General features: G+C 34.5%; 12 protein-coding genes and 1 non-coding gene across 22 annotated transcripts; 5 read left to right on the top strand and 8 right to left on the bottom strand.

Moving 5' to 3' along the window:
- Positions 1 to 73,538: 73,538 nt before the first annotated feature.
- Positions 73,539 to 93,863, bottom strand: LOC123707022 (transcription factor Sp4-like). Of its 3 annotated transcripts, none has more exons than XM_045656769.1 (15): positions 93,732 to 93,863; positions 91,224 to 91,329; positions 90,434 to 90,657; positions 89,601 to 89,675; positions 89,339 to 89,458; positions 88,833 to 88,955; positions 87,738 to 87,840; positions 83,683 to 83,843; positions 82,941 to 83,027; positions 82,004 to 82,066; positions 78,211 to 78,346; positions 77,245 to 77,446; positions 76,048 to 76,194; positions 75,222 to 75,366; positions 73,539 to 73,758 (listed from the first exon to the last, which is right to left on the bottom strand). In XM_045656769.1, exons 1-15 carry the CDS (start codon positions 93,789 to 93,791, stop codon positions 73,594 to 73,596), a joined length of 1,917 nt encoding a protein of 638 aa, XP_045512725.1. In that variant the 5' UTR covers positions 93,792 to 93,863; the 3' UTR covers positions 73,539 to 73,593. The 3 variants fall into 3 exon arrangements, with proteins under 3 accessions (XP_045512725.1, XP_045512727.1, XP_045512726.1); XM_045656771.1 differs by lacking the exon at positions 93,732 to 93,863 and adding an exon at positions 93,584 to 93,599; XM_045656770.1 differs by lacking the exon at positions 82,004 to 82,066.
- Positions 93,864 to 97,335: 3,472 nt separating this feature from the next.
- On the bottom strand, positions 97,336 to 118,990 carry LOC123706948 (glycerol-3-phosphate dehydrogenase, mitochondrial). Of its 3 annotated transcripts, none has more exons than XM_045656610.1 (16): positions 118,733 to 118,990; positions 113,831 to 113,929; positions 112,998 to 113,166; positions 112,456 to 112,678; positions 110,865 to 111,028; positions 109,473 to 109,606; positions 108,511 to 108,668; positions 107,974 to 108,167; positions 107,135 to 107,329; positions 102,571 to 102,692; positions 101,740 to 101,876; positions 101,037 to 101,190; positions 100,505 to 100,693; positions 99,318 to 99,416; positions 98,128 to 98,273; positions 97,336 to 97,587 (listed from the first exon to the last, which is right to left on the bottom strand). In XM_045656610.1, the coding sequence occupies exons 2-15, from the start codon at positions 113,921 to 113,923 to the stop codon at positions 98,139 to 98,141; spliced, it is 2,166 nt and encodes a 721-aa protein (XP_045512566.1). In that variant the 5' UTR covers positions 113,924 to 113,929; positions 118,733 to 118,990; the 3' UTR covers positions 97,336 to 97,587; positions 98,128 to 98,138. The 3 variants fall into 3 exon arrangements, with proteins under 3 accessions (XP_045512566.1, XP_045512565.1, XP_045512567.1); XM_045656609.1 differs by lacking the exon at positions 99,318 to 99,416 and adding an exon at positions 98,966 to 99,064 and having other exon boundaries at positions 118,733 to 118,989; XM_045656611.1 differs by lacking the exon at positions 99,318 to 99,416 and adding an exon at positions 98,966 to 99,064 and having other exon boundaries at positions 97,336 to 97,583; positions 118,733 to 118,989.
- A 579-nt stretch (positions 118,991 to 119,569) lies between these two features.
- LOC123707072 (signal peptidase complex subunit 2) lies at positions 119,570 to 121,369 on the bottom strand. The gene is made up of 5 exons (XM_045656851.1): positions 121,236 to 121,369; positions 120,939 to 121,004; positions 120,420 to 120,553; positions 120,060 to 120,212; positions 119,570 to 119,834 (listed from the first exon to the last, which is right to left on the bottom strand). The coding sequence occupies exons 1-5, from the start codon at positions 121,251 to 121,253 to the stop codon at positions 119,651 to 119,653; spliced, it is 555 nt and encodes a 184-aa protein (XP_045512807.1). The 5' UTR covers positions 121,254 to 121,369; the 3' UTR covers positions 119,570 to 119,650.
- Positions 121,370 to 121,699: 330 nt separating this feature from the next.
- On the top strand, positions 121,700 to 149,029 carry LOC123706964 (probable histone-lysine N-methyltransferase CG1716). 2 transcript variants are annotated; one of them, XM_045656651.1, is made up of 20 exons: positions 121,700 to 121,863; positions 122,141 to 123,785; positions 124,045 to 124,173; positions 124,763 to 125,062; positions 125,740 to 125,830; positions 128,597 to 128,737; positions 129,099 to 129,319; positions 130,520 to 130,665; positions 132,694 to 132,818; positions 134,600 to 134,898; positions 135,869 to 136,022; positions 136,730 to 137,085; positions 137,635 to 137,749; positions 138,729 to 138,879; positions 139,336 to 139,446; positions 140,676 to 140,770; positions 142,455 to 142,628; positions 144,976 to 145,158; positions 146,320 to 146,406; positions 147,106 to 149,029. In XM_045656651.1, exons 2-20 carry the CDS (start codon positions 122,155 to 122,157, stop codon positions 147,262 to 147,264), a joined length of 4,668 nt encoding a protein of 1,555 aa, XP_045512607.1. In that variant the 5' UTR covers positions 121,700 to 121,863; positions 122,141 to 122,154; the 3' UTR covers positions 147,265 to 149,029. The 2 variants fall into 2 exon arrangements, with proteins under 2 accessions (XP_045512607.1, XP_045512608.1); XM_045656652.1 differs by lacking the exon at positions 121,700 to 121,863 and adding an exon at positions 121,923 to 121,973.
- Positions 149,030 to 150,141: 1,112 nt separating this feature from the next.
- LOC123706934 lies at positions 150,142 to 160,691 on the bottom strand. Its single transcript, XM_045656584.1, has 5 exons — positions 160,641 to 160,691; positions 152,996 to 153,052; positions 151,725 to 151,811; positions 150,748 to 150,984; positions 150,142 to 150,241 (listed from the first exon to the last, which is right to left on the bottom strand). The coding sequence occupies exons 1-5, from the start codon at positions 160,680 to 160,682 to the stop codon at positions 150,146 to 150,148; spliced, it is 519 nt and encodes a 172-aa protein (XP_045512540.1). The 5' UTR covers positions 160,683 to 160,691; the 3' UTR covers positions 150,142 to 150,145.
- Positions 154,201 to 158,937, top strand: LOC123706933. 2 transcript variants are annotated; one of them, XM_045656583.1, is made up of 3 exons: positions 154,201 to 156,503; positions 156,579 to 156,804; positions 156,879 to 158,937. In XM_045656583.1, exons 1-2 carry the CDS (start codon positions 154,953 to 154,955, stop codon positions 156,627 to 156,629), a joined length of 1,602 nt encoding a protein of 533 aa, XP_045512539.1. In that variant the 5' UTR covers positions 154,201 to 154,952; the 3' UTR covers positions 156,630 to 156,804; positions 156,879 to 158,937. The 2 variants fall into 2 exon arrangements, with proteins under 2 accessions (XP_045512539.1, XP_045512538.1); XM_045656582.1 differs by having other exon boundaries at positions 154,201 to 156,804.
- Positions 160,692 to 162,913: 2,222 nt separating the features above from the next.
- LOC123707559 (outer dynein arm-docking complex subunit 4) lies at positions 162,914 to 165,319 on the bottom strand. The gene is made up of 3 exons (XM_045657690.1): positions 164,846 to 165,319; positions 163,850 to 164,110; positions 162,914 to 163,194 (listed from the first exon to the last, which is right to left on the bottom strand). The coding sequence occupies exons 1-3, from the start codon at positions 165,317 to 165,319 to the stop codon at positions 162,940 to 162,942; spliced, it is 990 nt and encodes a 329-aa protein (XP_045513646.1). The 3' UTR covers positions 162,914 to 162,939.
- A 9,842-nt stretch (positions 165,320 to 175,161) lies between these two features.
- LOC123707720 (cyclic nucleotide-gated cation channel beta-1) lies at positions 175,162 to 196,532 on the bottom strand. Of its 2 annotated transcripts, none has more exons than XM_045658008.1 (15): positions 196,444 to 196,532; positions 189,080 to 189,183; positions 187,373 to 187,441; positions 186,654 to 186,770; positions 186,257 to 186,384; positions 184,854 to 185,113; positions 183,866 to 184,015; positions 182,410 to 182,584; positions 181,107 to 181,237; positions 179,890 to 180,013; positions 179,409 to 179,491; positions 178,231 to 178,377; positions 177,558 to 177,670; positions 176,263 to 176,551; positions 175,162 to 175,733 (listed from the first exon to the last, which is right to left on the bottom strand). In XM_045658008.1, the coding sequence occupies exons 1-15, from the start codon at positions 196,468 to 196,470 to the stop codon at positions 175,635 to 175,637; spliced, it is 2,016 nt and encodes a 671-aa protein (XP_045513964.1). In that variant the 5' UTR covers positions 196,471 to 196,532; the 3' UTR covers positions 175,162 to 175,634. The 2 variants fall into 2 exon arrangements, with proteins under 2 accessions (XP_045513964.1, XP_045513965.1); XM_045658009.1 differs by lacking the exon at positions 196,444 to 196,532 and adding an exon at positions 195,750 to 195,882.
- Positions 196,533 to 197,481: 949 nt separating this feature from the next.
- LOC123707753 lies at positions 197,482 to 199,122 on the top strand. Its single transcript, XM_045658087.1, has 6 exons — positions 197,482 to 197,588; positions 197,662 to 197,803; positions 198,019 to 198,195; positions 198,436 to 198,499; positions 198,623 to 198,736; positions 198,959 to 199,122. Exons 3-6 carry the CDS (start codon positions 198,064 to 198,066, stop codon positions 199,120 to 199,122), a joined length of 474 nt encoding a protein of 157 aa, XP_045514043.1. The 5' UTR covers positions 197,482 to 197,588; positions 197,662 to 197,803; positions 198,019 to 198,063.
- A 22-nt stretch (positions 199,123 to 199,144) lies between these two features.
- Trnad-guc lies at positions 199,145 to 199,216 on the bottom strand. Its single transcript has one exon. It is a non-coding gene; the product is annotated as a tRNA-Asp (tRNA).
- Positions 199,217 to 202,667: 3,451 nt separating this feature from the next.
- Positions 202,668 to 209,509, top strand: LOC123707697 (venom serine carboxypeptidase-like). Its single transcript, XM_045657977.1, has 8 exons — positions 202,668 to 202,763; positions 202,979 to 203,445; positions 205,887 to 205,999; positions 206,328 to 206,498; positions 207,011 to 207,178; positions 207,707 to 207,969; positions 208,429 to 208,557; positions 209,047 to 209,509. The coding sequence occupies exons 1-8, from the start codon at positions 202,729 to 202,731 to the stop codon at positions 209,228 to 209,230; spliced, it is 1,530 nt and encodes a 509-aa protein (XP_045513933.1). The 5' UTR covers positions 202,668 to 202,728; the 3' UTR covers positions 209,231 to 209,509.
- A 719-nt stretch (positions 209,510 to 210,228) lies between these two features.
- On the bottom strand, positions 210,229 to 269,002 carry LOC123707696 (long-chain-fatty-acid--CoA ligase 4). 3 transcript variants are annotated; one of them, XM_045657975.1, is made up of 14 exons: positions 268,855 to 269,002; positions 241,186 to 241,228; positions 226,466 to 226,601; positions 225,014 to 225,229; positions 223,875 to 224,052; positions 221,132 to 221,383; positions 220,185 to 220,403; positions 219,862 to 219,977; positions 218,796 to 218,939; positions 218,444 to 218,622; positions 217,289 to 217,388; positions 215,100 to 215,253; positions 212,799 to 213,074; positions 210,229 to 212,096 (listed from the first exon to the last, which is right to left on the bottom strand). In XM_045657975.1, the coding sequence occupies exons 2-14, from the start codon at positions 241,206 to 241,208 to the stop codon at positions 211,942 to 211,944; spliced, it is 2,148 nt and encodes a 715-aa protein (XP_045513931.1). In that variant the 5' UTR covers positions 241,209 to 241,228; positions 268,855 to 269,002; the 3' UTR covers positions 210,229 to 211,941. The 3 variants fall into 3 exon arrangements, with proteins under 3 accessions (XP_045513931.1, XP_045513930.1, XP_045513932.1); XM_045657974.1 differs by lacking the exon at positions 268,855 to 269,002 and adding an exon at positions 257,869 to 257,971; XM_045657976.1 differs by lacking the exons at positions 241,186 to 241,228; positions 268,855 to 269,002 and adding an exon at positions 239,582 to 239,628.
- Positions 269,003 to 269,714: 712 nt separating this feature from the next.
- On the top strand, positions 269,715 to 286,786 carry LOC123707114. The gene is made up of 17 exons (XM_045656912.1): positions 269,715 to 269,911; positions 270,181 to 270,327; positions 270,600 to 270,737; positions 275,196 to 275,328; positions 276,681 to 276,807; positions 277,553 to 277,678; positions 279,209 to 279,340; positions 279,947 to 280,081; positions 280,502 to 280,557; positions 280,836 to 280,988; positions 282,797 to 282,936; positions 283,242 to 283,416; positions 283,656 to 283,893; positions 284,338 to 284,440; positions 285,059 to 285,198; positions 285,844 to 286,021; positions 286,661 to 286,786. Exons 1-17 carry the CDS (start codon positions 269,744 to 269,746, stop codon positions 286,784 to 286,786), a joined length of 2,415 nt encoding a protein of 804 aa, XP_045512868.1. The 5' UTR covers positions 269,715 to 269,743.
- Positions 286,787 to 288,358: the final 1,572 nt, after the last annotated feature.

Raw genomic sequence — 288,358 nt, 5'->3', positions numbered from 1 at the left:
AACTAACTGTTGTGGTATCTGGTAGGTACCAGCGCTGTGGAACACATCAGCTCCACAGCGTAATGCTCTCAGCATTTACAACGTTACAATCATAACGCGCACACATTATACATTTAAAATGTAATTTATTGCTGTTTTATTCTGTCTATAATGTTTGATGAGTATTATAATTATTTTGTGTGTATTTAGTAGTATTTATTAGTCTCGTGTGAGTAAAAAAAGCACAAAATATCGCGATTATTGTGTAAATATGAAAAATAAATCGATTCAGACCATAACTTGTAAATTTTAGAAGCAGGGTTGTATTATTATTTTTGAGAACATAAAATCTCTAAAGAAAACGGTGGCTAAATCCCAATAGAAAATATTCTATTTTTGTCATGAATAATTTACTTACGTTAACAATGAGCCATAAAGATTTATCATTCATAATCTTTATGGCTACATTACACGTCTTTAAGCTGCTAAATGCATATTATAAATGTTCCCCAAGGAAGCCATTTAAATGGGACATTTCCTATACACGATAATTACTAACCCGTATAATAGTTTTCAACAAATTATCCCTCCTGGCTAACATCATTTACATCTTGTTAATAAACGTTAACTCGTTCTTAAGCTAATTTCTCGTCCAGTTATGACATTGAAAAATTATCGCATTGAGCAGCTACTGAATATCCACCATAACGACTTAAAACAGAGGGTCTAGATGCCTTACAGTAGTGTATGTAGAGAAGTTGTCTACACGAATTTTCATTGTCATGCAAATTTAGTTTTCGACTGCCCACTGAAGTATTTCCGGAGCAATTCGACTTAGGGTCCTTCAAGAAAGAAGCGTACCAATTCTTAAAAGGCCGGCAACGCACTCACGGACACTCTGGCATGGTGTCAATGGGCGGTGTAATCACTTAAAATCAGGTGATCCTTCTGACTCTTCCGGTTCTATAGAAAAAACCTGCTAGAACTGCTGTACTGAAAAAGTTCATTATTGTTCATATATTTCAAGCCTAAGCTATTGCGGTATGTGCTTAAGTATAAAGAATATCCATAGCGCAATATACTTGCATCATGCGCATACACATACACACCCTCACGTACAAACCCTCACTTTTAAACCATCACACAACACAGTCGAATTAATTTGTATAGATTTTTTCCTATTTGTATATATTATGAATTCCATCTTTAGCTATATCGTTAGTATAATAATAAGTTATAAACAAGTAATGTTAGCTGTGGAACGAAATAAATAAATACGTATGCTGTAATAAATATGAAACCTTTATATTTTTTTAAGAGTACTAACTTCGAGCAACTTCATTCTCGCGTGTGATTTTAAAGCGTGAATGATAGTGATATTAAAATACTGTACTAAAAATGTTTTATTTGATTTTTAAATGAGTTATACTCATGTTTATTCATTACGAGTTAAGGGTTAAAAATTCTGATTATACCTGAGATAGTTTTTTTTATGGGACTTATTTCCGTGAAGAAATCCTGCCAAAGTCAAAAATCATTTATTCGTATAGTTAACACAATGTACACTTATGAACGTCAAAAAAATAAATATACGTTAAATGCTTCTAATTTTACATTTACTGCCAGTTCTCAAATCAAGGGCGTAGAACGGAAGAGAAGAACTGGCAATAAACTCTCCGCAACTCTTTTTAATCGCCAAGTTTTGTTTGTATTACACAACGTTTGTAAGGAGTTGCAACCATCACACCATGTTCCACATGACATCAGCAGGAGGCATGGTGAAATAGGAGCACGCACTTACATTCTTGGGGAAGTGCCACAGGGACCAAACTTTTTAAATTCTTAATTTTTTTAATTATTACTATGTAGATTAAGAAAATCGTAAATACTGTATATTTGATTGTTATGTTTAGGTTTTAAAATACTATTTTAATAGAGTAAGTCTGTCTTTCGTGTTGCTAATATTTACATAAAATAGCAATTATTTTATTACTCCTCATATAGAATTGTTAATAGTCTGTCAAATCAGGGCTGTCACAGCGGGTGATCGCTACTGGTTAATGGTGCTACGGTGTAATAGAATTATTCCAAGATTGATAGCCCTACAGATGAACAGATTAAGATCGTGGATATTGTGTAAGAAAACAAATGTACTTTCTGTTGTGACAGAGAGACTGGGCCCTAAATACGATGGTAATTGATTATGAGGTGTTGCGTATAGACCCTTTACTTTCAAAATTCATCAAAAAAAATATTTGTATGCTAGTATTTGCATTTACATTTTAAAATTAAAGAAAGGCACGTTACAGGTTACAGCTGACAACCTTAAATAAAATTAAAAAAAAATAAAAGATTGGCAGAAAAATTTTCAAGATAACCCTGAAAAAAAATTTGTATATAATTTGATGTTATTTGTAAATATGAAAAATATTCCTATGTACAGTTTTGATTCTCCATACGAGTGAATAACTCAGAATTGATCACCTAAACAACCACAGTATTCAGTAATATATATTAAAGTATACAGCTACTACATATTTATATACTACAAATTTGTAAGGGAACAATACCGTAAGATATTTATAGAACGAAAGAAAAGAGAGTCAGACATAACCAAACGTAAAACAAATACTTCACAGTACTGCATTGGAATCTTAGAAAGGATTTCTCGGCATGGATTTGTATAATTAATCATAAAATTGGTATATTCATGTATACCGTAAGTAGAATGAATTATTATTCATATATTTCTTAGTACGCGAGAACCTATAATAACTTTTCCGGATCTGACGGGGCGGAGTCACGCCTACCTCACCTGTGACTGTATTATATTTATTACGACATAAACAAATGTAACAATATTGATATCATCTGTATTGAATAAAGAAACCAGTGGTCGTATATCGTTTTTAGGTCTGTGCCTTAGATTTCTGTATCTGTTTCGTAATCTGTGCTCAGCCTTCTGTGTCTGACACACACATCTAGGTCTAAGGCATGTTTGTTTCCTCACTCCGTTTTGCCATGACAAGCCCATACATAGAAAGTCCACATCACAGCCGGAGATCGAATCTTCGACCTCAGGGATGACCGTCACGTAAGTTGAAGATGTTAGCTATTTTTAGAGTATGTGCTCGATTTATACAGAATGGAGGAGAAATAAAATAATAACAATATTTATGATTTAGTCAGGATAAGTGATTTCATTTTAGTTTTGTTAAATGTATATTTACGTATTTTTAATTATAATGAACGGAAGAATATAAGCATTTATCATAAGAATTTTATCTTTCATTAAGTTTAAATTGCAAAACATGGCTAATAAAATCAAGATCGGTGATAATTCAAATAAAGAATCGAAAAAGCGCCTATTATGATTAGTCCAAAGCATAGTCCAATCACAGACACGCGACGATGCGTTTCGTTGGACCAATCACGAATGAACGAAACGCGCCGTCATGTCATTTCTCATTTTCTAAATGTTCTATTCTTGATCAGAGCATTAATAATTAAACCAAATTGTGGTGGCAAATACTTGGCTACAGCACGTTCTTAAAGTTTAGTAGGAAAAAAGGTACATTCTGACTCTGGCCAGCATTTACCGTGACTTTTTATTTTGTCTCTGATATAGCTATGCGGGAGGTATTTCAGAACTATGTGCAGTGTTGTATTCCAGTTTCTAGTCGTTTTATTTTACAGCACTTAATACTGTTATGATTATACGCTGCCATTTCAAATGATGACTGACTTCAGACCTCCACAAAAGGTAGACAATAAATGAAAGTAAGTTGGTATATACAAAATTCTTTATTTGATTAGCACGTGTAATAATTACAGTTTTGCCACGAATTCCTATGAATGCAATTTTAATTTTATTCACGTCTAAAAGATTTAAATTTAAAAAAAAATAACGTGTTTTTCTACATTAAAGTCTCAATATATTTTTTCTGTTATACTATTGAATGAAAATTGTGATTTTTATTGACCCTAAAACCATATATCGCAATTAAACAAAAACTGTTTGGTCGTGTTTTATTCTAGTTTGAACCACAACAATTATTATACGGTGTTTGCTAACACCTTATACATTACGATAAGCCTATACAATCCGGACAATTATTTCCACAAACTCAACAATCGCTTAATGGGTGTAATATTTTTCAATCAGCAAACAAACATAAAACGGAATTGCATTCGTCGGAACTTGTTCTACAATTTATAATAATGCTTCCGTAATGCAATAAGATTGTAGATAGTGGATTGTATAATATATCTCTTCTGGCAATACTCATTTGTATCATAAATTGTATCTAGGATTGGGACCGATAAACACCGTTCAGCTTTATATTTGATAGTCAACACTTTTATTTTTACACTAACGTGTTCAGCGTCAATCAACTTGTTTTATTTTGAAGGACAATTTCTCTATGGTTAATGGTCCGCTGTGAAATGTTATTTGTATTTTAAGAGTACCGAGAGCTTTTTACGCCACCTTTTTCTCTCGGTTTACACCTGTCTTCTTTGCCGTTGAGTAGGGATGTAATAATTTATTCCATAATAAACTTTTTTTTTTTCACAGACTACTTTGATTACATATTTAGTGACATAAGACATTTAATATATTGCAGTTGAGATATATACGATTTTATCGGTAATTTTTTTTAATAATTTAAAAATTAATAGTGAGTTTAGAGGGAGGAGTTAGTTAACTTTTATCGGTTAGGATATAAACTGTCATACTCCATTATGATATCTCAAATAAAAGATTATATAAGTAATTAAATTTTAAGAAAAATCCTATTATTCATCATCAGAACCTAGCTTCCTTATCATGGCGTTAGCCTTGAGATATCTTCTTTCCAACAAAAAGAGAATCATCAAAATCAGTTTAAATGTTCTTGTATGGACTAAAATAATTTTATATAAAATATTTAATAGACACATTACTTTACACATTTGATAATTAGCCAATAAACAACTGCAATTAATCCAGTTACATGTTTGGTCACGCGAAACGTAAAACGCCCTAGTAATAATTTGAATAAAATAATTTATATTTAGTTTTCGTTAGTAAACTTTTTACCTCGCTAGCTTGTTTATATTCTAATATGTTTGATGTATATGTGTGCAAAATTTGTGATGTCTTATTTTCTTGTAGAATTTTATGCATAGGTACACGTTGTTTTAGTACTGAAATTATTAGATAATAATAGAAACGGTAATAATTACCTATTTTACGGGAGTACTATCTATTCTTTACCGGATATAGAGAGATAAACAAGTCAAGTGTTTTTTCGGAAATTGGCAAGCCCTTAAAGAAGCTTTTAAAGAAACTGTATTATACTGTATTTAATGAAAGCTTTCGTGATCATCACATATACAAAAGTATTGTGATGATGATGATGATGATTGGTGTTACCATACCATACTAAGTTGTGTTTGAACGACTACTAATTTATGAGTGCGTTGCCGACCTTTTAAGAATTGAAGATTCGAACAATTAAACGAGGGAAATCTGAAATCTAATGTTAAGTGATACCATGTACTCGGGAATGCGTTGCCACCATTTTCATAATTGAACGCTCTTGTACGATTAAATCAGGAAAAGAAAAGCAGAAGGCTCATCTGTTGTTAAGTGATACCATGGACACTCACAATGAAAAAGCGCGTGTGCGTCGACGGCTTTTATATGAAATTATACTTTATAAGTAATATATTCTTCACATGTCTGGTGTCAAGTCGCGTTATTTAAAACTCCTATATCATAAATATTTAACTACAGTTTTCACATATAATTCAAAGACTAAATAAACAACGCGTAAACAATAGAACATTACCCCCTCATACAGAAAGATTAATATTAATGAAAATACTTTATTGAAATTTATTCTATTAAGACACAAGCTCGCATTCCCTAAAGGCTTTGCTCTGTTTTAGGAGCAAGCGTGACCACAGGAGCAATTGTGGTACCGTGGGATTCTATTCGAATCTAGTCATGAAATATTTTGTTTGAATAGTTATATTAAGACGGTTTAAATTTGGAATGATGCTGGAGAAAGATATTTGTTTTTTTATGACGATTATTTTGTTTATATTTCCTAGATTTTCTATGGCCGAACGATGTCCCACCACTGCAAAATGCCAATTGAAAAACGACCAAGGCAAATGAACTCGTGACCTAAATGTAAGGTATACAACAGGTTATGCCTGTATGTATGTAACAAATAAACTTATTACAATAATTTTCCAAAATATTGTTAAAATATTCGTGAGAAACACGCATTTACAAAATTGAGTTAAGTGTACTTACAAACGTTGCATTCAATGTTTTCTAACTATCTGAAACAATATAAAAAAATATTATTTGCAATTATACAAACTATGGAAACATATCTAGACTTCACTTATATATTTTCGAAACACATACACGCACAGTACTAAATTCACGATTATTAAAGCAATATTAAACGTGAAGTTCGCACCGATTAAACAAAACACTTTCCTTAAAGTTTGAATTTGGAATTATCCTCCGATAATTCGCTTATCGGCACAGTTAAATTATGAATTCAACATACAATTTTAATTCAAAAATTACAGTGTCTCTTTAATTAGAAAACACAATGCACGTCTTAAAGGCACACAGATGTAACACATTATAGAGATGAGCCCCCATACAAACAGGTTTCTTACCGACCAGTTGAAGTTCTAGTTTGATGACATAATTAAAGAGATTTACTGATATCGATACTCGCATTGGAAATCTTTTGTATTAACAACAAAATGCCTATCGGATTTTGTAAACTATGCTACTTTGCTGTAATTAAACGCATGTTAATTTTATGGACTGTATAATGTGTGATATGTTTATCAACTATACGCCGACAAGGCATTACGTACTTTGGCCAGACAATGCGTAGGGTTGACGAATACCTTGAGAAGCTCATCGTGATCAACACCGAAGGCAAAAGATCGAGTGGACGTTCGCAAACGTGATGGACCGGCTCAACTAAACACAGCTGGAAGAGAAGCGCATCACCGAAGTTGGAGAAAAATGCTTCGCACCAGATCTATATCACCTGACCACCATACTCAGACTGACAAGACCCGGAGAGAGAGATAATATGTGATATAAAATAGTTTGTATCCGTCATTATTATTGATATTATTCAGTCGTTTTTGCCAGTATTCAACCCAGGATTAGTATTATACAATTTAATTTTATGTACATAGCTTAGAACATAGCAACCCTGAGGTCGTGCGCTCAAACCCTGACTGTCCATACACGTATTTGTTTAATTAACACTTGTTTAATATGTCTCTGATAAAACACAGAATCAAATGTAAGCCACAGTTGGCATCATACCTTACTTGGCTGCTGATTTTATTGAAAGATATGTCTTTACTAAAACATGGAACATTACGATCTAGTCTAACTAAAGCCTAATGAGTAAAACTAACCTAATTTTTAATAATTATTATTAATAAGGATATGTACCATAGCAAAGTCTCTAATAACACTTCTTACAGTCTCTATTAAAGGGACTACACTCTGTTCTTGTGAAAAATTATTAAATAATTTATATACAGCTACAAAAGCCAAACGAATACCATATCATATAGACCTATACCTTCAACTACTAATAAATCATATTATCAAAGGTAGTGCCCAGTTTTTTTAATTATATATCAAATCCAGAATGTTTTAAGAAATTATAATACCTGTAATAACTCTTTCAATATAAATTCCAATACAATTTTAATTGGTACAAGAACTGTACTGTATATGGAGATACAAGATTGTACTTAATTATTGTATTGTGATGTCACGGGTGCGTTTGTAACATGGTTTTTGTATGCAAAACGATTGTCAGTTAATTATCACAATGTTACTATACTGGCTTCCAACGGCTGTTGCCCGCTTACGTGCGCAATATCTTCAACAATACGTTGAAGGAAGGAATATTTAGGAAATTCACATAAAACTACAACATGTAATGTATTGAAGTTTTTGAGTTTATCATTGAAAATTCAAAAAGCGATCTGTGTAGACTATACGGTAGTAATTTACATATAAGATATAAAATTTAATAAAAATAAACTTTTTATATAATTTTGATAATTAATGTATTAAAAAAAATTGCTACAGATTACGTAAATATTAAATTTCGGTCTTATTAGGTAGGCCCATTAAAATGCTATATAACGCCCTCTATTGGCGCGAATCGGACTTACGGAAAACAGACGAATATTTATTAAAACAACAAAAATTCCTACAAAGACTCTAAAGCATGACTTAGATGACAAACCCTGATACGTTTATTTAACTGTGAATAGAAAACTTTGAGTAGAAATAATTCCACGTTCGACATGTTGTTTTTACTAAAAGTTCAACAAGTGCATTCCATCTTCGGGATTATCAAATTATTCCAACAATCTCGCATATAAATAAATAAACCTCTTGACAAATAAAATATTAAGAAAAAATATAATTAAAATATATACACATTTCAGGTCTCAGTGCAACGCTGGCTGCATTGTGTTATTAAGAATAAAGATTACGTCTCATCTTTTTTACATAAATAAACTAAGAGTTCAAATCATTAAAAAGCTTTTACCCTGAAGGGTGATGCAAGACATAAGCGGCTTAAGTTAATAGTTACATAAAATTACAAATCACGTAATTAATTCCCGGCTCAATTTTAATATCGTTTTATTTATATTATCGAATTTTATAAGTGATATTTGGACTTGTATTTATATTTGATCTTAAAAATTAAGCAAGAATATCAGTGTATTGAGCTGTGTTGGCCTAGTGGCTTCAGTGTGCGACTCTCACCCCTGAGTGCGTAGGTTCGATCCCCGGCTATGCACCAATGGATTTCTATGTGCTCTAACATTAGCTCGAACGGTGAAGGAAAACATCGTGAGGAAACCGGCTTGCTTAGACCCAAAAAGTCGACGGCGTGCGTCAGGCACGGAAGGCTGAACACCTACTTGCCTATTCAATTAACAAATCATCATGAAGCAGATACAGAAATCTGAGGCCCAGACCTAAAAAAGGTTGTAGCACCATTGATTTATTTTTCATCAGTCTATTAAAGTTGAATATTTTCGAAAACGGTCAATGATACCGAAGTGTTAAGGTAACAAAATCTAAATAGTTAAAACGAGTACATACATATACCACGCGTTAACAGTTTTAATAAAACTTTTAAGCTGTCTCAATGGTAGTTATGTTGTGTAGGAACGAATCTAATTAAAACACAATGCTTATCTATCATTTGTTTCACTAGTTGTTAGGTTAGGCAATAAATTATAATAATATAATTAATAGTACCTTAAATAACGTAGAATTTTTGTTACGATTTGCGAGCAATAATTTTTAAAGATGGAAGATCAAAAGTCTAAGCTTTTATCACGACCACTTATAGAATCTATAACAATTATTTTTGGCATATGTAAAAACTTTTCCATACGCCTGTCCGAAGTGTAAGGTAGTGTAATTTATTTCTGTAACAAATAATATACCATACGACTTAAACAAATATAGCTTTTATTCGATCGAGGATTACATTAAGTCCTTGTCATTATGTTTAACATTAGTACACGACTTCCGACGGAGTGAAGGCCTCCACCAATTTCTTTCACTTGTATCCTCGCCACGATTTTCCAATCTATACCTTTTTATTCCATTATTCCAGGTTTCTGGTGGGCGTCCTTTCTTTTTTCCCAATGCCTCTTACTAATACTTAAATTTATTCAATTTTGTATTGTCCGTACTGAATCTTGTCTTTCACATTAAACACGTTATAATTAGTCACACTGAATTCGAGTGCGTGAATAGCTAACGGGAGTTAGAAGAAAACGTTTTGATGGTTTAGATTTTAGGCCACAGCATGCTTCAAATGGTTATTATGAGTCCAAAGGTAAGCGCAGACAAACACTTTTTATAGATTTAGATGATTAAAAAATCTATTATAAAAAACATACTTAATTAGTTTCATGATAAAACTTCATTTTTATTGAACGTCCAGCATTTTTAAGGCAGTTTTTGCACCACCACTATAGCTGGCCACGGAAATATTTCTAATATTAATTTTAATACACATCGAAATTGGTGTTAGTCGTTAAATTACTTTACAATTATTACAATCGGTACGATGCCAGTTCCAATTTTAGTAATCTAATCAATAATTACAAATCAATATCGCTTAGATATGGCTCTGAGAACGGTAAAAAGAACGGAGGAACGTCGAATAATACGCTTTGAGTTCACGCGTTCGTTCGTTCATTCGAAAATACCTTGTCTGCGAAGACGCCTATAGTGAGAGGCGTGAGAAGACATTAAGGATTTTCAACAGTACATCAATACTGAAACGAAACTTGTACGCATCATAACTTCCACATCCGGTTTACATGCGTGCAAAATCCTTATATTATAGTATACTAATAAACAAAATTGATCTATCAAAATGTTTATTTAATTCAGAATATTAAAAGAATTAGGATGAAGGTCATTTGTAATTTGGACTTAATTCAGCCTAAAGAATGGACGTTATAATAACAGATAATTTTGTTTTCTGCAGGATTTAACACACATAACGTCCGCCTGGCGTAGTTAAGACATTCACAAGTAAGAGTGATTAATTTGATTCCTGGTAACATAATTATTGACATTTAACATTCGCTCGAACGGTGAAGGAAAACATTGTGAGGAAACCGACTTGCCTGAGACCCAAAAAAAGGTGACGGCGTGCGTCAGGCACAGAAGGCTGATCACCTACTTGCCTATTCAATTTACAAATTATCATGAAACAGATACTGAAATCTGAGGCCTAGACCTATACAGGTTGTAACGCCATTGATTATGATTAACATAATTATTGAACTCTATAGCTAGTGGCTTTAGCCTGCGATTGGCTTCCTGAGGTTGTAGGTTGGATCCTGTGCACCAATGGACTGTCTATGCACAATAAACACGCGCGTACCGTACGCGAAACCAGCAATATACCCTAAAAGTCGACGGTGTGTGGACACAGAAGGTTGATCACCTACTTGCCTATAGATCACGGAACCGGTACAGAAATCTGAGGCCTAGACATTAAAGCGTGATTGGTATATAATAATAAAGCTGTGTTTTATTTGCATAACCTTAATTTACATTTAAGATGTTGTATTGTCAGTGTTGACTTATAGCTAAATGTTAGTAGTTATATGTTGTATTTTCTTGATCTACTCCTTTGCCATTGTATCCAGGGACTTTTTCTATCTCTTATATTTTCACTAAAAAGATACATAAATCGTAAACATTCGTGTTACGCGTCTCGTGATATACGCCCCAGCTACATCGGTAAATACTTTTATTTACAATAGTCATGGGCTAGTCATGAGCGCGATTGCTTGCGAGACCCATTCTTTCATTTTTGTTCTTGCCTCCTTCAGATATTTAATAATTTATTCGTAGAACCGTTCCAGGCACGGTCTGTGCTTTGTTAAAGTGTAGGCCGTTACGGTCTACTGTCATCTGTCTTTGTTGTTCCAGGTCGTGCCTGGACGGTGCTTATAAGGCAATGTAAAAGCATATATTCTTCAGTTTGTCCGCCATTATTGCAGGACATACAGAAGTAATATGTTAATTGTATGTGAACCCGCGTGGAGGCCTCCACCAACCCATTCCAGATGTCTCTATATTTCCTAATAGTCTTCCAGTCTTCGGCTGGTATTTCTATTATCTGTCTACACAAAGAAGGATTTCGACTAAAAATTATAAAAAGAAAGTTTTAAATTTGATTAAGTGAGCTTCGGTTCTATCAACAATGCATACACTGATGCCCGCTTGTTTGATAAGAACAAATTCGTTATCAAAGGAAAGCCCGCATCCGTTTTTCCTACTACAAGAAGCTTTTAGATAACATATACGTAGCGAACGAGTCAGTGAACTGTTAGGTGGGCTGAAAAGTTCGTAGACAAAGAAAAAACAATTATTTCGAATTTCATTTCATTCTTCAATATAGTAGTTTAATTAGCCATTCAATCAACTGCCTAGCCTCTTTAATAAAAGCTCTGTTTAACTTTAATAAACTGTCTGGCAAACGGTTACGCCATTCGTACGATCATGTAACTGAAATAAACAATGCTGCAACATAACAAAACAAAACATAGTAAATGTTATATATTTAAAATATAACATCTTAGTTCTTACATTTACTCTTAGGACTTCTAGTGTAGTGTCACTAAACTCTTTCATACTATTTTTCATAAAACTTTGGAAAATATCCATGTAATTTTTGTTTGCCGACGCTTTATTGAGAGTTTGGTATGACAGATAGGGAAACTAAATAGATATGAAGTCATTTGCATGAGCATTTGATCAAATGGCTCAACTGATGTTAAGTACCGCATGGATACTCACATTGCCAAGAGACTCGCAAGTGCGTTGCCGACCTTTTAAGAATTGGCTGTTTTCTTGAAGGACCGTAAATCGAATTTTTTATTGGGTATGACGTAATTACAGTGACTGTATAATGTAGGTCTCGCAACATAGCTTTTTTATTCCATAAACGAACAAACACATATACAATATTAACAAAAAGTGACAAAGTAAACTATCATAAAAGCCTTTTGTAAGTATTTAACATTTTTCTATATATGTTACAAAATTCTATCAACTCCTTGTCTAGTCGAGCAACCAGTAAAACCCGATACGTCAACTAGACTTGACTCGCGCTCAATCGAACTGAAATCGATACTCGCTTGGGAAATAATTATGACTTTCCAGGATACACCCATCCTGCGGTTGATTTGAACACCTGCGGACAGGTTTCTATACATTTCTAATACCCAAATACGTGAGAATTGAATTTGTTACTAAATACTGACATTTTGGAAAGATAAGATATAAAACTTTGTTAAAAAATCTCTCATCGTAATATTTGAATTTCAAACTTAAAATTATGTTATAATAAGTGGCAAATACAGGATCACGCACTCGTCGTTATATTTGAATTAAGAACATCAAAACGAATTTATTATGTGCTTTAATCATCAAGATTCTGCCGAATTCTGAGAAGCCGGCTCACAGGGGTTGTTTGGTCGCCATTTTGCATTCTATACACGACCCTTTTGGTGCAATAACATTTCTACCTACCTACAATGTCAAAATGCAATATATTTGTTATTATTAATTTTTTCTTTCGACAACAATTTATAATGTAGCTTTTGTATGTTATACATAAATATACACAGTTTTACCGTTTTAAATTATAAAATGAAAGCACGTTGAATCATTTATAACACAAAAGGTCGGGTCAATCAAAAAAAACGTGGGCAATAATAGCCCAGCCCACTCTTTCCAGTAATTCGTAATCAAAATTATGATTCACTGTCTAAATACATGTTTATTTTGTACATATACTGTTGTGTTAGTAAAAAAATAGCTTTATTATATACTACACATTAAGAGAAAGATATCTTAGCTAACTAATCGTAAATTTACATAGTGATTGTGGTTGGATTTTAGAATATTTCACGACGAGTAGCAAAAACGAATGGTATGTACACGCGTTAGAAGTTATTTTTCAATCTTTTCAAAAATATTGTTCTACGTATATAGAAAAAACTCCACTAGCAATAGATAAAACTAAACTCTCATCATTTTTTCCTAACGCGCCAAAAGAAATATAACATCAAAAAAACCGAAGTTTTTTTAGGCGGGTTCATAAAAACCTCGTTACCATGGTTACGTGAAATACGTATCCATAGTAACGTAGACGTTAGGACGACTGCTAACTTTTGTATTAATGACGGTAAGGTCCTGATCTAATAAGTACACATTTACAGAGTGTATTTCTCAAAATCTGGATGAAAAAAAACATCACTGAGACATCATAATATCGTATTAATATGATTCCGGGAACATGGCAACATTAGCAGTATTCCCACGTGTGTATGTCTATAGGGTTACCAACTTTAAATTACCAGTATTGTATAAAATTTGGACATATTAAATTTTGTGGCGATTAGATTTATAAAGGCTCGCTTCTTTAATGATCTTATATGTTTAGTGATAACATAGAATATGTCGTATAGCTGATTGCGACGTTCTTTAAATGCATACATCAAAATATGATGCAAGACAAATGCGATGCGAACGATTTATTTATATATGTGAAATTCGTCGGAAACTGGGCAATAATCTTAGCAGGGATTTTTTTCATGACTACTTCTAATCTTCTACGCCAAAATCTTTTTTTAAATTACAGTTTCGTAAAAAAATCTAGAATTAATATCGAAGCAGTTTTTGAAACAACCCCGTATATATAATATATATTTCATTGATTAGGGCAACAATGATTGTCGAGAGAGTTCTGTCTGTTCTACGCCCTTGATTTGAAAACTGGTAGTAAATGTAAAATTAGAAGCATTTAGTATATAATATGTAATTATTTATTGACGTCCATAAGTGTTCTTAGTGTAAATGAATAAATGGATTTGAATTGATGCAAATACTACTGACAATCACGTAGCAAAGCATAATATAAAAAAAAAAACATTAAATTCGGTCAATTCTGTTTGGAAATCTCCTGAGATCCCTATCTCCAATAAGGAATTAGTTTTTTTATACAGAATTGGCAACAATCCCACCTGATGTTAAGTAAGGTGTGGCCTATTGGAGGTCACGCCTGTTTAGGAGATCTCTGTTAAAACACCGAAAAACTATGGATGTTTTTTTCTTCAATTTACAACGTTTGACAGCCCTATAAGAATCATGTAGGCAGGTTATGAACCCGACCTTTATGACGCTCGTACAGAGCGTAATCATCAACTTTGTGCTTACTTTGAATAATCCTAACTAAAAAATAACTGTACAGTATTGCGTGCGTGCCAAAGATTAATTGATAATTAGCTGTTTCTTAACTTTTAAAATTTAAGAAATAATTTGAAAATATGGTAATACTAAGTTATATTTCTATAAGCGAATATTTGTATTTTATTATAGAATAGGGGGCAAGCTTCCCCCTTTGCGGTGCATGAGAATTTTGGAATAGCTAAGGTGTGGCATGGCTACTATATAGTGTATATAAATAATATTCGTATTTACAACAAACTCCCAAGAAATTAGAAAATTATCACTGAATAAATCCAAAACCCTCGTTAAACATTAATACATCAATAAAGCTTTTTTATTAATTTGATGATTATATAAATGGTCCCTCATCCTTGGGATTGATTTGCTCCAGTTAAAACAATTTGTATGACTAAAAAATTGGCGATAAAAAAATAGTGGCATAGAGTTTTTTGGCAGTTCTTCTAGCCCACTTTACGCCCTTGACTTGTGAACTGGTAATAAATGTAAATTTAGAATAAATTTAACAGACTTCCTGTGGACGTTTTTAAGTGTACTTGGTCACCTATATGAATAAAGTTTTTTGAGTTTGAGTTTGCTCAAAATGGTTGGGACACACAACTAAACAATCCTTTATATCCGGTTAATTTTATTAAAGTGGAGTATCTTTAATCAAAGTCCACCGCTCAGCATACAAATGCTTCTTACAGATAGAATACAAAGATCTAACGGGAATACTCTTCTAACCTAAGGCTTTCCACTCCGATTTATTGGCAAGTATATTGGATTTATACAGAGTGACAGATCCAGTTACATAGATTATGAACAATATTTACTGGCAATACTGAGCGTACAATCCTCGCTTAGTCTGTGGATAGAAGTAGTCTATGAGGAGGTGAGGAAACGTTATAGACTCAAAAATATTAAAAATGTATAACAATTAAAATTACAACTAATTTATTTACACAACTGGTCAGATGTTTAACGATTCGTGGGCATAATTACTATTAAATATATTAATATTAGAAAAACACCGCACTGGAGAGCAGTGGCTAGTGGCTTCAGTGTGCGGCTCTCATCCCTGTGATCGTAGATCCTCGGATGTGCACCAATGGACTTACTATCTATGCGCGTATTTAAAATTCGAACGTTGAAGGAAAACATCCACAACAACCCAAAAAGTCAACGACGTGTCAGGCACAGGAAGCTGATCATCCACTCGCCTATCATGAAACAGATACAAAAATCTGAGACCCAGACCTACAGATTGTAGCGTAACAGATTGTTTTTAAACATCACTTTATATTATCACATTTTCTTCAAAAAAATATAGCGTTTGTAGAAAAAAGGCCCCTTTATAAATTATAATCTCTTAATCATGCATTATTCCTTTCATAAACAATTAATTGAGATTAATACCCTTTATTGTATTAAATTCGGTATGAGACAGACATCAATCACAATGCAATCTCCGAGCGTGAGAATGCGGCCATGTCGTTTCTAACGCTAATATTTTATCGCTGGCAACCCTATGGGAAACGTGAATTACCATATCGATAAATAAAATTATTTAATATTTTGAATAATTTATTCAATATTAATGTCTCTATTAATTGTATATCGTTTACTAAGTATATTATGGAATTACGGAAATTAAAATAATTACAGTTATTTTATCTAAACGCGTTTTCAAAAGAATATATATATTTATATAACATTGCCAATGCACACAGATACATACAAGGAAGATAAAATACAATATTTAATGTGACAGTTATAGGCAATCATAACTAACAAGAAGAAAAAACATTTTTTTAACGAAAATTGATTTTAAAGTGTGAGGCTACGTATATCCAGACCTATCCTCTTTTATAGAAGAAGATACCGCCCGCCTATGGACTCTTAAATGCTAGACGGTTCGTGAGTGCGTTACCGGCCTTTAATTTGGCTAAAGCGCGTTCGGTTATATACATATATTAATTCCTGATATATAAAACAAACACCAACACCGTTATATCTCAAGAATCCAGTCAATAATTCTATTTAAACTATCGCCATTGCGTGAAAGACTTCACACTCCATTGTTAATAGAATAAATGAATAAACTGTAAATCGCTCGCTAAATTGACTTAGCGTTTTGTTTTAGAGTCATTAGTTCTCGCGGCTGGCTGTCAGTGCATCGTGACCAGAAGGGCCTGGGGTCACTGATGTACGGGCACTGTCGATGCCTCGATATACGATTTGCGAAGCTGGAAAATATTGCTTATAGCACGCGAAGAGCGCAGTCACGTCTGCTCAGATTAATTATTATAGTAGGTATACAGTTAATCAATTAAAAAGCAAAAAAGGCAAAAAATATTTTCTAAACATTATAATTTGCCTTCCAACTAGGTAAATAAAATTATTTGGCAACAACTGTAATTATATTTGTATCGTGATAATTAAACGTAACAATTCGCCGAAACTGTATTTAAATCTGATGTTTTAAATGCGTGTTTAGATGTATATCATAACATGAACGACCAACATGACAGTTCGTCACAGATGGTTCGACAACCTGTCAAAGTCATCGTAATAATTTGACGTGTTTGACACGCCCAAGGTCATGATAGTTTAAAATTGTATAAACTGGCTATGCTCGCGACTTTTTGGGACATTAATATGTTAGAGAAAATATATGTTTACTGCAATTTTCTTAAACTAACACTATTGAACTTTCCAGAGAATTAAGAATTGTCCACATTTTTTGTTTTTCGTAGTAAACAATGTAAGAGTCAAAAACACAGTTTAGTATCGCACAATCTGGACACAACGACCACTATTTAAGCCTTGATTTGTTTAAGCTATCATGCTTACAAGGAGTATTAAGAAAGACCATAGCGCTAAATCACCTGCATCATGAGCTGAACATTCACACCATCACACAACACAGCTGAATTATTATTATTTAGTTAAATGTATTTAATAGTTTTTTTGGCTTTTTTGCTTTCGTAAATGTAACGTTTTTATATGCATTCCATATTTAGCTACATCTTTAGTATAATTGTTGTTGGTCATATAATATATATGTTAGCTAATCATAAAATAAATAAATTATTAAACTATGGTTGATCTATCATTCCATTAGTATGCAATAAATGCCTAGTTTTTCCCCCACGTGCGTATTTGAAATTCCCCACTGTATAAGTGCTGTGACTCAATCGATTTTGAGTCTTCAACGAGTTCGTTCACACTAGTTCCAAGTTCACGGTCGGATGTTCGATGCTAATGTATATAGGATGTGGGCATACAATCATAATGTTGAAAATGGAGGAAAATGTTGGTAATACTAGCTCATTCTGCAATTTTAATACATTAATAATAAAGACAGTTTATTTATTTCAAACGTTGAAAATGTAATTTATATTTGTTATATACGTATTTCTTTATTTAACAGGAGGCAAACTGGCAAGAGGCTCACCTGATGTTAACTGACACCGCCGCTCTTAGACACTCGCATTGGCAGAAGGCTAGTGCGTTGGTACGCTCTTTTCTTGAAGGACATGGTTGGGAATCGAAATTCTTCAGTATGCAGCTGGTTCCACATAGTAATGGTGCGTGGCAAAAACTGCCTTAAACGCTCAGTAGTGGAACGACAAACGTGAAGATGATGATGATATGGATGGTAATTAGTATTGACCTCCGATGATGAAACTGAGCTGCAGGATATGTTACTCGATATCCTAAATGGCTTCTGTATCATTGGTCGGAACTCCTGCACAGGTAAAGGCTGGAGGAGGCCTTTTCTATCCATGGCTATCTGTCTCCATTATCTTCCTGCTAACTCATTATAAATAAGATATTTTAAAATTATGAAAATATTGTCATTTTAACAGAGGCAGAGATGGGTAAGTCGCTTATTAAATAATTCAATTGATATACTTAATTTAATGCGCCATTAGTTAACGACTGATTTACGGGACGAAAACTCTGAACTTAATGAACGACTCTAAGTAGGTAAAACAATTATAGATGACTCGATGAACTGATGCTCTGCTTGTTTTTTTCCTACGATTATATTGCATGTGTACTTTTATAGTTATTACATAATATACTCTTGAGAATATTATTATTTATTTTACGTCTTAAGACCAATAGGTGTGGAATCATATTTGTTTATATCAATTAGTTGACTTTAAATTAATTTAAAACTAAGTGGTAATTATGAATCCACAATACGTTTCCTACTATGGAGGTCACACTTAAGGTAAGACTAAAAAATGAGACACAAAAACCTACCTATGCAAGAGAAGAAGATATAAATATATAGAAGAGTTTGTCACATTAAATCTTTATTAAGTTTTTTGATATGTAAGTGTGCTGAGTATTGCCAAACAAATAAATAAATAAAAATATATGAATGCGACAATTACAAGTGAATTTGGATTCATACTTGTAATTTTATACTCAACAGCGAGGATTTCGATTATTAGATTAAAGCGGGGCAAATATTATATGTAAATCCAAATAAATCTTGATTAGCTCATTACAAACATGAGCCGATAGAAACGCTTTTATTCAAACGGTAACAATCCCACGGCTCTCACGATTTCTTGAGTACAAACTTGATCTTACCATTGTCTTTCTTTCCCACGCAAATGTATGGTGAAACGGGAATCGATTTGGTTCGCGATCAAAATTATTTCTATTTTTTTAAATTAATGCCAAAGTTAGACAAAAATATGTGACGTTTAGATGTTATAAATCGTTTGTGAAATTATCTGCTGTATTTGCTGTAATAAAGTCGTATAAATTTATAGCATAAACAATTCTAGAGTGTGTTTTTTTATGGAATTAGGGGCATTTGGGCTGAAGGCAACTAGATGATAGTGTGTTAGTGCCCATAAACACTCTCAATGCCTTAGAACCCGCGAGTGCATTGCAATTTTAAGAATTACTACGCTTTATTCTTGAAGGTCCCTAAGTCGTTTAAATAATTTAGAAGGTTAATCTACAGGAGTGCTCTCTGCTGTATTTTCTATTTCAATCATGTAGCATTTATACTCCTAGATGATGTACACTATTTCATAGAATTATTAATAATCAAAATAAATTTTAGTATTTAATTTTATTATTAATAATCCTGTTTTGATAACTACTAATCATTGTATGGATCGTATGGCTTAAAACTTAGAACTATACATGTTCATCATGATAAAAATTTCAAAGAGTATTTAACCGTTACAAAGACGGAAGATGGAAGTGCTAACTGCTCGACAAACGTGGAAACAATAAATCTGTGTTATTAGATTGGGAATACACAGATAGATGTATATAATAGTAGTAATAACATAGTAAACTAAAGCCTGAATTTAACTCGTTGATACTATACGAGCATAATTTGGGTATTAATCATAGCCTGGTCAGTCGAGCAATTCTTATTAGGCTGAATATTATATGTTTTTCTTAACTCAGTTAACCTTCTTTTTGTGGCGAAACCTTTCTCTACATTAACTGGTGGTATGAAACAAATGAAGGTGTAAAAACGAAACACGCACTCTGTTTATATTTGAAATAATATTGATGGATTATTTAAAACATTATTTTAGCTTACCTTATATTATCGAAGTACAATGTCAAATTCCTTTGCCGTACTTATCTGAAACAATCGAAACACTAATAAGTATATTTTAAATTAAAATCAAGCAGATATATCAGCCTATAATGAGGTCCTCATAGTGCAAAATACCTTTGAAGTTATGTACCAGCTGGAATCGAGACGTAAGTATACTATTGAAAATAGGAATTGGTTTACAGGTCACCCCGATGTAAGGAGCATTAATAACAATATAAGAAACATTATAACGATCACCTGCATCATGAGAACACCACATACACACCCATGTACAAACCATCACCCACCATCACACAGCACAGCCGAGTTAGGTATTACGTATTTAATCTTATTCCATATATTATGTATTCCATCTTTGCCTATATCTTTAGTATAATTATTTTATGTTGTATATAATTTATGTTAGCTGCAATAGAGAGCATAAAACACAAGTTATAAAAAAATACAAAATTTTTTTTAACTTTAATATAATATATTTAGTAAAAATTATCTAACATAGAAAGATTCTATATTTTATTATGTATTGAGATTTTTTATAGATCTACAAATGGCAGTTGGTAGGACAGCCGGTGCTCACCTGCGCATGCACATGTCAGCCCGCAGGTACACCCTCAGAACACGTGCTTAAATTTGTTATATTAACTAATCGTTTTTACACTATCTCTACTCATATTTTTGGTAATAAATAAAGTGGGAACAACTATACCCAGGAAAGTTCTGAGGTTGTGAAAGGAATTGTGGCTTAAATAGTCAGGACGAGTCTTTATGAAGATTGTAACGGACTAAATGAGCGTCTAAATATCAATTTTATAGAAAGAGACAACTGCGTGCTTGAGGTAAACAAATATTGGTAAATTAGGTTTTAGGATTAGGTTATGTTCTAGGATTCGCGTAGCAGGTTCACAATGTAGTGTTCTGTTATTTTAGGTCCGATACATTACCTACATATTTATCCAAATGATTATTAGTTAAATTATCCATGAAATTTGTTTTATAGCGGAAATCACGAGGAAAAATGGCGAAAATTAACAGATAAATGAAAAAAAATTATTTGTTTGAAAACGTGTTATTGCCATAGGTTTTGGAGTTAGTGATATTAATAATAATAAATAAACTAAGTTTTCACTTGATTTTGTTGGCGATTGCTATTACAAAAATAGTTTCAAAAGTAGTTTTTTTATTAGAATAGTCATAATACAATTTATAATTGTAAATATAAATATACCATATATTTTGGTCTAGACATCATGTTTGTATACCAATAAAACATTTGAATTGGTGTTTGTGCACGTCAGTCTTAAGTGCTAAACAGTGTTAAGTGAAAAAAGAGCACACAGAAGCCATCTTTTGAGACTGTAGGTAGTGTTATTGGACAATTTCTTATGTTAATTATCCTCACGTAAATTAGATTATACTTAAATTACTTTTTAGTCTTAAGTTAGGCTAGATCGTAATATTCCATGTCTCAGAGAAGACAATACATTTCGTATGTTATTAATATCGATTCCATACTATTTATAATGTTATATATAGACACTTCATATACAAAACATTTCGGAAATTGAAATTAAATAAAACATATTCGACAATATACTTTTAATGATCGTAAAATTAAAGCTTTTAGCGAATCAGTTGAGTGTTTAAAAGCTCTGCAACTGTTTATGTATCGTTGTAATACTTAAACGTAATATTCGTAATGAGTGAATAAAATAAACTCTAAGTTATTAAGATTGCAGTCACTATAGCGTAAATATATAAAAAAAAGTTTTTAAATGTATATATATTTTTAATCTTCAGCTGTGGGCGTATTCGACGCGAATACAACATTCGGATAGTATTCGTGTAGTAAGCCATGCAAATTGTTGGGAAATACGACTAAGTGTTGCTTAATCATAACCAAATAAAATCATTCGTGTTGACTGTTGACTCAATAACAGCATATCTACAATAGAATATTAAAAATATGTATTTAGTTTTTTTTATTAGTAATTATAATGGAAATGCTTGTGAATGCAATTTAGTTCGACCAAATAGTGGCTATAAGCAAAAGTTTGTTTGATTGTACTTTGATCGACGATTTGCAAGGGCATCAAAAAGTACAAAAACATCATACCTTATCGTTTATTTTTTCAAATATTGAAAGTTTGCTGAAGATTGTTAATTTGTGTTATAGACAATAATTCGTAATCATAGAGTATGGTATACGTATGCACATTAACTCGTTTAGTCATGGCCAATTTTTCGACTAAGTGATATTAGTTTGAAAAATATTAGAAATACAAATCTACAGTGAAAATGTGTATTCAAAGTTTAGTTGACAAAGCCTCATTATTTTGATAATTCGACATTTCCAGTGCCTTGATAAAATTTAAACATATCAATTGCGCTCAGTAATAAATAATAACGTATTACTGGTAATGACAAATTACCTTGAGCTTGTAAACGATGAGAAATAGGGCGGTAAAAATTCCACACGAACGTAACGCCTATTTAAAATTCATTACCGCACCTGTACACGGAATAAGTAATAAAAACTGTCAAATTAACCGTTGTATATGGAATAGATGGGGGCGGAGGAATGATCGAATTCATGGAAAGAGCGGCGTCGCATGACGCTACGTCACGACGGATTGCCGCGTTTTTGAACTGTCATAGTCGAAAGTAAAATATAAATTGATTGTCTATGGTTGTTGATTAATAAACTCAGTGGTATTATAATATTCCTTTTAAAATCGCATGTTTGTCATCGTACTAACAAATTGAAATTAAAATATAAAACCGTTTAAAAAACAATTATTACTCTTATCTGTGGGCTCTTTTAATTATTAGCTGTCAAATATTTAGTGCATAAGTAGAAACGCCATGGAGATAAAATTGAAGAAAAAATCTTATTATATTTTAAATTCATATCCGTATTCTTTAAAATTATGAAATAACGAAAACAAAAGAACTATTAAACTATCATATAAATAAATCACGATACAATATGTAATAAAATATCATCTGTCCTGTATCTCATACCTCGAAATATCTAAGGCAATTGCTATTCCGCTTCAATAAATAAGAAATTAATTGCACTTCCTTGACGTATTTCGAAAAACTAATTGAGCTAAAATGTATTTTAGCTTAACAGTGATAGGAATAAGTTACATATTTAAAAACATTCTGCTGCATTTAGAGAATTTAAATATAATAGAAGGAATTGGGTGTTAAGTCCGTAACAGGTATTTTTACGAAAATAATGTTGTGTACAAAAATGTAAGTGTGACTGTAATGTGTGACTTTTGTAAAAGATGCCCGTTAAAAGTTGTGACAATAACAAATGAACTAAAACTTTTTTGAAATATTAAATCCTCCGCCTTCTGAACTTTGTTTTGAATAAAAAAGTCAATATGTTACATTCGATATTTGAATTTGGCATTGAACTGGAATAAACTGTTTTCATTGCACATTAGTCAAAAAGAGTTACATAGGGAAATTTTAAAATATTATACGTTTAAATACATTTATTGAACAATATAAATCTGGACATGTTGCAACACTAGTACTGAATACTGATCGCACTCGCCTCGAGGCATAATGAGCTCAGTCTGTTGTGATACTTTATATTGATAATATAATTGTTCTCGCATTTAGCTCGTGACTATTTGTGAGCAAATATCCTTTTATATTACGCGATTTTATACTACAAATTTCATTATAAAAGTTTTAATATGCAAAGTTTAAAATTTTTTATAAATTAGGAAATTAAAAGCTTATAGTGTTTATAAGAACTGCATCATTCTTCATCTTTCTTAACTCTCCTCTTTCGTCTCTCTCTCATTGATTATAATTTATCGTAATTAAATAAATCTTGTTATTACCTAATTTCTTATAATCGACTATTACAATTGAAATTCTCCGATATTTCGTTAACCTGATCGAATCAAAATCGTATATTAATAAACTTTGACATAAAAAAATAACTCGAAAATATAGTATTAGCTCGGAAGATGGTTTTAGAAGTTCGTGTCGTTACACAATTATTTTTAGATTCTCGTGTGATTTTGCCGGAGTCAAAAAATGAATGCAAGCAATGTTTCCCACGGGCACAGAAACCATGGGAAGGGAATTTTAGACGCATTCCTTGTTAACTTAAACATTTCTTCAACATTTTAGTGTTTAACTATTAATTGTTATAAGTTTTCCATTAGTTAAGTTAACCATTATTTGAGATGATAACACAGTTGTATTATAAGCTAGTTATTAAACAATTCGGAAGACTGCATTGAACCTGTGACCAATATTTTATTTTTATTTTAAAAGGACAGCTCAGTTTGGAAAAAGTAACAAGCGCCGTCAAACAACGCCTGCAAGGCCGGACATTAGCGAATGTGTGGCAATACCTTTCCGGAAATAGTACGTTCTTTACGTGAACCAAGATGCTGAATATCAAACTACTAATTCTGTTCCACATACTTGTGATGATTAAGTGTCTTTATCTTAGAAAAACAGGACACATATTCAAACTTATTTATACAAAAACAAATTCAGTAAGTTTGGTTCCTGTAAGTCTTTAATGCTGGCATTTACTTGCTGTATTGCGACACTTAATCGTTTTAATTACCATTTATTATTATTATTATTACTATGTAGGTTAAATATTGTAAATACTGTATATCTTTGTAGTATTGTATAAATACTAAGGTATTTTCCAATACATTAATTAACTAATTAAATATATATTTCCCAATACGAAATGAAACGCGAATTTCAAGGCTTAACGCTCAGCTCCATATGGAGATTAACACAAGACTTATTACCTAATATTATCCGGACATTTACTAATAAAGAACAATTTTCTATCCCAGAGAGCCGTCACCGCAGATCGTTTAAATGTCATTATATTCAAGTTGGTTTTTATACCGCAAGCTAATAACGAGTACTTAGAGGGTGTAAAGGGGGAGGGGGAGGTCATCGACCTTTGGCTTTAAAGGTTTTAAGCTTCTCAACCTTTAAGACGTTTTTAATCTCATTCGTAAATATTTATCAAATAGTTCTTAATATTTTTTTTAATGAGTATAAACATTAACATTGCAATTAAATTTGAGGCATTATTTTTAGTATGGATCTCGTTAATACTATATAAATTACTGTTACTACAACTATTTAATGTCGACGTTATAAGGTTAATATACATTATGTGACTATGTGAAAAGAAGAGTGGCCAGGCCACAAAGAAGATGGGCTGATGAATTGATAGAAGTAGGGATAAAAGACTGGCAAAGCAAAGGCAAAGATAGAGATATCTGCAATTGGTTGGAGGTGGCCTTCACCCAAGAGGGGTTCCAGGTCCACAGACAACTAACATATTAAATGTCAGTACATTTAGCTATAAGTAAATACTAACAAAGTATATAAAAGGCTTACTCCATAAAAATTAAATAGACAAATGGATCAAACTTCACAACAATAAATAGTGTATGAAAAGAGCATACAAATTATTTTTTGTTTTCTTATCAATTTTGAGTATTTTCTGATGTGGCGAGTCTCACGAAATTTTGAATAATCACTCCATTGTATTCGATTTGACGTTCTCCAATACATGAAATTACAGCTTCCGAACAAGCGTAACTATCAAATTTAATTGTGATTATTATACTACGGCAATTAGACCGTCATTGATACGTGAGAAAAGTTTATGTGAATCGTAATTTTTTATCTGTGGAATTTCGTAGTTATATATTGACGCTTCTATGGTCTACTTGATTGTAATGTCAACTTGTCACAGACTAGTTGTACGTTTTAGAAATCACAATGACCTGCCATAGTTTTGTCTTACATTGTCCCCTACAGATTAAAAACTATTCTTAAGATTTTTTTGAATTAATCTTTATACATTTGAATTACTTAAAAGTATTATTTACGTGCAGTATATTATATACTATTTGTATAATTAAATTTAGTGTCATCTATTATACGCACTGGGACAAAGCAATATTTTATTATAACTTTTGTTATTTATTGACGCCGAAGAAAAAATTAAGTAAAGGGAAAAAGCAAGAACGGAGCTTCAGAGTTTCAACACTTAGAGTGAGATGATGAAATGATTATTATTTTTAAAATCTCTCATTGCCGAAAGCTATGACAAATCTATGTGACACGACTCCACCCAAATTTGGTGCCCCTAATGACCGAAAATGCTTAGCTTTCGGCGTTTCATTAATGAATATTTAATTGCTATGAAATTTGTGTACATAGTCAAAGAATTCTTATGTATTTTAAAATAACATAAAGAAAAATATTTTTGATTCGTGATTATTATTTATAAAACATATACATAATAGTTTATATAATTACGCTTCTAGGGTCTTCTTGCTTGTGATTAGTCGACTCTATGACAAAAGCTATTCATTTTTATTTCTTGTTGAAGTAGAAACTAAAATAAATCTAAGTGTATCTACTAGGCTAAGTGTGCGAACTGCTAAGTGCCGTGAAATACTTCATCTTTGAATTTAGAATCATTTTAAACTTGATGTTAAATGAGAATGTGGTTAAAATTTTCTCTATTTGAAAAAGCGGTAATCGTGGTCTGTCATTGGCATAACGGTATACGAATGGACGCCATGATGGCGCATGATTCTAATATAATTGAGATCCACTTTAAATATACGTGGATGTAATTTCCTTTTATATGTTGCTAGAAAGCAATTCTGACAACAAGCGATCTACGGATGAGGTTTGATAATTATTATCGGTATATGACAGTATAATTCCCTTTATACAGAGCATGTTTGTGAACTATTATTAAAAATCTAAAAAAACGTCTCATTTATTTGTCAGTGGTTTTATTTGTTAAGCCAATTTCGTAACGTGTTTAATAAATACGGTTAAATGACTCACTTATGAACAAACCTTAAGCAGAGATGAAGATGCCTCTGAAATCTAATAACCGCGGAATCAAGCGTATCGTAAACAGTTGAAAAGATGTGACGGAATGGAATTTACTATTAAGTTTATTATGGAAGAGCTGGGAACTATGACACAGATTTTTTTTTTTTTACTTTTTTCGCAAATGTTACACGTTGTATTGAATGAAAACATTTCTATTTTTTATTTATCGAAACTTGTGTCTATTTGATAGCATAGAGGAGCATGACCACAACTACGAAATAGATTTTAAATAATTTCTCAGTAAATTGCTTTATATTGGCAACATCGAATCTTTTTAAGGAATATGGTAATACTGAACCACTTCCTTGACACCACTTACATACTAAATGATATGCTGTATTTGGTTAATGTTGCTTCTGTACCATTGTTAGCGGTAACAAGCAGGTATTTAATCACTAAGCCCATTAAAATTGGCGACAACTGAATACTAAATCTTAAATAATAGTATACTTTCGTTCAAATAGTATATCGTGTAGAACTAGCATGGAATTACTGCTGTACATGACAGTGATTTTATTGTGAATTAGTCATAATCAGCCTCTGTAATTTGTGAATTTATGGACTGTACTGTTTTGAATAAAAACTACTTTAATGTAATACTGTTAATTATACGAACCTAAAAATACAGTATTCTTGAGAACTTCCTGTCGGATATTAAAAATAGAAGGATGCTGATAGTTCTCGTCTGTTCTATAATCTTGTAAACTGGCCGTCAATTTAGAGTCATATATACTCATAGTTGTTTTAATATGCATACACGTTTCTCATATTAACACCAACTATGCAAAAAACTTAGTTTTGTATCCCGGACATACAACGACCAATATTTAAGCTTTGACTTTCTTAAGAAATGGAATTTGCTGCATCATGAGCACACAATGTAAAAATGTTGATAAAATTTATGTATATGTATTTTTCTTAGAATTGTTTTAAACACATATCATTTAGAACACGAAATTAATATTCATGCAAAACTAAGTAAAATAATATATAAAAAATGGCGTGGGAGCGCATTTACTTCTTCATTATAGTTAAATTTGCTGTCTTGCTTATACCGCTGAAATAAGACAGTGCCCACAACTAAACTATTACCTTGAGTGTTGCCAAATAAAATGTAATTTTAGTTTTTTTCAATGAATCAGCATTAACGCATGTAGGTTGTATAGCTGTGTTAAAAGTGGTGCTCTGTGCTTTTAATATCTCGTCTATAGTATAACTAGTATCTACACTGTATTTTGCATAAAGGGATTTTTTTTATATAAAAATGCAAAAATCTATGTAGACTTAAGTTACCGTACACAAATTTACTACACGAGATCTGATTGAATGAATTACGAAGGAATCCATCTCAAGAAACCATCTTAGCAGTAGTTTTTTTTTATTAATTGTAGTTTTTTTTGTGTTTGTTCTAGTCAAAAATGATATGGCAGTTTAACTGAAATTTAATTATTTTATTACGATTCAAATTTTAATTTTTTTATCGTAATGAGTCATACGGGGGGAGGTTGAATAATAAATTGTCAGTATTGCGGTCAGCCTTGGCTGTGGCCGGACGGAAATTGCCGGCTCTCACGATGTTATACAATACTTCAGTTGACTTAAAACAGGTTTCGTTTTACCTAATACACGTTAAAAATTTTATAGGGGAGCTAACGTTTATTACTGCATACTAAAATTACATGCCTTCGTGTCTACAAACTTGTATTTTGTCTCAAGGTCTGCTTCACACAGTGTTATGAAACATGCATTTAGCGGCAAATGACGCTTACGATAAGAGTCATATACGAAAAGATTTCTATCCCTTTAACCAAAATAATAAAAATAGTAATATTTTAAATAAAACACAGTGTCACAGAATGTTTATACTCTTGGGGACTACTCCAAGGAGCCATTTCGCGTACATGTGGTTCATGTTATAACTAATAATAAAAAAAGAAAAGTAATGTTTGAGAATTAGCAAATACTTGGACTATATCGACGGATTTTATTTAGAAACGAGACTTACCGCCACTTTTGACTGTCGTAAAACCGTTTTACCAGAACTGGATTTATTTGTGACAGGTTTGGAAAGGCTGAGAGATGATTGTAATTTTTAATTTTAAGTATAAATAAAATTTGTGATAAGTTTACGGTAGAAAGTGAAGTATATAATATATATATTATAATTATGGTTTGCCATCTGTGCTGTATAAAAACATCTAAGGACTTGATTAAACAATGAGACCAACACTGATCCAGTATATTTTCAAAATGAACAAATCATGAATACACAAATTACAAACTTGTCACAATACATTTACGGACAGTTTACAAGAATTTATAGCTCAATCGGTTGATTTACGAGACAAACCATTTTATTTAACTTATGTGTTCCGACCTATGGTTTCAAATTGAGCAATTATACTACAAATGAAATTTAATATTTCCAGAAAAATCTATGTTTAAACTGAGAGTGTTATGGAAAACAGCGATTATTTAGCTAGCTGTGGTTAATCATGCGTTGGTCCGTTTGGACCCTGAATATTTTTTTTATCTATGCTAAATAAAATGTCAAATTTGCGTTGGCAACGATAAAATTTTTAAAAAAATAAAATTAAAAATTCGAACTTAGTCAATAAATGAAACACCAAACGTGAAGTCTTAATATTAAAGATCGAATAAAATATTTCATATACATTAACGTGTGTGGTGGCTAGTAAGGCATTTAAAGGGGTAATAACTTAGGGCTTTAAATCACTGCCGAGACCGAGGCTTGTTTGACCCTTTAATGGCTGTCATCGGTGAATGTCAAATGCGTCATTCGGACATTTTGCTTTTGGTTTGTTTAAATGATTAATATTATCTCTCTATATTAAAATACTTTCAGGTTATTTATTTGAGAACTAAAAATTATTCATACTCTTTAGGTTATTTACTATAGATTATAAACCAATACAATCAACACCCTGTATATGTTACAGTATTAATCAGACATTTACTAAACATTTTTATGTTATTTATTTACAGGTAAAAAAATTTATATATAATAACAAACAATTACCCTAAAATATAGCTAGAGATGGAATACATAATATTTACAAAAGGGAAAAACAATAAAAAAAATCAATACATTAAACTTTAGAGATACCTAATTTGGCTGTGGTGTGTGTTTACACCATCAGGTGTAAATGTACCCTTAAACACCCTTAGTGTGTACGTGAAGGTGTGCCTGTAGGTTCGCTCATGATTCTGGTGATTTTGCGCTATGGATATTCTTAATACTCCTTAACGATATTCCGTGATAGCTTAAACAAGTCACGGCTTAAATAGTGGTCGTTGTATATCCGGGCTGCACGATACGAAACTGAGTTTTTGCATTCTTAGTGCTGATGTGAGGAACATGGAACAAGATACGATTACGTGTCTGGTAGGAAAAAGGCCAAAAAACGTTAAATAAGTCCTTTTAGAATTTAGCTATAATTCGTATGGTAAAAATCGTAACTTATTTCAGACAATTAATTGTTTTAATTGGATTAAGATAACACTCGGACAGATCAAGACATTACATAATATTGTAAGTTCCGAACAAATTGCTTAAGAGAAAATCTTGTTATTTGTCGTTCTCAAAATGGGCGTTGTTCTATTAGCTATAGGATGAAAAGCTAACAATACTGAACGGAGCTGGTAGGCCCATGCTTTCCTAGCCTGTCGACTACTAGGTAATTACTTTAAACCTATATAATATCCTAAGATTAATAGAACGATGGCTTTACTAACTGGAAGTGATTATTTTGATAAATGGTGATAGGACGTTTACGTCCAACCACATAAATTTCACCAGTTTTATTAAGAGTTTATCGTTCAATAATTTTGCAAAAGTTACACGTATTGGGAGGGCTTATTTTGATCATAATAGTGCCGGATGCTATAGTTTGAGTGACTTTAGAGACCATATCGAGTACATTGGATATTTGTATAACTAAATCCATATAATTATAAAAGGTAGGCATTTTACTAAATATTTTACTTTTAGATACTCTTCTAAAATAATTAAGAGTAAAAGCTAGTGCCACGTCTAAGTACCTTTTAAGATCTGGGGCTTAGATTTTTCAATATTCGATAATGGTGATAATTTTCTATTTCTAATAAGCCAACTCGTCAACTTTTTTGGGTCTAATGTTTCCTCACGATGTTTCCTTCAATGCGATCTGAGTCTTAAAAACGCACATGCACAGTACACTGTAGGAGCTGTCGTAGATCCGAATTCTGGCTGGAGTCACACACTGAAGCAAACAAGCGGCAGCCTTTATAAGTTACTAAATACTAAAATAACAAAATACCAATTTTTTTAAACAAGTTATCTCTTCAAATATTCATGAGAATTGCTAACTAAAACTTTCGATTTGAAGACATTTCCTGCAATTTTCTGGTGTACATTTGTATAAATATACTGTTTTAATATTGACCGTTCACTGTGATTAGTGTTCACGTTCAGTGTTCGAGATCGTAACGCTCTATCTAAACGGGACATAGCTCTATTTTTCCGCTCACAACGTTATCTTTTCCAGCCTAGTGGTTTTGTTTCGCGCTATTTTATTGTTCTCGTGATTAAAGAGCTTACAACGCGAATTGGTTAAATTGCCTTCGTGTTCAGGCTCGTTAAATAACAGTTAAATTCTTATTAAAGTTGTTAAATGATAAACATATTCCCGTTGCCTTTCACTTCAACAATTAGATACAATATTTGAAAAAGCTCAAGAGCATTAAGCAATGGTGTGTTGTTATTTTTAACAGGGTTCGTTGTCTTTTCTTATAACAAAGAAATTACTTATATTAAAGAAGTCTTGATTTCTTTGAAGGACTGTCATAAGTTTATATGTTTTCTTGTTATAGTTTTAACACGTTCAGTAATACGGACGTCAGACATCTGAACGATGTTGATGATAAACGCTCAAATCATTTCTCAAAAGGGCCATTTCATTTATTTATCGAACGACCGTGTAATTAGAACCATTTAGAAAAGACCTTTCTTTTTGAAAGCATTGTTTAGCGTAAAAGTGAATGTACAGCATTTTAGGAGTTCAACAAAATTGGTCGATTTTGTCGGGCATTTGCGCCAAGTTTCTCCCAATTACACCGTTTCTAGGCGGCGATTGGTCGAGGAATCCGAGCTGTCGTGACTCTGATAAAAAACTGACGCAAATCGCCGATACGCCTCGTGCACACAATTTCATGCTTCAAGTTTTGAGAACAATCTAGATTCGTCATACAACAATAACGTGAAAATTGACGAATTGGAAATTTGAAATCCTAAGTCTTCTTCATACAAAAAATATTAATTTTCATTGATTTTAATCAATAACTGAAACGATAAATTTACTTAAATATGCTCACAGAAACATGTCGACAAAGTTCGAACACAAATCGGATCTGAAACGAAAGTACTAAGTTATTTGATGCCAACACTATTTTAGTAGCAAACATAATTTCGAATTGAAGTTTCATTACTCATATTACATTGACAATGATCTTGCGAAGAAAGGTTATGAGGCCGGTGTACTTGGTATTTGGATCGCCCCGCCTACAGCGTCTGTTCCCACCTTCAGTAATCTTATGAAACATCTTCAAATATATTATGTGCTTATTATAACGCCCATACACATCTTAAGCGTACTTAGATGTTTTATTTTGTAATTGTGACGAAATTATACATTTGAAGTGCTTCATTAAATCCCTATACGTTCGGATATTAAAGGTTATGCTTCAGTTACCAAGAGAGCGCTAAAAGTCAGAAAAAATCAAATTGTAGAGTCAACCTACGTTACAGATCATTAGATTAATTTAAATGAGTAATAATTATAACAATAATAAACAGATGAAATTAGATTAATTTGATGGAATATTGAGTTGAAGATAAACATTAATAATGAGGAATTGGATTGCTCCCGCTGAGTCTGGGAACAATGCGCTTGTCGAGTCATCGTATTGCAACTTCGATTTGTCGCGGACCAGCCTTTTTATATCAGTAATATTAGGGCTGTCCATACTGTTTTGAGTTGCTTCTTTCCGGCAATTCTGAATTGTAAAAACCATGCACGTTATATTAAAGAGATCAAAATTAAAACCCAATTATAAGTACTATTGAAAACGGAATGAAATTTTCTTCAATCCAGAAATCTTGAATGATTGTCTTCTTTCTTCATTCAATATCAATTCATAGTAAACTCGTCACTAAAGTCGCTCATAGAACCATGGTGGTAGACAGGTGATGAGTCGAATATTTTAATATTGAACTAATGGAAAACTACAGAGCCCACGGCCAACCCTAGCCATAGAGCAGTGTCCATGGGCAGTTGATGCTTATCACCGCAATTCGTTCCACCGAGAGGACACAGCGCGTGACGCTGCCGTATTGATTAGAAATCTCGGATGCCGCCTTGAGACGTGCTGTCAGGCCGTGGTCTCTATTAAAACAAGTTCTGTTCTAGTTATTTTTTGATAGATCTATGAACACTTCTTCTAACTTCTAGTGAGTCAATTATTACTTTATGCTGAACAAATTAACCATGATAAATTGTTATCTGTGTTACAGTAACCATGACTTAAATTATAAACACATCTATATTTCAAATAATTATTCTCGCTCTTTCAGTGGCGTGATAGTAATATGTTTCGTTTTATTAAATACCTAAAAATGTATTAATTATTCAGTATTTCTTCAACGAAACTCTGCGACTCACTCAGAGTTTGAGTACGAAGTTATAACGAACGTATGTTCAACGCTCGTATTTCTATAGTCCCGTTAAAAAACGTATTGTTAAGGACCGAAATTATGTTAAAATGAGTATTTTCATAATACCAACGTTACCAAGAAAATGTTTCTAGTCAAATGGTAATGACTTAACAACGCGCGACTTGTCCTTGTGTATGGTAATGCTGGAGTTCAAAAGTCCAAAGAAAGATTCATCTTTGTCAATGTCATTTGCTATAAGAGAAATACTAAAAATAGCCAGTAATGGAATGCATTTATGATGGCATGTGTCTTAGTCTTTTATTTCTTTGATCCATTAAGTTTATCTGAGTAGAGTTAGACATTTAGTTTTGCAGCACGATCCGATTTTTATTGTTTTATCACGCGATTTTCGTTGATTACACTGTCTTAAAAACTGGTATCGTCAATAATCAATAGGATCAATAGAGGCATTTTATGTAGCACATAGAAACTAAAAAATAAAATATATAAACATATTCTACAGATTTTAATTTGTAATTGTTACGTAACCTATTTCCAACCAAATCACTCTTGTAAGCACATTGTGTTCCAACAATTATTTTAACTGAAGGTTATACGAGTTGTTTTTGAATCGTCATGAAATGTTAGTCACAGAACCACGTGCTCACAATAATATTAAACAAATTTCTTGCAAATTGTCTTCACAAATTACAATTTCGATATCCAATTACTTTTTATTTCCAACCACAACACTACGTGTAATTTTAACCTACAAAGCGTACTTTAAACTATTCTTTATTTTTACTGAGCCTATGTTACCAACTGGCTTGCTGTTGCAATCTGCTACGTCATGTGACAATTTTTTGCCGATAACACAATTTTTTGCTTATTTTACTTTAATATTAATTTACTTTACCTCATGTTTTACTTTTATGGTATTAAACCTTTTACCAACATTACATTTTATCCTATCCACGTAATTTTTCACAGCATTTCTTTCGCTTTTAGAAGCAATAGGACAGTTCAGTTGTACAGGGTCAAAAATACAATGGAACAATGACCCAGATCCCGCGAAAGATAAATATCATCGTGACGCATGCGTGGAATTGATAACGCTCAACCAGCCAATGTTTACTCAAGTCGCAGCAACATGCGAAATGCGTCACCCATGAGAACCAGCAATACTACTCGAATTGTATTAGAAACGGAGGGCTCTAGTAACTAAAGGTGTATTGAAAAAATAGCAGCTGTCGGAAGCGGCAGATGCCAAACGATAGCTGAATTAAACTCACCCATGATAAAGATTGTGGAGAAAGCGCCGGCGCACTCACAAACAGCACACGTGCACGAATGCCGCGGCCGCGCACCTGTCACCGACTGACTCGCCATTTCCATATTTAACAGTATTTATCAGGACCAGGCGCACGCGCAGGCCGGCGCGTCGAGGTGGACTGACTGCCGAGCGGCGCGATACCTGCGCTCACCTGTCCCTCCCTCCCCCCTGCCATCAGGAACCGGATGGCACTCCAAAACAAAACGGTCAACAAAGGACGTGCCACGAATGTTCGCGCCACCGAATGCGTCCACAGAAGGGTCGCCGCCCGGGGGCTGTTTCTGTTTGAGCGGGGACTATTACACAACACCTGACTCACGCGCCGAAAACTTAATGATTTATTGTCGTCGAGTTACCGCAACGGACATTCGATTCGGTATAAAACGAATGAGCAAGCGAAAACAGCTGAAAGTGTTAATTCGAAATGATTGCTCAATCTAATTGTAGCCCATACAAACAATTAGACAATGGACCTAAATAAGTTTTGAAATAATTTACGGTATCATTGATTTTTGTATTGATAGAAATGACGTGTGCATTATCGTAATCAATATTACTGGTCAGGTACACTGATACGACCTAAATTTTAGCGATAATGTACTTTATAGAAGTGATATATTGTGCAGGAAATTTATTATGACTACAATATATTCTGACGTATTTATACTTTCTATTATTAGCATTGTATAATACTTTAATATGTATATATTACCCATAATAAGAAATTAATGGATGAAACTGCTAACCGAATCCGCAATTTTGCTGGTATTTTCGTTGTATTTTGTATATATTGTCATATATTTTAGATAAAAGATCTCGTAACATATACCGTAGTTATAGTATGTATGATGTTGTCTTGAATTAATAAATAAATTAATAAGTGTACCATAGCTTAGGTCGGTTCTTGAACACGAAAATATTTTCCATTTGAGATAATTAACTCTGAATTGGGCAAATAGAAGCAAATTTTAATATTCATTGAAGTGGTATAAAATTATTGGAGACTCATTATTTTCAGAGTTGTTCTCTCTGCTCTCTGCTCTTAGTCTGTTCTCTCTCATCGTACTTCTCTTCTTTTCTTCAATTATCGATCGATATAAAATAACTGTTTACATTATTTAAAAGCCTCTAAAATACAATTCATATGAATTGAACAATTCTAATCTTCAGAATATATTTATAACGGAATTTAATATTTACCGTTCTTTCACATTCGTTTAATACTTAACGTTATTGTCCACCTCATATCATTGCTTTAGTTCCTCTTAAGGCAAATGTACACTTGCCTAGACGATAGCAATATCGGACGTTTTACGGAATAAAAGCCTCATTTTTTAAGTATGATTTAAAACTGTTAAATTAAATAAAAACTTATTTATTTAATACATACATGCATTGTTTAAACTGTACATTTTATTACAAGAGTACAATTACGCCTTTAAAAACTTCAACGAAGTGTATATAAATAAAATTTGAGTTAACATAGCCTATTTTTTATTTCATGAAAATCTGAATATAGTTTTACTTTGCATTTATAATACCACTTTTAGAGTTTTATTACGCATTCAATTTGACTGATAATGATGCCAGATATCGTAGGCTCTTCGGAAAAACATACGATCGACAAGGGCGGAAGGTTGATCACCTTATTAGGCGAGTATAGAGAAAGTTATGATCATGTTGATCATAATCCTATGATTATTGGAAGGTTACAATATGTAATATATAGAATATACAATATGAGCTTTGGACTGAATATATTTAGGAATTTTAAGACTTTCTTGTATATTAATTAATAGATCAGTGATGGCCTAGTGGCTTCAGCGTGCGACTCTTATTCTTGAGGTCGAAGGTTCGATCACCGGCGGTGCACCAATGGATTTTCTTTCTATGTGCGCGTTTATATGTTAAATACATTAGCTCGAACGGTGGAGGAAAACATCGTGCCTTAGACCTAAAGTCGAAAGCGTGCGTCAGGCCCTGAAGGCTGATCACCTACTTGCCTATTTGATTAATGAAATAATTATTCATGAAACAGATACGGAAATCTGAGGCCCAGACCTAAAAAGGTTGAAGCGCCATTGATGTTTTTTCTTATGTATTAATATATAAGCGGCCACGTGTACACCAGCCATTACAAAGTATTGTATTAAAATACGGAGCAATAAACATCGCGAAACGTGAGAAAATTGTAACTCAAGAACGAAATTATCCGTATAAATCATTTCGACGACAATGACAGCTGACGTGAATTTTGAAACTGTAAATCTGATGGATTTGTGAGGCCGCTCGTTTAGGTTTAAAACTCGAATTAGCTTTTGTTAAAACTAAGAAAAATCTTACAATTAAATGTTTAAACATATACAGGAAGTCTTAAAGACATTATTTATCAGATTGTTTAACACATTATTGCTAAACAATCTGTTGTGTGTGTTTACATCTACTCTTAAAATTTTATATTTCGAAATGATGTTGAAATATATTGTTTGCCTGTACTTAACTATTTTAATCTTTAATTAGATTGAATTTTTTAAGTCTCCTCCCGTTTAATTTACGTTGGGTGATCAACTCTGAAGGTGGACAAACATAAATAAAATTGATAAATATAATATAAAGTGGACTTATGATTGCCAGCTGTGGGGTTGTACCAGTAATAGTAACATCCAAGTAATGCAACGATTCCAAAACAAAGTGCTCAGAGGAATAGTTAATGTTCCCTGGTACATTCGCAATTACACTCCTTGAGACCACTGGCCTAGTGGGAAGATTGAAAAGGACAAAACCATTTGAACTTGTGAATTAGTGTTAGTGTACTTTAATATTAAGTGCTAAACAGTGAATGAAAAAAAAATTGAACACAAGAACAGAGTGTCGTCTCTTTAATAAAGACTATAAGTAGCGTTATTGGACATTTATGATAACAATCCTTTTTCGTAAATTAGGTTAGACTTAAATTACTTTTTAGTCTTAAGTTAGGCTAGATCGTAATGTTTCATGATGTCGTAGTAAAGACACATGTATATATTTTTTTTATAATAATATAAAAGTGAATACTGTGTTAAGAGAGACGGACAGGACCACTGGCGAAGATCTGTATGCGCAATACTAATTTGGAATTACATAGAATACGGTCAGTACGGAGCTGATACTAGGGAGCTCCCGGCCCAGAGTTGCTAGACACATACGTAATTATACATACATTGTTTACGAAATAAAATAAGGTTGACATATAAAATAAGGCACATTGAGGCAATTAAAATAAGACCTTTCTTAATTAAATTGTGAGTGTTCATTTTATTTATTTTAATTACCCTAATTATAAAATCTCACCGAAGGTGTTTGCAATGTTGGCCAATATTTGTTGTTGGTTGTTTTTAAGATAATTAAAAGTTTATTTTATTAATTCACCGCATCCTCTTAAACTGTAAGCCTAAAATAACTGTTTAGTAACCTAAATATAACAATCAAATATACAAATACAATTAAAACAAATTTATAAAGTTTCGTCCCCGTGACAGTGTTCCTTTAACGATATTTGCTCGCTGTATTGCGATACTCATTCGTTGAGCGAGGGAAGCAGCTCTGCGCTCCCCTGTACCATCTACCAGGTACCAACTTGAATCTTTATTTATCATCTGTGCAATTGAACCACACGGCCCAAAAGTCTCTTCTCCAAAGAAAACAAAATGGAAGTTAGAGACTCTTATATTTGAGCCGTTTATTATTTCCACCTGAAAGATAACACTTTTATATTTTGGCAAAGGCCTTCTATAAATCCCGCCCTTCCTGTCTTTACTGTGCCACTGCTGTTTCATTCATTTGGTCTATCCACCTTATAAATCGCCTTCTTCTTCGTGTATTGTACCTTTGTTTAGTTTAGAACTTTCTTGCTTCACTTTTCTGTTCCTCTTGTTATACCTGTTTCGACTTTAGTTTATTTATTTTTATTGTAACATCTGTTACCTTAGTTGATTTTCTTAAATCTGTATTGTCTATTGTTTTCTTCTCTGTACGCTGCGTTGTAGTAGGCGCCCAATTTGGAGTTTCATGTGCAGGTAGTATACAAATATTGAGAATCTTTCTTTTAATTACGATGCACGTCTTCATGGCTTCTCTTATACATTGCAATAAAGCAAATGCCACGGCATTTTTGCGCGGACCTTAGATTTTAACTTTAAAATAACGTGACTTGACAGTTGACAATACAGAAACGTCCATCAAAGTGGAATGTGGGTTTACAGATGTAACAAACAGTAAACACCTTGCATGGGGTTGCGATGGGCAAATGAGGTCACTGTTCTTCGCCATCTGCCTATTAGCCATAATAGACTAGCTGTCAGAGAGCCATAATAGAACGACTGGTTTTTAGGTAGCCGCAACAACCATAGCAAAGTGAAATTTTCTTGGAAAAAAAAATCGAATAATAAACAGTAGACAACGGCTAGCTCTTTTACATTTAAAAATGAAAAGTCTTAAGTGCTAAACTGTGGTAAGTGGTAAATATTAGTAAACAAGAATAGAATGTTTTCCCGTTTATAATAATAATAATAAATCGATTATTAGGAATGATATGACATTAAAAAAACCGCACAATCATCTATATAAAAATAGGCACGCAAATGACATAATAACAAGAATAGTTATTTATAATTGTTGTCAAAACTTATCGTCTAAGATCTCTCCCAAACAAGGCACGTTGTCTTTTGGTTGTGTTATGTTATAGTACACTTCATTATGTTAAATATCCTTTATAGTAAATTAGGTAAGTTTACACACTGTAAAAGTTATAACGCAGATAGTAAATTGGTACACAGCTGTGATTCAAACCCACGACACCGAGTTGAGAGATGCATGGTTTAGCCACTACGCCAATATGTTTCTGTTTATGAAAAAATATACTGTTTGAGCCTCTAAACTAATTTTAGTATGTTAATTCGTTGGATTGGCTAGATCTTTTAAAACAGCTGGGTAATTTACGTATATATATTATATATTTAAATAATTTTGGATATTACTGTTAGAGCTTGAAAAAGAGTTCATAGTAGGTTGATTTATAAATACTTTTCCATAAATTAAAACACGTTTAGCCGCGAGCGTAATATAGTGTATGTACAAACCAAAAGTATTATGTTTCTATTGCTTATACATAATAAGAATTTACTTCTTATAAAATATATGTTATATTATGAATTTTGTTAGTATAATTATATTATTTTAGTTTTTGTTATAGCATTCGTAATGTTCAGCGGCGGATTCTCACACCTAATAACATCTCCAATTCAATTTATCAGCTTTCTGTTATTAGTATGATTGTAAACTAAGGAAACGTTGCATAGTTCCCATTCATACAACTCACCAAGCCCATCCCACAGTACTACTTATAAGTTGTCATTTCTAGTTACAATGGTTACCATTTGGAATAATGAAAAAACATCGTTTTCACATCATCACAGTTATTAACCACTTAAATTCTTTAAATATTCTTTCTCAATAAGACTTCAATAAAATCGGTTTATTAAGTGTGAAAATGACGCTTTTGCACCGTCGGTGGCTCGTGCGCACGACAGGTGCACGATCGGCGCGTGCGCAGATGCAAGCACATCTTTGCGGATGCATCTTGTCTATGCCCTTTGCTAACAGCTGACTGTTCTAATTATTTATTAAACACTTCAACAATTAATTGAATTTAAAGGAAGACAGGGGTTAGTTACCCGTGAAACTGAGGAACAGCGTGCTGTCTCCTTCTCCCCAAACATCATCAACAGTATACGGTACATATTTCCATTAAATTTGATCATGCCAGTTATCCCAGAACCTGTCCGTCATAGGTCAAATTATATAAATAAAAAACAATTATACTAAACATGAAATACCTACATAATATACAGAAAGAGTCAAACATTTACAAAAGGAAAAATCAATAGAAATCTATAAATACATTTGACTAAGTAATACCTAATTCGGCTGTGTAGTGTGATGATGTCAAAGTGAGGGTTTGTATGCGAGGGTGTGTGTGGTGTGTGCTTATGATGCAGGTTACTTAGGACTACGGACTATTAAGCATATCTTAATTAAGCATATTTCGCGTTAACTTAAACAAGTCAACTTAAAAATGAATTAACTTATGTATTTACATAACATTTCTCAGATCTTATCTAGAAATTCTCTTACACAGAATTATTCATAAGTCCAGTGATAAAGCTAATCGAATTGAATTATTAAAGGCAACGCATTTGCGAGTCCACTGGAAATTTGAGGGTATATGGTCGGTATTACTTAACATCAGGTGAGCCGTTTGTCCCAGTTACATAGAAAAAAAATTATGTTTAGGAAGTGTTGTCTGGGAAAATTTGCAAAGGACATTGATAGGACGACCGTTGAACTTAGAACATATATGCATTGGTGACCGAATTTTAATATTTTTTTTGTGCAAAGCAGTATGCACTATAGGCATCCAACCGGTCTATATATATACTATCTTGATGAATACTATCACGGACGGTGAATGAAAATATCATAACGTCAACATGACCACTTCGTTGGTGTGAAAGGCTATTAACCTTCGTGTCTATTAAGAAAAATGTTCAAATTGTTCTTGGCTTAAGTGAGTTCACAGTTAAATATAACTATATTATATTAACGCGATTCTTACCAATAATAACACGTTTCAGAAACAAAATTGCAATAAATAAATCATATATTACACAGCATCCGTACATATGCATGCAACAAACAGGCATGCAAATGTCATATTAATGATAGTTAACAAGAACATTAACACAACAACAATAAGTAAGGCTATTTATAATTGTTGTCAAACTTATGGTCCAAATACGCTGTAAAGGCCCTTGAAAGCGTTATACGGAATTGATCTATAACTTCTAGGAAGGTGATTAAATAGTTTGAGAGCCATGTCATAGTGATATCAAACTGTACTAATTAAATCACAATGTATTCGCGTTTATATCAGTTAAAGTTTATTAAAAACATTAGTAAGGATGCACAAATACTTACGAAAGCGCTCAGTACGATTCGTGCACGTCAAACACCTATTGGGTTTTATCATACGGCATATCATATGCATCATCGTCTCTGAACTTCGTCCTTCTGTATTTGGTAAGGAAGAAGAGAGGTATATTTTTATGGCAATTATTATACATGTGCGTGTATCACGTACAGGAGGCTGATCACCTACTTGCCCATTAAAGACAAAAATCTGAGGCCAAGGAAAGCACCACAGATTTTTTTTTATTTTAAATGTGCTCATAATTAATATGGGGGAAGATTTTATCAAACATAATATGATGCGAAACAGTAATTTAAAATAGTATTACGCTGGTTGCTTTAATGGGTCTAGTCTAATTAACTTATCAGTGCAATTATGACCGCCGTAAGGCTGTCATGCATGCACGATGTTTTGCCTACACTTTGTATGGAAATAGAGCATTTTAATCAATCTGTGCGTGTTTAGTATCCGTTGCTCATGCCGTTAGTCATGAAGTATACAATTTTTATCTAACTATTAAACATACAAGCGTTAACTCTTATTAAATGACTTCAAATAAAAGTCGGTTAACAATAAAATTTTATAATGATATATGGATTATACCATATATCATTATAAAATTTGACCATCTTTTACTCGATATCAACTCCGGGGAAGTAAATACAGATAATACAACTTTCTCTACAGCTGTGATACTTTTTGATATTCAACAGCTTTTGTCTTCAGTCACCGTGACACGCATTTTAAAAATATGTTAAATATAAGTTTATAATAATAAATAGCTTCAATCCGGTAAAAAGGTGTTTTCTTTCAATATGAAAATATTTAATTATTAAAAAAATTTAAATTATATATTACATATGGTAAACATAAATGTTACAAAACATAGCAATATTACGCTTTCAATTCTAGCTTTGACTAGTAATTTTTCCCTTACGATGCGGATGTATCAGATAGCCACTTAACAATGGTTTTTTTTTAATTCAGCCAACTATATATCAAGCTCTGGATAAACAATGTGTATTGTTATATATTGCCTGAACTCCTTGGTTGGCTTTTTAAGACGGAATTAGGAAAATTATTCCGATTTCGAACCTTGTATGAATGTATAAGGGATGACAATGTAAACGTTTTTTACAATTTAACTGTTTATATAAGAACGTTACACCGGCTAGGGTTCTCCGATCGTACACTTCTTCAGTCGCACTCTTCATTTCTAAAGGTCGTGTTAGAGGCGCCACACAAGTTCCTCCACCCTTCCATGTCTTCCATAGACCTCTGCGCCTAAGGCATGTAAAGGCCCTTGTGGCCTTCGGTCCAGCGTGTAGGAGATCCACCTCGAGGTCTGGTTGACTCTGCCAGTCACGATGAATTTTTCTAGAGGTTCTAGATCTCTGCGTGTTACATGTCAAAAAAAGCTCAGGATGGTAACAAATTGTTGAAAGGCTATGTTGTACCTGTAAACGTCTTATGAAGACGTTGGTTTCCTTAGCTGCCCAGGAAATCCTAAGCCAACCAACCACATTTTCAGAGCTTCTATTTTTCTCCTTTCAGATGTATTGTCCAGGATTCAGCGCTATAATGGACAATCAGAAATACCGTACAGTGAATCATTTTTCCTTAGTCGCTGATTAATCGACAGATCTAAGTGAAGTTTTAGAATAGCAGGCATGTATATTCATTTTAGAGCGAAACAAACTTCCACTACAATCATGAGAAAAACACAGTAGATGACTACACTCACTTCTGAGTCCTAGCATGTAGTACAAGACTTTATTCATTCACTCACTGACTCACTCCCTCACACATTTGCACTCACACACTCACTTATGCACTCCAGTATGTTGATAACAGTTAAAAATCAATAACAAAAAAAAGTTAATAGAAGATGTAACTAAATTATATATAAATTAAATATTTTAAGGAATGTATGTTAATGTATGTAACTGGAAACCCTGACACAGGTATATTTTTTTACTTAAAAGGGTTCCCAAATCTTACACATTGTAATGAAATTGAACTTGGAATGAATAAACATATTTTATTATTATTATTATTATTACCTTGAGATTGTGTTAAGCGTAATTGTAAGTACACGACACAGTAAGTTATGTCACCAGACGAGGAACTTGTAATCTTACCTCACTTGACAATATGATTTCGTCAAACTTTGGTATCATTTGGGAATACTTCATTAAACCAGTGTGTGTCGAGGTTTAAAAGGTTATAAAGAGTCCTTTTATAAGTAGGTAAATAATCAACTGCTTGCTGTCATTACTCATAAAATCCTGAAATATGCATATCTTTTTTTCCTAGAATAGAGTTCATAAAAGAGAGTGCCTAATAAGTAATATGTTTACTTAAGTTTAAGTAAATAGCTTAAACTAAGGTAATATTCAACAGTCTTAGTGTTCTATAATGTTTTGACAATGTTCGTGTGTGATACGCACTTGCAATTATATTCACTACACTAATTTTATTAACTCAAAAGGTTTACTTATCTTTGGATGTCATAGGGATATTAAATTAACAAAGTATCATTTTGTCCACCACCGGAATAATTCCTTGTAGTTACACGAATCTAGCGAATTGTTAGACCTCCCTATTATGAAGCAGTTATATTAAAAACGCCAACAATAAACTGCAATTTCTTCAACAATATAACCCATAAAAAAGGCTTAGTCCCGAGTACAGTGTACCGGGATTGATTTGTTCACTCCTGATTTTAAAAGCATAAAGTTACCAAAGATAATAATAATAAACCTTCCTCCAACCCTTTCCAGATGTCTCTATCTTTGTCAAGAGTCTGGCAGACTTTTCTCGCTATTTCTATCAGCCCATCATATTTCTACTATTCACTAATATAACGACTAAATGTTTAAAGAAAAACAACAAAACAAATAGATTTCCACGAGATTTCTCGCAAAATATCACTCCCGCACTCCGTCTTTTGACCTACGGAAGTCACACTGTGTTAACTCAGAATCCTTAGCCTTCAAATTTTGGTCTTAGACATTAATGGAGATTAACTGAGTTTACACAACTTGCGAGTCTTGTCCAATGTGATTGTCCATAGGCGGCGGCATCCCTGAACATCTTATAAGTACCACATGCTGCAAGATGTACTACATTTATAGAAGACATCAATCTCTACAAAAGGTGATACCAACATTTAACAATATAAGTGTTTTTACCGAGGCCTAATAAACATCATGCTAGGACCGTATTATTGCGGGTGAAACAATAATATTGGAACAAAATATAACCTACCAGTGAATAATTTAAATTAATATAACTTGCTTACTATACTCAATTTGAAGTCTTGTAATACGGTTAATGACCTTTGCTTTTCACGGACTCTGAACAACTTTAATTACAAGTAAATACATACCAGTACGCTATGGAAGTAACTAACGTAGGGTGACCATTTATATAAGATACACATGACTTGTTTAGTTTTTTGTTGAGTAACGGCCCCAGACCTATAAATGTATATAATATATGCCATATATGTACAGTACATACTGTCAAAGAGCTGTAGTAATCTGTGAAAACTTATTACTGTTTAAAAAGAGATTTATCTTTCGTTAAAAAAAAATTTTTTTTAATTTTTTCACGACATTTATGATTATTTAAATAACAATAATAATAGGCCATTGACTTCTACATTTTTTTTTATTGTCATTCTTATTCATCGGCCTAGGACACATATTTTGGATCTAAATGCGATGCTTTTTTTCACAGCTTAATGTTTGCACAAGAAACACATTATTACTAAACTAATGAATGAACTTCATATATTATATTCTTAACCGTTCAAAGACTCACATGACCCTATCATCACAAGGGTGAACACAATGTGACAAAAAGAGAAGAAAGTCAGTAAAGAATACATACAAAAAATAATTATAATAATGAAACATTTTTGCTGTAAGTGATGTAAGCATTTCCTTAATCTAAAGTAAAGTTTGGTGACCATTGCAAATAATGTTCAGTACGCTATCTACGAGTGTAAGATTGGCTGGAACAGTGTTCCTTAATGAATCGACTAATTAGCATGACTTTGCTCTTAGGAAGCAAATCTCCAATTGAATTAAGTAATTTGTCTGATTGCGAGGGGTAATTGGACACTGAATATATAATATTGCATATTTGCTAGTGTTTTTATCTATATACACAGTTTGTGTTTTATAGTATTTAATCTATTTAACACAGATGTAATGCTGTCTAATCAACTACAGCCCTGGGTCCTCCAAAAAAGAGAGGCCCACACAATGGAGACTTCGGAAAATAATGTTTCAAAATCCGACTAGTAAATACTAGTAGTAAACAACTTTTCTTTTGACATATTTTTATATGTTTGTTTTACTAAAAGACTACTTGGGTTTTGGGTCCGGGCCACTACTCTGTTGCCTCAAGGCACCCCTAAATCCTGCCCTGTGTAAATTGAAACAAATAAAATATTACGCCGTAAATACGGCGATTATTCCTGCATTTTTCTACACACGTTGTGGTTTGAACCACTTAAACAACGGAGAGAGCCATTGTCGATCTACTTTGCACTAAATATTTTGAAAATGGAATGGTTTTTCGATGGAGCACACAAACCAGAAACAGAACTATTACGTTTAGAAACCAATTTTTATAATTTATCTTATTATTATTATTAAATAATATATGAATTTCGATCATGTTTACCAACGCCGAGTCAGCATTGTTCGCAGAATGTTTATGTAGAGATTAAGCAATCCATTGTATTGACATTTTTATTTGGTCACCTGTTATTGTTATTTTTATGTATAACTAACTTTAGTAACAGACTGATCAACGCCTCGATTCAGTTAATTATTTTGATTGTTTTGAGGGCTTTTTGGTTATATACATATATGACCTATAAAGAGCTATTAGGTAAAAGATTCTTAACTCTAAGAAGTCGACAGAACTTGGTAACGTCCAATAGCGTCAGTAATCTTGAATGTTTCTTTTCTCCAGGTGCGACAACACTTATTGGGATTACATTATGTGTTTAATGTCGACTTCAAAGACGCAAAAATCGACGTCTCGTGTCAGGCACAATGACTACTTACTGATAACCTGTAGAAAATACGAGAATGATGGATGAAAAATACAGAAAGCTGAAGACGTAAAGGATTTATTTATATCGGAGCAATGGCGCTGGGATCACCTGCCATTGTCTTTATAATTTAATAACATCAAACCATTTGATAGTCTGTAGTAATATTTATTATATTCCTTTGTATTAATGTAGGACCAATGGTGTTGGTATAAGTCCGTCAGTAAATCAGTGAATCCATAGTAATTGTTATTATTATTAAAAGTAATGTATCATTAGAGCAGTGTTTGCCTAGTGGTTTCAGCGTGCGACCTCATCCCTGTTGTCGTAGGTTCGATCCCCGGCTATGCACCAATGGATTTTCTTACTATGTGCGCATTTAACATTAGCATTAGCAAAAGCATCGTGAGGAAACCGGCTTGCCTTAGACCCAAAAAAGTCGACGGTGTATGTCAGGCGCAGAAGGCTGATCACCTACTAGCTATTCAATTCACAAACGATCATGAAACACATACATAAATCTGAGGTCCAGACCTAAAAGGTTGTAGCTCCATTGATTATAATTATTAATGTATCATTACTTCAATATTTATTAGTCATTCATTATTATAGAATAGTTGTAGATTTACAGATCAGCAACATTTACAAATTACATAAACCATCGCGTTACGGTTTTGAACTAATTTGACTTTTAGTGACAATTATAATGACAACAATTGAACGGACATATATTTATATGTATAATCAATAAATAAAGCACTATTTAGGCGTAGAGCGTGTTAACTTTGCATAAAATATGAGAATAAAAACACTATTCGAAGTCATATACGGAAAAATGCATCATTAATAGATCCAAAGGCTATATTTCCTAAAGCAGTGAGAATATTTACATATTAACGGTCTTTTGGAGGAGAAAAATAAATAGAAGCTAGTGGCTAGAAGTAGAATTGCAATATATGGTCGGCCACTTCATCACATTGACTGAACAATTTTTATTTTAAATTAATCTATTTATATCAAAATCTAGCACGTCTAGGAAATAGGCTACTCTATCGAGGTAATGTACCCTAAATTAATATTTTTTTAAATCCCACGGTAAGAAACACTTTATAAAACGCTTGATTTAAGTTCCTTTGTGAGTCTCTAGCATTTAAATCAGTCAACATTGGTGTTATTTGTGAATTGTCTTTCTCTTTATAATAAACGTATATAACTGTTATTCTGTGTTAAATCAAATGAAGAATTTTGACAACAAACTTAAAACTATATATACAAAGAGTCAGATTTAACATCTGAGGGTTTATAAGGCATTTTTGCCGCGCACTACTATGTGGAATCAGCTCCCCACTTTAGTATTTCCGAACCAATTCGACTTGCGAGACCTCTGGCAATATGAATGTCTATGGGCGGTGGTGTCAATCAACATGAAGTGAATATCCTCCCCGATTGCCTTGATTGATTGATTTTTTACTTCTAGCTCCACTTTGCCATCATCGTCATCCATGGCTATACAGCCACTTGTGGGCCTTAGCCTCCTCAAGTACACTTCGCCATCGCAATCTATCTAGAGCTTCCCGTGTCCAATTGCGTACCCCTATTGTTTCGAGGTCCTTCACAACTCCATCCCACCAACGGTCTTTATCATAGGCCACTTTGTCATAGGTTTCTTAATATTACATAAATTCATTTTTTTCACCCATCCGAATGTTTTAATGTAGAATATGGGCTCCGCACGCTAAATGGATACATTTAAATCCAGCTCTTAAAATTCAAAACGATGTTTCATCTTAAAAAATTTGACTAACAAGTTTTCTAGTTTTAACTTTCCTTGTAATGAAAATACCAGATTTTAAACGATATGATTTCTAAGTAATCGCTTGCAGGTTTAGATGTTAACTGATGCAGATCCAGACATTACATTATAACGATCACCAAACAGGAATCTTAAACTTGTTTGACATTTATTTTCACACGTATACTTAAATGTCCGTGAACAAGTGTCAGACCTTGTTGCAAACAAAAATATCGAAAGACCTCAAAATCAAAAAATTGGTTCAAATCAAAATACTTTCTACACACATACATATTATATCAACGTTTAAATCTAATCACAGATAATTAAATTACAATGATATTGAAGTTTTTGTAATGATGAACTGAATATAGTCAGTAGTCAAAGCCATTGTGGCGTCATTTATTTATTTATAAAAGCTTGCCAACGCCTGGCACACTGATACATTGATCGGAAAAACTAAAATATAATATATACACGAAGAGATTAAAAAATAATTACAAAACTAGAGGAAAAGGTAAGTCGATTTCAATGTGTGAGAGGGAAGCAATTATGGATAACCAGACCTAGATCGTTTACAAGAACACGTCCGTGAATCTCAGAGGTTTCATATACATATATAAACCTATGTTCAATGTATTATATTCATAATAAAATAAACACAACGGCAATTGAAAATTAAATAAAAATATTTCTGTAATATTATTAGTAAAACCTTATTGTTTGTAATGTAATGGATTTTGTGTATAAAATAAAGGTTATAATTGCAACCTACCAAAGTGAACGCATCTAAGGAACTGTGGTTAAACAAATTTAACATCTACATAATGACATATTTCATACAGACGGAGACAAATGTGGTCTGTGTACCTGTGTAAATTTCCCTCCATCTATGTATCTATTAATGATTTTACCGATTGGAAAATATTTCAAATTTATTTTTACTTTTTATTGTATACAACCAATAAAACAACTTATCTTTCAATACATTACGTTCTACATTCATTCGTTCGTCATTTTCAAACATCGTATGACTCAATTCTAATCTATATAAAGTTAATTACTATTTTAACAGCCTTAATGAAACAGACACGGCTAAGACTACAAAATGGCGTTACGAATCGTTCAAAATCGTACCAATTTTGTGTTTCGTGTCGAAACGCAGTCACTATAAAATGTAGCGTAAAAGATTGTCTACGGTCGTTGCACTTGGCCGACGAATTTATTTTTCTTATTTATGAAATATTCCGTTTTAAGCAGTTTCGTTATGGCGCGTGGGTTCAATGAAGACTATACGTTAGTCATTTGAAGCCCAAAATACGTATAATTATACAAATGATGTTCTAAAAATGTTCATCTCTACTGTACCTCACGATTCCACCAACTTTAGACCAAATTAATATAACTTAGGTTGCAATTTTGGTTCGCTTCTTTACTGAAATATAGAAACAAAGTTTTGTTTCTGTCAAGCAGCGTCTCGGTGACCTGGGGCTTAGTCAAGATGCCTTAACAGTAATGTATGCAGAAAGTCGAAAGCTAGTTTGTATGAACATTTGTCGTCACGAATTGTAATTTTTCTTCTTTCTAGATACACTACTGTTAAGTCATCTTGACTAAGCCCCCTTTTATCTGCCTTTTTCTAGCGATGGCAAAAATGGCGCGTGATTCAACAGCAAATCAAGTTCTGTCAAAGTCACATGACACGAACGGTCTTTTCGTTTGACGTATTACATTTTTATTGTTTATAAATATCAAAATATTCATACTTATAGTATATTAGTAGTTTTGTACTTTATTGTATATCAATTGGAGGATATACAAAATATTTTATAACAGAGGTCGGTTGAGTGTCAACAAAAGGAACTCGGTTGGTTGAGTTTTATTAATTACTTGCCGAAAGATTCCCACGCCCCGTGAACTCAATGTGTAAAAAACATATTAAACTTAAGTTAAATACTTATCAGTTATATGTGCATTTAAAAGATTTCGATTAAATTGCATCCTTAAATTATTCTAAAATTATGTTTGGTTAATAAGAGATCTAAATTTAGAACTTTATAAACAGTTTCAAACGCGATTTATAAAATGATTTAATTTGAGTTGGTAAATACGATTATAACTAACTAAGTAGTAGTTGTCAGAAGAGACATTGCACTTATCACAAACCTAATCTTTTAATTGGCGACTTTCATCAAACATTTATCAGGGTTTTATGAACGCTGTGATTATCAAAATTAAGTTACGTCCCGGCTCCGAAACATTTTATTTTATTGAGTTATTTATCATTCATTATAATAAAAGTTTTTGGTGTACATGGTTGGTGTCACTGGACATAAATAATATGTGGACATAATAATATATAATAATATAGACTTACATTACGGGCATAGTCACCGCTATATTGACATTGATAAAATATAATATATTTTTTGGAAAAACATTACGCAGCAGAAATAAACAAAATGTTTGAAACTGAGCAAAATACGAATTCTTAATAGTAATTTGTTTTTTGTTTTAATACGAGATTATCTATAGATTTCAGGAAGGATATTAACTTTCGATTGATTCATAAAGTATAGTTTACTTTTTTTCAGTGATAAACAGAATTCGCGCTTCTTGAAATTGTCAAAACAGTTGTCAAAATTAAAACAATCGCGGACCTATGCGTGAACCTATTAAACAACAATTAAAGTGTGTGCGTGTACTAGTCTACACACGTAAGAAGTGAAACTTCTTTATGACCTTATTTTTCGAAATATGATCTACTATATGCAACTTTAAAGAAATTGGTTAAATAAAGTTAAATTAGATAAAGTTTAACAAAAGGCTTTTATTATCATAGACACGAATACAAATAATACAATTATTTCATTTTACCTTACTACTACTAAGATTATTACTAGCATAGTAATCGTTATTATATATTTTTATTGTTAATGGCTGCGAATCTCTTCGAACCAACCATGCTAGGGACAAGAAAAAGATGACGCGTAACGGAAAATTGTGACACGTAACAGAAAAATGTAACGGTATTTTTTTAGTTTCACTTCAAAAATGTTTATAAACACATCGTATTATTTTTTAATGACGATTACTTTGTTTATTCTAAAACGGACCTGATTGAATATGTAATGCATGTCTGGGACAATTACGTATGGTAGAGAATGCGGTCGAAATATGTATTAGTTAATTCAGTGGCCTAGGAAGTACATATATAGAAGTAACTAAGTTAAGTATTGTGTATAAGTTTTTTAGTTCTAGGCCCCACATTTCTGTACCTGTTCCATGATTATTTGTCAACCTAATATACAAGTATCAGTCTACTATGCCTGATAACCTCACTATGTTTTCCGTCACCGTTCGAGCGAATGCTAAATGCGCACATAGACGAAAAGTCTAGACGGCTAGAGTAGCACGCTGAAGCCACTAGATCAACACTGGATGGTATAGGTAAATCTATACTAAACGGCAAGTATTTATTAGGCCCTTACATATGAAATTGGCATTTTGTATGGGAGGAACAAAAAGTCGAATATTTTTAAATATAATATATGTAATTAATCAAAGTATGAACAATTGTTTTCTATGCACTTTTGCCATCTCATAGGTAGTTCATTGATCCCTTTACTAAAAAAAACAGTCGGACGGGAATCAATAAAATCTGTGAAGGCAATTTGGACTGCCCCATCAGAGTTAAATTTTTTCCCTTGCAAGAAGTTGTCCAAATTTCGAAAAAAATGGTAATCTGTTGGAGCAAGGTCCGGGGAGTACGGAGGATGTCTTATACATTCCAATTGAAGCTCTTCTAATTTTGTAGCCGTCTTTTGTGCAGTGTGTGGTCTAGCGTTGTCGTGAAATAGCAGTGGCGTGGAGCGATTGACCAGCCTAGGTTGGTTAGCCGCTAGATTTTCCATCATGGTTTGCAATTGCTGACAATAGGCATCAGCCGTAATAGTCTGGCCAGATTTGAGAAAACTGCAATGGACAATACCGGCACTAGTCCACCAAACGCTTACAAGTTACTTTTTTGGGGTTAATTTTCGCTTGGGGCAGGATTTGGCTAGCTGCCCAGGATCCAACCATTGCGCTGAGTGCTTCCGATTATGGTAAAGAATCCATTTTTCATCACAGGTAATGATTCGGTTTAAAATACCTTCATTATTGTGCCGGTTCAGTAATGTAACGCAGCAGTCGACGCGCGTTTGCGGGTTTGCTTCAGTCAATTCGTGAGGTACCCACCTTTCAAGCCTTTTAATCTTCCCAATTTGCTTCAAGTGAATTAAAACAGTTTTATCACTAACACCGCAGCCTGCAGCTAACTCGGACGTGGTTTGCGATGGATCCGCTTCCACAATAGCCTTCAATACTTCATTATCAACTTGGGTCTCAGGCCGCCCACGGGGCTTGTTCTGCAGGTCGAAATTTCGAGAACGAAAACGTTGGAACCAAAACCGAACTGTGTTTTCTTTTGCAATATGACCGCCATACACATCATTCACCCTTCGAGTCTTTTCCGCAGCACTAGTGCCACAGTGAAAAAAACAAATGCATGACGGTCATCGAAGCCCAAATACATGAGTAAATAACTGTACAAATTTGAATTTGGAATTCCTTACCAAAGAGGAGAACGTCGTGATTAAAGTGGCCAGTACGAAATACGCCAATTTCATATGTAAGGATTAACTCATAAAGAATTCTAAGTACGAATGTAAGGTAAATAAACTTGGTGTTACCATTACACTTCCGTTGGAAGCTGGATGAGCGAGAAAGCCAATTATTTTGTATAAAGGATTTCCGTCAACGGTATCCGAGATTATATTGATCAGAAAAACTGGTTTTACATCCAGGATGGTGTTATGAGTTAAAATACTTTTTAATGACCTTAAATGACATTGAACTGTACATTACTCATGGTTAGATTATTAAATAACTTGCATATTATTATCTTAAATTGATCTGTTACAAAATTACACCTTTTTAACACTAATTTTCATTGTTAATTCGTATTATTTATTTTTATACATTGTAATGATTGCGCGTTTCATACTTAATAAGTAAATACATTTATTTATATCCTATTTTTACAGTAACTTAATACTGATACAATAGAAAACATATTAATAAAAAAAATAAACTAAAAACAATATAAATAAAACAAGAAAACACAGAACCAAAGCCTTTCTATAAACAATGCAATACTTGTAAACTCAGCCAGTGCATCTAAATAAATCCGTCTCACAATAATATTCATGGTGCGCAAGACACGAGTAAATTGCGCTTCTACGAGTAGTAAGTAAATATAAATTATATAAAAAATATATACTAAGCTCCATTCAGAACTAATTTGACTCGATTAGTAACGTAGAATGAATTCATATTGTTACATTATCTTATTACTGTTCCTATAAACGGTTTATTTATTTATTTACACTTCGTTAACATAATATACAAAATTATACACATAAAAAAGAACAAAAAAAGCAGGTTACATAAGTTATTAGGCAACGGGCGGGCTTATTGCTAACAAGCGATTTCTTCCAGGCAACCCTAATATGGGAGAATTAAAAATAAGAAACACCTACAAAGGCTAAAGTACAAGAAGTGCATGATTCATTAACAACAGATCTCAAAATAAGATGTAACTATAACTAATAACAAAGTAAAATCTAACGAAAAAATATAAATAATCATATGTATAACTTTTTACAAAAATCTAATCCAAAGGTTAATTGAGTAACAATTAATATATATGAGTAGTAGCTAATTACGAGGCAGAAGAAAATTGATCAAAAGAAGATTTTTAAATAAATTTAAAGATTGAGCTCGTCTGATATCAATTGGTAGGGAATTCCAAAGCAGGATTCTTTGCACAGTTAAGGAGGAGTGAAAGAAATCAGTTTTATGAGTGGGAGTTTCAAGAATTAGATTGTCTAAGGAACGAAAGTCAAAACTACCGCCAGAGAAAAACATACAATTTTGCTTTCAGCAAATAGGAGTTTTAGGATTAAAAAGAACATTATAGAGAAGTTGTAAAATGTGCATTTACGCCGAAATCGGGTAGCCAATTAAGTTTTCTTCGTAACTAAATATGGTCAAATTTACGAAGTCCAAATGTGATTCTGATGGAAACATTTTGTAAGCGCTCTAACTTATCAAGCTGCAACTCTGCAATCTGGACACATCTCATCAAGAATAGAAAGTAAAAGAGAATGAGCAAGATACATTTTAGCAGAGATAGGCAAACAATTGTGTAACCAATTAAGTGCGTGAGAAGAAAAGATCCTCCTGCGCAGTTCGTTAATTTGGGGCTGCCAAGACATGGTTGTTTTCAAAGTAATGCCCAGATTAATATACAGTGGAGCAAAATGGAACGACAGTATATATATAGATAGTATAGGAATCTGGGGTAAAGTTGACAACATTATATACGATGCACTCCCAATGATAATGAACTGGCTCTTATAAGGGTTTATCTGTTGTATGTTTTTAGTAAAAATGGGAAATTACTAATTTACTACCTTAATAATCCTTAGACAAATTACCTCAGAAATTCAAAGATTCTTAACGTAAAAAAGTGATTACTAAAGGAAAAGATCATGACCAAAGACAAATTAGATCAGAAAAATGTCGAGAATCTTCGATTAAAATAACTCAAATCCGGAAGACTATGGATTCCACAACACTTGTCTCTAGACGGAATACCAAGCATCCGTTCCGCACCTCGCTCGACCAAAAAACTGGAATGCCATTTACTAGATCCTCGAGTGAACAATTGTTGTATAGGGCTGGGAATGTTGAATAAATATAACATGTATCATGAAGCTTGTAAATAAAAATGTATCGATGACGGTACAACCTCTTTAGGTTTTTAGATTTCTGTATCAGATTTATGATCACTTGTGAATGTTATAGGCAAGTGGGTAGTCGGTCTCCTGTGCCTAACACACGCCGTCGACTGCGAGTGTAAGGCTTGCCGGTTTCCTCACGATGTTTTTCTTCACCGTTCGAGTGATAATGCGCACCAATGTACTCTGGGTCCACGGCCGGGAGTCGAAGTCGAAGAATTCGTTATAAGAATTGTCTTTTGTTGACATAGCTTTTACACATTAAGAAAACACTTTTTAAACGGATTGAAGCTGTATATTATTATTATGACGTGGTCACCGTGACCACGCACGCTGTAAAACACGCGAAACGTCGGAAAATTTAAAATTATGTAAATAATGATAAGTTTATAATAATAAAACATAGCTTCAATCCGTTTAAAAAGTGTTTTCCTAGTTATTAGAAGTAACTAACAAGTATATTTAAGAATATAATATACAATAAAGAATAGTATTTATTATTATTATTATATATATATTAGTATTTAATACATATTTCATTGAAATTATTTATATTTGAATCGACAATAATGCGAACTGATTTGTAACATAACGCTTTAATAAGTAACGTTAAGTATTTTAACCACTGGGGTTTAACATTCGAAACGTCAAGTTAAATAAATAGTACAATAGGTGCAGAGACGCTTCTTATATTAGCGTAATATCACCCTGATAAACACAAGTTTCACTACTGTCAAACAACGGTCAGCTAGCACGCTGGTGTTTTACCCCTTCGTTGCTGACATCGCTGATGCCGTACTGCACGATTTGGTTATGGACGATTCTTATAAAAACACCAAAGGATCTCCTAGCCACCTTCCATCTGCTCTAGACAGAATATGGGTTCATTTAAGCGGCTATTAATCAAGCATATCCTAGCGTGCACTCCAATAGGCCACATTTCACTTAACATCAGTTGGGATTGTCGCCAATCGTCTGTCCAGATTTGTATATTTTTTATATACAAAACTGGACACATATTATCCCTATATATGGCAGCCCTATGAAAAATATTGGCCTAACCAATCAGCTTTGGAATCTGTCGATGCTTGCGATGAAGAGATTCCTCTGATAAACCTATTTTAATGCCAATAGCTTGCTGCCGATCGCGCTAATAACGGTGGCAATTACTTTGACGTAAAGCGCTCTAGACATAACTTTAACACATCAGGTATATTTATTTATAACTAAACATATATATTATGTATAACAGCTGGACAGTGCGATAGTTGTGCAACTTAATTTCTGTAACATTAGATTTTCTATGTACATTAGAATACTTTTCATTACACAAATAAAACAAACGGGATTGATTACACAGATGTTGACAGGTCACGGTGGGTTCACGACGTGTCTTCATAGGATAAAATTTAGACAAAGTGCCTGTCCTTGTAGTAATACAGCTGAAGACACGGTGTTACATGTCTTGACTGACTGTCCAATGTATAGCTGCGATATATAGGTATTATGGAACACTGTTATGGAAACGAAAGTAATAGAGAGGAACTTAAAATAAGTAATCTTGAACGGTACTGTAACGGACATCTTTCTACAAATTGCTGTTAATATAGGTAGGTAGTAAAAAAAGGAATTCTTAATCGTCCCAGTTACTAGTACTATTTACGTAAACTATATATATAAGTTATTCCGATGGCAGGGTACATGCTAAAAAAAATTATAACGTCGTCTTCGAATTAGCACTGAGAACATTAAACGAGGTCTGGATATGTATTGTTGCTCCCGTCACACTTATTCATGAATTTTTATAATTTATGATTCTATGTATTTTTTTGACAAGCACAAAGCTTGCCGCGGCCGCACAGCTGGCGGAAAATATATGGCAAATATATTTGACCCCTCATTTTCTATTGATGAATTCGTAATTATTATACTATGCCTACATCAAGGTTACGATTATTGTTAAAAGTTTTTTTTTTATTTTAAAAGTAAATATGTAAAATTAGTTATAATATTACAACTGAACAAAAAACTGTGTAACGAAACTTGTAGCTAAATTAAATCTTAATATAACACTTTACCGATTTAAGTTCGCGACCGTTCAAGTGTTGTTTTTCAAAATATAGCCTAGAATAGAAACCTAGGTTTTTGCCTACACAGGAACAATTGAGGTGAATGAACTCTTGACAGCGCATCGACTTCGGATCGAATCGATTGATAGGAACGCTAGTCTTGATTCGGAGCGAATTGGATTCTAATTTCGGTTAGTTTTGACTCTATGTGTATATTATATTATTTATTTACAGTATGTCAAACTACCATCTTTAGCGTGGCGGCTGTTTGCCCACACATATAGGTCCTGGTATATTACCAGCGAAATAATAACTGTTTCAGGTAGCTAGAAGACTACTTGCCACGAGTTATAGGATGTCTAATTCGCACGGTGACGAAATAAAAAAAATATTGCCGTGAATTAAGATCCTGGATTCAAGCCGGTTATATTAACGAGAAATATTACGCAAATTGATGTTATTTGATATTAAATTTAGAGCCGTGTTCGCCTAGTGGCTTCAGCGTGAGTCTCTCATCCGTGAGGTAGTAGGAGGTAGTTCTGACTTTTATTATTCGCTTGAACGGGAACATCGTGAGAAAAATAGCTTGCCTTTGACCCAAAAACATGACGGCGTGTATCTGGCACAGGAGGGTGATCGCCTAATGGCTTATTAGATTTACAAATGACCATGAAACATATACAAATCTGAGGCATAGACCTAAAAAGGTTGTAGCGCCAGGATGTTTTTAATTTAATTTAGTATCTTCTCAAAAGTTTAATTAATTATCACCTTAAATCTGAATTCAAACTATTTATTCGTACTTTCATTTTGAATAACTAACTTTGATCTTTCCCTTTAAACCACTTGTCTAATCCAGTTTGAAAAGCAGTTTGCAGACAAGTAGCGTGCGCGAGCGCAGATGTGATCTGTGATGGAATGTTATATTACTGATACGATTACTGGTTGATGACAGATCATCTTGAATCGTTACATTTGATGGATTTTTATTGCACGTTTATGCTATAAACAAGCTTAGAAGAAATTGCCCTTTAACACCTGCAATGCCAGGACGATTGCAAGTACGCAGCCGGCTTATGTTGTCATTATTTATAATTATTAATAGTTACATCGAATACCATTTTACAAAAAAACCGTAAAATAATTATTACGAATTGAGCTATGTTGGATTTCATTATTTCAGTTGATACATTTATTTCATATACAAAAGCTTCCATTTCAGCATTATTATTGCCAACGCTCGGCACATACCTTTGTATATAACAAACGGAATACAATATTTTAATATGACAAGCAATTATAGGCAAACAACAAACACGAAGAGATAAAAAAAACATAGATTACAAAGTGTCAGAAACTACGGATTTAACACTAGTTATTAGTTTAGTTATGAGATATATATATATATATATCTTATATATAGATATAATACATTCAGGTCTAGTTCGAGGAAAAAATACAGATTTTGTAAACATAATTTACTTGTATTGCAATTATTGCCTTTAATTGAATTTTAAAAATATATATTTCAGTGGCGCTACAACCTTTTTAGGTCTGGGCCTCAGATTTCTGTAACATTTTCATGATCATATGCCAATCTAATAGGCAAGTAGGTGATCAGCCTCCTGTGGCTGAAACGCTGTCTCCTTGGTTCTAAGACCTTGTTTATCAGAATGCTCAAACTGGATATCGATTAGTTTTGGGCCGAGCTACGTGCGATTGAAGGAGGGACAAATGGGGTACACGAAATTTAAAGTCTAGTTAAAATGATGGTGCAATCAACCTGACTCATAAATATTTTAAACGATATATCAATTAATTTTCTACGATTATTCATATTTAACTCTTTAATTTCGTTCATAAACGTTAACAAAGATTTTTGTGTTTTATAATGTTAACATCAGTCTCTAAAACGAAATACATAAATTTTAAAACCTATACACACATTGCACCACAAATAACGGTTCTATGGCTGTGGTACACAATTATATCTTAAAATAATAAGCCCTGTGTACCTCGCATTGATATATCCTTAACACGAAGAAAGGCACACAATTGTCAGTCGTAAGTACAAGAATAAAATTAGTATGGGAAGAATAAGAGGTTTGACTGATAATAAAGTGATTAATAACATCCTTTGAAATAGTATTAAATACACACAAACACTCACTAAGAAAGTATACAATAGAGGGAAAAACTAATAAATAAAATTAAAATAAAATACAAAGCAAGTTAATGAAATGTGTCGATAGGTTTAAAATAATAATTATGTATTTCTCTTTCATTCAATGTACATATTAGTCGAAATAAAAGGACATATATGGAGTGAAACAGTCACAAATCGACATAAGTTTTGATTAACTTACGTAATCACTCACTCAGCAATTTACTTTCATATATAGTGGTTAAATCCTGATTGGCAGACCTAGAATTTGTATCTAGGCTAATATGTCTGTGATCAGTGTTGGCCTAGTGGCTCCAGCGTACGTCTCATCCGTATATCGTAGGTTCGATCCGCGGCTGTGCACCAATGGACTTTCTATTTGCGCATTTTACATTCGCTCAACGGTGAAGGAAAACATCGTGAGGAAACCGGCTTGCCATAAACCCAAAAACTGGACAGCGGCTGTCACAGGCACGTGGCACCACTTGCCTGTGACAGTTTTGTCCAATTTCTTTAAATATAACAAATGAAGGAGTATTTTTATAAAATTTCACTTTGACGTCGAGAGTAGACAATACTTTTTATCGATTGTCTACTTGTAAATAAAAACGTCTAACGATTTTCAAATACGAAAGTTTTTCTTGGCTCGTTCTTATACACTTTAAGGCATTGAAAGGTAGAAAAACCTCAAATCACGAAATTTGTGGTTTTTAGGTATCTGAACAACCGAATAAGCATCGTGACAATACCACTTTATCCCACGACTTCGTTCGTATGGAAATTTCTTTTAAATACATGTATCGAAAAATCGTATACTGCAGTAAAAGATAGTTACATAACTTTCATACATCTAACAACACTACAACAGAAACATAAGATATTTGTATGAAAATTCCTATTATTGTGCATCAAGGTCAGGAGGTCCTGCCCGCCAGGTTCCAGGGGTCTGGAGAGGACCACGCTTTATCACTAGTTATTAGTTTATTTATAAGAAAATCATTCAGTTCTAGTTCGAGGAAAAAATACAGATTTTGTAAACATAACTTACTTGTATCGCAATTATTGCCTTTAATAGAATTTAAAATATATATATGTCAGTGGCGCTACAACCTTTTTAGGTCTGGGCCTCAGATTTCTGTATCTGTTTCATGATCATTTGTTAATCTAATAGACAAGTAGGTGATCAGCCTTCATTGCCTGAAGCGTTGTCTACTTGGGTCTAAGGCATGCTGGTTTGCGAATGTTAAATGCACACTGAACTTATTATATCAGGGATGATATATCTATATTTTTCATAATATCGGGGACCTTTTTATGTATTGTCTTCTGATCACAAGAGTTCATCAATCAATTACACACATTTAGAACAAAACCAGTTTTGGATTTTTTTGCGTTTATATATTCGAACTTAACAATTTTTACTATTACGAGTATAATATGTTGGTTTTTCACTATGATTGGCGAACTAAATATACATAGTAAGGTATTTTTAGAACATATACAGTAACTAAGGATTATGCGACATCTTTGGTAATTACTGTTTTCTTAAATACAGTCAATATCTGTTATAACGATATCGAAGGGACTACTAATACAGCTACCGGCAAACTTCTTGAGCATTAAACAAGGGAGTAGGGGAAATTTCCGCATTGTACACAGCGCGGGACACAAACTTCAACTGATTTACCAAACACGCGATCGACATGTCACTCTAAAGGATACCTAAAAATCGCTTCTGCGCAGGCAAGGAAGATTTGTTCAAGATGTTTGCCGGTATCTGTATTTGGTCGCAAAAAACCGATAGTCGTAATAAGCGATAACGTTGTTATGAACTACTTAATACATAGAATTCAGCCGGGACCCTTGATTTTGGTCAATATAACCGTTATGTTCTATACGCTGTAGTCGTAAACGGTTTTCACTGTTCTGTCAAAGTAAAGTTTACAATAGCTTCAGTACTTCCAGAATCCATTATAAACGTACCTACTAAAATCTAATCTTGGACTTTTTCTACTCATATTATTTTGATACTAAAACTAGATGTAAGTATCAAATAACAAGTCTTGTTGTCAGTAGCATATCTAAGTGTTATTTAACAAAAAATAAGCTATAAAATTTCCACGAAGCAGTAGGCAAGGAGTGCGCTGGCGCAGAACGATCACGGTTGTTGACCGACACTAACGTCCAAATCTTTATATACCATTTACAGTATTTGAACGCGTAATATAGGTTAATCAGCCTTTTGTTGGTTACAGTCCCATAACGCCATAATGGGGCATGAGGTAGACAAGTGTATCCCTCTCTTGTCTATTATTAAATTCTAGTCAAAAGTTAAACGAAATAAATTATTAACTTGTAACTTCGAGTTATACGCCGTCAGCACACCATATATTACTGGATCATATCTTTTACCAGTCAAGACCGTGTTAAAATTTCATCCACTTTAAATTTTTTGATCACATTCTTCGTTAAGCTCTGAATGCCTTTGATGCAACGAACTCGGCGTTTGCGAGATTCAAAATATTTGACATTTTCCAAAACATGTACATTAATTAAAACACGAGGATTAGCATTACGTTATTATAGGTAGCTTGGAGAGACTGATCGTGGTTGGTAACACAGAAAAAAAAGATCACTGGCCAACTGGATTCACCAACCAGATCGATCGAGTTAAAGAATCATCGTCCTCAAAACTGTACACTGTCATAAGAGATGCGCTGGACGGAAACCGGTGGAAACAGACCGCTCAAGATGTTTCCTTGCTGATCACGACCCATTCATTTCATATTAGCAGACAATCGCACTATATATTCCATTCATATTCATAGGACCCCTACATCCGTGATCTTCCTGATAACGTGCCTGATAGGCATGCGGCATCGAAGATCTGTGGACGAGAAGTTAGCAGAGGAAACCTCGCCTTTCCTAAAAAAGGATTGCGTTACCTCTTGTACTCATAAGTAGCATATTTGACAATTTTATGCCAGAATTTCTCCAGCTGTGATCTGTGCTCAAACAACATGTCGGATGCCAGTCTCGAGCTCCAAATCGCACCTGGCTCTTTCCAAAGTTGGACAGTCAATAAGTAATTGAATCACTGTTAGGTCGGTTCTTTCGTTGCTGATGCTTGTCTTCAGTTTGAATCTGTGTAAATAGTGTCCAAAAGCCCCGTGGCCAATCAGGATATATTTTCCATAACCCTCATAGCGAGGCGCCGGACAGGCACCTGGGAATGGTATCTCGCAATTTAGGCGTAGTATTATAATATAGAAACTGGACTGATAACAGCTAAACGGCTTACGAAACTCACCTGTTTTTTTTGTCATACAAGAGTACAAACCCGAATAGCTCAACATATTAACAGTATAATTTCTTTAACAGTGCTCAATAAATAAAGTAATATTACATGCTTTTTCCTTTAAGGTTATGGGGAAATAGGTATTCGAGGTACCAACAGTTTTCTGGCGCTTAAAATAATTACATTATTAAAGCGGCTAAATTTCAAAAGTCGCGTCAATTTCCTGTTTAAGGTTAAAATCATTTTCAGACTCAATCGTGCACGGCATGAGATTCGTGAATTATTATTTAGTTTTTCGTAGCGTTAAGATCCATAGAAAGTATTGTTTGTTGAAAATGTTATTCAAAATTTTCCGACGTCTCAGGAAGGGAAGTAATTATCTTCTTATTTCCTATTTATAATTATTTTACGACGAGTAGAAAAGCAATACCTCTAAACGATTATAAGGCTTGAAAAACTTGTTTATCTTTATACATATTTTAATAACACATAGTTAGTATATAAAAATAATAATAATTTAAATTAATATTGTCTCATAAAAAGTTTGCATTCCCTGTAGAAGTGTAGTTTTAACAGGCAGCATTTCCTGGCTTTATTGCGATACTTATTCGTCGAGCGTGCAAAATACCACCAGGTGTAATGGTTGCAGCTTCTTTAAAACAAAAACTTGGCGATTAAAATAGTGGCGGAGAGTTTATTGCCAGTTCTTCTCTTCAGTTCTACGCCCTCGATTTGAAAACTAGCAGTAAAATAAGAAGCATTTAATGTATATTTTTTTTGCCGTTCATAAGTGTACATTGTATTACCTATATGAATAAAAGATTTTTGACTTGCTTTAGGGTTACTGATTCTGCAAACGCAAACTCAAATCTTTGAACATACATAAAATTATAATTGCTGTAGATTTAAAACTGGATTTCCTTTTTATAAACATTATATAACCTCAATGTTTTAAGAAACAAACGGTAATTTGCTAATGAACTGGATGTTAAAAGGATTAAATGCTGCGTTACGCAATTGAACACATTATGCACCCTTCTTTAACGATAATAAAATCACACAGACCATCATATCTTTATAACTAACTTCCGAGTACTTAGTAGTAGTAACCATTCAATAAACACACTTCGCTACTTGAATATTACTTACTAGAATTGTTTTTAATTAAGTTCGCCACAGTATTAACTGTTGTTCAATCTAATAAAGATTGTATCAGTATTGATGGACGAGACAGAATAGAAAATATGTAAAATATACATTTCCTAGATTTTGTCAAGGTATTTGACCTCTTCAACAATAGTATAATTCAGTTAATGTACATAAAATAATTATGAATTATACAGCTAAATAGACTTTACAAACTACAGTATATATGAGTGAAAATTCTTGTTCGAAAGTTATTAAAGTATCGTAATGATGTTGAAAACGGTTCTAAATCTACTGCTAGTTCATGAATCAACAGCAGAGAAAAAACTATAAAGAAACTCTCGGCGTCGCTAAATTTTTTTACAAGATTCATGATTCTAATGTTAAGAAAACAAAGTTGTCCAGTTGACCTATACTCTTTATATCTTCTTATCTAAATACGGACACAGAGGCTGCATCTAAATAGTTGTATATACAGTCCTGAAGTCCCAAAAGGTAGCACACGATGGACAATTTAAAGAAATCATAGTGGTCCAACATATTAAGGACCTATACTCTTTGTATCTTCTTATCTAGGTACATACACAGAGGCTGTATGTAAATAGTTGTACGTATATATATATATATATATAGACCAAATTAAGGAAACAGCACGTACATAGTAGAGATTAGCACAGTGAAGATAGGAATGGCGGGAAATATAATGTGTTTAAGTATAAATATGTCGGAAGAAAAGGCTATTATTAATATGTCATGACATTTTACAGTTTCCTATCTAACACATATGTTTCCTTCTTCAAGTGTATTGCAGACAATCTGTTTTAGGTGCACAGAATCAATGTCGTCGTTAAAAGTTGCACCACTAAACCAGGTTGATTATTTTACTTATTGGTGATAAATTGAGTTGAAGATATGGAAAAGGTCCTGGTTTATCTTTGGCCCGTGAATGCCGACGACCTGGCCACGCGTCGCCGCGCGCGCATCGTCCGTGGAGAGTAGAGGTGGCTGACACTCGACAGGTGGCAGAACATTACACCTGCACTAACCTTTACGCTGCAAAAACATTTTATAGGTTACGTCAGTTACATGAAGATTTAGAAAGATCATTGTTATCATTATACTTCGTAATGGCGTATTAAAAGTAAAATAAGAATATTTCTATTGATTGACATTGTTTATTTATAAAATAATTAAACGTTTTAGGGTTAGATATTTATTTATATACTAATGGTATGAAGATATCCATCTACAGGATATTGTAAATCCTATACCATGATGTCCGTTAAACTTCTTTGCTAAAGACAAATAAGCGGCTTTATTGTTATTCTGACAACATAAATGCTAATACCATCTACAACATTGTTTAAATATATAGTTAGTAGCATGTATGATGGGAATTCTACAAACAATTCTATAACAAAACCTCTATTTCTCGTTGGCAACGTCGAAAATGGCGAATGTTTCGGCTTTCGACGTGATCCCAAGTTTACGACATCTTGCTATGGATTTCGAAAAATACTGAAGTTGGGTACAGGATAAGGTCGGGCTTGATACCATTATCGAGTGCAAGTTACACAATAACCGTGCATAAGTCAAATCGAGGCATTTTTAAATCATAATCATCATTTTATTTGTAAGTTAAATAAACGCTTCGTCGATGTGTTAATGACTTTAATGTAACTATGAATAAGATTTAATCACCCATAACAAATACAATGCTAGAAGATGCTATGTTTAATCAAGTATAAATTATTACGATTCAATATAATGAAAATTGAAAACATCCTAGAAGCGGTTAGTAAAATATAAATAAATTATTTAACATCATAATTAGTGCTTCTCGAAATCACTTTATGTTGGACATGTAATGTCGACGAAGGCTGACAATACTGGGTGTATTGTCAGCCTCAAATGGGCTGCCCATTTGGGCGGCCCGTATGCTCATTGCTCCATAATGTATTAAAAAGAACTTTTAAAAGAACCAGACTCTTCCTATTATTAGTGACGCGGTAATTCCACACTGAGTAGTAATTCAAACTAAAATGTCGTCAATATATTACATCAGAATTTGATGTAGTATAAATTCTACTTTATAAGCCTATATTTATTTTATAATATTGCTACAAGTACCTTTAGAAAGGCCTCGACCGTTGTGATCAGCGAAGCGACAATTGTTTTGCTTTCTTGAATTCGATCGTTATCATGGGCTTTAAGCACCATGCTTAATTTATGAGATAAGGATTTAATTACACCGCCTAGCTACGGAAGATTATGTTGTGTAATACTTAGTGTTTAACATTTGTTTTTGGTCCAGGAAAGAACTGAAATATTAATTGTTAACATGACCATTAAACAATAAAACCCGGTTGAGTTTTTAGCTTGCTCTTAGACCAGGGTTATTTACAAACAGAAATACTTGGAGCTGTGTTGTCGTTCCATGAAGCTGCGAGGTACCTAGGAAACTTCTGTGCTTCTGGAAGGAGCTAGACTAGCTTAATTAGCTAGCGCATAAAGATTTCTTTACAAATATATATGTCAATACTGTTTCATTGCTGACATTATTCTTCATTTTTTCTAAAATACGACATTATCTGAATATCTATATCTAGTCGATTAAGACCTTATGGTCTTAATATAGTAAGATATTGTAATAAAGAACGTATATAAATAATTATATAATTAGAAAAATACGTTCTTTAATATAAATGGAGAGTTTACTGTGTGGACGGGATGAACATTAAATGTATGACAGTTACGAAACGCATGAACGTTTTTTCTCTTCAATTTTTCGTAAGTTTTCCAATCTTTTTAAATTACAACAAACTACTATGAAAATCGGTGTGGAAAAAACGTTCGAACAAACCCAACTTTGTTTTAAATATTAAGATTATTGAATTTATATTTTAATAGTAATTTTTAAACAAAGTACATTCTGACCCATTAAAATCAAAACCATCTTAAAACGTGTGAATCTATTAGTTCACAAAAGCCATTGCGGTGTGGCTATGGAATTAGGCGTTTGTGGACAGCGACATCACGATTTCACGGGCCCAGTAATGGCCACCATTAGACGACGCGGAAAATTGAGGGCAACGAACTGTCATAAATTTCGTTGTATATTATTTTCCGATGTGACAATTTAGTATGAAAGGGTTTCCAGGTTTACTAGTATGTGCTTTGAACATATAGTAACTATAAATTTATAATGAAGCATTTCAAGCGGTTTATAAACAAAAATTTTCTTCGATTTGAAAATATCATCAACATCATCAGATCTTTATTTGGTCTGGACGTAGGCCTCCTCCATCTTCCTTCAGTACCCCCTGCCTCTGTAACCACTGGGAGCATGAGGCCAGGCATAGAAATTTGTCGTCGCCCAGGAATTACTTGTCGCAGTGACAAGGCGCTGGGAACTCGGGTCGATATTGTTGACAGTACTAACTACTGTCATATTTGATGGAGGGGTAGAAAAAGCCGTAATAACCACGCCAGCAACGGTGGGTTGGCAATCGCAGTACTGCAACGATTTGGGTGGATTGAACCCCTGCTTATCGTGAACGTATCTCTCAGCTGATGTCCTGTGGAGGTCCACCCAAGCTAGGCAGTGGCGTAATAATAGGGTAGCGGGGCCGGCAAAATGCCACAGGCCCCCGAGCCAAGAGGGCTCCTGCCCAAGAGGCCACGAGCTCAAAAAATTGGTGATTTTTATTTCCATATAAATGTATGCAGGTTTCCTCACGTTTCCTTCACCGAAAAGCTAGCGAATAGCTGATGAATGCAATTTAAATTAATTAATTTTTCTTTTTACTTTATTATAACATCCGCATAGTGAAGGAAAACTTAGGAAAATTCAGAAGATAGCGAGTCTTAGTTTGATCTAAGTCTTTATTCGGAATCTTACCCATCTCAGGCACAGGTTCATTGCCAGTTCTTCTCTTCCGTTCTACACCCTTGATTTGAGAACTGGCAGTAAATGCAAAATTAAAAAATTTTTTATATACATTTCTGGTTTCATAAGTGTACATTGTGTTACCTGTATGAATAAATGATTTTGATTTTTTTAAAACTGTTGATCATACATTTAGGCAAATGACTTGGATCAATGACATTTCATTACTTGCCTACTAAATTAAATTCTACTTCGTACCACTCGAAACGAAACTCTTCGAACTGTCAATATGGCGTCGGCAAACCACAACTTTGATGGTGTTTTCCAAAGTTTAATGAAATACAAGTACAATGGAAAAGTGTATTGACAATAATAATGTGAATTTTACTTAAGTAATTTAATTTTAAAAGAAATCTTTTTTATTTCTGCCAAATAATGACTCTATCGTACGAATGGAGCATTAGCCATCCAGTTTATTAAATGTAACAAACGCTACGGCTGAACAACTTTCAGGCCGCAAACGGCTAAGCTGTTAATTAAACTGCAAATTAAGCTAGTTGGCTGCAGTAGATACAACTCAAACAATCCATACCGAGAGAATAGATTATTGTATCTGCCCGTCACCATAGTATGTGAAAACAAAATGTTAATCAATAGACCCTAGGAGATTTTGGGAGTTCCACGCCAATACACAAACAAAAAAAGAACCACATTTTATTAAAATATTTAATTCAACTGTCAACAATAAAATAATGTACATACCTTATCATTACTGTACATTTTTATTTACAATTAATTCGAGTCTATTTGGACCCTTTGAATTGCTGGTATCTTAAATATAATAAATACACAATATTTTACATTCCTTAAAAGTATATTAGTTCTAGTATTCATCACAAAAGACTAATTGCCAACAGTGTAGTTAAGTGTAATTAGACTTTGAACGGCCTATTAATCTAAATTTGTTAAAGAATGTTTATTTTATTTTCAATAACTCAGAGTCGGTAAAAATCTAAATCTGATGATGTATGCACTATATATAATAACTTCATCAGAGCTTTCAAAGGATTACATTGTTTGTGGAATCCTCAAGTGTTAGCAAGTGTTTATTATTATATTTCACGAATAAAATTTATTAATAATGCTCTTATTTATCTGTCAATTAAATAATCTTTATTAAACAGATAATTACTATAGGAAATTGTGTTTAAATATTGACAAGAGAGTCTGTGATAGTAGACCATAGTGAAAATATGATTTCAGCACATATAATTATATACGATCATAATTGTTATGTATTTTAGAAAAGATACCTTGTACATATAACATTATATATGTAATGAACCTAAATACATAAATAGCCACTCACTCGGCAAGAAACTTATATGAGACATGAACCGAAACCCTGTTTAGACTTCCATTGAATGATAAAAACATGTTCAATAGTGTTCTCTCGCTTAAAATTTTCATAAATTTATCCGTTTAAATATTCCATTAGATAATGTTATGACTCTGAGTTGTTTATAAACATTCATTAAGTATATTGTACGTTCATTAGTAAATTTAAAGTGTTTGAACATTAACGTACTCCAACGTTATTTAGTATCTCAAAGAGAACATAATTTATTGAAATTTTACTATTGCATTTGAAATACATTAATTTAAGTGAAAATATCTGTACTACATAAAAAAACACGTTTTATTTATAAAATATTCCGATTCGAATAAATATTCTTAGTCAAAGACATCGTTCTAAGGAACTTTTAGGTGTCCTTACAGAGTTCATTGATATATTTATTATTAAACTCATTGAATCGATAAAAAATAATCTCGTTAACAAAACTGTATTATTATTTTTTGAAGTTCAGTAAAATTTATCCAATTACCTAATCACAGACAAATAAATTAAGTATATAAATAGATGATAATTTCACCAAAGTTGGTGAAACCGGTCACCACCCACCGGTCAAAAGTTTTTAGGCGAAGACTACCGAGTGAAAAAAAAACCAAATTTACTGAAAAGTACTGGTAATCATGTAATAAATTGGGGTTTTTATACGTTAGTGTAAACTCTATAACGACACTGAAGGGACTGTGCATTTTATGGCGTTATAGAGAGTTGTCGTTAAATGGAGATATGAAAAACGTATAGATTATACATTACTCCTACTTATAAGTCATGGTCAACAACAGTCTACACGTGCAAGCAATCCCAATTTGTAAACAAAAGAACAAATTTCTTAGTTCGAGTCGAGTATATTGCGGGTTAGGATAATAAAGCGGCAAAAGAACGTATGTACGTACATAGCTGCGCAGTTTTTTAATCATTTTAAAAACTTAAAAACCACTTTAGGACTCCATTGTTGTCGTTATGAGAATTGGTGTAATGCTATGTTGATTGTATCATTGCATAGAAGACAAGCTAAACCAACCAGAGCCAATTAATTTTGACGCTTTAAGGAGTTCGTCGTTAAATCGAGGGTCGTTAGATGTTGGCACTGTATTTAGAAAATAAAAATCATACCTTACGTATATATTGACGATTTTTTATACAAATTGAATACGTTTGTATACTGGATCAATAATATGTATGTGATTAAAGAATTTTACGAGTACTGAATGACGTGAGTTTATTATAAAACGATGACTAAACAATGTTACCATGGTTACCAAAGTTTAGACCACGTTAAAAGTAAAAGGGTTCTAGTTATAATCGACGCATTTTAAATGTCACTGGCAGTAGGAATGACTCCTGACTCCTGATTGGTCGTTACGAGTAAGAGTCCCTATAATATATCACTCAATACATTATTTATATATATATATATATATATATATATATATATATATAAAAGATATTATTTAGTGACAGATAGCGAAAATATATTCAACATAATATAGCATATTGATCGTACCTATCCCGGTATCGATACGCCCCTCTACAATTCTTACGAACAACACCTATCCATAACACCTGTAAGTGCGAGCGAGACAGACAGATAAATATGATTTATGATCTGAAACCTCAGTTCATAATAGGTCGACTTTAGAAATTAATATGCAATGCTTTTTAAAATATCAATAAACATGATACAGATGAATACAATCAGAAACATCTTTCATATTCTGACATTTGTCAAAATGCGCAGGTTTTGACGTTTTGTTTGACAATTAACTTTTTTTTAAAACAATAGACAATTATACGTTCTTTTTACAAAATTTCAAAAATATTTTTTAATTCGCCCAAAAAATCTATTCCAAAATGTCAATCACTTTTTATCAGTTATGAGATTTTAATTGTGTCTTAGCAAGATGCCAGAAAAGACGTAATCCATATAAACGTGGAAACATGATTTAAGCACAACATATATATTTACAATTAACTTATATAACAGGCGGTTTAGTTTAGCATACTTAGCGACGTTCACCATTTAAACTTGTGTCAGTGAACTAGACTTATCAAAGGTTAATAAAAAGATTTTCAAAATTTTATAGTAAAAACCCAAATTTACACTTAACAATATAGAAAATGGAAATAATGCAGTTTTCATCGATTCATATTTTAGTAAAAACTCCGACTTAACCGACTCCTATAATGCTGAGAGTTTTGTTTTGAGAAAATAGTGTAAAATATAAGTAGAATTTGATTTAACCCGATTTAGTGATTTCGCTTAAGGTAAATTTCATTTTTAAGTTCATAGAAAATTCAAAATTTTGTATAAAAACCCAATTCATACGAAGTTACTATTCATACAACAAACGAGTCGTTTTCGAGTTCTTAAAAACATCGTGGACTCCTCCAATTGAGCCAGAAATGATACAGTAACCTGATATTTGGGCACTAGCCGACATATTACTGATATATTCAGATGTCAAGATTTGGTCCTTCGATCCGGAACGGAATTTTAATCTCAATTATCAATCTAACCATAATAAATCTAAAATTTTACTATGTCATCTCTTTCTATTAAACTGTGTTAACGCTGTGAAGAAAAGAGACAAAAGAGTAAGGGTTTAGTTTTTATGATCGTGTTTGTGCGAGTACTACACATATAAACCCACTTATACACGGCAACATCTAGACTAATCAAATAGCCATGTGGCTGATGAAAATCACTAGATGTATATAAAAACGCCTCCGATCCTACACTTGCTACGGCCATGCTATACCTGTCACGCTATATATGCTTCCCTCATATAGTTTCTTCTGGATTTAGTCCAGGTACATGGCCAACCCAACCCGACTTCAGCACGACATTCGTCACTTCATCAACGGTTGCCTACTTTTAAGCATTCTCTAAACACCTAAGGATTCTCTGTATCCTTGTCACAACGTGCTCCTTTTCCACTGTTACGTAACTCGTTACGGTACTTTTTAAATGTGTAGTACCCGCAAAAACCAAATTATTTTCTATATACAGAATTTTCATCACCAAAACCAATAGTACCAGATTATTGGTATACACAACCATGGTCATTAATGGTTCACACGTATGATGATAGTAAATTTGACTAAACTTTGATGTATCAAAGGTTATTCGTTTCGCCGATTTCTTAAACAAAAATACCAACCGTACATTGTACGAGGCGTAGATTTTCTAGAAAAAATTGTTTTAGCCTTTTTTGTTAATTACAAACACATTAACTGCGCAGGGAATCGAATCTCTTTTGCGTCAACCACTTAGCCACATAGGCAACACTTCTAGCAATTACGTGTAATATTACGTTATCACCTGGCCACGAATAAAATTTTTCACTGACTTCGAACCCACTAAAAAAATTTGTTAACACTCCATTGATCCAAGTATAATTTACACCTATACCAGTTCATTCCCCGTTCCATTCCCAGTTCTTGGTTCAGACCTTATTCCTGGTCGGAATCCAAGATAAGCGCGTCCTAACTGTCCACGTGATCCGGCTCCATCTTAGGTCCAGGCCTGATCATCACCAGCTTCTCATCGTTCTCGTTGGAGTGTATCGTTTCTATTGTAAGCATCATTTTCTCTTCACAACTGTCCTCAGCTGAATCCGAGTACATGGACTGTGTCGATGTTGCCACCTCCTGGAAAATTATTTCATTTTTAATTTGTTGTTTGGCAATTGAGCGAGCGAGCGAGAAACATTTATAAATATAATATAAAGTATTATTTAAATCCGATATTGGGTCTCTCTGCATCTTCTACCACATTTACCATGGGCATGGGAAGTGTACAGAAGAGTTGTTCAGTCCAATACCTGCAGCTGAGTTTCATGTGGAACCTGCCCACTGAAGTATTTCCGAACCAATTCGACTTAGGGTCTTTCAAGAAAGGAGCGTAAAAATTTATGGGCCAGCAACGCACTTGCAAGCCTTCCGGCAATTTGAGTATCCATGGGCGGTATCACTTAACATCGGATGAGCCTCCTGCCCATTTGCCTTTTACTACATTAAAAAAAAGCAGTTCTATGGAATTTTATGTCTCATATAAATTTATATCATTCATAGACAATATAAGTCAGTCTCAACTTTGGTACAAACTAAAGTAATTTAATTACAAAATAGCTACTATAAATCTAACATACAAAAAAAAATGGAATAAAGGCTTGCGTAAATGAAATTAGGTAATAATTGTAAGAGCAGTGTTGGTCTAGCGTGATGGCTCATCCCTCAGCTCCTTCCATCTCCTATATGTACATTAACGCTCGTACGGTGAAGGAAGACCGTGTGGAAACCGGCACGTCGCAAATCCAAAAATCGACATGTCAGACAGAAGGTCTACTTGTCTACGATTGTCTATGATTAAGGAAACGGATGCAATATGCCAAAGATTCCCCCCCCCCCCCACGGGAGGCAATACGATACTTAAGGGGGCCATTTGAAAATGTATTATTTTTCATCATATTTGAATTTCCAAGAACTTCATTCATTCATTCATTCATTCATTCATTCATTCATTAGGAACTTCTTTCTAAAACCTATACTTTCAGGTTTTTATGTGAGCAATTCAATCTGAGATATTATGTATTGGTTGGCTAAGAATTTAAGGTTAAGGTTGGGATATACTATAATAGACTAAATAATACAACTGAATTATTATTATGTAAAATTTCGATTTTCTTATTCTGTGATTACATCCACAGTAATTATTTACTTTTTTACACACAACTACCCACACATTGTCTCTGCTTCAAAACGGAAATGCAAATTAAATAAATTGCAGTTCTACTTGAACGGCTCCAATGACATGATAAATTTTATACTAAATTATATAAATATTTTTTTATCAAATTAATTCATATTTTTGACTATGTTTTTCAGTCTTTTTATATACTTTTAATAAAATCAGGCGCTACAACCTTTTTAGGTCTGGGCCTCAGATTTCTGTATCTGTTTCATGATCATATGTCAATCTAATAGACAAATAGGACACAAGCCATCGAATTGGGTCTAAGGCAAGCCGGTTGCCTCACAATGTTTTCCTTCACCGAGTGACAGTACCATCGGTGGCCACTAGGCCAACACTGCTAATCTTCATATAAACTCACAGTAATCCTGTTCTTCGTGTGTATCCGGACATGCTTGGCCAAATGATCGGACCTCATAAACCTTTTACTACACTCAGGGCACTCGAATCTCTTTTCACCTGTGTGTGTCCGTCTGTGTCTTTGTAATTCATCAGACCGGGTGAATCTAAAATCATAATGTTTATTGGGCATAATAATTTTACCACTTTTAACCGGTTTAAAAGCTCATATATTTTTATTTAATAGTGTCTTTGCGAAAGAGATTATAAAAAAAGAGATTGATATGGATATTGTATTATCTTTTACATTGAAAGAAAACATTTTTTACCGGATTGAAGCTTTGTGCTATAAATACTGGGATCCAATAATATCCGAATTAAAACCCCAAGACAAACAATCCGCGAAAATAGAGGACGCCGTGAGTCATTTCTGCAAAAACCCTTCATCTGTTAGTCGATACCAACTCCGGGGAAATAAATACAGATAACACAACTTTCTCTACAGCTGTGATACTGTTTGACATTCAACACCTTTTGTCTTCAGTCACCGTGACCATGCACGCTGTAAAGCACGCGAAACGTCGGGAGGAATTCAAAATTTTGTAAAATAATTATAAGTTTATAATAATACGGTAAAAGTGTTTTCTCTCAATTTTGATATGGATAAATAAATATTATTTCTCAGAAGTCATATCGACAACCTTTTTTGTATAACGTACTAGTACGATAGTAGTATTTCAAAACTGGATTTTGATAAACGAAATCAACCCATTTTATGACTGAATAAGTAACGTTTTTTAACAAAAATTAAAATTAACTGGAAATTTCGTGAAATTATTATAACAAACCTTTTCCCGCAGAAAAGCCAGTTGCAGAGGAAGGGTCTCTCGCCGGAGTGCCACCTCAGATGAGCTCGCAGGTGCGAGGTTTTGCCGTACACCTTGTTACAGCCTGGAATGTGGCAGACGTGCTGCTTCTTGCGATCGACCATTCGGCTAAAAAAATCAAATCATATTAAATTATATTACATAGACACTTAATGGTGCTAAACCAAGTCGATTTGACAGACAGGTTTCGGTTACACACACACGCATTCTTTCTCATATTATTGCTGTCCGAATAAAATATATTTTGATTTAATTAACAACCTTTTTCATCACTAGACTAAAAGGTTGACAACGCACTCGCGAGCCCTTTGGCATAAGTGTCCAAAGGCGGCGGCTATAAAAAAACAGATATTCGATTCTAGCAAATCGTCCAAAAATTTATCAAAACACTATCAAACATTTAATGACACACTAATTTGTCATTATATTAAGCCGACTTTAACGCAGGCTTCAATTACACACACATTATTTGTCATCTTACTATTATGTCTATAGGCCTTTTAATTAGCGTTAAGATTTAAAAATCCTTTGAATGTTGGTTAAATAAGCTGATGCAGAGCCCGCTTAACAGAGACGTTCCTACTGAATGCTGAATATTACCGACAACTTTGTACGTTCACAGAGTGAGTTCACAGTAACAAAATTGTGTATCATATGTATTTAACATACTCGTCTTTTGTTAACATAGCTTTTACACATTGAAAGAAAACAATTTTTTTACCGGATTAAGCTATTTGTATTATTATAAACTTTAAATTTTTCCGACGTTTCGCGTGCTTTACAGCGTGCATGGTCACGGTGACTGAAGTCAAAAGGTGTTGAATGTCAAAAGGTGTTGAATGTCAAAAGGTGTTGAATGTCAAAAGGTGTTGAATGTCAAAAGGTGTTGAATGTCAAAAGGTGTTGAATGTCAAAAGGTGTTGAATGTCAAAAGGTGTTGAATGTCAAAAGGTGTTGAATGTCAAAAGGTGTTGAATGTCAAAAGGTGTTGAATGTCAAAAGGTGTTGAATGTCAAAAGTATCACAGCTGCAGAGAAAGTTGTGTAATCTGTATTTATTTCCCCGGATAGTTGGTATAGACTAAAATGTTGATGACAAGCATAGTTAAGACAAAAATCATTTACAATGTTTCTAATTCTTCCAATACGCGAAACTCACTTTTCTCCTTGATCACAGTTCGGACAGGTGCAAGCGACCCGTTTGACCAGCCGCTTCCCACTATTGGGGCTTTCGGACCTCTGTTTGCTGGCCTCGCACTCTGTGGTTGGACTAACAGCGTTACCATTACTGCCGCTGCCAGAGCTCACCGTCACGACTTGCCACTTACCGGGCTCATTCGGGTCTTGTTGTATCTGCTGACCTGTAAAGAATTTATGAAGTGCTACCACAAATCATACAACTTCGTTGAATACGCTCCCTGACTCCGTACTATTTTTTTTTTAATTTATCCATAGTGTCCAGGGACTTTTTATCTCACATTTTTTCCAAAATAAAAACCTGATACATTTAATTAATTTCACTGGTTCGCAAATAGCGGGCTACGCGTCGCGAAATTATTGTTTATAAAATAGGGGGCAAACGAGCAGGAGGCTCACCTGATGTTAAGTGATACCGCCCATGGACACTCTCAATGCCAGAGGGCTCGCGAGTGCGTTGCCGGCCTTTTAAAAAAAATGTACGCTCTTTTCTTGAAGGACCCTAAGTCGAATGGGTTAGGAAATACTTCAGTGGGCAGGTGGTTCCACATTCCACAAAAATTGCCTTGAAAAACGCTCAGTCGTGGAACGGCGGACGTCGAGGTGATGAGGTGGAATTTTGTATTCTGCCTCGACGACCGATGATGAAACTCAGCTGCAGGTATTAATCCGAACAACTCCTCTGAACACTCTCCGTGATAAATGCGGTAGAAGATGCTGAGTGACCCCAAAAATGTGTAACAACGCCCACCTAACCATTCATTCACGAACAGCGTACGTCAAAAAGTGTCCAATAGTACAGCAAGGATTCGAACGTACAACCTTGGGGATAAGTCAATACAATCACACACATTTTAATATTTTTACACTAATTTGAGTATTGGCAACATCACCTCCTGTACAGAAGTTTTATCCTTAAAAAACTTACCAATAGACACTGTTTGCTGTTGCTGCGCTTGCGGTTGAGCTTGTGGTATCTGTGCCAACTGAACTGCACCCGGCAGTCCCATCGCCGGGACCAATTGGACCGCACCGCCTAACCCCCCAACGCCCAATGTTGGCATCTGGAAAAATCATGTCTAGCATTAGCTTAAGAAAACCCTGATTTAGAATTGGCTAGTTACCTATGGGTTCTTATAAGTGAATTTTACTAAACAGTTAGTAAGATCTGATAACTCTTTTAAATAAAACAGCTTTTTACCGGATTGAAGCTATGTATTATTATAAACTTATAATTATTTCACATAATTTTGAATTTTTCCGACGTTTCGCGTACTTTACAGCGTGCATGGTCACGGTGACCGAAGTCACGAAGAAAGGTGTTGAATGTCAAAAGTATCACAGCTGCAGAGAAAGTTGTGTTATCTGTATTTATTTCCCCCGAGTTGGTATCGACTAACAGATGAAGGGTTTTTGAAGAAATGACTCACGGTGTCCTCTGCTTTCGCGGATTGTTTGTCTTGGGGTTTAAATTTGTATATTATTGGATCCCAGTATTTATAATAATACATAGCTTTAATCCGTTCAAAAGGTGTTTTTCTTAAAAAAGTACAGTGTTTCTTTCCATTTTTTGTCATCATTTCTCCAAGTAGGGCGAATGGAAAAAACATATGGTGGAGTTGAGTAGTTTATGTATCAATAAAAGATCGATACACGATTTAAATAACTTCGCAAAAAAAAAATCCAACCATAGCCAATTTTTTACACTTTGAATTCATTTTATAACGATGTATATAGAACATGACTTTGAAATTTACACGATATATTTTCTCGCAAGCCAAGTAATCCATTTCAGAATAAAATTGGATAAAATAACATTAGTTTAATGTTTTACATAACGAATTGTTATTACGGGCCGGCGCGCCTCAGCGCTCCAACTCTCCACTGCGTACCGCAGTCCACCCAGAGGCACTGACACAGCAATGCGTGCTGGGATAGAGCCTTAACATTGATTGAGCTTCCTGCCCTCAGAGAAATCAACGGTCCACATACACCGATACCTATTTGATGAATACCACAATCTCGTCTTCCAGTTGTTGGACAGTTTGAACTACATTAATACCTGTACAGTATTAGCAATCCTCACATTATTACAAGCAGGTATAACGGTGACCTGTTGCCCATTGGGTGTGGTGGTTATAATTGTCTGTGTGGGCTGCTGCTGAATCCCACTCACATCAGTCTGCATCTGATTCACCGCCTTCCGAGCAGCGTGAATGAGATTATATTTATCACAGGTAGAAAGGTTATGCACAGCATCCAATACAATAATCATATTTACCAAAAGCTAACGCAAAAGCCGTAAAAAAACTTTCAAAGCTTGCCTTTGACCGTTGGACATAAGCAAAAATTATGGAATAATCATTTATAAACACTTCGTTGCATACACATATAATTAATAAATTAAATTAGAAGCAGGGATTGGCGGCGTTACGCTTCGAGCGATCACTTCCAGGCAAATAATAAATTTCAAAAAACAAATAACATAAATGATTAGGGATCCACCCCCCCCCCTATAAATTATTAGGGATCCAACCCCCCCCCCCATAAATTATTAGAGATCCAACCCCCCCCATAAATTATTAGGGATCCGCCCCCCCATAAATTATTAGGGATCCACACGGTTGTGGGTGACTACACGTTGCATCACGATGTATTCAAAACCTCTACATCATGACTATCAAACTATTAAATGATCTTCCCAGAAGTTACAGATCACTGCTGTAATTCTTTTAACTGGGACACCTTTTGATTTTTAAGGGGGTCAATTTGATTGTCAAGGGGGGAATTGAAATCAGCCGGATATAACATAACGTGGAGGCTTGAGACTGAGAACCAAATTGGAAGTTAACATAAAATCTCTGTGCAGCATCAAGCGTAAGGATATCACTAAATTTGTATAATAAAATAAATTATTAAAATTATTTGGATTTTCAGGTTTTCGGTTCGTTTCGTTAGGTAGGTTCGTTTTGAAAAAGAACTAATTGTTACGATAACAATTTCCTACTAATTTCTTCCTAAAACCTATCATTTAAATAATTTTAGTGAATATTTTTTTTAATATATAATTTATGTATGTTACATTTTAGAAAAGCTAAGGTCAGGCCCACGGGAAACACTGGTTGTTATAACATCAATACAATTAATATAGCAAAATCAGTTACGATAACAATTTCCTACTAATTTCTTCCTAAAACCTATCATTTAAATAATTTTAGTGAATATTTTTTTTAATATATAATTTATGTATGTTACATTTTAGAAAAGCTAAGGTCAGGCCCACGGGAAACACTGGTTGTTATAACATCAATACAATTAATATAGCAAAATCAGTTACGATAACAATTTCCTACTAATTTCTTCCTAAAACCTATCATTTAAATAATTTTAGTGAATATTTTTTTTAATATATAATTTATGTATGTTACATTTTAGAAAAGCTAAGGTCAGGCCCACGGGAAACACTGGTTATTATAACATCAATACAATTAATATAGCAAAATCAGTTACGATAACAATTTCCTACTAATTTCTTCCTAAAACCTATCATTTAAATAATTTTAGTGAATATTTTTTTTAATATATAATTTATGTATGTTACATTTTAGAAAAGCTAAGGTCAGGCCCACGGGAAACACTGGTTATTATAACATCAATACAATTAATATAGCAAAATCAGTTACGATAACAATTTCCTACTAATTTCTTCCTAAAACCTATCATTTAAATTTATTAAGTTAACAATTAAATTTTTTAATATATAATATGTTACGTTCATATGAATTTAAGAAACAAAAAACGTTAGAAAACATTGATTTAGAGTATATGTTTTGACAACCATTATACATTAAATTATAATGACGTTTAATATTTATGACATTTGCATTTTTATATAGCTGTTTGTTTTTTTTTATAATCAATCTGAATGTACTAAATATACTTTCATTGAAAACAAACGATTCATACTTATTGTTAACAAGCGATGTCTTCCAGACAACGATAGTAAGGAAACTAAAAAATACAAATAACACTAGAAAATTATACAATTACCAACCTTAATCTTAGATAATAAAAAATAAAATAAAATAAATAATAAAAATAAAATAAGAAATAGAAGCATTAGCAGGAAGCAAATAGAGAAAAGCCATGCGTAAAGATATTTGGAATAAAGCTGGAGAAAGACTTTTCCCATTAAGAGGTTCCAATCAATGATACTGAAGAAAGCTAACATTTGAACAACAAGAAAAAATTGTAAATCTAAAGCTGAAAATTAAACAGGCATTTATTATTATTACTATATACATTTAAGCACTATTTGACATGCGTTTATAGGTAAGAAAGTTATTATAACAAGCATATTTTACAACAATCTTCCAACTTACCGTAACTGTCTTAATGAGGTTAAGTTTCCATTTAGTTTTAGTTAGTATTTTCTGTTTAATTATTTAATGTTTCCCCTAGCTAGCTTGTTTATGTCATAATATAATGTGTGTGTGTTAAATGTGTGATGTCATCCCTTGTATAATGCTATGCATAGTTTTAGAACTTATAAACAAACAAGCATAATGGTTTAAAGTTATCGCAAAGCAATTACGTTATCTGTATATATTATTTTAAATAAAGATTGGACTTTAATATAATAAAGAGGAAAATTAACATACATATGAATGATTAGACACGAGCCCCCAACAAATAACCACCAGGAACCACTAAATAATTACCTGCAGTGTTATAGTAGCGGGTGTGGGGGAGCCGTTGACTGCGTTTTGTGAAGCGCCATTTTGCTGTAGCAAATCAAGCATTGAAAAACCATAACCAAGCATTTAGGTACTTGTAAACATTCAATCACTTTATATATACAATCAAATTATATATATTATTATATATATATATTTCATATATATATACATATATATATAGAATTCAGCCGGGACTTAATTTTCGTCAATAGAACCGGTATGTTGTTCTAAACGAAGTCGTGAAACGGTTTTGACTGTATATATATGTACGTAACCTGTACTGACAAAGACATTGTTTATGGTATGGCCAAAGTGGCTGAGTTTCGTACAGTCGCGCTCTTAATGCAATACCGATGTGTGACCAAATACTCTGAATTTCTCTTGAATATTAGGACATATTCTACCAACTTTTTTAATAGAACAAGTGGCAAACGGGCAGGAGGCGAGGCTCATCTGATGTTAAGTTATAACGTGGACACTCAATGCTGTTACATTTGTGTGCTCGCCTGTACCATCGCTTCACCAGTACACTTACGTACAGTGTCATATATTAAAACAATTAATTAAAATTCATAATCTAGAGCGCGAGGTCCTAATGTATAATTCGTAAGTCTTAAGCGCTGTCAAATGTCAAACTGATTACAGAAAAAAATGGCTTGACACTTGACATTCTAGAACACGGGGCTAACACTTCCAAACGTCAAATACTTTTACGGGCGCTCAGTCTAGATATCATATAACGTTATGTTTACAAGTCCTTTGATAGAAGAAGCACAGGAAACCCAAAATTTTTAGATACATACACAGAAATATTACATAGAAAAACATTAACATATAATTACTAAATACATTACATTTTTAAGTTCGACGAAATCATATTAGACGTAAATATCAAACCAACGCACATTCATATATTTACCTGAACATTGCCAAGTGAAGCGATTTGTATCTGCTGGATTTGACCTGACGGAGTCAGCACGTTCGCGACCTGTGGTTGTGCTTGCATCTGCAATTTCATTTTTCAAATTAATTAAGCATATATTAGCCGAGAAACTAATGGCCGATGGCAGTCTTGGGGGAACAGTTGGCGTAGCGTCTGACGGGCTACCACTATGTGGATGATAAGGTGAGGATGGAGGGAAGGCGTTGGACGCGAGGAACTTTAGCTGGCCTATGTCCAGCAGTGGCCGCCAACAGAAACGAGACGTGAAGAGAGGTTGAAGGTAGGGAATAAAATACAAAAAAATACACCAACTGCATGATTAAATATGAAAAAAAAACTACTAAACTATATTATAAAAAACCCATACAACTTTTCACTAGTCTTCGTAGTAGACTTTTGCAGACATTTGGGCAGAAGCCTCCAGCGGACTGGAGCAACAAATCGAAATAAAGGTAACCGTCAAACAGTTACCCGTAATATTAAGAAGCATCAGATCGCAACTGGAAGGATTTTGCAATGGAATTGTCACAAAAGCCTGCGACAAAAGCGTACAGGCGGATCGGTCGATCGATCAGCATTAACCTATGAATATATAGACATAGCAATAGAATATTAGGAAATGTCTTAATAATTATGAAGTAAGGTTAATAAATAAGAGTCGGGGAGGATGAAAAATCAAATGATTAATAAAAAGAAGTCCGTAGAATCTCCAACTGACCTGTTGCAACTGCGGTATAATCTGCAAATGCGGCGCGTGTATGGGCACATGTACGGTCTGGTACACCGTGTGTCCGTTGGCCATGCTCACGGGCACTTGAACAGGCACCATGCCCATGCCCCCGACTCCGCCCACCCCACCGCGGACAGCCACGCCCCCACCTACGGTAATATATTTTTATTAGCCACATGTAACAAAATTTGATTATTGTCCAGTGCAACAATTATATTACACAAAAATTCTCAATTAAGTACGCAGCAGTTGTTTGTAATAAAACACCTCGGAAATGGCTCGACCGATTTTCGTGAAATTTTACGTGCATATCGTCTTAGGTTTGCGAATTGCGAAAGTCTTTTATTAAAATAACTTTTACTCGTTTAAAGAAAATACTTTTTCAACGGATTGAAGTTATGTATTATTATAAACTTATAATTATTTTACATATTTTTTTTGTCATCCCCCTAAATTAATTTCATACACAAATTTTCACCCCTCTACAATCAACCGATATTTTTGTCATCCCCATAAATTAATTTCATACACAAATTTTCACCCCTCTACAATCAACCGATATTTTTGTCATCCCCATAAATTAATTTCATAGACAAATTTTCACCCCTCTACAATCAACCGATATTTTTGTCATCCCCATAAATTAATTTCATAGACAAATTTTCACCCCTCTACAATCAACCGATATTTTTGTCATCCCCATAAATTAATTTCATAGACAAATTTTCACCCCTCTACAATCAACCGATATTTTTGTCATCCCCATAAATTAATTTCATAGACAAATTTTCACCCCTCTACAATCAACCGATATTTTTGTCATCCCCATAAATTAATTTCATAGACAAATTTTCACCCCTCTACAATCAACCGATATTTTTGTCATCCCCATAAATTAATTTCATAGACAAATTTTCACCCCTCTACAATCAACCGATATTTTTGTCATCCCCATAAATTAATTTCATAGACAAATTTTCACCCCTCTACAATCAACCGATATTTTTGTCATCCCCATAAATTAATTTCATAGACAAATTTTCACCCCTCTACAATCAACCGATATTTTTGTCATCCCCATAAATTAATTTCATAGACAAATTTTCACCCCTCTACAATCAACCGATATTTTTGTCATCCCCATAAATTAATTTCATAGACAAATTTTCACCCCTCTACAATCAACCGATATTTTTGTCATCCCCATAAATTAATTTCATAGACAAATTTTCACCCCTCTACAATCAACCGATATTTTTGTCATCCCCATAAATTAATTTCATAGACAAATTTTCACCCCTCTACAATCAACCGATATTTTTGTCATCCCCATAAATTAATTTCATAGACAAATTTTCACCCCTCTACAATCAACCGATATTTTTGTCATCCCCATAAATTAATTTCATAGACAAATTTTCACCCCTCTACAATCAACCGATATTTTTGTCATCCCCATAAATTAGTTTCATAGACAAATTTTCACCCCTCTACAATCAACCGATATTTTTGTCATCCCCATAAATTAATTTCATAGACAAATTACAAATTATTTGACAAATTATTTTTATTTATAATTTTGCAGATTATAATTTTGAACTGTCGTTTACACCAGGATTTTAATTTAAAGCCGATAACGTAATTGATATGAAAATTCAATAAAACTCTAAACCATCTCCATCTCTTTCTCTCAAATGTTGTTGACGCTTTGATGAAAAGAGATAAATGACAAAAAAAATACCTCAAAATTACTTTAGAAAAGCAGTTTGTGATTTTCCATATAAAAATATATTTCGACACAACAAAAAGCAAATCATAAACTATATACTTATCAATGTTGGCTTCGTAACTGGTCCCAGGTTCGTTTTCCAGTCACACAAAACTTGTACATAGCAACTAAAAATTAACCAATGCATAAATGATTGCGACATGTGCATGAAAGTGGCCAAAACGAAAACACCAAGCATGTTGACTGCAAGAAAATTAATAAGCTTTTGGTTTTAAGGATTTTCGAGAGCTTTGGAATCGTCTCAGCCAATATATAAAAACTTTTTCGAATGTAATAGCCATAAAAGCTCTACTGCAAGACCTCCACGGCGAAGCCGTTCAAAAGCCCTCAGACCCACCTTGTCCGTCAGTCTGTTCCTTTTCCTTCTTCTCCCCCCCACTAACGACGTTCAACTGATTCGGGAGGACCCCGGGTATAAGGTTCGTTCCCGGTATGATCACTTGGTTCCCGAGGGCACTCAGAGGGATGCTTATGTTAGTACCGGGGATAGTGATCGTCGCTTGCTGCTCTGTTAGGTGTGCCCGAAGGAATTAGTATGGGTCTCGCGAGGCCGTGGGTTGCCATGTTGAACAATTTTTTTTTACCAAATACTATGTAGCCTTTTGATTACCCGTTAGGTTAAACTTTGTTAAATTTTGTTTTTAAAAAATCCAAAAGTATTTTATATATATATTATAGAGCTTTTTTTGCAAGTTGTTCAGACACGGCATCACGAAAGCTCAGTCTCGTCGAGATGAGTTTAAGCGGGAAAGCAGTGATTTTTAAGAAGCGTCAACCGCAACGGATTTCAGCTATTGCCAGAGTTTTTACAGATTAAAGTTAAATATAGTTAAAATATTTTATATGTAGACTTTGACGCGACATTCGCTCATAGTAGTGTCTAAAACAATTCACGAGTCCGACTCGCGCATGTCAAAATAGAATGAGACAAGACTAAGCACGAACTCCCAGACGTAAAAAATTCATAGCCTTTTAACGTATGGAAGTCAGACTTACACTTAAGTATCTGAATATTACCCTAAGGCAGCGTTCAAGTCACGCAATTTTTGGAAATTCTTGGGAAACCCCCCCCCCCCCCGTTTTCTGTATCCAATAGAAAAACGTTTCGTGACCACCCCCAGTGACTCTTTATACCTAAAACTTACCATTATGTGGTGTAAAGTACTGGAAAGTCGAAAATAGTATTACCAGTAACGCGTAATTCAAGCCCCGCCCGCCGTAACGTTTTACAAGAGCAACCACTCCCCCCCCCCCCCCCCAATTTGTTACGTAATACTTGAACGCTCCCTAAGGGTAAACTGTTTAAACCGGGCAAAGTGGTCGTAAGGAAATATTGTTTATTTTTTTTTTACATTATTATATTTATTAGATTGGAGAAAAATCTAAGGCCAAGGTCCTATAATGGGCTATAGCGACACTTAGTTATTTAAAAAAAAATCAACGGCACTACAACCTTTTTAGGTCTGGGCCTCAGATTTCTGTATCTGTTTCACGATCATTTTTTAATCGAATAGGCAAGTAGCTGATCAGCCTTCTGTGCCTGACGCACGCCGTAGACTTTTGGGTCTAAGGCAATCCGGTTTCCTCACGATGTTTTCCTTCACCGTTCGAGCTAATGTTAAATGCGCACATAGAAAGAAAGTCCATTGGTGCACAGCTGGAGATCGAACCTACGACCTCGGGGATGAGAGTCGCACGCTGAAGCCACCAGGCAAACACTGCTCAAACACCCACATTTCTAGAATGCTGGCCTTTTAGGAATTGGTCCTTCCTTGATGTACCCTAAGTCGAATTGGAGTTTCTACAAAATTCCACAAGAATTTTCAAAAACTTTTTGAATTGTAACTGTCGTTGATTAAATGGGAATCCATTTTGTGAATAAGTGAATGTCACGTCAAGTTAACTATAATAACTATAACTATATTTAACTTTCATAGTTTTTTTTAATACTTATAAATTTGTATGGTTTAAGTTCCAGTTATCCCTTTTCTTATTATTAAATAACATTAAAAGGATTTAGGGGTCAGAAATTGCGTCACACGATAGAGCCAATAGACATTATATATTCGTAAACAATATATTCAATATTAAAATCGCTTCGAGTAATCTGTGACGCAATTAAAGTCCACCGAGCAAAGCAAATAAACAAAGCCGTCCCACAGTAATGAGAGATTAGAGAAGCATCTATGGTATGATAGAACAGAATCTATGGCGTCTATGATCTATGGCATTCGGTCTATGACTTATAGTATACCTGTGGGTAAATGCATGACGTTTTGTAGGAAGCCGGCTGGCAACACCGGCGTCCGAACTAATTGGCCATTCACGAGGCTCACTTGGCCCATACCCGAGAAATTCTGGAATCATTTAATACAAATGTTATTATACATATAATTAATAAAGTTTGAATTGTTTGCATATTAATAATTGCATTTTTTCTTTTTGTCCTTCAAAGGCCGGCAACCCACCCACTGAAATGTATATGAGCTGTATGCCCCCTTATCCAACAAGAAACAAATAACAAATGTAAAAATAATTTGACAAATATAAGTCAAACTTAGCGCTTATGAACTTAAGTCTCGACTCTGAAACGACTCTTGGTAAGATTTAATACATGTGTTAGCAAATAAAAAAATACTCCTGCGCATCAAATAATCCTTGCAGTGCCCACAGTTCGCTTACATAGTATCAAATATCAATAATTGTATTCAGAATAAAATTACAGATTATAAATATACTCCCAATTAAGTTAAAGAAAATGGTAGTGGATTCTTACATAGAAGTGAAAATATTCGCAGAAAAACCAATATTATTGATGCTGAGCAATATGCCCTTAAACTTAAATGGAGATGGGCAGGCCACGTAGTCCGTTGTACAGACGACAGATGGTCTAGAACAGTAACAGAATGGACGGGTCCGAAAGGAAACAGAAAGAAAGGAAGACCAATGGAGCGATGAGCCGACGGGATCGAGGGGGTAGCTGGCAGAGATTGGATGACGATGGCGAAAAATAAAGTAGGGTGGAAAAAGTTGGAGGAGGCCTTCTCCCGGACAGGGGCCGCATCTTAGTAAAACTATATTTTTTTTCTTTTTATTTCAATCAAATGTCAATGTCAAAGGTGTGGAATAAAGGCTTATTATTATTATAAATATACAATCAATCGTTCAAGGTCGCCGACGCATGCGTCCCATTAAAAAAAAATGTTATTTTACAAAATATCTTTTTACTAAGAGAATATTCTTAACATCAGTTAAGTTATATATAATAATAATGGCCTTTAATAAAACACATTTCTATTCCAATCTTTTTTTAGGTATATGTGTAATTTTTTGGCAAAAGCAAAAATACCTGAGCATGTTGTGCTGGTATGAAGAGCGCCTCTTGTCCGTCAACAGTGACAGTTTGCATTGGAGCCACGCCCCCTCCGACGCCCCCCACGAGACAACTACCGTACACGTTGCCAGCTTGTTGCTGGAAATATTTCAATGAATATATATATATAAAAACATTCACACGATATCATTTAAACGTGTTTATAGGTATAGGGTTCGAAAACCAGTTTAAAATAAAAAAAAATAATAAGCTGTTACTAAAGAATTTAATTTTATATTAGACTTTTCAACAGAACCTTACTCGCAAATGAATGAACGGATTTATAATGGCATTCAAATTCAGACACTTATCTACACGACTGTACCTGAAATATTTCTAAATACATTTGCAAAAAAGGTTGATGTTTCGACCTGAAGAAATGTCTTATTACAATTAATTCGAAATGAGAGACATTTGAATCAAATTGTCAATCAATGCAATCTATTTTTCAACTTTTCTAACACTTGTGAACGCGGCTGTACCTGTAAAAGTTGTGGGTGTATTTGCAGTAAGGGTTGTGACGCATTTTGATAAGTGGCGCCATCTGAACTCTGGACGACACCTCCGCCCAAGAGGGACTGCAACTGCTGCATCGAAATCACCTGGAATTATACACAATAAAGTAACAAAGAGACAATAATTGTATAATAATGTAATAAATTACATATAAGGCTGACCGCCCACTCGGATATAAAGGATCAATGAAAAATACTAAAAATCTAAAGACTCATACAGAAAACCAACCTGGGGTTGTTGAACTTGTATACCATTAGGTACAGTGCTTGCTGCATTGACGATCGCCGCAGACAGTTCATTGCCCTGAAATATATTTTTTTTATTAAACCACTGTAACTACATAGAAGCATTACGGGGTGATGCAAGATTCTCATTCCTGAGGCTATATTTTGGGTTGCAGAGATAGAACTGAGCGTTTGTTAAGCACAATTACCATGTTAAAGTTATATTCCTTACAATATTAAAATAATAAGACTGAAAGTAAAATATATGCCATTTTAATTTGTACTGAAATTCGACGGTTTCACTTAGAATCACAAACCCTCAGTAAAATCAATGTGGTTTGAAAAATAATGGTCTAATGGGGCACGGCTTATACATTTCTCCGACAGCAATTAAGGGTCATGAGCATTTTTTGTCATCAGCTCAACACATCTGGGTTATGAATGTGTACCCACTGAGTCACTAAAGCTGTCTAACCAAACTTATATTGTAATATGGGACAACAATTGGTAAATGAAAAGTTTAGCCGAGTAACTCAACCAATATGGAACAATCTGGACGTTCTTAAATATAAGAATAATCTAGACCAAACATACCTTTGACAGGAACAAACCATGCATATAAAGCATGCTGTACTTACTTCCTAGCCCAGAGTGCAAGAGCTTGTACGCGTCACTAATCTATTGCTCCATGAGATACTAAATTTGTATAAAAACTCTGTCAATCGAAGACTATAATTACAAATTTACATCCCATTATGGAACAGAGATAATATACAGGATGTATAAAGTGACATTCGTGTTTCGTTGTCGCTTTAAAGCCTGTATCGCCTAACTCACCGACAGCCCTTGCGCTCTGAGCTGTTGCACAACAGCAGTGCTGATGACCCTCAAGTGAGGCTGTTGATATTGTTGTATGAGCGCAACTTCGCCTTGTTGTACGAGTTGTTGGACCTGTTGTTGTTGTTGCTGTTGCTGCTGTTGTTGTTGTTGCTGTTGCTGCTGCTGCTGCTGCTGCTGTTGTTGTTGCTGCTGCTGTTGTGCTTGCTGCTGCTGCTGCGGGCCTGGAAATATGTTTGGTAAGGTCAATTCAATGTGTAACTCCAAATGAAAAATAATTAAAATTAAAAGCCTCAAATATCTGATCATGACCAATAATTAAAAAGTTATCAGAGACTGAATAAGCTATCTATAAGTGTCAAATTTTATTCATAGTATTCTTACAAATGGTCAGAATGCATTGATTATTGTATGGTACAGATCAAGCAATTCTGTCATAAACAAGCAATGCAGTGAACAAAACTCAGGGTCAATCACCCTTAACCTTGAACTTATAACCTCCCCTATCAGCTGTTTACTTGACACAAAAGCGCTTATAGAATTTAGAGCAAACCATACTGACATATATATAGCGATATCAGAGCCTAATAGATTCTTCGTGCTATACTTGGTACATAACCGCATTTAAATATACTTCTGGGAATTAAGTGTCTAGATTATATGCAGTAATGCACTATCCTCACAAACTAATAAATTTTGAGGCCAATTTAATTTGCTAGTTAAGAAAAATACAGTAAACCAATTGGAAAATAAAATCTGCTTTTCTATGGGGCTTAATAAGGCTACTTACTGTAATGCTGCTGCTCTTTGTCCTGTTCTGGCCCCATGTTGGCGGGGCCAAGTCGGCTACAGGTTGCTGCTAAGAGAGCTAGAGGTGATTGACTGCCACTATTTTCCTGGAAGAATTGCATATTATGTTCAGTTTAAACTAATTATTTAAGGGACAAAAAAGAAATAGTGTTATACAATTGTGTTTTTGAATGTCCATAATACTAATTTAATGTAATATATATGTGTACATTTTGTTTTTTTAATTCTGAAAAAAGATAAATAGCTAGCTTTATTCCATTAGACAATGAACAGTTCACTAGTTGATTTGTATTTGAATATCAATGTGCCAATAATACAATAGTAGAGATTTGAGTAAATAATTTTTAAACATTGACATTTCTTGTTAATATAATTTAAGATCAGATCTTGTCTTGTCATAGGGTAGTAAGACACAATGTTTTCATAAAGAAAAAATAAGCTCAAACTATATGTTAGTGTACCTAATTACAACAAAGAGTAATATGAGACACAATATCTGTTTCTAATCTTTCCGAGGATACTATGACAGCATAGCAAGCATTGTTATCAATACTTGTGTTATCTTGATGTACATACTTCTTGATTTAAACACTGAACTATATTAAGTTTATTATAAGCACATTACATTCACAACACAGAAGTCATATTCAAAACCCTATAAATAACAAAATTACTTTATTGTTATGTTAGTCGCAGATAATTGAATGGGTTGTGGATGTGAAGTACTAGTCGAATTGCTAAAGATTATTGAATAGAGTAAAATGCCAAACTTATTTTTTAGGAGCACATAAAGACACTGCCAGAGGGAGAAATAGGAAAATAATAATAAATTCTTAAAATGTTGCTTTAAAGCAGAAGGAAATTAACAAGGTGAATTTGTGGATCTTGTAAACATATCCAGTTATTTTTTACTTCATTATGACTTTGACTATCTGAACTGTGTAATAAAGCAAATATTTAAATTAATGTATAATTGCCATTGTAAATAAAGGCACAGCAAATATAAATTAAATTTTAAAACCATATAAGGTAGTTTGATTTAAATGAAGTAATGGAAGAAAATTCAACAACTTTCTATTTTAATACTCAGTTTAGGAGGAAATTCTTTCTAGCCTGATCAACATTTCATATTACCTTGATTTTGACTCGGAAACATATATGTAAGTCAACTATTTTTCAATACTTATGCTACTTTCTGTACATTAATTATAGTAAGTAACATTCATGATTTGTAATTGCATAATTGAATTTAAAGTGGAAATTAACGAAAGTGATTGCTCTTTGGTAACTATGCAAATAACAAGACACTGTTAATTAGTGGTCTAGCAATATTCACCACACCTATGGAAACAGGTACCTTATGTCCAATGTTTTGTATATTTGCCAACTACAAATTGGTTCAATGGAATTGGTGGAAGAAATAATTTGGTAAGAATATTGGAACCATACCTATCCAGCCACTTTGTATGGAGTTAGCAGCAGTGCTTACTTAGTTTAACAAACTCTACCTTTGACAATGATGCTTTTAAAACGAGATTGGTCCAATAAAATTAAGTGTTTATTAAATTAAATTTTGTTTTTGTTAATAAAAGCAATGATTAATTTTATTTAGATCATAACTTGTATAACGTAAACAATTTATTTTCGTACACGTTTTCAAATATTTTGGTTTCAATCGTAATACTTTTAATTTATACCATAATTTTTTCGAATCAACATTTCACAAAAAAACCGATTTAACATCTTGGACTTACGCTAACATATAAAAATTAGTAATGTGCATAATATTGTCGTATTCTTCCAAGTTTATCAAAACGAACTTCCGTAATCATTATAAAAAAAATATATTGGGTTATAAATGAACTTCGAAAACTTTTTAACTGTAGGTATGTTTGTCTAAGTTTGTAAAATATAAAGTAGGAAAAGTATTTTGTAACAACTGTTACAGTTGACACGCCTTTTCCTAACAAGTGTCGGGAGCCGGGAGTCGTCGCATTCAAGGCCGCCGCCGCCCTTAGATCCACCCACCTTAGATCGCGTGACTTTGATTTTTACGCACTTTATAACTAGGTTACCATAAACACCAAAATTACATTTCCGAACGCTATACTATCTTCGTTCGTTGTATGAATCCCAATTACCTAATGACAACAAAAGTGATCTATTGACACATTTTTACATTAAGTATTCAGAAACACCACTAATGTATATCCAAGAATCAATAACTTAAATAATAGGTACCATAGTGTTTGTAGTAACTAATAAGTTAAACTTATATTAGTAACGATAACAATGTATGGAACATTTTGGTAAGGGAGTAGCTCCAAACGCGGTCACAACCTCCTGCGTGTGGCCTGGCGAGACCCACACGGCTGGAACTGCATTCGCCCCGCCCTCCCCCTGCGCTGAGCAACACACGAGACCGCTGCCCGCTAGCGTCCAATGCGTTACACAATAACACAGTATCCTTTCACTTTAAAACATTTACCTTTAATAGTTTTTCCTCACTAATGTACTCTACGTCCACTTTTGTAGGCTCAGACGACATTATCTACTTTGAACTTAAAATAATTTAATTTGCTTTGTTCATCTAAGAAACGCACCATTCTCACGACCAGCCGCCAAGCTGCGGCGAGCAAACTAGTGACGAACAATAACGACCGCATTCGGGTGTTTTCGGAGAACCGCCTCCTATCGCGTTCGTAATTTTAAAGTTATAAGTCTTTTTATTTCCTTCTGAAGCAATTTAAGACAAATCTATCAAGCTGAAATATTTTAAGAGACCTCCAATTATATTAAAATATATTTGTTCAGGTGTAAAACTTCCTCGTTATCGCTAAAAACTGCTTTGAAATGTTTAAAACGACTATCGCTGTCTCGTTCTTATAAATACAAGTCTTGATTATTGGTAGGCAGCAGCTGCGCCTCTCTTCTCCTCCCCGTCGCGGGTGAGGTGCAGCCGCCGCCCGATAATAATAATTGAAAGTAGGAAGGACGTAATAATGGGTGTATAACCTCGCGCCCGCGGCCTCCTTGGGCGGGCAAAAAATGCACACATGTCGTGTTCTTTAGTGTATAAGTTGCTTTGGTTATTACGACAAACCTGCTTAAAGGAATAAAAAAATGTGCGTCCCTAATACTTTTATGGGGTTTTTTTTAAATTGAATCGAAGCAGATTCCCAGTACATATAGTAATTAGCAAGTAAATAATCTGACACTTATATGGTGAATTATTGCCGTGCTAAAACAATATTTTTTTCATAAAAGACAAAAATATAAATTTAGACCGCATGAATACAATATGAACAATATGTGCTTTAAGCTTGAATAGCTTGACTTGAAATCCAAATAGAATGGTTCGACCTGAATTCTTTTTATAGCAATTTACTTTTTTAAATTTAAAAATGCTCTAAAATCTGTAAATATATACTGCCGCAGGTAACCTCGAAATGAAAGTGAAAGTTGTTTTACGTTTTGTCAAGCGTCTGTTGCTTTAGCCCCAAGCCCATTATGCACGAATGAGCAGCCGCCCCGTGAGAGCATGTATCCGAGGCTTAATTATCACTTTAAATAAAAATGTATTTTAAACCTTACCGACTACACATTAGAGTACATTTTTGAATACAAATATTATCTGGAACACGTAATTCTAAAGAATATCATTTTGTAACAATGATAAATAATTTTTAACCTTATTTTAAGCATGTAAGGTTGATTTTGAACTGCCACAGTTTTTCTTTTTATGACATTGTTGATAAATGATAACTCTATTATGGGTGTACCTTGGCGTGGCATGCGGTAGTTGAATGACGCGATAGTGTCTGTGTATTCTTAGTAGATGAGAGAATGTATGAAATCATCATGTTTTAATACCCATAGATTCAGTATCGTTCTGTATGTATGGTCATACTCATTGGCTAATTGTAATTTAAGTAAACAAGTCAACAAAACAAGAGAATGAATCATCACAACCCACAATCGCGTCCCTTGACCTTTTTGCCACCAAAGAGATGAACTCGCAATACAAAATACGTAAATGAATGTATTATAACTTTGAAACTAAGTTTTTGTTTGCTAGAAACGTGATGGTGAAATGGACTGTTAATAAATCATACCTTCGATAACACTAAAGAGTAGTTAATTGGAATTTCCAATCCCACTTAATGCATGCATTCGATGACAGTCCTCCATAATAGGTTACGTGTATCGCATAAACTGGCATAACCCTTGATACAAGTGGTAATCAAAGTAATCGTTTCCCGCCAAGGTGGTCTGGTTTGAGTCACATATTTAATGCATAAAAAGTGAATGTACCTGCTCACTTAATCTGATTTAAATAATTATATAATTAAAAGTAGAATTTTAACATTCTATTGCATATGTATAAATATCTTAACTTTACTTCTTAGTTCTTGTTCGTTAAGACACTGATTGAAAGAATGACATCATTCTTATAACAGGTGAAAGTTCAAAATATACAAGTTAAATACTGACAGATTACAAATTTTGTAAACTGACATTTGTATATAATACAAAAAGCTGTCATTGAATTCGTTTTGTCAAAATAAGTCTGCTAGTTTTAGTATTTCGTTATATCTGATGGACTATGACAAAATTAAAAAAAATCGCGAGCCATGCAATTGTGTATCCCAGTAAATATGTTACTAAATGATTAATGCCTTCATTGTTCGTATTTTGTACTTATTCGTTAACTTTTAAATAATCTTTTTACACGGGGTAAAAAACACCTGTCATTGCAGTACTACCATTGGCATTAATTAATTAACACCGAGCTACTGTATCTAATGAAAGAGCATAAAAGGGATCAAAAAATCAAGGAAGTAAATTTGACCTGCTGGTTACAGCTGAGATGATCGGAAGCGGAAGAGCGTGGGCGGGCCGGACCGCCACCCGCCCCCTCCCGACACGCCCTTGCTCTCGAGACGTTGCATCACGCTAATTAGCATGTTAGATACTCATTAAAACCCATGTATCCCCAAAAAAGTCTCTTTGAACTATGCCCGCCTATACAACGTGTAGCTACTGCACTGCATTCAACGCGAGAACACTGTCCCTGACGTCAGCTTTTACCAATAATATTTTGAGTTAAGTTATATTTTGTATATAGGTAAACGAGATAATAGAAGATTGTTATTAAATGAAATATTGCTCGTTACAAAAATGTTATTAATAGAAAGCACAAATTTTCTATTACTATTACAAAACAACTATTTGTATTGCCTGACATATTGTGAACCAAGATTGTTAAAATGATCATAACACCTTAACTTGTAACTGCTATTAAGATTACGTAGTTATACTATATAATCTAAGAAGGTTACGAACTACTAATAAAAATACTAATTTATTTTTGACTAAAAAGTTTATAGTATAAAGTGTTAATATCTGTGGGCGCGTGGTTTAAGCATTACATCTGTCAATAGCACTTGCGTTAGACACCCTCGTTTCCCGCGTTTGAAAAATTAATAAACACGGTACAGCGACCACCCACCGCCCGAAAGCGGCCCATGGGGGCGTAACCACCGCCCTGTATCCGGTATTACAAAACTTGAACATTTTCCCACCAAAATTTTTGTACAACTTAATTTTCACCGATTTTTATAAATCTGCCTTCCCCTGTTAATGTATCAAGCTGAACATAATCACCTCACTGACCCTCGTTACATCACGTGTACATCAGTAGTTGTCCTTCAATAAATTATTTCACGACTTTTGGTCATACAAAACAGTTTTTAAATTAATTTATAACCACAGATAACACGTTTAAATTTAACAATTGCGATGTCTTTGTCAAATTACTTTAAACCCATAATCTTTAGTTCGTAATATTACTAAATCATAATTTATAACGTAACTATATTGTTTGTCAAAAATTATTGTTATTAACTTGAAGGTTAATTTCAGTAAATACTTACCACTCGTAGCATTTATTTTTTCAATAATGGTTGTTTAGCAAATGATATAATTAAAACACAATTAATTTTTCTAATACTTTATTGAAACAAAGATAATTTTAAAAATGTTTATAATTAATAAATACTGTATGTGTAAACATTCAAAATTTAACGAGAAGAGCGTCGGTAATTTAATTTCGATCAATAAATAATTATTTTGAGGACTTAAGGTTAAATAAAATATCACGATGATAATAACTTGCTACATGCTATGTGCTAAATTATAATAAATAACAGTTAACACTAACACGATGATAAGAATATACACAAGTTCATTTTTCAGTTGAAGTATTTGATGTTCTTGCGAATAATACTCTAGGGTAAGTAAAACCTATAGGATTGTTTAACTGAAGAGGTGTTCATTACTATCTGAAACAATACGGAAAACCGTTATACGCCGAATATGCTTGATAAGCTTATAGCGCCATCTATATTAAACCTACTTAAATTATCTATAACGCCATCTATTATTTTATAATTGAAACTTTTCTTATAAATAGGTTGAGCAGTTGTTAAACGTTTGTTATTGCGGTTTTATTAAATATGGATAGATGGCGCTAATAACAAATAGTTTTATAACATAATTAATGAAACATTTCCGTTTTGTATTAAACTGAATGTAATCAATATGATGTTGAAAATGCCTATTTCCATCTAATCTCTGTCTAATTACCTCACCGTCTCGACTAGATATAATTAAAATATTATTTCGCCGGGAATAGAAAACAAAACCTTCCGTATAAGGCTCATCCCATTTTTTACCTTCAAACTAACTTTAGTCTTTTCGTTTGACATTTAATTTATAACTTAAATCATAAGTCGTATAATCATAAGATTTTATAAAGACTATTAGATCTGTCGTGTGTTGACATAACTTAGAAAAAAATAACTACAAGCAACTTAACTTACCTAACAAAGTCTTACAAGCCACCGCCACTCCTCTCAACACTGATCTGTTTCTTGAGTACTTCCTTTTCGTGATGCTCCTCCTCCATTTCCGCCATCCGGGCGAAGCGCGAATATGTCACATGACCCGATTTGATGGCTGACATCATCTGTGTATTGCACGCGTATTAGCAAAAATGGCGGGAATTTAAATGTCAATATTTTTTGCCTAGTTAAATGTCAAGTTAACAACCATAGATAGCTAGAGCAATATTACAGTTGTGTTTTTTATTTCTCCAGTTTTGTGGTTTTATTTAATATACATTTGTTGTTAATTTTTAGTAAGAAATAAGTTTCTTATGTTAGTTATAAAAGCAATGATATTAACAAAGATTAGTATTATATTAAAAACCACATTCGGAAAGCAACTTAAAAAAAATTGGGAGTTGACGTTCATTCGACCTGTTATTTAACCGAGCATTTTTTTTCTTTTTACGAATAAACTTAACATGAATTAAAATTAGTTTAGTAGTTTTGATATTCTTACGCTAGTAGTATTCTTACGCTAATTTCATCTATTCATTTAACGAATTTATTGAATTATTTAAATTAGACATATCAAATGATTTTAAGCAATAGTGGTGGTCTAACTAGAGAAGAATCTGATGAAATGAAATAAATTACGAAATGGAGTTCCATGTGTGTAAAGCGATGAAACAAATAGGGCAATTAATTAATTTTTTATTGGCCGTTCACAATTAGATTCGGGCACATGAATGTAAAAAAGTGTCGCAATACGTAAGTTTCTGTCATGCAAATGATAAAGAAAACAGCTAAAACGCAGGTCTATATATGAATGCACCTGCAAATATTCGTCGAGTTCGACCTGCCCGTTCATGTTAGTGTCGATCTCACGCAATATTTCGTGTAACTGTTCGCCGGTCACCTCCTCGCCGTAGTTCTGTGGAACACCGTTTTTACAGAGCACAGACAACACAATGAATGACAGCTGTCAAGCCGCGCGAAATGACAAGAACCTAGAACCGTTTGGCGGGGAAAATGTCAGGCACTGCCTATCTATTTCGACCACAGATATTAAAGTAATTAACGTGATCACCGTTTTTTTCGTACGCACGACAAACAATTCTAGAATCTTTAAACCCCTTACCAAGCTACTAAATCTAAACAAATTTCCCTCCAGTCCATTATTCTACCTGTAGATAGTCTTGTATTTCCAATTGTCCATGATATGTAGCATCTATTTCAGATAAAATTGCACTTATTTCTGCATCTGAAGGTTTCACACCCATACTCTAGAATTATTGGCCAACTAAATTAATATTAATGCTATACATGGCATGACACCATCCAGTCCATCAGTGCAAAAGCAGTGTTGGCCTAGTAACTTCAGCGTGCGACTCTCAACCCTGAGGTCGTCGATCCGGCTGTACATCAATGGAATTTCTTTCTATGTACGCATTTAACATACGCTCGAACGGTGAAGGATAACATCGTGTGTCAGGCACAGGTGGCTGATCACCTACTTGCTTATTAAATTGAGAAATTATTATGATTCATACAGAAATCTTAGGCCCAGGCCCTAAAAAGGCAGCGCCACTGATTTATTTTTGTACGTCCATAAATTTCATCAATTTTTTTTTATTGTCTATTGGAAGATGTTTCTCTGAAATCTCTGAATCTCTCATAATCTTCTTTATAGACTGTGTGGTGTTTTTATTTGCTACTTTACATATAAGATATACGTTCTTATAACTATACTGATATATGTTTTGTAACAGAACAAAAAGGGCAATTTAGGCTTGCAGCATCAAATCCCACGAAGTTTCCCTTTCCCCGTAGAAAAAGATATTAAATTCTTAAAAATCTTTATTTCCAGTATTCATGCTGTCATTGAAAGGCAAATAAATCTTAATTTCCTAGTGGATTTTTCTTTGATTAATTTATTTTCATGAAAAGTCACAATAAGTAAACATTTTATTACTGTTTTTCAGGCAAGTTTTCAATATTATGTAATAAATTATTATTTTATGTAATAGGGTACGAGCTCCACCTGATGTATCGTGATACCGCCGCTCATGGACACATTGCCTGAAGGCTTGCAAGTGCATTGGCCTTTAAGAATCGGTAATATTATCTTTTGGGTAACAAAGTATAGATTCTTTAATTATTTTTTTTATTATTAAAGTCTCTTTATTGTGGAGTCCCTCTTTCCCACCCCGAACTCCGGAGCTGGTGAAAAGTATTTTTAAACTAATTTAAATTTATTGTCTTAAATTCCGCTTTCCCTTGTAAAATATAATCTAAATATTATTGTTGGTGCGTACGCATGTGTGTATGCATGCGAGTTGAGTGTTCATATACTTAATATAATATCTATTACCTTAAGACTCCTCCTGATGTCGTTAATAGACACATAACCCTTTCTATCCTTGTCTATGATCTGGAAACGTTTGATGTATGTCTGTATCTCATCTTTGTTGAGGTTAATTGGTATTTTGTCACGACTGGCTCGGTTCACCATCTGTCCCATTTCGTTCGCTAGGAAATCGGCGGCCATTTTCATTTGTTTCTGTCAATTTTTATTCACTTCAAAAAAGGAGGTTTACACATTTTTTTCTATAATTTTTTTTTGGGAATTAAGTAATATGAAGGTGCTGCTTTTCCTCCAACCTTAATGGAGGTTTCTCGACCAGCCTAACCGCTGACTGGCCCTAAGGTCCCAGCGACTAAGGTAGAGTAGTTTATATGCTTAGCGTGAAACATTTCGTAAGCGCGTTTCAGGAAATGACGTAATCCCTAGTACGGTTTTACCGTATATCGGTTTTAAACACAGAGATTTCTTGCCTTTGTTTCAAAATAAAACTTATTAAACGAATAATAAAATTGAATATTCTATATAAATTTGTATTTACCTGTTTCTCAGACTCGTTCCACTTAAGTTCTTCAGCCATGATATCGATAATGCCAGGCAAGGCCTCGGCAGCAGCTTGTACGTTGAGGAAGGCCAGACGGAGGCGACGAGCGATCATGTCGATCGCCGTACACGCGTATTCGCGGACACCGTATCTTATAAAAAAAAATGTTTTTGTTTATGTAATGTTGTCTGTGCTTGTCATAGAGCAATGCTATACGGCCTATTGGAAATGTCATACGTCAAATGTCACACTAACATATTACGTCTATTGACTTGACAGGTTTGACGGATTTTCTGCTTGACTGAATTACGTATATATGTAAATTAGTCAAGTCAATAAGATTATATATAGATTTTCCCCTTAAGTTTAAGGGGAATCGTGATGTCTTGGAGGTTTTAGGAGTTACATTGATTTAGGTGTCTTTTATTGGGTACTTTATACAAGAAAATTTTATTTTCTTAAATCGCAAGTGTAGAACCCAACAAATTTATACACTACAAGCGTGGCTATAACTGAAGCAAAAACTATACTACGAATGTACAACAAAAACTTTGATTTTAATTGATATTTAGGGTCGAAGTTGGTCGAATTAAATTTGTAGTTTGATCGATTGATAGCTCCATTATCGAAACCAAAAATATATTTTCAATGATATCATTGGATTATAAGTAAAATGCCTAACTAAATGGAATTTCCATACCTAATTTCAGCATCGATGTATGGAAACTCAGGATGCAACTTCTTACCAATGACAGGCCATCTCTGACCTGTCATGGCGGCCATTTTGGCGACAGCGAAGGCCCGGTCCCCGTATGATTTTGCCAAGTGTTGGGCCACCTACGAATGATAAAAACAGGCATTTGTTAACGTCAGCTATTGTGTATGGCAGGTAGAGTAGGAAGCAAACGGGCAGCCTAATTTCACAGTAAAATCGAATATAACAAACTTATATAGAAACAATAATTAAAAATAGGATCTATCATTTCAAAATTTATCCTAGAAGGATGGTGAACTTCAACCTAATGAAAAGATTCTTGACCAGCCAAACAAAATAAATCAATGGCGCTACTATATTTTTAGACTGTTCAGATCATTTGTTAATCTAATAGGCAAGTAGGTGATCGGCCTGCTTTGCCTGACACATGCCGTCGACTTTTTGGGTCTAAGGCAAGCCGGTTTCCTTACGATTCTTCACCGTTCGAGCAAATGTTAAATGCGCACATAGAAATAAAATCCATTAGTGCACAGCCGGGAATCCAACCTACCACCTCAGGGATGAGATTCGAACACTGAATCTACTAGGTCAACACTGCTCCTAACCAGTCAAGCGACTTATTTTTTTGGCTTGAAGGGTCTTGACAGCTCAGCTCTGGCTGATTCGGTGAGCTCGGCCAGAAAAATATTTCCTATAACTAGCACAAGGGCTACCTCTGCGGGACTCGGACCTCATCTTGGGTCATCTTGGGGGAGTTCTACCTACAGATAGCACAGTATTCATAGCTGAAAATACATCTTTCATATAATGGTTTACCTCCATTTCAAGTCCGAAGTCTTGTACGAGCCTTATATACATTGTAGGTGTCCAGCCATGAGCGCCTTCAATGAGGAAGCCGTCGGTCTGACAGTCACGGAACAGAGGTTTCAGGTTTGCACCTGTGAAGGGGAAAAAAATATTTTTATTTTATTCTTTAAAAACAAGTGAATATTGCAACATACATGAATTATTGCAACGGGCTGCCTTTTACGAGCGATCTTTTCCAGGTAATTCCAGTAAAGAAAAATTAATATTTAAGGTTTAAGGTTAGGCTCTACGAACCCTACGGCCCTTGACTTGCGAACTGGTAGTGAATGTAAATTTAGAAGCAATTTAACATCTTTTCTGTTGACGTTCGTTAGTGTTCTTGGTTACCTATATGAAAATAGTTTTTTTTGAGTTTGAAAAATAAAATAAAATTCTAAGTAACACTGAAAAATTATACAAATTCACAAAACTACAAAAACCTTAAAAACTAAAAGCTCATCTTACGGACCATGAATTACAATTCAATCAAATAAATAGTATTTGCTAATTTAGTCGACTCTCGAAAAATTTGACACTCGTTAGATTGACTGTGGTTAATTTGACTCGTTAGATTGACTGTAGTTAATTTGTCACTCGTTAGACTGACTCTAGTTAATCTGACACTCGTTAGATTGACTCTAGTTAATTTGACACTCGTTAGATTGACTCTACTTAATTTGACACTCGTTAGATTGACTCTAGTTAATTTGACACTCGTTAGAGTGACTCTAGTTAATTTGACACTCGTTAGAGTGACTCTAAATAATTTGACACTCGTTAGATTGACTCTAGTTAATTTGACACTCGTTAGATTGACTCTAGTTAATTTGACACTCGTTAGATTGACTCTAAATAATTTGACACTCGTTAGATTGACTCTAGTTAATTTGACACTCGTTAGATTGACTCTAGTTAATTTGACACTCGTTAGACTAACTCTAGTTAATTTGACACTCGTTAGACTGACTCTAGTTAATTTGACACTCGTTAGACTGACTCTAGTTAATTTGACACTCGTTAGAGTGACTCTAAATAATTTGACACTCGTTAGATTGACTCTAGTTAATTTGACACTCGTTAGATTGACTCTAGTTAATTTGACACTCGTTAGATTGACTGTAGTTAATTTGACACTCAATATTGACTGTAGTTAATTTGACACTCAATATTGACTCTAGTTAATTTGACACTCGTTAGAGTGACTCTAGTTAATTTGACACTCGTTAGATTGACTCTAAATAATTTGACACTCGTTAGATTGACTCTAGTTAATTTGACACTCGTTAGATTGACTCTAGTTAATTTGACACTCGTTAGACTAACTCTAGTTAATTTGACACTCGTTAGACTGACTCTAGTTAATTTGACACTCGTTAGACTGACTCTAGTTAATTTGACACTCGTTAGATTGACTGTAGTTAATTTGTCACTCGTTAGACTGACTCTAGTTAATCTGACACTCGTTAGATTGACTCTAGTTAATTTGACACTCGTTAGACTGACTCTAGTTAATTTGACACTCGCTAGACTAACTCTAGTTAATTTGACACTCGTTAGACTAACTCTAGTTAATTTGACACTCGTTAGACTGACTCTAGTTAATTTGACACTCGTTAGAGTGACTCTAAATAATTTGACACTCGTTAGATTGACTCTAGTTAATTTGACACTCGTTAGATTGACTCTAGTTAATTTGACACTCGTTAGATTGACTCTAGTTAATTTGACACTCGTTAGACTGACTCTAGTTAATTTGCCACTCGTTAGATTGACTGTAGTTAATTTGACACTCAATATTGACTGTAGTTAATTTGACACTCAATATTGACTCTAGTTAATTTGACACTCGTTAGAGTGACTCTAGTTAATTTGACGCTCGTTAGACTAACTCTAGTTAATTTGACACTTGTTAGAGTGACTCTAAATAATTTGACACTCGTTAGATTGACTCTAGTTAATTTGACACTCGTTAGACTGACTCTAGTTAATTTGACACTCGTTAGACTGACTCTAGTTAATTTGACACTCGTTAGATTGACTGTAGTTAATTTGTCACTCGTTAGACTGACTCTAGTTAATTTGTCACTCGTTAGACTGACTCTAGTTAATCTGACACTCGTTAGATTGACTCTAGTTAATTTGACACTCGTTAGACTAACTCTAGTTAATTTGACACTCGTTAGACTGACTCTAGTTAATTTGCCACTCGTTAGATTGACTGTAGTTAATTTGACACTCAATATTGACTGTAGTTAATTTGACACTCAATATTGACTCTAGTTAATTTGACACTCATTAGATTGACTGTAGTTAATTTGACACTCGTTAGATTGACTGTAGTTAATTTGTCACTCGTTAGACTGACTCTAGTTAATTTGTCACTCGTTAGACTGACTCTAGTTAATCTGACACTCGTTAGATTGACTCTAGTTAATTTGACACTCGTTAGACTGACTCTAGTTAATTTGACACTCGTTAGACTGACTCTAGTTAATTTGACACTCGCTAGACTAACTCTAGTTAATTTGACACTCGTTAGACTAACTCTAGTTAATTTGACACTCGTTAGACTGACTCTAGTTAATTTGACACTCGTTAGAGTGACTCTAAATAATTTGACACTCGTTAGATTGACTCTAGTTAATTTGACACTCGTTAGATTGACTCTAGTTAATTTGACACTCGTTAGATTGACTCTAGTTAATTTGACACTCGTTAGACTGACTCTAGTTAATTTGCCACTCGTTAGATTGACTGTAGTTAATTTGACACTCAATATTGACTGTAGTTAATTTGACACTCAATATTGACTCTAGTTAATTTGACACTCGTTAGAGTGACTCTAGTTAATTTGACGCTCGTTAGACTAACTCTAGTTAATTTGACACTTGTTAGAGTGACTCTAAATAATTTGACACTCGTTAGATTGACTCTAGTTAATTTGACACTCGTTAGACTGACTCTAGTTAATTTGACACTCGTTAGACTGACTCTAGTTAATTTGACACTCGTTAGATTGACTGTAGTTAATTTGTCACTCGTTAGACTGACTCTAGTTAATTTGTCACTCGTTAGACTGACTCTAGTTAATCTGACACTCGTTAGATTGACTCTAGTTAATTTGACACTCGTTAGACTAACTCTAGTTAATTTGACACTCGTTAGACTGACTCTAGTTAATTTGCCACTCGTTAGATTGACTGTAGTTAATTTGACACTCAATATTGACTGTAGTTAATTTGACACTCAATATTGACTCTAGTTAATTTGACACTCATTAGATTGACTGTAGTTAATTTGACACTCGTTAGATTGACTGTAGTTAATTTGTCACTCGTTAGACTGACTCTAGTTAATTTGTCACTCGTTAGACTGACTCTAGTTAATCTGACACTCGTTAGATTGACTCTAGTTAATTTGACACTCGTTAGACTGACTCTAGTTAATTTGACACTCGTTAGACTGACTCTAGTTAATTTGACACTCGCTAGACTAACTCTAGTTAATTTGACACTCGTTAGACTAACTCTAGTTAATTTGACACTCGTTAGACTGACTCTAGTTAATTTGACACTCGTTAGATTGACTCTAAATAATTTGACACTCGTTAGATTGACTCTAGTTAATTTGACACTCGTTAGATTGACTCTAGTTAATTTGACACTCGTTAGACTAACTCTAGTTAATTTGACACTCGTTAGACTGACTCTAGTTAATTTGACACTCGTTAGACTGACTCTAGTTAATTTGACACTCGTTAGAGTGACTCTAAATAATTTGACACTCGTTAGATTGACCCTAGTTAATTTGACACTCGTTAGACTGACTCTAGTTAATTTGACACTCGTTAGACTAACTCTAGTTAATTTGACACTCGTTAGACTGACTCTAGTTAATTTGACACTCGCTAGACTAACTCTAGTTAATTTGACACTCGTTAGACTAACTCTAGTTAATTTGACACTCGTTAGACTGACTCTAGTTAATTTGACACTCGTTAGAGTGACTCTAAATAATTTGACACTCGTTAGATTGACTCTAGTTAATTTGACACTCGTTAGATTGACTCTAGTTAATTTGACACTCGTTAGATTGACTCTAAATAATTTGACACTCGTTAGATTGACTCTAGTTAATTTGACACTCGTTAGATTGACTCTAGTTAATTTGACACTCGTTAGACTAACTCTAGTTAATTTGACACTCGTTAGACTGACTCTAGTTAATTTGACACTCGTTAGACTGACTCTAGTTAATTTGACACTCGTTAGACTAACTCTAGTTAATTTGACACTCGTTAGACTGACTCTAGTTAATTTGACACTCGTTAGACTGACTCTAGTTAATTTGACACTCGTTAGACTAACTCTAGTTAATTTGACACTCGTTAGACTGACTCTAGTTAATTTGACACTCGTTAGACTAACTCTAGTTAATTTGACACTCGTTAGACTGACTCTAGTTAATTTGACACTCGTTAGACTGACTCTAGTTAATTTGACACTCGTGTAAGTAATCGATCTCTGGTTCTTACTTTCAATAGCAGCGTCAACAGTTTCACTGGCCATGGACCGGTATGTGGTCCATTTCCCTCCAGCGATGGTGACCAACCCTGACGGAGACACGTGGACTATGTGGTTACGGGCGAGGGACTGCGTGTCCGGCTTGTTTGGGTCGGACACGAGGGGCCGAATGCCTGACCATGCTGATAGGACATCACCGCGACGGACTTAAAACAAATTCTTGTGCTTTACAAACGTAGACATAAAGTGTATTTATTATGTAAATTATTGTGGGCTTCAGCGAGCGACTGTCAGCCCCATGTAGTAGTTTCATGAACCCCGGCAATGTACTAATGAACTTGTCTGCATTTAATACTAGCTCGAATGGTTATGGAAAAAATCGTGAGGAGGGCTTGCCTTAGACCCAAAAAGTCAACGGAGTGTGTCAGGCACAGAAGGCTGATACTTGACTATTATATTGACAAATTACCACGAAACAGATACGGAAATCTGAAACCCAGACATAAAGGTAGCGGTACTGGTTTATCTATAATATATTAATAATTATAATAAACTATAAATTAATTAATATAACAAAATCTTTCAGCAGAGGGGGGGGGGAGTGATAAATCTTCCCTAAAGAGGGAATTACAAAATGACCGTTTCAAACAGATCACTTATATACACATACATAACCCCCCCCCCCTCCTCCAAGCAGTCGTGCCGTGAAAGCGTATGCGCAACGTAAAAAGAAAGCTATACATACATAGACTATAAAATGGGCCATAGACAAATTACAAATTATGTCATGACCTTTAAAATGAACCATACGTTACATCTTAAATTAATGAATAGTTTTCCTAAAGCATACCTTCAACATCAGGGTTCAGGTAATTCCTGACTTCGGTGAGGATGAACTGGATTTCGTCCTCCGTGGGTTTGGGCGTGTGCGTAACGTCACAAGGCAGGTCAGTTGTACCCGCGATGGTCCCTTTCAGCCATGGAAGGAAGAAAATCACACGACCGTCGGACGTGGACGGATCTAGGAGACCCATGTGTTCGGGGCTGGAAGACCACAGTATCAAATTAAAAAGCTATTTTTTTTTGTTTCAATATAAAGATTCACCCTTAAGCCATGTCAGGGGGATTTTTTCTCTCTCACAATTATTTTTAAATTATTTAAAAATTAATTAGGTAGCTTTAATTTTTTACGCTCTCAAATCCTATCTTTGCATTTTTTTCCAGACTCTCCACACAGGCAGGAAGCTCACCTGATGTAAAGTTGCCGCCCATCGACACTCAATGCCAGAGGACTCGCGAGTGCGTTACCGACCTTTTAAAAATTGGTACGGTGGTTCGGAAATACTACAGTCGGCAGCTGGTTTAATATTAGTATATTTTAAAACACCTGTAATATCCCGGCAGAACAATGTGCACTCCAGATGATGGGCAGCAAATCTCTCTAACGGCCTGGTCATCCATCTTCCTGATGGAGTCCGTAAATGGTCCAGTTGCGTTGATAATACTATTTGCTTTGATGTCCCATTCTTTTCCTGTTAGTTCGTCCTAAAATAATAATAAAAAATATATATTATTCTAGTTAAAAGATAAAAGGGAGATTTTGGTCCTTCGATTTACAAATACCTAGTTTTCCACAAGTCACAACTAAAGAAAGAGAGTCACCAATTAGTACATAGTCTCTTTTAAAATTTTATAAAATCATGTTAAATTAAATACGTATGAATAATACTCCAATGTAAGTTAAACAATATAAAAACGGCAGACGTTGTCCTGTACACACAAAATAATAATAATAATAATGTAAATCATTTATAAAGGCACAAAATTTTATCAAAATCTATACAGCCGTTTAGGAGTTTACTTACTAACACATGCACAGTAGGTTTATATATATACCAGCTGTTTATTTGCTGTATAGATAAATAACCTAGATACCGACTATGTGTCTACTACAGTTGTATCTGTCGGGCTGATTTGTGAATCTAAACCATGGCGACAACCAAACGCATACAAAGAGGTCCAAATCGGTCCAACCGTTTAAGAAGAGTTCAGTGGCAAACACACGTACAGTACAATTATAAAGATGATATATATTTCGGCTCGAAGGACCAAATTATAAATATTTGAATTGTTAAAGCTATTTGATCTGCGCTAGATTTATTTTCCTTATTTTTGATCTCAAACATCACACAAGGAGGACAACACGTGTGAAAATAATAGGCGCGAGAAGGCGCAGCGCTAACCAGATCCATGCAGCGCATGCGCGGTTGATAATCTCCGCCGCCGTTGCTATATCGGTTAGACTTGACTTACTTTAATTTCACACCTTATCTAATTACTTATGCTTACCCTAACTCTAGCACCACTCAATTTTCCAGCTGTCTTGTGCAACTTCAGAACTCTGACGTGATTGGCGATTGTGGCGCCATGTCTGGCAGCTGTCAACGCGATAGCTAAATTCATACGAGCGTCGTCTTGCTGACCTGAAATAAAAATAACATGACTACTAGCTACCAGCTTTACTACTGTACAGGCCAAATGTTTTATTAAGGCATGTTTTTACTATACTGCCAGTTAATATGAAAACTGAAAAACTAATTCATCAGACGTCCAACAGTGAATATATATATATGTCGCAGATTCAACGCGATTAATAATTGCAAAATTGGTGATACTACCGTCGTCCGACATTATAACTTAATATTTAAACACAGTCAGTGCGCACGTCCGGCGCAGGCGACGTTCGAAACTCAAGTGACTAAAGAATTCACTTACTGCCACGAAACAGTCGCGCCACTGACATTTGGTAGATCACACAGACTAGGAATTGTCAATTGTCAACGTTGACAGTCTACCTTACCATACGACACCGCATTCTACGACTAACTTCATAGTGGCGGGAATTTTAAAATATTCATTCTCCGACATATATAATAATATATATATTATTATATTACTTATCATTTACGAGTACATATTTATATTGATGAGTAATGGATAAAATATTAAATAAGCCTAAATTTAAATTATTAATATAAATTCAGTATTGCTCGGGTAAAATATTTTGAATATTTGTTAGCTCATATCTGGTTCCTTTTCCTGATTGAATAAAAACTTTATTTAACAAAAACTTTCAGTTACATACAGAATTATAATAAAATCTAAATTTACAATAGCTGACCGTGGACATCAGAGCTGGTGCTTTCTTCGCTCAAGGAATACAGCGAGCAAATGCTGCCAGCGTTAAAGATACACTGCCACAAGGACCAAACTTTTTAAATTTGTTTTAAATTTAAATCTAATTTTATTTATTCCATATAATATCGTAGATTAGACCTATTGTTACCTGTTATCGAAGGCAATTGCGCACGAGTTATGCTTTAAGATTTCTACAGAACAAAATAAATATATCAGTGGATCTCAACCTTTTTAGGTCTGGGCCTCATATTTATGTATCTGTTTCATAGGCAAGTTCGAGATCAGAATACTGTGCCTGACACACGCCGTCCACTTGGTTTTCCTCACGATGTTTTCCTTCACAGTTTGAGCGAGTGTTAAACACGTACACAGAAATTACACCATGTACTTTCCATTGGTGCACAGCAGGGGATCGAACCTAAGACCTCAAGGATGAGATTGGTACGCTGATTCCACTAGGCCAACACTGATAATTTCTATAGAACGTAAAGCAAATTTAAAATAGAAAGTTTGTAGAAAGTATTGAATCTGCTTTTAACTCACCGTCATAATACACGATGCCTCCACACAAGTTGTCAGATTTCAACATAGGAAATAGTTCTAGAGTATTGTTCTTAGATAGATAGTAGGAGCTCTTCAGATTCCTGTCTCCAGCAACCAAGTCGTACATTTTTATACCGAACCAGTAGTATGGTACCTGCCACCATCTGAAATTACATTACAAACACTGAAAATTGCAGCATCCAATTATTTACAACGAAATACCTTAAGTTGAGTATAAAAGGAACAATCATGCCACAAGAACATGGCCACAAGCATACTCCATGTCTATCATATGGATGCCAACCGTGAATTTTCAATAAGGCGCTAATAGAGAAGATTGGAGTATATAGATACCGGCAAACATCTTGAACAAATGTCTGCCTGCGTAGAAGCGATTTATAGGTTCACTGGGATTTCGGTGGGAGAGTGATGTGTCTATCGCGTGATTGGTAAATCAGTTGAAGTTTGTGTCCCGCGCTGTGTACAATGCGGAAATTTTCCCCTACTCCCTTGTTTAATGCTCAAGAAGTTTGCCGGTATCTGTACCAATGGGCTGGATCTTTTTTCGGTTAAAACTTAAAGATAAAGTTAAAAACAGTGTGATAGCCTTAAAAAACATATCAGACGTCGCACTGCATTCAAAACAGTTAAAGTGGATATGAGCAGGTAACATTGCCTGCGTTTGTGACTGATGGGTATAAGGAATACTTGGAACGTCCAGTCGGAAGAATATAGAGATGACGCCCACCAGAAAACTGGGTATGGAATAAAACAGATAGTGGGGAAAGTTTGAAAAATGGTTGAGGTTGAGAGACAAGTGGAAGGGTTTGGAGGAGGCCTTCAAATCTTATATAAACCAACCTTTAGCTAAAATTATATTTTTCTTTTTTTATTAACACTTCGTTGCATTACAATATCAAATTAAACATAATTATATGAAAAGGTGGTTTCATGTATTAAATTACTTTAAATGTATAAAATTACATAATATAATAACTATATGTAATATAATCACATATTACATATAGTTATTAAGACAAAACTAAACAGGAACAAAAAACAAACTCACGTCAGTCAGTAGTACAAAAGTTAGTAAGTTAAAGGGATTCGATGTGGACAGATAATGTTTGTACAGAATAAATCAAAGGAAGATAGAGAAGGAACTAAGCGAATAGGGACGGGAACTGAATTACAAGGCCTAACTGAAGAGACCTTAAAGGATTTGTCAAGAAATTAATATAATCACATATTACATATAGTTATTAAGACAAAACTAAACAGGAACAAAAAACAAACTCACGTCAGTCAGTAGTACAAAAGTTAGTAAGTTAAAGGGATTCGATGTGGACAGGTAATGTTTGTACAGAAGAAATCAAAGGAAGATAGAGAAGGAGCTAAGCGAATAGGGACGGGAACTGAATTACAAGGCCTAACTGAAGAGACCTTAAAGGATTCGTCAAGAAATTAGTTATGAGATGGGATTTCGAGGTTTTTATTTTTATTTATAATGTTTTAATCAATAAATAAAGTCGACACGAACTTGCAATTAAAAACTATTAAACTATTTATAATAACGTTTATGATGACTTACTTATAAACAGGCAGCAATATTGGTAATGGTCTAGTCAAGTGCGGTGCTACTTCCAGCATATTGGCTCGTTCGTGTAACGCCTCCTTCACCATCTTATACTGTTCGTAGTCCAGCTGAAGGATCGCTTTTTGGAGATATCTGACTCCGCCGTGGATCAATTTTGTGCTTCTGCTTGATGTACCACTCGCGAAGTCATCTGATTCTACTAGTGCTGTGCGGAGACCTGTGAAAATAATACGTTATACGTAAATTTTCTTTAATTAAAACAAGAAATAGAGAATGTTCTATTACGGCTCGAAGGACCAAAGTTTCACATGTTTACGTCAAGAAACAATTATTGTCCGCTGCTGCTGTCATGAACTGTCAGTTATGCACTTTATATGATGCTCTGTTGTTTCTGGGACACAACAATTGTGTGCACATGGAGGACAGTATATTTTTGTGCATCGCCTGAAGATTGCTAGCATAATCGCCGCTCTAGCGGGTTCATTCTTGGTGACCTTGAAGTATAAGGAGTAATTGCTAAATAAGCTAAATTTTACCTCGCGTGGTGGCATCCAGGGCACAACCGGCCCCCGTAGCACCACCTCCGATAATAAGGACGTCATATGTATGGCCCGCTTGCAGGTTTTTGATTTGCTCGGACCTGGGCGGTAGAGGTCGCTTTTTACGATCAGTTTTAGCTGAAACCGTTGCCGACTGGTACCAGTTCTAAAAAATAGGCGAACTCGACATAAGCAGACATAAGATTTTACATCTGTGATAGACGATAAAACTTTTCATAACTATTAGTTAAATTTTATATATGTATTTACATCGACAAATGATGATGAAAAACTGAGTATTTGGTGTAATCGCGTCACAGTATCATTCTTTAGATAACTAGGAGAGCCTTATTTCTATTTGGAAACAACCAAACTGAAGGTTTACCATTCGTTACTTTGTCACAATTTATTCTTATTAATTTACAAAAGCTTGCCAACGCTCGGCACACTGATACATTGGTACATAAAAAAAAATAATATACAAGGTTTAATGTGACAAATATATAGGAAAATAAAGATAAAAGAAAAAAAATACATTGATTCATAGATTATAAAAAAACTAGACGATAATTGATTTCAAAGTGAGAGGGAAGCAACTCGATTATCAAAATGCAAATCTGGATATCGGTTTTGATCAAAACGCGTTCTTCTAGGAGGGACAATTGAGATGATGGGATGCTTCGGGAATCTTGAAACGAAAATCAAATTGAGTTATATTGTGGCGGCATCTTTGAAAGCATAATATTAAAGATGTGGGCTTTATTAGTCTGTAGTGTACTCGGCTTTATATTACACCAGTAAGTAAACGAGGAATGTAATTAAATACATACCAAAGGTGAGTCATCCGCAGCAAAAGCCCAGGCTGCGATAGCCGCTCCAGTTACACCTGCCGTACATCCAACCAACAATCTTCTACGGGACATGTTTGCCTGGTAATTAAAAACATACTATGATTTTCTATTACTTAAAGCAGATCCCTTAACGAATAAGTATCACAATACTTTTTTAAATTTCTATTTATGAATTTTTAGTTATTATTATTAGTATGAAGTTTAAAAGGTTGTAAATACAGTGAAACCTGGTTAAGTGGGACCTGGATAAATGAGAAACCTCTATTATTGAGAGTTGCAACGAAGTCCCGGTTCTTTTTCATTAAATTACCTCTGTTAATTGGACTTTTTGAACCGGGTTAAATAAGATTTGAATTCTAAGACTTTTGTCGATGTTTACCTCTATAATTGAGACTCTGTAGCTCAATTACCTGTTTAAGTGAGACAAATTAATCAGTTTTCAACACGTTTTGACGTGTTTGTTTACATACATTTCTCGTCGGCTTTCGCGCATGCTTTGATTGTCAGTACTACATATCTCATGTTTTGCTAGCAACTAGCAATCAAATACAAACAAACATAACCGATTACTTTAAGTCATAAACTTTACCGTATTTTTTTTTCGACGCAATACATTATGTATGTACATTCATACCTACATTAAATTCATGACATCAAAAATACGCACTTTCACCTCTAAAAATGGAATAACGGCACATTTCGACCTCTAAGCGGGGACCTCTGTAAATGAGACAACTATAAATTTAAACCTGTTTAATTGGAAAACTGGATTATTGAAAACCCTCGATAATTGGTACATATGTTTTGGTCCCTTGAGATCCCAATTAACCAGGTTTCACTGTACTGTACATTTGTGATGGTAATAAATGAAATCTTTACTCAAAAAAAAATTGTATGCCTGCTCATTTGATATATCCTGTAAAAAAATACTAAAGTAAGGAAAGATCATCCAGCATCTACTCTCATTTACTGTCATAAAGAGGAAAATGTCTGTGTAAAATATTTGTATTAAATATTTCACAGTAGTGGTTCCATACCACACAAAAAAGTTAACCAATAATAAATCGTTATAATTGATTTATTAATTAATTAAATTATTACCACATAGTATTATATCTAGGGTAATATTATAAACTCTCATCTAAAATGGTAATATACTATTACTATAATACAATTTAGGTAAACATAAATGTTACAAAAATAAACCGGAAATATTTTGCTAACCAGAAAAAAAAATACAAGGAAAACGGCGGATTAGGTACGAGATAGACACTTAACAACGCCTTGTTTAACTGATTAGCACACTACCGAACATATCTAGCTCCGGATAAGTATTTATTAATTAAGATTTTTTTTCTTTGTTACGATATATTCTTTGACACGTGTGAGCAAAGATAATTCTAGTTTAAACAGTGTCTAGTTCATTTAAAAGTTAGTTGTGGTTTGTTGTTTAACGAGTTAAAACGTTGTTTACAGACAACTTAAACGGATTTTTGACCTAGTTTTAAACCGCCATTATTCTAACACTAATCCAGACGTTTCTTAAGCTCATCGGCCAATTATGACAATTATGACACATTTCAAGCGGTTTACCTGTTGTTCGCAATACATAAGATTCAGTCGTGACTTAGCGTGAACCAGACTTATGAGGAAGAGGAGGCGGTGTTTGTTTCGGAAAAAGTCTATGCATTAATTATTATTAATTATTGTTATCTGACTGTTTGTTTCATTATACAATTTTGGAGGTGAGTAGCCAAAAGCTTTCGTATAGGATATAAACACAAAAAAGCGTACAAATTCACTCAGAGAAGCGCCTATAAATCTTAAGAATCGTACGTATTTATATTAATTAATACATATTAATTATATATCTACTATAGTCTGAAGCGGATAAGGCAGCTGCATATATGGTATAAGATTAACAATTTTGAATTTGAATAAAAATTAAGCAAATAAATCACAAAAAATATTTTTTGCTCCTTGTGGCACCTTTAACGCTGGCAGCTCGTTAAGCTAGGCAAGCCACAGCTCTGAAGTCACCGGTACTATCTACCAGGCGCCAACTTAAATCTTTAATTAGCGCCTGAGGACTTGAACTCCACAATCCAAGAGTACTTCAAAGGGAATAAAATCAAAGTTGGAGAAAAAACTATTATATTTGAGACGTTTATTGCTTTCCGCCTGCTTCCGTGCTTGTCCGGGACGGGGCTAACGTGTCTACGCAAGTGGTACTCTATAACAAAGCCCGTCACATCATCCAAAGGATCAAAGACATCCCATCCGGCCACTTGCTATCGTCTATAGCGATGTCTGTTGGCTCCAAAATGGCTGTTATTTTCTTAAAATTTTAAAGCACAGAATTTTCGGTTTTCGTCTATAATTATAGAATTCGATATACTTTGTCTAACAGCGTTTCAAACGCGGCCTTCAAACTATGTACAGGTGATGGATTGTTTCAACATGGACGCCAGCCAATTCCTTATCGTATGGCGAAATCGGTAGGCAATTATATCGGTTCAATTGATTGAAAATCGATAGATAAGTATATTTTGACAGGTAATTAGGTGATCTTTACACGTTTAAATAAAACTTTAACTACGAAGTTAGTCACGAATGAATACAATTAACGTAAACTTCGCAAACGTACAGTTGATAAAAACCTGTGAGAGACCCTCGAGACAGTTCCAATTTTTTAATTTAAATTATTATTATTTTGATTTCTTATAGTCTGTGCAATACGATTTAGCGTGTGGTAAAGCGGTTTGTAAGTACTTTATTAATTATTGCAGCCATTTTTAAAGAATTTTTATTACAAAAATAGTTTACTTTAAATTTACATTTCATTATGCTTCAAACAATGCATTTCTTACAAACCATCTGTTATTTATGTACAATGGCACACAAAAGATAAGACATCCAATCAAAAATATCTTTTTTTGGGTTTAGCAATTATATTTTGTTCATAGCCATGAAATAGCAAGATTGCTTTCGTACTTGGGTATTTTGATTTATTCACGTCTTTATAACATTGGAATATGGTTTAAAATAAACAGTTTAAAGTTAAATTTGCATTTGATTTGCTATATGTACAGTTCTATACATATTCGTAGTTGTTAGGTACGATAAATTACTTATGATAATCACGAATATTACATGACTAGACGATGTGATAACCATAAGCTCGCGTCATTCATTCATCATATAATTAACAGGGTGTTATAAAAAGAGCTGGCTGAAAATAAATTAATATATTTCTAAGCATTTACTGTGGAAGTACGTAAAGTATATTGTATTAGTTTTGTTGGTATTGCATATTATCTATGGATAAATAATTATTTGAAATTGAAATGCGTCGATAGGTCGCAGTTGCCAAAGTTTTCATGACAGTTATATAAATTAATCGAATTACTTTGATCTACATTAACCTTAATAACACGTTACTCTAACAGACAAAATTGATTTTGACTAATGTTTGTAAATTTAGTGTTTTACTATTAGATTAGTTTTACACCTAAAGAGTCGGACAACTTAATAACATCCTATATCAATACAGGTGAATAGTCAATAACTTCTAATCATCAATGTAATATAACTTTTTAAAGTCATGCTGATAATGAATGTCTGGAAAATTGTAGCTACGTTACACGCCACAGATAAGATTAAGTAATTATGTATTGTGACTTCCGCGTACCCTCTGTTGTCTATAAATATACAATATTCAGGTCTCTCATTCCATAAAATCTTTCAATGTATTCATTCATATGCCTTTTTAAATCAATATTAGTCGCCGTTTAATCAAGAATGTCTAATATCTTAGTAAGGGTATATTTTATATGAATAAATTGAGTCAATTGTTAAAAATGTGTCGAAGAAAGTAAAAAAAAAGTAAATTTCGTGTGAGAGTGCCAAAGTGTGCCGTTATTTTGAGTAACCGAAACCACTATAAAAGTAAATTTTATTTTGAATTCAGAAACTTGTCATATTTATCATGTAAACTTATTCGTTAAATATCATTTTCGTGTTCAATCTGCTTACTAATATGACTCCAAAGTATAAATATTGTTATCGTCTCTACGCAACACATACTTTCCTTAACGCATGTATGTATTTAGAATGCATTCAGACGGATGTGACAAAAATACACAATGTCAAGGTCGTTCTCATTCTTCGAAATAATATTTAGGCGCCAATTTTTTTTGAACATTTCTGCATGACATGATCTTAATAATTTTATCCTATATTACATGTAAAGTTTTTTTAAGAAATGCGTCACCTTATAAAAACATACTTGTGTTTGATACACGGTATAATTATCTACTGAAATATTTCTCTCGCGTAATACAACATATGTTATTCATATACATTATAGTCTACTTTAGAACAATGTATTATGTATGTAACTCTACGTACATTATAATACAAAGAGTGTCTCAGGTCTCTGTAGATCGCGGCCAAAACTGAAATAGAATCAGCATCCCAGTAATCTTGTCCTACGCTTATTAAAATCTTCACCAAGGTGCTTTACATTTGCTAATCTGTAAAATCGTTTACGTAACTAGCCGTGTAATTATTAACCGGTTATTTTACCGAACGGTCTAAGAACAGTAAGTCCGATGCAACTCGTTCACCGTAAATATGACCTTGAGGGCGCTGGCATGATGTCATTATAACAGGATAAGCCATTCAAGTTGGATAAAAAGCCTACACTATTTTTAGAATATTCTTGAAAAGTTTTATTAAAAATAATACTAGGTACCAATAATAACTTAAACAAAGTATTGATTTAACTAAGACGTAATGTTGTGAAAGACTAGACTGGAACAATTCCTTTACATTAAAAAAATATAAGATTTTTAAAATTATAAACAGGAGATCACTTACCTTTTAATTAATTCCTTTAAATAAACACAGCTGAGCAGCACATTAGTTACATAAATATTTCTAGGACAAGGACACTAGGGGACTCATTTAAATCAGATCCAATTGTAATAACGATCCTATTACTGGCACTAGCTCTAATAAAGCTATTTTATGGTTACTAATAATGATTTCAATACATGGTAACTATACGAAATCGCGGCGGAGCATTACAATGCCCTTGCTAGCCGACCCACCTACACTAAGGCAGTAGGTATAATGTTTTATTTTATCTATGGTTTGTTTCGATTTCATGGCATAGTGAATCATTGACACGTTCCTAACTTCACTCACCCACGCAACCTGGCGGGAGTGACGAAAATCCGCGCATGGCATTTAAATTAAGACTATTTTGAACCTTTTCATTAATCAATACTATAAATTTGACTGGGTAAGCTCGAACTACCTAATCAAAAAAGGCGCCTGCGAGTTTCAAAAGACGAACTTTTTGTTTTGAATTTTTTCATTATAGCTAATAATGCTTACAAATTTTTCTAACATATTTTGACTACTACATGACTTGTTAGAGAATAATTACATTATTGTATTTCTTAAAACACTTTTACTTATAAAATCATAGTATTGTCTTATATTAACATAACTTTTACACATTTAAAGAAAACACTTTTACCAGATTGAAACTATGTAAACTTATATAGCATCAATCTGGTAAAATAGTGTTTTCTTTATAAAATCAATCAATCTAATTAAATATTGTTATAATGAATTAATTAGGAGGTTAAGTAAAGAGGGATTTGCTTCGTTTTGTACAATATTTGTATAACTAAAATTTATAAAACATATATTCTCAGCATTTATTCATAAGTTTACACAAATGTTTGCTTAATTTCAAATAATATTAAATGCATAAAGATCATGGTATCACTTTTCTTTCTTCTCTGAAGATAGTGAGTTGTAAAGTTTTGTGATTTCATTTGTCACAATAGTTTGAACAACTGCACCATTTGTATCGATATAGTTAGCAAAAGACTTGTTGAATGACGCTTCCCGACTCTTGCCAGTGGAGTCACGCATTACAATAACCAAGTTGTATTTGTCATCATGCCTGCAAAATTTATTTTTTTTTGAAAATTAAAATAATAAGTGGACATGTATTGAGCACTGATTATAATCAATGGCCTGGCTGGCCTGATATTTTAATGAAATAGTGAAGAAATCAAGTTTGATATCTGGCCATTAAACCTTTACTTTAAATGTGTAGTTACCAAATAACATTGTTGTAATTTCTAGTAAATAATATTTTTTTAAAAATATATAATACACAACTTACTTTTTTACATAAGAGCTGGCTTCCCAAATTCTGGTATTGTTTCCAACTTTTTCCTTTGCAACTACAAATATTCCTTTCTCCTTAAATGTTGTGTATAGAGTCAAAATACTCATCAAAATGAAATATGATGACACGCACACAATAAGGACCAATCTGTAAAATGTTAAGGTTGGAGTTTTACTAACCTTATTAATATCATGTCACCAATATTGAATGAACTATTATATTAAGGTAAATAATGTGCAAAGCTGATAATCAAAGAAAGTTCCATCAATTTATTTTAGCTAGTTTATATATTATTAGTTAATTGAATGTGTTAGATATTAGAATTCTCACCCATATTCCAAAATAAAACCCTACCTTGATTGTGGAAAAGGATAAAGATAATCCCATAGCAGTGCATAAAGTGCAACTCCTACAGCCAGAGCACAAAGAAACAATCTTCCATCAATAAGTGCAAAACTTTCATTACATTTTAAATCTCCAGTTAGCACCTGAAAAAAAAATTCAGATGATAAACATATATAATATAAAATCCAATTGCTGGCAACTTGACACTGCACATTGAGTATATAACTGAAGGTCATGGGTTCAATTCATCGCAAAACATTTAGGTTGAAGTCATAACTCAACCTGTATTTTCATGTCACATAATGGAGTTATCACATTGAGGACTAAAGCCAGTGGTTTTATAATAGTAATAGGTCTATGAATAAATAAGAAACTTGTTCCTAGTACAGTATAAAGAAACTATGCTGTTCAAAGATTTATAGTCATTGGTATGAAATCTATACAATAGTTTGCGTGCGACACAAAAAAAAGGTTTTATAGATTTTTTTGTGGTTTCCGACTAAATGAGTTTTTAGCAATAATTTATACCTCTCTAATAGCATCATCTATAGCATTTTTAGCGGCGGCTCCATCCCATTTGTTTATCTTCACTGTCTGAAATTTTTGAGAGAATTGAACTAAGTGATCAATGTAATTAAAACTTAATACAATGTAATAAAAAGGTAGAGTAAACACTAAAAATGAACTTAATTTTTTTATAATATTGAGTTGAAAACAGTGACGTGTCCTAAGCGGTAAACTTGTGATCCTAAGCGGCTTTTTAGTGCCCAATTTATTTATAATTATAAGAATCAAATCAAATATGTAATTTAGTCGTGATGTTACCTCATTAGATTCACCCATTTTTTTAAGTTATAAAAATTCTTTAATGTTTATGAAAAATACTAGAATACTTAAAAGATACAAATACACGCTACGAAACGAAGTAATGTCATAATTTTTTTGACAACTGACTAATGACACTGGCCGACAAAACTGTAGAGTATCTTACAAAACGATGACAACATCCAACGCAAATCTACCAGCGTAATACAACCTATGACTATGGTCCTATATGGAAAGTGTTAATATGTAATTTAAAAATGATGTGACTCTTAAACTCGGTTCTTTAAAATAATACAACTTTAATACATACCTATTAAAACTCGTAAAACTTGTTTAGATAATTTAATGTAAAATTATCTAAATAAAAATATTTCAACTTAACCATATAACAATTTATTATTGTTAAATGTTGTTTGTGTTTGACAGATAATTTATTTCTATGATGGTCACTCTGATGGCAAATCGACAAAAATGCCTATGTACTGGGTAAAAAAAGGGATTGTAAAAATTAACATGTTTTATTAATAAGAATAACATTAATTTAATCTGTTTTGTGATAGAGATTTGTGAATGATATTAAAATCTAAACATAAAGGTGTATCATTTTGGGAACTTGTACAAAGTTATGGTACGTATAAAAAAGCTGTATCAGCTATTAGCATAATATTTGTTTGTAGTCTTTTTAGATTGGCAATATTCAATTACAAAATAACCGGTGCCGCTAACAGATGAAACAAGGTTTTTGGATATAAAACATAATTACATTTACAGTTTTGTAATAATATATGTAACGATGCGACAACAAAATGGCATTGTCAAAAATGTGTAACTAGCAAAGAGGTCACTGTTACCGTAATCCGTGGCGGGTAATGTATATATATATAACCCTTATGTTTGTTTTACAGGTTGATTGGCAACAATGGCCAAGAAAAAGAAACCAGCAAATGTTGCCTCTCGGCGTTCCGCGCGGCGTGGTAAGCCTATCCAAAAGAGTGCGATCGAAGGTGAAACCTCCACAACGGTGGAACCACCCTCTGCACCTGCCTCAGAAGACCCACCTCCTGAAACTAAAGAAACCACAAGTGGACAGACTACTTCTGACATAAATGCTAAACCAACTCAGGAACTGCCTTATGTAGTTCTACACAAGAAGTTTGGTAAATATCGATGTTTGTTTAATAATGATGATACATTTACAAAAAAATATGATGTTGGTAGTGACAGTGAAACTAACAGTAGCTTTGAGATAAGAGTTGTAGATCCTGGTATAAGTTCTGAATCAGATTCCAATGCTGCTGTGGATACTCAATCTGATACAAATAGTGGTGCTTGTCCCAGTCCTATGAACATTCCAGATCGTGCATTGCATAGTTTTAGTTCTAGAGATGTATCTCCTCTGCCTTCAGTCGAAAGCTTAGATATACCTTTACCTAATGAAAATACCACAGAAAATAAAAAGGACTTAGGTAATGCTAGTGATGAAAAAGAAATGTGTTCACCAATAGACCACCAAGAGATGGAAAACAATCAGGCCAATGAAGTTCACAATGAAGATCAAGTTCAAATGTTTAATGAGCATCTTTATGGTGATGATGATGAAGTGATAACTATAGTTCAAATATTAGATGATGATAATCAAGAGGGTTATTATAATATTGATATTGATAGTTCAAAGGATCAAGAGTTAAGTGAAAATGACAAAAGTGAAAATGAAAATCAAGATATTGAATTTCAAAAAGATTTTGAAAAACTTAATCTAGTTCCAACATTAAATCCTAGTTCTCCAATGCAGTATTGTGAAGAAGTTATCAGAAACTCTAATTGTGTTACTCCAGATTTACAGTTCCCTAAAGAGAATTTGGATAGGCCTGATCCAAGTTTAACACCAAGCTCAACTATATCTGATGACAGCAACTCTTCAAGAGCAACAGACCAGGTGCAGAACAATTCAAATGATTCCTCAGAGTCCTCTCCATCAGGTGTTCGAAGATCTAATAGAATAAAAACAATAAGTACATTAAAGCAAAAGACTAAAGGTTATGGTTTAGTCAGAAATACACTGAAAAAAACATTAATAACACAAACAAAACTAAAACTTGAAGAGTCAGGGTCCGAAAGCCAAGATAAGCCTTCTGATGCCTTAAACCAATCGAATACTAATCCTCCTCCGTTTCCTGTTCCAACAGAAATGCCTGTTAAAGTTAAATCTAGGTGGCGACGATCAAGTGAACTTGAAATGGGGGCAAGTTCACCATCAATTTCTCCATTAGCAAGCCCAAGTTTGCCAAAACTACCTCCTGTTGAAGAGAAACAGCATGTTGAAGAAGTAAAAGAAGTTATTGCCTTGAGTAAAGAAGCTTATGATAGAATAATTGAAGAAAGAATGAACCAATACCAACATTTGGATGAAAATGAGTATTTATGTGATAGAATGATAAGTCGGGATACAAAGAAGATGATTTGTGACTGTTTTATGACCAAAGAAGAGTTGGAGAGAGGAGAACTTGCTTGTGGAGAAGACTGTTTGAATAGACTCCTTATGATTGAATGGTAACATTTTTTATTGTTTACATAAATTGATCGTGTATGTACATATTTTTATTATATAAGTATTTGATTATACTTTCATCAGTTATATTGTTACTTTATGCATTTGATATTTAACATTCTAATTATTATTAAAAATTGTGTTTCAAGTATCTATTAATATTTGACATTCACCATACAGTAACATTTATAAAGTACTTAAATATGTTTTCATAACCTGATTACATAGCGTTGTTGTTTTGTATACATTTTAACATTCCAGTAATTCAAGATGTCCCGTTGGAGATAGATGTACAAACAGACGGTTTCAGAAAAAAGAGAATGGTGCTCTAAAAGTTTTTTATGCTGAAAAAAAGGGGTGTGGTGTGGAAGCTAGTGCTAATGTTCCAGTGTAAGTATTAATCTCATAGTAAATCTTCATGGCCATGAATTAACAAAAATATATATCTTTCACACCAACCCAATATATGCATAAACATAAAATTCTCTATATAATCTAATACACAATATTACTAATTAAATATGTTTGTAAATATGTCTTTTAAAATATTATCTTGCATTTAGCATCCTTAGAAATTTAATTTATGCAACTTTAAGATTTACTAATTGTAGTATTAAGTATAAGATTTATATTAATTCTAGTTTTATCAGTTACATTCCATTAGCAATATGAATGTAAGAATATTTAAAAATTCATAATTATAATCCTTATAAAATCTGAATATAATTTATTTGCATCTAGTAAATCTTATGTGTTAATTAAAGCTGTAACATAGCGAATGTATTTTAGATTATAGCAAAGCATAATTTTGTATATTAAATAAATATCATTTATATACATAGTAGATAATGTAAGTAATATCTCTGCGAAATATGTTCAAACTCGATTGTTGGAAATTATTAAAGAACACTTGAAGTGTCAAATAATGATTCACTGGCCACTGTTCTTTGCGTTTTTATCTTAATTTTTCTGGTTACAGAGGTGAATTCCTAATGGAATATGTGGGTGAAGTGCTAGCTTATGATCAATTCTACAAAAGGGCCCAAGCCTACTCCGATGAAAATAACCTCCACCACTATTTTATGTCACTCAAAGGTGATACCGTAATTGATGCTACAGTGAAGGGAAATATCTCTCGATTCATAAATCATTCCTGCGATCCAAATGCTGAAACTCAGAAGTGGACGGTCAATGGAGAACTCAGAATTGGATTTTTCAGTAAGCGGGATATTCCTATTGGGGAAGAAATAACATTTGACTACCAGTTTCAAAGATTTGGGTGAGTTTTCACATTTATTTGCTTACATCATTTTTTGCCTTAAAAATATAATCATAATATAAGCTACTTACAATGCATTCTTCATCAATGTATTTAACTGAATTTAAATAATTTTTTTACCCAAGATTTGCCGATTTGAACAAAATTCTAAAAAAAAAAATTTGATATTTGAATTAGTAATTCGTGAAATTTAAAGAATTTTGTGTTATGTTTTGGTGTTGTCTATTTAAATGACACAAATTTTCTTTAAAATATGTAAATAATAATATGTGTGCTTTGTTGCACAGCATCTAATCATCTGAACTACTGATATGAATTTTAAATCTATATACATACATTACATTTGTTTTTAGATTTGAATCCACAATTTAAAAAAAAACTAATATATGTTTATATAGAGTATACACTGTATATGTTCATTCCAGGAAATTGTATCATTTATATAATTAAAAGACAATTTTTTAAAAATAATATTCTACACAAATTTTCTTTTAAATTGTGTTAGAAGTTATAGGTAGTTACTACAGTTAATATGTAATATTATGCTTAAACTAAAAATATTATTAATAAATAGATTAAACTAAAATGTTTTTGACATTTTACTTAAAAAGAATTTGAAAACGGCCATGGCAAAATTTCCAGTGTGGTGAGGGTAACAAATTATATTTTACACGCAGCAAAGTGGCGCAAAGGTGTTACTGTGGTGCTGAGAATTGTAGGGGCTGGATTGGGGCCGAACCTGATTCGGAGGATGAAGATTATGAGGAGGTGGGTGGCATCTTTAATGTTGGTTTAATGAGCTATGTGTAAACTACTTTAGTCAAGTAATGTACATAAAACTAATATCTATATACATAACTTGATGTTGTCTCAATTGGAACGGACACTTAATAGTAAAAAAGACTCCGTATAATATTACTGCATTTGATTTACAGGAGTCACAATTATCTTAGGACCTATAATTTACCATTAAAGTTCACACACTGTAGATAGTATACCAAGCACTCATTCTGAAATTCAAAGCCGGCTTAATTGTTGAATAACTCTGTATTTAAATCAATTGCATTAATGAAGGTTCAAACTCCATAGAATGGAGAAAGTCTACTTAGTTTACATAAACTTTGAGTATGTATGTCAAATGTAAAATTGGTGAAGTACATATGTTATCTTTAAGATGTTATCAACTAATTTCTCGGAAACTGATATCAGATCTTTTTATTGGTTTAGCAGTTTTTGGGTATCCACGGGGATGTGTATAGTAAAAAAAAAGTTGTTGGTGTATATTTAAAGAAGCTTTTAAATAAATTGCATTAATGAAGGTTCAAGAACTCCATAGAATGGAGAATGTCTACTTAGTTTACATAAACGTTGAGTATCTATGTCAAATGTAAAATTGGTGAAGTACATATGTTATCTTTAAGATGTTATCAACTAATTTCTCGGAAACTGATATCAGATCTTTTTATTGGTTTAGCAGTTTTTGGGTATCCACGGGGATGTGTATAGTAAAAAAAAAGTTGTTGGTGTATATTTAAAGAAGCTTTTAAATAAATTGCATTAATGAAGGTTCAAGAACTCCATAGAATGGAGAATGTCTACTTAGTTTACATAAACGTTGAGTATCTATGTCAAATGTAAAATTGGTGAAGTACATATGTTATCTTTAAGATGTTATCAACTAATTTCTCGGAAACTGATATCAGATCTTTTTATTGGTTTAGCAGTTTTTGGGTATCCACGGGGATGTGTATAGTAAAAAAAAAGTTGTTGGTGTATATTTAAAGAAGCTTTTAAATAAATTGCATTAATGAAGGTTCAAGAACTCCATAGAATGGAGAATGTCTACTTAGTTTACATAAACGTTGAGTATGTATGTCAAATGTAAAATTGGTGAAGTACATATGTTATCTTTGAGATGTTATCAACTAATTTCTCGGAAACTGATATCAGATCTTTTTATTGGTTTAGCAGTTTTTGGGTATCCACGGGGATGTGTATAGTAAAAAAAAAGTTGTTGGTGTATATTTAAAGAAGCTTTTAAATAAATTGCATTAATGAAGGTTCAAGAACTCCATAGAATGGAGAATGTCTACTTAGTTTACATAAACGTTGAGTATCTATGTCAAATGTAAAATTGGTGAAGTACATATGTTATCTTTAAGATGTTATCAACTAATTTCTCGGAAACTGATATCAGATCTTTTTATTGGTTTAGCAGTTTTTGGGTATCCACGGGGATGTGTATAGTAAAAAAAAGTTGTTGGTGTATATTTAAAGAAGCTTTTAAATAAATTGCATTAATGAAGGTTCAAGAACTCCATAGAATGGAGAATGTCTACTTAGTTTACATAAACGTTGAGTATGTATGTCAAATGTAAAATTGGTGAAGTACATATGTTATCTTTGAGATGTTATCAACTAATTTCTCGGAAACTGATATCAGATCTTTTTATTGGTTTAGCAGTTTTTGGGTATCCACGGGGATGTGTATAGTAAAAAAAAAGTTGTTGGTGTATATTTAAAGAAGCTTTTAAATAAATTGCATTAATGAAGGTTCAAGAACTTCATAGAATGGTGAAAGTCTACTTAGTTTACATAAACTTTGAGTATGTATGTCAAATGTAAAATTGGTGAAGTACATATGTTATCTTTAAGATGTTATCACCTAATTTCTCGGAAACTGATAGCAGATCTTTTTATTGGTTTAGCAGTTTTTGGGTATCCACGGGGATGTGTATAGTAAAAAAAAGTTGTTGGTGTATGTTTAAAGAAGCTTTTAAATAAATTGCATTAATGAAGGTTCAAGAACTTCATAGAATGGTGAAAGTCTACTTAGTTTACATAAACGTTGAGTATGTATGTCAAATGTAAAATTGGTGAAGTACATATGTTATCTTTGAGATGTTATCAACTAATTTCTCGGAAACTGATATCAGATCTTTTTATTGGTTTAGCAGTTTTTGGGTATCCACGGGGATGTGTATAGTAAAAAAAAAGTTGTTGGTGTATATTTAAAGAAGCTTTTAAATAAATTGCATTAATGAAGGTTCAAGAACTTCATAGAATGGTGAAAGTCTACTTAGTTTACATAAACTTTGAGTATGTATGTCAAATGTAAAATTGGTGAAGTACATATGTTATCTTTAAGATGTTATCACCTAATTTCTCGGAAACTGATAGCAGATCTTTTTATTGGTTTAGCAGTTTTTGGGTATCCACGGGGATGTGTATAGTAAAAAAAAGTTGTTGGTGTATGTTTAAAGAAGCTTTTAAATAAATTGCATTAATGAAGGTTCAAGAACTTCATAGAATGGTGAAAGTCTACTTAGTTTACATAAACGTTGAGTATGTATGTCAAATGTAAAATTGGTGAAGTACATATGTTATCTTTGAGATGTTATCAACTAATTTCTCGGAAACTGATATCAGATCTTTTTATTGGTTTAGCAGTTTTTGGGTATCCACGGGGATGTGTATAGTAAAAAAAAAAGTTGTTGGTGTATATTTAAAGAAGCTTTTATAAATATTTTACAGGAGGGAGACGTGTCTACGTCCAAGTTCACAGCTGAGTCTGAGGAGATGCAGACCACAGAAGACAAGGCGAAACCCCGAGTGCGGAGACCAAGAAGAGATCGCAGTTATAAACCTAGTGCGGACTTAGTTCAAGATGCTGATGTAAGACTTTATTTTTAATATTGTAATTCGGTTGCTCCGGCGACGATTTCTGAGTGTTCCTGTTGAGAGCATTCCTTTAACGATGTTTCTGTCTCTTTCTGTCAAATCGCATTTACGCTTTGATGAAAAGAGACGGATCAATACTTTGGAAAAAACCGTGTCAAAAAAATGGTTTAGTTTTTACATATTAAACAAAAATAATTTGTACTGGTAACCAGCTACTGAAAAAGAAAATGATTTGATATGACGCATGGTCACGTGACCATTCCTGAATTTTGGCGATGGCGGACCACGCCCGTGTCTATATAGCTACTAATTTAAACAATTGAGAAATGAGTTTTTAATCAACTTTAAAATATAGATTGAAGAAGATCTGGAAGCCCTCAGTCGCACCGGAGTTAAGAATCAATGTCATACACTCCGCCTATCGCGTACAGTCGTCCGCGCTAAGACGCGCCGCGCGCAGGCCGCACTATTGCGGCTCTTACGCGACGCTGACTTACCTTGTCGCCGACTGTTCTTGGACTACCGCGGGCTAAGGCTGTTAGCGCCGTGGTGTGCTGATGCTTCTTTGGACTTTAAGTGAGTGATTTTTTTTATTTTTATTTCAGACATTGGCAACATTAAAGGAATTTCAAGTAATAAAATATTTCGTTACTAAAACAATATGTGACATGATATTAGATAAATAATCTATGTTTTCACTGGTACATACAAAATTTGTATACAAATATTTAATATAAGACAAAAAGAAACTATTTTTGTGTGTATGTTTATAAAATTTAAAACTACTGGACCAGCATTTAAAGATAGTATTTATACATAGCCACGGCTATACTCATTACCAACATATAATTGATGTCTAGACAGTTTTTTTATATAAAGGTATTTATCCAATTTCCCAAAATCTATAGCGGGCTGTATATTAATTAACACTAGTGAAGTCAACGAGTCTAATAAAGTTCACAATTTGACAAATCCCCTGGTCCAATAATAATTATTATAACTATTTATTTATTTGCAAGAATACAGTACAAAAATTTATTTTTCTCTTTATTTATTTACATGTGTGGCCAAATTCTTACTAAAAATAACAAAATCAAGTACATATTTAAATCACAGTATATTCATATATTCTTCACAAATAGGTTGCTCTCCGGTGAAGAGTCGAGAGAAATGGTTGTACATATTGGTGTGCAAATTTGTTTTACATACACAAAATTGAATTTTACATAGTAATTACATATTATATTACCTAATTTATGTCTATAATATTGTTTCATCTCAATATTAATAGAATTTCTTTTTTGTTGAGACAATTTTTAAAAATGCTAGTAGGAATACTAGTAGGTTTCATATAGTACAGACAGAATTACCATTTATTACTAACGAAACACACACACAGAAATACATAAAATAATAGTAAATAATCACAAAAAATTATGGAAAGAAAAAAAAGTGAAAGATACATTTTGAGTGTGTAATGAGTTGTGGTTGTAACTGGCCCTGGCTCAGCATAATGCTGTGGAGCAGACATGTTCCACGGTGCTGGTCATTCTGCCAGAGAGCACAACAGTTAGTATGTTCCTGTATAATGTTAAATGGAAATGATCGTCCAGTAAAGTTTAAAATGTAATGTTTGCTAATAAAAGTCAAAATTTGAGGTTATAAGTTGAGCGAAGTAAACTTATAAGCATTAATTTTTTATATAAAGTTATTATGTTATGCATGAAAGAATATATTTTGATTTGAAAATTATTAATTTTTTAAATATTATTCCAGATTGGAAATGCTTCAAACAGTAGATAGATTGCCCATACCCAACAAGACAATGGTGCAAGAGACACGCTTCTTCACAATCATTGAGAGATGGCTCAGCTCTTCAGAAATCCCACCGGAGCCACCTGTTTTCATCGATGAGGCTACTGGTATAATGTTTAATTTAACTGTTAAAGGTTCAATTATCTAATAAAATCATTTAATAAATTATGAATAATGACCAATAATAGATAAATAATAAAACCAATAGATACTTTCTAGGATTAATTTTTTAATGAAACCGATTTTATAAAAAACAAAAAAACCACACTTAGACTCTTAATAGGTCCGTTGTGCTTAACACAACTGAGAGTTTTTTTAAGGCAAATTCTACCTTGCACCACCACTATGTGTAAATCGCTGCTCTCTGAAATATTACCAAACTAGTTCTACTTAGGGCCTTACGAGAATGGAGCGAGCAATTCTTTAAAAAGTCGGTTTACTGACGTGGCAACGTCAGAAGAAAATACTGATGGAATGGTTGCTTTTTTCAAAATAAAATTTTAATCTTATTTGTTTGATAAATATTTTGTATGTAAATGCAATCACAATTGAGTCATATAGAAGCAAAGGTAACAACATCCAGTCTTAACAAAATGGCAGTAAACAAATTTTTAGTTTTAAAGCAGTAATATAACTATATATGATGCTATTTTTAACATACAAATTCAGAGAATCATGTGTCTAAAAACTAGAAGGTTGGTTTTGGATGTTTCTGTTTCTGCCCCTAACTCGTAGATATTGCTACCTTTGCAGCCAAATCTCTAGGATGTTGCTGCATTTGCAACCATAGATTTTACATCATAATTAGACTGAATAATCTTGATACTTTTGGTGTAGAGTACATACCACAGGTGTCTACGTCAGGAGTTTACTGTATTTAAGGGATATCATAACGATTAATCACATTATAAACTTAAATCATTATTCTAAATTATTAATCAGTGGATTTTTCATTGGGCACGAAAGAAAATACATATTGGCACAGCCACAAGCCCACCCAGGGGAATTTTTAGACTGATTTCATAAATAGATTTTCTGAATACAGTTATTTTTATTTTATTTTAAAATCATCAGAAAGACATCACAACAATATTACACTAAAAACACAAATCGAATTAAGAAGCTCTTCCTTTTTGTGTCATTTAAAAAACATTATTAGGATCAAAAACGTTGAATCACACTATAACTTACCGCATTTTTTTAGCCTCATTTCTCTTCCATTTATCGGGGTCAGCTTGCTTTTTTCTACTAGAATTTTTGTCACATGGGGTAGTAAAACACTCCATCGTGTTGTTTTTCACCTTTTATTGGGAAAAGTATACCTAATCCTGTTTAATTTTATAAAAATAAACATCACACCAAGAACAACAAAACAATAATCGCCATACTAAATAAAGTGTCATGGTGGCCAAATACAGACACCTGATTGGCTGAATCGGACGTTGCTGTCTTTGGCATTACCCAAGTGGATAATGCTGTTTTTGCTACAAACCTAAAATTTTAAAAGTCATTTTGTACGATATATTGCTTGATTTGCTATAAACTAAATAAGTCAACCAATTAAGCTGATTTTTAACTGACAGACTGCATTCAAAGTTGCTATCATGATAAAATTGGATGATGCTGCCTTTGCATCTATATGACTCAATTGAATTGAACATAACTGTATTTATGCGTACAAATAAATGTTTATTTGTACGCATAAATACAGTTATGTTAATTTTTTTTTATTTAAAAATAATATCTCTTGCAAATTAAAGATACATATACAATACAAAATGTCGAACGCTGCGGAACGCGGACGCCGATTGTGCCTCTTTGTCGCTCGATCTGCGCTCTCGCTCGCACTTCAAGCCTTAAATGGAACGGCTTAGAGCGTAGTAACGGCGCATGCGTCATGTTTTTTCGTGCTTCAGCCGGCTCCATCGAATTATAAGACGTTGTCACGTCAAAAAATACGCACCCACGAGACCTGCCTGATCAGGTTTCCTGCCGGTTTGCCCCATTCTATAAAAAGATGGAAATATTCTCTTAAAGTTGTGCTTTTAAAGACTATGAAAGTTTCCTCCAAACCATGAACTGCCCGTTTCTATGAAACAATATGTATTTGTATTTTAATAGTTAATATTTTTTAGGTCTACCGGTTGAACTGGGGAGCAGACCCGTTCCAGAAGTAGATAAAGCCAAAGAGAATGCTGCTATGCTTGAGAAAATTAAAGATCTGTCATCGCAGCTTTTAGATAGGTGGTCTAGTCTCAAAGTAAGTATTATTCTTGATTCAAATTAAATAATTATTAATAAATAGCTTTCAGGTCGTAGGTTCGATCCCCGGCTGTGCACCAATGGATTTTCTTTCTATATGCGCATTTAATATTAGCTCGAACGGTGAAGGAAAACATCGTGAGGAAACCGGCTTGCCCTAACCCAAAAAGTCGACGGTGTGTGTCAGGCACGGAAGGCTGATCACCTACTTGCCTATTTGTTTAGTAAATTATCATGAAACAGATGCAGAAATTGATTTATTTAAATAGTTTTGAAGGCTAAAACATTCATATATGCATTATTAGATGCATTTTCTGTATATAAGAACCTTTTTTGAGACAGTATATATACGTTAAAAAATATTTATTTTTTTTTGTTTATTTATTACACTATAATATATATATATATATATTTAATAACGATGGACATAAAGTTAATAAACAGAAAAAAATATTTGAAATTTTTTAATGTTAATAATTACTTATGAAAAATATTAAGTATCAAATTATATCTCTTTTCTATATTTATATAAAATTCTCGTGTCACAATGTTTGTTCCCATACTCCTCCGAAACGGCTCAACCGATGCTTATGAAATTTTTATGCATATTCAGTATGTGTGAGAATCGGCTACTATCTCTCTTTCGAACCCCTAAGTGATAAGGGGTGACCACCCCAAAAAAAAAATGTTTTTATTTTTTTATAATACAGCATACAAAAATACATACAACCCTTAATTGTCACCCATCTACGACCGACCCCTATTTTTTATATTCATATATTTATTTGCATTCCATAACGTTCCAATAGATGTTTAAGAGGCTTAAAGCTAGGTACAATATTATGGACCCTGTTAGGGCACAGCAAAAGACGGTATTACAAAATTTATATTACATAATTAATAGTAACAAAATAGTACATAAAATTTTACATTTCAGCTTAGTATTAATTATATAGAATAACATTTTTTATTTATTTATTTAATTTTGATTTTCGATTAATAATTATGAAATTAAGCTTATATTTTTATCTTCTAGGTACTCATTAACGCTATAATAACATTTACGTATAAGAAGTTTTTTTTTTTAGTTTTTTTCATTTCTTAGTGTCTCCGGTAGTTTATTATAAATTCTGATTGACATGACTAGTGGGCCTGATGCATGTATTTGTAATCGGGATGATGGTAGGTTTAGGCGTATTTTGTGTCGAAGTGTATATCTTGTCTGTATGTCTTCGCGTGTGGTGTAAAATTCTTTGTGTGTATGGGAAAATTTACAGATTTTCAATATGCATAATGAGGGTAGAGTGAATAATGTGTAGTTTTATGAAATGTGTTTTGCAGCTGTCTGTTTGTTCTATGTTAATTTTTTTACTATAGTAGATAGGTTATTTTTATTGACCTAAAAAAATGTTTCTTGGAAGTAACATATATGGCAAAACAGCGTCTCTTATATAATTCAGGGGTCAGAAAGTTTGTCATATAATTAATATTGGATTAGTACTTTAAGTTATCATAATTATCCTATATATGTTTTATTTATAAGTTTTATGCACCAGGACCAGAAGGTCCTGAAAGCTTCACATGGCAAAATGACGTTTGCCGGGTCAGCTAGTATTATATATAATAATTATTTAAATTTGATACCTAAAAATTAGATCTATCATCATCATGGAAGATTTTCTAAGTTCTTGAATCAGTCTCCTTTGTTGCTAAGGAGATTTATGCCCCATGCCCTAGGGCCATCACATCATCAATTTATTTAATTTATATTTTCTATAGGAAGTTTTCAAAATCCCGAAAAAAGAAAGAATCCAGCAAATGAAAGAGCACGAACGCCAGGCCAATGTTGAAAGGCGAGCTGCGGACTCCAGTGGGTCACGCGATCGTGACCGCGATCGAGAACGCGAACGTGATCGTGAGAGACGCGAGGAACGTGACCGTGACCGTGATCGCGATCGAGAGAGGGAGAGGGAACGAGAAAAGGAGAGGGATAGATATAGAGAGAGGGATCGAGAGAGGGAAAGAGATAGAGATAGGCGGAAAAGACGAAGCAGTCCAGAAGGGAGGCGGAGTATACGGTATGGTTTATATGTTACAACAAATAATTTCCTTTATTTAATATATTTTAGAACAATTTATTGTAAATAGTGAGACACGTGACACAAAACAGTCGCTGATTGGTTGACAATGACGTAGCATGCTTGTAATTTCTTTGCCGCCATTTTGAATAGAGAAGCGTCTGTAGGATTATGAATGTTTTATATAATGAATCTCATCCCTGAGGTCGTGGGTTCGATCTCGGCAGTGCATCAATGGACATGTGCATTTGTTTCTATGTGCGCAATTAACATTTGCTCGAACGGTGAAGAAAAAACCCAAAAGTTCGACGGCGTGTGTCTAGACACAGAAGGCTTTTCTTGCCCATTAGATTGACAAGCTCATGTAGCATATACAGAAATTTGAGGCCCAGACCTAAAAAGGTTGTAGCGCCACTGATTTATTCTATTTAAAAGAATTATAATCTACACTAATATTATAAAGAGGAAATTTGTACCTATTTTTGTATGTTTGTAATGAATAGGCTCAAAAAGTACTGGGCCGATTTAAAAAAATCTTTCACCAATAGAATGCTACGTTCTTCCAATTTGACATAGGCTACATTTGATTTTGAAAAAAATTAGGGATCCTTAGTAAAATTGGAACAATGTAACCGAAGGTGTTGTAAAATTTGTCTTAAAATGTCTTTCGACGAATGCGCTGCCGAAACTATTAGCGATAAAACAAAATAATGTACAACAATACTGAAGAACATCATATTGTCTACAAAAAACTGTTAAGCGCGGTAGTATATGTCACTACACCAACTTTTTTCTACAAATAAACAATTGTCTACCCCGTGCGAAGCCGGGACGGGCTGCTAGTAATTAATATAGTTACTAATAAAAACTTTAAAAGGGCCTTTGTTAAAGCCAATGTTTATTTGGAACAGTTTTAAACAGAGCTTTGGTAGTATAGAGTTGTTATGTATGTTAAAATTTTCGAAAACAGACTTACAGACCGAGTCCTAGCGGCCATTCCACCAATGAGCAAAGAGGAGAGACGTCGAGCCTTCGCAGAAGCAGCTGCAGCGGCCGATGAGAGCAGACGGCAGAGAGACAGTCAAGCATTCATGCCCTACTGGCCACCGGATTCATTCTCACAGGTATTTATTTATTTATACCTCGATACCATAGTATACATATTTATATATACTTTAACAAAATTAATACTTAACCAGAGCCCGATATATTTCATACTGGGCTGATCAATGTAAAAAAAAAAAACAATGTTAAGCCTATCTGGTACCTAATCCGTTGAGCAAAAAAATTACTACTAAAAATGTTTTTTTTTTGGTAGTTTTTTGTTTCATGTATTTAAAAAAAAATCCTTCTAAGTATTGTCTTTTGTTAAATTAGTTTTGACACATTAAGAAAACACTTTTTAAACGGATCGAAGCTATGTATTATTATTAAAAAGTTATAATTATTTTACATAGTTTTGAATTTTCCCGACGTTTCGCGTGCTTTACAGCGTGCATGGTCACAGTGACTGAGACAAAAGGTGTTAAATGTCAAAAGTATTACAGCTGCAGAGAAAGTTGTGTTATCTGTATTTATTTCCCCGGAGTTGGTATCGACTAACAGATGAAGGGTTTTTGCTGAAATGACCCCCAGTATCCTCTCTGAATAATAATACATAGCTTCAATCCGTTTAAAAATTGTTTTCTAAATACCTTCTAAGTTCTAGGCCATAGTGTAGGTATAGTGATGAGGTTTACTTTAATAAATGCTGTGATAGAGTAAAATATTTGTAGGAATATTTGTTGTCTATGAATAAATTTTGAACAAAAGGTTATACATTCTTTTACAGATGTTCCCACAAGGAATGATTCCCGGACAACCCACTATAATGCCAAATGGACCGAACATGATGCCAAACAGACCCCCGTTGTTACCAAATGGACCGAATATGCTACCCAATGGGCCTAATATGATGCCAAACGGGCCAAACCTAATGGGTCCGAACATGTTACCAGGGCCGCAGAACATGTTAAGTGGTCCACAAAATATGATGGGTGGCCCGAATCTCATGATGCCGGGTATCATGCCGGGTATGATACCGGGTGATGTGCCTCCGGAATGGATCGGGCCGAACGGGGAGTTTCAGGGTCCTCCTGGATTTTGTCCACCGTTTCCGGGGCAGCCATTTTGTGTTCCACAACCCAAGTGAGTTATTTTGTTTGAGTATTCTTGTGTTTGTTTTGATATATTTTTTTAAACGGTTAAATCTGTCCCGAGGATTGGTTTTAATTCAATTGTGATTTTAACCTTAAAAGCGTGATTTTTTATAGTTAACGTTAAGTTAAGCGCGAGGTGCACCTGTTGTTAAGTTAGTTGCCCATGGACACTCAATTTCAGTGCGCTAGCGAGTGCGTTGCTGGACTTTTAAAAATGTGTTTTCTAAATGTATGAAAGTGTTATTAGTCTTGACTCATTTAACAACATTTGGCGATACATTTGCGTGTGTTATATATAGAAAAGATGACAAAAGCGCTCGTTATGGAAAAACGACGCCGTACGTAGCAATTACCATCCTCAAATGTCTATCCGTTTGTTGATATGCCTTTTTTATATAATATATTATTTTTATTAATGTTTTAAAAAAAACATAATAATTCCATCCTGAAAATCCTGAAAATCTAGGGTGACACGCCCTCGATTTAAACATTCGTGTTTTCCTTCACACAACGAACGAATAATATCTTCAATTTACAGTGTGATGGGAATGAGTGGGTTCGGTGTGGGTGGGTTCATGTTCGGTCAGCAGATGGGACCCTTTCCACCTCAAGCGTCCAGACCTAGCACTGCACCTCAGCCCATGGTCACGGAGGTAAGATGAGCAAGATTGAAACAATTTTTTATCTTTATATAAAAATGGCTTGGCACCATGTCGAATATTGATATTATGTTTCATTGCGAGTGCGGAAAGCCTATCTATATTTTTAATAGTTTTATAAAACTATTTGCTTTTTTTCTCTTCTGTCCACGCGATTTTAACTTAAAATATCGTCGAAATTACTCAACAACTAAACTAGCAAGAACACTTTTGGAAAATGGCGCACAACCGTAAAAGAATGTAAGCAGTTTTTTTTTTCTGTTTTCTTCACCCATTCCGGGTAGGCAAAGGGAACTATGCCCATACAGCCAAGTCTTCAGTAGAATTTGTTTATTTATTTGAAATGAAACCTAACCTCATTGAATCTGACATTGAAACAAATTAGTAGGTTCTTTTTTTGAAATATTTGCATGAATCACAAAAAGTTGTATGTTTTTTTTTTTAGTAAATACTTCTTGGTTGTTTTTTTCTTTTTAATAGACATTGTTTTGACAGTTGGGAAAGACAACGCACGAGTGTGTGATAGCGCACATCCCGAACGTTATACGTCCCTGCAATACGCCACTTTTTGAGCAACTGTATTAAAAAAAAAAAAAATTAGACTAATAATATCCTCAACTTTTTAATTATTGGCAATTCAAAATTTCAATCAAACTCAAACGGTATCTATATATAATTCTACTGTACGCGTGTATGCCACTGAACTCTTATTAAACGGCTTGCACCGATTTGAATGTTTTTTTTTGTATGCGTTTGGGTCTGGATAGTTTAGATTCACAAATTAGCCCGGCAGATGGCGCTCCATTTGGTACTTGCATGCACATTAGACCATAATATCCAAATCACTCAAAATATCATGCAGGACAACATCTGTGGGGTCCGCTAGTAATATATAAGACTAATTGAAACCCGTATTTAACAAATAAAGCACGTAATTGGTAATATTCAAAACCAGTACCAAAAAAATTTGCAGAGTGCAAATGCAGAGGAGGATGATGACGTGGAGCCGGTGTTGCCGTCCATGTGGAGGAGTGCCTTGGACGACAGAGGCCGAAGGTATTACTACCACGTGAAGCTGAGGCAGCCGCAGTGGCTGCCACCCCCTCAGCCGCCTCCATCACCAGGTATTACATAACTAAATTAAAAAATGAACTTTGTGTTCTTTTAATGAAAACACTTTTTTAACGGATTGAAGCTATGTATTATAAAATTTACAATTTTCCGACGTTTCGCGTGCTTTACAGCGTGCATGGTCACGACGTTTTGCGTGCTTTACAGCGTGCATGGTCACGGTGACTGAAGACAAAAGGTGTTGAATGTCAATAGTATCACAGTTGGTATCGAGTAAAAGATGACGGGTTTTTGCAGAAATTACGGTGTCCTCTATAGTCTATACTTTGTGTTCTTATCAGATTTTGTATTTTCTGTTCAGATGTGAATATTACGTAATTTATTTTCAACTTGGTAATTTTATGTTTTATTAATACTATTTTTGTCTACGGTTCAATATTTTCTTGGTAAGTATGTTTTTGTTCAACTTTATGACCCTCGTAAACCGAAGACTTATATATTTATCGTAGATGAAAGTTCTTCTGATGAGGAAGCGGACGCTATGAGTGCAGTGGAAACGGCTGTAGTACGAAGGCAGATGAAGGGCAAGATGGTGGAAGGTGTTAATGGGATTTATGAGGGTGAGTATTTACTAATGATCAAATTATTGTCTTTGGTTAACATAGCTTTTACACATTGAAAGAAAACAATTTTTAAACGGATTAATGCAATTTGTATTATTAGAAACTTATAATTACTTACATCATTTTAAATTTAATTTTTCCGACGTTCCGCGTGCTTTACGGCGTGCGTGCGCACGGTGACTGAAATTATGATTTTGTAAATAATTATAAGTTTATAATAATACAAATAGCTTTAATCCGGTAAAAAAATTGTTTTCTTTCAATGACTATAGTTTTAAGAGGACTGGGAATTTTAAAAAAACGTGCATAACTAAACTATTACAAAATGGCTGCCTAGTGATGTACAGTTAAAAAAATATTAATGTACATATTTACAAAAAGTCAGTGTCTACAATCTCTTTAGGTCTGGGCTTCAGATATCTTTCATGTTAATCTAATTCACCATGGGGATCGGACCTAAGACCTCAGGGATGATAGTCGCTGAAGTCACTGGGCCAACATTGCTCATAGATATTTTCTTTTACAGGAGTAATACTTTTAATAGTTTTGTCAAATTTACGTACGTATACGTACGTACAGTCCGCACGATCTATTGAAGATTTTTAAAGTTACGTAAAAAAGCAATAAATTCCAGGATTTCATATAGTTATTTGATTGAAAAAACATTTAAACAATACCTATGAATAAAATTGCGAATCTGGCAGATGATCTAATAAGAGAATTAGGAAGCATCTACTAAAACACGTTTGTCTCTTTTGTTAAATGCAATTGTACTGAAGAATGAAAGAGACAAATCTACATTTGACGTTGAATTTATGTTGACAAGGGCTTCTCCATAGATTTTCTTTTTAATATTAAACGTTAAATAAACCTATTACAATTCATACAAGCCTGGTACTTTAGAATTTTTTAGACTGTTGATGTAAGCTTAGTGTTACTAGCCTTGGCGATCCTCAAACCTTAATTAGTGCGACTAGTGCATTTGAACTGCTATTTTCTATGTGCACTATTATGACAATGGTAGTTTCGATTCCAGGCAACTCTGGTTTTTTTTTCTGCCACTACATACTAACATACCGGCGTGTAGACCCTTAAAATAAGTACTATCAGAAAAAAAAGATGCAGTCTGTGGCGATCTAGAGTTGTGACTACTTTTATTTATTATCAGTACCTGTGTGGCAGTTACGATTCGTCACACAGTCTCATTTGTGTTAATACCGTTGCAGTGATAAAGGCGGACGGCTTGATACCGGAGCATGCGCTACTCAGCGATAAGCCGCGCAAGAGACGTCCAGGTCTGGTCACGGAGAGGCCGATTAGCGTGAGTTTTTTTTATATGTTTTAAACAGTACGCCCATTGTTTTGCTATATTTATTTAGACATAGACATAACATTTATTACTAACAAAACACGCACAGAAACACAAAAAATAACAACAATAAAAAAAAAATTAAAAAAAATAGACATAACATTTTTTTTAAAGAAAAAGCTTCAATTGTTTAATGCGTGTGTTCTGTGGTTTTAATTGGTTAAGCATTATGCTGAGGAGCAGAGTTGTTCCACAGCGCTGGTCATTCTGCCAGAGACCGCAGCAGCTAGTGTGCGCCTCAGTCGCAAAAAAAAAAAATAGCAGTGTAAGCAAAGAAAAAAATAAATTAAAAGATTAAAAATAAGAATAATTGTTAAGAAGTAGATAAATAAATATTTTTGGGCGGATTAAAAACAATACTACGTGAGAAGTTTGTTGAGTAAGATGTTTTTTTTTTATAATTGCGACGATAATTTGATTTTAGTTGAAGATTTTTCAACGGAGGAGGTTAGGTTAGTTCTAGTTATTATTTTGGGGGTAGAAAATGTATCACTTTGACGTACGTCGTTCCACAAGTGAGCGTTTTAAGACAGTTTTTGCCGCGGATCACCACTATGTGGGACCAGCTGCCCACAAGTATTTCCGAACCAATTCGACAATTCCTTTAAGATAAGTGTGTAACAATGCTTAAAAGGCTGGCAACGCACTCGCGAGGCCTTTGGCATTGTGTGTCCGTGGGTGGCATCCTGTCCATTTGGCCCCTGTTATATTTAAAAAAAGTGCGTGCGTACATAGTACATATGTCAGAAGTGAAACTTGTTTGTATATTAATTATTACTAAAGTAAAAGCCAATACATGATCATGTATCATAATATGATCACTCCATGTATTTGTATATATTATCACTAATAGAAATATTAACACTTAAAGAAAACACTTTTTTACACAACGGATTGAAGTTATGTATTATTATAAACTTAAGAAGACGGTATAAAATTATCAAACACCTGGGATCCAATAATATCCAAATTAAAACCCCAAGACAAACAATCCGCGAAAATAGAGGACGCCGTGAGTCATTTCTGCAAAAACCCTTCATCTGTTAGTCGATACCAACTCCGGGGAAATAAATACAGATAACACAACTTTCTCTACAGCTGTGATACTGTTTGACATTCAACACCTTTTGTCTTCAGTCACCGTGACCACGCACGCTGTAAAGCACGCGAAACGTCGGAAAAATTCAAAATTATGTAAATAATTATAAGTTTATCTTAAATACATATCTTAAATCCGTTGTGTAAAAAAGTGTTTTTTTTTTCAATGTGTAAAAGTTATTTTAATAACAGACAATACTATATTAACACTGTATACACTATATACATACTAATGACAATAAACATAAATAAAAAATCTGCTTTTCCTGCACAAGATGTCATACGACAGACTTGCCATATAATGTTCTAATATTTAACTACTAAACGAACAAATAGCGTTATTTTCTGGATCTCACTTTCTCACTCCCTCTCAATCGCTCTCTCTCTTTTCTTCGGCAAAAAAGCTTCACATCTTCGTGACGCTAATATTATTATTGCGTTTCATCCGTAAATATTTACCCTGAACCGCGTGGTTGTATTATTTTGTATTTTCCCATTAAAATTTATTTATCATTATTAATATCCATTTGTTTTGTAGCCCCGTACTGAAGAGGACAAGCTGGCCGGCCGTATGGAGGTGAAAAGATACAAACAGACGAAGGAGAAGTTGCGTAAACGACGCGAGAAGCTTCTCCAAAAAGTCCGTTTGTTGGCTGCAGCTAAGTCGAAACGGGGCAAGGAGTTGACCCATAAGGATCTCAAGGAACTAAAGGTAACTTCTAACCGACTTCACAGAAAGAGAGATCAGTGTTGGTCCAGCGGCTTGAGACTCTCATCCCTGAGGTCGTTCGATCCCCGGATGGACTTTCGGCATCCAATGACTTTCTATGTGCGCAAGAGTCACTCGAACGGTCGGAAAAATGGTCAGGGAAATTTTACTCCCAAAAGTCGATGGCGTGTCATGTACAATGATCATGAAGCAGATACAGAAATCTGAGGCCCAGACCTAAAAAGGTTGTAGCGCCATTGATTTTTTTTTCAAAGCAAGTATGCTGTAACGTTGACCTAAATTAACGTTTGCAATATATTATTCTTGCGGGTGTATGCATGTTTGTCCACAAAATCAAAACAGTATATATATGTCGCAGATTCTACGCGATTAATAATTGCAAAATTGGTGTTACTACCGTCGTCCGACATTATAACTTAACATTTAAACACAGTCAGTGCGCACGTCCGGCGCAGGCGACGTTCGAAACTCAAGTGACTAAAGAATTCAATTACTGCCACGAAACAGTCGCGCCACTGACATTTGGTAGATCACACAGACTAGGCATTGTCAATTGTCAACGTTGACAGTCTACCTTACCTTACCACACCGCATTCTACGACTAACTTCAGAGTGGCGGGAATTTTTGAAGTATTCATTCTCTGACATATATATATATATGTGTCCTTTGTATTTTATATATGCGATATATATCGCAGATTCAACGCGATTAATACTTGCAAAATTGGTGTTACTACCGTCGTCCGACATTATAACTTAATATTTAAACACAGTCAGTGCGCACGTCCGGCGCAGGCGACGTTCGAAACTCAAGTGACTAAAGAATTCACTTACTGCCACGTAACAGTCGCGCCACTGACATTTGGTAGATCACACAGATTGACATTGTCAATTGTCAACGTTGACAGTCTACCTTACCATACCACACCGCATTCTACGACTAACTTCAGAGTGGCGGGAATTTTTGAAGTATTCATTCTCTGACATATATATATATATATGTGTCCTTTGTATTATATATATGCGATATATATCGCAGATTCAACGCGATTAATACTTGCAAAATTGGTGTTACTACCGTCGTCCGACATTATAACTTAATATTTAAACACAGTCAGTGCGCACGTCCGGCGCAGGCGACGTTCGAAACTCAAGTGACTAAAGAATTCACTTACTGCCACGTAACAGTCGCGCCACTGACATTTGGTAGATCACACAGATTGACATTGTCAATTGTCAACGTTGACAGTCTACCTTACCATACCACACCGCATTCTACGACTAACTTCAGAGTGGCGGGAATTTTAAAATATTCATTCTCCGACATATATGTATATGATATCTTTCCTTTGTATCGTCATTCATGAATCCGTGAATTCAGATACAATACAAGGTATATTAGTAAATAATCCGTGATGTAAGCTTTTTGGTTTGTTTCATTAATATTTTTGAAGTTCTTTTGGTAGGGAAAAATGTTATTAAAAAAAGTTAAAGTAAATTTTTGTGATGCGCGTGCACACCGTCACAAAAGCCCGACACCGTGAAGTTAGCCATAGTCAACATTTTTTAACTAGACAATGCGTTATAATGAAATTTTCAATGTATTAAATATATTTTTTTCTATTGTTAGTGTCGTTTTTTCTACAAACATAGAATAATTTTTGAATAGATTTTTAGCTTGTTACGCCAAAGTATCACTTCTGTCTAGATGAGTAAACACACGTTTTGATTTTTGTATTATTATGTAGATTAAGGTTCTACTATATAGTTTTTTTAATAAGATTTGGCACTTGCACTTTAACCATCATATTTAACTTTTAGTTGTTTTCCCTTACTAGGGTTTGCCTGGAAGATATCGCTTGATAGCGATGAGGCTGCCCGTTGCCTTTATAACATTTATGTATTATGTTATTTGTATAAATGTAGCGAAGTGTGAAACAAATATTGAAAGAGGTATATTCGAACTTAGTTCTAGTTTCATGTAAATCGGTTTAGTAGTTTTTGGGATCTTCAACGCATTTTTAGTTCGGACATGAATAATACAGGAAGTGGGTTTAAGTTTCTGGGTCCATCTTTGGACATAGGCCTCCTCCAGTCTCGTTTAACTCGTCCAGCATGGCGCCTTTCCATTTGCAGCTCATGCAGTCGTGTCGGTCCATCTTATATCATCACCTGCACATCACTACATCACTCATCATCATAGTCGTAGTGATTATATTGACACCTGTCTTTTCTCGAATAGCCTAGTTCGGAATAGCTCTCGCCGTGGCTTTGAGACTCTTAAGCTCTCGGCTGAACCTTGTATGAGCAAAATATTTGTTTCTTCCAGTTCGGTGATCTAGACGACTCTGACAGCGATTCAGATGACGACTCGGACGTGATCCAAATCCTTGAGAAGCTGTCCTCTCCGCCCCCTGAGAAACCCGCCCCCGCTCCGCCATCCGCTGCTGACGTGGAGGAGAACGCCAGGAAGATCAAGGAGCAGTTCCGGAGTAGCATGGCCAGGGTTATGGTATGTATTGTAGGGAAATTGTATTCGTTTTTACAAAAAACTTCCAAGCGAAATTAGAGATTTATCACTGAATAATTTCAAAACTCTCGTTGAACGTAAATTAATCAATAAAGCTTTTAATAAATTTGACGATTTTTTTAAAATGAACCATGAACAATTTGTATGGCTCATAACTTGGCGATTTAAAAGAGTGGCGGAGAGTTGCCAGCTCTCTACTTCACTTGCGAACTGGTATTAAATGTAAATTAAGAATTAATTTAACATCTTTTCTGTTAACGTTCATAAGTGTGTTTGGTTACCTATATGAAAAAAGTTTTATTGTGTCACTAACGTTTGAAATAATATTGATATTATCTTTTTTTTTTTAATAATTGGATGTTAATTTACAAGTTACTGTACGCTTTTAAAGCCACGTGTCAAAATATGTATACAGTCCACTACTCTTCAGTCAGTTAAATAAAAATTGTCATACGTTTCGCACGTCTTATTATTGCAATTCTTCAATTAGAACCCTAAATTAATTCTCAACTATAATTCCTTAACATATGGTTCAAAATCAAACCGGACAACATTGCTTTTGTTCGATAGTTGGCTAACAGTGAGAACGATAGATGCTTGCATTTCTAAGCGGTAAGGAATAGTTGGAAGCATATGTTAAGGAATTATAGGTGAGAATTAATTGTGAATTAATTGAAGTATAGCAAAAACGTGCGAATCGTATGACACATTTTTTTCTTTTCTAAAGCATGCCTACACACTAGCCTATTAGATACGCAGTCAGGTAGATATGTCATGATAAAACAATTTTTTTTAAAGAAAATGGTTTAATTGTGTAATGCGTGTGTGCTGCGGTTGTAATTGGCCCTGGCTCAGCATTATGCTGAGGAGCAGAGTTGTTACACAGCGCTGGTCATTCTGCCAGAGACCACAGCAGCTAGTTTGCAGAAAAACAAATAAAAAAATAACAGTGTAAGCAAAGAAAAAAAAAATTAAATTAAAAGATCAAAAATAAGAATAATTGTTAAGAAGTAGATAAATAAATATTTTTGGGCGGATTAAAAACAATATTACGTGAGAAGTGTGTTGAGTAAGGTGTTTTTTTTTTTATAATTGCGACGATAATTTGATTTAAGTTGTTAGTATATACAATATTTTTTCCAGGTGCAACATTTGAACCCATATCGTCACTCGTCAGCCCCCGCCGGTCGCATCACCTGTACAGCTGATTTCAAACATCTTGCTAGAAAGGTATGTTATTATCGACGAATTACAGCGTCAATATTAAAAATATAATATATAGAAATAATATAGCACCGCCTCACCCCCCTGCATCATGAGCGTACACATACACACCCTCACGTACACACAACACAGTCGAAGTCGTTATTACTTAGTTAAATGTCTTGAATATTTTATTATTATATATGTATATATATTTGTAAATATTATGTTTTCCATGTTTGGCAATATTTTTAGTACAATTGTTTTTTGTTTAATATAATTTGTATTATCTATAGAATTACGAAATTGATAAATATCTTTAGTCGCCTTAAAGAAACATTTCTTTTACAAATACTACTAAACTCGACCGATTTCCAAAAGATCATCATTAAAATGACTAAATAATTTAAGGTTATACAAACATCTCATTGCTTCTGATATTGTTAAATATCTTTATGAGCAATGAATGATGTATGTCCCAAAGATTGGCCAAGTTCAAAATTATATATACTACTGTATCAGAATAGTCGCTGGGAGGATGAAAGTTAAGCTCGAATGGCAAATCATTAAAAAAGATGGATAAGGTGCCGTTCAAGTAATACGTAAGCTGATTAACTGCATTTCTACACGTCGTTCACAAAGGGGGCCGGGGGGGGGGTGAACGACCTACATTTAAAAAAAAACATAAACTTTACATCAAATGCAATAATATAATTTATTTTTCAGCTAACTCACTTCGTGATGCTAAAAGAACTTAAGCATTGCCGGACAGTAGAAGAGCTGGTGGTGACTGACTCGGTACGATCAAAGGCCAAAATGTTCGTCAAAAAGTACATGGCCAAATTTGGTCCCATTTACCAACGGCCACCTGAAGAGGCCGACTAGCACGTGCTGAAGATAAAAGCTATGTATAATAGCTTTCCATATTGACTGTGAAGTTATCATGAGAGTTGGCTAGAACTTTCGTGTGAAGTTAGCCGACAGCTAACGAGAACAGTGTGAAATTAAGTAGAGTACTGTCGTATATAGGAGTGGTGTGAAGTTAGCCATCAGCTGAATATAACAGTGTTAAGTGAACATTGTGACGTACCAATGGTGTGAAGTTCGCGCGGGAGTTCTAAGTATGAAGATTTCAATTCCTAAAGATGTTTGTGTGAGATATTGACGTTAAATTCGCTTATGTTGACGAAAAAAAAAAATACGGATAACTTTTTTTTTATATATTTCTGACAAAATACTTTCATTTAGTGAAGTAAGGTCCAAGACGTTTTTAATGTTAATTATGATTTGATTATATAAATTATGAATTCTGATTGCCTGGCAATTCATATAATAAAAAGGTTCTTATATGTTAGAAAGTACACATGAAAATTGTCACTAAACAGCTCACTTTGTTGACTAGTAAATAAACATTAGCAATCGTAAGATTTTTTATAATTATAAGAGCAAGTTTCACTACTGACAATTTCAATTGAAAATCGAAATACTCAACAAACGGACATATACAGGGTGGTTGATACGTTATAATTAACTATATATATCCTCGTTGAGCGATAATGTGTGCATGCTCCTGTTCAATGATATTGACTTAACACCCTGTATTACATTAATTTAAAATTACTATAGTGACCATAGTGACTCAACACTTTCTGTAATACATAGAAAATATTAGTTCTAAGTGAATTTGGAAACAGTGGCGAAGTTTTTAAAGTTTTTAAAAGCACTTCACATTCGACAAAACTGCAAAAGTTTAAAAAAATCATGTACTGATAAGATTTGTAAATATTAACCTATTGTAAATTCATTTTTATGATTTAAAAAAAAACTGAGGGTAGTTGTGGAACTACCCTCATTTTTTTGATAGTGCAATCCATGATGACGCGTTACCATATTTATAATTGTGTTGTATATCATTATTCACTGATGGATTCGGACTTCGTTAACTCATTATATTAGTAAAGACACCATACGAAAATCCATCAAAATGTGTACAGCAAATATACTGTTAGACATACCACTTGCTTCTGTCAACGTTAAATTTCAGGTCATATCCAAGTTCCTAAATTTGTATAGAAAAGTGAGTTTACAGTAATTTCCAGTTTTTTTTTTAATATTAAGAGTGTGTCATCGTGGCTAGGCCTATATATATGTGGCTAGCGCAACATATATATATTTTTAATTTTCAATGATCTCCGATTGGGATTTTTAGGGCTCGAATAATATAAGTACAGTATTAGGTGTGTAATAATAATTTGTCAATTATAACGATCTTACTGACCGAAGTATTTATTCGATCAGTGAACTTCGGCCTAAACACGTACGTAGGTCCTTGTCGTTTTCTATTATAAAGAAAGAGATAGTGTTTCAGACTACTTCGCTCTTGATATAGTGATAGTTGATGTTTTGTCTTTGTCTATGCTTAGTACAAGATAAAAACAGCCTCATTTTACATATGGTGTATAGCTAATGAGTTTTATGCTTTTGTAAATTATGCCCCAGTTTTTTTATGAGTTGTAAAATTAACTTGGATATCCGTTGCTAACTGAGAAATCTTATTTCAATATAAATCCAGTAGCTCTACCTTATATATAAAACGTGTGTGCAGTTATGTACACGCGTTAGAAGTTATACTTCTTTGGCGTAAGGCAAAAAGCTTAAAGAAAAAAACTACACAAACAATAGAAAAAAGGTATTTAATACATTGAAAATTTCATAATAACGCATTATCTAGTTAAATAAAGTTTATTTAAATATCACAAAAACCTAAAATGTTGACTATAGCTAACTTCAGAGTGTCGGTTTTGTGTGACGTAAAAAAAAATAATCTCCTCGTGTTTCCCTAACGCGCCAAAAGAAGTATATCAAAAATTATGCGCACGCTCAACTTGTGTTAAACCCATTAATTCATATCTGCCATGTTTAACTTTTCGAGTCGCAGAGCGGAGTGAGTGTGTGATTGAGTGATATATGTCTGTCTCTTTCACTCTGTTCTCCTTTTCACACAATTTTGTCGAAACTGCAGCGGTCGTGTAATACGTACTTGTTGCAATTATTATGTAAAAAAATATTCCTATTAATAACGTTTTTTATGTTAAAAGAGCCCTTTATTAATTATGACCAATTAAAATATATGAATTATAATGACAAAGTAGAGAAATTTATTATAGATTTTTTATAACACACTATGAAAGGAAAATGTGTTTTAAATATTCGCGAACTCTGTGAATTTTTTTAAATTGTATTGGACAACAAGGATTGTTAGTACGAATTACGTCCGAAGCTTCTTCAGAATCCAGTACTAGAGGTGCTGGGTTCGGTTCTCAGCGAAGTATTTTTCTCGTATTCGTATGCCACCTACATGCCCCACAATGCTACGGGACCTCAAAACCACCTATTTTGCTTGCATTAGTTAGATATTTTATTAGATTACTTCGATAACATTGTTTAGATCTCTAGAACAGCCCCGCTACTCTGTAATTCCGATTTTCAATTATTGGTTTAATAATAATTGGCTGCTATATTAACAAATTTCACAACAAACAGACCGTCGAGCTTTTTTACTTGGAGTCATGTGGTACACTTATTTCAGTAGCGTGCATTGGTATATGTTTAATTTGGAATTTTGTTAATTGTATATAGTACCTGTAAATATTGTATATTGTTGAATATAAGTGTCTGGTTCATAAATACTATTTTGTGTAAGGTATAACTGAATGTACTGAGATTGAAGCCGTATGAACAATAAAATTATATTTCTTTTAATGCTTTATTTTATTCCATACTGTGAGAGTGCGACCTTGCATGTTTTTGCGTCTTCAGAAATCTTTTGACACTGTGTCATACTTTTCCATGATGTGCATTCCTGTAACAAATAAGATTACATTAATACCTATTTCAATGGTCTTGATCCCTGGCTCTTGCGGACTAGTGACCTGAGGTATAGACTCCTGGTGGGATTCCTGAGAGTTACGACCTCCAATTGTTTAAATTAAGAGTATAGGCCTACCTCAAAGACGGCCAATAGTCCCACTGAATTAGGTCTCCTTGGGGTGATACCTGCCCGTTTTGGGCGTCCCGTAGGCTCCCTGTGTTATGTAGTAGTAGGTTTACCCCCCACTAAACTATAAAAAGTCACGATTTGCGATTTCCCAAGTGTTTATGGCATTCAAAAATCTATTGTTCGAGGTCGAAGTCGACGTTTGCATCATGTTCAGGGTTTAGAATTGTTTACTGGATTACTATCCCCAACAATACGCATTTGTATTTTTATAAAGTTTAGAGCCCTCGTTTGAGGCTATGTGGAACCAGCGCCCCAACAACACTAGCTGAAGGCATTTAAGATTCACCTAAAATCTAGCTAAAACTTACCAAAAGCGCATTAATGTAGGCGCAAATGTAGAAGTTTAGTATTGGACAATTTGCATCCAAAAGGTCGAAGTCCTTGTTCTTTCCGTTGTAGCAGTTCTCCTCCATTTTCTTAACAACACCCTTCTCTTCGGGATACTCATCAGCAACGGCAGCGAAGAACACCTTGGTGGCCTCGTCATCTAGAGTATCTCCTTTGAGGAGACCTTTCTTCTCTAAAATACACTTGTAGTAATCGCACTGAAATAACGGGTAGTATTTTGATAAGGCAGAAGAAGCCGACTGAGGTAACTCACGTCTACCTAAAAGCTGAGTAGTGAGAGCATCAAATGCTATTAAACTTAAAATCTTTAGGGATTTCGTTCGGAATATTTGTACGAGAGCATAATACACTTTTTTGGTTTATGTGTAATTCAATGTCAATAATTGAAATAAGCTAACTTTTTGTAAGCTTGTGATTACTTATGAATTACATTTACCAATATAATAAATTTTACAATGCATTTACCTAATTTTATGAACGATGTAATATTTGCCTTTAAAATTTTAACCCCTGGACTGTTGGTGAATATTTGAATGTTTACATGATATTAACATATACGACCTTATATTATTGGCTTTTTTAACCTGAGCAAAAAAGTTTCAACAAGGGTACGTGGGGAGTAATCCTATCGCTATATACAAGAATTAATATCTAACCATAAAGCATATATACCATATCTATCAAAGCATAAAGAAGAAAAACAAATACTATTATTGTTTTATCAAAAATTAAAGAGATACTGTACATCTCTGTGGTCCTTCGAGCCGGATTCACCCATAAAACATACGACGTAACATCAAGTGAATGTGTGCACATATGAACTTTAAGAATATGGCCAAAAGATTATTTAAAGCTTTTTTCTACTTACCAATCAAAGATTAATAAATTAACTAGTAAATATCCAGTTATAAACTTTATTGATGACAAGTATACGTACAGTTATTTCTTTAGAATCTTTAGCGCACTCTTTTTCCGCCTCGTCCAGTGATTTGAAGATTTTAAGACTATCGCAGCATTTGTCATCCTATAAAAATTAAGTTCTTTATTATTTTAATGTTTACATATCGGTCCAACTAGACTAAAATACTGGTGACGCTTACAGATATTTTTAACGTATGTTGGGGTTGTTAAGTGTGTTCCTGAGATCAGCTTAGTTATTTATATAATATTTTTAGTGATTGAGCTTGCGACTGTCATCTGTGCGTGTAGCTGTCCCTGCTGTGCGTCACTGGACTTTGTGTCTATGGGGATGTAACACTAACACACTTGCCTTACGTGCTTATTAGAAAAAGCAAATCAAATCATTTATTCATTTAAGTAACACAATGTTCAACGTCAAAATACACATTAAATGTTTCTAGTTTTACATTTACTGCCAGTTCCCAAATCAAGGGTTTAGAACGGAAGAGAAGAACTGGCAATAAACTCTGTCACTTTTTAATAGCTAAGTTTTTTTTTCATAAAATGTTTATAAGGAGCTGCAACCTTTAATAACACTATGTTCCACATGACATCTTTAAGTAAGTAATAATAAATATTATATAAAAAAACAAAGATTTGTCCTCTATCAGCGGTATGCATGGTGAAATAGGAGCACAAACTAACATTCTCGTGGGAACAACACGCAAATATGTAGTCGAAATAACTAACATCACCGCATACACGAATTCAAGCCCGACCGGTCACCACAAGTAGCGCCCGTTGACGAGTATAACGCATGGCCAAAGATTCTAGGGCCATTAGGTTATATTTTAATATTGACATCCTTAACTAAAGCACAAGCTGTTCCAAGTATGATTTATAATCTGCCCTTAATCTTGGATTTATCACTTTAATCAGAAATGGGCCCATGTTGCCGTGAGGCTGCAGTCACCTGCAACACTGCTTTTTAGTGTATCAATACTATCTTGGAGTGACAGCAATATACACTGAATAAAACAATTATTTTATCAATTGAAATTATTAAAACAATAAATAAAACATTCAACTAAATTCCCAATGCGACTGATATTCTATAACGTTTTCATTTTATTTTGAAAGACGTAATACCTTGAATGTCGCAGATTAGGGGAGGCAAGCTGTTCCAGCATTGTATTGAAAACTACCAAGAAACCACACTGTTCTATGTTAAGGGACAATTAACAGTTTTTTTAACATTTCACGCATGTATGATACGGTTTATACATATTTTCTACCTTCAGTCCTTACCTCAGCTACCAATAGATTGCTACACGCTTGTAGTGCAACATCTGCACCAGCTGCTGTCTGCAAAAATAAAATACATTTTTATTTAGGTTAATTAACAAACACGAATAACCTTTTTGTAATTTATTACGTTAGAGTTGAGACCTTTAAGAAATGCTTGTACAGATTGTCTTCCTTCGTGATGCAATAAACTCAATAACGTCTGTGCTCATATACACTTATAACTCGATATTGCAATTTAGGAAACTTTAAGACATTCCATCACATACCTATAAACTAGTAGGTCAGACTAGAGATTACGTTTCATATGCCTAATATTGTGCTTATTGTGTATTTCTATTTAACAGATTGTCTCGGATTTACGTTAAAACTGTGGTGAAAAATTACTTGGTGGACATTTTCAGCAACTCCATGGAGACCTTTCGGTGTTCTTGTTAATTTATTTGCTATTATTGTTATTTTCTTTAATTATGTAAATTATGTATTCACAGTGTATATTTGCGGATGCTTGGCGGACACATCCGAATTTTTCAATACAAAGAGTCGTGGGTTGTATGCTAAGATAATGGGGGCTACTCGATTGTAAGGAATTTGCGTTTTGAATTGCCAGAAATTAGTTAGCGCTGCCACTTTTTAGGTTCTCATGTCATTTTCACACATTTAATATCTTGTCTAAACACGTTTTTATAGGTATCTGATTGTCCTCTTTGCCACATATGTAAAAAAATCCTTTCGTTCTTAATCTTGCCCTTTTTTTTAAGTGGCCGTGGTAAGATTCTGCTCCACATCGTTGTTTCGTCTCAGAACCGCTACTCGCACTCCACTTTTCTTCTGCTCTGTTGCATAATGGTTTCAGTTGTTGCATTAATTCAATTGTTCCAACGCGTTGGAGATCGACCACACGCACGTTTTCCCTCCACATGGCTCCGGATGATAAGCAAAAAAATATTAATTCCTAGAGATGTGTGTACAAGCGACGAATGTATTTTCGGCATTTAATTATTTGAGGATGTTGGTCCAAAATGCCGGTATTAGGAGCCGTATTCAACACTACACATCCAGCGCATCAACCTTTCGTTCGACTCCTAATGTTAAAAGAGGAAATACATGTACAAGACTGTACATTAAGCGAACCTTGGCCTTTCTGGTTTTTCGCCTTTCTATACATTACCCAATGACATCCATCCATCCATTTGGGGATGGGTTTGGATCTATGCTTTTACGGTTTCCAGCACGACATGCTCGCTTTAGCATGGTAGCATAGGTGCAAACCCACCCTACCACATCCTTCTGATGGGTAGGGAGGCGTGGTCTTGGGGGTAGCGCAGGTCGCTGTGATCCCCAAGGCAAGTTTGGTGGACTAACCTTCCCGAGGTTGCCAACCCTGTTTTTGGTCTAATACCCTATGTATTAGACGTAACTAAAACCACCAAGCGAACTTTTGCAGGGATGTAGAGGTCATGTCCTTGCGAGTTCATCGTCCAAAATAAAAGGACGGTGGACAGTAAATGACCTCCCGCGTGTTTGTGCCGTGCGCGGGGACCCGTACGGGGGGATGAAGGAGTCCTGGAGGTTGAGTGGAGTAGTGCGCCGGTACAGTTGTGCGCTGCACACAACACACCTCTTTGGTCTGGATTTCCCCTCACACGGGAGGCCGTGGATTAGCTGACCACGGTCAACCGGCTGTGGTATCCCGTAAGAGGGCTACCAAGCGAGAGTCGGGGTGTGGGTGGGGGGGGCGTCGGCGTGGCACGGGACTCGGGGTGAGTTTGCGTCATCGTCTCGGGATGCGAACAGCTCCGTACTCTCTTGCGGCGTGCGGGCGCGCCTGCCCCTCTACACGCTGACTCTATACCGAAGGAGTAGCTCTGACGTCGCTTGCTGAGCAAGGGACGTCCCCGACTTGAGGGCTCCGTGGCGGGTGGAGAGCTCCGACGGTGAATCTTTTTCATACCACCACATGGATAGAGAGACAAAACACACAAACCAACAAAAGGCTGCATCCACAGATGCGCCTAAAACTAACATAAACAGGGTTGCGTCGCAGGACGTGTTGAGGTGCAAGTCACCAGTGACACGATACTCTGATGCCCCTATCTCGCAAACGGATGCACCCAATAGGGCAGCGTCCGAGGCACCAAAGGAGAGGGCAGCGGCTGAGGAAGCGCCAAACCGGGATGCACCCTTAACCGTGCCCACTCCAATGGTATCTCATACACCACCACACAAGGATGCGTCCACTGTTGCGGCCAGGCTGACTGCGTCGGTCGAGCAGAAGATAGCAACTCCGAAGGATGATACAGCAATGTCTGCGTCCATAGGGGGGGCATCCGAAGCAAGATCGATGCGGAAGACCGAGGCTGCGACGATGAGCACGTCCAGTGCACAAACCTCGACCATGGACATGTCGGCCCTGAAATCAGCGATTCAGGAATCGACTCCCAGGATGGTCCTAAGCTCCTCAAAAAGGCGACGGCTCAGGAAGGCCAAAAGAGCGACGGAACAGCAACAGCTGATTACCGGCTCTCAGAGGATACCTGAGAACCCTGGAACTGCCCCCGCGGTTACCACAACTGCAGGACGCGGGAAAAGGGCACCGAAGCCGACTGGGTCCTCTGCCGCGCTCAAGCCTATTGGCTCTAGGTGCGGTAAAGGACCTAGAGGGGGGTACCAAACCAAAAACCCAAACCAAACCAAACAACAAACAAAGGGCCAGAAACGCGATCGGCCAGAGGAAACCGTGACACCGACTGGGGAGAGTAAAAGGGTTAAACCTAACAAACTCCGGCTGGAGTCAGGGACCTCGGCCAGTTACGCGGAAGCGGCAGCATCCTACAAAGCCAACGAGCTTTGTGTTGCCGTGATGACTGAGCCCTTTATAGACATGACACAAGAACAGGCAGATAACATCCGCCTACAAATCGAGGGTAAAATCCAAGATGAGCTCATGGCGGATCTTGAAGCTACCCTAGCAACTGAACCCAACGACATCAGATTCCGGGGAAGAGCCCACTTCTCAGATGGTGTCCTCAAAACTTGGTGCGAGGATACCTACACGCTGGGATGGCTTACCGGAGCATGCGATGTCATCAATAATCCGATACCGGACACCAAACTGGTGGTACGGCCTCAGTCAGACATTCCGAAGAAGGTGCCGTGCTTACTGCATGTTCCAGGGTTCACTGGTAGCACGGAAACTTTACGGAAACTGATCACCAGGCAAAACCGCCACCTAAACATCAGATCTTGGACCCTGACTCACGAACGTAGAACACAGGACCCGACAGGCGTATCTTTGTTCCTTCGTGTTCCGGAATATGAGATCTCAAAGATCAAGGCTCACGAACGTCGCATCTACTATCTGATGGGGAACATCTATATCCGAATTCTGGAAAAGGATGAACCCTCAGTGGTAGCTGCCGCCACAGTAACTACTGCCAGTACATCGGGGACGGGATCCTCGGGGCCAAAGCCGCCCTCGTCAACGACGGAGATAGCCGCGGTTGCCGAGGTAAACGTCCCCATGGAGACAGCTCAACAACCACCCTCACCGGTGCAACTAACCTCGGATGACGAGTTCTTTCAGGAGACAGGGGGGAGTGAATTCAGCGACAGCTGTTTGCGCTCCTCCCCCTAACCGGACTGACCTTATCCAGACCAACCTCCAGCACAGCCAAACAGCGTCGGCTTCACTACGCAGACTGCTGGAGACCAACCCGAAGACCATTGCCGCGATCCAGGAGCCGTGGATCAGGAATGGCAAGGTATGCGGCCTGGGTAACACCGGTGGTAAACTTTTGCTGGATACCTCAGTAAGTAACCCAAGAACCTGCATTATCATACCTAAACATGTACCAGCATACCTAATTAACGAACTGTGTTCAAGGGACCTTACAACCATTAGGTTACCTAGGGACGCACATCCAGACATCGTCCTGGCGTCCGCCTACCTACCGGGTGACGAGGACGTGCCCACTCCAGAACTCGGCCTTCTGGCTGACTACTGTGAGAGGGAGAAACTGGAGCTTATAATCGCAGCAGACTCCAACGCGCACCACACGCTATGGGGTAATGCAAATACCAACGCTCGAGGTGAGAATATGCTTAACTTCATTCTTAGCAATAATCTTATCTTAGCAAACAGCGGCTCTGAACCAACCTTTATCAACGCACGCTCGCAAACCATAATCGATCTAACAATGGTGACCTCTGGTCTGTCAGATCACATACAGGATTGGCATGTCTCCAGAGAGCTATCATGCTCAGATCACAGGTGGATCCGCTTTACAATCAAAGGGGAGCTACCTAAACCACAACCACGACGCATACCTCGGAGAACTGATTCAGTAAAATTTTACAATATAATCGACTCAGAGGTAAGCAAACTAACAATACCAACCACCATTGATGTACAAGACATAGACAAACATGTAAATAACCTAACGTCCCTACTCCAGACCAGCTTTGAACGGTCGTGTCCCCTTACCATGCCTAGGTGGGGGAGTAGACATAACTGGTGGTGCCCCGAACTGGAGAGACACCGAAAGAAGGTCAGGAAGCTGTTCAATAGAGCAGGAAATACCCGTTTACCTGCCGACTGGGACAAGTACACAATCGCGAGAAGACGATTCAAAAAACTTTTACGCTCTAGGAAGCAAGAGTGCTGGAGACACTTCTGCACCAGCATTGAAAGCAACAACCAGGCAACCAGAGTGAAATCATGCCTCTCTAGTGAGCCTTATCACTCAATTGGTTGTCTTAAAAAACCTGATAAATCATTTACAAAAACCGATGCAGAAACATGTGAACTACTGATGGAAACACACTTTCCAGGCTGCATAATTGCCAACGACCAAGCATGGCAACCCTACTCAGAAAGTGCCACCACCGACTCAGACTGGAATGTAGCTCACAAAATAATCACAAATGAAAAAGTAACATGGGCAATCAACTCCTTCCTACCATTCAAAGCGGCTGGCCTGGATGGCATCTTCCCAGGCCTACTAAGATGGAGTAGAAACCTTTTGGTGGACTATCTTGTCTCAATCTTCCGAGCATGTATAGCCCACCGCTACATACCCTTGAAATGGAGGGAAGTGAAAATAATATTCATCCCAAAACCAGGCAGAGAGGACTATACCCAGGCAAAATCCTTCAGACCCATAAGCCTCACATCTTTCCTGTTAAAAACAATGGAGAGGCTTGGAGATCTGGAAATACGTAGCCAGGTATCGCTATCCAAATTCCTGCACCCAAATCAGCATGCCTACAGCCCAGGCAAGTCAACGGATTCATCACTCCACAACGTTGTGTCTCGCATTGGCGACTCCCTGAAGTTAAAACAGTCAACCCTTGGTGCATTTATTGACATCGAAGGCGCTTTTGACAAAACAAACTTCACGAGCATTACCAGAGCACTCGTTACATGTGGAGTATCATCAACCCTGATAGGGTGGATAAACAACATGCTAAAACAACGAGCTATACAGTTCACTGTTAATTCCACGACACGGGGCATTGTCAGCAGAGGCTGCCCGCAAGGTGGTGTCTTATCGCCGCTACTGTGGAACCTTGTAGTTAACGAGCTCATCACAGAACTCAACGCTGGCAACCTCTACACAGTGGGTTATGCGGACGACATAGCTATCTTGATATCGGGAAGCTTTGAAAGTACCCTATGCGATCTCATGGGAAGGGCTTTCAAAGTAATTGAGAGATGGTGCATCAAGCACGAGCTATCTGTCAACCCATCAAAAACAGAGCTAATACTCTTTACAAACCGGAGGGTTCTGGGACCACACAGGCTTCCAAAACTCTTCAACACACAACTCAAACTCAAAAATGAAATAAAGTACCTGGGTGTGATTCTGGACAGTAAACTGCTCTGGAACAAACACCTAGAACACAAACTGAGCAAAGCAACGATCGCCTTCTATCAATGCAAAAAGATGCTAGGCGTGAAATGGGGCTTATCGCCTAAAATAACATTATGGCTATACACTGCCATAATCAGGCCAATGCTGGCCTATGGAGCCCTGGTTTGGTGGCCAAGATCTGAACTTCAAATGGCGATCACGAAACTGGGACGCTTCCAAAGGCTTGCCTTGTCCGCTGCTAGCGGTTGTATGAGAACAACTCCGACCGCAGCAATGGAGATAGCCCTGCAAATCTTACCTCTAGACCTACACATACAGCAGGAGGCGGCACTTGCGGCCATCAGGCTTATGGTATTGGACCTATGGGGAAAAAACCACTATAGTTCACACACAGTGATTCTCAACAGGGCAATAGAGTACCAACCTCTTATAGCTGCGCCATGTGACAGAATCACAAATCAATTAATATTCAACAAGAAATATCTTATACAACTGAGAGAAGAGGAGCAAGATCAGTCGCCCCTGAATGAGCTACGTATATACACTGATGGCTCAAAAACAGGGTGTGGCTCAGGCGCTGGTATTTTCTCCTTTGATCTCAACATCAACATACACCTACCTCTGGGCACACAAAGCACAATCTTCCAATGTGAATGTGTCGCTCTAACCGAAGCAGCCAGAGCCGTACAGCGGATGGGAGTCAACGACTTTCACATTAAGCTCATATCGGACAGTGCATCCGTGCTGATGGCGCTCGGTACCGAAAACACAAACAGCAAACTAATACTGGAGTGTCACGAAGCACTGGAGGCAATAGCTCTAACAAATAGAGTTACCTTACAGTGGATTAAGGGACACAGTGGCTCTCTCGGCAACGACGCAGCCGACGAGCTTGCGAGAAGAGGCTCTGGTATGATACCTGCTGGCCCGCATCCGCTTCTCCCCTTGCCCTTCTCGCTAGTTCGAACCTGGATTCGCCAGAGATCCACTGTACTCCAGAATCAACGATGGTCGCGAAGTGTAGATTGCAAACAGTCCAAAATAGCTCTGCCGGCTGTGAACCCGCAACTTACTAAGCGACTTCTAAACCTGAACAGAACCAATCTCAAAACAATCATAGGGACAATCACGGGCCATTGTCTCCTTAACAAACATCTTTTCGTCCTAGGCGCAACAGACAGCCCCTTGTGCAGAGGCTGTTTCAGCGCAGAGGAATCAGTCACCCACGTAGTCCTGGAATGCGAGGCTGTGGCTAATCAACGTACAAAAATCCTCGGAACAGTGAGGTCGCTCCGCGAAGCCTGTGAAGTGCCCGGGAGACTTTTGTGCTTCTGGAAGGAGTTGGGCTGGCTAAATTAGCCAGGGCTTCTACGCACAACGGACCGACTACGTGTCTAAGTGCGGAAACTGAGTCCACCTACCTAAACCTAAACCTACCCAATGACATCTTAAAGTAATTAATTAATAACAACACACAAATACATAGTCAAAATAACTAACATCCGACCGTCTTATCCCTGTTCAGAGTGAGGCATAAATACTAGTTACTTAAGACCATAATTGAATTACTAGATTTGAAGGCATATATGGAATGGGCGGTATAACTTAACATCTGATGAGCCTCCTGCCCGTTTGGCCCCTTACATTAAAAAAAATACAATTTGTTCACTAGAACCGCAGCCAGGCTAGGTATAAGCCACGAAAGTCTTATCTGTATAATATAATAAATAGAAAAATGATTATAGTATTTACATTAACAATCAAAAACTCACCTTCATAAATAAAAACATCAGGAACCAACTGTAACCGTTCATTGTTACACACTGTTTGAGAATATTTTACATGTACCATTTATATATTATTTAAATTGATTGCGATGTAATTATCTATATTTTACACCTAATAATGATGATAGATGCCCTTCACATTCGTCGTTTCAGGTAATTAGGATGTAATTTTCACAGATGCATTATAAAATATAACTATTACCATAGACATAAAACTGGACAAAAATAGAGCATGTAGTAGAGTGTATTTCTATATAATTCTCATCTTAACAGTTACTATTTATATCATTGTACACTTATACCTACACCGATAATTCTACAATTCAAAGTGCCATTAAATATAATACTATATATTGGATTGTTAATCATATACAATTGTTTTAACCTACATTGTAACAATAAAAATAATTTAAAATTAATAAAAAGAAAATTAAAACAAATTGTAAATCTTTGATCCCTGTGGCAGTTTGTTTGACAGTTTTACGCTGGCATCATTTCGCTGTATTGCGATAACTATTCATTTAGCGAGGAAAGCACCAGTCACCAGTATTATCTACCAGGCGTCAACTTAAACCTTTAATAAGCGTCTATGCACTAACCCAACGGCCCAAGAGTCTCTACTCCAACCAGAACAAAGTCGGAGTTGGAGGAAAGACTGTTATATTTGAGCCGTTTCTTATTTTCCGCCTGCACTGCGGCCGCCCCAGACTTTTGGCTTGTTCGAGGAAGGTGAGACGTGGCTAACGTGTCTACACAAGTGATACTCTATACCAAAGCCCGGCCCATCTTCGAAGCGATCATTGACATTCCATCCGGCCGCTTGCCATCGTCTCTAGCGATTCCTGTTGGCTGCAAAACGGCCAGAACATAGATACATAGATCCTATAACTAATAACATAACGAGCAGCGCTTGTGAACTCAGCCAATCTATAAACAAGTATGTCTAGAAAACTTATTTTCTAGATGTATCGCTCGCTGAGTGGCCGCTACACAAGTTGGAGTGTACACGCGAATTCAAAATTTGTTCCATCTGAGGTTCTTGCTTGGAGCTCGTAGAATCATCGCTCCATTATATCTACATTATACACCTGATCCGTGAGTTTACTAAAAAAGCGAGCTCAGAACAAACAACGCGACCCAGAACAAACAGGGCCGGTAAATGCATACTGTTAGTTAGTTATGGTCATCTTTACCTACACTGAATGTTTAACTTCCGGGTGGTTTCTTGTATGTTTTCCATACCCTCGGATGGTTACGATTTAGCGCCAAATCTCGCGGTAATCCGGAAGTGTAATTTAGGCAATGAAATATAAAAAGTCTGCACTTTTCACAAAGTTTTTAGTTTTTAGTATGTCAGAAACACACTTGTATGTCGTGCTTCATCCAGGTATGACCTGGAGCAAAAACAAACGCGGCTCTGACAAAAGCTTCATTACCCCCAATTAATGACACACCACGAACACAAAATGTATCTGGATGATATTTGCGAACGGATCGTGAAGCAACTTCAAATAAGAAATAAAAATGAAATAGTTTCACAGCCTCCGGCGACACCATATGTTTCGGCATCCCATGGAAAATATTCCAGAAGATTGCAGTAAATGTTCATGTTAGGTTCATTTCCTATACACATATACGTAAAAGTGAGTTTTATTAAGGCCTCATAACGAAAGAAATTCTGAATATTATAAATTACAGTAGTATTTCTATTAAAAACTTACAAAATATTTTTTTTTTAACTTGGAACCTTTAGGAAGATTTAAAACACGCAAACCCATACAAATAATAATGTGCTGGGAATCAATCACTGAACAGTCGGGCAAAAACTTTTCTATTACATAATTAAAATAGTACACATGACAGAGTATCATCTCCTTAAGATACTGTAAGTAGTGTTATTGGTGAATTTTTCTTATGGTAAATGTCTTTGTGTAGAGGCAATTTATATAAAAAATACTTAATTAAACAGGAGATATATAATGAATTTTAAAGTTTGTGACGGATTTAAATGTTGAGGAATGGATTATAAGACACTGTTTTTAATTTTTATAATGTAATACTGAAATAGGCGTTCAAGTGTATTATAATTCAAAGTTATTCCACAATAATTACAACTTAATGAAAACTCCAGGGAAATATTAACTAAAATATATATGAAAAACTGAAGCAATATCTTCATCGAACATTTAAGTATTAGTTTTATATTACAGCACTGATAAATAAGATAACAATTTCAAGACCGTGTAGTAATGATCTAACCCTTAAAAAAAACAATAACTAAAACTTAGTGACGATTCGCGCTTTGTTGTTGCCTCCAGAATTCCTCCCTATTCTCCAAAAAGCGTATGGCCTCCTCCGCCTGCTTCAGCACGACGTCATTTTTCTTATCGGCAATAGCTAAGTCAGGGTTCTTCAGAAGATTCTCTAGATAGAGTTTATCAGACATCAGCTGGCCCAGCACCGGTCTGGATTGTTTACTATTCCTCTTACCACCGCTTTTCACTTGTTTTACGGATCCTATTGTATTCTCTATGGCTTCCTGAAAAAAGTTTAATGCTTCATGAGGTAAACTTTCCTTGCAAGGCATAACTAGTGGCGTTATAACGTCATGGGATTGGGCCTCCGATTTATTTCACTGTGATCAGTGTTCGTGATCATTTGTCAATCTAATAGGCAAGTAAGTAATCAGTCTCCTGTGCCTGAACATACGCCGTCTTTTTAGGTCTAAGGCGGTTTAATTACGATGTTGTCGTAAGCTCGTAAGTTTGTAAGCTAACCTATGCTTTAAATTAAACCTTTTTTGAAGTTAGACTTTCTTTATCGGCGAGGGAAAAAAAATTACCGTCCCATTTTACCGTTACGCGCCATCTTATTCTTGTCCCTACCACGGTTGATTCTAAGAGATTCAAAGCCATTAAAAAGAAAAATATATAATAACGTTAACAATGATAGGAATAATTCTATTACAATTAATGAAATTCTGTTATAATATTAGTAGTAATAAGGTAAAATGAAATAATTGTATTATTTGTATTCATGTTTATGACAATAAAAGCCTTTTGTTAAACTTTAACCAATTTCTGTAAAGTTGCATATATCATTTTTCGAAAAATAAGTACATAATACACTAGTACACGCACAATTTTTTTTTTAATTTGTACTCTCGTAAGCCAAAAACAATATTAAATAGTTACCTGTGCTTTTTGAACGCCAAGTCTAAATTCACTTAAATCAGGTCGTGCGCGTAGGCCTCTATGGTAATGTACTAGACTCATTTCGAATTCCCCACAATAGTATAAGGATTCAGCCTTCTGGAGTAAAGCTTTTGCGTGTTTCGGATCAAGTTTGAGAGCGGTTTCCGCGTCCTCTAAAGCTGATCGGGGCTCGCCGAGTAGCAGGTAACATTTGCTACGCGCGACGTAGGCGGCCTTGTCCTCTGGTGCTAGCTCAATAGCCTACAACAATAGTTTGATATCCCTAAACTTGACACATTAACTAAGTAACGTGGATGATGAAACACAGAATAAGTTGCGATTCTTTGTGGGAGTTTATACATATATACGTATATATTTTATTTATTCCCCGACTTTATTGTTGTCGGAAGTTTTAGGTAACTAAAATGCGTAAATATATTATCATTAGCAAAATAGCATTTGTAAATAGTATGATTACGTATTATTTATTTATGTTTAAAGCTTTTTGTAAGTATTCTATTTACGGCAAGCTTTTGAATGGTCTTCAAGTTTTGTTTAGCTTTGATTAGCTCTAGTTCAGTGTTGTAGCTATAAATTGGACAGTCCGTCCTGACGGATTGTGTGAAAATATAAAATGTTTTGATAAATATTCCATTTTAATGTTAAAACATACTATTTTATTGTGCAATAGGTATACTACTATATTGATAATTTGGTGATTTCGATAAAAAAGCAATGATATACTCACTCACAAAATTCCTTTTTATCCATTTTTTAAACAAACTAAAGTCCCTTCATTAAATATACTATATCTCATAAACTATGTATGCAATACTAAAATTATCAATTTATACGTGTCTTTTGTAAGGTAGAGCTAACTACAAATCTAATAAAAATATTGAATACTAGTTACGTCCTGTCACGTGTATGTCAGTCGAACTTTTCAGCCTACCGAATCCAGATCAATTCGAATCACAGTCCTTATTGTAAATATACCTTATCCACAAACATCAGCGCCGTACGGTACCGCTCTCGCATCATCTCCGCACGTGCCAACGCTAATAGTGTTCCAGCATCCGCCTCTGCTGGAATTTGTAAAGCACTGCTCCTTTCCGCCTTGTCCTTCATATTGAGGGATAACTTAATGTCCTTAGACCCCATCACAACAGCAGCTGCCCGATCCTTATCAGTGTACAACTCCTCTTGACGAATCCGTCTTTCACGTTTTGGCTTGCGTCTACTCTTTCTCTTCGGCTTGAGAGACTCCTTTCTATCCTCTGGCTGCTCATCTTCAATGGTGTCGGTTTTCTCCGCGGGTGGTGCTCGCTTGCTGATCGAAGCTTTGGGGACTGGGGTTTCCTCCTCCTCATCGCCAACACCGATCCGTACGAAACTTTGTAGGAATTCGGCGTCTTTTGTAGGTCCAAGGATGGAACGAGCTTGTGCTTTTGCGTTGTCTTCGTTGTCCATGATTTACGCGTATGGTTATGTAAAGGGTGTGTGAAGTGTCATTGATTTCGACGCCCCAGCCGTGGTTGTCATGGCGACTGAATGTGTTTTCGCACACTCTTATAGCCTCCGAGTTCAATAGTATGGTAGGACTGGTCGTATGGATGACATGTTGCTTGCATTGTGGACATGGTTATAACGAAATAATTGTATTACAAATATCAATATCCTTATGAGAGTAAATTTCACATTTAAACATTTCCTTATTTAAACTGATAGACATATTAGGTTTTAAAGGCACAAAGATGTTGCTTAAGACAAATAGTCTATTTAAAAGGCATTAAAAATATGCTAGAATGTCTTCTAAGATGTAGTTTATTTATAGACAAAGGTTTTCCTTAATAATTTGATATCCATTGGTCCATGGTATCAAATTGTACTGAAGACCATGGGACAGCTTATATAAGTAGTATAAGTTGCTTAGGTGACAGCTATAGTCAGAGAGCAAACGTGAACAGCAACTTTGTAATTGAATTATAAGTTTTATCTAAAATAGAATAGATTTACCTTTACAAAGATGTATGAATGACTTCTTAATACACCTTTTATTAAAACGGCTGTTTCTAACTGTTGTTGGTGGTTGTGTATTGATAATTAGGTTTTACAACTGAGCTAAGAGCTATTAAACGATCCACTCGTATATAGGAAATAAAGGATAATATTTTTTGTTTAATTATATGTCTACCATCTTACCGTGTTTTGATGTGGTATAAACTCCTATGGCTGACTGCTTGATATCCTAAGGCGATGTTAAAGTTTTTGTCTCCTATTGCGATAAAGTTGTGTCAATGTTCATAGCGCTGATGTCACTTGGGATGACCCGGTACAAAAACACAACATAAAAGTCGTGATTGCAATCGTTATTAGTGGTAACAGAAAACGAGCGCTTTTATCGAACTAGCTTATTCATAAAAAAGAAACTAACTTCACCATTTTAACGTATAGCGTAAACACTGGACAGAAAGAGACATAAGAGTTCCTTATTTAAAGGAATTACTGTTTTCTTATTTAACCAATAACAGAACGTGTATCAAGTCAAATAATTTATTCCAATTAGACCACCTTTGAACGTTAAATAAAATATAAAGATGATTCTAGTCACCACTTCCAAAAGGTAGTTTCATGTGGGCTTTAAAATAGGTTTAACAATATTTTGTATACATTAGTAAAATGATTATTTGTGAAGACAATGTATAGGAATACAACGACAATGTATTCCTAGAATAAAACTAATATACTAAAGTAGGCACAAAGTATTACAAATGCAACAAAGTAAAACAAAACTTAAAAAAAAAACAGTTCTTGCAACGCAGTTCTTCCGTAAGTAGTTGTGAGATCCATGAAATACCTGGCCCGTTTATTCAGTCCCTATTAAAGAAACCTTCTGCTTTAAGTTATTACGTAATTAATTAAAGCCAATAATATCTTATAGTGATCAATATTACAAATCTTTTATGTTTTAAACACAACGAAGTTATAGGGTGTTAAAAATGTCCTGAACTGTTCTGAGACAAGGATGATGACGTGCAGCGTTTTTGCTCGACAGGTCTCTGAAGTTTGCCGATGTAAATACGTCTTAGCCAAAGGCTACTGATATTAGCACTAACCTTAGCAAGCGAAGCAAGAGCCCGCTCATAGTTCCTATTCTTGTTGTGGCCACTGGCTTCGTCTCGGTATTTCTTAGCTTCCACTGGGTTGCTTGTAGACTGCTCAGGGTCTTTTCCACGGCCCATTGTTTAACACTTAAACTATAAAGTATGAAATATCAAAACCCCTCCCCTTATACATAATTTTGATTGACGACGCTGCCCAACCTATATCATTTACTTGAAAATCCACTTTCCCATGAAATATACGACAAATATTTGTCAACTGTCTCCCAAATGGCATTCCATTTGACAAATTGTTTTAGGGGAAACTCGTATAACAAACTTTTCGATATTATTACTGTATTGAAAACAAGGCCAAAAATATAATTTTAGAAAATGCTGATCAACTGTGTAATTAAAAATCAGCCCTGGATTAAGGTTAAGGATGGCGGACTCAGTTTCTGCACTTAGATTCATAATTGGTCTGTTGTGCGTAAAGTACTGGCTAATTTAGCCAGCCTAGTTCCTTCCAGAAGCACAGAAGTCTCCTGGGCACTTCACAGGCTTCACGGAGCGACCTCACGGCTCTGAGGATTTCTGCACGTTGTTTGCCACAAGACTATCAGCACTAGGTCCACTAATACTGTCTACCGGATGCCAACCCGCAATAGAACGCCCGTGCACCTAACCCCTCTACAACAGTGTTTCCCAACGTGAGGCCCACGCCTCACAGGGAGTATTTTGGATGTTAAGGTGCTTCTCATAACTTTATAAACGTTATTTAGAATTTGAATTTCAGTTAATCATGATGTTTTGAAAATTCACTTACTGTGTTCCGTTAACAGTTTTCTACTAATTTCTTTCTTTAAGCTGCTGGAAACTGATAGTCTTTCCAGATGTATCCGGATTGTAGAGGCAGGTATTATGAAATTACTTATTATTTATAGACAAGCTTAATGAACCCTAATTTAGTTTTGATATCGGCTCGCGATACCAAATTGTTCATGCAATCCGACAATTCGTTTAAAAGTTGCATGTTTTTATCATAATGCAGAAAAATTGCTGCATCAGCGAGCTTTTTAAATTCTATTTGAAAACTTAAAGTTAACTTCAAAGAAAATCAAATAAGATTTTCGGTTTTTATCACTAAACATTAACACAGGTTTAAGAAACTGGCCGTACAATTCGGCGCGTATTATTATTACAACGATTCATATATTACACAGAATATATAGTATATACATACTTGTACAAGGCTGTACATTTTGCTCACTCAGGCTTTGTTAGTTTTATAAGCGTGGGAAAAACCAAAATCGTCAGAGTTGCGCCCCGAAAGTATAGCCAGACGTAGGCATTCTGTTCGACTGTTACATTGCATTCTTTTAGAATTCTTTTAGCATTCGTTTTATATCGAAATAACATTTAAATATTTCGCATATATACTATTGTTGTAAGCGGTTTATTATAGAGTTAAAAAAATCCTCTATTATTTAAAGCAAACCTGGGAACCGTACAATATTGATAAGAGTATCAAAAAATAAATAAATGTCGCTGAAACCTTTTTAGGTCTAGCCACTGATTTGTGTATCTTTCATTTGTCAATTTAATAGTCAAGTTGGTGATCGGCTTTCTGTGCTTGACACGCCGTCGACTTTTTGGTCAAAGGCAAGCCGGTTCCCTCACGATGTTTTCCTTCACCGTTCGAGCGAATGTTTAATGAGCACATAGACGAAAGTTTATCGGGCGGGGATCAAATCTACGACTTCAATAATGAGAGTCGAACGCTGACGCCACTAGTCCAACACTGCTCTAAGCAATAAGAGTATCAATCTGTTTATATCAGACATAGCTAGCCCAGTAAAGTAAGAAAACAATAATTGTTTGAAACTATAGGTACCACCTATGAATATTAACATATTATTTCATAAGATTCTAATTGATTTCTGGTCAAAAATCGGAAGCGTCAAATCCATATTATAAATTGAGTTAAAGATTAGATATTTGTGTTTTCGACAGATGTATATCATTCGAGTTTAGGTGTATATTAATTACGAAGGCCATAGCCGAAGGTTTCAAAAAAAATCAAATGTTTTAAACTAATTTATTTTAAAAATAAAATTACAATTTAAACTATAATTAAAATACGGTAAGTTGCGAAATAGGAATTCCGCTGACACCATGTAACATTAGGTACGTGTTATTCTTGATATATTGCGATTCCATGGTATAGGGCTACGTAACATATTTAATTAATAATTGTTTGATGTTATTTGACTGAAACCAAATTATCGTTGATGAGAACTCAAAAAATCTTGTCAAAATGCACGAAATTCGGGCGAAATTGCAAGCGGAAGTTATTCTAATAATAATGAACCATCTCCAAGTATTCATCATATAGATTGCACAAAAGTAATCAAATAATTTATTTAACAGAAATACGAGACGATGTCGTAAGGGGTTTTATCCATGAAATATCTAATTTCATTATTTTTGTGGTCGTAAGTCACGAAGGTCTTCGTGATTTAACCAAAGCATAATTTATTGCCCAATGAAAAAATGTTTTGTAAAATAATTGTGTGTCAATCAAAAACGTATAAGTACTGTAGAATTACTAATATAGTTATATAAACGCTAAAATAATTTTAATGAATTGTAGATAGGGTCGCTTTTCCAAGCCAAGAATTTCAAATATCACTACTACATTAAACAATTATAAATTGAATTTTATTATAAATAAAATTTACAGTTTTTATTTTCTCGTAATTCAATTATCAATGGCTTTACAGCCTTTGTGGGCCTAAGACTCGACAAGTATCTTTCGACTTATGTCATACTTCATGCGTCCAGCTTCGGAGAAAGATTACAATAAATATAACAATGTTACATAGAGATTTAGATGAGTGATGTGACTTTTTTCAATTAAAATTTGCTTAAACAGAGGATTGAACTTCAGACTGACCATCTGATATTAAGTCAGATCTAGCTTATGCGGTGGCTTATAGGAGGTAAGTTTTTAATCACATTTTAATGGACTCACGTATACCTGGAAGGATTTAAGGGGGAAAGAAGTTCTCATTTCGAAGTGATTTAAACTCCTGCATGTTTCTAAAACGTAGATACAAAGTTATAGAAAACTGAAAGGCAGTTTTCAGGCTATCGCCCAAAATAGTTTAGATTCAAATATCTGATATCTAAGCAATATCTACGAAAGTTTCGACAACACTTGCTCGGTATCACCAAAACTTTACACTTGACAAATTCGTTGTTAAGTTAACTTTGTAACATGGTATGTTTCGAAATTCTAAACAGTATTCCACTTAAGTAAATGTGTAAGTGGTGGTGGATTTACATATTTTAAAGAAGCTTTTGCCGCCTTTGCCTCTACAAGTGTCATGTTTTAGAATAAACTCAAAATAACTTTATTCAAAGTAAACAAAGACTATTATGAAGGTTAGAAAAGAAGTTAAATTAATTGTAAATTTACATTTACTACCCGTTCGCAAGTCAAGGGGGTAGAGCTGGCAAGAAGCTTTCCGCCACTCTTTTTAATCGCTGTTTTGAGTCACTCAAATTGTTTGAACTAGACATCAATCAAATCAGTCAAATTTATAAAAAGCTTTATTGATTAATTTACGAGGGCCTTGAATTTATTAAGTAATAATTTTCTAATTTCGCTTGGTAGTTTGTTGTAAATACAAATCCATATAAGGAGTGGTTTATCTTCTGGAGCCCGGTTGGTCGTACACTCAAATTGGTTCTGTTTCGAGTATTTTACTGGTGAAAGTCACCATTTGTTTTAAAATCTAGAATATTTTACTCTAGAATATGAAATTTTGTTACACCGAATAACACAATAACAATCTGTAAAACATCAGAAATCCGTCACGAAGAAATCTTTTTATTTCTATGAGGTAGCAGAAAAAAATTGGTTCTCAAATTTGACGCCTCAAAAATCTGCCGCTCCAGTCTACGCAGCCTGCTGGTAAATCCGCTACTGTGTAAGTGTGTTACAATAACTACGACTTAAATATCTTTATTTACACGGAAGACAGGTCCTAGGTTAATGTGACATTGTGTTTAATCTTTTAGTAATAATTAATCCGAGATATTAACTACGAACAGATAATTTTACACCTATTTAAAATTTTACAATTACATAAACCTATTATAAAATTAATCTTAAACATACCTTCAGAAACACGAAATTAAAACAGTATCCAATTCACTAACAACATTCTGTAAGTTTAACACAAACCTTAAAAACTAATTAATGTCGATATGAATGCAAGTTATCAATACGAGGTAAGATTTGCGACTAAACTTGATGACTTTGTCGACCTGTTATAAGGTATTGTATACACTGGTAACGTCAGTTTAATAAGGATGGTTACTAACTATCAAATTTGGTTTAAGAATAATTAATGCTGGGAGAGATTATCAACGTACAGACTATACGTTTCGGACAATTATCACCGCTACCGGAAACAACTTTTTTAATGTGTATTCGATTTGCACAGTCCAGCGTCAATCCCCTATTTCCCGCTTACTGTCGCACCTATTTGAAAGCGTATAAGCGTTTAATATAATTTTAAGTTACTTAAAAAATGTTAATGGATAGCAAACGGTTATTGGGTACTTTTAAAAAATCTCTTAATTGTAATAGGTTATAATATTTTTTAAGTTCTGTTACAGCGCTGCAGCCTGTTATAGATGCAGCCTCATATATCCCGCGAAAATGATTGATACAATGTTTATAACAAGTTTTACCTTTGTTTTTTACAGTTTTTTTCAATGATTTAAAGGGAATTTTCGTTTCAAAAATTTTCCCTACCTGATGGATAACTTAACTATAACCCCTAACTTCTAGTTCTTATGCTATCATTTATTTATTAAGTTTACACATAGACATAAATGTTAAAATAAATAAAGATATATAGGAAATAAAAAAATACTAGCATTTTTTGCTTATTGTTCTAATCGAAAACAAAAAAAACATATTACTAACGCTAATGATGTTATTTATTGTGATGAAGGACTATAGGTAAGGCAGGATTTATATAGCCCGCTTATTTTATGTATATAGACAATTTATATGTTGTAATCTATAGTAAATTAATTATTAATGTTATATCTGACATTACTTATGACAATTTTCTTTTAGGCAAGGAAAGTTACCTAAAATCAAACCAAAGAATTTAAGGTAATATAATCTATATTTATACTAAAATTATAACAAGAAAACAAGATAAACGACAACAACAACAATGAATCAGATATAATAATTTAACAAATAAATCTATATTATCAGACGTCTCTTACGACGTGTGTGGCAATTGTTACCGACGCAGGCTTTTAATAATCGAATTAAATATACGGAAACTATTTTTTAAGCATAATATATGATAACGTTAAATATACAAACATCTTTTTTCCCCTTCCTATTCGTTAAAAATGGTGACAGTCAATAAAAACAAGGTAACTTTGTAAAATGTCGTTACAAATTACAGTTTTATTTACTTACGTAAAGATTATTTGGGACACGCAACGAACGAAATCACCCCTAATTATAGATGCAAACATTTATGAACGGTAATTTTATCGATTTAAGTGGGTCGCTTTAATAATACGCTCTGAAATGTCAGCATTTTTCCGTCAACGTGGAACTTCCACAACAATATTTACGTTTATTAACAAACACGAATAAACTTTTTGGAATTAGACGCATAGATTATGTTGGAATTACGGAAAAGTTGAACTTTAAAAACTGCTTATAAGAGTAACCGTTTTTCTTTCACCATGATGAAACTTTAGACGTCTAGATGTCCGTTGTTCCACAACTGAGACTTATTTTAGGCAGTTATTGCCACCACTATGTGAGACCAGCAGGCGACTGAAGTTTTTTAGAACTAATTCAACGTTGGATTCGTCATGAAAAGAGAGTACCAATGCTGGCAACGCCGAGCCCTCTGGCAGTGTGAGTGCCAGAGTACAGTATCATTTAACATCAGGTGAAGCCCGTTAGTTATATGACATGGGGATATAAATAAAATTCTTGCTAATCTTTGTAATTCATTTCAATATAATTTTCTGCGCAATTTTCTTATTTATTCTTTCATAAGAACCTTCTCCTGACAATAACAAACACAAGAAAAAAAGAATTAGCGAAATCGGTCCAGCCGTTCACGCGTGATGCCATGACCTACACACCTGACATGAAATAGGTATTCATTTTTATATATATAGATAGAGTAGCCTCTTCAGCCTCTTTTCCTCTCTTATTCCTCGTAAATTCGGCTGTGCACCTACTAAACTTCCTGTCCGTGCGCATTTAAACCTCTGTCATACGGGGAAGGACACCTCGTGAGAAGAAAAAAATGATCACGAAACAGATACTGAAATCTGGACCTTTAAAAGGTTGTAACGTCTCGGTTTTTTGCTCGTAAGTGATTATCAGCACTGTGACATTTTGATGATGACATACCTTTTAGTTTGTTTGATTTCTCTTCTTTGTACAACAAACATTTTTGAAGAAATATTATGATGCCCTAAATACCATGCAAATGCAAAAAGCAAAAGTAAATGCATTCACTAAGTCAATCATGCTATTTTATTGTTTTTTGAAACTTTGTATGCTGCAATAAGATTTAACTTTCTATTAACGGTTAGGCTTGCACGCAATGGAGACATTCTCGTGCAAGTATTTAATGCATTACATTACTATTTCTTAACTTATCATCATATTGTTACGAAGACGGGTCGACTGCAATGTTTTTAGATTTTTCCACTAATTAGAGATCTTTTCAGCAGGCTGTAATATGATTTCTGACCGTTTCAGGAGAGGGTCAATCACATATTAGAAAATTGTAATTTCCATAATGTTATCCTAGTTTTCAGGAAGCTGAAACCTTTTTTCAGTCGGTTTCAGAACATGTGTAGTAGAGTGAAGTTTTCAGGAGGCCCCTTTTTATGCGTTTTCAGGCCTAGGTATACCCCTTTGATGAAGGAATATTCTAGACCGAACTTTCTAGGTGTGAGACAAGGACGAAATGATACGAGAGAGAGAGAGAAGATCAGAACTTTCTCGAAACTAGACTGAGCACTCTAGAACGCCGAACGACAAGGACGGAGCAACGTGCGAAAGAGACAAAGAGTGCGGACGTTCTAGAATTGTACAATCGCTACTCAGTAGCAAGCCCGCCTAGAAAGTTCTCGAATATTGTTTAGAATTATTCCCAGGGATATATAAGCGAGCCGAAACGCGACCAGTCACCTTTAGTTTGGAATGCGATAACAGGAGAGAAACACCGAAGCGATAAAGTGAATACAAGTGATAAAGTACTGTGTAAAGTGTGCATAAGTGAAGTAATTAGAGACTGTTTTTGTGTGTGTTGTAAGTGCATTTCTGTAATTAATTTGTGCCCATAAATTCCTCATTGATTTTTCAAGAAATAAACCCTTGAATCAAATCTACGGCATTTTCTATCCGATCCCCTAGCTAGTAACAATATTTATAAAGGATCAGTATTCAAATTAAGTTGACACAGGCATAAGTAATGCTTGGAAACGTTTCACTATATTTAAAAACAACACAATGTAAACACAGTAGGAAACCATTTTATATAAAAGTCGATTAGGTATGGTATAAATTAAGGTAATAATAAAACACATACATGAAAATATTTTAATGTATAAACTCTGCAACTATAACAGATACATCATTTCATGTAAATATTCTTCTTTGGTTCTAATAACAATACCAACTACTTTCATTCTTAACTTACGTAAGTGAATAGGATTTCGAACAAAACCGTTTTACCATTATTCAATATGAAAATTATCGGCGCTGAATTATCCGAACGTTCATTGTAAATTGTACACCTCGATATGTCGCTAAGTTGTGTGTCGCTAAGTTATCTCTAATAAATGAATCAGTAACTTCCAATAACTATACCGACTTTGATATTGAGATTCCGGGGCACATTTTCCTGTATGCGAAATCTAAGAACATTGAAAGAAATAGCTCAAAAGTGGGTGTCGTAATAGTTATTGAGAGTTACAACCTTCTAAACATCGCCTTTTAATTCTAAAATAAAACAATGCCGATGCAACCTTTGGTCTGGGATTCAGATTTGTGTACCTGTATGTGTACCTGTGTTTCGTAATGTAATAGACAAGTAGAGGCAATTGTTTTTCTAATAGACAAGTAGAGGCGAAGCTTCTGTGCTTGACACACCGTAATTTTTTATCAAAGTACGTGGCAATAGGAGCCATTTCCTTTCAAAGCCTCATCAAAGGATGCCAAGCCATTTAGGTCAAATTATCTACGGTGTTTATGTGTTTTTAAACAAATTGTTATGTTGAGATTTTTTCATAAAATCTAACCCTCAATAAGGATATTATTAATCCATGTTACTACCACCTCAAATTTATTGTTATTTTGGTTTATTCCTACATAATGATGTATTTAATAAAAGGGTTTTGGCTTCAGATTGCATCCGTAGCTCCGATCAGTTTTGTTTCATAGACAAGTAGGTGATCAGCCGTGTAATACACTTATCGATTGGTTTTAAAAATGATGTTTTCCTTGTCGAGCGTGTGTTAAATGTTAGATTAAGCCACGTAAATATGTTATATAAAGAAAAAATCTTAGTCTTAGTCTTAGAGAGAGTTAAATAGGTTTCTAAATTTTAATTAGTTTCTCTAGAAAATATGATGGTGGGAATAGGTGTTGACATTTCTATTCGCTTTATATCTGGTGAAGCACTTCGTACATCAGCGTGGTGCGGCTAGAGATAAAAAATGATGTAATTATGAATTAAATTTTTAACAATACCCGGAGGGAAGGTAAATACTAAAGAAAAGAAAAATCTCCAACTATTAATAAAAAAAAGGAAAATATAGAATCACAGTTTCATAAGTTAATTTTTTTATACTAAGTATTTAAAAAAATATAGATGCAACGCGTTGTAATTACAGATAGTTAAAATATAACCTTTGCAATGGGAAGCAAAAGCCCACCAGAATATGAGAGGGTGGAAATAAAAGTGATAGTGGAGAAGAATTGGGAAATGGTGGCGAGGATGATGAAGAGAAGAGAGGTCCTTAATTAATGTTAAACATATTGACAGGAACTTATTATAAGCCTGATTATGTAGTATTCGAATAAAGGCATTTTTTAAATATAACAGATTATAAAACAATTCTAATTCTTACAATCAAATCTGCATAAAGAATGTTGAATTTAAGAAAATCGTAAGAAAACAGCACAATTTATAGCTCTGAAAAGTGAATTAATGGAAAATATGTTTATCAAACCTTGTCTTCAGATACCATAGACAACTTCCGCTTCGAAAGAGCACTTGCCGATCTCATTCTTCTACTCTTTACACTCTCGCTACTTCCCCCACTCTTTCTTCTCTTTCTAAGATCTGAGTCCTCTCTCTTTGCGTCTATCGCTATCTGTTTCTTTGTCTGCCTGGCTGCGTTTTCTCTTATTATTTGATCGGCTCTACGTCTAAGGATTTGTTCAGCTTCTTTGTGATAATTTAGGGCTATGTCGAGGTCGTTGCGAGAGAGAGCAAAGAGAGTGGAATAGCCGCGTGATCTATTTGAAAGGAAACAAATAGAAATATACATATTCAAATTATCAAAACGAGCAAATAGCTGCTAAGTATATGAAAGAAAAAACAAATTGTGTGTATTGTGGCAAATGGGCAGGAGGCTCATCTGATGTGAAGTGATACCGCCCACGGACAGCCAGAGGCCTCGTGAGTGCGTTGCCGGCCTTTTAAGAATTGATACACTCTTTTCTTCAAGGACGAATTGGTTCGGAATGTAGTGGTGGTGCGCGGTGATAACTACATTCGTAAACGCTCTGTTGTGGAACGACAAACGTGGAGGTGATACGGATGGAAGACGCCAGATGATGAAACTGGTGATTGCGTATTTCATACTAAAAGATATCATTTTCTCGATAGTTCCTTTGATAAAATACGTTTTAGACATTAATAATACTGTTTGCGTTCTTTGTCGAAAACGTGCTTGGCTGTTTAATTTAATTTTCAGCGGAAGAGCTATTTTTACGACGTGGTAGCTCCTTGATAATAAACTAAAGAAATCAAGATCATAGATCTTGAGAGATAGAGAAACTTGCCAAATATATATTTAAAACCATGATAAAAATAAAGATACACAAAACTTAAAAAGTCGGTAACGCACTTGCGAGCCTTCTGGAAATGTGAGTGGCGGAATTAAAGGGCGGCGGGTATCACTTAACTCGACGTCGAGGCAGAATACAAAATTCCATCCGTATCACCTCCATGTCTGCCGTTCCACGACTGAGCGTTTTTCAAGGCAATTTTTGCCGCGCACCACCGCTATGTGGAACCAGCTGCCCACTGAAGTATTTCCGAACCAATTCGACTTAGGGTCCTTCAAGAAAAGAGCGTACAAATTCTTAAAAGGCTGGCAACGCACTCGCGAGCCCTCTGGCATTGAGAGGATCCATCACTTAACATCAGGTGAGCCCGTTTGCCCCCTACTTTATAAAAAAAACATCGAGTGAGCCACCACACCACCACACCACACCAGGTTAAAAAAACTTTTATTACCGAACAGTAGCTGTACGCCGCCTAAGTCCATCGATGCCAAGAAGACTGATTTCACCAAAAACGGAGCCTTCGCTCAACGTTGCTAATATTTCTTTTTCGTCTGGAGACATAACCTTAAAAAAGTATATGGTTATATATGTTTATTTTATTTCTAAAAAACCACATCATGTCCTAGCAGGTGATCCTAAACCCTAGCCAAAGGATTGATGACGTTGCATTACTTGCCTTGTCTGTTGGCTGTTAATTTAAATTTAGTTCCAGTTTCTGCCACCTGGCTAGCGTCGAAACTCTCCAAACTGTCAATGTGGAGTCGGCAAACCACAAAGTGGCACCAACGTGGAAGTATGTAGTTACAAAAATAATTTAGCAATGCAATGTTTCTTGAAATGCCTTTTATAGGGCAGTCATTGCAGCCCAGAGCTGTTGTAGTGGATGCATTCCGCCTATGAGGGAGGAGTATACTCTTTCCTTAGATGTGAGTAGTATTCCATATGAGGTCAAGAAGAGAGTGGAAGGCTCAAGTATGCCTTCCACTCTAGAGGAAAAGTTTAATGGTGCACAGCTGTACTCGTACATTACCTTCGCTTGAGAATCACACGATCAAAACAGCACTGCCACCTGTACTTTAGGAAAATCAGTTCGTGAATGTTAAACATAGTACACAGTAACTTACAACGCACTTCCCAGTTTTTATGATGTACATCTGATGTCCCACATCTCCTTTTCTAACGACTACGTCCCCTGGCAGAAAGGAAACGGGTCGTAGTTGCAACACCAGGTCGCGGAGGAGAGATGCAGAACAGTCTCGGAATAGCTGAACCTATGATTCATCTTTATTCATTATATTTATTTCTAACACAAAAATATACAGTATTTACAAGATTCTTAACGTACAAAGTAATAAAAAAAAAGTTTGGTGCCTGTTGCGGTGTATCTTTAACGCTGGCACCATTTCCTCGCTGTATTTCGATACTTATTCGTTCAGCAAGGAAAGCACCAGCTCTGGTGTCACTGGTAGTACCTACCAGGGGTTCTCTTTAATTAGCGCCGGTTTACTTCAACCCCACGGGCCAAGAGCCTCTATTACAAAGGGAACAAAATCAAAATTGGAGGAAAGACAGAGAAGATATTTCAGCCAGTTACTATATTCTGCCTGTTCTGCGGGTGCGCCAGCTTTTGTGTTTATCCGAGGTAGGTGAGACGGGGTTAACGTGTCCATCCCATAATAAAGTCCGTTTCATCCTCCAAGGGATCTATGATATCCGGCCGTTTGCCATCGTCAAAAATATTATTTACATAGACACAGGCCTCTGTGGAGCAAATAATTGCTGGCCTGTGCCATGAATTAAAAATGTGTGCGTATAGTGTACACACGTAAGAAGTGAAACTTCGTAATGACCCTATTTTTCGAAAAATTATCTACTATATGCAACTTTACATAAAGGTTAAATAAAGTTAAATAAGATATAGTTTAACAAAAGGCTTTTATTATTATATAGATGAATACAAATAATACAATTATTCACTTTACCTACTACTAAGATTATTACAGAATTTCATTAATTGTAATATAATTATTATTATCATTGATATCGTTATTATATATTTATGTTATTAATGACTTCGAATCTCTTTGAATCAACCGTGGAAGGGGAAAGAAAAACATGGCGCGTAACGGAATAATGTGACGCGTAACTGAAAAATGTGACGGTAATTTTTTTACAACGCCGATAAAGAAGTTTCACTTCAAAAATCGAACCGACTTCAAAATGCTCTATAAAGTATATAATAGTAGTAGTATTTGTGAATTGTTTTAATGTACTTCTAGCCATAGATAATATTTTCAATTACCTTACTTAATGTGGAAATGTGCACTTCGAGTGCGACGTCGCGCTTCATATTATATGGTAGTGAGTTTAGGATTCTGGCCTCATCTAAAAATTATACGTTTTTAACAAGTAGCAGGTGTTAGTACATACAACTATTGTATGAAATGAGCAGTGTTGGCCTAGTGGCTTCAGCGTCTCGACATCGACATTGGCGCAGGCCTGCGCAAGCGCATTTTCACCTCATACAAAAAAAAGTGGTTTCAGCGTGCGACTCTGATCTCTGAGGTCGTAGTTTCGATCCCCGGTTCCACCTGTGGATTTTATTTCTATGTTCGCATTGAACATTCGCTCAAATGAAGGAAAACATCGTGAGGAAACCTTGCTTGCCTAAGACTCCAAAAAGTCCATTAGATGTTATCCGCCTAGCTCCAGAAACAATCAAATAACTTTTGAACGCATTTACAAACGAAACATACATTTATGGTACTTTTATTTAGACTTACCGAAACACCGTTGTGTCGTCCAGGTATATTTGAACCAGCAGGTAACACGACGTTGGAGACTGGCAGGCATATTTAATCTTCGTAAATATCGCACACAGCCGTCCACTTTCTTACGATATTCCGTCTGAAGTTAACATATTTAATTCCTGACCAGATAAACATTAACAAAGGCAAACAACCTATAACTGTCAGTTATCCATTCATTTATTGATCCAACCATAGTGATCTTATTTCTATTTATACACTCATACAGTCAAACATATCGCTGTCATAGGCTAGCATAGAAAAATCTTTTTATTGATAAAATTTGATTTATTTAATATAATTTCGTGAGCGTTTCAACGATAATAGGGGTCATATAAAAATTCGATACCATTTTTAGTTTCGCCTTTGTCTTTAATTTCGGTGATTACCTCTTCATCAGCGAAAAATTTACAGTATAGTATGGCTAACTCCTATTATTGATAAAGTGAGATTGGAAATTCATGTTACACATTTAGATACAAATAATAAGGAAAATGATAACTAGAAGAACTAAGAGGCGCCATTATCTTTAATATTTGGACCTCTTTCACACACCTTCCGTGTATCCCTCGATCTCACTGCTAAACTTATTAAGAAGTTAGACTCTTCAAATGAAAGTTTCTGAGCAACCATTATATATTGATTTGTTATATAACAAAATGTAGTTAATTTGAAGGTCTTAGATGTAGGTAATAGATATATTGCCAAAAACTGCAGACGTTACAAGGAATTATTCCTGACTGATACTGTATATTACAAAAAAATTGTTTTATGAGTACTCGTAAGAAATATTTTTGTATTACAGACGTCAAAATCTCACCAGTATTTTTTAAACTCATATCTGTATTAAGAAAAAACTATATATTATAAACTTATAATTATTTACATACTTTTAAATTTTTAATTAACCGTGACCACGCACGCTGTAAAGCACGCGAAACATCGAAAAAAAATTAAATTTAAAATTCTCTCAATGTGTAAAAGCTATGTTAACAAAAGACAATATCATATCCGTATGGACAGTTTAGAGTTTAGAGAGTTAGAATAGTTAAAATATCAACGTTAAATGTATAAACGGCCACTAAGTTCATCCACAAATCTAAATTTGAGTGTAATACACTATTGAAATGGCGTGAATTAATATTATATTTATTATTAAAAGATAAAAGAATTGAGAATGAAACAAAACAAACCTTCTGCCTCGTGGCTGTTGCAATGATATCACGAATTTGCCCTATGAGTACAGCGAAGACAAACACTCCCATCAGCCACGCTGCAGTCATAAATAAATATTCCCATGTGTTGCCTGGTTTTGGATTTTTACCTATAAACAACATGATCAAATATATAACTGAAACACTTTCAGGATGGGCGGGGTTTTACAATTTATTTAATAATTCATTAAATAAATCTACGTCGTTTAAACAAACCACTTCTTTACTAGATTGAAGCTATGTAGTATTATAAACTTATTATATTATAATATTTTACACAATTTTAAATTTCTCCGGACATTTTAGATAAAGTTATGTAAAATAATTATAAAAAAAAGTGTTTTCTTTAAATGTGTAAAAGCTTTGTTAACAAAAGACAATATGAAATATACGTCAATTAAGTCCGTAAATAATGTTATAAATTCACCAATATATCTATGAAATAAGAATTATTTTAGTCTCAATCTTTGACTGATACTAAACATACGAGTTTTAATCTAAAATACGTATATAGAAAAATGATATCCCTGCTTTAGAGATCTCTTTGATTAATACAAAATTCAAATAAAATCTATAGTATTATAAACTTTCTGATAATGTATCTTGTTTAGTATACCCTTATAGGGTACTGAGTGCAATGAAGCGAGGCTCTTCAGAACACGTCTATTTAATAAAAGTGTTACTGCAATACTGATATATATTAAAACATCAATACATTTATATTAGTCATGTAGACACAATAATCAAAACCTACACCTAATTTTCTATTAGATGTAAAGTCTAATCAACCAACTCAATCAACGGCGTAGCTACGTGCTACGCCGTAGCCGCCTTTAAGTTACAAGGAACTTGTTAAAATAAACGTTTATAAATTTTAAAAATATATTCCATAAGTTCAAATTTTCATAACCTTCTATTGAGACAGACACATTATAGGATATTTTTCATAACAAAAAACCATCCGCATCACCTCGACGTCCGTCGTTCCACAACTGAGCGATTCTTAAGGCAGTTTTTGCGGACCACCACTATGTGGAACCAACTGCCCACTGAAGTATTTCTGAACCAATTCGAGTTAAATTCTTTCAAGAGCGTACCAATTTTGAAAAGGCCGGCAACGCACTTGCGAGCCTTCTGTCAATGTGAGTGTCCATGGGCGGTGGTATCACTTAACATCAGATGAGCCCAGCTCGTGCCTCCGCGTTACATTCCTCCACTACATTAAAAAAATCTGTAAGGCAAACTTGTTTAGTTATTCATATTATTATTGATAATATAATACCTATGGAAGTAGCAGTTTTAGTAGCAAAGTAGAAACACCGGATATACGCGTTGCCTTCGTTATCATAGACAAAAGAATTGGAGCCGAGGCCAATGTAGTCACTTATTGCGTAATATGCGCAGGCGTTAAGATGAATTAAATAGAAAATGTAGAACAATGTTTTTCCTATTCGTACCTGTAATCAAAATAAATATTGTTAAGCGTATAGTCCTGCATTCCAATCACGGCATGAATTTTTCTGGCTACGCTAAAGGCATTGTGAGGGAAGATCTATAAAAAAATGTGTGCGTGTACTAGTGTACACACGTAAGACGTGAAACTTCTTTATGACCTTATTGTTCGAAAAATGATCTACTGTATGCAACTTTACAGAAATTGGTTAAATAAAGTTAAATTAGATAATGTTTCACAAAAGGCTTTCATTATCATAGACATACAAATAATACAATTATTTCATTTTACCTTATTACTACTATCATTGTTATCGGTATTATATATTTTTGTTATTAATGGCATCGAATCTCTTCGTGGAAGGGACAAGAAAAACATGGCGCGTAACGGAATAATGTGACGCGTAACTGAAAAATGTGACGGTAATTTTTTTTCCAACGCCGATATAGAAATTTCACTTCAAAAATTCTCGAAAATACGTTTGTAGCGAGTTATGTAACCTAACATTAGTTATGTTACATATATAGTTTAGTTAATAATTATTACACATTTAACAAAATGTAAACAAATTATGCCGTAATTTTATGTTAGTTATGAAGTCATATTTTAAACCATTAAAGTCAGTAATAACCCAGCTTCAAACAAAATTAATAAGCGCCACTGACTTACTATGTTTATGAGTACTCGTAAGAAATATTTTTGTCTAATTTCGTATATGGAAAGTACAGACGTTAAAATGACACCAGTATTTTTATTATGTATTTTTAAACTCATATTCGTATGAACAGTTTAGAGTTTAGAGGGAATAGTTAAAATATCAACATGAAACGTATAAACGACCACTAAGTTCATCCACAAATCAATTTGACTGTCATACACTATTGAAATGGGGTGATTCATATAAGGTGGGCTGAAATGTTCGTAGGCTGACACATAGATGGCGCTACTAGTATTAAACATATATATGTTTTTGAGTCGTAACCTTCAAAAGACACGTGTATACATAACAACTGTTGTACTGTTAGTTTGTGAGTAATAGTATTTTGAGTGAAGGAACTTTTGTTTGTTTTAAAATATTGATAAAAAATAATTTCGTGTGTGAATGTAAACTGTTTAGTGACATCAATCATTGCATTGACTCAGAATTAATAAACTATTCAAACATTATTTTCTTATACAGGAAATTGTATTGAATTTTAAAATTCTATGTTTATAATTTTTTAGGATAATCAAAACTGTATATGTTCAGGGTCAACTCCAAGTAGTTATCATTATAAATAGTTACCACATAAGGCGAGGAAAGAACTCGGTCCATTGCCTGATGAAACTCCCAAAATGTCTGCAGTTTAAGGAGTCGAGGAAATCTCAGTATGACCATCTTTGTACCGAAAAATACGTACAATATATCCAGCGGTAGGAGAGATATTACGTCAAACTAAAACGATAATTTTTAAATTAATAGTTTTTATTAAATATATTAAACCTTTTTTGAGGAATTTTGAAAGTTATTTACTCTAAAATAACATTCATGTTGTCTGTAAAATTAAATCCTTTTAACGTAACGGGTTTCAATAGTTAAAATCACTATTGTTATTATCCTATAAGTGATCAAAGACGGTTTATATGTACGAAGGTGGTCCGATAAGTACTGAGCCTACAAAATATTATTATTCTCATTTGAGTTCGATATACTAGATCCAGCGATGATCCAGCGATGTTCCAACTTCTTTAACCTGAAAAATACGTCTTCTAGAGGTCTGGAATGTCATTCGACGTAAATTTTTGCTCGTCAAGTGACTTTTTCAAATTTGGTATCAAAAAGAAGTAGCACGGTGCCAAATCCAGAGAATACGGTGAATGGGGCAGCAGTAGCCTAATTCTATCAATTTAGAGGTGGCGACTGGCGGTGGAAGAGCACTTTTCACCAAGAGCACCTGCGTCAAATGGAGGCCCCATGGTTTTTCTTCAATTCGGCGTCGACCCAATAACTCGGTACTCGTAATAAAAAAATGTTTTATACATTGTCTCCTCACTGTGTTATATATATCCTAACTTAAGACTAATAAGTAATTTAATTCTAAACTAATTTAATAAAGGATATTTAACATACTAAAGTCCAATAACTTACAGTCTCTATTAAGCAGAAGACACTGTTCTTGTGTGCTGTTTTATACTTTAACACTTAAGATTATAATAATTGACATAAAACCCATCTTTAAGGTAATACTTAATTTTTTAAAAAATTATAATTTATTAAATTTATTTTAAATTACCTTGTACTGGGTTTTTTTCTTATAATGTTTCCTAGTTTCCACTTCATCCGTAACCCAGAAGCCGTCGTGCAGAAACATTAACCTCGGTTTCACAATAACCACGTCGAGAATATAAAATATATCGCAAATGTAATCCGCTGTTAGCCAAATTGGTAGGTTGTTTGGTGTTTGGTATGGAAATGTTGCTCTTAAAGCTATGGCCCAGGCATTGTAACTATAGCAGAAAGTTACAAGAAACAACCATGTTATATAGATGCGACCTGTAAGAAGGGGCACTGACTCATCAATTTGAGGACTAGAACCAACAAAAAACGTGTATACCTAAACTAGATTCGTAACATAAAATGGCTGCCATTGCCTATGGTCGTCCCGAGTATGTTAACTGTCAATACTTTTCAACAGAACTCATTGTAAAAAATGGCGGTTTCTAATACCTGTGCTTCTTAGAGATTTTTACCGATAAACACCATCAACTGAAACTTGCTCTATTTATCTCTTTCCCGAAATTCAATTTTACTGTGACAATGACCAAAATACAAATTATATAAGTTCAGCAGTGCGGCTTTATAGATTCCGATTTCTATTTTTTTGTTTCTGGTATTTATTACGACAGGTAACATTAACCTTATCGCTCTTTACTCGTATTTTAACGTATATAACTACGAAAGAAAATTAAATTGAATGTTGACCGTAACTTCTATCCTAAGCTATGTCGTTATTGATTTTCTATTAACGTCAAGTGGTTGTAATTAATCAGTTGGCAGAGTAATGTAAAGACAAAAATAAAGACGCTTTATTCCTAGAAACTGATAAAATAATAGTCAAAATAAAATATTTATTTTCTAGTACCCAAAATTTTAATGTGTCTGAATGACCTACAGTGTAATAAGTAAACGTATTGATAATAAAGTTTTTTTTGTTCCTGTTTAGTTTTGTCTTAATAAATGTGAAAACATGTATTTTTGCACTACTTGCCTATCTTATGTAATTTAATACATTTGTTTTCTTTACTCACAATGGTTGCCTAGAAGAGATCGCTCGAAAGCGATAAGGCCGCCAGTTGCCCTCCTTTTGATTTAATTATGTTTTTTTGTATATATATTGCATCAAAGTGTAAATAAATAAAGTAGTAGACCTAACTTAACAACATATAGCCCTCACATATATACGTAGGAATATGCACTAACAATTATCAGCACACTACTGTATCTGGGTTAAAACTTTTCTTGTTAATTTTCTCTTTTTAATCTTAATGTAGAAAAGAATTACTAATTGATTATCTGTATTACGGAATCAGTTTGTTGTATCTATGTAAATGTCAACTTGACACATAAGTGTGACGTATCATTTGTCAATTTTCTTTAACATTCACAGTATATAAATAATATAATTCATTGACTCACCCTGTGGATCAATAGGCATGTAGGGATAGAATAATGTCGGGAATCCATAAATCCTGCACTTTGCCTTTGACGGTGATATTGGTACTGGACTCTGCGGTGATTCTATTTCGTCATTAACTACGAAGCGACTATAACAAAATATATGAGTTTTAGTCGCGTAGCATAGCATAAGCTTAGGGCAAGACTCATAGTCGCATACTTGAATTAAACATTCTGCTGATAAACACAACACACAAATACATTCATGCTAGACAAATAAAAACAACTTGTCGAACGCTGTAAGCACGCAAAAGGTCCAAGAAATCGGAATTTTTAAAAAGTAACCCACTGTTTGACAAAGGTGTGTCAATACCACTTATTTCAATTAAATTAAGAGATTTAAAAGTAATTTACTGACCGCTTTTGAGACCTTCTAAGTTTATCGAAAATCTTTAATTCCGTCGCATTTTCCTTTACGTCGTTATCATTTTCTACTTCAGAGAGTCTCACTCGTTTTTCTACTACAAAAATGGACCTGAAATTACATTTTTTTTTTAATTTTATTATCCGTGGCCCAGACCTCAACCTTTTAGACTTTAAATTATGATCAGTTTCAGAGGACATGCCCTGCTTTAAACGACACGGTGACATTGAGTCTCGAACGACGGTAAAATCTTTGGAGCAAGCAGTCGAAAAATATTCCCTTGGAAACAGTGCGTAAATCCATAGATTGGTGGGCAAACATAAAAGGCCTGTATAAAAGCCAAAGGTGGCCATTTCGAATAGATAATCTTTTATTTTTTGCTGAGATTTTAATAAACTTGTAGGTATAAATTTTAATATACATGACATCATTAAAAAAATGAATTTTCATTTGTAACAGAACTTATGGCTAGGTATTTGAAGGACCTCGTATTGTTTGGTGTTACGTAAGACGTGTCCTTGTTATATGTTCTTATATATGAAATATAAAAACATAAAAAAAAGTTCATCAATATACAAAAAGAAAAGAAAAGAAATTTGATTTAACTTAATAAATAAATTTAAAATAGATTCAATATGAGAAACATGCATTTCTTAAGGGGAATTCCCCTTACATAATGTTAACAGGACTTTTAGTAAATATATCGTACTCACAGTTTATTTTTTTCACCATCTTCGTCTTTGGTAATGGATTTTTTCTCTACACTGGACTTATTCAATAATCTAGAAAAAAATCTAATCATTAAAGGGTCCAATATAAACTGGTAGAAATAGTTAATTTATGTATTAAATTAGAATAATATATTTATTTATTTATTTACACTTCGTTACACTACAAAATAAAAATAAAAATTAACATAATTAAATCAAAAGGAGGGCAACTGGCGGCCTTATCGCTTACGAGCGATCTCTTCCAGGCAACCACTGTGAGTAAAGAAAAAAATAAATGTATTAAATAAGATAGGCAAGTAGTGCAAAATACATGTAATACACAGTTATTAAAACAAAACTAAACAGGAATAAAATATTAAAGATACATTAAAGAGTAAAAAGACACATAAATCACGATAATTTAAGATAAGTCTCACGTCAGTTAGTAGTTAGTAAGAAAGTTCGGGATACGATGTGGACAGGTAATGTTTGTACAGAAGAAATTTAAAGGAAGATAAAGAAGGAGCTAAGCGAATAGGGACGGGAAGTGAATTCCATAGCCTAACTGCGGAGACCTTAAAGGAATCGCCAAGAAAGGAGGAGTTATGAGATGGGATTTCAAGGGTATAGTTTTCGGAAGAGCGTAAGCTATAGTTATGGGCTCCCAAAAAATTGAAATCATTTTTGAGATAGGAAGGAGTTTTAGGGTTGAACAGGATGGAATATAGGAGATGAAGAACATGAGCATCGCGTCGCTGACGAATTGGCAACCAGCCTAGCCTCTTACGGAACGCAGAGATATGATCGTACTTTCTTAGACCGAATATAAATCTGATACAGAAATTTTGGAGACGATCCAGTCTATTTAGCAATTCCTCGTTAAGATCGGAGGAGCAGGAATCGGCGTAGTCCAGTAAAGGCAGGAGGAGAGATTGCGCCAGTGAGGTTTTGGTACTAAAGGGAAGAAAATTACTAAGACGTCGAAGGATACTGGAGGCACCGTATAATTTTCGGCTAACTTCTTTAACATGCTGATTCCAGGATAAATTTTGATCAAATAAAACCCCCAAATTTTTTACTGTACGGCTAAAATTTAAAATTACACCATCGATATGGATAGGGGGTATCCTGGCCCAATCAATTCTCGTCGTGAAATAATATAGTGCAAAACCATGAAACGCAAGGTATAAAATTCATCACGAATAACAAAAAAACCGACAAACAGGGACACGCTGAACAATTTATTATTTATTTATTACAGAAATACATTATCATTACAGACTATGCCAATACAACAACATTAAATATATAATATTATACACATAATTTACACAATATCGCTACTGTGAATTCACTCTGCGAACATATAAATATGTCGATAGTGCATAGCATACACTAGTCGCAACGTCTATATAGGTACAACGTCCCCGTTATTACGTTACTAATAACGGGAATCTGTGCAACAGATCTGAATATTTTTGGTTTTCATTTGTATGTAAATAAGAGGTGTTGGGTTGCAATTAAAGAAATATTAATTGTAATCATTAACTTTCGCCATCTTGTCTTGCTTTAGATTTAGCTTTAGAAAGATCGAAAGTTGAAACCGTAATATTGGATTATGGTATAATTGAGAGGCGTTTATAAATAAAGAAAAATTATTGCTTAACAATTAACTTAATGTACGATCGTTCAGGTTGTTTGAAAACTTACGCAGAATGTCTTGGTGTGGAGTCAGGAGTATCCCAAGATCCATGGGAGACTTTGGTAATAGGTCTTGAAGACTCTTTCTTCAAGGAAGAAGGGTACACCGTGTGCTGAAAGAAATTACAAAGAAATAAGATCTGTAGCTGCAGACACTACGTAGGATCTAGAACGAATCCTCTGCACTTGCAATCACAGAAGCCACCAGAATCCGTAACTCATCGCATCATAAGTATTATTTAAAGAAAACTTCTAATATAATTATTGTAGTATTGGCGTCCGGGCGACTCTCTTACCGAGCACTCCCTACAGGTCGAACGAATTTTATTATGTACCAGTAACGCAGTTAAGCCTTTCTATTAAAAAAATCTAATTTAAGTATGATTTTTGACTCGCGTTTTTCCGAAACTATCTTTTATCTACAAAATTAAGGTCATCGAGGTGAGGAAGGCGAGGTGTCATGTAATGTTTAACGCTGCAGCCTGATTCGTATGTTTTCATGTCATAGTGTAGTTTATTACCAGTTCTTCTCGTCCGTTTTACGCCCTTGATTTGAGAACTAATAATAATAATAATTATCGATTATGTGCCAATATAGTGGTACAGTGGTTAGATCGATCAATTACAAATATCGAACAATCAGCCATATATAAATAGGCATGCAAATGTCATACAAAATAATATCAAAGTTCAAATATTCTCCTCACTATAAAGGCACTTTGCCTATAATCACTTTCCCCTTGAAAGAAATACATGGTAGTGATCTAAAACTTCTGGGGAAGTTTTATAGCGATGTTGTAACAATTTTTTGTATACATCGTGGTGGAGCATGCAGGGACCCTCGGTATATAAAGCCAAGTTTCTTTGTATGTTTTGAACGGTTTTGGATGTTTTTTTGACAGTCATAACTACATTTAATGTGTATTAATTTATTCATGTTCAAAAGTGTACATTGTGTTACCCAAATGAATAAATTGTTTTGAATTTGAATGGTTTCTTTTTCTATGAGTGCTTGTGACGTTAGTAGATGCCGCAATCGAGTAATCTGTAATGGTAATTTTGTGTAATAAATACATTTTAAAATAATTTGTCAACAAATTTCATTTGTCTTTGTATTCGTTTTAAGACGTATGATGTTTGAGAGCATAAATTTAATAAAATAAAAGTATTCTTCAGGACGTTTGGTATGTATTTATTACGTGGACATTTCTCTTTAGCCTTATTTACTTACACAGCCTTAAAACTAGAATAATATAAAATTTGGGGCGTATATACAAATAGGTAATTTTTGACCAAAAGGTTAACTGTTATTATTACGAATATATGTTGTTGTCTCCGGTGCTGACAGAAGCATTTAGAAATGCTTTGTTTTATAGATAAACTTGATTTATTTTAGTGGTTAACTGGGCTGATTGTCAAATGCCTATCTGATACCAAATCCACTGTTTTACTAATAATTTTTGAACAAAAGTGTCTTGTAAAATCAAAAAGATGGATGTGTAATATTTTTACTGTATTTTTTTATTTAACATTTTCGTCACATTTTTGTTCAACATAATTGTCATGTATTTTGCAATAGTTAGCTTGAAACGTGCACTATACATATATAGCATTATACCTAGTCTTGCCATAATTACTGAAACAAAGAAAAAACTTCATTTTCTTTAGCAAATAACATTTATTACTCTTACAGTGTATTAGTTTAATAGATAAATAGAAAACAATTTGTAATATAAAAATCTTATTCGAAGTGGTCTCCATTGGCTGCAATACAGTCCTTTAAACGTTGCGGCCAGTAGCAGTTCTTCATTGCCATTCGTGCGGATTGTGTTAGGTACTCCAAATTATCATGGCGTTTAGAGCAAGCCGTAATCTTAAATATATCTTAAAACTAACAATAAATCATAATCCAGTGGATGAAGATCGAGACTAGACGATGGTCAGTCTTCAGCTCTGATGAAGTCCGAAACGTTTGTTTCCAACAAAGACTGCGTAGACCGTAGACCCGGCGCCGAGTCTTCCTGGAAGGACCATTCTTGGTTATTGCACATGATGTTGTTAAGGGGCTTTACTACCTTCTCAAGAATGGTATCATGATACACGTGTGCTCAGTCACTCCTTCTTAGCTAATACCCTACCAAACCATCACTGAAGTAGGATAGTGCCCGTTGCACTCTATCGACTAATTGGAAAGCTTCCTTAGAGCTTTGAGCATATATTTATGGGGTCAAATTGTTTGTGTTTTTTTTACGATGTTGCTCCATTGTACTAAAAATCTCAGCCGTAAACAATTTTTTCTGTGACCTCCCTTCAGTAGTTGTTTCAGCTTTACCATTCTTTTTAAAATTATTAGTTAAGAAATGATGAGTACGTATTTTATAGGCTACAAGTCCTAAGTCATCTTTTTAAATACGCAACGTGGTTATCTTCATCTCCCGAGATTCATCATCATCTTTTCCTTTCGGACAGGACATCTTCGAATCCTTTCCCTTATTGCTTTCACCTCCTTTTACGTACGAACTACGTGGGCGGCCAGATCATTTGCTGTCACAAACAGAGGAAGACTCGTTGTACCTATTAATAGCCCGGAACACAAACATTTTACTAATCTAAGCGTATTGAGTTTTAAAAATTGCTTTAGCTCCATACCTACTGGAGGTGTAATACAATCGCAGGGATTCGGTTCTCTGTACAATCTTAAAATATTGTACAATGTATTGGCGCCAAAATGAGAATACTCAATGAACAATGATTTACAGATTCCAAATTCAAATGTTGTATTTTGTTAATTTTCAACTGTAACAGTATTCATGGCCAGACTAAGTATATGTGCTATATGTACTTAGCTGCAAAAACTATTTCGTAGCTAAGTACATAGAGGAAGTGAGACGCAATGACAAATTACAAGTATTGAACGAGTTTCGTTGTCAAAAGCCAAGGAGTGTACATCGTTTATCAGTTTATGACTTCTATAAAAATGAACGTAAAACGATACCATGCTCGATTGTTCCTCCATATCGCCTTTATAGGTTTGCAAACAGTTGCCTTCTATTAAAAAATTATACTTTAAAAGGAGAACAATGGAAAATAGTTGAAAACGGTGGCGATTTGAAAATATTCAAAACGACTTTATCAAATTTGCCAAATGTGTTTACATTTTTGAATTCGTTTAGACTATCGACGAAAACAAAACGATTTATTGCTCCTATATGACATCATCTGAAATAAAATTAATTGCAAATCCCTTCTAGATAATTGCTTGCATGTTCCTGCGTATAAGACTCGAAATCGTGTTTTGTTCGTGTGTTGAAGGTCCCACCTTCCTCACATCAACACCAACCATGCAAAAGACTTGCAAAGTTTTGTATCACGCAGCCAGGACATACTACGACCAATATTTAAGCCTTGACTTGTTTAAACCTTCGCGAAATATGCTTAGGAGTATTAAAAATATCCATTGCACAAAATCACCTGCATCATGAGCATACACATTGTACCTTCACGTACATACCCTCACTTTTACAGCATATCACAACACAGCCAAATTAGGTATTACTTTGTTAAATTTATGCAGTGATAAGTTTTTGTAAATATTACGTATAGTATTGTCTTTAGTTAACATAGCTTCTACACCTTAAGAAAACACTTTTTAAACGGATTGAAGCTGTGTATTATTATTATAAACTTATAATTATTTACATAAATTTAAATTTTTCCGACGTTTCACGTGCTTTACAGCGTGCGTGGTCACCGTGACGTAAAACTATGTAAATAATTATAAGTTTATAATAATACAAATAGATTTAATCCGGTTAAAAAGTGTTTTCTTTCAATGTGTAAACGCTATGTTAACAAAAGACAAAACGTCAACTTGTTTTGCACGTTTCATCCATGGTCGGAGTAACATATGTGCCTTAGATTTCTGTGATCAATTTTCGTTGAGGCAAACATATAATCAGCCTTTTGCCAACACGTCATCAACTATAATATATGCCAAAGCTATACATCCTGTATATTTGCTACTCAACTTCAAAATTGTACAATAAAAAAAACTTTTAACTTTTTTTAATGTGATAGGAGGCGAGCGGACAAGTGATCAAGTGATACTGCCACCCATGGACACTCACATTTCCAGAGGGGCTGCAAGTGCGTTACCGGCCTTTAACGAACTGACACGCTCTTTTCTTGATGGACTCTCAGTCGAATTGGTTTGTAAATACTTCAGTGGGCAGTTCCACATAGTGGTGGTGCGCGGCAAAAATTTGCCTTAAGAAACGCTCAGTTGTGGAATGACGGACGTCGAGGTGATACGGATGGTATTTTGTATTCTGTATAATAATGTAAATCACCTGCAGGTATTAGTCCTAAGTACTCTGAACTCTCCGCATGGTAAATACCGCCTTTACCGAAGATGCAGAGAGACCCCAATTCTCTATGCAACGCCAAGGGTCAAGCCGCTCGGAAGGGATTGTTTGTCAACTGTTGGACAACAGTACTTAATAGCAATGTGCAGACATAATTGGAAACAAACACCGACCACGCCACATCATACTCAACGCAAACCTACATATAAGCAAGCTAAAAAACTTTCTTCGTCCAACACTTCTCCATCAGAGGCCCTTTCATCTTTAACCACTGTCTTAAAAACAAAATTTTCAATAACATTTCAAAACACACATTACATACAATCACTAAAATTCTTAAACAACATCTCGCCAACCTGTATATAGATGATTTTTCCCATGCTGTTTAACTTCACCCTACGTATATGTGCACATCAAAGAGAAATTTTTGTACAAACCACGCCACTCATTATGTCTATACGAAATTATATATTTCAATATTAAAATTCTAATCGTATAATGCAGCGTTATGGATCATTGTTCGCGTCTTAAATGGGAAAGCACTTGATATTCATATCACATCATCCGAGGTTAATGTTGCCTTGTCCCTGCCCGCATTACGCAAGTATTTCAATATTCCTAAATATTTGAGAGGCTCTCGTCGTGCGATTGATTTTTGTACACAGATTTTTCTTGTATGCATTTTTTGGTGTATTGTATGGTGAGGGAAAGCATCGTGACCAAATGGCTTGTCCGGCACCACTTGTTTATACAGAATAATTATTAAGAAAACAGAAATTTTCTATAAATATTTAATCGATTGATTTGTACGTTTCCGGTACGATTAATTAAAAGTGTTGCAGAGGATTAATTGGTTATAAATTTGTTCCTTTACTAAACCGCTGAGTAACCCTTAGTAATATTTCTAATAGTATATAGTATATAATTTCTTATAAAAATGCAACATAAATTATAACTCTGAAGGGGTTGAGTTTAGGGACCAACAATTTTTTGTTGCTGATGGCCTCATCTGTCCCCTGGTTGCGTTTGATCCACGACTTTTTTGCCACCTGTATATAGTGAGTGGCCTATTTCAGTTTGCGTCTCTAATCCCTGAGGTCATAGGTTCGATCCCCGGGTTCCTCCACAAATGGGTATCTTCCTATGTGCGCATTAAACATTCCGCTCCAACGCTGACGGAAAACATCGTAAGATAAACCGGCTTGGCTTAGACAGAAAAAATCGACGGTGTGTGTCAGGCACAGGATCGGTTGATAGGTTATCAGCCGATCTTGCCTTAACATTGATCATGAAACAGATGCAGAAATCTGAGGCCCAGACCTAAAAAGTTTGTAGCCCCAATGATTTATTTAATTTAGTTTTTATGTGCGGCAGTCAATTTGATTATTTCCAGGATAGATTTTTTTATTGTGTGAGTATATTATCACAATAACCACGACATATTACAGTAGACGCACGATCGAAGCCACTTAAATGTGTTCATTAATCGAACTTTCTAGGTGTTACCAATCACTTAAGGATAAGTATTATAAAGTGATATTTTAAGGAAATTTACACAGAAAGTAATATTTCCAAAGGCCTGGAAAAGTCAGTCTATTATATATTTGAGTAACTTAATTTTATATTAAAATTATTACATTATTTCGCGATGTTTCCCTTCACAGCAATTGTGGTTTAGAATAAGAAATTTCTAGTTATAACTGATTGTAAAAACAAAAATAAAAAATTCATATCAAGGCAAAATGTCTTTAGTTATAAAAATCTTGAGTATCTTACCTTTTTAGATACTTAGGTAAGATTTATATTATTCATTAGTAAGTAGACTAGATGTTACACAGTGTTGAGACAAATAAAAAATGGGTTAAAATTGTCATAGGCAATTAATTTTTAAATCATCGAATTATCAGACTTAAATAAAAACCGTTTAGTTAATTAATATGTACTTGTTAATGGAGAGTTACACATATGTTATATTAAACTGTAAACCCATCACTTAAATGTAAAAGTAATTTTCATTAGTCGAAGCGTGTCTCGTAGCAATAAACTCGACGTTACAGTTGAAATTCTGTAATGTCATTAGTAGTTTCATGGTAATTATTTGCGGCCCAAATACTTAAAAACAACAAATTTATTACCACGTATGTCAATAATCAAATTTTTCTAACTATAACTAAAACGTAAAATAACTTTAACGCCTATGCGTTTAGATTTTGAGTTTAATAAATTAAAGAGAATTGTAAAGAAACAATATTAAACGTACAACGTTAGTACTATTACAGAAAGGTACACGACATATTTAAAACGTCAAAACTTACTACTTCAACTTTCACTTCCATTTTAATTTATATACTGCGCGAAACCGAATATGAAACCATTTTTTTTATTTTCGGCCAGGACAAGACAAAAACGCGGTAAACCGAAAAACTGTAGCGCTTTGTCTATGTCAAGAAGTTGACTGTCAAGAAAACCTAAGCGTGCTCAACTACATTAAGTATCGTGACATCTACATAGGTATTATATGTATCTATAAAAGACGTCCTTTTAATCATTGCAATTTAAGTATACAATGTGAAAGTATATCAAAGAAATAAATTTCACGAATTTAAAATATAGTTTATTCTTAAAATTCTTTAGTTAATTAATTTAGAAAAGTTTTTCTTTCAAGAAAACCTTAATATTGACAAACGCATTTAAAATAATATAGTTTCTTAAATGTTTGTTTTAAAAACATTCTCGCTACAAGCTTGTTATCGAAACAAAACAAAAATTCTTCGTTATTTCAAGGAATCCAACTTATTTAATTTAATGAAATATATTTTATGTTATTTACTTATAAATAAAACTCTATGGCACGTCCCCTCTAGATTTGGTTAACCAAAATGTTTGTATATTTATGACCAAGGAGACGTTTTTCGACGTAATATCTGCCACAATATAAGACTCATACATAAATATTACACTGAAAGTTAACAATAACCACGTATGAGAACTAAAAAATAAAATACTCACCCCGTTAATAAATTTATTCCAGGCCATTTTCTATTCTTAACTAATATAATCATGATCCTATCACACGGAACATGTCCATTTGCACCTCGCCATGACCATTGATTTACACATACGACCAAAGAGCGACCACTCTAATTGTAACCGCCTTCAGTTTTACGTATGTACATTTAATTCTGCTGGGTTATACAAATTGGGTGTTTACTAGGGCCGACGATATGTAAACATTGAACAGGTATGGAATTTCACCCTCATTGTAATATTTTTAATTAGTTTCTATGAGTACCACTTGGTATTTAGACAAACCTTAGTAGGTTCAACAATCAAAAATATTCTGTAACCAAATAAGCCCTATTTATGCTTTTATGAAACTGGTCGCTCTAACACCCTTACCCATTCATTCCCAGACGTTCCAGTTACTGCCTAGAATACCTGTAGTATTCTGGAACTTCCGTTAGTGGTAGTAATTGCAATCTCGACTTCGTAATTGGTTGCAATATAAGTCATACAAGAATTGTAAAAAATAATTATTGAAAGTTACAGAATACGGCGCATGCAAGACATAAATAGGTTTTTCAAACCAAATCAATTATCTTTTGCGTAAAGTATCTTGGCTAATCTTGAATAAACTATTTAAAAATCTATGGATTTTTGAATTTCTATAATAATTATTTGTGATCAGTTATAATTGTTTTTTTAATACATAAGAAATTAAAAATAAATGTAAATTACTATGTTTGTATTGTAAGTTTGTATAGTACAGTGTACACATAGTTTGTTTTCTATAGAAAGAAAAAGCTAAATTCTGCGGAGATTTTTGAAATTTGACAAATTTAGATAGATTTAATAAGAATGTATTCACATAACAATAAAATAAAGACTTCTTATGGTCCTGGAGCAAATAATTCAAACAAGCATATATTTATTAATACAGTACGTAACGTAAACCCCAAAAAACTGGATGTTTGGTGAACATCTGGCAATAGTTGTGTCATGACGTTTGACTATGACAACCATATAATATGATTATCGCTATTATTATATATTATTTATATGAAATAAAAAACTGCAATATTTTGAATTTTGAGCGAGGGAAAGGAACTTAAAACCCTAGTCCAAACACCTTATTAGTATTTATTAAGTACTTAGTGTGTACATTATTAATATTATGAAGGGCCGAGTAACTGCTGAACAAAATTTAATTCTTTTAGAATTTTTAAGGGAGCATCCTGGTCTTGCTAAAGGAATAAATAAGGGTGCCAGACGACAAAATATTGACTCAATAGATTTGTGGAGTGAATGTGCTGAAAAACTAAACAGTGTTAAAAATGGTGGGATTAAAGATAAAAAAGGCTGGTCTAAGGTGTAGTACCATTTACTTTTATCTATAATAACTTCTGGAACTCATTACTTTATTACTTTTGTAACTGCTCTTATAAAATATAACAATGAATATATCATTTTCCCCGTAATGCTTATTGCCTAATAATCACAATTGTAAATTAACATCTTTCTCTTTCCAAGCATGAACATTCAGAATCATTTTAATCAGAATTTTAAACATTGTATTGTTTTCAGTATTGGTGTGACTTGAAGTATAGAACAAAACGGAGATACTTAGAGATGAAGGCAGCTAAAGAAAACAATAAGCCACTAGCAGATGATGTTTCACTCACTCCAATTGAAGAAAGTGTTCTTAATGTCATAAGTGATGGTAACATGGATGAAGTTACCATTAAAACAGATCCTTTAGATGTATGTTTACAAAAAATATGATTTACATTATAGAGTATAGAGAGGCTTTTAAAATAAATAAATCCTATATGGACATAATATAGTACAGTCATGACCTATTTAAATTTAAAATAATTTCCTTAAAGTGCCGAATATTTATAGTTGTCAGTTTATTATTATTATTATTGGTGTTTATTTACACTAAATAAGTAAACACATATTAAATTTCTAATCATTCAATATTGCTTATGCTTATTATAGGTATATGACTGCTATGATGAGAGTGCAAGTGATAATGATGATGAAAAAGAAACAAAATTTGATGGTAATATATTTTTATTAAAAACTAATCAGTCTAATTACACTTTTTTAACTAAAGTATGTATCTCCTTCTTGTAGTAGTTACATATAAGTATAAATTATTAATAAATAACTAAAAATATTTCAGTAACACAAGCAAAAAGGCCTCAAAAACGAAGTAATTCAGATGAGAATGAATCAGCAGCGTCAAGTAGTAAAATTCACCGGAATGGATTCCACAAAAGAGATAGTGATGATTCAGGTTCTTATTTCTACCCTAGCCCTATGAAATCCACAAATTTCAGAGCATTATGTACTATATTCAAACATACCACTCATAAAGAATTTTGAATTAGACTTTTGAAGTTATATGTAAAGAAAGTGAAAATTAATCAAGTCAATATTAATTATTATACTAAAAGATGTATACCATTGCTTGTTAGTAGAATTAAGAAAATATTATCAATTTAATTATTCATTACAGATCTGGATGATGCTTCAAAGTTTTTAAATATGGAGGAAAAGAAGTTAGAATGTACACAAAACATTAACAACAGTTTGCAAACAATTTCAGTGCAATTAAAAAAATTAACGGACGTCATGAGTGATATTCGGGATGGGATGGGATTAAAAAAAAAAGAAAAATAAACTAAAATCAAAAAAGGTTGTTCTCCACGGCGGGGAATCGAACCCCGGTCTCCCGCGTGACAGGCGGGGATACTGACCACTATACTACCGAGGATTGTGATTGTGGTGTCGAATTTAGCAAATAGATCGTTTATATTACAAATTTTATCTGTATATTATGTTGTTCTTTATGAGGCTATTTAATTTAAATAAAAAAATACATTTAACCCGTTAACAACTGATAGTGTTTTATTAATTGCTTAGTTTTTAAAGTATCACATAGATACAAGAGGGTATCTACGAATGCGTAGTTGATTGTGGACTTGTTTAGATACTATGTAATAGGTCAATAATAGATAATAGGTTAACCAGGGCTAATGCGTCACAATACTAGCTAATAGCAAATATATTTGGTTATAGCAAACATATTATACGTCCTCATAAGCTATGAACATGTTAGGAAATTTAATCAAATATTATAATTTAATGCAATGTCATGGCATTTTAAGTAACTTCTACGTGTAAATTACGTTTTTACAAAAGTTTCAATTTTTAGACGTCAAAACCTCAAGTGGGGCGAATGCGTCTTTCAGTAGTATTATTTGTTTGGAAGAGCTATTCACAATTTAATTAGAGATACTTTATAAAAGTACTAGTAATCTAGCTTATTATCTTGTAAGCCAAATTCTGCACAAAGTTTAGGATTTTTAGGATAATTAAGACGTTGAGCAAAAATATTCGGGGCTATGGCGTCGAATTTTCCTTGTTTCTTGTAGATGCGTTCGCCCCAACCAAGATTCCAGGGGTGCCATTTTTTTTTCTAATCACAACTTAAAATTATACACCATTTATTAGAATAAAAGTCTGACTGCATTTTGCCCTTACAATTACAAGTGTTATGATTAGTTATGATCATTACATAACTATATAGTGTAACGAAAACCAGCAAGATCTTTTAGTTAATTCAATTTAAGGCTTTTTTTCTATGTGACATATGTTACTAACACTTATAATATTGATAGTTATCAATAAATCATTCTTCTTTAACAATACATAAAAATCAACACTGTTTTCTTAAGATTAAGTAAATTAGGTAATCACGTTGTCCTATGTATAAAACATTACTGAATATTGTGATTTTTAAAATTTTCGTCAAATGTATATTAGGCTTCTGAAGAAAAATTGCAATATCATCATAATGTTCAACTTCTGATATATCCTCCGCGTCTGGGTAGTGAGAATACATAAACCTACTTGTTCTTTATTTTTCTCAAAAATTACACGTTATTTTCACTAACAGCAATAATATTCCCCACGTAATACTTCACTGACTTATTTGTTATAAAACGCACTAGATTTTTTTACAATAGTAAAGTTTCGAAAGAAATATTTTCTGAAGCAGACAAAATTCGATCTTCAATAATCTTGATCTTCTTAGTGCTCGGTGTGTTTGTGTCGTTTAAGTTATTAAATCCCAATCCTTGATTTTACAAAGGCAATTCGGAAGTCACTGCAAACAGAGTTAGTTGAGGCTTTGAAGTTTCATTACTTTCAATATATACTGTATTGTTTTCATTCAGTGTGATCTGTGTATCCTCTTTAGGTTCCCGGCTGTTGTTTGCCTTGTGGAGTACTATTTGCAATCTCAGAGCTTTCTAAGGAGGAATTTCTTTTCTGGATGTTTTAAATTGTTTAAATCTTTTTATCGACTCAGGGTCAAATGTTTCTTCTGGAGCAGCGTTTCTGTTAGATGGGTGATATGCCTCCTTTTCTTCCCATTCCGCCAAGCCATTCCGTATAATATTGGGATTCAGTTCACGCCACACTTCTCCAATAATGTGACTAAATTCATGTTTCGACAACTTTTTACCTACATTGCCATTGTACAAGTTCGTCTCAACTATTTTTCAATGATTTGAAAACAGATAAATCTTACGGTTGGTTGCAGTAAATGGCTTCCATGTGATGGTAACTTTATAATCGTCACTCCGCGATTTGTGCTGCTTCTAAAATTTTCAATTGGATGTGAGTAGAATGACCGTCAAAAATTAATAATGCTTGCGGATCCTCGCTTAAATGCGGCAGCACAGTATTGAGCATACATTTCAAATACTTCAGAATCTATCCAACCATTTGGCGTAGCAGCCAAAGATGTATTCATGTAACCTAGTTCCGACATCCATTGGTCCCATGTATTTTTTCCTCTATTGATAATTAATGGTGGAAATTTATCACCAACGGCGCTGGCAGTGAACAAGATCGTGACGTTATCTTTGCCAGAAGATGCGATAGTTCTTGTACTGGCAAATCCACGGCGCCAACAACTTTTCATTTATCAGGGTAATTTCCAAAACTTGACTCGTCCAGCTTCCAAACTTTTTCTGGTCTTCTTTTTGAACCCAGTTCATTCAAAACATGTCATGAATCAGAAAGAGAATGCGGAGCGTCAGCTTGAAAATGATTCAGATGCTCCGCCAGTAAGGAAACGAAGACCAGGGCAGCGACGCCGTATTTTCGCACGTCTCCCCTAGTTAAGATTTTGAAGATTTGTGCGTGAGAGGAGTCATGATAGTATTTGCGTTTGGCGGGGATATGGATAGGGCTCAGCTGTTACCTGCCTCCGCCCTTTGGTGAGCTGAATTCATCCGTCAGGTTTTAGTGGGTTTATTAAGTAGAGTCCCACATAATCCCTGCTGGTGTAAATACCGTAGGGATATGCGTTAAGACCTTTCCCAAAAAACCTTTCTTTTTATTGTAAGTAGCGATTGTGATCCGGTTAGGTTGAAGCAAGAAATGTGTACCTTCTTTCATTCATTTTACAAATCATGGTGTTTTAATTAATTTGAATTGGGTTAAAGATTATGCGCGACCACATTTTTGTTACGTACACCACTTCGGAGTGATGAAAATATTTACAACCAAATTTGGAGCTGTTTTAAGGATTCGACAAATTTAACGTTAATTTATTAGGATGCCGTGGATTTTTCGTAAGGCACTAATAAAAAAGATTGGAGTATGCCAAAGTTTAGGCTATGGAACGTTCTATTCTTCGGCTGAAACTTAAAGACAAGGCTTAAAACGGTGCAATACAAAGCCTTACATAACAGCTGGTCTCATTGCGCGTGTTTGTGATGACAGATGGGTTAAAAAGAGCCTTACATGGAATGTCCCAGTGTGAAGAAAAAAAAGAGGACCCACCCTACCTAGGAAGATAGGAAGGATTAGAATGTAGGTTAGTTATAGTGAGGGTAAGAAACAAGTGGAAGAATTTGGAGAAGGCTTTCACTCCGTTGGAGCTCGAGTACTATTGTTGAAAATCAACACAACAACATCAAATAAAGGTTTTTTGAAAAAAATGAATATTGTGGCCATGAAAATTATTTTGGACAATTAATCTTGATTGTTTCTGAGTCAGCTCCTTCAGCTGAAATTTAATGGAATTTTCCCTTTCCTTCCTAGATATACGATAATGTTTTTATAATTTATTATTTAGAATTTATAAATTATGGGAACAGTTTGAATTTGATACTAAAGATCAAAAAGTTCAAGGTACAGTACATATTCATTCATTATCTACACAGTAAGTTATGTCTTCGTAGTGGGTGAACACGTGTCATACAGTAAAACATGAAATTAATAATTATTTTCTTTATTTTCTCAAGGTAAGTTAAAAGAACTAATACTGTTCATGTGTCTTAATATTTGAAAACTACACGAGTTTTTTTACAAACCAATTAAAAATCAGATCAAAGTTTTACAGACAAACTTATTAGTTATTTGAAATTAGGTTTAACTATAAGTAAATATGGTCTACGTTATGTTATGTAATTTCATTAAATGTTCTTAATAAAGACACTTAACTTATTATAACTTTCAGTGCGTACGCTAAAGTTCTTCTAAGCAATGCCATAATTGAACTTAACATTACGTCTAAGATAGACTTGCCAACTTATAAACCACCAGTGGACACTAATATAGAACCAACATGCGATAGTGCTAACGACGTAGGTGGCATGCTGGATTGTCCGGAAGCTAAAATACTAGATAATGGAACTGCGCTAATTCTAACGCCTTACATAAAAACGGAACAAATCGCAGAAGCAAGAAAACTGAGTAAAGTTGACCCAAAACTTTTTGCAGGCGTTAATAGTTATTCGGGTTTTATTACTGTGGATGAAAAGTATGATTCACACTCGTTTTTCTGGTATTTTCCCGTGGAAAGAAAACCAGTCAATGAAACTCCGTTAATTATTTGGCTTCAAGGTGGACCTGGTGTCTCTAGTCTTGTGGGACTGTTTGAAGAGATGGGACCCCTAAGAGTCAGCAAATTGGGGGCAATTAAACGTATGTATTCGTCAGTCAAACAAAAACTTCTTCCTGTATTATTTTTGATATATAATAATCGTAATCTAGAGTAAAACATTTTTTACTGTATGATCTGCAGATCTGCAATACTAATTATAAGCTCCTGTATGTATATATTAATTACATTACGTTATATGTTAAACATATATGTATTTTAGTCTGTAGTTTATATATGATATGGGCGTTCTTGCAAGGCGGCATCGCCTTGAAAGCGAGAAAGCTTTAAGGCATAGGCGGGAGCGGCGATATCTCGTGATGCCAATACCAGCGAACATAAAAAAAACATATAACTCAGCCTCCAGGTCCTGCAAACGGGAAATCACTAAGGCAAAGTTAGAGCACATCGTCAGATTTGGCGAGAGATTGGCCCAATTCTCTTCGGGGAAGCGAGCCTTCTCTCGCCAAAGCTGTACAAGGGAATTTTTGTGATCTATCCATTCCACCACTGCACAGAGAGGATGACTCGCTCGCCCATACCGCGAAGGAGAAGGCAGACCTCTTGGGCTGTCTCGTTATGTCCAACTCGACTTTGGATGACCAAGGAAGATCACCACCGATGATTTCGCGGTGTGATTTTTCGATTCCGGAAATCACATTCCGGCAACGTGCTGTTCGCAAAGCACTGTCTTCCTTGGACATTCATAAGTCGAGCGGGCCGGATGGCATCCCTCCAATTGTGCTGCGTACTTTTACTCCTGAGTTGACTTTGGTCCTGACGCGCCTTTCCCGGTACATGTACTCGGCACTGTCCCGAAGTGCTGGAAGACCGCTTCGATTTATCCGATCCCTAAAAAAGGCGATCGCTCTGATCCGTCCAACTATCGCCCAATAGCTATAACCTCCTTGTTCTCCAAAATAATATAATCCATTATTAATGGCCAGCTCTTGAGGTATCTAGAGGGCCACCAGCTGATTAGCGATTATCAGTATGGCTTTCGTCGTGGTCGTTCGGCTGGCGACCTTACACATAGATGGGTAGAGGCAATTGAGTCCAAGGGGGAGGCGCTTGTGGTTAGTTTGGACATAGCGAAAGCCTTCGATCGGGTGTGGCACAAAGCACTGCTCTCGAAGCTCAAGCCTATGAGCTTCCCGAAAAAGTATGCAACTGGATCTCCAGTTTTCTGGCCGATCGGAGCATCAAGGTCGTCGTCGACGGAGCATGTTCCGACCTTAAACCCGTGAATGCTGGAGTTCCACAAGGCTGTGTTCTATTCCCGCCCTGTTTCTTCTGCATATCAATGATATGTTGCAACTGAGCAACATTCATTCCTATGTGGATGACAGCACTGGGGATACTCTTTACACTGGCCGGGCAGGTATTTCTCGGGCAGTTGTCGATAAGTACCGGAACAAACTTATGTCTGAAGTCAAAACTCTACTACGTGGAGTATCGGACTGGGGTAGACTAAAACTAGTCCAATTTAACCCCAAGAAGACACAAGTTTGCGCGTTTTCCGCGAAAAAAGCACCCTTTGTCGCTACTCCTCTTTTCGAAAACACTCTTCTCAAAGCCAGCATCGGAATACTTGGCGTTGACATATCGAACGACGTTCAGTTTCGCGGTCATTTGGAGGGAAAGGCTAAATTAGCCTCCAAAAAGCTTGGTGTGCTTAGCAAGGCGAGACGGTACTTCACTCCGGGCCACCGCTTGCAACTCTATAAAGCGCAAATACGGCCCCACATGGAATACTGTTCTCACCTCTGGGCGGCGGCTCCCCAGTACCAGCTCCTTCCACTTGACCGTATCCAACGAAGAGCGGTTCGAATCGTCGATGACCAATCCCTCTCCGACCGGCTCGATCTTTTGGCGTTGCGTAGATATTATATTTTCCATATAATTTGTCAGTTAGCAACCGTCATTGTTTTTAGAGGTGTATCTAATTTATTATATAAAATACAAAAACAAGGACATAAGAGCTGGACTGGCTGAGCTGGCTCCCCAGTGCCATCTCCTTCCGCTTAGCCCTATTCGGACCGCATGGTCGCCGACCAGTCACTTTCCGAGCGGCTTAATCGCCGTTGCATAGAGATGTGGGATCTCTCAGCATCTTCTACCGCATTTACCATGGAGAGTGGTCACAGGTGTTGTTCGGATTAATACCTGCAGCTGAGTTTCATCATCGGACGTCGAGGCAGAATACAAAATTCCACCTCATCACCTCGACGTCCGACGTTCGACGACGACAAAAATGTTGTTTTTAAGGAATAAGGTACATTTTAAGTGTGTGTTGTGGTTGTAACTGGCCCTTGGCTCAGCATTATGCTGCCGGAGCAGACGTGACCGTAGCCTTCGTTCTGCCAAGGACCACAACAGTTAGTATGCACCCAAAAAACAAAAATAATATAATAATAATAATATTAGAAAAAATACTAGTAAAAATTACAGTGTACGTAAACAATTGTGTATTTGGTATTCTTAGGTAACCCGTTTACATGGACCCGAAACCACTCAATATTATTTATTGATAATCCCATTGGATGTGGATATAGTTTCACAAACCACAAGGATGGCTATGCCGAAAATATGACGACGGTAAGTGTCATTTTTAATTAGTTTTCTCATAATCAGAACGGAGTTTTCAATAATTTATGGTACAGGAGCCAGGCATGTCACCTTAGAGTGAATCATAATAGTTAAATTCTAGCTATTGTCTATCAGTCTAGTAAGGTCGTAGTAATTTTCTCGAATGTTTTGAATGTATAAAGAACCCTATAACGCATTGAAATTCGTACGCACTTTTGCGTTTTGCTTAGTATGTAGGTATACACACTTTTTGGTTTACCATGATGAAAGTTGGGGTTCAACTGCAAGCTTTAACCAGTAGTGGCTAGGTTCTAGGTAAACATTGCCTATTTTTCAGTACTCAAAACATTTACTGACCACTGTGACGCAGTTTTTACAAGTTTTTCCCGAATTGCGATCAGCACCATTGTATGTAGCTGGTGAATCGTATGCTGGCAAATATGTCCCTGCGTTGGGTGTGGAACTACACAGAGCGAGAAGGGATGGATTGCTAGATGTAAATTTACAGGTAAATCAATTTTTTTATTGTTTTGTAACGACAGGAATTTTTTAATGTTTTCTGATTTAATACAAAATATGTACTAGTACGTAAAATATTTTGCTCTTCGTGGTAAGCGCGATGTTTTCTGTTTCTCTTCCTATCCATTTGCTAAGGACCTATCATTAATAAGTTTACTAGAGTGTTTTACTATTTATGCATTGATAAACAAACCATACAACTAAATACAAGGAACTGATCTACCTACCTCACTACGAAATCAACAAATGAAACCAGCTCGCGTTCGATTGTGAGTCCTCATGTTGCCAGTGGTCCATGTCCAGAATGTTTTAAAATAAATTTTTCATAAATTCTCCGGAGAAGCCACTCGCCTTAATTACTCAGACCTCAGATTTTAAATTTCTCCTGTAGAACCAAGATTCGAATATTAATTTTATATCTCTGTATAGATTAATAAAATTTGTTTTGAAAGGCGTTTTTACTTCCGGATACATTACTGAAATGAAGGATTTATATTTCAGGGCTTCCTCATAGGTAATGCATATGTTGACCCATCTATGATGAGAAACGTGAACCGTCTTTTCTATTACATGGGTGCATTGGACGAAGAACAGATGAAAACCATGGAACCACATATAAAAGCCTTCCAAGCAGATATCGATGCAAATGACAATGTCGCTGCTAAAAGTGTAAGTATAGTATTTATCAGTCTTTACAATTACAATAGGTTAAAAATATAGTATCAGCTCCTTCCACTTGATCCTATTTAACGAACTTCTAACGCATTTACCATTAAAAGTGTTCATGGAAGTTCTTCGGAGCTTAATCATCGGACGTCAAGGCAGAATTGAAAGTTTACACATTTTAAGGCAGTTTTTGCCACGCACTATGTGGAACCAGCTCTGTCACTATAGTATTTCTGAACCATTTCGACTTAGGGATCTTAAAGATAGGAGCGTATCGAATGAGTGTCCAACTAGCTTTTGGTATAAATCTTGTCTCGTCAAATGCAATACGTTTTTGACATACGGAGGTAAGTAAAAGTTCGCGATTCAATCATCGCTATGTTAGACGGTAGCGTACGTAATATTGTTCGTCAAATTTTGCTTGAAACATTAACCAAGCTTAACGCCTGATCTGCCTTCCTTTACATTTCATTAAATCAATTTTCTAAGAAAAAGTATTTTCGGTGAATGCTTATAAGATGTTTTTTTCAGAAATGGATGAGAATTGTAACAGTTTTATTGATTCTAACGCATCAAAAACAAGCGTACAATTATCTCCAAGACCAATCAACGCTTGGAGAATTTGCACAAGTTTTAAAGTCTTCGGAAATAAAAAAGGCAATCCATGTAGGAGATATAAAATATAGCTTCATGAATATGACAGTTAACATCAAATTGGTGCCTGACTTTTTGAGCAGTTCACAGAATTTGTTTGAAGAACTTTTGGATAATGATTACAGGGTTTTGTCGTATTGGTAAGTATTGAATTAAGGAAAGTTTTATTAGTTTTTAACTTGTCAATGAAACATTCATGATAACTTAATTACTGGACATTCGAGTCACGCTTATCAAAAGTGTTAATTAGACAATAAAAATATTTCCTCCATTTTATTAATAAATATTGAATATTTTATCTTTACCATCAGAGCCAGATTTAAGGGAGGGCTACAGACCCTGGGGCCTCACAATAGAGGGGCCCTCACAGTAGACTTCGGAGAATAAATGTTTTAAATTCCTACTAATTGTATTAGTATTTTGATATATATTTGTTAAATACTATTCACAACACAAACTCAAATCTTGGTCACAATTAATTATTGAGTAAACAACTCCACTAGATTTATTTTTCATCAGTCCGTGACCTCAAAATTCAGCCCTGTTTACTATAGTGTATAGATATTTAGTAGTATTGTGAACAAAGTTTTTGATTATAGCGGCCACTTAGATCAACTTCTACCGTGCATATCGTCAGCTGAAAACCACCGTACATGGCAATGGAGAGGAAAACAACAATTCATAGAATCCCAAAGACATTCATTTATCTACAACAAGAAACTTGCAGGGTATGTTAAGCTTAGTCCACTCTGCTAGGTTTTGTTAGATGGCCACTTAGCGCTTTGATTTGCTAACCTGTTACTAACAAATATAAATAAAACAACATTTGTGTTTGTAAATTAAATATTTAATTTAAAATATTTAAAAACAAGGCATTTGAATTTTAATAACTTCTTCGGAGTTCAATATTAGAGTTTGCTTATCTTGCCGAAGCCGCGCACAAATTATTCGAAGAGGTCGATTGAGTATTAGGGTGTGCAACTGTTTAATCGGTTGCCATCTAAAGTTCGCAATATTGGCGTGTTTGACAGATTCAAGGGGGCATTAAAAATGCATGTCAAAGTGAATGTAGTTAACTAAAATTGGGACGTGAAACTTGCTCATAATATTTTTTATTAGTTTCTCGTGTAAATAAAATATAATTTTGTAATGAGAAATAGAGTTCTTTAAACAATACTCTAATTTATTTTTGTTGCATCCATTTTTTATATCCGCAGGTGGATCAAAAGTGGGGGCAATCTGACCGAGGCGGTAGTACGTGGAGCTGGGCATATGGTACCCACAGACCAACCAGGGAGGGCCCAACACCTCGTCACCAACTGGATATACAACCGACCAATTGCGAGAGAAACTACAGTTTCAGAACAACAATACTTAAATTCATTTTTCAAAAATATATGAAAAACCTTCAAATATTTGTGAAATGTATGTTTTTATGTTTCCAGTGTCTTTATCTATAAATAAAGAGCATTTGTTTATATAAATATATACAACTAGTTACGCTATAAGTTCATGACATCATTTTTCTTTGTCTGTTTCATAAATGTGTTTTTATTGTAGCCAGGCCTCTACTAGAGTGACAGCTTAATAATATATGCTTTTTAATAGACTAACTATGACTACAACATTAGCTAGAACAATACCTCAAATAGAACAGTAACAATAAAAGTTTGTGCTAAAGTTATAACGTTTTCTTTCTGCTCATTGTATATGTATCGCTGGAATAGCTTTAAGAGCCTGAAAAGTACCACTTTTTTATCTGTGGTTATACAACCATATATGTCGTATATACGAGCTACGACAATCCATCTCACAGTTTAGTTTTAAGCGTAAAATACGATTGTGTATCGTATCCGCCATAAAATTATCGTATACCCTTACATGTGATTACTGCCTTCCACTCTAGTCTTCTATATAAACATCTCTTAATATCCTTTCCATCTGTTTAAGCATAATATAGTTAATCATGACTTTAATGTCATTAATTATATTGTTTTCATACATTTTGAAACGTAGCATTGTGATTCGTGATTCAAAGGATTTTAAGCTTTTAGTTTTTACTTTGTAATGAAGTTTATTAATATTTTTTTATTTTAGTATTTATTTTTCCTTATTAGTCGCGTTTCATATGGATTGGCAGGACTAGATAGCTTGTTAGCGGTAGGGCAGCCCATCGCCTAAGTTTAGTAGTACCTAATATGTAATGGAATAGAGTTGATAAATAAATAAAAAATCTCTGTGTTTCGTCCACTATTCATATATATTATTCGTCAAATGATAGGTTAGATTAATGCCAGACAGCTCGTAAGAAGCTACTATTGTATGTACACATATTTTATTCTATATGTAGGTGAATATGATTCACCCATTAACCACCTGAAATTGTAGACTGCGTTACAAAAATAAAAACATAAAATGATTTTATTAACATTATTTATTGAATAAATAATACAAAAAATGTTTTCAGAATATTAAGATTTTTAAACAAACCAACTGAGCAAAACCTCTACAACATCGATTAACATTTAAATTTACGATTCAAAAGTATTAACATTAAAAGTGACGCTACCTATTATAGTAACATACTTAAATACATGGAATTCCATGTATATATAACATATACATATCATACAGTGTTCCAGCACGACAATAAAAAATTGCATTTCTTCCCTCCCATATTGCTATCCGAATGTACTATAAAAATTTTCCTGTACACTCACGAAGTTGATAGAAGTTTATCATTACGAAAATATTGAGATGCACTTCTGGATACTTCGTGCAACTTCTCGCTTCAAGTCAAAATGTATTTCGAACTCCCGTCGAACAGTTGCACGAGTATATTTCGGTAAATTTCGAAAAGCAATTCCGCAACATATTACAATTGTCAACTACTAAATGCGTAACAGAATGCAAACACGTTATTAAACACTCACGAAGTTGATAGAAGTTTATCATTACGAAAATATTGAGATGCACTTCTGGATACTTCGTGCAACTACTCGCTTCAAGTCAAAATTTATTACGACCAGTAAATTTCGAAAAATAGGTGTAACATCAAATTACTTTGACATTAATTGTCAAGTACTAAATGTGTTTCAGAATGCAAATGGCTTTAAAAAGACTTTCATAAATGCATCAAACTGCGAAACGAAGAGGAACATAGGATGAGTACAATTGCCTAATAAAACTAAAACATTTGGATTATGCAAAGGCATAAGCGCCAACGACCACAGAATCGTCGGCTGAAGATACAACAGCAGATTCCGTCTAAGTACTAAAACATAACTTATAATAACCGCATCAAAACCGATGCTGCTGCACTAGGCCAATTTAAAACAAATCCGACAAATTGCACTTCGTTTCTCACTTTTTTTTCTTAACCTCAGATCTAATAACTGATGAGAAAAGCCTAGAATACTCTACACTATTTACAAATTTTAAACTAAACGACGTCTACAGCTAGTAGTAAGTTGTGGCCGACCGTATTACAATTTTTTTTTAAGTTCTGTCATTCCTTATGACTTAATAAAATCATTAAAATATCTGGCAACACTATTACATTAGGCTAATTCTTTGAGACCGATAAGAGATATGTTTTTTTTTTAATTTGGTAACACTATTTCTTTAGCAGAAAATTGCTATCGAATAAGTTTGGGTTCATTAAATCGTTCTGTAATCTATGGATTTGGCCAGCCCACAACACTTTTGGCATACGTGAAATTTCTTTACATCTTATAGTATTGTGATGCTCGATATACAAATAAAATTTAATCTCAAGCAGTTTATACAACCATTTACACGGCCGCATATTTAATAGGCAATTTACTTTACGTCACCATTTTTCAAAATTTAATTAAACAAATATTTTGCCTAATAAATAAGCGGCAAAATCGACTTTGAATGAGACAACGTCCGCGTTCGAAGCCGCTACTAGACATTTTAGACCACGCAATATCGAAATAAATAAATAATAATAATATTGAAATTACATTTTTTTGCTAGGGTCTTTGACAATGCAAAAACTATTTCTTTTTAGATAAATAAGTCTTTTAACCAATTCTCAAGTTACCTATTTCAATATTGCGTGATCGTGTCGCGGATGTGATGGCGACTCATGACGCGTACATTCGCTTAATGTCTTCCTTGTATCGTTCTTGGATGTCTTTCCTCTTGATTTTGAAGGCAGCGGTAACTAGACCCATATCCGGTGACCACACTTCTGTGCAAAGTTTCACCGCTGCAGGAACTTCGAATCTTTCAAGGCCGCCTGAAAAAAAGGATTTTTTTTTATATCTGGCAATACTAGAATAATACTTGCTTTAGGCTAAAATTAATTCTTTGAGTCCGAAAAAATATTTGTTTTTTAATTTGGCAACACTTTTCCTTTAGAGTAAAATTAATTCAGTGAGCCTGAAAATAGTATTTTTTTTATTTCTGGCAACACTATTAGTTTAGGCTAAAATTAATTCTTTGAGACCGAAAAAATATTTGTTTTTTTAATTTGGCAACACTTTTTCTTTAGAGTAAAATTAATTCTAAGAGCCTGAAAATAGTATTTTTTATCTCTGGCAACACTATTACTTTAGGCTAAAATTAATTCTTTGACACCGAAAAAAGACTTGTTTTTTAATATACTCTATTTCTTTAGAGTAAAATTAATTCTAAGAGCCTGAAAATAGTATTTTTTATCTCTGGCAAGACTATTACTTTAGGCTAAAATTAATTCTTTGAGACCGAAAATACTTGTTTTTTAATTTACTCTATTTCTTTAGAGTAAAATTAATTCTAAGAGCCTGAAAATAGTATTTTTTATCTCTGGCAAGACTATTACTTTAGGCTAAAATTAATTCTTTGAGACCGAAAATACTTGTTTTTTAATTTACTCTATTTCTTTAGAGTAAAATTAATTCTAAGAGCCTGAAAATTGTATTGTTTTTAAATAGTATTGTAAAACACTACTAATACTTACATTTCCTCGCATGATCCGCCAGCTCTTTGACCACGGCCTTCTCAACCTCCGCATTCTGACACAGCTGTTCAAACTCCATCTCCGGAAGACCGATCCTTGTCGCCAGCTCCGCCAGGTGTCTCGGGTTCGGTACCAGAAGGGCCACGGTGTAGGTCTTCGAACTGTCTCCGTATACACAGATGTTCTCGACGATTGGACACGTCTTCAGTTCCGCTTCAACTTTGCCCAGAGACACGTATTCACCGGCTTGGAGCTTCACCAGATCTTTTTTGCGGTCTGAAATGTTTGGTTTAGTTATTTAAGGTATAAAAAAATGGTTTTTTTTTAAACACGTGTCGATTTAGACCTTTTTGGACAAACATACCGAACACACCATACCACACACAATGCAAACCCTGTATTTGTATATAGATTGCTTGTGCAACCCAAAAACGCCCTTTTTCATCTGAATCACTTCCTTAAAAACTAAATTTTAAATAACATCACACATGTGCAATCATCTTAAACAGCGTCTTGTTTTTACCTAAATACCTAAAGAAGTTTTTCTTTTCTTTTTTTATTTAAAATTAGACAAGAGTAAAACCGTAATATTAAAGTTTAAAAAAAATTTTTTAAGATGTATCTTTGGTCGCAAAAGATATGAACTTAAGTATAATTAGCTACCTTTATATTATTTATTTTTGAGAAGTTTATTTGTTTGGTAGATGAACACAATATAAAAAATCTATTTGTATAAAAATAATAATTAAAATTGTGTGCGTGTAGTGTACACACGTTAGAAGTGAATCTTCTTTGACCTTATTTGTCGAAAAATGATCTACTTAATTGAACTTTACAGTAATTGTTTAAATTAGATAAAGTTTAACAAAAGGCTTTTATTATCATAGACAAAATATACGGAGAAGATAAGTGGCTGATAATGCGAGAATTTAAAAAAATATGAGCCGTCACGGGACGCCTGGCAGATGTGAAACATCGACATTATTTTGTAAAAGTTATATGCAGAAAATAACATATTGTGATAACAACTAAATATGTCATAATGATAAAATAAAATATTACGATTTTTTTCCAAATATCGATTACTATTTATTGAATAAACATTTATTTTCATTAAATACAAAAATTTACGAATTTATTTCAAATCGTGACTACTTAATTCGTTTAATCAGTGACTTCGGTAATAGTTATATTCGATGATGCCTCTGAGGACGGTTTAACTGTGACAATTGGTCGATGGTAACTGAAGTATGTTACAAAACTATCGGACATAACATTATCAAGATCGAACACGCCATAAATCGGTTTTAAGTGCGGCTATAGATGTTTCACATCAAACAAATAATACATTTCATTTCACCTTATTACTACTAAGATTATTACAGAATTTCATTAATTGTAATAGATTTATAACTATCATTGTTATCGTTATTATATATTTTTGTTATTAATGGCTTTGATTCTCTGCGAATCAACTGTGGTTGGGACAAGAAAAAGGCGCGTAACTGAAAAATGTGACGGTATAATTTTTCTCACCGAGTATTGAATAATAAATTAATCGAAAAAACACTATTTTAGACAATGTTCTTACTAACGCAATTAATACAGCGGAGAACAGTTTATTCGTGTATAATGTAGTAGATTTCAGTTCCAACAAAATAGTTATTTTATAGATATATGTCTATATATGTCTTCTATTTAACTGTACAACATCATTTTCGTCCCAAGTCTCTCTTGGTCAAAAGTAGAGTCCGCGATATAGTGATTTTTACTTGTAACATTTCAATTATGGAAGTTTTCTTACGAATTCGTTAACTTTTTGAAAATATTTTATAGCCTAACAGGGATAATCTTGGATTCTAACGGTGGAAAGTTTTTTTAATTGTCCGATTAGAGCCCATACAATGCAAAGTTACCATGACGATCTGGTACGACCAACAAGGCTCCAGAAGATAAACCACTCCTTATATGGAAATTGTATTCAAGTGAAATTGGATCGTTAAATCGTTAAACGTAAAAATAATCAAATAAAGCTTTTTATAAATTTGACGAATATTGAAATGAAAATCCTAATCCTTGGGATTGATTTGTTCAATTTCCGACAATTTGTGTGACTCAAAACATTGCGAGTAAAAAGAGTGGCAGAAAGTTTCTTGCCAGTTTTTCTTGCCCGCTCTACGCCCTTGACTTGCGAACTGATAGTAAATGTAAATTTACAATTAATTTTAGTTTATATTATTAAATATTTTTAATATAAATCTAGAGGTCAAATGTATACGAACAAAAATAAAAATAACTCACCAATAATCTTAATACAGCCGTCGTGATGCAATTCCCCAATATCTCCAGAGCGGAACCACCTTTTCCCGTCTATATCCACGAACTCCTCTCGACTCTTCTCGGGATTCTTGTAATAACCCTCTGCCACGCTGTCTCCACCGATTACTATCTCACCCTGGAAATCGACAAGTTGCGCTTAACGTTTTAATGAAAATAGATCCAAAAAATGAAAAATGGCACATGCAGGTAACATTACCGGCCTCCAAACTCACTTCCCAATTACCTGGACGTAGACCAGGCATACATTTTTTTAGTAGTGCGTCGTGTCTACAAGATTCCAATTCGTATGTCAGAATACGAAAATTAAGCATAAAGCCATAGAAAAGAAATATAAAGGTATAATAGGACTTAAGGAATCTAGAAAACTTGAATAATGTGTCTTTTTACTATTTATTTTTAATGTATCATCTTTTTAGATAAGTTGGTTTTTTTTGTTCCTGTTCAGGTTTTGTCTTAATAACAGTGTATAACATGTATTTTTGCACTTCTTGCCTATCTTATGTAATTTAATACATCTTTTTTCTTAACTCACAATGGTTGCCTGGACGAGATCGCTCGAAAGCGATAAGGCCGCCAGTTGCCCTCCTTTTAATTTAATTATGTTTAGTTTTTTTTATTGTAGTGTAACAAAGTGATACGAAATAAAATAAATAATATATTCTGTATACATTCCTTTTACTGACGTATACCAATCGTGTAATCGTCCAGCAAATTTTCATGAACTTGAAGAATATTAAAAATTTAGTATCACCAAATTACTATATGTTTCTTGACGTTCAACGTATACGGACTCGCCCGTATACTATATGTCGACAGCGAATTATTTCTTATTCCGGCCACACAATGCACAAAGGCAATATGAACTTGGAGAAACTTATCGTGGTTGGTAATACAAAATGGCAAAAAGACCACGTGACCGTACACCAACACGACTCAACGTACTCGAAACTATACACAGTTTAAGGCTGATCAGCCTCCTTCGACCACGCTCAGACATAAGCTACCGACTGATGATGATGTGTCATTGATGCATATGTATTAGGGTTTATTTGGCGCATGGCCAAAGGTTTTTCTAATATAGAAGCCACTTGGAATGTTACTCTATAATTTGGACCCCACAAGAAAATAAATATTCTCTAATGGTTGAGCGTATTCAAAATAACTGTACGAGATACATTTAACCAGTCATGTATCCAACTTTGTTTGTCTTGGGATACGACAAGTTAGAAGTAAGGAGGGACCTTGCTATCACATTATATATTTTTAAGGTCCTTAGAGGCAAAATATTGGAATATAATGCGGAAATGTTGGAGAGACTAGGGCTACGTGTGCCAAATAATCACTCTAGGCGTACTCACTTAGAGAAGCATTTACGCGTGTCTTGCGCACCCTAAATATTATTGCTCGTGAGACGGATGTTTTTATTTGCACACTGGCTGAATTCACAAGAATTGCATAATTTATAATTAGTTATAAAATGGTTTAGATTTTAAGTTTTTACTTGTTAAATTATGTTTTTAGTTTAGTTTTCTATTGCATTAGTATTAGGTCCTTACATATGAAATTGGCGTTTTGTATGGGAGGAACAAAAAGTCGAATATTTTTAAATATAAATATATTTAATTAATCAAAGTATGAACCTGAAACTGTGTTTTCTTTTGCAACATGACCGCCATACACATCATTCACCCTTCGAGTCGTTTCCGCAGCACTAGTGCCTCGGCGGAACTCGTACTCGTAAATAATGCGATACTTTAAGTTTTCCATTTTGTAAAATGAGTGACGCAAATAGAAAAAAACAAATGAATGACGGTCATCGAAGCACAAATACATGAGTAAATAGCTGTACAAATTTGAATTTGAAATTCCTAACCAAAGAGGAGGTATTTGAGGTCAAAGTGGCCAGTACGACAAAACACCAATTTCATATGTAAGGACCTAATATTAAGTTACTGTAAAAATAGGAAATAAATAAATAAATGTTTTTTGTGCGTGTTCTCTGTGTTTGTATGTGATTCGTTCTGGACTTTTAAAAGTACATAAATAAATAATTTTATTTTGCAGCGGCATCTCAAACCGAGCTTTTTTCACTTACGTACGACAATTGCTCATAGTACAAGAGATACAAAACAATTCATAGTGGAACATACCTGTACGAAGGGTTTATTCCCGACTCTATAGTTTCCCTCCTCCCAGTTGACGAGTTTTATGTCAGTTCCAGTCGTGGGTGCTCCGACGCGACCTGTTGATCTGAAAATTCACAAACACCGTTTAAAAAACAATATTTAAAGAAGATAGCACACTTGAAAGAGTATAAAAATTAATTATTATAATAAACTAAGTTTGAAAACCCGTTACGAAACGTTGACTTGTATTCTAGAACGTCAACCAAACCTGTCAAACCAATATTTATGTATGACGTACTTGACAGCGCTCAAGAGGACACTGTGACATGAGATACGAATGGACCTCAGAGGAGGACCTTGGATATTGCGGGAATTGTTCCAGTTCAGGTGTTTTCGAGTTATGCGTACACGAATTTGAGAAGCGGACACATATACACTATCATGATTACATTCGTTTAACTTTTGACAGTTCGAGTACTAGTGAAAAAAGTTATACCCTATAGTTTTACTGATTCGATTCTTTTTGAAATCGATTTATTTTTGGGCGCTTTTATTTATTATATATGATGTGGATTCTATATTAATAATTTCGTCCAGGGGTACGGTAGACTCGATTGAAACCTTATATGAATAACAAAGCATAAAAAAATATTGATTTTGAGTCGACAACATATATCCGCAACATTCGAATTATGGAGAATTTCGTTAAATCCCCTGACCTGTGGCACTGACAAGACAAACACAAACAAACCGCTGTCGCCATCTTTGGTAAACATTCAGTGAATCATAGAAAACATAATACCTACTCATTGTCAGTCTTTGACGTTTCGCAAAAATATTGATTTTGGATATTGATTGATAACTTATTTAATTATTTTTTTTCTCACAAAAAAGTTATTACAACGTAAATATTTCATTGCATAAACAAAATAATTTATGAAATCGAATTATTTCGAACGATTTTTATAGTCTATGGTCTTTCCATACGAATGGCACATCACTAAGTGGGCGGTGACCGTCCATGAAGTACGGTATTCTCTGTAGTACATTCTACAGAATATTATTGTGAAACTTCATGTGCGTGACCTGTCAAAAGTTAAATAAACGAATGGAAATTAAACCATTATAAATTAGGTTAAAAGGTTACTGTATGATATATATCACGTTTATTCATCTCACCTGTCCTGCAGATCCATGATCGTGGCGCAGGATGTGGTCTCTGTCAAACCATATCCAGCGATGACGTCACAGCAAAGGCAGAGCCGGACCTGCGTGTGAGTGTCCGGCGCCAGCGGGGCCCCGCCCGCTATCATTAGACGTACACGTCCGCCGAGCAATTGTCCGACTTTTTTGAATACCTGAAAATAATTATTTATTTATTTATTTACACTTCAATATAAAAAAAATGAATTTAATTAAATCAAAAGGAGGGCAACTGGCGGCTTTCTTGCTTACAAGCGATCTTTTTCAGGCAACCACTTTAGTACAAGTATACTAGTTAGTTAATTTTTTTCGTTATTTACAAACTTACCACTCGATTGAGCAAAGGTGTGTCGTAGCCACGCTTCATCCACGACTGTTTGTACGAATACGCCCACTTAAAGAACGCGTTCGCAAATTCACCGCTACGAGACACTTTGTCCGTGATACCTTTGCTGATACGGTCCATTATTAGCTGAAACAAATATAAAAAAGGTCAGATTTCATATCGGACTCTGTGGCCAAAAGATATTAGTTACAATTTCCGCTTGAGCAGTGTCAAATATGTCAAAATACAAATAGAAAAAACGTTTCCGTTGATGTCTTTGTTAAATTTTTCTCGCGTGTTTTCCCCAACGTTTTACTTGAATCTGGCATAAAGTTAAAACTATTGCCATAATATTTAAAAAAAAATATAGAAGAAAAAGTATAGTATTGTCTTTTGTTAAGATAGCTTTTACACATTGAAAGAAAACACTTTTTAACCGGATTGAAGCTATTTATTTTTATTTACAGCGTGCGTGGTCACGGTGACCAAAAAAAAATTTTAAATTATGTAAAAGAAATATGTATACATTTATAATAAAACATAGCTTCAATCCGGTTAAAAAGTGTTTTCTTTCAATAGAAAAAGTATTTGACAGCTCTTGACAGTTATTTAAGTTTGATAATTGACCTGTATGTCAGTTGGAATACGATTTTGATATATATTTTTTTTTAATTTAAGGCATACTGTTCTAGGGCCGCTTGGGGCTTCTGCGGATATAAATACATTGCAACTTATATACGAGAATGATTGAAATTTCTATCACATGTGCGCAATAAGGACGAAACATTAAATGACGCGATAAAAACCCGAAAACGTTTTTTTTTTGTTTCATACATAATTTTGGATGCAAATCTGAGTCATGAAAAAAACCAACTTGACAATAGGCCATTTCCATACTACTTCGTTTGCGTGAGACAAGCCCGACGCAAATTGTCTCAAGCACAAACCGGACAGCCCAAAAATCCTTTGGTTGAGGACGGTTTTCTCAAGATTTTTTCTTTCGAGCAAGTTCGCACGCAGACCTTCAAATCCAACCAAAACATTTTTTTTTAAATCACAGTATACTCACTGGTACAGTGGTGATACAGGTGGGTTGTAAGATTGTTGCGTCTCCTTTGGTTCCCTTCATTATCTTACTGGACGAGTCCAACATTGTTAGCGGCGTTGAGTAGCCAATGGGTACACCTATAATAAAGATTATTTTGTACTAATTTTCATAAATAATGACACTACCTTGTGTCGTGTGTGAAATGAAAAATAGGCAAACAATGTTTCATCTCGTAAAGAGAGTGATCAAAAAAACGCGAATTGGTCATCCCAAAATATAAAAAAAAAACTACATTTCCCTAGGAATCGAATCTCACAAAATAAACGAAAAAGCATAAAACTTACCACCAATGACGCATAAACTCTCAGCCAGCAACTCAAACACGTGAGCCAGAGGCAGGAATCCCATGAGCATATCATCATCATACATCGGCACCCCATCAGCGAAAGCCTTCAATGTCGCTATCATATTCCTGTGGGATAGCACCACGCCCTTCGGGACCCCAGTTGAACCAGATGTGTACATTATGATCGCTGTGTCGGACGGAGCTGGTGGGATACATTCTGGAACAGATGGAATTTGAATTAATAAATTAATACGAAAGTTGAAATTTTCGGAATTTTTATTTATATAAAAATTATTTTTTTATCATGTAATCCTACAGCTAACATACATAATATATTACAGAAAACAATATGTAGCCAAAGATGGAATACATAATATATGTATTGTATATACAAAAAGGCTCAAACATTTACGAAAGGAAAAAATCTATAAAAGATATTAAATACATTGAAGTTAGTTCGGCTGTTGTGAAATGGTGTGAAAATGAGGTGTATGTACGTATGGGGACAACACTCAAGACGACATTGTCCTAACTAACTACTGACTGTCCATAAATATATATTATAAATTAAAATATAAAAATGAAACAAACTGATATGTATGTTACCTTCGAAGAGTTATAACTTTGTGAACGTCTTTAGTCGGAACAACCCTATATAGCTTCGAAACCAAACTAATTAAACATAAATAATTCATTTATATGATAAATGAGTGGGGGGGGGGGGGGGGTTATAGGGGAAGTCAAATCAATACATTATTCTTGATAAGTCTATTAACTGGCTGGTTAAGTAACATTACAAAGAGCACCAGCTTGTCTTACCCCCTCTATAAGTAAATATTAAAATAAATTAATGAATACACCCATGTGTGGCCTGTGGAGATAGACTCCTCTCTTTCTGTTATATGCCGTTTATGATGAGATGAAAAGAGACAGGTGAGTACGTACCAATTTTCGAGTGCTTTCCCTTCTGTATAACCTCTTTGTAAGCGACGATCTTAATTCCAGGCTTGAACCCATCTCTCTCCGTCTTTTTGAGCTGGTCTTCCATGAAAATTATGGTGTCCACCTTCGGAGTCTTTGCAAGGATCTTCTTGAACTTGGGTAGGAGGTCGTGTGTAGTGATGACGGTAGAAACGTCTGTTTCGTTGATTCCGTGGGCTATAGCTTCATCACCAAGCGTTGCGTAGATTGTGACCACTGGAAAGATATGAAAATATGAAAGAAGATTCGGAACGGAAATGTTTTGTTTCTTAATTAACGTAGTAACGTGTAGTTCCCACGAGAATGTAAGTGCGTGCTCCTATTTCAGCATGCCTACTGCTGATAGAGGTTAAATCTTTGTTTTCTCAATTTTTTATTATAATAGTTGATTACTTATACATGTGGAACATGGTGTAATGGTTGCAGCTCATTAAAAACGTTGTGTAAACAAAAAACTTGGCGATGAAAAAGAGTGGCGGAGAGTTAATTGCCAGTTCTTCTCTTCCGTTCTACCGTTCTGTTCTGTGAAGAAAGATGTGTTAACTGTATTTATTTCCCCGGAGTTGGTATCGACTAAAAGATGACAGTAGTAGGTAGATACTTTTGACATTCAACACCTTTTGTCTTCAGTCACCGTGACCAAGCACGCTGTAAAGCACGCGAAAGGTCGGAAAATTTTAAATTTATAAGTTTATAATAATACATATAGCTTTAATCCGGTTAAAAAATTGTTTTAATTCAACCTTTCTTAGGGTTAAAAAAATAATCATTAGTCTAATTTGTCCAACCGTCGTTCGAGTTTTGTGCTAAGTCTTTTGCGATTCGCTTTTATACATGTAACTTGAATACAAAGTCCCAATATATTACATCTAAAGTTACCATAGACAACACCAAAGAACAGCTCTTGACCCTGTCTTGACGCTTGAGGTATTCGCGAGGTTTCCGAAGTATGAGAGCCTAGTACTATTTAATTATAATTGAGTGCTACTTAAACTGATTACATCGTTATCACGACAACTCTTTAATAGCTTTGAAATCAGGTTATATTGTATTGGGTAATCTTTGTTCGATTGAAATTAATCACTTTTAATTATCAACTTTATCAAATATGTATTTTGCTAAGAATTGTAGAGGTGCATATCAATAACGGGATTGGTACGAACGATATGCTAAATTATGTTAAGTATTAGGAAAAAAATCGTAGTAACGATAACGGGTGGTATTGCGTGCACATTCCTAATGTCAGTGACATTTCTTGCATGACGATTCAGTTTAAAATGCATCGACATATGGTACCGCTTTGTAGACATTTATGTCCTCTATAATTCTATGGTCTATTGTCAATGGTTTCCGTAGCATACGCGATATTATATCAATATTATTTTTCCAGCTTGAGTTACATTATCGAAGTTGTCATAACTGTTCGATACGGATAATGTAGGAGTCTAACGGTGAATAATTTGTCAAAACATTCCGGTAATTTTGAAGCGTATTCAAAGGAATCAAACGGTCAAATATTTCCTATTTATATAGTGTAGATCAAAGGAATAGGTTTGAACTCGGGCTAAACGTTAAACATGTTGACATATATTGACATACTGGAGTCATACACAGCGCAACGAATGAACGTAAGTATCTCTTGCAATCCCCACAGAATCCAATACGTTTTTGACTTACGATATTCACATATAAAGGTAAAAGGCGGTTGAATATCACCCTTAGAGTCAACTCACGAGAACTAAAGCGTATATAGTGTCCCACCTTCCCCCTTATAGGGGCCCACAGGGGGCAATTTGATTCATAAGGGGCGCTATTCGATAATATATTGTATTTAGAATTTGAATTACAGTTTTTCGTGTTAAAATTTTAATTAGTGATTTTATTAATACAACAAGTTTCTCAATATTATTATTATTAAAAATTATGTATGTGAGACAAAAAATAGTAAAACTTAGAACTGGTCATAGGAAATTTATTAATAAATTAATCTTGAATTTGTAAATACAGTTATGAATGAATAATAATGAAACAAATCCCTCAAAACTCGTACGCTAATCTTGAAACGGTAATTTATAAATTATTCTCGCAAATATAAAAATGAGTTATTCTTAATGGCGGCAATGCCCCCAATAAACGTCTGTCGTATTTAACGTATACATTTTATAACGTTGTTAATTTTTAAAGCCAAGGCAGCTTTATTGTGTGTTTAGACCAGAAGTTTTGATAACAATTATGGATAACTTTAATTATTATTGAGCAGTGTTGGCCTAGTGGCTTCAGCATGCGACTCTCATCCATGAGGTCGTAGGTTCGATACTCGGCTGTGCACCAATGGATTTTCTTTCTATGTGCTCATTTAACATTAGCTCGAACGGTGAAGGAAAACATCGTGAGGAAACCGGCTTGCTTTAGACCCAAAAAGTCGACGGCGTGCGTCAGGCACAGAAGGCTGATCACCTACTTTCCTATTCGATTAACAAATGATGATGAAACAGATACAGAAATCTGAGGCCAGGACCTAAAAGATTGTAGCGCCATTGATTAATTTTATATAGTACGTATTACACGTAACTACTTAAAAAAAATAAGAGAATTGTTATCCATGTTCCACAGTTACAGAATACGAAATTCCACTTGCCTGAAGAACATTTATGGAGTATTACCACAATATACGAGCATCTTGAGAAAGATTGATTTAAGTACTTACCAGGGATACTCTGCTTGAAGCAGCCATGGGCAGCGATCATCCACTCAGCCCTGGTCTCAGCGAACATGACGATGTTCTTCTTGGGCTGGCATCCGAACTCACGTAGACCAGCCGCGAACCAAGTCGCCTCGTTCTCCATATCGCTGTACGACCGCCATTCATAGTTGCCCATGTTGTACTGAAATACCATTTTTTTATTTATAAAAAACACAATCCTGTTTTAACAGGTGGCCCTAAATCAACAAGAATGCATAATCAATATAAAAAATTGGTAAAAATGTCGACTCAGGGCTCCAAAATCTCCAATTTATTTTCTACATATTTTCATCACTCTGCAATGGTATACCAACACCGTGAGTTGTGAAATGAATGAAAGATTATTATCAGTTTTTTTTTATTTAAAGGGTCCAAAGCCATGCGCTTTATAAAAAACCATCAAAGACAATGGATAAATATTAAAACAACATTTATGTTGTACCAAATGTAATAATGCAGTGAAACTTGGCTCTTATAAACTCTTTTCTTAACTCATACTTTAGCACTCTAACAACTGAAGTGGGAATTAAAAAAAACATGTGTGTATACTTATGTACACGCGTTAAAACTATACTTCTTTGGCGTATAAGATAAGTCTTTTCAAAATTTTTATTTTAAGTTTGTAGAAAAAACAACACTAACAATAGAAAGAACTAAAATGGACTATAGCTAACTTCAGGGTGACGGTGTTTTGTAACGGTTTGCGCGCGCATCGTAAAGATTTACTCTCATCATTTTTCCCTAAAGCGCCAAAAGAAGTATAACGTACCAAAAATTTCGAGTTATGTAATTACCTAACCCTAACCTAACATTATGTAAACAATATCATCCTCTAAGTTTTTACCACACCCAAATTGTAATTAAAATTCTCGTTTCCGATAATGTCCAAAATCATAAGTGTCTCTTAGATTTACGAACTCTTCAATTAGTTATAAGCTCATGTTTTAAGCATGAAAACAACAATTAAACCCAGATTCAAACAAATTGTTTCATTTAACACAGATCTGCAAAAACCACCGAACTTAATTTTCGACATGACTGACTTTAATTTGTGAACATTGCGCTTACGAAAAATCACTCACAAACTTTCAGATGAGGCTCACCTTCTTGAACACTCGTCCATTTGGTTGCGGCTCATCCTCTTCACTTAACACTGTCCTAGTTCCCAGACAAGGTCTGTCCTGCCATCTGGCGGACGCAGCACGCAACATGGCCTCCATGGTGGTGACATTGTCACGCACCAGACGCAAGTGAAGATTGCAAGGCGTTGACACCGATCGGACTGTCACGCTGTTTGGAGTGGAATCTATTATTTGTGCCTGAAAATTAAATATACATTTACAACATAGCTTTTAAGATCAATTTACTTACACTATTTCGACCTGTGTTGTCCTGAGTTTTGGTTTTTTAATAATTGAAATAATTGAAAATTCAAATTTACGCGTTGAAGAAATCTGTTAAATGCTTCATTTTAGATCAATTTATATTTAGGTTCGAAAATTGCAATTTTAAAATATATTTGTCGCAGGAAAGTAGTTAATTCAGAGAGTTAATTGAATTTCTAGACAGTTAATTAAAAATCGATATTCAATCAAATTGCTAAAGTTCCGTCAGACAAGTGAGTGAACGAAACGTTTAACGAGTTTCCTAATCGCAAGGCAACAAGACTAACCTAACCTAAACATTTACAATAAAGCAAAACACGGGATTTCCAAGCTCTCAGTTCTTCACGATTACACCGAAATGACAATAACAAATGAAATAATCATGGTGAAGTCTTGTTTCACATTGTTAATCAACACCCTGGCTTTCGGTCAGACAGATAGTTAAACGTTTTCGACGCTACTTTATTTAAATCAAAATGCTAGCGACTTGATTGAACATCGACATTTAATTAACTGTCTAGAGATTCAATTAACTCTCTGATTAACTACTTTACTGTGACATATATATTAAAATGAATTGTAAAAAAATTTGCTAAACTCGCTGCTCGAAAACGGCTGGACCCATTCCAGTATTTTTTCATGATTTACTCCTTGAACTGTGGTAGGTTTCTATTGAGAGGAAAATTGCACGGAAATCCCTAAAAAACTAGTTTTCATTTCGGAAAGCGAACAGTTTTTATATGGGTAGCATAGCAAAATGTTCCATATGCTGGCATGTACCTACTCGAAACATATCATATTCTGAAAATTATTATGATTAGGCAAAACGAAGATAGCAGGGCCAGCTACTAAATAGTGAGGGTAGAAGACATTTCGTACATGAAATTTAAGAATCTGGTAGCATGTGAACGAGTAAGTAATTTTTCATCAAAATATTCACACCACATCTGTCTAACTTTTAACTCCAAACTTAAAGTATATAAAGTTTTCCTCCGTGCTATAATAAAGGGAACAGTAACAATTACAACTCCGGATATTATGGTTCGTCTATAATAAATCGAAAACAAAAGAGAAAAGCAAAAAAATAAAAGAAAATCTTAAGACGCTAGCAGGATATTTAGAATTTTCGGATAACTTCTAACCTATGAAGTATGTGATTAGTGAGTTTACCTTAATACGTCGCGACATAGACCGTTTTCTCCATGGCCTCTGCAGCACCAGATGGACCGGGAATGAAAGTATATCATACATGAACACTACCATCCGGATGGTCTGCAGAACAGCTGACACCCACAAGGACTCCGGTCTGAGGACAAAAGAGACTAAAAGTTAAATCTGACACCAATTTTTTTGGGTATAATGATATACTGTTTTACTCAATAGAAAATACCATATATTTGTAACCAATATATAGACATAATATTCGCTTATTTTGTATATCTAAATGTTTTATATTGATGAATACATTCACGCCTTTTTACTGATGGGTTAAGCAGACCCCACACATTTTCACGTGCTACGCTCCTGACGCTCTCTTTCCATTCATTCACTATCATGACATGCATACATCTTTTTGAAACGCTTCAAAAAAAAAGAGAAAAAGATACCACAGGAAAAAAAAACAAAAGACAAAATAATATAGAGAAAACAAAGCAATAGAGAAAAACTTAAGACGCTAGCAGGATATTTAGAATATTGAAGTGTCACGTACGTCTACATGGCCAAACCACCTAAGCATTCCCTTTCGTGTCCCTGTCAGTCCGTCTTCTTTCTCACTTACTTATCCTATCTCGCAATGTTACACAGCACACACTTTAACACCATTTATTAATTAATATATTAGGCCTGTATAAAAATTCGCTTCAGTTTGCTTTTCTTTTAATAAGCAATATATTTCAAAACTAATTCGATATTTCTTAAAACATTCCATATTTACATCAACATTAGGTTAACAAAGAGTTTTAAAATTGAAATTCAAAAAGTTTTCATTAGCAATGTTTCTAACTGGCAAGTTCTAAATATTTTAAGTATTACCCACGTAAGCTGTTATGCAAAGGCTAAACGTATGGTTTAGGAACCTTGACCGAGAACCTTGATCTTCAATTATTCAATCATAATCATTCAATGTCAATAAGCCACATCCGAAACGGTCAATTTCGATTCAATATTTACATAATTCAATTGACATTTATTTATTATAATTGCTTAAACATTCACAATAACCGTAAAATATATAGAGGTAATTTTTTTATAGCTCTTTCCATTTCCTCAGTCATAGCATTGTAATACCCTCAATAAACTAATACAAAAATAATTTTACCAAATTATAGATTTACAAGATTACAATAAAAGCCAATGGAGCAGCTAGTTTCATTGCCTCAGTTCACACACTCCGAACACAAAATGTGCCTGGAGAATCTTTAAAGCAGCAATGAAAGATTTGAAGCCTGCGGACACCAGGTGTTATTTTCTTCTTTGATTTTAACTGGCGCTTGTATTTTGGATGACCTTTATTAACTAAAAAATAACGCTACACAGAAGGATATAAATACACAAGGAAGTAGTGGCTCCCTTGATACCTTGCCATGTATAAAATAACATTAATTATGATGTATTTACGTAATGTGAAACTTGCGATAATGGGTCTAATTTTGTTATGGTAAAGGATATTTTGTTATAACAGTCAATATACTGACAGAGAATGAAAAGCTTTTAGGTGTCACGACTCTATATAACTAGTCTGGCCATAAATACTGTTACATAAAAGCTTTTATTTTTTTCAACTTTTTAACTATTTTGAATTTGGAACACGATTATTATTTTAAAAAACTTCTTTTATTTTACATATTTTTTCGATTTCATTATCAAATTACAATATGGAATGGGATGGTAAAGAAAATAAGATTGTAGTGATCGCCTTGCAAAGTGGGTACAAAATGGGTGGGTAGAATGTTTTTTTTACGATTATGAACACTACAATAATCAAAATGATAAGATGTACGCTCACACTTCTAAAGAAGCTGCTCAAGTGGTTGGAGAGGTACAACTTGGTCATCAGCCCGCGTCAGAGGGGGGGCGTGTCTTATCAAGGAGTCACAAAACTACATTTTTGTGAGAAGTAGTGAAATCTTCAGCCAAAGTGTATCAAGATACTCTTGGATCATGTTGTAAATCCTCTCAGCAATACATCTAAAACATTATTCCAGCTGAATTCTGCACCTGGTCACAAGGAACGAACTACCCAAGCCTGGCTTGAAACCAACTTCCGGACTTTATAAGAGCTGGAGACTGGCCCTGGTCAAGCCCAGACTCAAATTATGGTTAGTTTTATAGGACATGGTCTGATCTAATAGACACAGGGACATCGAGTCTTAAAAAAATCTTTGTAGCAAGCAGTGGCAAGATTTCCGTTGGAAACAGTGCGTAAATCCATAGATTCGTGACCAAAAATTAAAGCCAAAGATGGCCATTTCGAATAGAATATATATTTTTTTTTACTGAGACTAATAAATATGTAGCTATCAATTTTGAACAATATTATATTACTACATTAAAATCAGTCATTTGTAATAGAAGTTATCGCTGCACTAGGTATTAGACTTGACTGTAATGATATGATTTATAGTGTATGTAAAATTCCTTTTAGAAAAATTTGCACGCCATTATGTGTGGCAGAATATGCGAATTTTACATTGTACCATCATAACACTTTTGTACCATATTCTTATTATATAAAATAGAGAGATATCTATATATAATGTCAGTCAGCCCCTTGTGCAGAGGCTGTTTCAGCGCAGAGGAATCAGTCACCCACGAAGTCCTGGAATGCAAGGCTGTGGCTAATGAACGTACAAAAATCCTCGGAACAGTGAGGTCGCTCCGCGAAGCCTGTGAAGTGCCCGGGAGACTTCTGTGCTTCTGGAAGGAGTTGGGCTGGCTAAATTAGCCAGGGCTTCTACGCACAACGGACCGACTACGTGTCTAAGTGCGGAAATTGAGTCCACCCTACCTACCTATATAATGTCAGTATTTCAGCCCGCATAAGCCTTCGCTCGCTCTAGGCATTCAAACAAAGTGCATAACGACACTGGAATTACCTTGTGCAATTTACTCAAACAGTTCCTAGGATACTAAAATTATGACATCTTTTTCCAACGCCTTAAGGAGTCGATACAGGAGCCGGGGTATTTTTACAATTGCCACGAGGCATTCGAACTCAAAAGCTTTTGTCTACTGGTAATTACTGTATAAAATGAGAGACTGCGCGCGATGTACCCATCAAAAGTTAAAGGAAATAGAAGAAGAAAAAAGATTGGAGAAAAAAAGATTTGAAGTACGTTCGTCTACCTACCATGGAATAACGTACCTCATACCCCCACATCAACACTAGGTTGGGGAACGAGTAAGATCTAGCAGGTATTACGTAATAGATACTATATATATGTATGTATAATAGATACTAAACCACAGATTATAGATGTCTTCTTGAACTTTGGATTTTGATATTTGTTCTATTATGTTTATGAAGACAAACGAGTAATCAACATTAAACAACAACAAAAAATGGAAGTTTCACAAGCTATAATAACAATTAGATTATTTAAAAAAAACTGTCGCTTACGTAATATTAACGCCCGAACGTATTAGTACTAAGACACACAAAGGTTATATAATGCTATACAGAACAACTTGATATATTCGGTAGTAGGCTGATAAATAAAAAAAAGCGCAACTGATACCTAATCCGTATTGCAACAAAAAATTACCTTTAAAAACTAAAATTGGATGTGCAATATTTTTAATGATTTCTTTAGTTTTTTGTAATCCGATTCAATTACAAAGCGATTCCAAAAAATACGTGCTCAGAGGAATTGTTATTGCTCCCGGGTACATTCGCAATAACGACCTACATCGGCAACTTGTAGAGACAGTCGTCGTTAAGTATTTCCGAACCAATTCGACTTAGGGTCCTTCAAGAGAAGAGCGTACCAATTCTTGAAAGGCCGGCAACGCACTTGCGAGCCTCCTGGCAATGTGAGTGTCCATGGTCAGCGGTGGACAACACGGACAACGGTAACATCAGGCGAGCCTCTTGCCAGTTTGCCTGCTATTACATAAAATAAAATAAAAACAACTTCTTGACACCACGGAGTGTGAAGAGTGAAAAGGACAAAACCATTTCAATTAGTGAATTAGTGTTAGTGAATGTTAGTAAGCGCTAAACAGTGGTAAGTGAAAAGATAGAACACAAGAACAGGGAATCTTCCTATTAATAGACAATTACTCTACGACTGTAAGTTTGAACACATTAGTGAATTAGGTTAGATTTAAATCACTTATTAGTCTAGATCATCACGTTCCAAGATGTGTCAGTAAAGACATATTAACCTTTGAAATTAGAAATTATGTTTACCAAAAGTATGATGTACTTCAGAGTATATATCTTATAACTGTAGAACATTATAAATGAAAATGTGTGCGTGTACTAGTGTACACACGTAAGAAGTGAAACTTCCTGATGACCTTATATTTCGAGACGATCTACTATATGCACCTTTACAGAAATTGGTTAATTAAAGTTAAATTAGATAAAGTTTAACTAAAAGGCTCTTATTATCATAGACCTGAAGACTTATAATACAATTATTTCATTTTACCGTATTACTACTAAGATTATTACAGAATTTCACTAATTGTAATAGATTTATTACTATCATTGTCATTGTTACTGCATATATTTTTTTATTAATCTATTCGAATCAACCGCGGTAGGGACAAGAAAAATATGGCGCGTAACGGAAAAATGTGACGGTAATTTCATTTCCAACGTCCATAAAGAAATTTCACTCCAATAATACATCAATAAATAAATATACAAAAACCTATGCACTCCTTCAGGGTTGGCTTGTGCGTTTGATTCTCAACTCCTGCGTTCGAGTAACGGCTATAGGCAGACTGTCAATGTGCGTATTTAAGGGGCTGCTATACAGGAGCTATACTTTTTAATGAAATATGTGGGTACATCATTGCCGACTATATCCCGAAAATACACATGTACATGGCTGAAAAGTTTATATTTCGGCAATATTTCTCCAACAGTATATGCTTTATTTTGTCTTTACACGGTCTACATACATGGCTTGGCATTTAAATAAAATTATCATAAACAAACACAAACGAACATAGCGGCTACTCGACATAACGAATCGTTTCAAACTTCACGTAGCATGAAAAAGGGACACACATAGGCCGTAAAGCGAGACAGCAATAATATGGCTGAGAAATATTGTAGTATTTTCGATTCCAGCCATACCGCTGGGACACTAAAAATTCATCGGACATACATAAAATATTGCAGAGTATTGCATAGTATTGCGTAAATCCTGGCTGATGCTACTAGCCACACTCTTGCAGCTAGAGATTTTCGTGACAAAATGGCCCGTCTAGGAGACCATTAACACTCGCTTGGAAACTTCCTAAGGAAACCGACATGCCTTTGACCAGTGTTTTCCAACATTTTTTGTGGAATGCCCCACCTTCTAAAATGATATGCCCCAATATTTAAAATATTTACATAATTATTAATATTAAAAAATTGTTCACTTTAGAGTAACTTACGTAAATGATAAGTTTAGGAGGAACTCACTAAAAACTGTTAAAGAAACAAACACACACAACACAAATTTTCAAACATAATAAAAACTGAAAATCAAATTCCAAATAATTTGAATAAATATTATATAAAAATTATCTATATTAATTACGTGAGATACTTGCGCTTGATGCTTGCTGCACAGATATTAAGTTTAAATTTGGTTAGTCTCAAGTCTCCACATTGTGTTCGATCACCCCCCAATCAAATAGCCCCTGAGGGGCGTGGACTAACTTTGGGAAACACTGCCTTAGACACAAATGTTATCGCGAAACATTTAGGCAATATGCATACAATCTTCGGTCGTGGCCACGTTTCAACATTTAAATTAATATAACAGACTAGTATTAGTGCATTATAAGCGGATTTCATATTTTACTCATGGATTGTATTACGTAATTATTACAATATATAAACTATCACAACTCTTATTACCTGTTAGTTAAGTTATTAATTAATATTAATTTTACTACACGAACTTAGATACACAAATGCGGATGCAATGAAACGATCTCGCCGGAATTCTATTATAACAAACTCATGAATGAAAACGCATGCGCACCCCCCACCCCCCCTCTCCGGGTCACGGTCGCTCATGACAGTCGCTTCCGACACTGACCTAGCAATCCCATTTACGATATATTGATCGCATCCAACGCTTGTATATCGTTATGTCCAATCGACAATGAGTGTATCAATGTTGATTGGACATAAAACTCGGAATAATTCATGCATTAGGTAAAAGTGTAAACTGTTTTTAAATGTTACGGCAGCAGTCTTACGAGCAGGAGGTCCAAATTGCCAGAGAGCTCGCAACTGCGTTGCCGGCCTTTTAAAAGTTGGTACGCTCTTTTCTTGATGGATCCAAATTTAACTTTTTCTTTTATATAAACACTTTTTTTCTTTTATTTCATAGCTTTTTGCATAGGGCTATATGTACGCACCAATACTATAACACCTGACAGGTGACAGGACAACTATTGCCTTGGACTAGCGACCTTTATCAAACCATAAAAGGCGACTTGCCTGTAAACATGTCTCCGACTAAAGAACCCAGTGTTGTATCCATAGTCATTCTTGTATTAATAGCGACTGAGGTCCCTGAGGTCGTAGGTACGAACCCGGTAGTACGCCAATAGACTTTCTATGCGCGCATTTCCCACGCGCTCGTACGGTGAAGGAAAACATCGTGAGGAAACCGCCCTTTGAGCAGAGTCAACTTAGGCAAGGAAGACTAATCACCTTTTTGGCTATTAAAGAAAACAAATTATCACGCAAAAAGTATTCATATCTGAGGCCCAGACCTAAGATTGTAGCACCACATGTTTTTTCTTCTTCTTGTAGTCTTACTCTTGCTCTGTAAGACACTTCAAAATAGAAAGAACATCTTTTCTATAGAAAAATCTTAAAGATCGTTGGATTGTTAGATGACTCCAGCTGCTATTCCTCTTAGAGAAGTCTACAGTCAGTATTTATGAGCTTTTTTTGATAAGCTATGAGGAACTCGACAACGTAGGCAAGGAAGACTAATCACCTTGTTGGCTATTAAAGAAAACAAATTATCACGCAAAAAGTATTGATATCTGAGGCCCAAACCTACGATTGTAGCACCACATGTATTTTCTTCTTCTTGTAGTCTTACTTTTGCTCTGTAAGACACTTCAAAATAGAAAGAACATCTTTTCTATAGAAAAATCTTAAAGATCGTTGGATTGTTAGATGACTCCAGCTGCTATTCCTCTTAGAGAAGTCTACAGTCAGTATTTATGAGCTTTTTTTGATAAGCTATGAGGAACTCGACGTACACCAGGCATCCTCTTTGCTACACAGATAGCAACCATACTGCATAAGGAGACATCCAGGGTCGCTTCCGCATTCTACCGTGTCCTCAGCGGTGCAGCCAGATCACCTCCAAAATGGTGAGCCTTTGTAACCTTGGCAACAGGTTAATCGACCAGTTGTTATACGCGTCGATTTTACATTAAAAATGAAATGGTTGTATCGACAGCCACTAGGGCCAGGCCACTTAGAAGTCTTTAAAGAAGGAATTATTTACAATGTTCAGCTATATACTGTAGAGAATATTGCAGTCATCAGGATAGTCTTACGTACGTACGACTACCGACCAGCTTCTCCTGCAGTTATGAGGGAAGCTGGTCAAAACAAATTCTATATATTACAATTCTAATAGGTGTTTCGTGGTTTAACTTTCAAAAATGTATAACATTATTTTTTACAAAATCTTATATTCTTTACATGGAGCAGGGTTGGCCTAGTAGCTTCAGCATGCGACTCTCATCCATGAGGTCGTAGGTTCGATCCCCGGCTGTGCACCAATGGATTTTCTTTCTATGTGCGCATTTACCATTACCTCGAATGGTGAAGGAAAACATCGTGAGGAAATCGGCTTGTCTTAGATCCAAAAAGTCGACGGCGTGCCTCAGGCACAGAAGGCAGATCACCTACTTGCCTATTGGTTTAACAAATAATCATGTAACAGATACAGAATCTGAGGCCCAGACCTAAAAAGGTTATAGCGCTATTGTTTTTTTTTTAATATTCTTTACGTAGTATCAGTAGTGGTGTTAATGTATTATGAATTATTATTCGTTGGCATATTACATGCTTATTATGTAAGATGGCTTCCTTCTGTCAAACACGTCAGTTCTGCATCACAAAACGATTACGTGATTACTGGTGCATTGTCCGTGAATCGACTTTCCTTTTGATATTATATTTTCCTGAGGAAAGCCGCAAACTGTGTCACTGCTTTGCTTGATATTTCCTTTCAATCTAGTTATATGTTAGGAAAGCCGCAATCTAGTCATATGTTACACAGAGAGTGATGACGCCACATCATTGCGTCCGATGTTATCCGACGCAGTTGTTCCAGCTATCTATCTATTCATACCTACACTTTATATATATGCATGCAAGGAGACGGACAAAATTGAATCAAGTACGAAGAAAGGAATGCGCTCTACTTAAAGGCTTAGTCCTAAATCTTTGTTCGACAATAAAACAACGTGCCTTAGAAAACCTTTCGTTCCTATAGTACTCTTAACCATAATGTTTCTAGAACATTCTATTCAATTAAAAATCATTTCTCTTAGAATGACTGAAGCTATAGCTTTTGATAAAACTTCGTCACCTGAATATTAATAACAATTAGCCATTACTCATGAATATCCTCTTATTGACATGTGCAATACAAATATATATTACTGCTCTAAGATGATGATGATGATAATCCTTTAATTAATAAATATAATAATATTTTTTTATTTCCTTCAAAATTTGTCCAACAATCCTTTCGATCCCGTCGGCCGATCGCTCTGTTGGTCTGTCTTTGTTCCTTTCTCCTTTTAGGCCAGTCTCTTATCGTTTTGAAAACCTGTCCTCCTCTGAACACCTCAACTCCATTTAAGTTGTACATGTTGCTCAGCATCAACTATTTTTGTTTATCTTAGCAGATACATTCACTGTTCTGTTTGTCGCAAAATTTCAAGGGGGAGCTTACATTTGAGGATTTCTTTTAATTTCGTTACCTGAATATTCTACAATTACTTTAGCAGCTTTAGATCCAAATATTCGTTATGGAACATCTATTACAGTAGAAGAATATGGCTTAGCATAAATATCAGTCTTGGTTACCGTCCAACTATACCCTCAGGGAACCTCGGTGAGTCCATAGCCTTAGATATGACGAGAACACTGACGCAACTGCGGTTTTATCCCATGTGAACTCAATCACTATAATTGCCTAATCACTATGTAACCTTGCGTTGTGGACTTTGATCTACCTGAACGTACCACGTTCTGGTTGACTAAATATTTACGATTTTATACTATCCGTTTTCATTTGTAAACAATATCCGTCAAAAGCTTATCAATTCTAAATCTTCTAGAGCTTATGGCGGTAACGCACTTGCAAGCCGTCTGACAATGTGCGTGTTTAATTTTTTTTTAATGTTTAATTTGCCCGTTACATACAAAAAAAAACAATGTTCAACACAGTCGTGTTTTTTAAGCGTCAACGCATTCTTAGAATGTCACCTATGCAAATGCGATTCTCTTAAAGTGGAAAGAGGTTTCTTTTGCTCATCTAACCGTAAAACTACATAGATTGAAATTTCATAAATTCATTCAGAACACACACTTGAAGGCTAGTTCTTTAAAGCTGAAGACCACTAAATATAATACAAATTATCTAAAGAACTTTCTTTCAAACCGAGTAGTGGTTGACTGGAATAGGATTCCGAAAAGTGCAAGCTCTTTAATCTTTTAAAAATAGGTTGTATAATTTTTCCTAATACGCACGCTTATTAAGCTGCTTTTTCTACATAATAATACTTATAATCAATATAGAGATGTATCAGCAAAATCGGAGTATAATGAAAATAACATTGCAAACAGTTTGAACGGGCTGACATCAATTTTTCAATCAAACTGGTTTTGAATCTCTGCCGAAAGAAAACATCGATACCTGGTGGTATAGTCAAGATGCCTTAACGTATGTATGTCGAAAACTAAATTTGTATAAAAATTTGTCTGAACTGAGAAAGTCTGGACAGTAAAATCTGGTACACTGCGTTTCGATTATTCAAAAAATACGGTTTTAATTATAATTGCGAGTTTAATATACATAAAAAAAGTTCATTAAAACTGATGCAATGCTATTTATCCAAGGAGGAGAAGGCCAAGGTTGTTTGCGATACAAAAGGTCACAACCAGTCTGTTGCACAGGTTCCCGTTAACAAAGACGTGGCTCCTACTGAATTCTAACTCTAACACTATAGACATCTTTAAATGTTCGCACAGTAGCGATATTGTGTATCTTATATACATATATATATATATTACAATTTTCAATATGTACTTATGTATTTTCGGTGAATAAATGATGAGCAGTAGTTATAATTATGTTGAGTAATCTTTTAGTTGTAGAACACTTGTAAATGCAGCGGCCATTACATAAAGCCAGTCAAACAAGCGTTCGGACCAGAATGCCGATGCGAGCGTCCAAGCGAAACGGTAACGCGCCGCCAACTTTCGCCTCAACGACATATTTTACTGAGTTAAGTACGTCTTACTTATAAACGCTAATTAGCGGCTAAATATCGTCTCATTCATAAAATCATATCACGCACAACATAGCTATTTAAATTTATAGTGTACGTGCAATAATTAAATAAAAATATCATATGGTGGAGTTCCATATATAATAACAGTACATAACTTCTGACGAAGTAAAGACCTTCAGAATTCTTTCATTTGTCTCTCTTCGCTACTATTTTCCTACCTTTCCCCGCTATCCCGGGTTTCTGGTGGGAGGTTTACTGTTTTTTTTCTTCCCACTGGGGACCACAATTCCTAAGGTCCTTATTGACTCAACTGTCATCAAAACCGCGGGCAATGTGACCGGCTAATTTTCACTTTAACCATTTGAGTGTGTTTCGTAACATACGTAAGGTACATTGTAAGGCTTCGTATTAGACTATTTTCTACTTTGTCTTTAATAAACCAAAAAAGAATGCTCGCTGGACCGAAATTTTAATGATGAAGCGCTAATCGCCGAGACTTAAGCCTATTATGTAACGAAAGACAAATCGTACTATAGGAGTGGTGTCGATAGATTGTATGGAACTCGTCGTATCGCTTTCGAATGCTAATGAATTATCATTCAAAGACCAAAAAAAAAATATCTATTAGCCTTCAAACTTTTAAGCCCACCTAGTAAAATGTTCCCGCGTATCGCTGCTCTTTATTTATTTATTGAAGCTTAACACATCATACATAATACAATATCTACATTATGTATTACAAGCTAATTTTGTTTAAAATATAAAACAATTTTGGTACATATAAATGTTAGCAAAAATACTAGCAATTTTTGTTAAGCAGAAAATCGTATATATATTTTTTTATAGACACGGATTAGGTATGAATTAAGAGTTTTATTCACGTAGTACCTACTTCATGTACTGAAATTTGTACCCTTTGGAGTAGCAACTCTTGGGCCGTGAGGTTCAAGTGCACAGGTGCTAATTAAAGATTTAAGTTGAAGCCTGGTAGATAGTACCGATGACCCTAGAGCTGGTGTTTTCCTCGCTCAACGCATAAGTATCGCAATACAGTGAGCAACGCTTTCGTTAAAGGTACACTGCCACAGGGACGAAACTTTTAAAATTTGTTTAAATTTCCCTTTTATTAATACTATGAAAAGAAATCAATGGCGCTACAACCTTTTTAGGTCTGGGATTTCTGTATCTGCTGCATGATCATTTGTTTAATAGACAAGTAGGTGATCAGCCTTCTGTGCCTGACGCACTCCGTAGACTTTTTGGATCTAAGGCAAGCCGGTTTCCTCACGATGTTTTTCACCATTCGAGCGAATGTTAAATGCCCACATAGAAAGAAAATCCATTGATGCACATCCGGGGATCGAACCTACGACCTCAGGGATGAGCGTCGCAGGCTTAAGCCACTAGGCCAACACTGCTCGTTACTATGAAGGTCAAATTTTTTTAAACCTACTGTATATTTGATTGTAATAATTAATAAGAGATAACCATATATATCCTATATTAACAAATAAATTCGTTTAAAATCCCACATGATATAAATTAGCTGAAATTCAATAATAATCAAACCTAGCCCAGTACAATTTAAGCAATTTACATATACTAATTAGATTTTCAAAGTCATATCAAAGAAATTTACATTTCTTCAAGATTTTATCTAACAGATTAAAATAATAATAATAACATTTAGCAGTCTTATAAGGCGCGCGGCGTAACAATTTTTTTGTAATTTATATATCTTATACCTACAGTAATATATATAAAAAATAAAAAATGTATTTATTCATTTAAAGTACAATGTATAAGATTTGGAAGCTCCTTATAAGTAAAAAATACTTGTGTCAGGGCTCCCAGCTCTTGCAAAACAAACTTAATTATTTTTTATTTTTGAACCGTTATGAACACGTTTTAGTGCATGAGTGTGTGGCTGCAAATGTGTGAGTGAGTCATATATATATACATATATAGGGATTCAGTGAAGAACGCGTATCAAATAGTAGATAAATGCATTTATGAACTGTAATAAAATAGCGCAATTGGCAATTGTATTTTTGTCTTAATTTTTGTATTCACGCAAAGTAATTTGAACTGCGCCCTTCAGTCACCAAGGTTAAATAAACTCTTTAGTGTCTTTTTGGTGTTTTTGTACAGTTAATTTATTTTTAAAAAATAATAACTAGACGAGGTGTTAATTTATATTTCAGTAATATTCATTGTTTCGTTTTAAAACCACTTCCGAAAACCAACTCTTAAAGAGAACATTAATTACAAATAACAAAATTGAAACTAAATTTCTTTCTAGAAGAATTTAATTTTATATGTACTGGAAACGGCCTTTCCACTTTACGTATGGGTAAAAGCATACGAAAGATGGGTAGATGACATTAATAGAAGGCACTACGGGTGTCGGGAGGCCCAATCAAGAGAAAATTCTTTTTGGAGTTAGGCTTCACATTGAAAGGCATTCTCATACTAATAACAAATTGTGACGATTTTTACTTGAAAAATTGTTTTATTAAAAAAATATCGATTATATTAAGTTCTACTCACTTTTTGTTATACACACTCATTATCACAAACAGTACATCACTGGCACTGCCACACAATAAAGCAATACATATATTAACAGTCATATATGTTCTTACCTCGATAAGATTAAAATAAGATTACATTTCGTAGTATCAGTTATTAACCGATAACAACTGATGTTTATTTTCAATAATAGAATAGTTTGACCGTCTTAGATACGGTTAATTACAAGTTTAATCAATAAAGTTGTATCACCAAATAAAAGTACCAAATACTCTGGCATTGAGAGTGTCCATGGGTTATCACCTATCTGACATCAGACCGGCCCGTTTGCCCGTGTTAAAAAAAAACAATAGCAGATGTTATGTTTTTATTGATGGCGTTATCAATAGACAGTGTCCCGTAAGGATGTCATACTCGTGAACTACTTGTGGTGACTCGTGTATGCGTTAATGTTAGTTATTTTTGACTATGTATTTGCGTGTTGTTCCCACGAGAATGTTAGTTTGAGCTCCTATTTCAACATGCATACCGCTGATAGAGGACAAATCTTTGTTTTTTATATAATATTTATTATTACTTACTTAAAGATTTCATGTGGAACATAGTGTTATTAAAGGTTGCAGCTCCTTATAAACATTTTATGAAAAAAAAAAACTTAGCGATTAAAAAGTGACAGAGTTCATTGCCAGTTCTTCTCTTCCTTTCTAAACCCTTGATTTGGGAACTGGCAGTAAATGTAAAACTATAAGCATTTATAATTTAGTTCTTTTTTGACGTTCATAATTGTACATTGTGTTACCTATGAATAAATGAATATAACGAATGCTAGAAGTCAAACACAGTTACCGAGTCGCTAATAGAATTTCTATAATAATAATACTGGGGGGGGGAGGAGGAGGCTCATGGGGGAGGAGGAAAAAGGTTATATTTTTGCGACCCAATTCGGTTCTGATGTTAGGTATATGTTTATGATTACTTATACCTGCTACGTGTTAATGCATGCTATATACAGCTCATTAATTTTATTGACACACTATATGTACACTATATATTGATACTGTTTCCTACTTGCTTTTGCGTATTTTTAAACATGTAATACTAATCATGTAATACTAGAATGATACTAATAATTTATTTTCAAGAAATGTTATGAGGGTACAATATAAAGTTAGCATATTCTGCCACACATAAGCGTGCAAATTTGTTTACAAAGTTAGAATTTCAAATAGACGTTACAATTATACACATATATCATCACATTATTAAAATATATTACAACGTTATCGAATTAATATTAGTTGTAATGTTACACGCAAAAAAGCATAAATAGAATAATGTTTGTATTTCAAAACTACATTAAGTAAATTTTTAAAAACTCTTGTAGAAAGATCGATTAATGTTTTAGTTTTTTTATAAACCTTTTTGTTTGTTATTATAAGCCTTGATTGCCATATCTAACTATTTACACCGACTATCAATAGTTACACAAAACAAACAAGAAAATACGACAAAGACACAACAATGAATAATAAATGTACATAATTTAACACATTATTTATTGACGGTCATAAGTCCTGCGCCTGATTTAGACATTATACGTTAAACTTATAAAAAATACTTACGTCTCATTCTCGTCTATAAACATTTCAGCTCCTAATTGTTAATCTGCAACAAAAAATACGATTTTTAAATTAAACTCAATAAAAAAAAAAACCAGCACTTAACTGACCACCTCGCATATACAATTTAAATGTGATAAGACCTATGGACATTGACGTAACAGGTGGCATTGCAAGTCTAAGCAATTTCACGATTCTGTTGTTGAATAAATTTAGTGAAATTCTTCGTTATTCCAACTTGCATTTTTAAAGTAAATTACTTGTTTATAATATTTAAGTTGACTAAATTCATATTTCGTGTACCCCATCTGTCTCTCCTTTCAGAAGAACGCGTTTTGGTCAAAGCTCACTGATATACAGATATCTATCCTGGTATCTGGATGGATATCCAGCTAGGTCTGGACATCCATTGCCACACTCTTTGAAATCTTTGACTTTTTATAATTTATGATTTTTTTTGTTGTGTTTGTTGTTTGCCTATAACTGCTTGTCTCATTAAATCTTGTATTATATTGAGTAACAATGTATCAGTGTGCCGAGAGTTGTCAAGCTTTTGTAAATAAATAAATAATAAATTCATGTGGTAACTGTTATATCAAATAGAAAAAATCAATCTATGGCGCTACAACCTTTTTAGGTCTGGGCCTCAGATTTCTGTATCATTTACATTTGTTAATCGAATAGGCAAGTAGGTGATCAGCCTTCTGTGCCTGACGCACGCCGTCGACTTTTTGAGTCTAAGGCACGATGTTTTAATTCACGGTTCGAGCGAATGTGAAATGCGCATATAGAAAGAAATGGTGCACAGCATGGGATCGAACCTACGACCTCAAGGGTGAGAGTCGTATGCTGAAGCCACTAGGCCAACACTGCTCGGTAACTGTTATTCAGTCCACTACAATCTAATTTCTTACAACCATAGATAAAAACACCATTAAAGATACTTTCCATTGCATTACTAACGGAATTAATCACAGCAATTCCTCATACATGCTTGGAGGTATCAAATAGCATAGCAATTAGTATTGAAATACGTGTTAGAATACAAAATATGGTAGCAGAGGTGAACGACATGAGTATCAGCCGAGACCATGTGCTAATTATACACGGCTGTAATGGGCAAACTTGACAAATATTTCAATGTTTATGTAGGTATGTTTATAGCTTTCTACAAAAGGAACTGGATACATTATAATAAGTTAAGAAGAGATGTATCAGAATGGTATCAAAGAGAAAATTTATTTATTTATTCCATATCATTATTCTATCTTAACAGTTACTACTAATGCAACAGAACTACACAATAGTACCCACAGCGATTAACCTACATAAAAATCATTGATAAAAAATTATACACCTAAATCTTATAACTAACAATGTAGCAAGTAACTCTTGCGAACTCAGCCAGTGTACTAAAAAGTCTTAAAATTTTTGTTTATTATTTGTATTGCTCGTGAGTGGCGCTTCGCTACCCAATGGTATCAAGTGAAAAGGGCGCTAAAGAGATGGAGCTCAGTATAGATAACAGACATTATTTGTTACTAACGATCAGACAAGGTGTTTCGATTTGGACACGGATTGAATAATAAATAATAAACTTAGGCTATGGAATTCACTTCCCGTCCCTATTCGCTTAGCTCCTTCATTATCTTCCTTTAAATTCCTTCTGTACAAACATTACCTGTCCACATCATATCCCTAGCTTTCTTACTAACTACTAACTGACGTGAGACTTATCTTAAATTATCGTGATTTATGTGTCTTTTTACTTTCTATCTTTAATATTTTATTCCTGTTTAGTTTTTATTTTAATAACTAACATGTATTTTTGCACTACTTGCCTATCTTAATTAATACATTTCTATTTTCTTTACTCACAGTGGTTGCCTGGAAGAGATCGCTCGTAGGCGTTAAGGCCGCCAGTTGCCCTCCTTTTGATTTAATTATGTTAATTTTTATTTTGTAGTGTAACGAAGTGTAAATAAATATAAATAAATAAATAATCCTATGTCAACATCTATCATATATCTAACAACTCTTTAACGTAAACTTTTTTAAATCTTTGACTTATTTAAATCAAACACTGTTTTCAAATTATATGTATGTAATGTATCATTGTGTAGTTTTCTATATACAGTCAAAACTGGGTAAGTGAGAAGTGGATAAGTGAGAAAACTCTATAAGTGAGAGTAATAGCCGAGAACTGTCATTTTAAACTCCCAAAACCTCTAATAGCGAGAAACAGAAAGCTCTGTAAGAGTGAGTCGGTTTTCCCTCATGGACCTCCGTAACTCATACCTCTTTAAGCGACAGTGGAGTTCTAATTATATAATAAAAATCATTCCAATAAAGCTAGCTTTAAATGCGTTGGAGACGGTCCATCAGTACTTTGATACGCGGCAGTTGTAGATCAAGCAACATTCGACAAAATTTATGAGTCAGAGAAAAACGTTCAGATATACATAAGCAAATTGACAAATTTTTATGTCTAGTGTGCAAATTATGCACACTATTACAGAAAATAATTTTTTAACCGGTAAAAGCTATTTGTATTATTAATTCATATTTGTATTATACATTCATAAACGTCGGAAAAATTTAAATTATAATAATAATAAGTTTATAATAATACAAATATCTTTAATCCGGTTAAAAAAATGTTTTCTTTCAATGTGTAAAAGCTACGTTAACCAAAGACAATACTATGTATCATATTACATATTTACTACATTGACACTTGCTGTAACTGGTTATTGCTGCGTACTTCTATAAGAGAGAAACACTACCCATGTACCTGCATCAGCGAGAAACTGGGGTTAGTGAGCAACCTCTATAAGCGAGAATGACATTGTTCTCCCTTCAACTCTCGCTTATTCAGGTTTGGATGTAATTTTAAAAATTGATTTAGATGTAATATTATACAGTGAAACCTGGTTAATTGGGATCTCATGGGACCAAGACATATGTACCAATTATCGAGGGTTTTCAATAATCCAGTTTTAATCCAGAGATCGAAATGTGCCGTTATTCCATTGTTACAGGTGGAAATGTTAATAAAAATGCGTATTTTTGATGTTATGAATTTAATGTAGGTATGAATGTACATACATAATGTATTGCGTCGAAAAAAAATACGGTAAAGTTTATGACTTAAAGTAATCGGTTATGTTTGTTTGTATTTGATTGCTAGTTGCTAGCAAAACATGAGATATGTAGTACTGACAATCAAAGCATGCGCGAAAGCCGACGAGAAATGTATGTAAACAAACACGTCAAAACGTGTTGAAAACTGATTAATTTGTCTCACTTATACAGGTAATTGAGCTACAGAGTCTCAATTATAGAGGTAAACATCGACAAAAGTCTTAGAATTCAAATCTTATTTAACCCGGTTCAAAAAGTCCAATTAACAGAGGTAATTTAATGAAAAAGAAACGGGACTTCGTTGCAACTCTCAATAATAGAGGTTTCTCATTTATCCAGGTCCCACTTAACCAGGTTTCACCATGTTTAAATTGCTCTACAATTTAATTAATCAAAAACATTGTATATATTGCCGTTAGAACAACAGATTATGAAAACACTGGGTATACGGGAACTAAGGAGAAACCTGAGGCTTCCGGCAAAGCTTTTGGATGTACCACGCGCACATTTCAACTTGGTTAGCAAAGCGCCACTCACGCGAGCATTACGAATAATTAATAAAATTTCTACTGAGGTAGACCTATTTGTTTTTACACTGGCTGAGTTCACAAGTTGCTTGCTATATTGTTAGTTATAAGATTTAGGCATATAAATATAATTTTTTTAATGTTTGTTTTGTAGGATAATCGGTGAAGGTATTATTTTGACGTTCAATCGAATTAGTTGTAACTTATTAGGTAGAATAATAATGTGGAAATAATGACACAAATGTTTATTATATAGTAAAACTGTCACCATAGACAATAATATCCAGACTAGACATAACGTTTAACGGGTCAAAGTAGTTACACTAGTTAAATATACAAGATAAAAATACTGATAGCAATTTTTGTATCACACATTCTGACTCTTGCCAGAAGCTCTTGTTCTTAAACCCAATATCTTTTTATTATTAACGATTACATGTAAAAAAAAAATTAAAAGAAGCGCATAGTTTATTTACAATTCACGTCTTCATTGATTTGAGAGTTATACAATCAATAGGAGTAGTGATAATTGGCATAAAACAAATAAACTGGACAAGCACCAGGTCCTCGGCAAGGTGGACAAGGCAAAAGGCCGCGGGGCAGATCGTCGAGCTGCTGGTGTGAATAAGTCACGATTATTTTCCCCCATAACAGCTGCGCTAAGGGTAGACCGAACAAAGTGGAGAGATATCAATAGCAGGGCAGCAGGCACCTTACAATGACACGACTTTCAGCAATAAAGAATAGGACTTAGAAGATGCATGACGGCGGGGGAAGGATAACTGGAGGTAGACTTTGGATGAGGTTTTTATCCATATAAATATCTTATGTCGCATATGTTTATTCCATAAAAATAAGGCTGTATTATTATAGCCAAGGATTTATCTCCACCCTTCGAAATGACACCGGAACCAGCTAAAATAAGGTTATATGTATACAAAAATTATTCCTCGTTACACGAACCCCGATCTTACAATTGGAGAAGAGCTCTGCTTTAGATGCAATAATATAAAATTTAAAAATCAAAACAAATGACCCCCATTTTCAATTTACCGCGCAAATCGAGAACTGTCATACTTGACAACGACGGAAAACATTTTTTTATTAAGACAAAAAATTACACATTCCCTCCCGTCAAAACTTAATTATATATTATAGCTAGCTAATAATGTCAATCATACTCCACTTACTCCAGCCGTTGAAGAGTACATACAAACGTACAGTATAATTATATATAAATACAGATAATTATTTTGACGTTCACTTTTTTTTTACCAAATATAAAGACAATACAAATAATAAAACTTTATGTTCAGTGAGCAATAAATAACAAATAGGTTTAAGAAAGGTTGTACCATTGGTTTAATTTATACAATTTTATTTATTGATTAATAAATATATGTGTCACACAAACAATCGCCCATACAACATACAACAGCAATTAATTTTAACGATGTTGTATTTTTTACATTTTACCTGCGATTCACAAGGTAACTAGACATTATTGTCATTCATTTTAATAAGTAAATCATACATTTTGCTCAAAAATATAACCTCCAGCAATGAAACACATTATGTGAATATAACGTAAAAAGTTGCGATCCACGTAATCTACTGATAAATGTGTATGTGAAAATGTTCACTGTTCCACGGTCTAACCCTTTTATGGTAAGCAGAAACTCGCGCCAAACACTTTGTGCACCGCCAGTATCTTAACCTTGACCTGATATCAAATGTAATGCATTTCCCACAATTATTTATTTACGGGTACACAGTTTATAAACTTTGGAGCGTTGCCAAGACGGCTAACAATGACTTGCAAGAAATAGGTCTATTCAGCCTAGTCTAGCCTATCTTAAATAAATATCCGTTTAGGTTCTGTTTTTGGCTGGCCTGGTCTTTAGGATCAGGCTTTCGTCTTCTATAACGAATCAATTACTGTCTCTCCAGAGACCCCAGAACCTCCGAGCTAAGCGTTAAGAATTTTACGTAGTATGTGATGCTTGAATTGAAAACAACAAATATGTATTGATCGCGGTGATTATTATGGAGACAAAAATTAATTGAATCACAACACATAAGTTTGTCCGACAGCTGTAACTAGCGATGTCATTAAATATTGTATATTTTACGAGTTATATAAATAGAAAGCTTTTGGAGTTTACTTAATTATGAATTTTGCTAGCGAGGCGGCCAGGCCATCTTAATGATTGCCCATTTAAATACATGTTTCTATATATATTATAAACTATTTTTATAACTAATAAAACAACTGATTGTTATATAAAGAATTGTAATGCGAAATATTTACTAGGGAAATAAATTTTATGACCGTTTTTTTATGTCTTAATAAATACGACAGTGTTATTTTTACGAGTAACTAGAGTACCAAGTTTATTTTTATTTTTTCGTATTATGTAACCAATTATGTAAAACTTGTACTGTACCATTTAAATACTACTTATATACTATATACTCGAGAACTATCAGAACAGGACAGGTAGGCTTATTTTAGGATGGGATTGAGAACGAACTACGACCCCTGTATGTCAAATTCAATACATTTTGGATCGATTAGTTTTTACATCAAATAATTTCTAAATTATCCTATTATTAAGCTTACTTAAGATTTCCAACCTTCAACTTGAATTTAATTAAATAAATTGGATCTACAAAGGACTTACTTCGCATCTTGACATGTCTCTGAGGTGCCAAAAAGTAAAACAGACACAGCACAAGCTTATAACAACTGTTAACTACACTCAAATACATGCGCACACACATGTCTTATAAGACTTGTGTTTAATTAATTTTAATAACTTTTTCAAAAAACTGTTTCAATCATATTATGTACGATTAAAACAGTTATGTACTACCATGTACTGACGTATTGTTATCTAGTTACCCACTGCACTTTTAATGTTAGGCATTTTAACTAGGTATGGGAGCGTTCAAGTAATACGTAACGATTTGGAGGGGCGGGGAAGTTCTTGTTACGATGCGGGGGCGGGGATTGAATTACGCGTTATTAACATTACTTTCGACTTTCCAGTACTTTACACCATATAATGGTAACTTTTAGGTATATATAGTCACTGGGTCACGATTCGTTTTACTATCAGGGCGGGGGTCAAGAATCTCCAAAAATTGCGTCACATAATAATAGAATAATATAACGCTCCCTACATGAATTTTGTCATGAATAAACTTTTTATTAATATTAAAAATGAAAAAGAACTCCAAATACGTAGATAAATCATTAAGTATTTTATCGTATATTAATTACCCAATTTTGAATTACATTTTATGATACAATAATACATGCAATATAACTAGGTACTTTAATGGGCAATTAAACACAAGTTTTATTAGTTGTAACAAGTTTATGGTTCATAATTTCGTGAGTATTTATTTTCTTAACAATATATGTACACATTTTTTTTAATACATGTGTCTTTTAACATTTACTAAGGAGGAAATTTAACATAAAATGTTCGATAACACTTATTATAGTCTTTATAATATTAGATCACACATATATATTTTTTTCCAGTTAAACCGCTACGGGTTAGTTCAAACAAAAACACGAGAAAAACGTTGAAGGTAAGGATGTTAAGCGATATAGATACTCACGTTGCCAGAGGGCTCGCAAGTGCGTTGCCGGAGTTTAAAGAATCTGCACGCTCTTTTCTTAAGTCAGTTGGTTCAGAAATACTAGTAGACAACTGATTTTAATGGTGGTGCGCGGCAAAATCCTTCAAAAAAACTCTCAGTTGTGGAACGACGGACGTCAAGATATAATTGCTATTGGCTAATGTAATTCACATTTTAATCACACGCAATAACGTGACAATTAATTTCCAAGCAGAACGAACATTACAATGACGGTCAAAGTCCAATGCGATAATTGCATGACTACAATATTGAAGATATCAATTATTATTAACCTCTTCGGTTTTAGAATTTTAACATCATTTTTTCAGTCCTTGCCAACGATGAATAATTTTGCGTTTTTTAAGGCTCTTGTCGTGCACCGCACCACCACTATGTGGAACCAGCTGCTCACTGAAAAATATCCACCGATTCGACTTAGGGTCTTCAAGAAGCACAACGCATACAAGCTTTTCGGGCGGCTCGTGAGCCTCCTGCCCGTTTGCGACATAAAAAAAAACATAAACAATATGTACCTACACCGATTATATTATTATTATATAGAGATAATTATAATTATGTGTTCTCAAGCTCGCTGTTATATTGTATATACACTATAGCTATTAAAAATATAGTTGAAGCGGTATATTCAATGACAAAACACAAATAAATCGCCAGTAAAAATTGTGGTTATTATTAATTACTTAAAAATAGTTTAACACACAACATTTAATGCAAAATACTTAATGATTAATTCACACACAAGTTACAAATTGTTTATTTAAATATTTTTTAGTATAGGGGGCAAAAGTCGTGTATGCAGTGTTAGCCTAGTGGCTTCGGCATGCGACTCTCATCCCTGAGGTCGTAGGTTCAATCCCCGGCTGTGCACCAATGGATTTTCTTTCTATGTGCTCATTACCACTAGCTCGAACGGTGAAGGAAAACATCGTGAGGAAACCGGCTTGCCTTGCTAAAAAGTCGACAGCGTACGTCAGGCACAGAAGGCTGATCAACTACTTGCCTATTCGATTAACCAATGATCATGAAACAGATACAGAATCTGAGGCCCAGACCTAAAATGGTTGAAGCGCCATTGATTTATTTATTTTATAAGGGGCAAAAGGGCCTTTTAAGGCCGGTAACGATATAATTATTATTATTATTTTATATTAATAACTACTTCTTATATGAAAAATTGGATTTCGTGTCTCCCAGGGAAGAGCCCCACCGGGAGTCGATTCCACAGTTCGATAGTTCGCAAGTCTTCTGAAGCGGACCGTGGACGACCGGACGTCCACGTCATCAAGGTGATCTACTTAAGATACATTCTTAAATGGCCGGCAACGCACCTGCGAGCCATCTGGCAAATTGAGTGTCCATGGGCGGTATCAATATCAGATGGGCATCCTGCACGTTTGATTTGTTCTATAGAAAAATATATTATTTAACTAATGTAATGATTTTTATTCACGCAGAATAATATCATTAACAAGTCTCGCCTTGTGAATAAACAAAACATTCGAGAATCGCAACTTGTGAGGTCAGAGTTCAAGGCGTGATCACGCTAGACAAGACTAAGGCCACACTGCTGTTATAACAGCGCTGTATTAAGCTACTGTGACCGTACAAAAGCCGCTGGGTTACCGCGTATATGTGGGTCCGAGACAATTTTTTTTTTTACATATATTACGTATACTGTGACTGGCTGACGGTATGTTTCCCATAAAAACAACTTCTTCAGTCTGTTATAAATATGAGTCAGTGATAATAATTTAATAATAATAATTTGTTTACAAGAATATAATATTTTGATTATAAAATGTTTCATTTATTTCTACTCACTCAGGCATAGGGAATGAAATCCCGTGTAATTTTTCGGGATCAATCCCGAAGCATAATATGACAAGATCCCGTTCGAGATTGACGGGATTGGGCTGCAATGGTCAGCGATTCTACACACATCAGCTTGGGACGCTTCACGCGACATTGCACATTACATAGGGTACATTGCAATGGACATTAGATGCCGGTTAGCAGATAGCACTCTTGAGACACTTTAGAAGATACTCTTTTTTTAGAAGTTACTTTCAAAATCACCAATTTTAATCTCCTTGAGCTATACCTAAAGGATAAAGGCTTTTGTTTTCTTTCAAATAATATTTTATTTTAATTAACCTCACTATCGCAACCATGCAGTTTTCATCGTATTCAGTCACGTGAATTTTTTTTTAAACTATACGAGATCCCGAAAATTTCGGGATCCCCCTGGATTGATATTTCTAATCCCGCGAATTCACTATCTCGAGTCGGGATTGCATTCCCTACTCAGGCATTTCTTAGTTTCACCGCTTAAATTATCTAACTCGGGACTAAAGCCAATCTCTTTAAAATTACTGCTATATCGTCTTTTAGCATTACTATTTACTAGGAGCCAGTTTTGGGCCAAATCTCCAGCCCCTTTCACCACCCACACAGGCAGATTTTAGAATTCTATTAGATAATTTTTAAAATCAGACAATTTTTTTGTATTCGCGTCATAAACACAATAAAAAGTTATAAACAGTTTTAATATCCAGTTGTTTTTTTTTCTGTTTGCATGTGCAATATTTATCGTACTAGTTTAAAAGTACATGTTCCAATATAATTGTTGAGTATGTGTTAAATTTGTGAAGTAATTTTTCTTGAATATTTTAACGTATAAATAAAATAAAAACAAATATTCCCTCGTTTATAATATTAGTATAAAATTAAAGACATAATCCAGAAACCGACATTACGGATACATTTAATCGCGTGGCTTTTATCCATCAGTGCGGTAAATAGAACTTTGGACTCTCCCAAAGCAAATGCGGAAACTAAAAACAGGTTTATTTTTTGTGAATTCAGATGATTGCATAAGTATTGATTACAGACATGTTTTATTCAGTAAAAAATCTTTCATTTGCATATTCTTGAGCAATGTTTTGTCTGCAATAAATACAAAACATAATGGCTCTGAATAAAATCTCGATTTTCTATTAAACCTTTTGCCTACCGAAAAATCGTCCTAGGTCTTAACGCTACCTACCATTCCTAGGATGTTTAGCTAATAAATTTTACCCTGAAATCAGTCTCTCACCAGTACAAAACGACCTTCACAAAGTTGTTTATTTGATAAAACGTATTTTATATTTAATTTAATATGTCAATAATTATATTGCATATGGGTTGTCGAACAAATTTCAGTCCATGATATGATTAATTATATATTTTTTTACATCTCACCGGTTTGTTTATCAGGCAAATTCTATACCAATCGAAAGTCTAAAGCCCATAGAATATGCAAACGTTGGGTAGCTTATTCTCCCGGTCCGGCTACTCTCGGGTAGCCAGGTATAAACAGGTAATTAGCATTTTGCACCGGTCTGATTATTGAATTAAAATTAAATGAAAAAAAAAAACATTATTTCATTATGAACACGATAGTATAGGGTTGCCGGTGAAAAATCAGTCAAGTCAAAGTTAAATATTGCTGCGAGTGAATATGTGCGACTGAGAGGTCCCAACCAACCATCCCATGCGATAGAAGAGGACACAGAATAGCTAGTAATAGTAGTGACTGATATTAAATTAAATATAAAATACGTTTCATCATACAAACATCTCGGTGAAGGTCGTTTTATATTGGGATCCTATACTACACAGTTTCGCAGAGCCATCTTTCCAAAATTTTGTTGAATTAGTTCATTAATTTCCTTCCTTTAGATATAGTTTTATTGTAACGTATTTTTTCAATAAAAATCCTTATATAATGAGACTGACAAGCGTCGATTTTTCCGTAAATATTTTTATGCGCATGAGTTAATCTATATAAGAATTGCCGTTCGTTTGTCTCGCTTAAACTCGAGAACGGATACACCGATTTGGCTAATTACAATCTTGCAATATTTGTGGATGTTTAGGCAAGGTTTAAAAGTAAATAAAAACTGCTCCTAGCTAGGAAACATTGAATCTTTAGAAATAAATAAATGTATCATGTTCAACCTGCGTGTTATCTAGTTTTAAAAAAAAAAATATATCCATATTATGGTAGCGCAATATACCAGCTATACATATGGTCGACGAAGTGTCACATTGATGGTTGTGTTAATGATAAAAAGGTTATCACTTCGACGCGACGACTCGATTATCTTAATTACTTAGACTTTGTAACGCTTCTAATAAATACACAGTTATTAATAAATTAATATACCAATAATAAAAACTTGATTTTCTATATTTCAAGTAGATCCGCAATTACATTACATTAGTACATTTTTTTCCTGACACTAGTATTTTCTTGATGTTTTCCATCACCGGACGAGCGAAACTTAGGTACGCTCACAAAATGATACTGCGTAATTTAAATATATAGTACTAATATATATATAATATATAATTACCAAGTTTGAAGAAAAAACTACTGGTTTTATAAGCGAAGCAAACGCAATTCACTTACACCAACGTGAAGCACAATACGGCCTATGGAAGTGACTACGCCATTCCTCTCGTGTTTTCTTAACCCTGGATTAAGTGTCCAATTCGTGTGAATAAAAATAAGCATCCTCCACAAGCGTCGTGGACGTTAGGAACAAAACAAATACACTATTAAAAGCCAAAAGCATAAAACACCATCAATTCTTAAACGACTCTAACTTGTACTCGTATGTTCTGTATTAAATAATGTATGCTTACAGTTATGTTGCAGGCGACAAACGGGCAGGAGGCTCACCTGATGTTAGACATGGACACTCGCACTGCCAGAAGGCTCGCAAGCGCGCTGCCATTGGTACGCTCTTTTCTTGGCTGGTTCCACATAGTGGTTGTGCGCAGCAATTTTGCCTTAAGAAACGCTCAGTTGTGGAACGACGGACGTCACGGTGATGCGTATTGCATATTATACATGTTTCGTGTCGTTTAAGAATTAACGTTGTTTTAAGCCTTTGGATTTTTAATGTGTACATGTTTTGTTTATAATATTACCGACGCTTATGGTGCGCTAATTTTAGTCACATGAATTGAATACTTAACCACTTGTTCAGACCCTCGTGGGGAATAATTCCAATAATAATATTGCTTCACGCCGCTTCTGTACATCATCTACAGCAGAGCTAAGTCTGACCTGACCGTCAAAAATATATAGAACTATGACATACGAGTCCATAGTACGCGCTTTCATTTCTGCATATCACTCATATTTCGACTTTAAATTTCACCCCAACTACTGTTTGACTTACAAATGCACTAGCAACAATCAAAATCTTGTGTAAACATTGATAAGTCTTATCATTGTTACCAGGTTATACAAAATTAATAAATTTCACAATCAATATTGAATTAAATGCTTCGATTATAATCGAAACGTGATATACACCTTCAGTGTAGTGATCTATGCGTGATAATTAAATATATGTATATAATATATATTGTTTAACTATAACACGATTTAAAGTCTGACGGATGGTTTATGTCTATGTACCAGGTGGCAAACGGGCAGGAGGCTCACCTGATTAAGTGATACCGCCGCCCATGGACACTGACATTGACAGAAGAGTCCTTTTAAGAATTGGCACGCTTTTATCTTGAAGGGCCCGAAATCGAATTGCTACAGCTGGTTCCACATAGTAGTGGTGTACGGCAAAAATCGCCTTAAGAAACGCTCAGTTCTGGAACAACGGACGTCGAGGTGGTACGGATGATGAAACTCAGTTGCAGGTATTAGTCGGAACAACTCCTCTGAACCATTCCATGGTAAATGCGGTAGAAGAAATATAAAAAATTTTAAACCTCAATTTAAAGAGTGACAAAGGTTGTTATTACCAGTTCTAGTACGGGGTTTGTTTGGGAGAAAATATAAGCTTTTTATTAATGAATTTTCGATTTGATGTGATGACACATAGGTGATAATTAATCAATACTAGAAATTCTTGGTTAAAAAAATGATTTTTTGATGCAGCCCGTTAAAATACAGAAAGTCGCATATCACGGACACGTTTTACGTCATCATCGATACGACTGCTTGCAGCTCATAATGATGGGCAAAGTTCAAGGAAAGAGAGCCTTATAGAGCAAAGTCTAGCGCAAGACAACCGGCAATTTCAAATTGTTAACAGCAAAGTAAAAAAGTGACACCTGACGAAGACATACATAAAGTATATTTTGTCTTGTGAAATTATTCATGCTTACGTTTTTTTATATATTATATATCCTTTCCTGAAGTTTCACAAATATTTAAGGATCAAAATGAGCCGGTCCAGCCTTCTCAAGCAGTGGAACAGCAATTCATTTTTGTATTTCAGTTTCCGTCTGCTTTGGGCAAGGTTCAGGGATATGCGTAAAAGCATTTCCTGACGTAAAAAAAAAGTTCAGGCGCGAAATTAAGCTTTTGTTATGTTTTTCGAAATTGTTCATTGTGTAGTTAAGACTAATAAGTAATTTAACATCAGAAAGTATCTCACTTAAAATTAAACTAGACATTTGCTAGTGGGTATAGACTCGCACTGAAATCCTCGGAGTAGTGACTTCGCTCCGTGAAGCCTTCGAGGTGCCTAGGAGGCTTCTGTGCTTCTGGAAGGAGCAGGCTGGTTTAAGGCCCTATCCCAGCACGCATTGCTGTGTCAGTGTCTCGGGGTGGACTGCGGTACGCAATGGAGAGCTGGAGCGCTGAGGCGCGCCGGTCCGTAATAACAATTCGTTATGTAAAACATTAAACTAATGTTATTTTATCCAATTTTATTCTGAAATGCATTACTTGGCTTGCGAGAAAATATATCGTGTAAATTTCAAAATCATGTGCTATATACATTTTCGTCATAAAATGAATTCAGTCTCAAAAATTGGCTATGCTTGGATTTCTTTCTGTCGAGCGAAGTTATTTAAATCATGTATCGATCTTACATGAATGCATAAACTACTCAACTCCACCATATATTTTTTCAATTCGCCATACTTCAAGAAACGATGACAAAAAATGAAAATGTCTGTTTATAACTATTATTATTTATATTTTTTCTTTGGATTTTATTTATTTTAATTTTAGTTATATTTGAATTTTATTTTGAGGTTTTTTTTTGTTAATTAATTATGCACTTCTTGTACTGGTTCAACCCTTTAGGTGTTTTTTTATCGTCCCACATTAAGGTTGCCTGGAAGAAATCGCTTCTTAGCGATAAGGCCGCCTGTTGCCTATTAACTTAGGTAAACTACTTACTTTTTTTTGTATAATTATATAAAATAAATTATTTACTAGGTTTCTTTTTATCTGTTTGTCTGAGCCTCACACTTATTGAATTAATATCGGCGAAATTTTTACGGGGAATCCTGCGATAACACTTATCAACACTTACGTTCGAAAATACCTAAGTATTTTTTAAAATGAGTCAAGAGACTCATTTTAAAAAATACTTAGGTTCAATGATGTTCCGGTGAAGACACCGGAACATCATTGAACATAACGATCTAGCCTAACTTAAGACTAATGAGTAAAACTAATCTAATGTACATAGTACTGTCTTTTATTAAAATAACTTTTACACATTTAAAGAAAAAACTTTTTTGGCGGATTGAAGTGATGTATTATTATAAACTTATAATTGTTTTACACAATTTTAATTTTTTCCGACGTTTCGCATGCTTAACAGCGTGCGTGGTCACGGTGACCGAAGACAAAAGGTGTTGAATGTCAAACAGTATCACAGCTGTAGAGAAAGTTGTGTTATCTGTATTTATTTCCCCGGAGTTGGTATCGACTAACAGATGAAGGGTTTTTGCTGAAATGACTCACGGCGTCCTCTATTTTGGCGGATTGTTTGTCTTGAGATTTTAATATTATTGGATCCCAGGTGTTTGATAATTTTAGGCCGTCTTCTCTATTGAAATTGGGATATTTTAAAGTACTAAAAATGATATTTAACAGAAAGTATCCAATAACACTACTTACAGTATCTAATAAGATAAAGACACTATATTCTTATGTACTATTTCGTTTAACGCTATATATATTTCAGCGTAAGTCGCGTGAACATACAACAGGGGCGGTATAACATCAAAAAAAAGTCGGAAACCTTTTTGGGTCATGGTGAAACCATTTATGGAGATCATGGTGAACTGCTGGATTTCAATGCTTAAAGACATGGTTATTACAATGGACATGGTTATTACAACGAGTGACAATGGAAAATTAAATAGCGGTTTCGTTTTACAGCTGGACTTTTTTACATGGTAACACGTTTTTTTACATTTTAAATATATATAGGGAAGGCATTCCTATATGTATGTAATGTGGACACATTTCCGCACGGTCTTTTGGTCCTTTGTACGTAATGTCCTGGCTAATTAGACAAACCTAGCTCCTTCTAGAGCCTCAGAAGTTTTCTGGTAAGTTCGTAGGCTTCACGGAGCGACCTAACTGTGGAGGATTCCAGGAGGCATTCTTATGGGGATTTGATTTATAAGCTACTACTATATAATACTGGACCTATCCAGAAGTCTTTGAGTTTGACATACAAAAGTTAAATTATTTCTCGTTTTTGCTTTAGTATTGTATTTTGTTAAAATAGCTTTTACACATTAAAAAACACTTTTTGAACGGTTTTAAAATTAAGAATTATGTAAATAATTATAAGTTTTTAATAATAATACATAGCTTTAATCCGTTCAAAAAGTGTTTTTCTCGTTTTCATATCTTTTTCCTCATAACCTTTAACTTTACTTAACGATCATCACAATTTTTAATGCCAAATCGTAAATAAATCACAATTTGGATTGGCCTAGTAACTAAGGGTATACAGATAGTTAACGACATATTCTTATATACAAAACTTCATCATAATCTGACCGATTGTTGAAAAAAGATTTTATAAAGATATTGTTAATTGTTTTTATACCGATAACAAGAAATACTGATCTACCAGATTATAAAACTAAACAATTCCGCTGCTGCAGCACATGCCAGTGCCAAAATAAACTATTAACAAGCGGAAACTGTTGACCTCTGACGGACTAATTGACGATAATAAATTATTATTAAACCTATGAACACTTGTCAGACAAAACATTACTATTATTACAAGGCAGTAGAAAGACGTTGTCATGTACACACGAGTAAAACAATTTTGAAATTGCATCACAATCAGTCCTGTCGTTTAGGAACTACACGCGCTTATAATATTTGACAGCAACTCAAACTCCACACGCCAAAACCGCGCGTAACCGACGTCATAGTGAGAAATGACATTTGTCGACAAACAAAAGAAAGCGACACTTGTTGTGAAACAAAATGATAAAGACGCTATGTGGACACGCTTAGGCCCATAAAAAAAACATATTACGTTATAAAACCTACCTTAAAGTACAAAATATCACTATTAGTCACATATATCACAGCCACAGTAAACTTAGGTACACGTGCATCCGACACAACCAACGTTCGGAGACTGAGGTCTGAGTTTGCGTTTAAACCGTGACCGTGATCTGGTAACGTCAAATGGACTTTGCACGACACAACTAAGAAACCTACGTTGCAATTCCCTCTGTTCGTTTATGAATTATTTTTAATACCAAGTATTTATTTAACGGGACAGGGGGTCTCCTCTGATGTTAAGTGATACCCCTGAACACTCTCAATGCCAGGCCGCGAGTTAGTTGTCTTAAGAATTGATACGCTCTTTTCTTAAGGCGCCGTAAGTCGAATCCTTAAACATTAATAAAAAAGAAAATGCTCAGCTGTGGAAGTGATTGGTTTGGAATTAATTATAAACAGCCAAGCATAAAGATCCACATAACAAAAACGGTTAAATATGCGATCTCAAATCCCACGAGAGTTCCGGCTCTGCACAGACTCTGGTATTTGCATAAATTTTGAAAAGAGAACACAATTGACGTATTCGATAGTCTGTGACAAGAAATTTAACTTGTCAATAACTTTATTCCAAAATTGGAATTACTCTATTACTTGCTTTGATTTTGAAAAGAGAACACAATTGACGTATTCGATAGTCTGTGTCAAGAAATTTAACTTGTCAATAACATTATTCCAAAATTGGAATTACTCTATTACTTGCTTTGATTTTGAAAAGACAACACAATTGACGTATTCGATAGTCTGTGTCAAGAAATTTAACTTGTCAATAACTTTATTCCAAAATTGGAATTACTCTATTACTTGCTTTGATTTTGAAAACAGAACTCCACCTCGCTAGGTTTTTAAAATAAATCAGGGACTGTACTAATGAATAAAGCAAATGTCATTCATAGAAAGAACCAATTTTCATCTGAATCCTATTTCATCCCTTATCATGAAAAAGGATTTTTGTGTAAATTACTATGATCAGCAACTTTTGCGTGGCATTCGGAAATATATATCCCGAAGCATCTCCCCAAATAATGCTCTACACATTACCGTAGACATTGTTGTATTGTTTATTGTTCATTCTTTATCATCCTCCTCATAATTATATATATAATTATATATAAACGAGATAAAACATGTATATGAAAGTATCAATATATGTATGAAAAATAAATAAAAAAATCTTAAATAAGAGTACTAAAAAGTAGTAGAGTGCCATCTGATACGCATGGATATCAAATAAGCTACTAAAGCGATTTTAATGAAACTTGAACTGTTCTGAAAGTTAAAAACTCCTAAATATTATAAAACTTCCAACTGTTAACCTAATTCTTTGAAGACGGGATAAAAAGTGTAAAAAGCAAGCGTTTTCAATATTATCTTAATATATTAAGTATGTTGCTAATTCGATTTATAAGGTCTTTTTAAGGTTATCTAAAAATAGATATTACACAATAACAATCAATACAGCTCAATTAATGTACATAGATAAACTTTTGATTTAATTACTTGGAAATTGATATAAATTATTTATAATTCATATCTTTAATTAATCCCGGATTTTTTTTTAAATTTAACATTATATAAACTATTCTCGACGAACTGAGGAATACAACAAAACTGTTAGTTAATTTCAAAACATTAAACCTATCACTAACTTATTGCCTCATAGAATAACAAAATTAAAAAGCCGGCAACGCACAAGCGCATTGCAAAACCCGTATCCTTTAACATCAGATGAACCCATACCCCTTCTCTCTTTGTTTTATAAAACAAATCTTTCTCAGTCTTTCTGGCTTCGTGCATTCGATTTTGGGCACAAAAATTTTCCCAAAACGCACTATGAATATACTTCGTAAGTTAGGAAAACATTGCGTGGAAATTGGCATGTCCTAGATCCAAATTATAACGTACGTCATTCACAGAAGGCTGAACACGTTCTCGTCTATAAAGAAATCAGACAAAGTATTACAAACGATTTTTATAAAACGTCAAGAAACTTACTTGATAGGTTCTATTGAATAAGTTTGTTTTACATTATATGTTATACAAATATTTTGTTATTATTAGCCTTAGGAAGCTATAACCTAGGCGAAAACTATATCCTTGAAATCCCATCTAATGACTTCTTGGCGAATCCTGGTCTCTGCAGTGAGGGTACGTAATTCACTTGCTTGACTTAGCTCCTTTTCTATCTTCCTTTAAATCTCTACTGTACAAGGACTACGATCAGTCCAGTCAACATCGTATCCCTAACTTTCGTACTAACTGATTTAACTTAAATTAACTTGATCCATGTGCGCTTCTTCTTCATTCTTTCTTTTTCACTGTTCATATGTATCAATTGCTTTGCTTTGTTCCATTAACTTAGTCTAAGTAATTTTACGTCTTATATAGTTAACGACTAATTGTGCTCATTTTATGCTCTGTGCTCTTATTTATTACAGCAACAAAGTAATAAATAAAAAAACACACTTCCGTGACGACAATAGGCAGATGTTTTGCAACAAAATAAATTCCTGGTAACATTCAACAATAACATTGGGCAACACTTAAAAACTCTATCATAATCCCGAACAAAATCTGACCTTATTTACAAAACTTATTTATCCTTTAAAACATTACATTCGCACGTGCATAAAGGAAGTATTTTTAGCAAGGTCAGCAACCCAATCCGCAAACATCGTAGTAAATACGCAATACAAAGGCCTTTAAATACATCGAGATGTCTGATAAGATCATATCAAAGACAAAGAAATTTGTAAGGGGTTTCTTACGAGGTCGAAGCCATTGTAACATAACTCTTGTAGATATAAAAGAAGGTACAAGTTATTTCCTTACCTTACGATGTTCTTAATGAGGAGATATGACTCACTAGATCTTTGTAGGGAATTAGCTTTGATTTAAGCATAACGAAATGAAAAGCACATACTTGCTGGGAGAGATTAAGAGGCTGTACGTTCCGGACAATTATCACCGCTGCCTAAAACCTTTTTTGTGTGCATTCGACTCACACAGTCCAGCATCAACTATCTTCCATTCCCGCTAACTCTTGCACCTATATGAAGTGTATTGCGGGGATCAAAGATCAATGGATAGCAAAAAATTTAAGGGTAATTTAGGCCATACATAAGCTGTAAATAATTTAATAAAGGCGACATGGTTTTGATGTGCCATAAGAGTGCAATGTCTTCTCCACCTCTGATGGGTTGTGAGGACCCGATGTCCTCTCATATGACAGGTACTGGGACATATATAGTTGGGCTTTCCAACCTACTTTTACATTTAAATTTATCTTCTTAATTAACTATATAATCTCTAGTCTAGTTTGTTTTATATAGATGTGTCTTTGATACAATATCATGTACTTAACAAATCATTTAACCAGATAAAAAAGCGAAGTAAAACTTTGTTTGTTTTTATTTACTCTGGTAGCTCTGAGTAGGTATTACTTCCGTACGTCAAAAGTGTAAAAAAAAATTACGTTCGGGATTAAATGCAGATCTACAGTTTGGTGTCTGTGCCATCAAATATTTGATAAAATACAATTATATTAAGATTTTTGAAAAAAAAAAAGGAATTATATTATACATAATAAAAAAGAATGTTTAGTTAAAAATTGCACCAGCCCACATCTAGGATTCCCTGTCTAGTCTCTATTAACGGTAAATGACGTAATAATATCTACATAACACTTACAATTTAAAAATGAACTGTGTTGCTAAAACGGAAAAAATTCTTATTGTTGACTAAGGTGCTAGGCATAGGACAGGTAGGTAAGATGTCAGATGTGAATCGTAAATGAAAATTTTGTTTTTAAGAACGTGTAGTTAATCAGAGAGTTAATTGCATCTCTAGACAGTTAATTAAAAATCGATATTCAATCAAATTGCTAATGTTCCGTCAGACAAGTGAGTGAACGAAACGTTTAACGAGTTTCCTAATCGCAAGGCAACAAGACTAACCTAACCTAAACATTTACAATAAAGCAAAACACGGAATTTCCAAGCTCTCAGTTCTTCACGATCATACCGAAATGACAATAACAAATGAAATAATCATGGCGAAGTCTTGTTTCACATTGTTAATCAACACGCTGGCTTTCGGTCAGACATATAGTTAAACGTTTTCGACGCTGCTTTATTTAAATCAAAATGCTAGGCGACTTGATTGAATATCGACATTTAATTAACTGTCTAGAGATTCAATTAACTCTCTGATTAACTACATTACTGCGACATGTACATTTGCGTTGCGTGTGGTGTGGTGGGGTCGGTGTTTATTAAAAAAAAAAAACTCAACTATTGTCAGTTGTATCATATGAAAATGTCCATTGATATACGCCCTTTTCTTACACATTACCTTACTTGGAGTCTCAATTTCTCGTATTACGTAATAAAATAAATATCTTAGACCTCGTGCAACACTTATTGCCTGACCTTAATTAAACACGGGCAATGTGTCGTAATTATTTCCCTGTTTTCGAGAGTACAGAGTACACTGAATTATCAAAATATATTTAGTACTATATATTGTTTATTGTATTATAACTGTACTATAAATGACATATAAGAATGACATCAGTATATTTCACTCCTTCAACTAAATATCTTTAATATAAGTCTCATCTATATAAACTCTCTCTGACATAAATAATAGAGAAGAATTGAGTATTACAATCTAAATTAATTTTTGATAACAAAGCCCGGTTTTTCCCAACCCTTGCAATTATTTACTATATGTATACAATTTTTTTTATCACATTTAATGATTTGTTTAAAATACCTGCGAACACAATATACAAAATATCATGACGCTATTAACATTAACCAAAAGCTTATAAATACAAAAGAATATTATTCGTTATGAACGTTTAAAACATACACTATATTTTATATATAGACATAAATAATAATATAAATACCTTAATTAAAAATCTATTCAATCTTATAGATACGTTAGAACCACTGAGCCACTAAGAGATTTTTTAAATATAGGACGCAACACCGCCAGTAACCTGATGTTAAGTGGCACCGCCGCCTAAGGACACTCAATGCCAGAGCGCTCGTGAGTCACCGGCCTTTTACTGGTACGCTGTTTTCTTGAAAGAACCTATGTCGAATTGGTTCGAAAATACCAAGTCCGCAGCTGCCTCAAAAAGCACTCAGCTGTGAAACGACTGATGTCGAGGTGATACGAGGAATTTCGTATTCTGCCTCGACGTTCTTAGACATTGAGAAGACTTTAGGAATAATTAAGATTTGTGACTTAATTCATTTTTAAAGTATTATGTTCCAAATGTAGTAATTAAATCCAAAAAAATGTTTATAAAAACATACCTTCACTTGACGATTTGAATTATAAGAAAATGGAAGAAACAAACGACGGTGAACAACTGGAAACTTGCCGCTAGTGACCAAGTGTAGAACTTGGTTTAGACGCTACTGTGACCAAGATATAAGGGTAACTCAGAAATTCAGGAACGGCTTGGCGTTAAGTCCGAATATACAGTTTAGTCTCAAGTCTCAAATATACTGGATTTTGTCATACGGGAATACATACAATATAACGGGATTACCACCCCCATATAACGCGGTATATGTCCCCTATAACGCGGAGATTTCACAAGTTATATTTCTGTAGTGCGAAATTTATAATTTGTCAAGTACATAATTAGTTTTGCGTACCCGAGCAACGGCTTCAATTGTGTTGTTTAAAATGAAACTAAACAACTTTATTAAATTCGTATTCCCAGTTTTAGAATTGTTCAAAAAACAACGCGATTTCCTATAACGCGGTGCGGGCCTACCGCGTTATTACTGTAATTACAAATGAACCTCAGTGCCTACATTTTAATTTATTTAACATAGGAGGACAAACGAGCCTACTGGACACCCAAAAAGGGCATCCATCGCTGGCCATGGACGGCCATTCAAGTATGCGTTGCCGGGCTTTGATGGAGGAGTAAGTACGCTCTTTTTTAAACAGTAGGGGTGGGATCTCCCCGAGAAGACCCCCATCGGGAGTCGATTATACAGTTCGCTAGTTCGCAAAATGTCTGGAAGCGGACCGTAGAAGACTTACAGTCATCAAGGTGATGCTGATGAAGTTTTGAGTTAATACTACGGCTCATGCGGTAATGAACACTTCAGAACACTCTCCATGGTGTACCAAGTAGTATACGCATAGACGCAGCAGATCTGCGTAGAAAGAGAGAATCAAGCCGATCAATAATATAATAAACTACAATAGCAGAGCTTAAATTTATAATATAACATACATTTTTAAATATTAAATAATTGAACGTATATATAAATTAGAATTGTGTCGCGACTGTATTATGTAACAGATTAGAAAGATAAACAGCAACAATATCGACCTAATTTAAACCAAACATAAAACTTCATGATAATTATATGTAGATATAAAATAAAAGTATGGTAACCCGAAACGGATGGCAGCAGGCGGGCGGAAGGCGGCGCACACGCAGGCGCGGATAGGATAATGTACGGGAGCGAAGTCCGACCGACGAGAATAGATCACGAACTGCATAGGATTAAAAATGGGAATATACGGTATGCATATATTCGTCCTATCCATTTAGTACTTCTTCCAAAATAATTCAGCCTAATTTCACCGTTTTAACTGGTAGTCTTTGTCTCTTTGGATCACAGCGGAAACAATATATATATATATATAGACCAAATGAAGTGGAGATGGACATATGCTTCGGAGCCAATGAAAATAGAGCAAAATGTTGACGGAATGGTACCCTAGAGACGGAAAACCAAATAGAGATCGACAACGCAATGGGAGTACGAACTCAAATTAACAGCAGGCTGCTTTAGATAGACTTAAAGATAGATAACAGTGGACTTTGCTAAGATGCTCACCATACTCCGAGATATACTGTAGTGACAATATATTTGAACATAATATTTATAAAAAAATAATTGTAAACTATGCCCGGCTACGGCAGTCATAAAAAAACTCCAAAAAACTTTCTCCCGTATGTCAAAATATAAAACTTAGAAGACGAATCTTTCCCAACTCTGTAAACAGCACTTGCGAGACATGAACTTCAGTCCCACTATCTCCGAAGGTCCCTGATAGTTTATCGTAACAGGGCTGATAAACGCGGTTGTGTTCTTTGCCCGGAGATAGCTGTTTACGGATATGCCGTTAGCAGGCTGATAGGTTACGTATTGATTCACGATAATTAGAAGAAGCGAGCGCTAATTACGCTGGAAATGTCATATTTATCTGTGTATATCTGTCAATTTACAGACATCATACAGTGGTCAACACTTGTTAAAGCTAAGGGATGCGCTTTTTAAGGCAGTTAGGATGTCCTTTAAGAAATGAGCGTACCAAATCTTAAAAGTCCGGCAATGCAATTGCGAGCCTTTGACAAAACGAGTGTCGCTTAACATCAGATGAGTGATCTTCTCTCGGTCTGCCTCCTATTATATAAAAATAATTCAAAAACGTAATATTAAACAGATATAAATTAAAGTTACAATTCTTAGTCACTAGTGAATAACAAAGACTCGGAGAAATTCACTACCGACACAAACATAGGAGCAAATTAAAATGACAACTTTAACAAAAGACGTATTGGTAACTCACGGTCACGATATCGCTGCATAATTTATGCTGACAATGAAAAAGGGATTTTGCTCGTATTCAAAATGTCGCAACATTTGCAGGTGTTTATACATTTTAGACGGTTCTTGCACATATAGCAATTCATTTGTTTATCAGAGATTTCTAGAAAGTTTCACAGCCCGCCAACTTGGCCCAATTTTACGGGAAATCAAGCTGTTTTTAAGAGATTCAATTTGTTTTCTTTAAAAAACCACACGATTCTACACAATTTATATTAAGCCCCGAACCCAACCAAAAAACTTAATCAAATAAAAACACCACGATCGTAATAAATTTTATACTACTCGAAAGTATTTTTAATGCATATTTGAAATTACCTCTCAAACTGAGTTTACAACGAGAACTTTAGGGTGTTGAACTGACATTTGAAGCGGATTTAGGAGTTTGCATCACCAAACGTTTATATAGTATATGGTAACATATGTAATTATAGTTAACAAACGCAGTTTCATGTAAAATACAAATTAAACCCAGAAATGTGTCTACGTGTCTTAGGGGCTTAGGGCTTATATCATTCGTTCGATCTGGATGAATGACTTGCATCATTCATCCATTTGTATATAACATTTTCTAATTAAGACATACAATTAGTTATTTACAGTTAATATAGGTGTAGACAACATACTATGTTCTTCAGAAATAAATTCATTAACGTTTTTTTTGCTACCTAAACCCACTAGGGTCTCCCAACCATGTTTGTGTATAACATATATAATTATTGATAAAGGGTTTAGAAAAAACTTAAATTGAAATCCCTAGTAATTTTAATAAATTTTCGAAGAGCCCCCTTTATAATTAATTTGCCCCCCTGTGGGGAAATCCTGCAATACATTCTAGACTACGACGGCATTAAATTTGTTATATCATAGCAGAGATATAATAAGTAGGACAAAAACATCGCGTGATGTCTGTCCCCTGTGGACTTTGGTCGCATGAGACAACCAATTGTGTTGTTTTTGAGATAACACATGTTCCTAATGCGTAATAGATTGATTAGTCTATGAAAGGGTACATGAATATTTTGTACTTGCCTAATCAGTGGATTAAACATTCCTACTCATGACTCTTAACATTATAGCTTTAACAAGTCAGATATAAAGGTAGTTTAATCAATTTTATTTAATTTACATGTATCAATAACTTCCTAATTCGGTTTTGTTGAAGATGGATAAAATTAAATAAAACTTATATGACAATTGTTAATGGATTTTTGATTCGGAAATGTCCAAAGGGAAAAACTGTCTACAAATAAATTAGCCCTAAATTTATTTCTTAAACAGCCTTTCAGCATTTCTGTTTGTTATAAAGTTTTATAAAAATTACTTATACTAATACATTTAAAAATATGTTTTTTGTACACAAAAACATTATAAAATAGAGTTGCTAATAAACAGTCCCGGTTGCCAAAATTTAGACAATATTAATTATAAATTAGAGTTTATGTAAAACTGTATAAGTTAGTCTAAAGAAACTCTTTAATTGTCCACAGTCAATGTTACTACTAACTGGATCTACATCCAGAGACCACACATTGATTGAGAAGTATGCAGACATACTAAACAAAAATACTAAAAATTTAAATACATAATTATTCTATGATTTTAAAACTGTCACGATTTTATTCAATACCAAAATCAGAGACACTAGAATCAAATAGGAATCAATAGCATGTGTTTGAGTGTTATGACACACACATTATGTGGATTCTGAACCCTGCCCTCAAATTAGATGATTCACCTCAAGGTCGCATAGCAAGGTCAACAAACAGTGCATACAAACCAAAACTATTAAAAATTACAGTATTCTGTTGCATTTGGATAAGTCTCGCTTCATTCGAACAAGGAAAAGTAACTATTCATTAATGCTGTTTAATTTATATATTGTTTTAAATATTCATTTTACTTGTATCAATTGATAGTATGATTATTATGATGTATAAATATAGTATTTGTGTAAAAATAATTTTTTAATATTGTTAGTGTGATTTCGGTATTTAAGAGATACCCTATGTTTACCCTTACAATTTATTGGATGTCTGAGCTAGGCCAACACAAATGTAGCCAACAACATAATCTAAGATACACTAAGAAAAAAAAGACTATACATACAATTTTATATATCTCACTGTTGTTTTCACTATGAAGTTAGTTAACGCTTCTATTTCAATTGTTATGAATGATAGTCTTAAGACGTCATGTGGTGCATAATATGGTGGTACCATCTTACAAGCAGCATGTAATAAGTGAACATGGCCAATAAAAGGAGCTGCGGACATTTTACTGCCACTATTCTTGTGATCTACACACTAGAAGAACTGGTAGTACACTTAAATAAAAATTATGTATTATTTAATTACATTATTTTCATGATTATAAGTGTAAATTTTATTTCTTGAAATTGTGTACATGTCTTAAATTACATTTATAATAAAGGCCATTAATTACACCATAACACAAACTAACTCCTTTTATTAATCAGTTTTGTGTTGACATTAGGACACAAATGATATAAAATAAATTTCTCATAAGCTTATAATTATTTTAAGTTAAAATTATAGATGTGCTTATAATGTACAACTATTATGTTTATAAAGTTGAAGATTATATATATAAAAGAATGAATTGTTTTTCATATGAAAAATTTTATGGTTGTTATCCATAAAAATATAAACCATTATAGTTTAAAACAAAGACTTAGAAATTGTAATTATTTTAGAAATGTAGTTGGTTCTACTGTCTGAATAACAACTACAGGTAAAAACTAAAGATCAAATAATTTGATGTTTATGTTTTTTTTTAATAAATAAAGGGGTAAATGCTCACTTAGAGAGGTGCAGCAGTTAGTAAGCTATAAAATTAATCTAAAAAGAAACAACAATAATATAACATGAATATTACGTTTTCATTAGAAAATATTTACAATAATTATGTTCAATATTAATGTGCCTTATCATAGGCTTATCTGTCTAAATTGGCAATCATTTTGTAAGGTAATCCACAAGATATCAACTATTTTAAGTTTCAGATAAAGAGTAAATTTAAAAAATGTTAAAATTGTAAATGTACCGTTTATAAAATTAAAATGTGGGTGGATTAAGAACGACGTGGTTATATACAATTTCTAATTAGATTTTAGCAACATTTAATATATAAAAAAGTGTATGACGTATTATATATCGTGAACTTTTATTTTCGCTAGAAGATAGTAAAAATTAATCATAATTTTGCATGCAACATAGGTTAGAAAATGCGACACTTCTATTAGTGTTTTCTATTGAAAATTAAAGCAGCAGTTAATTAAATCAATACTTACAAATCGGCTCTGAGGTTTTGGTATTCACTGAGAAAATAACACTTGTAAATTATCACTGAATTTTTAAATAAACTAGAAGTAAACACTGGCACTCTCTGTTTTTACGTTGACTGCAAAATCAACCAACCCGAAAAACTAGTGAAGTGAATCGAGCTGTCTTACGATGTCAGTCTGTCAATTTCGATTTAACTTACTCGATGTTTCTTTCCACGATTGTTCGAAGTGTAAAACATTTTTCAATATAACTTTAACAAAGTATTTTCAGGTTAATTGCTTTCTAAATTTGATTATTTATTTATTACAATTGATAAACTAAATCGCATTTAATGTTATTATAGGTGTTCGATTGGTAGGTAACTATCGTGTTTTCGATTATAATCGTATTTGGCCTCGAATCTAACTCGCTGTACAACTTGCTTTGGGATGAGATTCTTAACCAATCAGATGAAAGCTAGACCGTGAAAAAGGTGGCGTGATCTCGACGTCACAGCTGCTTGTACCTACTACCTCTTATATTATACCTATAACAGTTTCAAACTTTGACGGGCTATTGATATAGGCTTCTTTAGTTTCAAACAGTAATATCAAATAACTTAGCTTATTAACAAGCATTTTATACCCCGTGTGCGTTACATATTACACATAATGTAGAATTTTTATTTTTGATTATTTGTAAGGTTAATACAATAAACGAATAAGTAGGTACGTTATTATTCTGGTCCAATTTTAATTTGACACGATACGTTAGTACAATCTTCATGAAATTTTCATTTAAATCTTTAATAGATAGTAGACTACTGTGCCTGTGCTAGATTATTCTGTTTTTATTTTGATAGCTTCATAAACGAGTCAAAACCTTATTAATATATTTAAAATTGTTATTTATAAAATGTTCAAAAATTACATTGATATTTGTGATGTTGTGTCCTTATTAGTTTATTGCCCTGCAGAAAAGGCATATCTATTGACTAAAGAATCTAATGGAGAATTCTGGATTCCATCAAGTAGGACCGAGAAGAACTGTTGGAAAATGTCCGCACATAAATTGAATTTTGAGGTAATTAAGCTTATTGTACTCAAATCTTCTATACTATGACAACATTTGTACCAACCGAGTCTGGAGGTATACGTAATTTTATACAAATATTATTATTGGAAAATAGTCAAGATTGTCTGTTCACATTCATTTGTAAAATGTCTTAGGAATATTTTCGGGGTATAAAATAAAGCACGCATTATAGGATGCCCATTTCAAAGACATCCTAAAACAATAAAACCATGTGGACAACTTTTTAGAGTAAAATTGTATTACGTTGTCTGTACTAGTTATTCGGTATGGATTCGTCTGCCGAATGTCAACCATTGCGCGTATACAAGATTTGGCTCCCAAATCATCCCAACACCTGTGTTTACCATGCCGTTTATAAAGTATCCATAAAGCCTGATGTTAAAAAACGGGTCAAACGAAGAGCTGTAAGTATTTTTTTAATAAGTTGTAGCGATTTTATTTTATAAGAATTCTCAAGAATATAACGCCTGATAAAAAAGGCAATGTCTGTAGTATTTTTACAGGCGTTATTTAAGTACAAGCTGTAAGCCTTATTCATAGAAATATAATGAACTAAAGTAGTCTACCGTTACTTTCTAACAAAAGCGTTTACCCAGTATGGAATAAAGACAAGTAATTAGGTTGGATTACTGATTTAGTTTCGTTTTCGTCAAATGTATATTTTAAATGATTTTAGGGTGTTCGAAATCGGCTTCAATGGTTCACTATAGTGGAGTTAGATCGCCTACGAGCGCACGCAAACCTCCGGAGTCCAGAAGTCGCCGTTTTCGCTCAAATGGCGTTGGGAGATGTACATAAGGACGCAGATATATTGGTATGAATACGGGATTATAATTGTTTATTTAAGACTGATTCTAAAGGGACTGATACGAAAAGGTGTATTTTTAGCTTTGAGCGTACTTTTTTATTCAGTCTTGTATCAACAAGACTGAATAAAATAATCAGTCAAATAATAATCTAAAAGTATTGAATTCTGAATACCAAGCCAAGTTAAAAATTGTATTTTTGAATGATTGGAATATAAACAACGAAAACCTATATATGTGCGTAGATGCTGCCCTATATTGAAAAGTATATATCCAGGAAACAATAGTCGTTTTGGTCATCCATGATTTATATATCCATGATGCGGGCTTTATCAGGGTTACTGTGTAAAACTAACTATTAGGTTGGGCAAAAAGTCTTTCGCATTATAGTATGTATTTATGTACTTGTAATAAAATCTCTTTGTCTATACTATTTGTATCTGGCTGGTTTTTATATCATTAAAAGTTTAAATTTTACAGAAGATAAATTCAAATTAGGAAAATGTGTGATTTTTGTTTATTTTTCATATTGTCAAGATGAGTGAATTTAATGAAGAAATTCGATACATTTTAAAATTTAACTACAAAAAAGGTAAAAGTGGAACGTAAACCGCGAAAAAGAATTGCGATGTATATGGTCCTAGTGCAGTGTCTGTGAGAGTACCACAAATTTGGTTAAAGCGTTTTCAATCCGGAATTTTTGATCTACATTTGTCAAAGATGCATGTCGCTCTGGTCGGCCTGTTACGGATAAAATGAAAAAAGTGGAGCAATATTGGCATATCAGTAGTTACGACGTAGCCGAAGAAAAAAACTGAATACACAAAAAAGCTCGATTTTTGGATACCTCGCGAGCACACTGAAAGAAACCTAATGAACCTCATGTGTACTCATTTGTGATTCTTTATTACGACGTAATTAAACCGAACCATTTTTGTACAATCTGATGACTGGTGATGAAAAGCGGATCACCTACGACAAGAACGTGCGAAAAAGGTCGTGGTCAAACGCCGGTCAGGCTTCACAGATGGCGAAACCCGGATTAACGCAACAAGGTGATGCTTTGTGTCGTGGGATTGTAAGGGCATTATTCATTATGAGCTGTTACAATCAGGCAAGACCAACGATTCTGAACTCTACTGCGAACAACTGATGAGACTAAAGCAAGAAGTTGAATTAAAGATTGATAAAGCTAGAAGTTGAATTAAAGATTGATAAAGCTAGACGTCACACCATCTTTTGATAGGGTGGACTAGCGGCTATAGCAATTAATTAAAACGTAACTAATAATTGGAAACATTACGTTTACTTGTATATGAGAAAATATATTTGATAATGACACATGGAAAATTAAATGCAGTGCATCATAGACGTATACGTATCACGACCTTCCAACACCTTCTCCTGATGTTGCCGAGACACGTTTCTATACATGCATTAATCTTGCTCAGTGTCTTTCAAGCTTTACGTTTGACAATGGTTTTGTCTTTACGTCAGCTAACTGAATTTCTGTGGGACAGTAGCTAATATTTATTAATACATGCACGATTTTTTAATGTATTATACAATTTTTGAAGGATTATTTTGTTGAAGGATCCGGACCTCACAAGTTGAATTTTGAATTAAAATTGAACTTTGATTATCAACATGCAAATTTATTTTTATTTCTTGTAATAGAGAATGAGATACAATGCCTCTTTGCAACAGTATGCTGCGGCTATGTACTCGGCTTCATGCTTGCATGCTTGGATGCCCATGATATTGGTACGAAGCCAGAAATGCTTCTTCGCGTCAATGGGTCTCCAGCATAATCCGAGTCGCTTTAAGCATCAATTTTCTCTATCGGTTTGTTCGTTTGAACAAAATGTTTTCTCTTTGGTTCCCACGAAATATTTTTTAATTTTTTTATATTTCCCATGATATTGGCACGAAGCCGGAAGTGCTTATTTGCGTCTATGGGTCTCCAACATAAACCGAGTCGCTGTACCCATCGATAGGTTCTATCAGTTTGTTTTGTTTGGACAAAATGCATTTCTCTTTGGTTCCCATTAAATATTTGAATATTTTCTTGAATTTTATGACGTCTTGACTGGTGGGGTTTTCAACCTTCCTGCTAACTAGGTTGACCACTTGTGAGATATCTGGTCTGGTTCTGGTAGAGGCACAGTAAACTTCCCACTGCTTCTTTCATATGTGACGTACAGCCACTGTCAAGACACCATTAATTGCTTTTACAGTTTGACGTTCCTGTTGTTAAACAGATGTTATATTGGGTCTGTTCTTTGACTAACAAACTTCTGTAGAATGCCCTTTCAAAATTATACATTTTTCTGTCTTTGGTGTAGAATGCCTCTGAAGTCTGTGCATTATTTTTTTCGGTTTGCCTTCTTGCTTCATATTATTCTACTATTTTTATGTTATAATCTTAATTGCCGTTAGGAAACTGTACAACATCATTATGCTTAACAACTCTGGATGATTTTTGACATCCATGTCTTCTAATTTACCTACTACATCCATAAAATTACTGAGATGGTCTCTCCACATCTCCTTGTGGACACATTTTCTTCAATACCAGTTGCTTTAATGGCGTAGCCATTGTATCTTATGAGAATTGCCTGTGTTTGTAAGCACCAGGTATCGTAATTTGGTTTGTCAAGGGTTCTATGCTTACGATACTCTATGCTTTCGAGGTCATTTTAAAAAAAATCTTATTTACATACTATTTTAAACATGCTTCTTCCATTTGCCACTAGATAAAACGTAAATGATACTTGAAAACATTGTTTACTTTTATATGAGAAAATATATATTTTATAATGACACCGCCACCACACCACACCACATTAAAATTAAAGAACATAATACAAGTTAAAATGCAGAGCATCATAGACAAGTATACGTGGACAGCATCACGACCTACTAACATCTTTAGCCACTAAGCAAAAATTAAGAGAGGTTGGCTGGGAGGTGATAATGCATCCGCCGTATAGTCCTGACCTTGCACCTTCAGACTGCCAAAACTAATTGTCGCGGTATTTTGTTCAGAAGCCCCAAAATTTCTATAGGGAATATGGGATCGTCCCTACCTACAAGATTCGCAAAAAATTACGAACAAAATGGTAGCAACATATTTTAGTTAAATGTAAATAAACTAAATTAAAAAATGTTGTTAATTTTCTTTAAAAAGTCGAAGAAACTCTAACCTAACCTATTATTTCAAATGGGTCTCAATATTTATAGATAGCTTCAAGGATCTTTCTTAATTTGAAAAATCGCCTTCACTAAGACAAATCTGAATATATGTCGCAGTAAAGTAGTTAAATCAGAGAGTTAATTGAATCTCTAGACAGTTAATTAAAAATCGATATTCAATCAAGTCGCTAAAGTTCCGTCAGACAAGTGAGTGAACGGAATGTTTGAGTTTCCTAAACGTTCCTAGGCGATAAGAGTAACCTAACCTAACTATTTACAGTAAAGCAAAACACGGAATTTCCAACCCCTCAGTTCTTCACGATCACACTGAAATAACAATACATAAAAATAAATACATACAAATGAAATAATCATGGCGGAGTCTTGCTTTACATTGTTAATCAACTTTCGGTCAGACATATAGTTAAATGTTTTCGACGCTGCTTTATTTAAATCAAAATGCTAGCGATACTTGATTGAATATCGATCTTTATTAACTGTCTCTCTAGACAATGAATTAATCTCTATTTATTTAACTCTCTGATTTAAATAATTTACTGCGACATATATATTATTATTAATTTATTTGCTATTATATAATAAAAGTGTCAAGTAACACTGTAGAGTCTGATATGTCCTTTGCTTTAACTCTGTTTTAGCACTTTTCATTAAGTAATTCATTAAATAAAATAACACATTCACAATAAAATAGAGTTATTTATTTATTTTAACCTTATTTTATTTGCCATTATAGCAATTTCGATATAAACGAAATAAAGTCTATCATAGTAAATAATGGACACTTGTGAATTTAGTTAGTCATTAACTGAATCGAGACGGCAGTGCGCTCTCCAACTCGAGCAAAAAAGTTGTTGTTGTATGGCCACGCCATTGTATTTATTTATTGATTTGTAATATTGCTATTGTCAGTGTGATGTTTTTAGGTTAGCTAATTACGTGGTAACTTAAGACAGAATTTCGCTTAAGTAGGAACTGAATTTTACCGATTTCGATCTCCGAACTTTTTACGGTAGAACTGCGTTGCGAGACTATTTTTACAAATTATGTTTTTGATGGCTTTTATCTTTACCGCAATATCAATATATGTGCTCAATGCATGTGTGGTGGTTTGAGCATATTAGTACTGGCTCACGGCACTAACACAAGTCTCATAAACCCTCTCCGTAAGGAGTTACAGTTACAGGGTAATCCTGAGCCGGTCTAGACTCTTTCCCTAAGTCTATTACAATAAATTCCTTAACTGTCTCCAGGATTTTGAGCCGGGTATGATTGTTGAGATTTGTGAGGACAATGTTCTGATCGGTGTCGACGTAGCTGGGGGCTCTGTGTCATTATCTTCACCCCACTGTCAGTTACTGCAAGCTGCGAATTACAATAAAGAAGGTATTTTGTGTAATCACTCAATTACAAGTAGGCATTTGCTACGCCTGTGTATATCAGTCTCAAACAGCCATTTACAAATGCAGTGGCAACTCGACATACGAGTTTAATTCGTTTCGTAACCTAGTTCGTATTGCAAATTTCTTTTCCCAATTGAGATTAATTGAAATGCCATTCATCCGTTCCAGCATCCAAACAGCCCGAAAATGAATTCGCGATTTAATTCAGTAGACATCATCTTCTCATGCAAAAATAATAATGTTTTGTAAACGTACAAAAAGCAAAAAACGCGAATCCAACTTGTCAAAAATGCTTCGAAGCAAACAGAGTGCGAGAAGCTGGTGTTGTGTGCGATCAGCATTCTAATTTTTTTTAATAGGCATGCAAATGTCACAATAATAAACATGATGTCATATAATAATAATTGTCAAATATTAATAAAAAATAGTTAATTATAATTGTTGTCAAAATGTATAGTCAAGACACCTTTCCATTAAAAATTTAATCACTTCCCCTGAGGTGAGTAATTAGTTTGATGACGTAATATTTTTTTTTAATACATAGTGGTGCGACTTGCATACAGGGCCGTGTTGGAACCCACTTTAGAAACAGGCAAGTTTGTTTAAATGTCTTACATTATGGTGCTTTTTACAGTCATAACTGCTTCTGTTATACATTAACTTGGCATTGTCAAAGTACCGAGGCCTTAAATCGGTAAAGTCGGTTTACTGACGATAGTTGAACCTGACAACGTCATAAGAAAATATTGATGGAATGGTTTCAAAGGAAAATTTTAATTTTATTTGTTTGATAGATATTTTGTATGGATATAGAGAAGTAGGTAAATGGAAATCATAACGCCGCATGCGTCATGTTTTTTCGTGCTTCAGCCGGCTCCATCGAATTATAAGATGTTGTCACGTCAAAAACTTACAAGAGTCAAACCCTTATACTAGCACTAATATTTTTTTTCTGAGCAATGACATCACATCTACCGAATTGCCACATAAACCAATATTTTGCTATAATAATAATTTATGATTGTTATGGTGGTCCAATATAAAGTTCGAATATTCTGCCACACATAACGGCGTTCACGGCGGAATTTTAAAAAGAAGTTACATTATGAGTCATATTGATATTGACCATATGGTCAATTCTTATATTATTTTATCACTCCATCATCACATCATCAAAGTATATTATTGCGTTATTAAATTAATATCAATTATAATGTTTCACGCAATAATCTTTAATAGAAAAAAAATCCAAAAGATTTTTAATGTTTTTTGGTAGATTAATAAAAACTTTGATTGATGTTTTATCGTATCGCTTTTAATTATTTGTATTTTTAGATCAAATTCGTCTATACAACGAATTCATTCTCCTGGTGTATCCTGCTCTCTATATGAGTCCCAATACATTCACGCAGTTCATGTCCGATCTTGGATGGCAGAAAACACAGTGTGCCAATTTATTTAGGTAATCACAGTTAATAAGCTCATTGTTTTTATTATTTAATGATTATAATTAAAGGATGAGGAGTATGGTGTAATGGTTACAGGTAGCAAAGATTTTGGGTATTGGTGAGTTGGTGGTTAAAAGTATAGGATTGCCAGTTCTTGTGCGTTCTACGCCCATGATTTAAGAACTGTCAGCAAATTTGAATGAAATACGATTTTTTTATGGCGTTACACTAACAATCTACAAAAATTAAAACCAGCTATTTTTAAAAGTTATCTACGTAAAAAGTATTCTACAGTTAAATAAAATAGTTAGACACTTTTTTGCTCGTATGTGTGCGATGCGCAAACTTTCCTCTACTCCCTTGTTTAATGCTCAAGAAGTTTGCCGGTATCTGTACTTTATATAGATAATGTTTTTTTTTTCTTAAAAACCCACGATCCTTTACAACTTATACTTAGTCTGCAACATACTAAACCAAATATCAACTCAAAGCGTGGCTATAACCGAAAAACCAAAAAGATATAATACTTCAAAATCGAAGTTTTACACTATGAATGTATTTTGATGCATATTTGAAATAACCTCAAACCGAGTGTACAACAAAAACTTTAGGGGGTTTTAATAGAAATTTAGTGGTTATTGAAGTGGGTCACTGGGAGATGTTAAGTTGTAGTAGGTAGGAGTCCTGGATAGTATTTGAGTATTTGAGTAATATAGTAATATTTTCATGGTTCTATATTAGTTAAATAGTCATTTCTAGAGCCGCAGATATTTCATGCCGAGGTGGCCTATCGTTCCTTGACGTGATGTTATGGTGCGCTGCATTGGAGCCTATGACGCAGCACCTGGGCGTACCAGCTGAACTGCGATGTCGATATATTTTCAGGTTGTTCTCTAACACATAACTAATAGTAACATTGTGACTAGTATTCAATCTTGAATCACAGAAAAAATCAGGTTTGTATTTTTTTAAATATTGTTACGAGCTAGGGGATCGGATAGAAAATGCCGTAGATTTATTCAAGGATTTATTTTTTTGGTAAATCAATGAGGAATTTATGGGCACGAATTAATTGCAGAGATGCACTTATATCACAAAAACACAGTCACTAATTACTTCACTTATGCACACGACACACAGTACTTTATCACTTGTATTCACTTTATTCGCACTTTATCGCTTCGGTGTTCCTCTCGTGTAATCGCATTCAAAACTAAAGGCGACTAGTCGCGTTTCGGCTCGCTTATATATCCCTGGGAATAATTCTAAACAATATTCGAGAACTTTCTAGGCGGGCTTGCTACTGAGTAGCGATTGTACAATTCTAGAACGTCCGCACTCTTTGTCTCTTTCGCACGTTGCTCCGTCCTTGTCGTACGGCGTTCTAGAGTGCTCAGTCTAGTTTCGAGAAAGGTCTGATCTTCTCTCTCTCTCTCGTATCATTTCGTCCTTGTCTCACACCTAGAAAGTTTGGTCTAGAATATTCCTTCACCAAAGGGGTATACCTAGGCCTGAAAACGCCTGAAAACGGGTCCCCTGAAAACTGCACCACTCTACTACAAATGTTCTGAAACCGACTGAAAAAAGGTTTCAGCTTCCTGAAAACTAGGGTAACATTATGGAAATTACAATTTTCTAATATGTGATTGACCTTCTCCTGAAACGGTCAGAAATCATATTACAGCCTGCTGAAAAGTTCTCTAACTAGTAGAAAAATCTAGAAACATTGCAGTCGACCCGTCTTCGTAACAATATTTTATGTCCTGGTTAATTCCGGTTTGTGGATGGACTATGATAAACCTTTATGCTAGATTAGATAAAGTAAGAAATACTGTGTTTTATTTATAATACAATTATACAATAGTTACAGTATTATTAACATATATAGTAATAATAATAAATAGGGATAAATAGAAAACTAATATTAAATTAAAAGTATGGTCCATGCAATAGTACCAGTGACTCCAAAGCTGGTGCTTTTCTCATCCAAGGAATAAAGTATCACAAATCACAATACAGCAAGGAAATGCTCCCAGCTACACTGCCACGGGGACCACACTTTTAAAATTTGTGTTAATTTTCTATTTTTAGTTTTTTATTATTTATGTAGGTATATATATATATTCAGTTGTAAATTTACAATAATACTTATGTTCATTCGAACTGTTGGCATCGACTCGACACTTACTCTCGATGTATAATATTAAACCCGTTTCATGTGTTTTTATTTCCAAACCAATTGGAATTAGGTTCCTTCAAGAAAAGAGCGTACCAATTCTTAAAAGGCCGGCATCATTAAATATCTGATGAGCTCCTGCCCGTTTGCCCCCTTTAAGTAAAAATAAAGAAAAAGTGATTTTCTTAAACGACCTTTTTCGTAATGCAATAATTTAAGCTTTAAAATCTGTTTTCAAGATATTTCGATGCAAATCGAGATCAAAAACTGGAGTACCAAGAGTTTAAAGAGTTGGTGGGAGCCGCACGCGCAACAAGAGAGTTACCTGTTGATCCACTCAGTGTCGCTAGGGAGGCTGACGTCTGCCTTAGGTAACAAAAAGATACCAGATTCCTCATCGTGTATCATGGGTTTGAAAACCTATTAGGCCTGGTCCGAACACAGCTGGACAAATTTGTTTATATATTTTAGATATACAGTTTCACCAGTTTAATCGTTACATACAAAAACATGTACCCATTTATTTATTTCGTAATCCATCAGCTAAATCATGTATAACACAAAACAATTAGGTGTACTAAAGATGTAGCCAATGGAATACACACCTAATATATACAAACAGGTTCAAACATTAACATAAGGAAAACATGAATTAACACACAAAGCCGGCCTAATACTAATCATCATATACATATATACCTACTCAAAAATATCACCTATTTCGGAGCGAGTCTTTAAAACAGCTTACTGAGATACGGGATGTTAGAAGTGGAGCCGTTGACTTCTATATAGACTATAATGCAATTACAGCGTACGACGCGCAGTGAGGTGAAATATTTAACCTTTTATGTTTTTAAGAAAAATAAATTCTCATGTACGTTTTTAATGAGAATAAACTTATTTAAACCTTAAATATTACCAAAGTTTCCATCTTCTATAACAGCATATATGCATGACGTTCGGACATATGCTTTTAGACAGTTAGGCCTCCAGCCGAACTGTCAACTACTGATGGCAGATTTCCTTCGTGCTGCTGGAGAGCTGTTTTTTCGCGGCACCAGCTCCTTGTTACGCTCACCCAAGAGCATTGCCGGTTATTTGTTGGATCTTCAGTAAGTTTTGAACGAATTGAAACGTATATATTTGTTCGTTTCATTATTTGATAATATATATAATAAACTATAGATTATATACCATAAATAGTATAGAGAAAGAAATTCATTAAATATATTTAGGCGGTACGCGCAAAGTGGCGCGCGCTTTCAACCATTCTGGGCCTCAGATTTCTGTATAGTGATCATTTCTTTTGTAATAAGCAAGTAGATCAACCTTCTGTGGCTGACACAACGTCAACTTTTTGGGTTCTAAGGTAAGCCGGTTCCCTCACTATGTTTTCCTTCACTGAACTGTTCAATGCGCACGTAGAAAAAATTGGCACAGAGGATCGGGAGTCCGGGATCGGAGTCACACGCTAAAACCAACTAGTTCACCAAATTAAAGTATTTTAAAATATAATAAACTAAACCTTACAGCGAACGTGACCAAGAAATGAAAGCGGCGACCACATCTAAGTTAATAACCTACCAAGGTACACTTTTCAAAATCATGGCCTAGGAGAACTGAGAACTGTAGCTACACCTACAATATTCTCATTTAAAGAGTTATCTGTTTTCAAAAAACCGCGAACAATGTTCTTTAACACCTGTGTCGTTACATGATTATGTTTTAAAATGCATGTAGGTGATCGGCCCTATGTACCAGAGTGACGTCGTAATACTATATATGTTGGGCATAGTACCCAAGTGTGTGCTATTCCATATCTCATTTTCTACTTCTAATAAATAATTAAACGTAAACATTTTTTAGCACCAAGTATGCCAGAAATACAATCGTCAGGATCCCATGGTAAAGTTAGCTGCGCAGCATCACAGCATCGGGGAGACTATATCCTAGCTTCTTGTGTCGTTAAACTGCAAAGGAAACAAGTACCTGAAATGCTGGCTTTAACGAGTTTTGATGGTAAACTCAGTACCTACACTAAAATATAAGTCAACATGTATTACATTATTTACTCCAGCTTTTCGATTTTTTTTTAGAACAGGGATCAAACCTGATGTTACATGATACCGTCTTCCATGGACACTCTCGGCCAGATCGTTTGAATCTGTTAAATTATATTTATTAGTTACTACCGCTTTCTTTGTAGCATAGAACATAGTTTTTATTGGTTTATAGAGAGTTTTATATCATTTTTCAACCATGGATACGAAACTGCAAAAATTCATTTTTCATATGACGGATGTATTAAAATACTTCTAACTCGATTAAAATAAAATTTCTTTAGCGGATATAAATTGGGGTGTATTATGAGTTATATATATACAAGGTTTTTTAAAAAGTATCTAGAAAAGTGTTTCCCAACGTGGGACACATTCCCCACATGAAAGCTTTATTAAAATTGTTTGGAATCTCAATTTCAGCTTTCATAAGGTTTTAAAAATTTATTATGGTTCGCTAACAATTTCCTAGTAATTTATTCCAAAAACCTATCAAATAAGTTTCTTAAGTTAACTGTAAGTAGTTATTGAACACTATTGGACATTTCTTATATTAGGTCCTTACATATGAAATTGGCGTTTTGTCGTACTGGCCACTTTGACCTCAAATACCTCCTCTTTGGTTAGGAATTTCAAAGCTATGTATTTGTGCTTCGATGACCGTCATTCATTTGATGTTTTCTTCTGTTTGCCTCACTCATTTTCGTCCGAGTTAGCTGCAGGCTGCGGTGTTAGTGATAAAACTGTTTTAATTCACTTGAAGCAAATTGGGAAGATTAAAAGGCTTGAAAGGTGGGTACCTCACGAATTGACTGAAGCAAACCGGCAAACGCGCGTCGACTGCTGCGCTACATTACTGAACCGGCACAATAATGATGGTATTTTAAACCGAATCATGACCTGTGATGAAAAATGGATTCTTTACGATAATCGGAAGCGCTCAGCGCAATGGTTGGATCCCGGCCAGCCAGCCAAGCGAAAATTAACCCCAAAAAAGTTACTTGTAAGCGTTTGGTGGACTAGTGCCGGTATTGTTCATTGCAGATTTCTCAAATCTGGCCAGACTATTACGGCTGATGTCTATTGTCAGCAATTGCAAACCATGATAGAAAAGCTAGCGGCTAAACAACCTAGACTGGTCAATCGCTCCACGCCACTGCTACTTCACGACAACGCTAGACGACACACTGCACAACAGACGGCTACCAAATTAGAAGAGCTTCAATTGGAATGTCTAAGACATCCTCCGTACTCCCCGGACCTTGCTCCAACAGATTACCATCTTTTTTCGAAATTTGGACAACTTCTTGCGAGGGAAAAAATTTAACTCTGATGGGGCAGTCCAAATCGCCTTCACAGATTTTATTGATTCCCGTCCGACTGGTTTTTTTAGTAAAGGGATCAATGAACTACCTATGAGATTTTACCTTTTGAAAGATCGATGCACGATTTAAATAACTTCGCTTGGAAAAAAAACCATAGCAATTGTTTTACACTTTGGTTATGTTTGAATTGATTTTGAAATTTACACGATATATTGTATCGCAAGCCAAGTAATCCATTTAAAAAAAAATTACATTAGTGTAATGTTTTACATAACTAATTGTTATTACGGGCTGGTGGGCCTCAGTGCTCCAGCTCTCCACTGCGCCCCGCAGTCCACCCCGAAACACTGACAGCACTTCGAGCTGGGATAGGCCTTAAAGCAAACCAATCACAATTCAGTTACAACAACGTCATGATTTCCGTATTAGAAGTTCTTATTTACAGAAGACGTAGTAAGCAGTTCCACAACACGTTTGATATCAAACTCATTGGCGTCGATGGACCTCCTTGGAGCAGCAGCGATGCCTGTTGAGGCACTTGCCTCTGTACATTACTTCGCTCTTCATGTTGATAAACCTGCTCATGTAAGGACCAGCTTATTCATAGCCCATCTGGCCGCGTATCTGACCTATGGAGTCCATGAAAACCATCTCTTTTCTCTCTCGTAAAACCTTTTACAGGTGACTTTCTACTAATTAATTAGTAATCATTTATGTAATATAATTTGGTCCTGGTTTTTCAACCCATATTAATTCAAAATTCCATCAGGATCAGCTGGAAGTCTTCCACCGTCCGCTATAAAACACACTTACAAGTCTAAAATACCTAAAATAAGTAGCTTCATTTACACAAAGTTTGTATATAATTCAATTCTAAGCCTTATGTATAGCGCCGGACATCCGGCGGTGGTTCAATAATTATCAACAAGGAAGCATGGTCTTGGTTAAACCCTAATGAAGAAGCCTCTCTCGGCAGCACGCTGCTCAAACTGGCGGAAGCTGTTCGACCTATTTGCGCTTTCGAACCAAGATTACTCAAATTAAGCTCACCAGTTTATGCTATAGGTATGTATATATATATGTAATACAAGATTAGTAAATATACCAATGTAATTTATTTTTGTATATTTATATATTCTACTAACGTTATATATTCTACGTGGATACCGATCTCGCTTAGTGGAAAGTCTACTAAGTCGAACTACAGATATTGTTAACATAAGTCTTATTTTAGTTATATTAGTCTTTACAGACAGATATTAGTTAAACATATAATACTTTACTACGTTTCCTACGTTTCATAGGAGACTTGCATGGCAACCTACCAGCACTATTAGCAATGGAATCCGCTCTCTGGCCTCTTGGACCTTCCATGGTCCCAGCCCGTTTGCTCTTCCTGGGGGACTTCGTTGATAGAGGGGCATATGGTACGGAGTTGCTGGCGTATCTCTTCGCAGCTAAGTTGCAGCGGCCCACCGGCGTTTATCTCATAAGAGGAAACCACGAAGCACGGGACATACAGAAAATGTTCAGTTTTCATACGTATGTGACTATGTTCTAGATTGTCTTAGCGCTGAACTTTTAAAGATAAATTTTTCGAAAAGTACGTAAGCCAAAAACTAAGGATGATATTTACTGATAGGATAGTGTTTTTTAAGTCCTAATATTTTATTCTTAAAGCATAAAAAATATACTAAGTGTGATATATATAATATGTATAAATATGTTGTGGTTGTACAATCTAAAGATTGCATATTCTGCCACACATAATGGTGTGCACATTTGTCTTAAAAGGAAATTAAAATAGAAGTTACATTATGAGTCATATCAAAATAGTCAATTCTTATATTATTTTATGACTACATCATCACATTTTTGTGGTATAGCTAAACTAAAAAGCTTCAAATATATTTGTATCAGTCACGACTTAAAGCCAGTCATTAACAGTTACGAAAGTATAACTAAATCAATACATATACTCCTCAGAGAGTGCCTTACCAAGTACGGCGAGGTTGATGGGGGGCGGATATGGAGTGCAATCAATCAAGTGTTCGACGTGTTACCTCTAGCGGCTGTTGTAGATGGAAAGGTTTTCATTTACGTTTATTATAAAACTTTCTTTTGACGGTAATATTTTCAAGATCCACTTTTTATAGTACGATTTGTCTTTAGCCTCTAAATAGGTTTCATTGTCGGCGATTATCGTCGCATTCTCTTGAGTAAGAAGGGGGGTGGGCTCGCTGGGAGCCAAAGCTGAAGAATTCGGAAATAATACGAAGCCTAATTCATGGAATTTTGCCATAATTTTCATTGATTTGTGATACGGTGCATTGTTTTGATGAAATAGCATTTTCTTCATCCTCAAATGGAGCCGTTATTCCGAATTTTTTTCCTTCAAACGCTCAAAACGCTACGTAAAAGTCGATATTATTTTTCCCTTTTCAAGATTTCTCGATAAATATTATATCATCCGCATCCCAAAATATTGATGCCATAACCTTGCCAGTCGACTTTTGCGTCTTACCACGCTTTGGTGTCGGTTCATCACGTGCAGTCCACTCGGCAGACTGTCGACTGTCTGTCTGAATTCTCTTCTAAATTGAAATTATATTTCGTAACAGGAATTTGGGATCAAGTGCTTGAAAACTAAACCACATCAGATACAGACAATGGTGTATAAAAAACTTTTCTTAAATTTTTTACCCAGGTATTTTGCTGTCATGGTGGTATCCCACCACCATGGGTGTGCCCTCTTATATCAGCCATTGATAAAGTTCCTGTACCCTTGCCTCGTCCGGCAGAGCAGAGCTCGATAGCTTGGGAACTTCTATGGAATGATCCTATTAGGTAACCTAAGCTAAACTAGTACTTTTGAATGCCCTTATTTTAATATATGTTTGATCTCTTTCTGTCAACTTGTGTCAACGTCACTACTGTCACTACTTAAAGTAGTGCAAAAATACTTTAGTTTTATAAGCCTATAATATTGAAAATACAAGACCGTTACATTTTAAAGTTAAAACTGTGATTATTTACTCTAATATGAAATGGTGAGACATTTGCTTTTGCTGAAGTTAACTGTATTTCTCGGTTAACATTTTCAGAAACTTCATAGAAACCTTCGCCGAGTCGTCGTGTTTATTATTTGCTATTATTGTTTTATTTATTCCTACATATTTATGTATTTACATTGTATGTTCGCGGATACTTGGCGGACCCATGCGACCTCTTTGGTACAAAGGACCTCGTGAGCCGTGTGCTAAGATATTGCGGGCTACTCGATTGTGAGGAAGTTGCATGGATCTGATTAGCGCTGTGGCTTCTTAAGTTCTCATGCCATTTTCACTCGTGTACATTCTTTCTATAACATATTTTCATGTTTCCTTCAACGATTTCTATTTAAAAATGCCACGACCAATTCCACTTGTTTGAGTTTTTTTGTAGATTTGAAAATCGTCAAATCCAGCGCTGGCTAGAATAATTTATTTTCAGAAATAATAAAATAACAGCATCTCTAGCCCTAGAACTGACAGCGAACGAAGGCTTTGCAGTAAACAATAAACGTGGCACAGGTCACGTGTTCGAGCAGAGCGCGCTTGAGCGTTTCCTTCTCGCGAACCAGCTGTCCCATGTGGTGCGAGCTCATGAATTACAACAGAACGGATTTATGGTACCTTAGTCAGTTCTCCTTGTATTTTATTGAAGGCAATCGGGTGGGAGGCTGATCTGCTGTTAAGTGATACCGCTGCCCATGGATGTCCTGCCGGATGATCGCGAGTACATTGCCGGCCTTTTAAGAATTGGTACGCTCTTTTCTTGAAGGAACCTAAGTTGTATTGGTTCGAAAATACTTTAGTGCACAGCTGGTTCCACATAGTGGTGAAGCGCGGTAAAAACTGCTCTTTTAACGTTTTTAGGTATGTATTCATATGCGCCAGTTCCTATAAAGCTTCTTCAATTGGCTGGCTTTGAAGACTTACACTACCCGTTCAACTGGGACTCTTGGAAGTGCAAAGGCATATGCAGCTATTGCTAATATCTATGCCTACTTGATATTAGACCTGTGGAAAGAATACACATTGACACACACATTACTCGGAGTTTAAAGTCTAAAATTCTAAAAAAATAAAAAGATTACTGGCTGGTTTCCCAACGAAAGAAATCAAAACGAATGTTAAATCTGCGAAAATAGTTCTTTTGATATTCACATCATTCTAAAAATAATATAGTGATAAAATATTTTTTCTTCTTAATAATAAACAATACTTAATTAACAAGTTTAGCTCATAAGCTTTATATATATTGACAGGTACAATTCAATGGACGCCTAGTATCTGTGTTCTCCTCATCGCACTACTGTGGTGGAACTAATGACTCCGGTGTGGCATTACTGGAAGATGGCAAACTACGTCTTATTCGAGTTTCAAACGATTAAATATACTATAATAAAATTCTGTGCAATTTTTTTTTATTTACTTATACAATGGCCAAATTTCAACTATAAGAGTTATCGGCGTAAGAGTCGAGAAAACGAAGGCGCCCTTGTACTTCATCTAGAACGTGAGCTTCAATTAAAAAAACCGAAAGATCCGCAAAACTCACTCCCGCCAAAAGATGTGCGCGTAGATGGATTCGGACATGTACCTGATAATTGCTAGATTACGGTGCAAGATGCCCAATTGTAAGAGCACCAATGGTCGTGTACGAAATGTACCGTACATTACATTTGGTAACGATTAAAAAAATAGCTGTTTCAAAGATTTTCAAACACTGCAGCATAATTCGAAGACAATCCTGTCCAATTTCTTACCCCCTTAATCAATATTTTGCACTTTTGCACCTGTTTCATTTCATGGTATTTAAGCTGCAAGAGGAGCTTGTTGACGTTGAAGTCTGCGAGTCGAACAGCAGAAAGGTTTCCTGGAGCGGTAAAAAATGTACGGAACGAAATCATAATCTCTCCCAGCGAAATACGTTTTCCGTTTCGTTATTGTGTTAATACTGTGTTATCAGTCTTTCATGATTGATTAATAGTATTTACAGACAAGATAATTCACTTTTTGACTATCTAAACAGTTAAGGCCTCTGTCAACTGACACCAGTTCTAGTTCGAACGTGACGTATATAACATATGCTGCTGCATAGATAAAACAAAAACAAATGAAAATGAGGGATATTAAAGTGTGAGGAGTCTGTGGAGGTCCAGACTATACTAGCGCTCGGGAAAAAAAGGTGGGTAGAAAAGGTCAGAGCGGCAATCATGACTACATTACATGACATTGACATTACTGAAACATTCATTTCGCCCGCAAAATAGACCTGTGTTCGATTCAAACCATAGACCGCGTCGGAGCTGTGGTCGCGGAATACCCCCTCAGACAGACCGCTTAGTTAGAAAACATGCCTTTTTGAGCCTTTACCGTACAAGTCTTCAAAAAATTTTGGCCTTAGAGGATTAAATCCTTCTAAGATCCAAATAGTCCAAGAAATCAAACCAGAAGACTACATCCAAAAACATTTACTGTCAGATGTTAGAGATTTTTTCAGATGAAAATGGGATAGACAATGTTTACTTTGGTGATTAATCAAAATTGCCGACACTGTATATTAAGTAATCGTAAAACAAAAACATCAAAAAGCGAAGAAAATCATCAATCAATCATGTATGGTGTTATCTCAAAGCAAGAGTTTACAATCTTACGAATTTTGAACTGTTGAAGACTAAAATAGCGACATAAATGAGACATATCAGTTGACGTCAAAAAATAAATTCCCTTATAATTTACTGCAAATATAATATTACATTTTTTTATATTTTTAAACTTTAAATTAATCATTTAATCATGCTTCATACGTATAATTTGTATTTAAAATTTTCCTTTCCTACAAAGTAATACTAAAAATAATTAAAACAAACTTTTTAGACAAGCTAAAGGTACACTCTTACCTTTGTTTTTTTTACAAACCTTTGAAGTTTAAAATCACCGCTGAGACATTTTCCCACGAA

Source organism: Pieris brassicae, chromosome 3 (genome assembly GCF_905147105.1).
Source record: "Pieris brassicae chromosome 3, ilPieBrab1.1, whole genome shotgun sequence".
Classification (NCBI taxonomy): domain Eukaryota; kingdom Metazoa; phylum Arthropoda; class Insecta; order Lepidoptera; family Pieridae; genus Pieris; species Pieris brassicae.
Note: the sequence above shows the minus strand (reverse complement) of the source record. Positions and strands in the feature narration are given on the sequence as shown.

Excerpts from the sequence above, each read along its gene's own strand:
- LOC123706948 (XM_045656610.1), bottom strand. The coding sequence starts at position 113,923 with ATGTCCCGTAGAAGATTGTTGGTTGGATGTACGGCAGGTGTAACTGGA. Across the intron at positions 113,167-113,830 it reads CTGCGGATGACTCACCTTTG|AACTGGTACCAGTCGGCAAC; the intron begins GTATGTATTTAA and ends CCTATTTTTTAG. Across the intron at positions 112,679-112,997 it reads CCTGGATGCCACCACGCGAG|GTCTCCGCACAGCACTAGTA; the intron begins GTAAAATTTAGC and ends TTATTTTCACAG.
- LOC123707559 (XM_045657690.1), bottom strand. The coding sequence starts at position 165,319 with ATGGACAACGAAGACAACGCAAAAGCACAAGCTCGTTCCATCCTTGGA. Across the intron at positions 164,111-164,845 it reads CGCTGATGTTTGTGGATAAG|GCTATTGAGCTAGCACCAGA; the intron begins GTATATTTACAA and ends CTATTGTTGTAG. Across the intron at positions 163,195-163,849 it reads TTGGCGTTCAAAAAGCACAG|GAAGCCATAGAGAATACAAT; the intron begins GTAACTATTTAA and ends AACTTTTTTCAG.
- LOC123707753 (XM_045658087.1), top strand. The coding sequence starts at position 198,064 with ATGAAGGCAGCTAAAGAAAACAATAAGCCACTAGCAGATGATGTTTCA. Across the intron at positions 198,500-198,622 it reads AAAAGAAACAAAATTTGATG|TAACACAAGCAAAAAGGCCT; the intron begins GTAATATATTTT and ends AAAATATTTCAG. Across the intron at positions 198,737-198,958 it reads AAGAGATAGTGATGATTCAG|ATCTGGATGATGCTTCAAAG; the intron begins GTTCTTATTTCT and ends TATTCATTACAG.
- LOC123706933 (XM_045656582.1), top strand. The coding sequence starts at position 154,953 with ATGGATAGAGAGACAAAACACACAAACCAACAAAAGGCTGCATCCACA.
- LOC123707114 (XM_045656912.1), top strand. The coding sequence starts at position 269,744 with ATGTTCAAAAATTACATTGATATTTGTGATGTTGTGTCCTTATTAGTT. Across the intron at positions 270,738-275,195 it reads ATAAGGACGCAGATATATTG|GATTTTGAGCCGGGTATGAT; the intron begins GTATGAATACGG and ends AACTGTCTCCAG. Across the intron at positions 283,417-283,655 it reads CTCACCAGTTTATGCTATAG|GAGACTTGCATGGCAACCTA; the intron begins GTATGTATATAT and ends TACGTTTCATAG.
- LOC123707697 (XM_045657977.1), top strand. The coding sequence starts at position 202,729 with ATGAAATTAATAATTATTTTCTTTATTTTCTCAAG. Across the intron at positions 203,446-205,886 it reads CAAATTGGGGGCAATTAAAC|GTAACCCGTTTACATGGACC; the intron begins GTATGTATTCGT and ends TGGTATTCTTAG. Across the intron at positions 206,000-206,327 it reads ATGCCGAAAATATGACGACG|TACTCAAAACATTTACTGAC; the intron begins GTAAGTGTCATT and ends CCTATTTTTCAG.
- LOC123706934 (XM_045656584.1), bottom strand. The coding sequence starts at position 160,682 with ATGAACGGTTACAGTTGGTTCCTGATGTTTTTATTTATGAAG. Across the intron at positions 153,053-160,640 it reads TGATGTTTTTATTTATGAAG|ACAGCAGCTGGTGCAGATGT; the intron begins GTGAGTTTTTGA and ends TTATTTTTGCAG. Across the intron at positions 150,242-150,747 it reads CCTACATTAATGCGCTTTTG|GAATGCACATCATGGAAAAG; the intron begins GTAAGTTTTAGC and ends TATTTGTTACAG.
- LOC123707022 (XM_045656769.1), bottom strand. The coding sequence starts at position 93,791 with ATGTCGTCTGAGCCTACAAAAGTGGACGTAGAGTACATTAGTGAGGAA. Across the intron at positions 75,367-76,047 it reads TGGCTTTTCTGCGGGAAAAG|ATTCACCCGGTCTGATGAAT; the intron begins GTTTGTTATAAT and ends TTATGATTTTAG. Across the intron at positions 73,759-75,221 it reads ACACGAAGAACAGGATTACT|GAGGTGGCAACATCGACACA; the intron begins GTGAGTTTATAT and ends ATAATTTTCCAG.
- LOC123707720 (XM_045658008.1), bottom strand. The coding sequence starts at position 196,470 with ATGGCCTGGAATAAATTTATTAACGGG. Across the intron at positions 187,442-189,079 it reads TCCACACCAAGACATTCTGC|ATTATTGAATAAGTCCAGTG; the intron begins GTAAGTTTTCAA and ends ATTTTTTTCTAG. Across the intron at positions 185,114-186,256 it reads CATGCCTATTGATCCACAGG|GTCGCATCTATATAACATGG; the intron begins GTGAGTCAATGA and ends CCCTTCTTACAG.
- LOC123707072 (XM_045656851.1), bottom strand. Across the intron at positions 120,554-120,938 it reads TAGATGATGCTATTAGAGAG|GTGCTAACTGGAGATTTAAA; the intron begins GTATAAATTATT and ends TTTTTTTTTCAG. Across the intron at positions 120,213-120,419 it reads TATCCTTTTCCACAATCAAG|ATTGGTCCTTATTGTGTGCG; the intron begins GTAGGGTTTTAT and ends AACATTTTACAG.
- LOC123707696 (XM_045657975.1), bottom strand. The coding sequence starts at position 241,208 with ATGTTTATAGACGAGAATGAGAC. Across the intron at positions 220,404-221,131 it reads GGGAAAGCACTCGAAAATTG|AATGTATCCCACCAGCTCCG; the intron begins GTACGTACTCAC and ends CATCTGTTCCAG. Across the intron at positions 212,097-212,798 it reads GGCGGATCATGCGAGGAAAT|GCGGCCTTGAAAGATTCGAA; the intron begins GTAAGTATTAGT and ends CCTTTTTTTCAG.
- LOC123706964 (XM_045656651.1), top strand. The coding sequence starts at position 122,155 with ATGGCCAAGAAAAAGAAACCAGCAAATGTTGCCTCTCGGCGTTCCGCG. Across the intron at positions 125,063-125,739 it reads TACCAGTTTCAAAGATTTGG|CAAAGTGGCGCAAAGGTGTT; the intron begins GTGAGTTTTCAC and ends TTTTACACGCAG. Across the intron at positions 129,320-130,519 it reads GATGCTTCTTTGGACTTTAA|ATTGGAAATGCTTCAAACAG; the intron begins GTGAGTGATTTT and ends ATATTATTCCAG.